General features: G+C 41.7%; 4 protein-coding genes across 6 annotated transcripts; 2 read left to right on the top strand and 2 right to left on the bottom strand.

Moving 5' to 3' along the window:
* The first annotated feature begins 8517 nt into the window (after positions 1-8517).
* Positions 8518-35009, top strand: znf414 (zinc finger protein 414). Its single transcript, XM_052037951.1, has 5 exons — positions 8518-8656; positions 13108-13268; positions 25174-25279; positions 26845-27374; positions 28650-35009. Exons 2-5 carry the CDS (start codon positions 13211-13213, stop codon positions 28871-28873), a joined length of 918 nt encoding a protein of 305 aa, XP_051893911.1. The 5' UTR covers positions 8518-8656; positions 13108-13210; the 3' UTR covers positions 28874-35009.
* Positions 35010-65685: 30676 nt separating this feature from the next.
* On the top strand, positions 65686-116184 carry acsbg2 (acyl-CoA synthetase bubblegum family member 2). Its single transcript, XM_052037540.1, has 14 exons — positions 65686-65818; positions 79822-79946; positions 87496-87761; positions 88938-89026; positions 93285-93405; positions 94534-94614; positions 95092-95241; positions 98832-99008; positions 105008-105189; positions 106485-106718; positions 108221-108438; positions 109852-109991; positions 112493-112739; positions 113295-116184. The coding sequence occupies exons 2-14, from the start codon at positions 79880-79882 to the stop codon at positions 113411-113413; spliced, it is 2091 nt and encodes a 696-aa protein (XP_051893500.1). The 5' UTR covers positions 65686-65818; positions 79822-79879; the 3' UTR covers positions 113414-116184.
* Positions 116185-116312: 128 nt separating this feature from the next.
* Positions 116313-200166, bottom strand: mllt1a (MLLT1 super elongation complex subunit a). The gene is made up of 12 exons (XM_052037541.1): positions 199944-200166; positions 173255-173435; positions 150359-150441; positions 145157-145300; positions 143418-143543; positions 140809-141372; positions 136564-136651; positions 133952-134060; positions 129301-129403; positions 125360-125431; positions 122392-122463; positions 116313-120229 (listed from the first exon to the last, which is right to left on the bottom strand). Exons 1-12 carry the CDS (start codon positions 199953-199955, stop codon positions 120101-120103), a joined length of 1683 nt encoding a protein of 560 aa, XP_051893501.1. The 5' UTR covers positions 199956-200166; the 3' UTR covers positions 116313-120100.
* A 3893-nt stretch (positions 200167-204059) lies between these two features.
* acer1 (alkaline ceramidase 1) lies at positions 204060-226310 on the bottom strand. 3 transcript variants are annotated; one of them, XM_052037836.1, is made up of 7 exons: positions 226168-226310; positions 225544-225648; positions 219439-219553; positions 218240-218375; positions 214819-214956; positions 212060-212197; positions 204060-208239 (listed from the first exon to the last, which is right to left on the bottom strand). In XM_052037836.1, the coding sequence occupies exons 2-7, from the start codon at positions 225634-225636 to the stop codon at positions 208062-208064; spliced, it is 798 nt and encodes a 265-aa protein (XP_051893796.1). In that variant the 5' UTR covers positions 225637-225648; positions 226168-226310; the 3' UTR covers positions 204060-208061. The 3 variants fall into 3 exon arrangements, with proteins under 3 accessions (XP_051893796.1, XP_051893795.1, XP_051893797.1); XM_052037835.1 differs by lacking the exon at positions 226168-226310 and adding an exon at positions 225777-225899; XM_052037837.1 differs by lacking the exons at positions 214819-214956; positions 226168-226310 and having other exon boundaries at positions 225544-225728.
* Between the last annotated feature and the right edge of the window lie 6508 nt (positions 226311-232818).

Raw genomic sequence — 232818 nt, 5'->3', positions numbered from 1 at the left:
TGCCTGTACCTGTGTGTGTTTATTTGTCCATGTACATGCAAGTGCATGTGTATTTGTTTATGTGTGTACAAGTGAGTGATGTGAGTGTGTGGACATATCTGTGCATGTGTATCTGCTTGTACCAGTTTGGATGCACATGTGTAATATATGTGTGTGTGAACTTGAGTGTGTGTGTGTGTGTGTGTGTGTGTGTGTGTGTGTGTGTGTGTGCAGGGACATGTTTGGTTCTGTTCATTAGGCTTCTGATTAAACCAGTAACAAGGAGTGTTTACCATGATATGCCTGCAAGGGAAGAGTTATTCTAGATTAGAAGGACTTTATTGTACCATTGTGATGATTTTTATCCCCAGACAGCCAACCAAGATGAAGGGCAATGGTCAGGTTGCTGGGCACAACCACTTTTGAGAGGAAACAAGGTGAGCATATGCAGCAACTCCTGATGACTAGTTTGAATTTTAAAATCCTGCAGATTGTCCGAGAGGGGGAGGAAAGGGTCTTCACGTCCCTGTGAAGGAAGAAGTTAGAGCCGCAGTCAAACTCTGTGACGCTGGGGGTTTGACAACCCTCCTGGAATTCCCTGGAGTCTCAGAAATTTAGAGATGAATCCCCTGGCACCTCAGGGAACCCAGGGGAAAAAATTTGGGTGGCAATAGAAAAACATGGGGAATGTTTTCCCACTTTATTTATCAGTGAGAACATTTTGCCCATTTATCCTGTTTGTGACCATTAGTTTTCAAGTTATTCTCTCTCTCTCTCTCTCTCTCTCTCTCTCTCTCTCTCTCTCTCTCACACACACACACACACGCACACTCTGACCCAAAATGGCTTCAAACATTCTCACATGTATTCACACTCATACTCACACATTTACACATTCACACACACAAGATCACGATTGCTGAACAACAAATAATCTGCTGAAGGAGCTCAGCGGGTCAAGCAGCATCTGTGGGGGGAGAGGAATTGTCAATGTTTCCAGACGAAACCCTGCATCAGAACTCGACCCGAAACGTCAACAATTCCTTTCCCCCCACAGATGCTGATCGACCCGCTGAATTCCTCCAGCACATTGTTTATTGCTCCAGATTCAAACATCTGCAGTCTCTTGTGTCTTCATCATGATTATTAAGCTTATTTTCATGCATGAAGCCTTGGTGCTGAGACTTAGAGACATACAGCACAGAAACAGACCCTTCAACACACCAAGCATCCAATTACACTAATCCTACTTTAATCCCACATTATACTCCCAACATTTCCATAAACTTTCCACAGATTCTGCCACTAACCTACACACCAGTGGCCAATTAACCTACTAACCAGCACACTTTTAGGATGTGGAAGGAAACTGCAGCACCCAGAAGAAGCCCACACAATCACAGGGAGAACGTGCAAACTCCACACAGACAGGACCCGAGGTCAGGATTGAACCCTGTGATTGTGTGGGTCAGGATCGAAACTCTGGAGGCAGCGGCTCTACCAGCTGCGCCACTTCACAATTGCTTTGGTTCAGGACAGCTAAATCTTGCATGGACTTTTTCCCAGGGATGGAGGTGGAGGTTGAAACCGATAACCCCCTGCACTTGTAAAGTACTTTCAAGGTAACAGGAGCCACATGAGGCAATATTGAGACAAAATCCCAAAACTTTTGGCCGAAGACATAGATAAAGGGATGTCAAGAAGGTGAAAGGAGGAAAGAGTTGGGGAGGTTTAAGGAGAGAGCTCTGCAGTGTGTGTCCAGCAGATGGATTCGCGGCCACCACTGGTGGATTAACGGAAACTTGTGGATGATCAAGACGCCAGAACTGGAGGAGTGCGGGGAACTTGGAGGTTGTAGGTTACAGAGGTAGGGACAAGTGAGAACACCTGGATGAAAATTGTAAACTGAGGTTTGGATGTGCAGGAGCCAGAGTGGATCAGTGGGCACAGAGTGAGGGCTGAACATGGGACACAGCAGAGACCAGATGTGTCAGGTTTGGAGAGTCAAACCTGGAAGATTCCTGCTCTGCTACGAGGTGGGCCAGTGATTGGTGGTAACTTACTCACCTCCGAGACAGAGGAGGCAAAGATTGAGCCCCATGTAAAGGGGTGTTCATTGTACCTTACCCATGCAATCCCTGGCCTGAACTGTTTGAAGGGACCGTGTAGAGGGAGTTTTACGTGTCTAACCAAGGCTATCCATGGCCTGGAGTGTTTGACGGGATAGTCTTGGGAGGGCTTTGCTCCATCTAACCCACAGTGCTTCTGCCTTAGAGTGTTTGATGGGACAGTGCTGAAGGAGCTATACCCTGTGTCTAACCAGATCTTCTTTTCCTTGTCTTGCGAATGTGTGAAGGGACACTGTCATGGGAGCTCTACTCTGCACCGAACCAGGTCTGTCCCTGCCCTAAAGTTAGGATTGACATTTGGTCTTAAATTAGAGGAGACTGAGAGAAAGAGAAGAAGTAAATCTGTCGCAGTGATATCTTTAAGAGCAGTAGAGTTTCCGGACCTATATTTATTCTCAACCAACATCAGTAAAAGGCAGCAGATTTGAATGTTGTCTCATTGCAGTTTGTGGGAGCTTCCTGTGTGTAATTGGCTGTGACATTTCCTACTTTATGACAGTGACTACAATTCACTGTAACAAGTTGGGCCAAACTGAGCTTTGGAAAACTGTAATCTTTCCTTTCCCCACTGCTCCTCCATCAGGAGATTAATCTGTCTCTGTGGAATTTAAAAATAGATGCAGAGGGTCTGTTGGATGGAAGTGTAGCAGCTTCAGTTGCTGAACAACCTGTCTCAGCAGGGAACAGTGAGCAGCAAACTGGAGCCAAGGTGAGACAGAAGGCAGACACTGGCCTCTGGTGTTGAAGAAAGGCATGACATATATAGGTCCTCCTCTGGTTACGAATGCCCGACTTATGTACAGCCTGTACGTAAAAAACGAGCATTTTGGAGACCTGTGGGATGGATTTACCATCTGCCGCAGGGCTGCAAGCATCTTCTGCCGCCTGGGAACCTGGTTTGCGACAATATCGAATGGTTGAGTTAAATGCCCTGGTTTAACTACAAGTTCCCTGCGGTTAGCCTATGTTTTTATTTAAATATATCACCCCCGGCCGCATTTCTGACTTGCGAACTGTTCGCGTTACAAACAGTTCTCACGAACAGAACCCTGTCATAACCCAGGGAGGACCTGTCTGAAGGCAAACAAAAAACAAAACACTGGAAGAACACAGCGGCTCAAGCAGCATCTGTGGAGGGAAGAGGTGTAGGTCAACGTTTTGGGTTGAGACCCTGCAACAGGGCTGAGAAGGAAGAGGAAAGATTGCCAGTACATGGGGGGTGGGGGCAGAAGTTTGGTAGACAGATGAGTGTGTGGGAGGAGGACACTGGGTGTGCGAGTTACCTGAAACTGGAAAATTCGATATTCATACCACTGGGTTGTAAGCTACTCAAGCAGAATATGAAATGTTCATCTTCCACTTTGCATTTGGCCTCGCCATAGCAATGGAGGGGTTCAAGGACAGACAGGTTGATGTGTGAGTGGGAAGGAGAGAGAAGTGAAATGTAACCAGAGGCTCGAAATGGCCGTTGTGGACAAAGTGCAGGTGCTATGCAAAATGGTTGCCTAGTCTACATTTGGCTTCACCAATGTAGAGGAGGCCACATCGTGAGCACTGACTGCAGCAGACCAGGTTGGAAGAGGTGCAGGTGAATCTCTGCCTCACCTGGAAGGGTCGTTTAGGTCCCTGGATGGTGGTGAGGGAGGGGGGTGAAAGGGCAGGTGTTCTACCTCTCTCAGTTGCAGGGGAAAGTGCCAGGAGAAGGGGAGGGGTGGGTGGCAAAGGGGGAGCCTACCAGGGAGTCACAAAGAGAGTGGTCCCTGCAGAAAAGGGTAGCAGAGGAGGGGAAGATGTGACTGGTGGTGGGATCATGTTGGAACTGACGGAGGATTATGTGCTGGATGTGGAGGCTGGTGAGGTGAAAGGTGAGGACCAAGGGAACTCCTTCATCGTTGTCTGGAGAAATGGGAGGTGAAAGCAGACATGCGGGAAATGGAGGAGGTGCGTGTGAGGGCTCTATCAACTGCAGCAGAGGGGAAGCCACATTTGCGGAAGAAGTAGACCAGTTCAGAAGCCCTAGAGCAGAAGGCCTCATCGTGGGAACAGGTGTGAGGGAGATGGAGATATGGAGAAAAATGGACCTTTACAGGAGGCAGAGTGGGAGGTGTAGTCAAGGCTGCCGTGAGAACCAGTGGGCTTTTTGAAGATGTCAGTGACAAGTCTGCCTCATGAGATGGTGCCTGTCAGAGATCGTCTGGGTGAAATTGAGGGCAGGATGGAAGTTGGTGGCAAAGGTGATGAAACTGATAAGTTTTGCTGTTGTTGACATGGAGAAAGAGTTGGGGGGTGGGGTAGTACCAGAAAAGGCGTGGATCAAGGACTGTGCTGTGATGTTTCTGGCACTATGACTGTTCCTACCTTTCACTGTAAAGCACTTGAGGCCAACCTGAGCTTTGGAAATTCAGTTGGACAAGGCAGAAATAATGGGTCTACCAAGATAGTCCTACTTTGGGTCTTGGGGAGGAGGTAGAAGCAGATGTAGTGGACTATTAGACCAGAGGCTATGGAGGGAACATCTTCAGGGGAAATGAAGTCACTAGGGGATAATGGCCTGATGTTCACTGGTGAGGTCATGGTCCACAGGGAGGTGTGAAGAGCTGGAGCTCAGCTTCAGTGGTCAGTTCACCACAAAACTACAGCACTGACTGGTATCCAATAATAGAGGGTTTTGTGGGTACATTGGATTGAACAAGATTCAGTTTAGTGTTTCCAGCCTCTGGGTTTAGACATCTGGTGATGCTCATTGTCCAGCATACCCATGACCTCTTGAATAAAAAGGTACCAGAATCCTACCAGTATGCAGGATGCCATATGCCAGGTAGTCATTGCTTTAACGGAGAAGAGAGTTAAAGGGATATTTAAACTGGGCATTTTTAACACTGTTAAACTCTGCCCACATGGTCACACTGACCATCAGGTACCCATCCGTACTCATCCCATGTATCAGCACTTGGCCCGTAGCTTTCTATGCTTTGATGATTCAAATGTTTGTCTTGAATTTTCTTAAGTGTTGTGAGAGCACCTGCCTCAGCCACAACTCAGGCAGCAAGCTTCAGATCCCAGACACACTCTGGCTGAAAAAATAATTGTTCAGCTCCCTTCTGAAACTTTTAGCCCTTGCCCTAAATCTATGCCCTCTAGTTTTAGGCACTTCTACTAAGGGGAAATGTTCCCTACTGTCTAGCTTGTCTTTGCCCCTCATAATTTTATACACCTCTCTCAGGTCCCCTCAGTCTTCTCCACTCCAAGGAAAACAAACCCAACCTATTCAGTCTCTCCTCATAACTGAAACACCCAATGCTAGGTGACATCCTGGTGACATTCTAGGAGGTTTGGCTTGTCACCAAACTCTCTAACAAACTTCTACAGATGTACTGTTGAACGTGCCCTGACTGGTGCATCGTGGTCTGGGGCGGCAATTCAAATGCGCAGGAACGTAAGAAGCAGCAGAGAGTAGTGGACTTTGCCCAATACATCACAGGCACCATTGGTAGTATCTACAGGAGGTGCTGCCTGAAGAAGGCAACATCCATCATCAAAGATCCTCACCATCTGGGCCATGCCATCTTCTTGCAGCTACCATTGGGCAGGAGGTACAGAAGCCTGAAGTCCCACACCACCAGGTTCAAGAACAGCTACTTCCCTTCAACCCATTCGGTTCTTGAACCAACCTGCACGACCCTAATCACTAAAGTTTAGCAACATCATGACCACTTTAATCACTTTGCACTAAATGGAATTTGGTTTTTTTTTGTTATAATTCTGTTCTTTCTTGTAAAAAATTTTGCTTAATTTATGTTTAATTTATGATTTTCTTGTGAATGTTGCTTATATGATGCTATGTGCCTGTAATGCTGCTGCAAGTAAGTTTTTCATTCACCTGTGCATACATGGACTTGTGCATATGACAATAAACTTGACTTTGACTTTGAATCTCCTTTGCACCGTCTCCAGTGCAATCAGGTCCTTCCTATAGTGTGGTGACCAGAACCTCACACAGAGCCCCAGCTGTGGCCTAATCATTGTCTATAAAGTTGTGCCTTAACCTCTCTACTCATAGTTTTTTTGCCCAGACTAATGAAAGCAAGAATCCTGTCTGCCTTATTCACTACCTTATACTGTGCTGCCACCTTCAGGGATCACTGGACTCGTACACCAATGTTTTTCTGTTTCTCAGTCCTTCCTGTTCTCAATAATGTATATTGTGCACAAAGTGGCCTTCCTCAACTGTGCCATTATCAGTTGTGCTTACACTGGATAGACACTTCCTGCATTACAAAACTCCCTGCATTTCATTAGCTGTGAAATGTGTTGGAACATTCTGAAAGGGATGTGAAACATCTATAAATACATTTTCCTTTTTTTCTTTGGGTAGGTGCAGGGAGCCTTAAATCCTCAGTACAGGGTCCTCAGGATTACAACAAATATTCTTACGGACTAATACAAACAATATTCTTCATTGTTGGATTGAGCTCACTATCTAGTAGGCTAGGAGAAAAAAAAATACTGCAGATGCTGGAAATATGAAACAAAAACAGGGATTGCTGGAAGTGCCCAGCAGGTCAGGCAGCATCAATGAGGAGAGAAACGGAGTTGATATTTTAGGTCAAGGACCCTTCGTCAGGACTGGCAAAGTGAGAGAACAGGCATGTTAAGCAGCAGAGAAAGGGGGTGGGGGTGGGGAGAGGGGGGAGTGTCAATGTCTGGGATGGGGCACAGGCCAAAACTGTCAAGGTAATAATTACTTTAAAAACTAACAACTGAAGACAGAAAAAAAAGAAACAATTATAAACAGAAAGGCACAGCCATACGTGCAGAGAGGAAAAAAGGAGTGGTTATCAGAAAATATTAAATCATCGAGCACTTGAATATGATGAGTATAGGGAAGTACGATGGTCAGCATGGAGAAGTTGGGCTGAAGGACCTGTTTCTATGCGGTATGGCTCTATGTCTCTAATATTAGATCCTGAGGGCTTCAAACACCCATATGGAAGATGAGGTTCTGTTCCTCGTGCTTACATTAAACATCATTGGAGCAAAGTAGGAAATTGGAGATGGAGACATCAGAGTGGGAGCTGGGTGGAGATTAAGGTGACAGGCAGCTGTAAGGTCAGGGTTGCCTTACAGATTGAACAGAGGTGTTTTGCAAAGCAGTCGTCCAATGTAGAGGACACTGCACTGTGGACACTGAATGTAATGCACTAGATTGGAAAAGGTCTCTTATTCTCTGGAGATCCATTCATCACTGCTGACACAATGTTGATCATCTCAATTATTCCACTGCCCCTACTCATTCTTCTCACAAAGTTGTATAGAATGGAAACAGCCCTTTTTGGCCCACTGAGCCCACGCTGACCATCACCCACCCATCTATACCAATCCTACTCTAGTCCCATGTTATTCTCTCCACATTCACATCAACCCAACCCCATCTCGCCCCCTAGATTCTACCACTTGCCTACCTATAGACTCAGGGCAACTTACAGCAGCCAATTAACCTACCAATCTGCACGGGATGTGGAGGAAACTGGGCCATCTGGGGGAAACCCACATAGTGACAGGGAGAATCACAAACTCCACAGACAGCACCTGAGGTCGGGGTTGAACCCGGGTGTCTGGAGCTGTGAAACAGCAGATCTACCAGCTGTGCCACTGTGCCACCCTTGTAAACTGGCAGCACTGCGCTCGCTAAGACCAACCCTGACATCGTCCTCAAACCTGTTGTCAGGGTTGTGCTGTTATGGTTTAGTCAAAGACAAGTATCATCTCTCAGACACCTCCTCATTGGGCCTTCAGTCAATGGCCTTTCATCAGAACAAGAAACAAATGTTTCTCTGTACACTTGGTCTAAGTCACCCAACAACATAGTACAAAATGAACTGGAGGTACCTCAGAGTGGAACCTGTAACAACTTTTGAAAGTGAAGTGAGTGAATAGGAAGGAAAGGTGAGGGACCTGAACAGAGGACGTGGGGACTGGGCTTCAAATGGATTTGGTGCACAGGGTCACTCACTGTCAGAATAGTAACAAGGAGCTAGTTCTCATCCTCATCCCTTGTGCCCAGTAAAGACACACTAAGAACGGTTTATTCATTTAATAGTCACATGCACTTACTTAGGATGCAGATTGTATGCGATAGCGTGAATGAGAAGTGCTGGCACATTGTGTATTATTTCCATGCATTACTTTGTGGACCGACTGTAAATATTTGCATGTGTGCAGATTACACACATGATATTGTGCAGGGTTAATATGTACTTGCACTGCAGGCACGGGCTGGATGTGGCGTGTTGCAAATGGGGTATGAGTGCATTTCCGTGTCAGCAAATTGCATGGGTCGCAACGTCCGTGCATTGATCGCAGACGACGAGAAGACCAGGGAGTCCTTTAAACCGTGCGGTTGCCACACCTCGCCTGCACAGCCTCGCGATACTTGAGTGTATGTTTTAAAATGGCTACAATGTAGTCGGGTGGTGTTGCGAACGTCATCCTGTGACAGTGCCGTCCCTGTGGAAGGGCTGGTGCCGGAATTCCTGCCCGGATCCATGGTGAGTGGTCAGCGCACGCCGGAGCTCCCCTCCCGAGCGCTGCAGCCGTGCCTTCAGGATGCTCCGTGCTCCGGACGTGCGCCCCTTTTTATTGCGGGAGAGCGCAGCCCTGCTTCTGTTTTGTTTACATTTCTGGTGAAGCGGATCAGCGCTTTCCCGCCCACACGGGGGGATTTCACGTTTCCGGATTGACATTTCAAACCCCTAAATGCATTTAAAATCGAAGGAATTCCTTCAACACATATACTGGGATTGGGATAAACCCGGGGCGTCCTTGGCCGGTGATGTTGATGTAATTCCTGGAACTGTGGAGATTTAGTTGGTATTTGCATCACCATTTTTTTTAGATCATTGAACTGCCTTTCAGTTACCATTAATCGTGAACCGTGAACAGTTATGGGCAAATTTAAGCTGTGTGAAATAGGGCGCCTAGTTCCGAACTTGCATTGATTCAACGCATGGGAGGGGGTGGAGAGAGTAAGTTTCGTGATCTTTTGACATTGCTCGTGGTTTGGAAGCTGGGGCAGTGACCCAAGCTGGGTCATAGAGTTACAGAGTTGTACAGAACGGAACTGGGCCCTTTGGCCCAATGCTGGCCAACGTGCCTACCTAAACTAATCCCAGCTGAGCTGAGCTCCACAGCTTCCTCTGGCGGCCCGTTCCGTATATCCACCGCCCTCTGCGTGTTTTTTTTAAAAAAGTTGCCCCTCCGGTTCCTTTTAAATCTTTCCTTTCTCTTCTTAAACCTATGCACTGTAGCTTTAGACTCCCATAACCTGGGGGAAGAGACTTTGACCATCCACCTTATATATGCCCCTCGTGATCTTATAAACCTCTATAAGGTCACTCCTCAGTATCCTGCACTCCAGGGGAAATAAAGTTTCAGCCTCTCCTTGTAAAGCCAATCTTGGTAACACCCTTGCCAATCTTTTCTGCATCCTTTCCAGCTTAATGACATCCTTCCTATAGCCGTGTGACCAGAATGGTGCACAATACTCCGAGTGTGGTCTTACTAATGACTTGTGCAAATTGTAACATGACTCCTGTACTCAATGCCCTGACTGGTAAAGGCAAGCATGCCGAATACCTTCACCACCCATCTGCTTGTGTCTCCACTTTAAGGGAACTATGTACCTGTACCCCCTGGTCTCTCTGTTCTACAACATTCTCTAAGGCCCTGCCATTTACTGTGCAAGTCCTGCCCTGGTTTAACTTGCCAAAATGCAACATCTTGCATTTGTCTGAGTTAAATTCCATCTGCCATTCTTTGGCCCACTTTCCCCAGTTGATGTAGATCCCATTACAGTCTTTGATAACCCTCCTCACTATCCACTATATCACAAATTTTGGTGTCATCTGCAAACTTACTAACCATGGCAACTACATTCTCATCCGAATAGTCAATATAGATGACAAACAACAGCGGCGCCAACACTGATCCCTGCTGGTACCTTTCCCTCCTACAGTGCTATGAAAATGCACAGTTCAAGAGGGATAGGCCTATAGATTACTCACTTTTTAAGCAAATAACACTGCACTAATGCCATGCATTGTTAAAGTGCTGAAGAACCTGGGCGTGAGGTTTGAGTGGTTTCATTGGACAAGTTTGCAGACTGCCAGATATTTGGTAAATTTCATGTTCCAGGTCAATCTGCAAACTTTCTAACTTATAAACGACCTCCACAAACAAATAACTGGGTCTTTTACAGTCTCTATTACTCACTGTGGGGTTGGTGCTTCTTTGTGAGGTAGGTATTAATTATGGTTTGTGTAATTGATTGAGAAATTGATTGAGAGCTTTAGTGGTGGGATTTGATTGGCTTGACCTGAAAACGATAGACCCTGAGTGTGAGAGTGAGACCTGGCTTGGTTGTATAAGGGTTGGAGGGTCCATCCACCAGCAGTCGGACTGTGTCATTTCAAATCAACTGAATTTCTTGTCCCGTTGTATTATATTGCTTGTTAGCTATGTCTTTGTTCTGAGCCATGAAAATTCTCTTGTGTTCGTTTCTGAGTGTCTTGCTGTTTTTATACTAAACCAGTTTTGTTTTTTTCCAATTCCATTCACATTTGGGGCTAAAAAATACAGCATTATCTGCTGAAGACTAACTTGTGAACAGGCAAGCCTGAACTGGAGTTTAACATCACAAACTCAGAAAAGGGCAGATTCTGGAGATGCCATTACTCCCAGTGCTTTAAGATCTGATGGCCCACTCATCATTACCAGATCCCTGCCTCCAGGCTGCCAAACTCCTACTGTGGCCCTGTTTTCCATTGCCTGCTCCCTGTTTTACCAAACCCCATGATTGATTCATCATTGATACCAAGCAACATGCTAGCTCCCAAACCCAGAAGGAAAATACTTCTTCAGTGTTGCCATGTACCACAGTTCTTTTGTGTTTCGGTGGAATCAGTGATCACCAGGAGAGTAAGTGATTTAGAATTGGCTTCAGCAACCTCATGGCAAGAAAGGGGAAATTGCAAGGGCTCCCATTTTATCATAATGTAATAATTTGTGGTGGGTTGTATATCCATGAAATACAGTAGTGTAGCGGTTAGCACGATGCTATTACAGCGCTAGCGATCGGGGTTCGATTCCCGTCGCTGTCTGTAAGGAGTTTGTACGTTCTCCCATATCTGCGTGGGTTTCCTCCGGGTGCTCTGGTTTCCTCCCACATTCCAAAGATGTACAGGTAGGTTAATTTGGGTTTAAAATGGGTGGCGCGTACTCGTTGGGCCAGAAGGGCCTGTTACCATGCTGTAAATAAAATTTTTTTTAAATTAGAAAATCATCACAATGCTGCTTTTGTACATGTGTAAAGCATTCTGTTCGCAAGCATTTTCTGGTAAGTTTCAGTATAAAATAAAACCTATATCATTTGTAGTTTTCTCAACTTCAAAATGGGAGAATGGGGTTGTTTATCCAATTCAGAACAGAAATTGTTATTTTGCAACTTCCCGTTTTGCATTGAAAGAGATAATTGTGATATCAGTGAGCAAATGTATAGCAGCCTTTTTGTTCAAAAACAGAAATAAAAAGTGCTGGGAATATTCAATAGGTCAGGCAGCAGCTGTGGAGAGAGGAACGTAGTTAATATTTCAGGTTGATGACCTTTCTTTAGATTTAAGGCTGTCGCTCCTTTAAGGAGTTTGTACCTTCTTTCACCTTCAACAATTACTGGGCTTGCCTTTTACTTACAACAAATTTTGCAGGTGCTTCCATTTTCCTTGAGTGCTAGTCAGCTGTGAGTACCCATAAATTTCACACATTGGCTCCACCAATGCAGTTCTCAAACACACGGGTACTTTTATTTGCTCTGATTCTTCCACCAAACCATCTTCATCTCCAGTATAAAATATGTTTTTAGTGGCTTCCTAACCTTCAAAGTTTATTGCTGGGTGTACAGTCTGATGTTGTGAGGCATAAGGAAGTTTAATCAAGGGCTCTTCATGCACTGCCACAGGCACATTTTTTCATGCATGTCGTTACAGCCCAGGGATTTTTAAAGGGGTACGTCTTAAACTTGCTGCCAAGCATCTACTATTTTCTGTTTTTATTTCAGATTTGCATCTTTTTTACTTTTAGACACTTTATATTCATTTCTGCTGGATATAATTCCTGATATAAGTTTAATATACGATTTTGATGCAGTAGGAATCAGGGGAGACCCTTAACCCCTCAAGCTTGTTTCCTATTTAATTAGATCAAGGCTAATCTGTATCTTAACATTAATAAATCCCCACTTATCTAGCTTTTTTGCCGCGCGTGTTTGCTTTCAGACGTGAATAGTCTTGTGACATATTATGCGTGCAAAAAGTAAAATCCATCCTAAAAGCAGATGTGAATTGTAGGATGAAAGAATGTATGACTTTTAAATAGATATTGAATTGCGTCTGTGTGCTTGGATCAGCCACTCACCTGCCTCACTACAATTACAATGCCACTAGGAAAATATTTGTATAACCAATGCAAATTCATTTGTTTATTTTAATTAAGTTTACTTAGTTTTAAACTAACAGTTCTAGTTTTCTAGAGTTTTGAAATCTCATGCTGCATATATTTGAAAATGATTAACATTAATCTTCCTCAATCTTCAAATCTGCACCAAATAGAAGTAAAGCAATTGTATATCATGCTTGATTTTATTCATCTTAGGCTCTAGTTCAATGTATCAAGAAAAAATTGCATGGGACCAAAATCTCAGCCTCTCATCTTAACAAATATACTTAAACTGTGGCAGTTGTGAGTTCAGTAATCAGCAACCAAGATTCTGTTAAAGTCTGTCTATTATGCATTAGCTCCTGAAAGAGATTAACTTGGAGTATACCTGTGATGGGAATAGTGTTTGGTGAATTGCTTCTCAGTCTGGTGACTACATTAGTGTTCCAGCCTTTCTTCGAGGCGATTTTTAACAAGTCCAGAATAATTCAAATTTTTGTTTTCTCTCCAGACAGAACCATCAGGACAAGTTCCTTTCTTTGGAGTCTGGTGTCAGATCCTCCTCATTTGAGTCGCCGTCTTACGATGAGCCCAGTCCCAGCCCTGGCAGAATCATGTCTCTCAGTACGGAGCCAGAAAAGGGAGTGGTAGCCACCACCCAGTCACTGGAGGGTATGAAACACTGATCAGGGTTATAAGCCTTTCAGCAGAATACTTGCATGCAAGTGTTTGAATGGTGTCAAGTGAAGGCTTAAATATTATTTCATGATTTAATTGAGAAGTTTAAGGCATTGCAGGAGGCCACGTAACCCACTGTGTATTTGTGATTAGCTCTAATTGGTCAGCAATTTGATTTGAATGTTAGATTGTTCCTGTGCAAACGGAATAAATAGGAGTCTTGGCTTTTATAGGAGATTTGGATCTGCTTACAAAACTGGTCGAGGTACAAGTATAACTGAGTTGGGAATGACAAACGATGTGCTGGGAGAATTAAGCAGGTTGAGCATTATCTGTGGGAGGAAAGGAATTGTCAACATTTCAGGTCGAAACCCTGCATCAGGATTGAGAGGCGAGACGGCCAGTATAAAGAGGAGGAGGGGAGTGGCGAGAAAGGATACTGAGGAAGGGTGTAAGATGACAGGCAGATAGTGCCATGTAGGGGAGGTGAGCAGGAAGACTGTGGCAGGTGAACAATAGACAGAGAGAGAGGAAAAGAGGAGGGGAAAAAAACAGATAGAGCAAGGTGGGGGGAAGGGAGGGTGAAGATAGGGGACAGCTGCTGGAGGGAGATAAGCAGGAACACAAAGCCCTACCAGTGCTAGATTCTGATAAGTAAAGGAGGTGAGAATGGGAACTAGGGGAGAGGTGAACAACAGTTGGAACCGGGGTGGGCGTGGGAACCTGTGTGTGAAGTGGGGGGAGGGGGACTAAGATGGGTGAAGGGGGGCTGGGGCTTGTGTGGGAAAGGGGACAAAAATGGGAGGACAGGAGGATCGGAAGGAGGAGGTGGGAGAAAGGGGGTTACCTAAAATTGGAAAACTCTGAGTTGGGAATGAGGTTGGGACCAGGCCTGGTTGGAATGTCCTTTTTGATCAGCACCTGGACTGATTTGATAAGTGGACATTTGGATAAGTATCTGGTGCTTTCTAGTTTCCTTGAGAACACAGTCAGCAAAAGGAGTTTTTCTTTAAAGATTTGTAAGAAGAGGAAGGGAGGTTTCACCTTGAATGTGCAATGACTGATTAATGTAAACTGTTTGACTAAGTTGGGATGTTTGGTGTTGAGAGTTCTCATTTTATGCTTTAAAAGCATAGAAATGGTTCCAGTAACAAAACTATTCAGGTTAAATAAAGTATTGGTGGCCTGGGAAAGAATTTATTCTCAACAAAGATCCAATGGAAAACTGTTTCCTTCCTGCCACGTATGGATGGAGTGTGGAGGCTGGGGAAAAAGGTCTTGCACTGGAAAAAGTGGGCAAGGTTACTTCATTTAGAAGGTGCAGCAATGCAGGATGATGCTCTAGTACTAAAGATCATCCACCTATTAAAGCAGAGGTGCAAAATTCACCTAAAAAGTAAGGAGCAAGTGAATGGAGTTGTGTGGATTCTATGCAACTCGGAATACAAATACTTAAATTCAATGGTATTGTAATAAATGACAAGTTTATGAATACTTTGTTTGACTGTTGGCTCTTGACAGTATGCCCCTCTAACATTCCCTCCTGTGGTAGATAGAACTCTTTCCTGTAATAGATTAGGGGGCACATCTAGGAGAAGTGCAAAAATCTGGCACAAAGCAGTTTTTTTTAAAAGAGTAAGCACCATTTTAAAACTGTTCAAAACTGTTATTGCATGAGATGACCTCTGCACTGGACAGTTGTTTGGATTGTTTGTTGGCCTCTTGAATTTAATATATTCAGAGAGGGCATAACATCCACAAGCACCAAGCGAACTCCAAGATGATGAGCCGGTCTGGGACTTTCAGCAGTAAATCTATGGAGGGAATTAATGAGGCCAAGTTGGAAGGTATGATGCCGATATTCATTTGTCTTGGTCCAAAAAATCTAAGTAACTAGTGAATATTCCAATGGACTGCTGGATTATTCTTTGCAGGTGTTGCAGGGATTTAAGTGGTTAGTATAAGAGCCAAACATCAGAGTTTAAGTATCTTATTCTTGTAATCATTTTTATTTTGGATCTGGGCATCACTGGCAAGATCACCATTTGTTTCTCAATCATAATTGTTTGTAGTTTAGCAAGGACATGGTTTATCCCCCGTGTTGGTTCACTCACTACTTAGCAGAGGCAGTCTGACACTTATGTCTTTAAGGGTTTGGCTACTGATGGTGCTGCTAAGCCACTCTTGGTGATGGGCATTGAAGTCCCCCACCCAGAGTACATTCTAGATTATTTCTACTTTCATTGCTTCTTCCAAATGTTACTCAGCTGAGGGAGGTGGTAATCAGGAGGTTTCCTTCTCCATGTTTCAGCTAATGTTGAATTGAGGTCTCTCAGTGCTACTCCTTCCTGCCTATATAGCACTAGACATCCCTCTGGTGGGTTGGTCCTGCTGGTGGGCAGGATTGTGATGTCTATAAGATATAATTTTGTGAGTGTGGCTGTCAGACTGTTACCTGATTAATTTGTGATACCACACCTTGCAGGGTCTATTGGGCTGAGGACCACTTTGCTGTGTCTGACTTCAGTGCACTGGTCAATTCCAAATAGTCCAATTATTTTTTTAAATTATTCTTTTCAACAAAGGTCTGGCACAACTGAGTTGTAATGGCTCATCTGGTCTACTTCAGATTGGGTCTGGACTTTCCTATCGGCTAGAGCCCTGAAGGAGTTTTTGTGTTACTAAATTCCAGATCATTAACTGAATTTAAATTCTTAAGTTCCCTTGATGGGATTTGAACTCTGGTCTCTGCATTGTTGGTCCAAGCCTGTGGATTATCATTCTGATAATTTAACCACCATGTCATCAGCAGACCCTCTTGATATGACGAGTCCAGTTAAGCCTCTGGCCAACGTTGACTATCTACCCTGGTATCCTGATGTGAAGCATTCAGAGATTCAAGGAAAAAAGCTTGAAAATAAACTCCCTCCCTGACCAATCCTATCTGGTTGGACAGTTGAGCCTTTTTGTTTTACTTTTTCACATCGGGTTAAGGAGTGAAGTATCACAGAATCAGTTGAAAAATAACATGTTTAGAATAGCTGAGCAACTTGCTTGCATTTAATAGCTCAAATTTTTGGACTGGGAACTGTGGTCAGAGCACACAGCAAAACCTTGACCTGTGTTTTGGTTTGCGATTTATTTTGGGGCATCCAGCCAATGTGACTGCCTTTTTTAACTTTGTGCTTTTAAAATTGGTAGACTTTAGAAAAAGTAGCTTCATTTTGCCATGACTTCTGAAGGAATTTCCGAGGGAAGGGCTTTTTTTTTGCTGTTAGTTTATTGGTATGGATTCTTGTGGTAGTATGAGAACCTCAGTTCACTCATAAATGGACAGGAAGTTGACAACTACATTTTTGAACTGCTTGTGCTCGCCACACAAATATGTGTTCTAAAATTGGTGCAGAGAATTGGAATTGGTTTATTATTGTCACATGTACCAAAGTACAATGAAAAGTTTGCCTTGCATACTATTCATACAGATCAATTCCTTCTACAGTGCATCGAGGTAGTACAAGGTAAAACAATAACAGAATGCAGATTAAAGTGTAACAGCTAGAGAAAGTGCAGTGCAGGTAACATTATTAGTAATTTTTAGAGGCATAGAATTTGGATTTAAAAGAGTAGAACAATTATAGTAAAAGTAATGAGTGGGTCTGCAGGAAGCAGCTTGCAACAAGTTGCTATGCTCTGGTTCAGCAAATTACTTGTTTAAACGCCTCCTACAATCTCATTCGGTTCCCAAGCACCCAATATAATTGACTCAGATTGATAGCAAAGATAAAGAAATGTCTCTCTAGTGCCTGGCACAGACCATGGATTCTGACCCAATCCAGAGTAGATGTTCTTTTGATTCCAAGCTGAATTGGTGATGAATAAACAAGATGGGGCTGTGAGACTCACAGAAATCCATTGGTGAGATGTGTGGCTCAAGCTTCCAAATGCAAGTTGATACCTAGTTACCTCTTCCCATTTCAGACAGTCTGTGTTGCAAGTACTTTCAATGACCATGTTTAGTAATGGTTCAACATGTAGGAAGAGATCTTCCACTTTGAAATTCACCAAGAGAATATTGGAGGGATACGTTGTTCTGGATCTATCAGAGTGATGTGTTGTGCTGGTCGGAATAATAGACTTTATGGGCAAAGTTTACTTCAAATAAACTTTCTAAGATTGAATATAATTCACATTCTTATTCTACTTGGAATAAGTTTTGGGTGGTTTCTCTATTTTCTGAACCTTCTTACAATCGACTGTTGAACGGCAGGAAAGCTCACCCTCTCCTGTTGGTTAATGGCGTAAATTGGAATTGTTGGGAGAAATAAAGAAACTTGCTAACAAAAAAACAAAGCTTTTTTGTTGAACCTTTTGGCTTCTGCCAATGATTTTTTTTCCCTCTTGATACAGATGGATGCAAACTAAGTTGAATAATGGCATTCATTTTCTATTTTGTAGAATTGTTTTCCCTGGAGCAAAGGGGGCTGTTGGGTGATCTTATAGAGGTTTATAAAATCATGAGGGGCATCGATAATATGGGTGGTCACAGTCTTTTTCCCAGGGTAGGAGAGTCTAAAACTAGAGGACATAGATTTAAGGTGAGGGGAAGGATTTAAAGGATATCTGAGGGGCATGTTTTTCACACACAGGATGGTGAGTGTATGGAACAAGCTGACAAAGGAAGTGGTAGTGGTGGGTACTCTTACAACATTTAAAAGACATTTGGATGAGTTCATCAACAGAAAAGGTTTAGAGGGATATGGGCCAAATGCAGGCAAATGGGACTACCTCAGGAAGGCACCTTGGTCAGCATGGCCAAGTTGGGCCAAAGGGCCTGTTTCCATGCTGTGTAACTATGACTCGAAGTGTTGAATGCTCTGCTGCAGTGTATCCATATTTACAGCAGGGGGCCTAGATCAACAAGAAGTAGAAATCCAGCCACACCGAAGCCTTGCCTGTTTCAGTCACGACCTATCTTTACATGAATGTTCTTCCTTTTTCTGGCATTGACGAGCGAAGTGTAATCAGCCCCATGCATGGCCATATCTTAATTTGTTTATTTTTATCCATTTTATGATCTGTTGAAAACCTGACGTATGAATACTCAATATAATTACATTTCACAAATGAATCAAATCAAACAAACAATATCCCATGGGGAAGCTTGCTGTGGGATTAGTCCAAATTCCTGAAGATACATTTGTCTGCACTTATAAAGTTGCTAATTCAGAGAATACACAGAGGTTTTGGCAAATGCTGTCCCTAGTACTAGTAGTCAGTACTGTGTGTTTAATGGCTCAGTGTGGTAAGAAAAAGGGGGGAAAATCAGTCAGGGCTTAGGCTGACATAGAAGACTAATTTGCCTCTCTTTATTTTCACACCATCTGCAGGTCTGTGTTCTGACTAAATCAGGAAGTTTGGTTGTTGAATTTCAACTGGCAGTTTATTAGGTTAATATTTCCTCTTCTGGGACAAAAAATTAAATCAGTCTGAAATTTCCTTGCAATTTAAACTGCCACATTTAGGAACTAAGATAACCCTTTCAATCAATGTTTTGCCTTTCTCCCACTGCAATCTTAAATTCCATTGGTGCCCTTCATAGCTGTCACATAACCAGTTACCCTGTGTTCCCTGTCTGTTTCCGTAAATGCAGTGACTTACAATGAATATAATAGTTGCCACTATATCAATGGTATATTTTGACGTATGCCCTGTAGTTATATCAGAATATGATCAGAAGTTGTATCTGAAAATGATCAGAAGAATAAGGTAGAAGATCACATAAGAAATAGGAGCAGGAGTAGGCCATCTGGCCTGTCGAGCCTGCTCCGCCATTCAATAAGATCATGGCTAATCTGGCTGTGGACTCAGCTCCACCTACCCGCCTTTTAAGATATCTTTGTACATCGAAACACACAGTGAAATGCATCTTCTTGTGTAGAGTGTTCTGGGGTCGGCCCGCAAGTGTCGCCACACTTCTGGTGCTAACGTAGCATGCCCACGACTTCCTAACCCATACATCTTTGGAATGTGGGAGGAAACCGGAGCACCCGCAGGAAACCCACACAGACACGGGGGAAATGTACAAATTCCTTACAGACAGTGGCCGGAATTGAACCTGGGTCGTGAGCGCTGTAATAGCATTACGCTAACCACTATACCACCGGGCCTGCCATTCCCCATAACCCTTAATTCCCCTCCTATGCAAAGATCTATCTAACTGTGTCTTAAATATACTTAAGAAAACATTATCTTGGAAGAGGATTGTGTGGGTTGGGATGTCTTACTGGGAACATGGGAGAAAGGAAATCAATAGTAATTTTTATGAGGTGAATCTCTTTTGAAACCAAATTGATAAAGTCAAGGGCTCCAGTTCTGAGCCAATGCAGATATAGAGAGCAGGATGGCACCCTCCTATACTGAAGATTAGATGACTTGTTTGATGAGAACTCGCTGTTCTGGACAATTGTAGGTGAATGATTTTTGTATTCTTTGTCTTTCATACTCCACTGACAAATTACACATTTGTTTAGGCAACAACCTAAAACTCCTTCCTAGTGTTGAGATGGCTCCAAGGTAACTTGGCTGGCAACTGAGACAGCCTGCCGTGCTCTGTGAGATGTGGCTGATGATGAACAAGGTTAGCTGAAAATGAAAAACTGCAGTGATGGAAATCTAAAACAGAAAATGTTGGAAGCCCTCAGCAGGTCAGGCTGCATCTGTGAGGCCGGTGTAATTGTTTCTCTTCTCACAGATGTCACCTGACCTGCTGAGTATTTCCAGCATTTCCTGTTTTTAAACAAGGTTAACTGAACCCACAGGGGTAAGTATGGAAGGGTGGAAGATCGTTCCAGACAACGTGATGACAAAACAAAGTTGTGGTGCCAACTAGAAGCAGTGGGGTGGTTCAAGTTTATTGTTGCCATAGGCATACATACATAGGGTATAAATGCCATGAGCACAGTACATCACAAGGACAAACACAAGTTAACAAACTTAAATTGACATAAATTATACGTACATAATTATGCATAACATTACTGGTACACCATGTACTGACTGCCAGCAATGTCTGTTTACACTGGTGGTGGGAGGTGGGGTTCCTTCGAGCTTCCTACCAGCTTGTGTTACTTGGCCAGGATGGTCTAGCCTTGTAAAGTATAATGGACTTTATTGCACAGGCATTCTGCAGGCTTGATTTCTGTGTCTTGCTTTTGAGATTCTTTTTAAATTTTGTGATGGAACCACTTATGGAACACCCAGTATCCTATTTAAATGTACTCTCTGCAAGTTGTGCATTTAAGTGTGTTTTATCATCAATCTACCAAATTGCTTTAACAGACTAAAGTGGGCTGAGGTTCAAATCCTGTTTCCATAATAAATCGTGATTAAAGTGGGAATTTGGAAGGGTGTGGCATGAAATGTAGTCTCAATAAAATTTTAAGTAGTTTAATTTGTCACTTGCTGCAAGTCTGATAGTACGGGAAGGAACGTTAATGCGCAGTTCCTGCAGGATGTGGGATGTTCCAGTGGCAGATGTTCGTTCCAACAATTACGTCTTCAGGAAGTGCCTCTAATTGAGATTACTTGAGCTGTAGGTTTCAGTGCGGGGAGGTAGAAGTTGGAGACTTTCTGACACATCAGGGAAGGATAAGTTTGTGAGGCCAGAATTTGAGTGCTATCAATGTGAAAATAGCAGCAGCTATCAGCAATGGAGGAAGGACTGATGACTATCTACAGACTATGGGACATGTGTCTTGTTTACAAGTTTGAAACTCTGGTTTCCTGTAGAGAAGCAGAATGCTCTGGGCAGGAGCATTGACCAAATTATGTTGACGAACCCTGGGCTTAAGGGAAAGGCCTGAAGTGAGACCAGTGAGTCTGTGTAGAGTGTTGTGGTGACAAGAGACCTGAGATGTCCATGCTTTTCTAATTACGTATATCAGTGGTGACATGAGAGACTACGGATGCTGGAACCTGGAGTAACAAACAATCTAGGGGTGGGTGGGTACATGTACACATGGGTTCATTGTTCATCAGAAGGGTCTAGGTAAGATTTAATGTCTCTGAAGAGTGTGAGAGCAGACTCTTTGAAATGGGTTTTAGAACATAGAACAGTACAGCACAGAACAGGCCCTTCGGCCCACAATGTTGTGCTGACATAGCTAATCCCTCCTACCTACAGAATGCCCATATCCCTCCATTTTCCTCTCATTCATGTGCCTCTTAAAAGCCCCCAATGAATTTGCCTCCACTACCCTATCAGACAATGCATTCCAGGCATCCACCATACTGAGTAAAAAAAACTTACCCCTCGCATCTCTTCTGTACCTACCCCCTTTCACCTTAAATGCATGCCCTCAGGTATTGGACTGGTCAATAATGAGAAAAAGATATTGCTTGTCCACCCTATCTATGCCCCTTATCATTTTATACACTTCTAACAGATCACCCCACAGCCTCTGCCGCTCCAGAGAAAAGAGCCCAAGTTTGTACAGTCTCCCCTGATAGCACGTGCCCTCTAATCCAAGTAAACCTCCTCTGCACCCACTCTAAAGCCTTGATATCCTTCTATAGTGAGGTGACCAGAATTGCATGCAATACTCTAAATGTGGCCTAACCAGAGTTCTATAGAGATGCATCCAAGATGTAGAGGTACCTTCTGCCCCGAAGTCCCTGACACACCTGAATGGCCAAACACTGCCTCCAATAATCCTACCAAAGACGTCACCACTGAGGCTGTCATTGACAGCTAAAGGTGGCAAAATCTGCTGCCTGTGAGCTTAAGTGGGCTTTGGAAGGGGCAGCCTGTTGTCGGTTGTGAAGCTGTCCAGTCAGGTCATTTCATGGCAGCAGAGGCATCCTTTTAAGTTGACACATGTACAACAAAGATCATAAATTGCATCTAAACACTCCAATTATGTTGCAAGGGAGGAAATCTGTGATGTGCAGTTAGGTGAGCAACTAACGTCGGAATCGTCAGGTGCACTGTCGTGATTTGCACAAGGAGTTGCCTGTGCCAATTTCTCAGTAGGGGTGAATTCTCCTGGAAATGATCACAAGTCCAGTATAACAATGGTTATATTGCAACACACACAAAGATGCTCCAGCATCTACAGAATCTCTAGTGTCAATAGTTATATTGCACTAGTGGTCAAAAGTGAAGAAAGGTTATGGACCATCTGTGCAAAAACAAGATGACGCTAATAGACCCATTTCTATGGTTTGTAATGCAGTGGTGTCCAGTTTTTGTGGAGCAATTTTGCACAAAAATCAATGAATTATATCTAGCTAATCAGTTTTGTGGTATGTGTTTGATGTTGGCCAGGATCCTGCAAGTCCACCCTTCTCCTTTGAAATATTGCTGTGATCTTTTTTCTTATCCATCTGAAAGGACATGTGGAAGTGATAATTCTGATCTGGAGCTGGCCCTTCACATAGTGCATCATTCCTCAGTATTGAACCCAAGTGGAATGCATAATCTGGGTCAACAGTCTTTTGAATAAATCTTCAATTCACAGCTGTTGGCTCTGGTGAAGCTGCTACCATTTGAACCAAGATGTACAAAAGACCTTTGGTGGGTGGGGGGGCGTGCGGGGGGTGGGGTGGAAGGGAAGAGAAATTTGAGGTTGATCTTGGGAGGCCAACCCTTTTCCCCCTCTGACAGGCTATGGACCCTATCCCTCCTATCTGATGCCTTGAAGGTGGGTCAGCATTTGCCTTATTTTCACAGACAAAATGCAGGATCTCGGGAAACGCCACTCCATTGTGAAGGGATGCAGGAGCACCTGGGAAGGAGAGAACTGAAGGTGGGGTTAGGGGTGAGAGGGGAAGGGAGACATTGGTTGTAGAATGGGAGACTGAAATAAGTGGTAAGGGTTATGAGAGAGTTGGGGAGGGAACGAGTTGTGAGAGCGTGAGCTCTGGCATCTGCTGACTTCTTTCTTGACATGTACACAGATTGACATGTGCCCCTCTTTTGTCCACCTATCACTGCTCTGCTTTTCCCATCTATATGTTGGGCTTCCCCTTTTCCTATCTTCAGTCCTGAAGAAGGGGCCTGACCCGAAACGTTGACCACCTGCTTTTCTTCACAGATGCTGCCTGGCCTGCTGAGTTCCTGCAGCATCATCATGTTTTTCATGTGCACAAATAATTTTTTTTATGATCGCTCATTATTTCATTTATAAAACTATATTTTAAAGGCAGACCCCAGTTTGAGGAAGATAAAAGGAAATTGCTCCATGTTACCGTTAATGATATTAAATCAACATTGTTGATCACCCTAATTCTTAGTGAAAGTCACAGGGACAGCTTCTATCCCACGGTGATAAGACTATTGAACAGTTCCCTTATATGATGAGATGGACTCTTGACCTCTCAATCTACCTTGTTATGACCTTGCACCTTATTGTCTACCTGCACTGCACTTCCCTGTAGCTGTGACACTTTACTCTGTATTCTGTTATTGTTTTTACCCTGTACTACTGCAATGCACTGTGTAATGAATTGATCTGTGTGAACGGTATGCAAGACAAGTTTTTCATTGTACCTCGGTACAAGTGACAATAATAAACCAATACCACTAGCGAGAAGGTCAGTTGTGAGGTTCACCAAAGTATTGTTGGGTTTTCTAGTGTGGCATTTCCTCTTGCAAGTTCTCACAGTTATAAGCCTGAAGTGTTGCAATCAGCTCTTGGAGGAACATGCAACAAGCAACTCTTCCAGCTACAGGGAGTGTTGTTACTGAAAGAATAAATATTCAATGATGGGAGGATAAGTGCTCCCAGGGATCAATGGTGAAGAACTTGGCCAGCAGGAGACATGCTCTTTATGCAAGGCCAACACACAAAGCCTCACCATGGCTACATCTTGGTGCTCTTGGCAAGAGAGAGGCTCTGTAAGGACACATGCAGGTTCTTAGACACTGCCCTTTGGAGAAGCCCACAATGTGGGCAAATGCCCACAGCTGCACTACTTGCTGCTGTGGACTGAAGGATGATGTCCGGTAGAGAATGGAGTCTGGGTGACCTGTCAGATGCAGCAGTGAGCAGCAACACCTGAGAGGTGGTGAGCAGCAGCAGCCTGCGCAACTAGGAAGCTGAGGGTTACCATGACCTGCCTGGCTGCTTTGCCTGTGGGACGTTGTGTTTGAGTTTGCTGGAAGTCACAGGTCTCAGAGATCAAAGTATGCAGTTTGGTTGTGGGTGCTTTTAAGTTTTGGGGAAACTGGGTCAATAATGCCCAGTTGTTCTCTGAGTAGGTAATAAACATCTTGCAGAGCATGAGATTAAAAAATCTCTCTGCAGGCAAACCTTCCATGCTGCATCACTGCTAATGTCACTTGGGAACCGTTTTACATTCCTAGGAGGACTGGGCAATCCTGATGGGAAAATAAAGGAGCCTAACCTCTTGGCAAGTTCCTGGGCTCTCAGAATTCAGAGCACCATTGCCCTGTTCCATATTAAGCCAGTTTTTCGATTGTTTTGAGTTGTGTGAATTAACTTGTAGCCCTTTTCATTGAACATTTTCTGATCTCAGTTCCTAATGAAATGGGATTGCATGTCTCTTACCCTTTGTTTATTGGGGAATTCTCTAACCAATTCTTCTTACTGCATTCTCGTCCATCCGCCAAGTCTACAGACACTTTCACTGGCAGCCACTATGGTCTTGGTTTACTCCATGAATGGTGATGGTGATCAGATGAAGGGTTTTGACCCAAAACGTCGACTGTCCATTTCCCTCCATAGATCCTGCCTAACTCAGAGTTTCTCCAGCACCTTTTGTGTTGCTGAAGGTGATCAGCAGTCAGGGCCAGTGTCCCTGCTGTTGTCCTTTCACAATAATGATTGGCAGGCCGGTGTTTGTTCCACACTCATTACCTTGTTTCTTTTTGTTTTAGGGAAAGTGTATAAATGTTGTGCAAAAGACTGCAATGAATCTTTCTCAACAATGCATCACCTGATGAATCATATGAAAGTACATCATAAACCTAACCGATACTTCAAGTAAGTTGATCTTCAGGCCAGTTTGAATTAATCCCTGTACTTCCAGCTAAAAGATTTATTGCAGAAATTGGTTTTATGTAAGCACTAAAGGTGTGACGTGATTATAATATGGATGTCCATTGAACTGCTTTAGAAATTTGGTTCCCTTGTCATCAATATCCAAGGATGAGCTATGTTGCAAGAGAAGTTCCCAACCTTAAGGTCACAACCCACTTTGGGGTTGCAAAAAATTTTTACAGCATAATTGAAGTTTGAAATTTTCCCATTTGGCAGGGTACATCACTTTGAGATCACACAAAAAGAAATCCAGCGTTACCTGGTTCTGTTCCTGTGCAGAAATCCAGAATTTGGCTGTGTGCCACTTATTCCTAGGGGAAAAAGTTGAATTGCTGTGTCCCAATATCATGTACTGAGCACAGGCAACAAAGGAGAAGTTTCTAGCTGTGGAATCTGCTTGCTGGTGTCCAGTGCTAAATTTGGTTTGGATTGCTGTGAATTCGGGATCTGGCCTCAGAGAGCTGCAAGAACCCTATTGTGCAGCTTGGTCTTGTCAATCAGCTCAAGTCCAGATCTATCCTTGTACGTCTTGAGCCCTTTTTTTTAAACCTGTGTCCAATTAAGTCACTGCACATAATGTATCCATGCTTCCACCAAAAAATGGAATTGTTCACAATTTGACCTCTTGAAAGAGTATCCTTGAACATGTGCACAAAAGCACCATTTGCTTTTCAAGTTGCCTAGTTACAGATCACTTTCCTTCTTTGTATTGAGTAACTTCAAGCTATAAAGTGCTTGGGATATCTTGAGGTCAATGCTGTCCTGAATATCAGCTGGGGGTTACCAAATGGCATTTGCCAATTAGAAAAAGATGCTGCCATTGAACAAGCCAGCTATTTTGCTTAGTGCACGCTTATCAATTTAAATACTCTGCTTATTTCAGGCAAAACTGCCTGAAAAAAATTAATCAGTACATCAGCTTTGTTGATACGTTGAGATGGACATGAATAAAGTCTCTGCCTTCCGATTGCTACTCTAATTGTTAATTAGGTGAACAACTGATGGAAGCTGCCTCAAGTCTTCATCAGATGTGGCATTTGTATGTTTCTTTCATCGAGTGCTACATTTCTACTTGTCAATTTCTCAGCAGCTGGGAGTTGGAGACTTTGGCTGTCTCTGGAAGTTACTTCAGTGCAGTAGCTTTGTTGCCCTGAATGTTCAGTCGGGGAACCATGCTGGCTGCATCTTTGGGTTAATTTTCTTACTGTGCCTGATTTCCCCCAACCAAGGGGAAACTTGTTCCTTAACCTTTCCCACAGCAGTAAACTGCAAGGAAGGGCGTGAGAACAAGTGAGAGTGATTTGTCCTTTAAAGTGAATGATTGTGCGATCATGGGTCACACAGTATAGCATCAGGTATCCCAATTAATAAAATATTTATTAGCAACTAATTTTTTTTTAAGTAACTTCCAAAACTGCAGGCTCAGAAACCCATTGCTTTGTGACGTGATTGGGTATCTTTCTTGAGATGTCGGTGGCGATTAAACTTTGAAATGATTTGCTTTACAGATGTCCGACGTGTAAAGTACGATTTCAAAAACCTCAGTCTTTTTTCAAACATCTGCAAGTGTGCAGCAATGAAATGAATGCTCTGGTGGAGAAGCAGTGTCCTAGCCCTTTGTCTGCAAGTGAATCGGATGTACAAGTTAAACAAGCAGCCCCTGTGGAGCCGGTGAAATTTCAAAGTGTTATCAGGCAGCTGGAAAAGGATGGCAATGTGGACATTGTTAGTACGGCCCCTAGTTCAAAACCAGTCACCCTACTCCCAAGTACCTTACCAAGTCTGCACACTTCAGTAAATACAATGCCATTAGTTTCTGCAACCCCACATCCATTTTCATTGCTGGAACCGTCACTGTTTGCCACACCCAGCCTAAGATTTCCTAGCCAGGGGCACGCTCCAGTGCCTGGCCCCTTCATTCCATACATACACCCTGCACCTTATGGCCTCCCTCAAAGTGCCACGCAGCCACGTCTTAGATCTTACGTTCCCTCCGAGAGTCTACCATTCTCCAATGCAGTCTGGAGGAAGACCACTGGTAAGGTGTATTTTAATGTTGGGTTACACTTTTCTTGCCTTTCCAAAGAGAACTGTTTTTTTAAAAATCTTTGTGAACGAGATTTATTGGAGAACTTTTTTGAAAAAAATCTTGTGCTTGTTTTTCTCCCCAAGTCTTAACTGCATTTATCATAGTTAGCATCCCAGTGTTTGTTGGTGGGATTGTAGGAAGGAACTGTTTAATTATGAAGAATACAAAATAAAAATATTGCAGATGATGGAAATCTTACATGCATTAAAAATAGAAGAGGTTGGAAATGCTCAGCAGGTCAGGCAGCATTTATGGAGAGAGAAATAGAATTAACATTGAGTTGGTGAGGCCACATTTGGAATATTGTGCTCAGTTTTGGTCACCCTGCTATAGGAAAGATGACATTAACCTGGCAAGAGTGCAGAGGAGATTTAATAGGATGTTGCTGGGACTCGAGGGACTGAGTTATGGAGAAAGGTTGAGTAGGTTGGGTCTTTATTCATTGGAGTGTTGAGAATAAGGGGTGATCTTGTAGGTGTATAAATTATGAGGGGGTATAGATAGGGTGAATGTGTACAGCCTTTTTCCCAGGGTTGGGGAATCGCGAACTAGAGGGCATAGGTTTAAGGTGAGAGGGGAGAGATTTATTAGGAACCTGAGGGGCAACATTTTCACCCAGAGAGTGGTCAGTATATGGAATGAGCTGCTAGAGGAAGTGGTACATTTGCAATATTTAAAAGGTACTTAGACAGGTACATGGGTAGGAAAGGTTTAGAGGGATATGGGCCAAACACTGGCAAATAGGACTGGCTTAGATTGGAATCTTGGTTGGCATGGACCAGTTGGGCCAAAGGGCCAGTTTCCATGCTCTGAGTCTATTTCTGCTGAACGTTTGACACTGAGTATTTTCAGCATTTTCTGTTATTATTGTTCAGAAGAAAATTGAGTTCAAACTATTTCATTTCTGGATAAAGGTTTTTATTGGTATAGTTTTCTGGTCACTTTCATGATGAGTCTTTGTCAGTACATTTCACTGACTTTTATAGTTGGATTGTCATGTCAAAGCAAGCCTTCCTTTGCAACTGATGAATGTTCTTGTGTGTTACTCCGGAAAATATTAGGCTGAAGTCTATCCTCTATCTAACTCGCCCTTGTTGTGACTTGCTGGTTGAGGGTGTAGTGAAGTGTATTGTATTGACTTGTCACCACATTTTAATGTTGGTGTTTGGGTATGTAATATGGACAGTAAATTTTGATCAAGTATTGTTCATTATCTTTCTGCAGCTCAATCAGCCAATAGCAGGATTGTGTGGGAACACACCAGGGGTCGATATAACTGTATGCAGTGTCCATACTCCAGTGAGTCACGAGAAGAAATGACCTTGCATGTTCAAGAGCATAACAAAATCCTCAGCAGCAGATTAACGAATGAGATGGGCATGTTCATAAATCCTGGTGACAACTATGGTGCATTGTCAATGCAATTCAGTGAGTCTTTGTTAACTTAAGTTACCCTGGGCCGCAGCCTGTATCTAGAAAGGCAGACACTGATATTTCATGCTTCACAGTTGAGAGTTCAGCAGTGTGTATTGTGATTGTTGGTGAATTTGGGCCCAGTGATTTTCTTTTTTTTCTCCCCTCTTTTTCTGTTAGAAGTTGTCACAAAAGTATAAAGGCAAGCTTGCACAAAAGAAACAACCATTTGTATTTGACGTTAAGATATGTTGCTAAACGATACTCTGATTCCGAAGTCAATAGTATTTTTATTTCAGCGAGTAACATGTTGTGGAGACTTTTCTCCTTTCAAGGATATGGGCTCCATGCTGTATGATTGCATGGTGCCCTCTACAGCAGTTCGCAGACTCCTTGTTATTCATTTGCCTAACTACTTGACCACATCTCATTCTGCTTTCACGCGTGATTAATTCCAGCAGAGGTAACTGGACCATTGGCAGTTTACTTTTCTAATCCAGGATACCACAGCCAGTTGCAGCCCTTCTATAAATCTAAGAATCAAGCCTAGGTTCGATTCAGCTGCTCTCGGTCAACCAGTTATGCTGCTGAGGATATGTCTGGTCAGGATTCTGCACCAAGGATGTCAAATCCAATGGAAATACACTTCGCTGGTACTTTGCTCTCCCTATTCATTTCTGGGCTAAAAGTCATTGGGTTGATTTTTATGGCTTTTGTTTTAATGAGAGCCCCATGTACTATTGCTATGCTTTTTCCTTGTTTAATCAGAATTCCATTTTCTTCAATTGTCTTTTGAAAGCTAAACATTTTATTGACCAAGAATTTTAGTTTTCTGTAGTTATGGATCTCATCCATAAGTTGACTGCCCTTAACTAGATAACACAACACTATAGAGATCCCAATCCAACAATGGCTGTGTCCTTCTTCGCAATATCTTCAGGCTGTCAGACTTGCTATTTGCACACCTGTTTTGATGTAGATGATTCCACTGAAGTATTTCTTGCCAGTTCCTTCAGAGTTGTGCTAATTCTAGTACTGGAAGATACTAGTACTACTGTTAATAAAACATGTTACCAATAAGTACTGTACAGTGTGAAGCCTCTCTTTGGAAAGTTTCATACTTCCAATATGGAATTTCCATTGGTTCTTTTGTGTATGTGTCCTAATGCTATTTTGGCTGTGTCATACACAAGTTTGGCACCAAATATTGTCAAATATCTTTCCTCTTTTGGTGTTTTCTACAAATGCTCAAAACAGATAATATGATGCATGTCCCAGCACTATAAATATTTTCCTTCCATTGCATACTATGTGCCTGGATGCTCTCTATCTTATTGTTTAAACACTGGGATCTTAAGTTTGGTTGTGGGACAGAGTATACAAATTGAAAGACCTTCATTCAGTTCCCCCCCCTCACTAGTCACGGGTGAATGGGATCAGAATTTCCTGAGTCACTGTCAGATGCTACTGTTCATGTGAAGATGGTTCACTTGACGGTAAGTGTCAAAATATTAACCAGAAATAAATCTATCAAATGACCCATTTTTCAGTTTTGCAATCTCTGGTGGGTTGCATCCACTTACTGTTTTTTTTGTGTTGGTGACATAATGGAATGAGGCAGCACACAAGTTCAAAATTGCTAATTCTCCATAGTTGCTCCAGTATATATTGGGTCAGGGCTCTACCAATGTGATTGCTGTAAGTGTGATTATGCACAAAACATCTTGAAGATGGTGAGGTGTTTTTTTTTCATTTTGGCCAATACTGCTACAATTTACTGTTGGATCACCCATCACTAGATCTTCAAAGATGTTCTTTCTTGTTGTGCTAAGCTTGGTTTGGATATTTTGGGTTAGCAGTGGAACCAGTTATTTAACTGGGGTGGTATCCCTTGATCCTTGAATTATGCTGAAATAGCTGTTAGGTGTATCCGTCCAGGCAGACAGATGAAGGGTCTCGACCTGAAATGTCAACTGTCCATTTCCCTCCATAGATGCTGCCTGACCCACTGAGTTCCTCCAGCTTTTTGTGTGTGTATCAATCCAGGCACATCCTTCTGGAATCATGTGCAATGCCTTTGCACACTACCTAAATTTTGACAGTAAGCGGAGTGTGTGTTAATTTGTTAAGATGCAAAAATTTATTTTTCTGAATTAAAGAAATAGAATGAAAGGAAAAACTCCTCCTTTTTTGTCAAGAGCCAAAATTTAGTTGTATTTCTCCTCTCTCCCCCAACGCATTTGTTGGTCCTTCCTGACCAGGATAACGTTGTTAGAAGTTCTTCCTCCAGGACTAGTTACGCAGATAGATGAAACCTTTCATTCTAAGGTGGAAATTACTTTACAGAGGTCAGGATCAGTGACAAGTGTACCGTGCAGTTTTGTCGTATTGCAGATTAAGTAATTTTTTTAAACCAGTTTCTTGATTTTACTCAGCCAGTTATGAAATTCCAATTCCCAGATATATTTGAATTTGAATCTAATTGTTTACTAGGAATACAAGAATTCAAGCCCATCGCCAGCATTTGTCTTTGGATTTTTTTTCCATCTGTGCACATTGAAGAGAGAGATTTGGTGTTGGATTATGTCCCTCCATAGGAGACCAGAATAGATTTAATTATAAAGGTTGTTTTGCTTTTATTGTATCCTATACAGTTTACTGAAGATTTTAAACAAAACTACAAATTGAGAAAATGCCACTGACCAGTACTCTGTGGAGATTAGTCAGTCTATCCCTTTTCAGTCTTTGATGTTTTAATGCTAATCAGAGACCTCCTTTGATAATCAGAATTTTAAACTAACAAATGCAGTGCAAGTTAACAAGTTACCAATCAAGTGTAGACCAACTTCACCTGTTTCCTTTTCACTGAGATGCAATATATTAAATTTCACTTGGATTTTTTTTAAATGCAGTTGTGGTTAATTGAAGAGTCAAATATTAATTTTCACCCTAGACTCAAAGTTGCAAAATCAACCACATTGACTGCAGTTTAAATATGTACAGAGAGATAAGATAAACAGATCTTGAAAGCTGTCTTATCAATGCTATGTTGAGAGTCTGGAGAAGAGAAGCACGCATTTTGAGAGTTTTTTTTATAAAGACAAAACAACCAGAACTTCTAACTCTTAACACAATGTTGATATGATTATACAGTTCTTGTCTGCAATACATGTATGAACTGATCCCCCTCTAATGTACCCATATGGTTAATAAAGTAAATTTCATAAGTATTTGCCAAATTATTTTTTTAATATCTACAGAGATTCATTTAATGTTTTGCACATGCAGAATTTGATAACAGAAGGATGCTTTTGTAGAGCGTTTGTGATTTAGCTTGCCCTTTTTAGCTTGATACTTCTAAAGAGTTGCATACTGTACAAATTTACCAAGATTTGTTGACTAACTTGCAAAATTTGCTTTGACCTCCAATCAGAGAAATCTTCTTAGTATGCTTTGTTATCCTCCTATTTAGGGTGTATTACAATAATTGTTCTTCAAGTAATTTTTGAAAGGTGTAGGGTTGGAAATTGCCTCATCCCCAAAAGGCATTTGGCACAACATTCAGTGCACTTTTCTAATTGTTTCATTGGAACCTAAGTTAGAATTTTGGGTTTTTTTTCTGTTTGCTAGTGTCTTCTGTTTTTGGATCGTGATTCAATTATGGGTAATCTCAACTGACATGTCTTATAATGGCAAAGGAGGGCATTTGGCCCATTAAATTCATGGCAACTCCCAAGGGAGCAATCCCTTTGCGTTCATTAACCCCCTCTTATTCCCCTGTACCCTGCAACTTGTTCTCTGTCTCACATGCCCATCAACTCCCCTTTAATTCTTTTCCCCACTAACCCACACCAGAGGATAATTTGCAATAGCCAATTAACCTACAAATCCCTTCTTGGGATGTAGAAGGAAACCAGAGCACCTGGAGGAAATCCACACTGTTACAGATTGCATAAAATCTGCATACTCAGTGTCCGGGTAGCTCCATCCCAAAGAACCTCCGATTGGAATTCAATCCATTAGCCCCTTTTTTAAGGAGTTAACACACATGATTTGTGACATTGGTTCACTCTATTTCTGTATTGAGTCCCATTTGTATATTTGCTTACCATTCACTCTTCAGCTTCTGATGATTTACATTGAAATGTTAGTTCATATTTTTCCTCATTTACATCTGGTGATAGGTTTGCTGTGCATGTCCAACATTTTCTTCGTGACCTCCTTCTCTTGTGACTCAATTATTACTTCAGAAAATAACTGTAAACCTCAAACTCATTACGTCCATACTGCCACAATGAATTTTGGACTTATCTTTGGGATAATTTGCCCTGTATTTTGTTGCAACCTTCTTACTGGTGCACCCTTTGCTTGTAGGCTCTACTTTTATTTCTTAAAATATTCAAGCACAGTTTCTCTGGATACCTTTTTGGGTAAATTTGTATGTAGTAAGAGATTTTTTTCCTTCCTTGCTGAAAGGTTAGAAATTAACCTAATTTTCACTTGTAGGCTTTGCACCAGCCAGTTTACTCTATACTCCTGTTTCAAATAAGCTCTTCATTCTTGATTTGTTTTCTCCAGTCAGACAACTTGACCCTTCTTTCACACCTTGTCAATAGCAGCACAGAGTGAGTCAGTGAACTACAAGCGGGGACTTCAGGGGTGTATTTTTTAAACCAGTGTTTACTGAGTTACCTGCCAAAGCTGGAAGCGGAACTATTTTTAAAAGTGTGTCAATAACAAAGGTCTGAATTCCTTTTGGCAGAAATCCAGGCAGTCCTTAGGGGAAAATTTTGTCCAAAGCTACTTAGTTTTCGTAAGTCTAGAAGTTGTGGTGGAAAACCATTTGATTTAGTTTGTGACTTCACATATGCAAATTAAAGAATGAGATATTAAGCTATTTTATGCTGTTGCAGGTTTCTGTCTGTGCTGTCCTTAGGCCATTAATCTTGCTGTTATTCTTCAGTCATCAGAAGGGCCCTGTGGGATTATTGTGTTGTTCACAGTACAGCAGCAGTGTTGTTTTGGAGCCATTATTTGTGTGAAATTTCATCAGTTCACATAAAATCTTTACATCTATTGTTTGGTGTAAATCAAGCTTGTGCAGGATAACTCGTTTAATGTTTGGTTTTAAAATAATAATCCTCTTCTGTGTGAGTCCCTCTATTTGCTAGGAGAGTGAGAGAGGAACATAACCAGCTGAGATATCCAGCAGTAGAGTTTTGAATTGTTGCTAAACCCAGGGTTAAAATTGGTGCTGGAACCCAATTTCATCAGATCCCCGATCTGCCTGTTTAAAGGGTGGTCTGTAGCTCCGAGCAGGTGCTTGCTTTTGGAGCTTGTGCAGTGCATGTTACAAGGAAAGACTGATCTAGTCGGGTACTGGTATGACTTTTAACCTACCTGACTTCATCCATGAGTTTAAAATTCCAACAATGGTTCAGAAATCCTTCTCTCATTGTTGTGGTTTATTTTGCATTTTTTTTGAAGGACTTAAATATTTTAGAAAATGAAAACACAATTGCTCAACTGGTTTGGCCCTGTTTAATTTATGAGTAAGTAGGCTATGTCAATGTCCCTCTTTCAAGCTTGCCAAAAATGTGGAAAAACAACTTCAGATTAGAACCGATACTCCCATACCACACTCCTAACTTTAGCTGCTCTAAATAGATACAGTATCAACGTGATTCAATGGCTTTGGTTTGCACAATGCTGTGTCAAAAGCTTAAATTAATTATAGTACATGGGGACAGGGGAAAATCTTAAGGATATGAAACAATACAATGTTTTATCACATTTATGGGTGTTTTCCAAAAGGAACTTAACATTTTTAGATTATGATCTAATTCTTTGCATGTTTTGGTACTATTTTTATGTTCATACTTAAAGATATGGTGAAAGAAATATATTTCTATGCCAGCATGTCAATTATTGAATTGAATTTCTACTTACTGTATATAATTCGCTTTGATATAATATTGTGTAGACTTACATTTTACTTTGAAATTTGAGTTCCATGATGTCACATCTGGCTGACACTTGTAATCCCACTGATTAGTGGATGTGTCGCTTAGTTCCCACATGCACTTGTGCACTTATGTACAGAATTGACATTAGTGGTATAAATGTAATGTTGGACACTTTTTTTTCCTCCAATAAAATATTTCAAATGAATGTTGGACTTGATTTGTTTTTGATGGTCACTGACTATTTCACCTCTTTCTATTCCCATGGTAAACCTTTGATAATTATTCCAGCTAAGAACAATTTCAATATTAGGACCTAAAGAATGTGTGGCCATGTTATTTTATGACTTTTTTAGAAAATCAAACAAATTCCTAGTTCATATCTTTAAACAAACACATTCCTGAACATTCTGATATTTTCTCCAAGGCTGCATCCCAAGACTGTTTCCTCATTTTTTTTTCCCCTTGTATGAATTGGCCTCCAGTATTTGCAGACAAGCTTGTATTGAATTTGACAGCAGCCCATTGTCCTAATAAACTGACTTCAAAATTTCCATCCTCGTTCTTCACATTTTTTTAAATTACTTTTGTCATGGACATCACTGGCAAAGGCACCATTTAAGGTTTGGGGGCAAATAAGATGGACAATGAGAGTCTAGAGCAGTGGAGTCACACTTAGCCCAAGCTAGGTAAAGGTGACTGATTTTCCTTCCCTAAAGGACATTAGCAAGCTAAGTTTCTTTTTTGCAATATCCTGGGAATTTTATGGTCATTGTTATCAATATTAGCTTTTCATACAAGATTTTACTTAGAATTTAAATTCCGTGCCTGGGATTTGAATTCCTAAACAATATCTTGGATCTCTGGATCCTAGTCCAGTAACTTAAGCACAATACTGCTATTGCTTTTCCTGCCTCTTATAGAGTCATAGAGTACTACAGCACAGAAACAGGCCCTTCAGCCCATCTAGTCTATGCTGCCTGATATTCTGCCTAGTCCCATCTACCTGCACCTGGAATATATCCCTCCAAGTCCTTCCCATCCATGTACCTATCCAAACCTCTCTTAAATGTTACAATTGAACCTTAATCTACTACTTCCACTGGCAGCTCGTTCCACACTTGCCCCAAACTCTGAGTGAAGAAGTTTCCCTTCAGATTCCCCTTAAATATTTCACCTTTCACTCTAAACTTATGTCCTCTTGTTCTAGTCTCACCCAACCTGAGGGGAAAAAGCCTGCATGCATTCACCCTATCTATACCCCTCATAATTTTGTATACCTTGATAAGATCTCCCCTCATTCTCCTGTGTTCCAGGGAATAAAGTCCTAACCTATTCAATCTTTCCCTGTTACTCGGGTCCTCAAGTCCCAGCAACATCCTTGTAGATTTTCTCTGCACTCTTTCAAGCTTACTGATCTCTTTCCTGTAGGTAGGTGACAAGAAAGAGATCAATACTCTAAATTTGACCTCACCATTGTCTTGTACAACTGAAACATAACATAACAACTCCTGTACTCAATAACCTGATTTATTAAGGTCAAAGTACCAAAAGCTCTCTTTACAACCCTATCTACCTGTGATGCCACTTTCAAGGAGCTATGGATCTGTATTCCCAGGTCCCTTTTTCTACTGCTTATCTCAGAGCCCTACCATTCACTGTGTAAGTCTTGCCCTGGTTTGTCCTCCCAGAGTGCATCACCTCACACTTTTCTGCATTAAATTCCATCTGCCATTTTTCAGCCCATTTTCCTAGCCGGTCAAGATCACGCTGCAAGCTTTTTTGGCCTTCCTCGCTGTCCATTATGCCCCCAATCTTGGTGTCATCTGCAACTTTGCTGATCCAGTTTACCACATTATCATCTATATCATTAATGTAGATGATAAACAACAATGGACCCAGCACTGATCCCTGCAGCACACCACTAGTCACAAGCCTTCGGTCAGAGAGACAGCCATTTAGCACCACTCTCTGGCTTCTCCTACAAAGCCAATGTTGAATCCAATCGACTACTTCATCCTGAATGCCAAGCTACTTAATCTCTGGACCAGCTTCCCATATGGCACTTTGTCAAAGGCCTTGCTAAAGTCCATGTAGACAACATCCACTGCCTTTCCCTCATCGACCTTCTCGGTAATCTCCTTGAAAAACTCTAAGATTGGTCAGACGTGACCTACCATACATAAAGCCACATTGACTATCCCTAATCAGGCCCTGTCTATCCAAATACTTGTATATCCTGTCCCTTGGAATACCTTCCAATAATTTACCCACAACTGACATCAGGTTTACCAGCCTATAATTTTCTGGCTTATTCTTAGAGCCTTTCTTGAACAACTGAATAACATTAGCTGTCCTCCGGCACCTCACCCGTGGCTAAGGACATTTTAAATATCTCTGCCAGGGCCCCTGGAATTTCTGCACTAGCCTCCCACAAGGTCAGAGGGGACACATTGTCAGCCCTAGGGATTTATCCACCTTCATTCGCCTCAAGACAGCACCTCTTTTTCCATAATCCGGATACAGTCCATGACCTCACTATTCTTTTGCCTCAGTTCTTTAGTCTCTGTGTCTGTCTTCAGAGTAAATACGGATGCAAAAAATTCACTTAAGATCTCCCCCATCTCTTTCGGCTCTGTGCATAGATGACCATTCTTATCTTCAAGAGGACCAATTTTGTCTCTTGCTACCCTTTTGCTCTTAATATAGCTATAGAAACCCTTGGGATTCTCTTTCACCCTGTCTGCCAGAGCAACCTCATGTCCTCTTTTTGCCCTCCTGATTTCTCTCTTAAGTGTTCTCTTGCATTTCTTATACTCCTCAAGCGCCTCATTTGATCCTAACTGCCTATACCTGATATGAGCCACATTTTTCTTTACCAGGGCCTCAACATATCTCAATAACCAAGTTTCCCTAAACCTGCTAGCCTTGCATGTTGTTCTAACAGGAACATGCAGATTCCGTACTCTCAATATTTCACTTTTGAAACCCTCCCACTTACCAAGTATCTCTTTGCCAGAAAACAGCCGATCCCAATCACACCTGCCAGATCCCTTCTGATGCCATCAAAATTGGCCTTACTCCAATGTAGAATCTCAACCTGAGGACCAGTCCTATCCTTCTTCATAACTATCTTAAAACTAATGGAATTATGATCACTAGATCCAAAGTGTTCCCCACACACACTTCTGTCACCTGCCCTGTCTCGTTCCTTCAGAGGATATCCAGTATCGCACTCTCTCTAGTTGAGACCTCTATATATTGATTAAGGAAACTTTCCTGAATACATTTGACAAACTCTGTCCCATCCAATCTCTTTACGGTATGGGAGTCCCAGTAAATATGCAGAAAGTTAAAATCACCTATTATCACAAGCTTATTTTTCTTGCAACTACCTGCTATCTCTCTACAAATTTGTTGCTCTAAATCCCGCTGACTATTGGGAGGTCTATAATATAGTCCCATTAACATGATCATCTCTTTCTTATTCCTCCATTCCACCCATGTTGCCTCAGTAGATGAGCCCTCCAGTATGTTCTGAGCACTGCCGTGACATTTTCCCTGATGAGTAATGCCACCCCTCCCCCTTTAATACCTCCCTCTCTAACACGTCTAAAACATCGGGACCCCGGAACATTGAGCTGCCAGTCCTGTGCCTCCTGCAACCAAGTCTCACTAATGGCTACAACATCATAATTCCACATGCTGATCCATGATCTAAGTTCATCTGCCTTACCTACAATACTTGCATTGAAATAGACGCATCGCATAACGTTAGTCCCACCATGCTCATCAACCTGTCGATTTCCGTCTTTATTTGTAGGCTTAACATCTACTTTCCCCCAGTCACTCCACCTGCTGCCCTGCCACTCTGGTTCCCACCCTCCCACACCCGAGCAGCACCAGCAAACCTCCTCGCAAAGATATTGGTCCCCCTCCAGTTCAGGTGTGAACCGTCCCGTTTGTACAGGCCCCACCTGCCCTGGAAGAGGCAGAAATCCAAAAATCTGAAGCCCTCCCTGCTGCACCTTCTCCTTAGCCACTTGTTAAGCTGCACTATCTTCCTATTTCTTGCTTCACTAGCACGTGGCATGGGTGGCAATCCTGAGATCACCACCCTAGAGATCATGTCTCTTAACTTAGCACCTAACTCCCTGAACTCACTTTGCAGGACCTCGTCACCCTTCCTGCCTATGTCATTGGTGCTAATGTGGACCACGACGTCTGGCTGCTCACCCTCCCCCTTAAGAATGCTGTGAACTCGATCCAAGACGTCTCTGACCCTGGCACCTGGGAGGTAACGTACCATTCGGGAGTCTCGTTCTCATCCACAGAATCTCCTGTCTGCTCCCCTAACCAATGAATCCCCTATCACTACCGCTAGCCTCTTCTCCCCCCTTCCCTTCTGAGCCACAGATCCAGACTATTTGGCAGAGACCTGGCTGCTGTGGGTTTCCACTGGTAGGTCGCTCCCCTCTCCCCCAACAATATCCAAACTATATACTTGTTTTTGAGGGGAATGGCCACGGGGTACCCGGCACTGACAGCCTATCCCCCTTCCCTTCCTTTTTGATGTATGTATATGTTTTTTGTCCTAGTCTGTATTCATGGTGCAAGTAGTCTCCTGAGCTATTCATTCATTTAATACTCTGCTATTGGTACATGTCTATGTTTCAATGAAAAGACCAGATTAATTGAGATAGTCTTTTAACATATCTGCTTTAGAACAGTTAGTTTGTGTGCTGGGTACTGATGCATTTAGTTCTCTGTGATCCATGTCTTCAATTAGATTCATTTTTACTTCAGAGGAAACCTGCATCACAAATAGTAATGGACATCTCAAGAAGTTAACTATTTTGTAGTTTACTTGTGTTTGTAGTATTCATGTCAGACTCTGATAAAGTGTAGCTTGCATTAAATATGATGCAAGGTGTTAGAGGAAGATCATCTTTCTTTCAATCTCCTGATCATTTAAAGACCTATTTCGAAAACCAAGTCCTGTGGTAGGTTGCCATCTTATTTTAAAACAGAAGTTGGGCTTCATGTAAAGGGAGAGGCAGCTCAGAGATGTTTATAAAGTAACGGCTCCTTGGGAATGTGGAGTATTGTCATATATTTAACCTGCAATTTACTTGACCTGTTCTTGTGCTTTCTTTTCTGCACACCAGATCATCTGATTTTTGTATATGGTGGGTGGGGGATAGAAGGTAAAAGGATCAATTATAATGTTGATAATAGAACACCTTTGCACAGTCGGTAAGGATCTTGCTCCACAAAGAATAAAATTAATGTAATGGATAAGAGAACCATAGAGATTTGTTTTACACAATGTATCTTCATAGGTGTCTTGGAAATGGATTTGACAGGAACTTTTGAATGTACTTGAAGGAAATTTTGTGGTCCAGCATTGATTGGATGATTCTTTCAAACAACTGATATGAGCTCAGTGACCCCATTCTATAATTAATACATCTGCAGAGAGAGGGGTGGAAGCTGGTCACTTTCAGCCAACAACATGTCAGAAGTAAAAGTTAAAGGTGAACAGTTTAAAAGCAAGCACAGAATTGGTTTGAAGGGCAGTGAGGGGGAAAGAAGCATAACGGGAAGATGTGGGGTAGAACGAGGGCAGGTGTGGTTCAATGGCAAAAGGACCAATGTAGTAACCCAGAGGTGCAAGGCGGCAGAACAAGAAAGGAAATCATTTAAAGCAATTGTAAATGATGATGGCAAAATCAATATTGGGCCCTCCAGAGGATACTTGGGAATGTTTTATGTTTGGACGAGGAATTTCTTTGAAAAGCAACACATTTAAAAATCATGGCCAAATGTGAACATTTCTTTTGGTTTGTAATTTGCAATGGTTGTGTGATTTAAGTTAATGAATTCCATGTTGAATCCTGAAGATACAAATAGTTTGCTTGAAAGATGAAGAACACTACTGTGCATTTTGTGTCCCAAGATGTAAATTGTTACCCTGATTAACAGTAGTCAGTTTCATATAGCAATGTTTTCATCATACGCCATATGAGCAGGAAGGAGCCAGAGAATGCAGGAATGAAGGGGTGTGGATGTGAGGAAGAAGAGGGTACTGAGGGAAGCAGTTGGGAGAAGGGGACAGAAATAGGGATACTGAGTAAGGGGTGCTGAAAGAGGGAGGCAGGTGGCAAAGAAAAGAGGTGTAAGCAAGAAGTATGTGTGCAATGTCAGGGACATGTTTGGCTAAGTCTGTGCTCCAGAGCCTGACCTCCAGATGCCTTGGACCTCCTCACCATTGGAAGAAGATCATGTCATATCTGGTGTGCAGCCACACACATAAAAATGCAAAGTAGTTTCTGTAGATCAGGCAAATTTCAAAAAAGATCAATCACAAATGCTGGCACAGGCATCTTCCACTCCTTTCAAAATGGATTGGCCAAGTAGAAGAAACAGCACACTATAAAATATGGTTAAAATGCATTACAAACAGTTGTGCCATTTATACAAGGACTGGAGAAACTTCAGATTTTACCATTATAAGCTAAGCATTTAAAACAAGTCTCCATTTTAAAGATAAAGGATTGAGCTTTTATACCTAACATTTCCCCCCATTGGCTTCTTAATGAATTATTCAGATTGAACTATGCATACCCAAAACAGTTTTGGTCACAAGGCTTCTAAAGAGACTTGCATATTGTTGGGGTGCAAGAGCAAGTATGAAGATGGGTTCTTTCCCTACATTGTACATGATCCTGTACGATGTTTACTAGGGAGCTGCCAGCTACACTCAGGCATTCTCGTGGAGTCCGGTATTTCCCCAGAACTGACAAGGAACCTGCATGAATAAGCTGTGCTTGGTGAGTCCTGCCACAGGAATGGAAAGGGGAATGACTAAGGTATGTTTTAGTCAATTTGCAGTTTTGCTTTTCTGAATATTTCTCAACTATATTCACAAACAGAGATATTTGGTGTGTTTTAATAGCCAGCTAAGCCAATGACCATGTCTTGGCCAACCATCAATAAAACATCTTGTACATGTGATGGTTACTTTGCAATATGCTCTTCACTGCAAAGGATCTCGTAACAACGGATGGAGCCACCTTTGACCAGCAAATTGCCCTTTGGTGATCTACAGTAGATAAGGCAAGCTCAATGTACAGAGCACAGGTGAGAACGTGAGTGAGCCACAGTGTCTTGTACTTCTAAAGACATTTATAGTCTGCAGCTGTAATCTGCAGACTATCCAACTTCTCCTCCTAACCCATTGGTGAGCTCATGTATAAGAACATGCATTTATATACCTCCTTTAATATATTTCAGATGACTAGAGGAATGTTGTCAAATAAAATTTGGTTTTCAACCACATTTTGGGACAAATGACCAAAAGCTTAGTCAAAGAGGTCGAGTGCCCTGAAGGATAAAATCAGTGTAGAGAGGCTGAAAGGTGTAGTTTGGGAATTCGCAACCTTAGGGCTTCGACTGCTGATAGTGTTGCTGCCAGTGATGAAGCAATGCAACTCGGATGAGCCGGAATTGTAGGAACACAAATATCTCAGAGGGTGAGAAGGCTGGAGGAGATTATAGGGAGAGGGAGGAGTAAAAAGTCTTGGAGAGATTTGAAAACAAGGGTGAAAATTATAATCTGGTGGCATTGGTTAACTGGAAGCCAATGAAGATCAGCAAGCACAGAGGTGATGAGTGGAGAGATTAATGTGTAAAACAGTTTGCAGAAGATAGAGCAAATGAGGTTGACTTTTGCAAAGGTCAAGTCCAGTGGTAAATTAATTCTTCAAAGGGTTTTGTCCCCCTCCTACAGTATCTGTTATCATTACCCCTCACTTTCTGAAAATGCATCTCTTTAAACCTTTCACCTTTCTATATCACCTATCTTTCTTTGCTTTCCGAGGTCCTCATGCACATTGTTGTCTCACAATCATTTCTCACCTTTCCTGTAACATAATGCTTTACTTTCCTGGACATTGAAAATCACAAGCGATGTCCTCCATGGCCATGACAATGGTCACTCCAATCCTCTCGAGCTGCCTTCAGCCATGGGCAAAGCTGAGCACGTCGACCTCCTTCAATGTTTCTCCTTTATTGTTAAACTGAGTTCAAGTGCCTTCAACTGTTCCTGTCCTAATCTATCCACTCACAGCCAGAGAACAACTGCAGTGCCATCCTTCCCCTCTGATGCCTCAGCTCCCTTCCTTATGCTGACTCTTGATGACCATACATCAGGTTTCCCATGTACACTAAAGGCATGCAGCTCTTCTCAACAACACCTCTTTTGACCTCTCCACTGCTAAATTTTTACATTGTTTGACCAACATCCTGTATGGGATGAGTTGAAATCACCTCCAGTTACGTACTGGGATGACCAAAGTCATTGTCTTTGGATCCTGCCTCAAGTTCCATTGACTTGACATGAATTCCATTACCCTGCCCCTGACTCCTGCCTGAAGTTGAACCAGACCACTGGCATTGAAATAAGCTTCTGATTCCATAATCCACTCTGTCACCAAGACTACTTACCTCCACTGCTTTAATATCACCCAAATTTACTTCTTCTATAGGCATTCAACCGCTGAAGCTTTTCCCTGGAAGACAACTGCAGTTACCTTGCACAGGCTACATTGACAACACACCCAAATTTAAAACCTCTACCACCGAGAAGGACACATAGCAACACCACCACCTGTAGGTTCCTATCCAAGTTATATACCATTCTGGCTTGGAAATATGGCCATTTCTTCATTGCTATTGAGTCTTAATCCTAGAACTTCCCACCAACTTCATTGTGGGAGTATCTTCACCATCTTTCACCCTCCATAAACCTGAACCAGTCTAAATTTCTATTGCCCATCTTGTACCTACACATTGATCCCTGAGTTTGCTAACCTGTGCTGGCTCCAGACCAACAACATTGTGAATTAAAGTTCTCTTCCTAGTTTTCGATTACCATTATGGCGTCTCCTCTTCCTGTCTCCACATCCTCTGTCTGCCACACAACTCTCTGAGAACATTGTGGGGTTCTCCACATTTACATCCCTAAGTGAAACAAAGGACTGCAGATGCTGGAATCTAGAAGAAAAACATTATGGTGCTTTTCATAGTGCATCAGTCATGCTTTTCATGACTGACATATCTGTGATGGAGTGGGAGGGGGAGTTGAAGTGACTGGCAACGGGGAGATGCAGATCACGGTTATAGGCAGAGCGCAGGTGTTCTGCGAAAAGATCACCTAATCTACGTTTGGTCTCGCCAATGTTTTCCGTCTTGGAAGCTTGCAGCCTAACAGCACGAATATTGAATTCTCCCACTTTAAGTAATCCCCACACCCCACCCCTCCACCCCACACACCCACCCCAACCATGCGTCTTCTTTTCTTCCCTCTCCTAGCCTATCTCTCTTTTTTCTAACCCCCCCCCCCCCCAATCCCCTTTTTTCCTCCTTACCTTTGACCCATCTCCTGGTGTATCTGCTCTCCTCCCTCACACCTGCCTATCACTAGCTCTTACCTGCATCTACCTATCACCACCTTGTGCCCAACCCGCCTCCCCTCTTTTGTCCACCTATCACTGCTCTGCTTTTCCCTCCTATATATTGGAGGGTCCTGAAGAAGGGTCCTGACCCGAAACGTTGACCGTCTGCTTTTCTCCACAGATGCTGCCTGGTCTGCTGAGTTCCTCCAGCATCATCGTGTTTTTCATCTATGTCCCTAAGTGTATCTGTGCCTTCAGTTGTCTGGGCTGTAAGCCCTGCAATTCCCTCTCAATCTCTCTGCCTTAAAATCTTTTTGCCAGGCTTTTGATCACCAATCCTGGAATCTTTCTCTCTGGTTCAGTGCTCTTTGAAGGAGAAGGGAATGGAACAGCTTTCGGCCATTCAGCCCCTCTCCTGGATATTCTGGTTCTGAGTTCCACCGTTTCCCCTTGTCTTAGACCAAGAAAACTGGATTTTTTTCTCACCAATTCCTTTTAACATCTTAAAAGCTATTTATGAAGCACTTCTGTGATGACATTCCTACAAAATATGTTGGGATGTTAAAAGTAATATATAAATATAGCGTAAGTGAGTTGACACAGATACTGCCAAGATCAGCTGGGGTTAGGTCAGGCATTTGAAAGAAATTGATATCTGTAAGGGAATGAGGAGGAGAGGAAAATCTGAATGCAGTGATGTTTACTCATCTTTGTTCAAACAACAGTTGGAGTTTTGTTTTAACTTAAAGTCATCTGTTTGCAAAATCACGGTTTTTAGTCCACATTGACATTTTAACTGCCTTTCCTAATTCAAGTAGGATTCATATATTTCACTACCCCATTTTAAATAATTGTCTGGACTTATTCTTTATGCTTACTCAACCATTCAGTTATACAATTTTCCATTTATCTGAAAACAAAGAGTCTCTGTAAACTGTTAGCTAAAACCACAGTGGCCTAGAAAAAATTGTTATGAAATGTTGCATGCAATGTGTGACGAAGTGTCTTAAAAAGAACAAAATTGCTATTCACGATTATGTACTTTGCACCAGTTAGCAGACTTTGATATGGAGTCACCATACCCACACCCCACCCCCACCGGCACTACCAAATCCAACTCCACCACCTCCACTGTCTGCAATGGCAGCAGCTCATGGAGATAGGACCTTGTGCAAGAATTATACAGCAAGGCACATCCTACATGATGGAATATCAAAGTCTGGGAGCCTCATGCAGTGCTGTTTTGATGCATGCTTTTACGCACATAAGGCTTCTAATTCTTTAGAAATTACAGCAATCTTGATGCTCTCCATGCATATTTTGGAAGCCATATTACCTTTTGGAAAGTATAGGAAAGACTTGCATTTACATGGTGCCATTGAATTCCTTTTTAGAATGCTTCAATGTGCTTTACAGCCAATGAATTACTTCTTATATGTGGTCGCTATCATAATGTAGGAAACGCAACAGCCAATGTGCACACAGCAAACTCCCGCAATAAAAAAGTTATAGAAATTTTGATTGAGGGATTGGCCTGGATACTGAGATTCTTTCAAATAGGACACCTATTCTTTACTCTTTTTGATATAATGGCATGAATTTTACTGCACCCATCTTAAAGAGCTGATGGGGCATTGGCTTAACTGTTCATCTGAAATGTGTGTCCACTAGTAGTGCAACATTCCTTCAGTGCTGCATTCAAATGTCAGATGATGGGTTTAGATTTTTTTTATAATAAAATTATTCCAATTTATTAGTATTAATTAGTTAAAATTTCTGTTTATCAGTATGAGGTATTGTGATTTCAAGTGTGATTCAATACAATGTATTTTGTAACAGTTTGCCTTTTCTTTTGTTTCATGTGCTTTGTATTTTCTATTTGGAATTAACAAAATATTGAAAGAGATGTGATTTTTGTGCTCAAGTCCCCAAAGTAGGACTTAAATCTGAAACGTCTCTGTTCTAATCTGATAAAAGGTTAAATCAAGGCAAAACTAAGTTCTTCTTTCAAATTCCATTTCTCAGTTGAAACTTGATTAACAACATATTCTGCAAAGCAGTTCACCTTCAGATACTTCTGCTGTTACAAATACATATTCTCATTCTATACTTCTTTCTTCAAACTACAAATGAATTTGAATTTAAATCATTCTTAGCTCTAAAATACGCTTAAAGAATTATTAATCACTTCTAATTCAACCCACTATGGTAATTCATAGAATAGGCGGTCCCCAGGTTACAACAGGGTTCTGTTCCTGAGGACAGTTTGCAACCCAAACTGTTCGTAAGTTGGAATGAGTGTGTGGGAGAGGATCACAGAAACAGCTGTAAGAGAGCGAGTAGGCATGGGAAGAGCAGCCGCCAGCCGACCTCACTGACTCCGTGACTGAGCCGATGAGTCTGGTCAGCACTCCCAGCTCTGCTCGACTTGACCCAGTCCCCAATTGTTGTGGCTTGGGGATGGGGTGTGGAGTTGAGGAGAGAAAGCAAGCAGAAATGCCCCGTTCTCACCAGGCAGAAGATGCCTCCAGACCCGCAGCAGCTGGCAAATCCACCCCATTCCATCCAGCCAGTTTCCCAGATGCTTGTTCGTATGTATAAGCTGCCCATAAGTTGGGCGTTCGTAACCTGAAGAGGACCTGTACAACATCTAATCTTAATTTACAATTGGAACCCTATTGGCATTGATCTTCACACCACAAATTTTTGTATATATACATTCTTATTCTTCTTTGAAGTGCAAATGAATTTGCATTTTACTTTAAACTCTTCATTAGTTCAACAGTTTGCTTGAGTTTTTTTTGGCAAATGGTTCTGGAAATGTAATCATATAGAGATTGAAGTTCTTCTTAAGGCTGTGTTATTTTCATTTCTAATGAAAATTGGACAGGGTCTATAATGAGCTCACTCTACAACTCCAGTTTTACAGTCTTGTGTCATTTTGAATCTACCCTGGACAAAGTAGTGGGGATGGGGTGCTAGAGACCAGAAATAAACAGAAAGAAAATGAAAAATGATACTCAAAAGGAAATGGAAATCAGATGGAGCAGAGGTTACAGTTGCTCCCTGATAGTTCAAAAGTAAAAACACTGTTACTGTAGGTAGAGGACAGGTATATGATCATGTGTGAAGTAATGACAAAATAAATAAGCACATTGATATCAGGATTAATGCTTGTATGGTCCACATATAAACGCTTGGATTTTTCATTAAAAGACCCCTGAGTCCTTGCTAGAGTGAAGGTGCCATGAGTATCAGAGATAACTGGTGCTGGTTGGGTAGAGGTACAGGGATACAGAGTACTTCATTATGATAGACAAGATCCTTTGGGATGATCTGATAGTACAATCCAGAGAAAGGGAACTTTACTGGAGTAACAAAGGATCTCTTTGATCTGGACATTAGCAAGGTCTGGTGGAGAGTTTCAATTAGAAACATTGTCAAATAGGGAAACTACAGTTGTCATAAGTATTGGATAAGTTTGCATTGAGTAAAACAGGAAAGCATAACAGAACTAGTGGCATGATAGGAAATTAGTCTATCTAAACTAAAAATTGTTGGGAAACACAAGGATTTTACAAGAAAAATGATTAAATTTGGCTAGACAGCTGCTTCCACATGAAGTATGTATATTTAACTTTAAGAAGGCTAAATTCAATGGTGTAATGGAACTGCTGAAAAAAAATAGATTGGGGAAGGTTTCTCAATAGCATCCTGGTAAAAGAGCAACTTGTAAAAAAAAATCTATTAATGGCACACAGCGCTGAGTGCACAAGGTTCATGTACTGGGTTCAGGCCAAGTAAATGTGACGCATGCATACTGATCGGATAAGGAAAGTCCTTCAGGGGAAGGGGAAGAAAGGGGACAGTCATTGGGATATACAGAAGAACATACAGGAAGTAACCCTTTGAGGAACAATCTGAGCTGTAGAAATTTAAAAGATTTAAAAATTCTTTTATCACAATAACAGGATGGAGCATTTAAGTTATGAGGAGAGACTGGAGAGGCAAGGTCTGTTTTCCCTGGAGTGGAAGAGGTTAAAAGAGGACATGACTGAGGTATATAAAATTATGAGGGGTATAGATAGGGTAGATGGCAGGAAACTTTTTCCATATCAAAGGATTTAGGGTGGTGGGTAAGAGATTTAGATGGGACCTGAGGGGAACCTTTTTCACCCAGGGAGTGGTGAGTACCTGGAATATACTGCCTGAGAGAATGGTAGAAGAAAAGTCAATGATAGCATTTCAGAAGTGTCTACACAAGCACTTGAATCACCTAGCACAGAAGGCTACAGGCCAAGTGCTGGAGGAGGGATTAAGACAAATGGGTGCCCACTGGTCAGTGTGGGTATGATTGGCCAAATAGCCTGTTTCCATACTGTATGACTCCATAAAAATGGTGAAACTCCATTACCAAACTCAAAATTAAAGATAAGTAAAAGATTGTAAATATTCTGAATGTCTACCTTCACCAAAGAATTCGCTCCCAGGAGGAACTTGAAGGAATTGATAAACAAGATAGATATCAAGGATAGAGTCAAATAGTTCAAGATAAACACATTACCTATGTCTGATGGTTATTATCAAGCATGGTGAAAGAAACTAAGAAGGAGATACATTGGGGACCAGGTGCTGGGAATCACTAGTCACTGAAGAATGGCCAATGTGGTGCACACATTGGAAAAAAGAGAAAACTGATGTAGGCAGCTCCTCACACATTAATTATATTACAATGTTCTGTAAAATAATGAAGCTAATTATCCATAAATGTTAGAATTCACTGTATAATGATAACTAGGATGGAGTAGCCAAAATGTACTCAGAAAAAGAAAAACCTCTTTAACTAATTACTTCAACATCTTTCAGGAAATAACACCTCAAGTGGTCAGTGGAAAAGCATGCGTAGCCAGGAACCCAACAGTTATTGAAGAATGGGAATTTGAACTAGTTCTGAACAGTCTCTGCTTGAGTAGGTCAGTGTGAAGAGCTTTGTTCGGCTACATTGAAAGACGGAATACAAAGCAAAATATACCCAAGTCCTATAAGCAGAAACAAGATATTTGAAAATGACTACAGAAACAGAAAAAACTGGCAGTGCTCTGCAGGTCAGGCAGCATCCATGGTGGGAGAAACCGTGTGATTGTTTCTGGTCGAGGACCCTTCATCAGAACTGGAAAAGTGAGAAACCAAATGTGCTTGAAGTTGTAGAGAGCAGGATAGGTGGAGAGAATAAAGGAAATGTCTGTGATAGGGTGGAGGCCAAAGTTGTTAAGCTAACAATTACTTTAAAAACCATAAAGATAGAAGACACAGAAAGAAATAAGAAAAGGGTTGTTAAATTCAGTATTAACCAAGGGCAGAAGTGAGTCCAGACAGAAGATAAAGATGTTCCTCAGACTTACGTTGGACATTGTGGGAGACCAAAGACAGAGGCATTAGTGTGGGAGTGTGAAAGGCGACTGGAAACTCAGGGCCGCCCTATGGCCCTTGTGGACTGAAGAGCAGATTAGGGACCCACAGTGGGAATGGTCCCTTTGAAATATATACTGGAGAGGGAAGAGGAAGAAATGCCTGGTGGAGGAATCCCATTAAAGGTGTTGGAAATTATGGAAGATGATCCATTGAACGTGAAGGCTGGAAATGGGGGCTGGATGGAAGGTGAGGGCAAAGGACATTCTATCCTTGTTCTGCTTGGGGGGAGAGGTGTTAGCTTCCCCAGGCTCTGAATCACATCTCCTCTCACCCTCGTTTTACTCTCCTTCCAGCTCATTACACCACATTCAAAGGACCTTCTAACTTCTTCCTTTCTCAGTGCACTTCCCTATTCAATCATAAGTGATGCAACACCTGCCCTTTTACCTCTTCCCTTTCTACCATCTAGGGACCCAAACATCTTTCCAGGTGACTCAGCAATTCATTACACCTCTCTCAATTTAGTGCATTTGGTGCTCACGATGTGCTTTCCTCTACATTGGAGATACAAAACACAGACTGGGCGACTGCTTTGTACGTTCACAGCAGGAACCCTGTGTTTCCAGTCACCTGCCACTTTACTTCTCTGTCCAACTCCCACTCTGACGTCTCTGTCTTTGGCCTCCTACATCGCTCCAACAATGACAACACAAACTTGAGGAACTGTGTCAAGTCTTCTGTCTGGATGCATTGCAGCTGATGGGATTTAATATCGAATTTAACAATTTTAGGTGACTACCCCTTTCTGTCTCCACAGATGTGGCTGTACTTTCTGCTTAAGTTTGTTTTTTTAAATTTTCTCTTATGTCCTTTTTTAAAGTAATGGTTACCTTAACAATTTTGGTCTGCACCATGTCTCAGACTTTCCGACTGTGATCCCAATTCCTTCCCCCTCTCTGCACTTTTAAAAATTCATTCGAGAGATGTGGACTTCACAGTTTGAGTCAGAACTTAATTGCCCATCCCTAATTGCCCTTGAGAAGTTGGTGGTGAGCTGCCTCCTTGAATCGCTGCAGTCCTTGAGACATGGGTCTACCCACAATGCTGTTAGGGAGGTAGTTCCAGGATTTTGACCCAACAACAGTGAAGGAATGGCAATATATTTCCAAGTCAGGATGGTGTGTGGTTTGGAGGGTAACTTCCAGGTGGTGGTGTTTCCCTTCTTTTGCTGCCTATGTACCTCTAGCTGGTAGAGGTCATGGGTTTGGAAGGTATTGTCTAAGGAGTCTTGGTGAACTGCTGCAGTGCATTCTGTAGATGGTACAAACTGCTGCTACTGTGTGTTGGTAGTGGAGTGAGTGAATGGTTGTGGATAAGGTGCCTGTCAAGCAGACTGCTATGTCCTCTATGATGTCGAACGTCTTGAGTGTTGTTGAAACTCAAGCGGAGAGTATTGCATCACACTGCTAATTTGAGCCTTGTAGATGGTGGACAGGCTTTGGGGAGTTAGGAGGTGAGTTATTCACTGCAGAATTCCTAGCCTCTGACCTTCTCTTGTAGCCACATTGTGTATTTAGCTACTCCAGTTCAGTTTCTGGTTAAGGGTAATCTCCAGGACGTTGATAATGCCATTAAATGTGATAGCTGATAGCTGGGGTTTCTCTTGTTGGAGATCATCATAGGCCTCATATGTGGCATGAACATTACTTGCCACTTATCAGCCCGGTCCCCTGGATATCGTCCAGCTCTTGCTGCATTTGGATGTGGACTGCTTCATTATCTGAAGAGCCACAGATAGTACTGAACGTTGTGCAATCATCAGTGAACATCCCCAATGCTAACCTTATAATTGAAGAAAGGTCATTGATGAAACAGTTGAAGATGGTTGGGCCTAGGACACTACCCTAAGGAACTCCTGTAGAGTTGTCCTGTTGCTGAGATGGTTGACCTCCAAGCACTGTAGCCATCTTCCTTTGTGCTGGGTATGATTCCAACTAGGAGAGGATTTTCTCTTTGGATCCCATTGACTCCAGTTTAGCCAGGACCCCTTGATGCCATACTCATTCAAATCCTGCCTTGATGTTAAGGGCAGTTACTCTCACTTCACCTCTGGAGTTCAGCTCTTTTATCCATGTTTGGACCAAAGTGGAGGTTGATAGGTTGATAGTAAGGGCATCAAAGGTTTGGGGATAAGGCAGGAGAATGAGGTTGAGAGGGAAAAATAAATCAGCCATGATCAGATGGCAGAGCAGACTTGATGGACCGAATGGCCTAATTTCCTCCTATGTCTTTGCTCTTGAGGTAATTAGGTCAGATGCCTAATCGCTTTGACGGAACCCAAACTGAGCTTCTGTTTTCTCACTTATCCATTTCTGATGAATGATTCTTGACTTGAAACGTCGCCTCTGTTTCTCTCCCCACTGATGCTGCTTGACCTGCTGAGTGCTTACAGCATTTTCTGGTTTTAGTGCAGATTTCCAGGGTCTGCAGCTTTTTGTTCTACCTGAAAACATATAATGGGAAGTCAGTGTTTGTCACAAACTGATTGTACCCTGACAGTTTGGAGAGCAGAAACATCACCTTCACAGGACAATATCTTTGGAGATTAGAATTTGGACAGTAGTTCAGATCTACCACTTAATGACCTATATGAAATCCCAGAGAAATTAAAAATTCCTATTATTCAATACTAAGACATATTTCCTTCCTTCCTGTTACTATTTTCTGGAAACTAAATTATCTTTGTTCACTTCTATTATCGGAAAAGGGTGACAATTTGTATCTGCCTGCCAACAAGTGAGTGGATCTGTTAGATACGTAGCTGTCATAATTGAGGAGCTTATGACATGCAGGGGATACCTGTTAGTTAATGGCTTCCATTATTGCTAGGATTGTCAGGAATTGTTCAGAGTCAAGATATATTGTATTATAGAGTTTTGTCTAAACCAAGCAGAAACAATTTGGAAAATATTTTAATGTGTGTTTCCAAGCCTGTGGGTCTGTTTATGTTACATTAAAGAACAGTGGCAACATTTCTTCACTTCTGCTGCATGGTTAGGCAAGTGCTCTAGTTGCATTGTAAATGGTCCTTCTAATATGGCTAAACTTACATGACCACTGGGATCTCCAATAGCTCAGGTTCCTCCATAGCAAGTGGTGGAGGTCCTGTTTTGGAAGATTAGCAGAGGTAGATGGGCGTGCGGAAGTGATCTTGCAATCAGGTCAGCAAGGATCTTATTAACTGGCAGAGCAGGGGCTGGATGGTCTGCTTATGCCCTTAACTTGTGCATTCATAAATATAGATCTGCCCCACAGCTACCCCCCAGAATTTCAAAACCACCTTCTTACCAACTCTTTTTCTGAAACTAATCCCATCTTCTCCTGGCCATTACTAACTTACCTCTCTCGATTCCCAGCTTTGAAATCTATCAAGAGTGAATTAAGGATGTTAGCTCTGAAATCCTTGCCTTTCTGAAGGTCCAGTCCTGGTCATGGAAGCAGAATCTGGGCTGAAGAATTAGGTATCATTCTAAAGAAACAATCAATAGTGGAATGCGAAGCAATTAGTAATTTCATTGACATGTCAGCACAGATAGATCTAAAATTATTTGCAGCTGGATTGCATATATTGGGAAATACTTGGTCACTTTTCCCTTATTTTTCCAGTCAGTGAGTCATTGTGTAATTTCTGGAGAAAAGTGTTGGAAACGTGGTCAAGCAGATGATACCACAAATACCATGGCCAAGTTTCTTTGCCAGTTTACCCAACTTAACTCTGTCTCTTGACAATTTTGGTCTTTGATCCACCTTGGAGTTTACTAGGCAGCAGCAATAGTAGGTTTAAGTAAATGCTTAAAAAACTCCCTGGGTGATTCCCCAGTATTCCCTCATAAGCACCATTAATCTTCAATGGTTCACAGTGACTACTCTTCTTGCAAAAATCTAGGTCAGTGGTTTCAAAGCAGGGATGCAGGGGTGTGGGGGAACTTTGCCAAAGATTACCATGAATCCCTGAGGCTTTTATAATATTGAGGTAATTTAAGTTAAAAGGTTCTCAAAAAATTAAATATAAAGCAGTTATCAGATTGCTTGAAACCCCAGGAATCTCCAGGACAGCTCCAACTCCTTAATAGGAATGACGCCTGGGATTTTTGGGTTATCAGGTGTTTAAGGTGTGGCTGGGCTCAGTAGGGGTTGTAGTTACAGTGATACTGTTTCAGATATTTGCAATCATTTTAGCAGAATATATTATGAATACACTAACATAATACAGCTCACATATATACATGTGTATTATTGCATATAAACATCAATCACCATTCAGGAGGTGCAATGATCAAAATGGACTCTTGCTCTGTATCTTGTCCTAACATTGAATCTAATGCCGCCTGAAAGGGTTAAATTGCAAATGTGGGTACACAAGTGGCCTTTGATTGCAAGCCTGAACATAGAGTTACTATTATTGATCTATTACTCATATTTTGGTTACAAATTAGAAATGCAAGTAGATGGATTTAAATTCTCGATTAGCTCCATGTTTTAGCATGTGGTTAATTTATTTTAGACATCGTCCCAATTCAAACTTTCACACAAACGTTTCCAGTAAGTATCACTGCATACTGATGAGATGATGGTATGCTGCCATCTTAATTTGCTGTCAATCAAATTTGAGGCCAGATACCACAGGAGTGATTCTCCGAATTTCTCGCTAAGCTAATGAAGTTTTACAATCACTGAATTCACCAATGGGAATAACAAAATCAGTGCAAAGAATGAACTTGCATTTCAATTGCACCCTTTACTTTGGTGCAGCCATTGCATTAACATCAAGGTGTATGGTAACCAGTACACACACTGCAAGATTTTACAATCAGCATGAAATAAGTGACCAGATTTAGGTAAGAGCTTTTTACACAGTGTTGTGGAAGACACAATGAGGAATCCTGTTATCTTTTTCAGCGATATTGTTGGATCTTTACATTCTCTTGAAAAGGCAGATACTGCTTTTATTAAATGTGTCTTTTAATATGTGGCAGTTGTGACAGTGCAGAGGTCGCCCAGTACTGCACTGAAGGGAGAACCTGGCTTACCTCCTCAATTTGATAAATAAGCAGAAACATGTGGATATGGTCTCCACCCCAAATGGCAGCCCCAATTCTTAAGGCCACACTTAAGCAATTTAAGGCTATTATTTTGCATGATATTCATTCAACCACTTCAGTATGTTAGTAGCAGTTGGCAGCAGTTTCATTTTCCGTGCAAAGTGAAATGGTTGCAGTTTCTGGGAAATCCGAATAGGTACTTGGCCGGTTCCCTTTGTACTTATTGCTTTTGGCTGCACGTCATGTACTTGATTGTAGTGAATTTAAGATGCAGCAAAAATAGTTTGGGAGTATAACAACTTCCAAGCAAGATACAACACCTTTGTCAAGTGTTAAGCTATTGTAGTTGGTGAGTTTTCAGTGTATTTGAACACATATTTTCCAGAACACTTGTGAGATTGTAAGGTAGTTATTTAAGACATGTATTTTGTTTTCATTGATTGGTATACGCAAAAAGAAGCAGCATTGTTACCAAGGAAATATCTTTACAATTAGCAATGTCATCATGATTTGCAGAATCTATAGAAAATATGATTTCTGGGATTACATTGGGGTGCACTGGTGTCCCACTGTAATTCTGGTGGGAAGCCATCTGAACCCCTTAGAACATGGAGGAAACACAGTTGAATCAGGCCGTAGATATCCTTAGGCTTTCTCACTGTCTTGTGAAGGGCAGGACTTCCATTTACTTCAAAAGAGCCAAGTGACAGTGAACTGCTGCAGATCAGTCCCCACTGTTGATGTTCCGTCGGGGCCTGGCATTGTACAGTAAATCACTGATACACTGTCATCCTGTTGTCTGGAAATCCTGACAATCCACCAAAGGGGTTGCTTGTTAATCCAGAATGTGAGCTGGAGGTCCAGAGTGTCAGGGTACCTGGCTGGAGCCAGGATCTGGATTGCTTGGATATTTCTCATTCCTTTTAAACTCACTGGTTCACTGGAAATTTTATTATACTATTGTATAAAGTGGAAATAAAAGTATGTTTGGGTTTCAATAAAAGTAACATCCAATAGTCAGGAGAATCTGAACATCCGGCACCACCAAAGTCCCAGGAGTGCTGGATTATCAGAGTTTTACAGTTGCAGCTGAGGGTAGTTTGAGTGCGAATTAACTTCCACAGGGTTTAGACATGTAGATTTTCTACTTGGATTCTTTTAATGGGACAAGGTGTAAAATACGTCACCATAAGTGGCTTAGCTGCACAGGAGGACAGAAAGAATGAGAGAGCATAGGGGATTCATTAGTTGGAGGGACAGACAGCGGTACCTGTGGCCACAGATGTGACTCCAGAATGTATGTACTCCCAGTACCATGCACTAACAGATCAGAAGGAAAGAGCAAATGTATGGGTGGATGGAGAGGTGGTGTGGGTGGGAGGGCTTTAGATTTCTGAGATATCGAGAATGTTTCTGGGGAGGGTGGAGCCTGCAGAAATCAGAAAGGGTTTGTTGAGGCTGTAGGGGAGGTTTTAAACTAACGATGGGGGTTGGGAACCTTAGAGGGAATTCAGGAAGGAGATAAAGTAGGAAGTGCAAGTTAAAAAGGTAGTCAGCAAATAAGTGGGCAGAAGTAACAAAGACAAGCAAGTATCAAAGCATGGAGAATTGTTAAAAGAGCAAAATTTAAGGTACCATATTTAAATACATGTGGCACTCGCAATAAGGTATTTGAATTAATGGCACAAATGGAAGTAAATGGTTATGACCTAACACCATTACGGAAACATGGCTGCAAGGTAACCAATGCCAGGAGCTGAATACTCAAGGGTACTCAATGCTTAGGAAGGGCAGGAAAAAAGAAAATGGAGGTGGATAACACTAAGGGGTGAGATCAGTACAGTCATGAGGAATGACCTTGGCTCAGCAGATCATGATGAACATATAAACTCAGTTTGGGTGGAGCTAAGAAAGAGCAAAGGGCTGAAAGCATAGGTGCGAGTTATTTATGGGCTACCAAAACATTGTCGTAATATTGGGCAAGGCATTAATCAGAAATTAGAAGTGCACGGGGGACTTTGCATATAGACTACACAAGTCAAATTTAGCAGTAATAGGTCGAGGACGACTTCATGGAATGAATACGAGATGCTTTCTAGGTCATTAAATTGAGGAAGAAACCAAGAAAAAGGTTACTGGAGATCTGGTATTGTGCAATGAGAAAGGGTTAACTACTAACATTGTTGTAAAGTGTCTTCAGTGAACAGTGGCAATAATATGATAGAATTTTATATTGTGCTTGAAAGTGATGTAGTTAATTCCAAAATTAATGTCTTAAGTCTAAATAAACTGTAAAAATAAGAGGGACAAGTTGGCTGTTGATTGAGAAACTAATTAAAAGGTGTGACAATGGACAGGCAATAGCTCATGTTTAAAGGAATAATATAAGATTTGCAAATAGATATATTAAAGCACAGAAGCTCAACTGGAAAAGGGGTCAGTCCATGGCTGATGGGAGAAATTGTATAGTATTAAATCAAAGGAAGAGACTTGTAAAGAATAGGTGAAAGAACAGTTCAGAAAGAACAGTTGGCCTATGGATTAGGAGCATTTTAGAACTCAGCAAAGGGGGACTAAGAAGCTGATAAGGAAAGGTATGAGAATATGAGAGTACACTGATGAGAAACATGAAAGGAGACTGTAAGAACTTCTGTAGGCAGTTAAAAAGGAAATGACCACAGAGGGCAAATATGGGGAAAATAAAAGCCAATAAAATTAGAGAATCAAGGGTCTAGTTAGAATGAGGAACTGAAGGTAATTAGTACTGGTAACAAGATTGTACCACAGAAATTGTCGAAACTGGAAGCTGATTGATCCCAGCGACCCAACGACCTACATTTGAAGGAGGTGGTTGTGGAGTTAATGGATGCAATGTTTATCAACTCTGAAAATTCTACAGATTCTGGACTGATGTCCTGCAGATTGGAGGATAGCAAATGTTACCCTACTATTTAAGTAAAGAGGAGAGAGAAAACAGGGAGTTGTTGACCTGTTAGCCTGATATCAGTAGCAGGGAAAATGCTGGAAACTTTAGTGAAGGATGTAATTACAGAACACATTGAAAATAATAACAGGATTTAGCAGTAGTGTTGATGTATGAAAGGGAAATCACATCTAACTAATCTACTGGGAGTTCCTTGAGGATGTGACAAGCAGAATAGAGAGGATGTGGTGTGTTTAGAATTTCAGAAGGATTTTGACAGTTGCACATAGGAGGTAGGTCAACAAGGTTAGAGCATGTGGAATTGGGGATAATATACTGGCATGAATAGGGAACTGGTTAATGGTGAAAACTAATAAATGGTTGGCAGTTACAGGCATTGGTGCTTGGGTCCCAACTATACACAATTTATATCAATTATTTGGCTGTGGGGTCTAAGTGTTATATTTCCAAGTGTGCTGATGATACAAAACTAAGTGGGATTTTGAAGAGGGTGGAGGATAAAAAGACATAGACAAATTAAGCAAATGGGTGAGACAGATAAAATATAATGTGGAAAAATGTGAGGTCATCCATTTTGATTACAAAACAGAGAGGGAGACTATTTTTAAAATGGTGACAGATAGGGATATGTTGGTTTTGAAAGGGACCTTGGTGTCCTTCTGCACAAATCACTGAAAGCTAACGAGCAGGTGCAACAAGCTATCAGGAAGGTGGGTGATATTATGAAAGTGTGGGTGAAGATCTCTTATTGCAATTATATAGGAGCTTAATATATAACTGTACATGGATTATTGTGTACAGTTTGGTCTCCCCACCTAAAAAAAAATTCTTACCATTGAGAGAGTGTAATGAAGATTCAGCCAAGTGGTTCCTGCAGTTGTAGGTTTTTTGAAGAATAAGAGATTTAATGGGAGGCCTGTATTCTCTAGATCTCATTGAAATGTACAAAATTCTTACAGGGCTTGATGTGCTGGATGCAGGGAGGACCATAATGTTTCAGTAATTTGCTTTTTTTTATGTTTGGAAGGAATCTATAATAACCTTCCAATACCTATGAAGGTAAATATTGTTTAAAAATAGACTGTAGCTTCAGAAGGAATGATCTTGCATTTATAGAATAACCATCACTGTATCCCAAAGTCCTTTAAAGATCTTAAGTACTTTTTGAAGTGGTATCTTAGTTGAAATTAAAGAAAAGGCAGCAATAGCACTAGCAGATCCTCACTATAATCACCAGAAAATGCTTGTTGAGTGTTAAATATTGGCTTGGGTACTAGAAGAGCCCTGTGCAATGGAACCTTTAATCTTTTCTCAATTAGTTTATGAGCTGTAAATATTATTGAAAAGGACAGCATTTATTGTAGTTGAGGAAGTGGTGGTGAGTTACCTTCCAGAACTGCTATAGATCCTGTGGTGAATGTACTGTCATTGTGCTGTTGGTAAGGTTAAGGAATTCTGATCCAGTGAGGATGAAAAAAATGGAGATGCATCTAACTTCATCTGCAACTCCTCAGGTAATGAAGCTCTCTGTGCTCGCATGTAGTGAGACCGGGGCCACATTCAGACCTGGGCTGGTAAATGGTAAGTAATATTTTTGTCACACAAGTGCTGGGCAATGTCCACATTCAACAAGGGGAAATCTAACCATCTTCACTTGACATTCAAGGGAACTACCATCACTGAATATCCCAGCCTGGTGATCACCATAGAGTCAGGAACTTAATTGGATCCGCCATTTATAAAGTATCTTTCAGGCTGTCCCAAAGCATTTTATAGCCAACGTAGTAAGTTTGAAATGCAGTTGTTGTTAGAACATATGAATTATAATAGCCAATTCACACACAGCTAGTTCTCTTAGCAGTAATATGGCAAATGACCAAATTATCTATTTTATAGTAACACAGAGTCATATCAATGTTGAGTGAGGGATAAATAATGGCAGCAGATCTGGAATAACTCTTCTGTTCTTCAAATTATCTGTAGTTCCATAACATATTTTAAGTCTACATGTGAGCACAGACAGGGTCTTGGTTTAAAATCTCATTCAAAGACTTCACCTATGCAATTCCCTTAGAATTGCAAAGAAGTGTCAACCTACATTTTTTGCTCATGTTGCTGGTCTTGGACCTTCGGCCTACTGGTTCAGATGTAAGAGTACTACCAGTTGAACCATAAGATAAAATAAGATATCTTTATCAGTCACATGTACATTGAAACACACAGTGAAATGTATCTTTGCGTAGAATGTTCTGGGGGCAGCCCGCAAGTGTCGCCACACTTCCAGCGCCAACACAGCGTGCCCACAACTTCCTAACCCATACGTCTTTGAAATGTGGGAGGAAACCGGAGCACCCAGAGGAAACCCATGCAGTCACGGGGAGAACGTACAAACTCCTTACAGACAGCAGCCGGAATTGAACCTGGGTCGCTGGTGCTATAATTGCGATACACTAACCACTACACCACCGTGCCTGCCCCCCACACTACCGTGCCTGCCCAAACAGTGCACATTCCAGGCTGCAGGAGTACGTGCTGAAGCTGGGTGCAGCCAACACAAGGGCTCGGTGGGGAAGGACTACAGTTTAGGGTTCTTCTGCCACTGGAGAGGGAGGGGTGCAGTCAGGCGAGAAAGCCCCTTAAATATTGGAAATACGGGACTGGGTAGCCCCCAGGGAGCCACACGAGTGGCATCAGTGCTGTTTTTTTATATAAAAAGGTAACACTAATGATTGATCTGTACAAGAATGTAAAGGCTTGCATTATTTTATTATTGTATGTAGTTTGTCTTTTATTATGAATAACGTTTATTTTGGATAAAAAAATTAAGTACGTAAACAATGCTGGGGCTCCTGTGGTAAGAGACTCACAACACCCTTTCCCCACTCTACAAGGCAACAGGGTGATGGAATACTCTCCACTTGCCTGGGTAAGTTCAGCTCTGACAACATTCAAGAGGCTTGATGCCATCAAAGCAAGACACTTGATTGGCACTTCCTCCGTGTAAATATTCACCCTCTCCACCACCAGATGACGTGACTGCAATGTTCACCATCTGTACAATGCACTGCAGCAACTTGCAGATCTTCTTTGGTAGCACCTTCCAAACCTGCAACCTCTGCCGCCTCGAAGAATGAGGCAAGCATAGCAATACCATCACATGCAAGTTCCCCACCAAGATTTTTATCATCCTTCTTTGGAAATATTATTATTAATATTAAATATTAATATTATTATTTGGAAATATATTATTACTTAATCACCACTGGATCAAAACCCTGGAAGAGAGTTAATGAGGTTACCTTCATTACGGGGGCTGCCACCGTCCACAGATCACCACCACCTTCTCAAGCATGATTGGGTCAAATACAAGTCTTGCCAGTGACATTCTACATTTACAAAATAAAAAGCTAAGAGGACAAACGCCACTTTCTGTAACGTTGTACATAAGCGACAATATCCCCAACTATGCAGCGAGGCACTGGATTGTCAGCCTAGCCCACATGCTCAGCTTCTCGGGGTTTGAAACCACTGCATTCCGATCCCGGAGCGAAACTATTCCAAGACTGCTGCCTTTAACTCCGGCAAGTCTCGTTTACTCTATTACAAAATATAACTGCTGATATTTTGTCAGCCCCCTCGTTTTGGCATATATAGTTTGTAGAGATATAGCTCAGAGATCCTGTAATATATCTTATTCATATGTAGCACTTGGACTGTGCCTTTTTGGAATAAAGTGGATTAACCTGGGGGGCGGGGGGAGTTACAGTAGCATTCATGGGAACAATTGGAGATCTTTAGGCAGCGTTTTAAGAAGCGTGTGCTTGCGCCGGGCGTGCGTTTGACGCGCACATCACAGGGCATCGAACAAGAAACAATATGTTCCAGAGAGATTGGAGAAAGTCAGCCGCGACTGTCATTCACCAATGAACTACTATGTAATCTGAGGATCTCGCCATATATGGATTGTGGTTACATGGGGTGATGGGGTACCTGCAGACTCTTGTATCCAATGAGAGAGCAGGAGGTGTTACATCACCGAATGCTGACGACTGGAGGGAGCTGATTGAACAATGCAGCCAGAGATCCTGCTTCTATAAGCCAGTTCCATGGACTAGACTGCAGATATAGTACGGAAACTGCAAGTTTGGTGTCAGATTTTAAACGCTGTCAAACTGTGTCAAGGATAGAATGTAAGGATTTTTTCTTATTTTATGTTTAAAAGACGCACATTCTGCATTAAGCGCCTCTATTAAAGTAATGTAAGGCAGAAATGGGATTTTACGGGGGGAAGCATTGAAATGCGTTGCCGGGGGACTGTGGAACTGTATAAATGTTAATCGTTTCACGTCTGTTGAGGCATGCTGCTGTTCTTGAGAGGACGGGTTTCGTAAAACTTTATGGGAAATGTAGAAAAGAGATCGTGGTCTGAGTAATGCAGTCAAAAAAATTGAATGAAATAGCCATTTTGTGGGGTTTTTCTTGTAAGCTGGGCCTAATGTCTGCAGCACCTCTGATAGCCTTGTGGGTGAAGACTGCAGTTCTTTGAGAAATCTTTTAGTGCCTCTTGGTATCACTAAAATTACTTGGATGATGTGTAATTACAACAAAATCCCGTGATTACTGTAATCCCATAGTTAGGTTTTTATTGTATTTTAAATGTAATATCTTTTCACTGTACATTCAATAAATCAAACGTCTTCAAAGTATTAAGTTGGTGTTGATGAAACAAATTAGCTGCAAGTGCTGGTAAAATTTTAGTGGTTCTTCAAATTAAAATCTTACTATTAGTTGGATGAGAACTGCTGCATGATTTTAAAAAATATATCTCATCATTTTCTACTTTGGTCTTTAGCTTTATTAACATTAGTATCAATATTATGTGTTTTATTTACAAATTGCTGTGTGATATCATTGATTTATATATATTGAAGTTGAAGAAATATTGTTAAAGTGTTCCTCTGTAAACATGCTGAGTTGACTACAGATTTTATAGGGGATATATATAATACCTCACAACTTCCTTTGTCAGGTAGAATCAAATTTTTTAAATGTTTGTCCTGGGATAAATCAGGATCCTGCATATTCTCTGTTGACTGAGAAAGATAGTCAGCTGGGTTCCTCTGGGATTGTGAGAAATCCTGAACTGTTAGTTCTGCACCTTAATGGGTTTATTTGTGGATGGTTGTGGTTCAGGCTAGGATTGAGAAGCCTGTTGAGAAACTGACCAAGGGGGGAGAGAGGCAGTCAGTAACAAGGAAGATTTTGTCATATAGTGGCAGAGAATTACTTGCTATTTGGATTTAGAGATCACAATCATTTATATAGCTCAAGCTGATGTTTGAAATAGTACAAATTTTTAAAAACAGTTGAAATTATGCCAATTTAAAAGATGGGAATGGCTTAAGAATACACAGCCACATGATACAAAGAATACTTTGTTTTTTGTAGCTCTTTATATTCTGTTTCTCTGTCCCTATGATCTTCAGTTTCCTGAATCTATTACCAGTAAAGATGACCACAAAAATATAATAGGATAGGAAAGCTGCTTTTCTTTTGCACCCTTGCCTGTGTATGGCTCCAGCCAGAACTGTCTTGACTGTCCTCTTAAAATAGCCTAGCAAGGACTTGGTTTAAGGTTTGGGTGGGAGAGCAGAAGAGGTCTCTAATTTATCACCATCACAGCCTTGCAAAGGGTTTTGCTTTTCTCATAGGCCACTGTAGCACTGTGAAGTGTCCATCATGATGCTTTGAACCCCATCTAATAGGAGTGCAGCAAGATAGCCTGGAATTAATCGAAGTGGAAGTCTTTCAATTATGGTTTTAATCAGGAATATATTATAAAATGTATATATCTGTTACTTGATTCTTTTTCTGCTGAAGCTATTTTTAACTTGCTTGTTCTCTAATATTATTATTCCAGCTCCTTCATTACTGGCAGTTTTGTAGAATCCAGAAATTATTCCATGAGTGGTGGCCATCGGCCAATTTTGCACATAATATTGCCACCTCTACAACTGGAGGCCACATCTCCAACCCCATTTTACAGTCTCAGCCTCATAAGGTGCTTGAGATAAAAGGTTTACATTCTTACAACCCCAGTTATGCCTCTTTATTGCTAATTTGTCTTTTATCATGATTGTAGTCAGTCAATTACAAAATCACTTTTGCAATTTTGACTTGTCTCTGTTTAGATCTTCCCTTAACCTTTCAGGGAAAAGAGGTTTAATTTACAGATTCTGAAAAACTAGCTGGCTTATTTGAATCATTCACTTTTTTTTCTATTCTTCTCTGCAAACGGAACAAACCGGTGATTATTTCATTGGAAGCGTTGGTGATGGAGTAACTAATTTGGCTACTGTGCGGGGAAAATAAGGGAATTCCACCTAGTCTTGGCAAGGATTCCTGCAAAGATAGGGGAGTGGCAGGATCATGCTGCTCAATCTTCTTTGGTATTGTGGCATTTTATAAGCAGTGGGTTGATAATATTGGGTGAGAATTGATTCCTGGCTCCTTTTTTTTAATGAAAAATGGAGGAAGCCTCTCCTGGAGCTGGGTGGTTGTTCTGAAGTAATTCAGGCATGATGTAAAGGGCAAATTTTCCATCATTGCTTCTTCATTAACATTGGTTATTAAGAATGCTGGTTGTACTGCCAAACACTAATTAACATCAGCAGATAAAGGCAGTGGGTATAGACTTTTTCTGGTCTTCAGCTGAGGCTGCATTTGGCTGTTCTCCTGTAGCAACCATTTTGTTGGCAGACTTCCTGGTGGAAATCTTCCTAATGGGTTGAGAAGGAGCAACAATTATTCTGGTAAACTCAACCTTGCAAAATTCACAGAACTCTGCAACTTTTGATGACAAGCAAAGCAGTCGGGAAGCCCACCCTGCCACATATTATGTGGGGAGTTGTGGCAGGGAAAGCTTCCTTTGAATTTTAAGAAAAATAGACAGCATTATTACACATACTTGCTGGGTTGTCAGTGTTTTGGAGCGGTATTCCCTAAAATAATAATGTGTTGATTTGCTCAGATTTAATTGCATCAAGAAGTAGCTTTTGGATTAATTTCAAAAAAAGTTATTTGAAATGGCTGGGAGTCCTTGTGATTTCAATTATGTTTTTAACATGGAATTTGTGTTGGTCATGTTGTTGCCATCTGGGAAGTAAAAGGGATACAGTTTATTTATTGAAATTATCCTGATCTTAGTTTGTCCTCAATTATTCCAGCTCATTTACTGCAGTCAATTCTTGTGGAATAGTAGAATTACAGCCTTTAAGCCTATTGTATGTGTATCAGTGTTAGTTCTACAAAGGGAGTAATTACTCACAGCCCCATTCTCTGATCATTTCCCAGATTCATAGTTAAAATCACTTAAACTGGAATTGAGTCTTGGTCTGAGGTGCTTGAGACAAAGCAAACTCTATCTTAAATAATAGTTTATGCCTCATTATCAGTGATGATGTGTTGTGTGGGCTGTCGTCAGGAGGAGTCTGGACCAGTGATGCTGCTGGAATGCGGACTGGATTGCCCTCAACAGCAGGAAAAAAAAACTGCAAGTGCAGAAGGTGCAATGAAGGTGGGGGGCAGAGCCAGTCATTTTTTGATGTGTTTTTTGACGCTGTGAGCAAGATGGGAGGGGACGGTGTGGTGCAGTTGCGGGCCAGTGCAGTGTAAATTTCCAGCAGAATGGAATGAGACTGCACCGTGGCTTCATTGCTGAAGGGTTTGGAGTTGAATGTAGTGGAATACGGCGAGGGACATGAGTGTTAGACAGGGTGAGGTTCGAAGGGTGAGAATTTGAACTGCAGTGCCCCTGAAGTAATAATTCTGCTTTATTGTGCACTGGTAGGAGATTTCAAAGCATTTCCTGCCGCCTTTTCACCACCAAGCCTGGCTTCCTGCCACTGATTAATTTGGCAGCCGTGAGTCATCTTGCTTCTACAATACGTGTGAGTTCAACATTGGACATTTTATTTCCCCAGCAGCACAGGCTTGTGCGATTCAGAAATGTCTCTCACGTTACCGAGGCACCCATTGGAGTCACAGACCATCAGCAGCCACTGCCAGTCGACGTGAGCCCACTCAATGGATTCTCAGCAAGGTATGAATCAGCAATTTTCCAGTTCCCAAATGTTCAAATACGCATTGCACACAAATGACCCGCAAGGAAGTTTGGATTATACCTTCAAGTGATTTATAATAATATTGTCACAAATCAGCTGGACATCATTCCATTGAATGTTTTCCTGCACTGCTTCAGCATTCCTTTTGCCTCAAGGGTTTGCACAGGGAAAAAAGACTGGTATAAAGAATGGTGTACTAGGATTTACTCTGAACTGTATATTCTAAATCCTAGCACAAGTGGCGTCATAATAACTCTTCTCCAACATCAGTGGTCACCCAGCTCAGACCTAAGTTGCAGAATGACTTCAAAAATAATTGTGGACAACTAGTCTCAACTTTTAATTAACAATGATAATTTGCAAAGGTTAGTGGACATGTTCGTTTCTTGAGGGGGAAAGATAGCATGAACTGAATACATGTTTATTAAAAAAAACATTTTGTACGTATTTTGTTGTTTGTGGCTCCTGTTGAGAACCATTTGCTGTCCACCATCGCCATAAGCTTTGCCCCAGCCCACATCCAGTCTGGGAGAGGTGCAGTGCCAACATTTGGCCCTATCTAGCTTTAACAAGTGAAGGTCTTTCACTGGTGAGGGGTGCTGACTCCCTAGAACCTCAGCAGGCAGCCTGAGAATTCTTTCAGAGGAGGAAATTCACCATGCTTGCCCTCCCAGGCCTGCTAGCATGAAATGCCAAGCAACCCACTCATTTGTACAACTGCCACCACATTGAGACAGAAGGAACAAAACTGGACCAGTACAGACCCTGGCATCGACCTAAGGCACGACTTTGGAAATGGCCAAATCCCTCCCAGCCAAGTCAAGCTTGCAAGGTCCTCTTCACAAGCCTCTGGGGATCAGCGACTGTACTGAGGGAGCTGTCACATAGATTCACCAAACAATGGCCTGCCATTGTCACACTCACAGAATTCTTCCTGTGTCACAATCTCTGGATACATTCTGCTCCAAGGGCAGGACAGGTCCACCAGATGTGGTAGCATGCTGCTATCTGGGCAGGAGGGAGTAGCCCTTGGAGTCCTCAACATTGACTTCCAGACCTCTCAAAGTGTTGTGACATCAGGTTAAAAGTGGACAAGGAGACCTCCTTATTATCTCCTACTGTCCTCCCTTTACAAATGAGTGAGTGCGTTACCATGTTGAACAACACTGGGTGAAGTAGTGAAAGGTGCAAGGGCACAGAATGTACTTGTGGGAAATCTAAATGTCTATCATTGCTGCCCAAGTCTTGAAGGAGGTAGCTGCCAGATTTGGTCCACAGCAGGTAATGATGAACCAACACAAGGGATAACTTTAATTCAGTAAATTGGTTTATTATTGACATGTACTGAGGTACAGTGAAAAACTGTTTTGCATGCCATCCATACAGATCATTTCATTATAACAGTGCATTGAGGTAGTACAAGGGAAAACATAACAGAATGCAAGAATAAAGTGTTACAGTTACAGAGGAAGTGCAGGCAGACAATAAGGTGCAAGGCCATAACAAGGTAGATTGTGAGGTCAAGAGTTCATCTTATATTAGGGGATGTTCAGTATTTTTACAACAGCAGGATAGAAGCTGTCCTTGAGCCTGGTGGTAGGTGCTTTCAGGCTTTTGTATCTTTTCTGCCTGATGGGAGGGGGGAGAAAAGAGAATGTCCAGAGTGGGTGGGTCTTTGATTATGTTGGCTGCTTTACTGAGACAGCAAGAAGTGTAGACAGAGACCTTGGAGGGGATGCTGGTTTCTGTGATGTGCTGGGCTGTGTCCATGACTCTCTGCAGTTTCTTGCAGTCCTGGGCAGAGCAGTTGCCATACCAAGCTGTGATGCATCCGGATAGGATGCTTTCTATAGTGCATAGATAAAAATTGGTGAGGGTCAAAGGGGACATGCCAAATTTCTTTAGCCTCCTGAGCTAAATCTACTTGACCTTGTTGCCACATCTATTTGTGGCAGATGCTTCTGTCCATGATAGCATTGGTAGAAGTGACCACACACAGTCCTTGTGGGGCAAGTCCTGTCTGCACACTGGGGACACCTTCCATCTTATTATGCAGCATTATCATTGTGTAAAATGGGACAGACTCCGAGCATTTCAAAGCTGGACATCCATGAGGCACTGCAGACCAACATCAACAGCAGGAAGATTCATCACAATTTGTAACCTCTTACCCCAGTATATTCCTCGCTCTACCATTACCATCAAGCATGTGGATCAACTCGGGTCAGTGAATAGCTCAGAAGAGTGTGTAGGGAGCAGCACTAGGACAATTAGTGGCGATGGGTGATAAATGTACATGCTGCTGACCAAGCTGTAAAGATGAGTAAATTAAGAATAAAATGGTCCACTGAGCTCACAAATTTCCTGCTGAGCAATGGTGACTGACCCTTAACCGTGCCACGTCCCCTCCCGCGCCACTGTCTCTGCACTCTCTCTGTCCTCTCCAGGCAAGAGTGCAGGAAATGGAGAGAGCCAGTGTGTGAGGCAGTGAGCAGCCAAGCACTGGTACTGATGGATTTGGTCAAAGCATGATGGCAGAGCCTAATAATGCAGAATCTGCAATTTCCTTAGAGTCATAAGTGTGGTTAGGCTATAATGATCCCAGACTTTGTTCCAGGCTCCACAATCATCGGCAAGTGCCAGGGAACTGCCCAAAATATCCTCCAGTTGAATCATCCTTCTCCTAATGTAGGAAAATTCCTGCCCATTCCATAGGGGAAAACATAAGTGTTTAGACTAAAATGCGTGAGCGTCTCCCAAAATGAGTAAACTCAGTACGCCTGCAGCTTCAGGCAGGATTGTCATGTAAGGAGAGATGAACTGGGCCAGGCCTGTACTCTGGAACACAAACGGAACACTGGAAAAACTGAGTGGGTCAAGCAGCATATGTGGAGACAAAAGGTGTGAGTCGACGTTTCATGACTCTGCATCAGGACTGAGAGGGAAGAGGAAAGATTGCTAGTATATAGCAGTAGGAAGGAGGATGGGATAGAGGCTGGTAGGTGATAGGTGGAACCAGATGGGGAGGGGATGATAGGCAGATGGAACCAGGCAGGTGAAGGGAATGGGGAAGATGAACAAATGGAGAAGAAAACAAGGTGGACAGGTGAGTGTGTGCGGGAGGAGAGCACCGGGGATGTGGGTTACTTGATACTGGAAAATTCAACGTTCGTACCACACTGCCCTTTGTGCTGCTATATACTGGCAATCTTTCCTCGTTCCACTCAATCCTGATGCAGGGGCTCGACCCAAAACGTCAACTTACACTTTTTACCCCTTTGATACTGCTTAACCCACTGAGTTGCTCCAGCATTCTGTTTGTTCCAGGTTCCAGCGTCTCCAGTCTCTTTTGCCTTCAGGCCTGTACTGTCTTCAGTTCAGAGGAATGAGAGGTGATTTCATTGAAACATACAAAATTCTCAACAGGATAGACATGGAGTTGGAAGCTTTCCCCGTGGCTGGGGTGTCTAGAACTTTTGGGGGGGGGGGTGGCGGGGTGGGGTGGGGGCGGTGGTCAGAGTCTCAAAATACGGAGGTGGCCATTTCAGGACTGAGGTGAGAAGTCACTTCTTCACCAGTGGATGGCGAATCTTGGGAACTCTGTGCTCATGAGAATTGTGGAGGATCAGTCCCTGAGTTTATTCAGAACTGAAGATGATAGATTTGTTGATATTAAGGTTAATGGGGTTGGTTCAGAAGTTGGCTGAGATAAAGGATCAGCCATGATATTATTGAAAGGTGGAGCAGACACAAGGGACAGAATGGTTTCTGTTCTTATGTTGCATTCCTCCTGGGATTCTGGCAGTCAAAGTGGATCCAGTTGGCAGGCAGATGGCTGCCTGCTGCTCGTCTGGAAACACTGACTGACCTAGGTCTTTGGTGCCTTGCATTTTAACCCCTTGTCACTGTGACATGAGAGTGAGAACAGGAGTCTGATGGGTCATCGAGCCTGCTCCAAAATTTGGTAAGATCTGATCATTGGGGTCAACTGCACTTACCTGTTTGATCTCCCCCATAACCCTTGAATTGCCTACAATCCAAAATTTTTGTATCAGCTTTGAATATACTTTATTATTCCATATTACCAGCTCTTTGGAATAAAGAGCTTGAAAAATTCAACCATCTCCTCCCCACTGAGAGAAGGACTTCCTTCTCATCGCAGTTTTAAACTGCCATTTTACATCGAGTCAGTGTTTTACAGAGCAGGAATGGGCCTTCGACCCCTGCTGCCCCCCCCCCCCCCCCCCCCCCAATGCCCATGCTGACCTTTTTGCCCACCTACACAAATCGCATTTACTTGCATGGGACCATATCCTTCTGTGCCTTGCCTGTTTATGTGTCTGTCTAAATGCCTCTTACAAGTAGTAATTGATCTGATTCCACCACTTTGTCTGGCAGCACATTCCAGACATCAACCTCCAACCTTTATCCTAGGATTGTAGCAGGGAAGTAGACCTTTCGACCCACTGAGCCTGCCGACCATCAGGCATCTATTTACACTAATCCCGTGATACTTCCAATATGTAAGTTCCCCCACAAGTGGAAGCACCCTCTCAGTAATGACCCAAAAGGTGCATTTTTTGTGAGGAAAGTCAAAATGATAATCGGAAACACTTTCATGAGCCACACTTAAGGATCATTTTATTTTAACCAGACGTTGGTATTTGTATTGGTTTATTATTGTCGCTTGTACCAAGGTACAGTGAAAAACTTGTCTTGCATACTGATTGTACCAGTCAATTCATTACATGGTGCAGTTACATTGAGTTAGTACAGAGTGCATTGAGGTAGTACAGGTAAAAACAATAACAGTACAGAGTAAAGTTTCACAGCTACAGAGAGAGTGCAGTGCAGGTAGACAATAAGGTGCAAGGTCATAACAAAGTAGATTGTGAGGTCAGAGTCCATCCATCTCATCGTATAAGGGAACCGCTCAATAGTCTTAGCACAGTGGGATAGAAGCTGTCCTTGAGCCTGGTGGTACGTGCCCTCAGGCTCCTGTATCTTCTACCCGATGGGAGAGGAGAGAAGAGAGAATGACCTGGGTGGGTTGGGTCTTTGATTATGCTGGCTGCTTCACCAAGGCAGCGAGAGATAAAGAGGGGAGGCTGGTTTTCGTGACGTGCTGGGCTGTGTCCACAACTGTCTGCAGTAGTTATTGATATTTTTAATTGAATTTGTAAAGACTCGTGCTATCATTTGTTAAATGTTAGGGTTTATTAATGGTTTGTTAAATTTCAAGAATTTACAGTTTAACAAATTAAATTGAATAGCAATTCTGGAAACAATAGAATACCAGCTCTTCTGCTGTCTGTCTGCTGCCTATCCCACTGACCTCCTCACTGCTGTGCCTTCTCACCTTGTGAACAACCTGCTCCCATGCTCTTTCTTAAAGCACTGGACTTCCCTGGTCTAAGTGTTCATATTTAAGTGGTCCAGTTGAAAATTATACAGGCGGTGGTCCTCTGTGGAACTCCCTGAGCCAAGCCATGTGCTGGCCACCTTAGTTTCATAATGCAAGGGCCTTATCCTGATTGGTCAGGAAAATGGTTCAGTCAATGACATGGAGTAACTCAATAAACATTAGGAGCCTATGGAACACTGAGCACTGGCAGGCTAAAGAAGCCAAACCTTGCAAAGCATAGATAGGACTGTCCTATAGTCTAGAAGTGGTCCATGGGCCAAATGTTCTGCACCGTGGAATCTGCCCCTTAAACACCTCACAAAACTTTACATGTCTCAATAAGGTCATCTCTCATTCTTGGAGAGCATAGGCAGATCTGCTTACTCTTTCCTCTTGAGACAACCCTTTCACTCTGAAGATCAATTAGTGAACCTTCATTGCATTATTTCCAAACAAGGATAACATTCCTTAAATAAAGTGATCCCTGCACTGGGTTGAATAACAGCCTACCTGAAATGAATAGATTCAGTAACCCTGCAACATTGAAACCACTACTGAGCTAAACAATGCTTCATTTTTGTTTCATCACTTTTAACCCCACACCATTAAATTTAAATTTTGGAGTGTTGCTGACTAAATCAAACCCACATTTATTCGCAACGTACAAGGTGTTAGCATTCTGCAGAATGATATGGGATAATGCTCTTTGTATTCTTGCAAGGGCGTTGGTCTACCCCAGCAGAAGCATATCTTCACGCTAGGTTTACTGTTGCCACATTATGGTTGGCGAATACAATAAACACAATCTTCTACAAGTGTGACTGTAACTTTTGTTTAATGCTCCTCTTCAGTAACTGAGTGAACAACTCTCACAGCAGTGGCTTAACACAAATATGTGACTGAGTGCTCCTCTGAAGGATTGTTTATTTGACCTGGTACTGTCTGATGTGCTGCTGTGGACTGTGACAGTTAGAGGATAATTGGGACAAGCTTGTCAAAGTGTATTTTAATCTTTCCATTATGTTTCTTTTTTTTTACATAAAGTGATCAGTTAGTTGGACTTTATCATCTTTCAGGCTAAGTTATTTTGTGCTCTGGCTGTAAACAGATTTGGGAATGGAGCTGCACAGACAGCTGACCAACCCATAAGATGCACACCCATTTTCCTTACTCAAGCATAGGACATGCATTCAATGGAATCCACTCCTGCCTGATCACAGTTCTGTTCCTTCCACTCATGTTTGGCAGTCAAGGTTGTTTTCAATTGGGTTAATGTATTGGTGGTATATGTAACGTGCTTCTTCTATGACTCATTCAAAATGTTGATATCATGAATGCATTCCTCCCTGAGGGTAATTGCTGTTGCTCCTCAGACTGAATGGCAGAACCATGATGCATTCTGCATACAGGGAGATTTACTAGATATTTGTAAAGGAGTGATTATCTTAAATCCCAATGTCCCTACAATTACCTGCCAATAAACTTCTGTTAAATCCAGAGTTGCTAAGTGCTTGGTATTACCTAGCATTTTTTCCAATGATCTTGCCCCTGCAAAAATAACATCCTCTCTCAGATCATTTAATTTCTGGTAATGTTACAAGGCCAAGTGATATTGACCTTGGGAGCAGCAGCATGGATAGAGCTCAGACTATGGCACAGCTGAATTACTTCCAGTTCCTGATCTTCCTAAAGCAATGGGTCTCTCCCATTTTGTGACATGAAGTATTGGTTTATTATTGTCACTTGTACAGAGTGTATGCTGGTGTTGAATTTTCCATGGTCACTGTAGTTTCAAATTGCTTTGTACTCCCAAAAGATGTGATCAAAAACCTAGCATCAGTTTGCTGGCAGCTGCTTCAGCATGAGATACAACTTACCAGACCTGGTGATATTGGTTATCAAAGGAGTTGCTGTACTCCCTGACAAGAGACATATAATGTTATTGTGCTGTCCTGTTCTGGACAGTAGCATTTAACAGGACCTTTTTACAGATGAAGGTTTTTTTTCTACATTCTCCTGGTAGAGCTGCTAATTAACTGGTCAGTTAATGTCATGAGTGCACAATTATTGTTACTACATCTTGTGGGCATCCAGTGATTTTTGTACCAAGATGCCATCAGAACTGGCACAATCTGTTGTACTTAAGCCTGTTGGAATTTACTAATTTCTTCTATTCAGTAATCCCATTCAAATGCAGCCACTCCTGTTAGGTTATAGTACTGTCAGAGTATACTGTATATTCTATAAAGATGTTATATTCTCATCAGTGGTCTTTTCATAACCCTACCTTTTCTGATTCATGAACTCTATACTGAGCAAAACTAAAGCAATTTAAAATAAGCTTAGATTGTTGGGGAAGCTCCGTTCATGCACTCAACAAATAATGGTCATGTTTTTGTCCCTGGGGGTTTTGACAAGGTGCCAAAAAAGTGTAGCAGTTAATGTGCCATTACCATTCACCCTTGGATTGTTTGCATAAATACAGGGTGGATTAAAGTTTAATTTACCACACAAAATAACTGAATGATTGTCCATCAAACCTGTGTCCAAAATGTCAACTGTTAGGACATTAGTCCAGTGGAAGGGTCCCAGGATTTGAGACTTAAACATAGTTGACTAGTTTTATGTCACATACATATTCTGCCCTATATTTGACTGGAGGTGGAAGGGTGTGTACATGCACTTGTGCTAATTGAAGTGTAACTTGGCAAATAGATGGTTAAGTGATATTTGTGCTGCTAAATTTATGGCCCATGATTTGCATAAAAATGTTACTGATGTCATTGTAAAATTGGATTAATCTCTAAACCTCCAAGAGAGGTTGATATTGGATCCTAAAGCTGAATTGCTGTGTTTCTTCATGCTATTACAAAGAGGCCCTGAACTTTTATTTAGTCTTTAGTTATAATTTTTTTTGGAGTTTATTTTGAAACTTTCCTTTTGGGGAATTTCCCTAAAGTTTAGGGGAAGGTTGTAAAATGCCTTTGCTCATTCAATTTCCCCTTAAACATTAGCAGGGGAGGAACAGTAATCACTAGATAGTACTGAATAATTAGATCCTCCTACACATAATCTCCAATTAAAACTTACCACCCCAGTGATCAACCCTCAGGAGGTCTGTATTAGCAGACCTTGCTCTGTGAGATAGGTGCAGAAGTTTGAAATACTGCCTTGTACTGTTGACTAGTCTGGATGGTAGAGAAGCCGCCTTTGATGATGACATAAGTAACATTGGACTCTCCTGCCATTCTTCTGTCTGCTGGTAGCTTCTTCCTTGAGTCTTCCATTTGGTTTGTATGCTTAGCAAGATTTTCTCCAAGACTAATCACCAGCATCAGTCACCTTGCACGTTCCCACTTTAGGCAAATCATTCTCCGTTCTGATAACTTATCCTCTTCCTAGTGAGCTAAAACTTGCCCTGTATCAATTTTATAAGATATACTACCACATGTTAGTCCATGTGGGTGGGGAGTGAAGGCAGTAAGACTTCTGTAAGCCTCCTTATACCGGTGTTTTAATGATTTTGGTTTTCAGTTTCTGCAGAGATAAGAGAGAGAAATTTAACAAACTTCCTGCTGTTGACTTTTTCTCATGGGTAACAACTGAATTTCCAGCACTTCATTCCTGTTGCTATTGTCCCATTTCCTGCAACATCCTGGGGAATTGTGTGCATAGGAATGCTTGGCCTGTCATTCATGGAATTTCCATTGATTCATTTGTGAAATCTCCCCAGCCTGAGTGAGACTTTACTGGTCTCTCATTTGAATGTACTGCCAAGTCATTCACTGTGCATTTGTGATAATACTTTATTGTCAATGAAGGAAATGTTGATTATGTTTATGCCAAAGTCCTAACTCTGGCAGAAAAACTGGCAAAAGAATGTAAATATCCAATGTGTATAGTCTTTGGTCAAAGGTGTGGGGGTAGAACAAGCAACCCTCCCCTCCCCCCCTCAGGTATTCTGTGCTCACTGCCTGAAATGTACATTTAAGTAGATCTTACAGACCTAACCTGTTACTGTTAATCTTGTGTCGGGAAGCCTTCATCCTGTATTGGAAAAGCATTCTGAGGGTTACAAAGTTCCCACTTGCTTCCTTCCACATATTCTTGGCTGCTGTATCTACCCCCAACTATTCCATCCTTCCTGTGCTTATATAAAATAATATTAAATCCATACTGAGGGAACATTCAGGCTTCTGGTCCTGGTTCCTATTGATTCTACATCATTATATCTGTTGCTAAGTATTCAGCAGGTAGTGAAGCCAAGTCAAGGGCAGAGAGTAGTCTGGCCTAGGAGCAGATGAATCATTTATCCCATACATATATTTAATTACATATAACAGACTTGTTTTGAATTCTGTTGGGGTTTAGTAAAGCTTAATGTCATTAAGGCAAAGATAATTAATTTCTGCTCGTGGCACCTTTTTAAGGGCTTGGAGAAATTTTCCAGGAAGACTCCTGCAGATTCTTCTTGTGGAGCATTGTGTCTCCTGACTTTTCTGATGGCAGATTGGAGTGGGTTTTGCAGGGAGCTGGAGTAGGCTGTGTGGCCCTGCATATCTTCTTTGCAGTTCAATAAAGTGAGGATTGAACCTCTGTGCCAGCTGTTGCACCTATAGAAATGGAGGGTGGGAGGGGAGCAATGTTAATGCTCCTGCTCTGTTTAATTGGAATGGGCAGTGCACCTTTGCCCGTGGGCACATGAGATGTGCTCCATTTCCACTGGTGGAAACAAGATTCTGGAGGTTTGTTTCTCTCATTATTTATGAGATTTTTTAGAGCATCAGTTTTTCCTTTGTTTAAAAAAAAAAGTTGCACTAATTCTTGAAAGAGTGTGATCATCAATGTCATCATTTGATTTTACCACAGTTTCATTCTGGGGTCTTTTCTTCCTTTTCTGTGCTTTTCATTTTTGTTAATTAGATTTGAATTAGTTCTTTGAGGGTTTTGAGACTATGTTCACTGCATGTGATATCCGGGTAAGCTTTAAAAGAAGGTCACTATAAGCTATCTGTCGCTAATGACGTTAGAATTCTTCATGGCTTCTGAGAGTTGGCAGGTTTTCACCACACCTGACTTCATTTTAAGAGTTGACTGCTGAACATTGAATCAAGGGAATAAATATGATCAGTATAAAAGTGTATAATTTTACTATAGGTGATAGACTAAGCAAACTTGGAGAATGGAAAATCGTAATTTCTTGCAATCTAATGAAATAATTTTCTAACTTTTTTTTTACTATTTGTATTATACCCGACCCAAATTGTGAAGTTATGGGCCTTGCATTATCAGGTCTCTACTGCCAATTCAGGATTATAAGCCCCCCTCGACGGTTTTTCTGGCTTCCTCCTGCGGCAGTCTGGGGGTCTTTGGTCTCCCTCTGCTGTGCTCGCAAGGGCTTGCCGTCTGTGTAGCCAATTCCAGACCCCAGTGGGGGAGGAAAATTATTAGTTTCTGAGGTAAAACTCTCCAGACACAACTTTAAATGTCCTAAACAAGTACAAAAAAAGGATTTACGTAATTTAAGTTACTACTTTCTCCAGAAACAAATATTCCCACAGATTTGCAAATTAGTGCAATTAACAAAGGACAATATTACTTCAACACAATTTTATCTGTTTTGGCTACAAAACAGCCATAATTTAAGCAGATGTTTATACATTTTTCAAAATGGAAAAGACTGCCAATTAAACTTCTCCAAGTTGAATTAATGTTTTAAGCTAATTAAGTATCTTTAAACCTTTCATCCTTGTTTTTAAATCCTTCTATGCCCTTACCACCTGTACCCACCTCCATCCTTTCCCATCCATTGCCTTGCAATCTCTCAAAGTATTTCACCTCCAATCTAGACCCTTGTGATCCTCCCTGATTTTAATTGCTATGCTGTTGGTGGCTCTGCCTTTCAGCTGCCAAGGCTTTAAGCTTCGGTTGTGATCCTTAACTGTCTCTCTATCTTCCTTTTTATTTGTGGTGATTCTTGGACTAAGCTTTTACTCGCATGTTAAATTCTCTGTTATTATGTTAATGATGCTACTGTTGTTGTGTCTATTGTCAGGACTTAATGTCTCTTTGAGACAGTTATTTAAGTCTGTGATCTATACAAATAATGGAACAAGTCACACTATTGCTTCTGTTTGGTTCCCCCAAGGCTGCAGTCTTTGGGTACTGGGTGATGCTGGTCCATGATTCTTTCTGCTACCCTGTCTCACTTCTTCCCCCAGTGCCCATTTATGTGTAGTCTAATCAACTCATCAGAATGAAATCCTACCCTCAAATGACTGATAACTTATTTATGGGTCTTAGAATTTAGTGTGTGTGTGTATTATTACACCATGGAAGGAAGCTATTGAGCCCTATTGGACTATAAGAGCAATTCCTCTGGTCCCACTCCCTTAGCCTCTCCCCACAGCCTTGCTTATTCTTGCCTTTCAGATACTTATCCAGATCCCTTCTGAACCCTACAATTGAATCTTCCTCTACTACTACCCCTGTACCCCTGACAGTTCATTCCAGATCCTAATACTCACTAAAATAAATAAATATATTTTCTCATATCAGTTTTGTTTCTTTAGCCAATCACATTGTCTCCCTAATTCTTGATCTATGCATTGAAAGGAGAGGTTTCTCTCCATTTATTGTCTGTACCTTTTCATCTTTTTTAAATACCTCTGCCAGATCTCCTCACAACCTCCTGTGTTTTGAATACAAAATCCCCAGTTTCTCCAGTCCGTCCTTCCCTCCAATCCACAACCTTTCATACGACTCTGCTTCCAGTTCCTTTAGCTAATTTTCTACTATAGCTTCTTTTTATTCCACAGCCTTAAACCTTCATAACAAGCCTACTACATTGCACCTTATCAAATGCCTTTTGGAAGTCCATACATACACATCAAGTGCACTTCCCCCGAACCCTCTCTTGAAAGATCTCCATCAATGGTCTAAAGTAATTTGCCTTTAACAAATCCATGCTGGCTTTCTATAATCACTTGTCCAAATGACTAAAGATCAGATGCTGGAAAGACTCAGCAGGTCAGGCAGCATCTATGGGAAAGAGAAACACAACTAACATTTCAGGTTGGAGACGCTGTGTCAGAACTGGGCCAGCTCTCTGCCGGAAACATTAACTCTGTTTCTCTTTCAACAGGTGCTTCCTGACCTGCTGAGTATTTCCAGCGTTTTTGATTTTTTCTTTCACTTGCCTCAGTGACTGTGATTCTGTCTTTGATCTTTATTTATAGAACATTTCCCACCACTGTGGTTAAACTGTCTGTAATTACAAGGTTTATTTTTTGCAGCAATTTTCTTCTGAGCAAGGATGCAAGATTTTTAAATTTTTTTTTTCTCTGGCATCACCCCTAAACATATTGATGTTTGGAAGATTGCAGGTGGGGCTCTGCAGTTTTCTCCCTTACTTCCCTCAGCAATCTTGCATACATCCCATCTGGACCACTCCTTGATATCATTGAAAGAACTGATCAGGCTGATTGACCTGAACTTCCCTCTTTTCTATTTCCCTTTTTCAAAAAAAAAGAAATACTATGTTTATAAGTTTTGGTTTTACTGGCTCTGCCCCAAAACCCATAGTTTTAGCAGTTCACAACTAAGGTACCCACTTCTTTTAGAACCGTAGTTTGTAGACCGTCAGAACCTACAGATTAGTCTGTCATGTTTTTTTTTGCTGTTTATTACTCTTACTGGTTTCCCCACTTTTCCTGAACTGCTTTCAGTGTTTTTTGCTGTGAAAAGGTGTTTAAGAGTCATAGCATGGAAACAGGCCCTTCGGCCCACCTCACCCATGCTGACCACAGTGCCTATTTATGTTAATCCCATTTGCCTGCATTCGGCCCATGTGCCTCTATTCCTTTCCAATCTAAGTACCTATCCCAATGCCTTTTATACATTGTAATTGTACCTGCCTCTACCTCTGGCAACTCGTTCCATATACTCACTGCCCTCTGTGGAAAAACTTGCTCCTTAGATCCCCTATAAACTTCTTTAAGATAATTAAGGGCTTTTAAGAAAGTGTTTTGTGCCTCCTTTCAAGTCTTCAGAATGGCCGAAAACAGTGTGCGTTCACTGGTGTGTAGGACTAATGTGGCAGCCAGTTTGCACATTGGAAGCTCCCACAATGTGATGGTGACCAGATTACTTGTTTTTATAATGTTGATTGAGGGATGCCTATTAGATAGGAGATCGCCGATGGTTCCCCTGCTGTTCTAGGAAACATTAACCGAAAACCTTCTACGTCAATTTGGAGTCATGTTTTAGTAGCTGATTGTGAAGAAGGCACCCAACTGTACAGTACTTCCTCAGTGCAGCTCTGGATTGGCAGTCCAGCCTTTTCTCCAGAGTGTTGATGTAACCTAGGGCCATCTGACTCGGAAGTGAGAGTGGTACTGACTGGCCAATGCTTCTCCCTGGATGGAAGAACGATGACTCATAAAGCAAGCTGGTGTTGCTCAGTGTTTTCAGGGAAATTGAAAGATTAACCCCTATTTCACAATAATTTAAAGGATTTGAAATAGTGTGACTTGTGTTTCACTGAAATGTTCTCAATTTTCCTCTGGTCTGTTACAGCACACAGATCTCTGAGTTGATTCTGAATAACACAGAGCAGACAACACCCACTGATGTCATGGAATCTGCTGCAGGAGGTCCTGGTGAAGTGACATCATCAACAAAAGAAACCCCTGAGAATAATGGTAAGACTTCTCCTTCTCTGTGGGGCATTTTATAACCTGCATTTTGTGTCAGAATTTAGCAGGGAAATGTGTTTCCAGGAGGTATTGATTTCTCACCTTTGAGCTGGATGACTTGGAACTTTGATTTCTTGTTTCTGCCCAGCTTGAAGTAGTTTTTCCTAAATCACTAGATCCTAAGGGGAAACTTATCCTTGGGGCACCCATCAACTTGTATGAGACCTTTGTGTTGTTTTGGGAAGGGACTTAAAAGACGGGTGAGGTGGTGGTAGTGACTTGTTTGTGACTTGTGTTTTGCTAATACAGTTGAGCTTTGTAGAATTTGATGCTCATTTTTCGATGATATTTTACTCGACTTGAAACAATGGAAGTATAAGCCATAACAATGTATCATTAATAGAATAAATAGGGTTTCAAAACTTGAAGTGATTTTTTTTTTGTTAATTATGTAAAGCTTGTAGGGGAAAAATGTATTTTGAATAAAGAAGTGTTTTCCCAAAAGAAACCCAAGTCCCCAAAATAGGGGAACCACATTTACACCAAATGTTACAGTACTTATTTCAGTATGTTGAATCACACCATCATGTGATTTCCCTTTCTGCTCTGCAAGCTTGTCTCTTTCTGTATCCCCTTCAGCATGCAACCTCATTCAGAGAAACTCAAAACTGTGGTGGCAACTGGAAAATGTAATATTGGCTCTGTGGTAACACTTTTGCCTCTGAGTCATAGATAGTGGGTGGAAGCTGCACTGCAGCACTTCAAGTGGATTGGCCTTGTTTGTTAATGATGCTGAGGAGGGTTGCTATATCGACAGTGCCGAGGGAGGAGCAGCATTAGTAACATCACGAGAGATGAGTGAACTGTGGCAAGATTTAGTGATGATTCATAGATGGGTGAGAACACAAGTTGTGAGGAGGACTGAGTTTGTGAAGGTTAAGCGAGTAGGAAAATGGATCACAGTGCCATTAACTTTTATTGAATGGCAGAATTATATTCAAAGGGAGGGGCTGCATTGGTGGCAGGACAGAGCAAAGGGCTGCATGACTGGCAGCATGTAGGGAAAAGCTGCATTGGTGGCAGCGCAGAGGGAGAGCTGCAGCATGAATGAATGTTAAAGCTAAATTTTATGGGCAAAAAAGGAGTCTGTGCTGTTTAGGATAAGATTAAGATTCAAGAATTCTTTATTTGTCATTGTACTGTTGCAACAACAACACAATGACATTACGATGGCAGGAAGGTCTCCTTTCCTGCATTGTGCCAACCAACATTACAGAAACAGTGGAATTTTTGGTAAAGGATGTGGAATTTTGAGCACAAATTATACCCATAATCCTTTAATCTGTCCTCATTTCTGGCATTGCTCCCATTTTGACTGAGACCCTCCTCATTTCAAAGAGAAAAACCCTGACTCTCAAAATGGGCACAGGACACCCTGTTACCTTCCATGATTTTCCCAACTCTGCCATCTGACTGGTCAAGTCTTGGGCCAGGAAAGACCCAATGGCCAAGATTTTGCAGTCAGTGTAGAGTGTTGTCTACTCCCCACTGACTGCAAAAATAACTGGCAATTAACCTCAAGTCGGAGCGATGAGGCTGGTGAAGTGCTGGGAAGAATTCTGTTAGTGAGTCACTGAGCCAGCTGTCAAAGACTGGGATCAGCTGTGCTGCTAGTGGGGAGGAGGGAGGGAGGGATGTCGGGAGAGGGTGGAGGTGTGAGAGGGAAAGGAAGAGGTTGAGAGACAGAATAAGGTTGCCAGCAGTCCTACATTGTGTGGGTGTTTTTGTATTTCTGTAGGAAATTATCTGTCTGGTACAATATCAATATACTTGCTCTCTGTGATCTATACTTCTCTCAACCTGGGCACTGGCCAGAGATTTTCAAGCTGAGTCTGAACTGAACCAGGGACACATTTTTTCCACAGTCACCACTGGATACAGTAGCCAGGATTCTGCAATCTGCTGATCTCAAAAATAATATGAAACTTGACTTGCAATGATTTATCCCAGTGGAAGCTTCTAGGACCATCAAAATCCTTCCCAATCAGGCAAAATATGCACTGCTCTGGGCCTTTCTTATTTTTAAAACTCATTATTGGCAAGCTTATTTTACACAAGATTTTATAAACAAATTGGAAGTACACCCTGCCCATAACCTGGCTATCTCCCCCCATTCGAATAGTAAGTCACCACCATTTTCTACCCTTTGAGAGTTGTTCATTACATTTTGGCTTAAGTTCCTGGAGCACAGACACATGTTTCATTGTTAATCACCTGCTTGTGGTGGTCAATGACCTGTTGAAACCTAACACGGGTCTGTTTCTCATGCAGCTGCTGCTATTAATTTAAATTACTTTGAATTGGGATCAAGTTGGTCTGAGCTGAGTGGGTTCAGTTGACTACTGGTCACTAGTCCTGTGTACCAAAGACAGATTAAGTCCATTCAATTAAAAAAATAAAACCAAAGGTTTGACAATTGGTGGATTTCCTGACCATGCCACTCTATGAAGAGGAGTATATTGTGTTAGTCATAGAATCATATAGCATGGAAACAGGCACTTTGGTCGACAGAATCTGTGCTGACTGTCAGACACCCATTTACACTAACCCTACGCCAACCCTATTTCCCTCAACTCCCTCCAGATCATACCAGTCACCTAAACAAGAGGCAATGTACAATAACTAATTAACCTACATACCTGTACGTCCTTGGTATGTGGGAGGAAACCCATGCAGTCAAACTCTGCACAGACAGTACTGGAGGTCAGCATTGGACCCAGGTTGCTGGAGCTGTGAGGTAGTGGCTCTGCCACCACGCATTCCAATTGTCTGATATGTGACCACTACAGGTCATATGTCAGATAGTCTTCAATTGACTGATTTAACACTTTTGGTTTTAATTGATAGACCTACAGACAATTCATCCCAGTCAGATGTCTTGCTTTGCTGGGTGCAGATTTAAACTGAATTTGAAGTCATGCAGAAGTGTCCTCGTCGAGTCAAGTTATACTTCATTGTCATTCACCCATATGCTATAAGAACACATGGAACAATTGTCGTTTCCCCCAGACTCTCACAACAGAGGACATACAATAAACGCAGACAAAAAAATTTTTGCAAGTACAAATAGTGCAAAAACAATGTATATACAAAATTAGTGCAGGGTTAGTGCAAAACTGAAAAACCGAGTTGAACGAAGAAAATACAGAACCCCATGACACCTGAGTAAGTCAATGGCATAGTGACTCTCTGCAAGGAGGCATACGAGGTGTGACTCGGAGACCGTGGAGCTGAAGTCAATGTAGTCCAACTAAAACTCTTCCTGTGAGGGCGGAAGAGGGATGATGGGCCACCTTGGAAACCTTAAAATGCTTCTGTACATAAATGGGCAGGTCAAAAACCAGCATGGAGGAATGGGGCACTCCTACAAGTGAGGGGAGAGGCAGATTATGCAATGATTTCTGGATGTCCACTGTTCATAGACACCTCACGTCCACTGCTCAATCTGCAATGGTTAATGGAAAGGAATTTGACTTTGGTATGTAAACTCAAGAGTGTAAGCCACAAATTGACACACTCCCTGATTGCATTGATTTGAGAGAAATTTTGCATTCAGGCTTAAGCTGTAGGATGGATTCGAATATAAATTCAATTTTGTTGAACTGTGAGCCCCCATGGCATTCTGGGTGCATTTTGCTGATATGCTTGTTGATTGGATTTCTGTGCCAAAATCTGCTAATTCGCTTTTCCACTGTTTATGGGGCCGTGATTAGCTACCACACCTCAAACTTTACTCGTATCCATGAAATATATATTGGGTCATGACAATGCAATGGTGCTTTATTAAACAGCAGAAGAGGCATTGGCCTGAATTTTAACCTTGATGTGAGTTTAGTATTGATAGGGTGGGATGGTAATAGGGGTGTTCTGGTGAATCCAGGAATCCCTCAAGATTGGGGATTATTATCTTAAATGGGGTTCTCATTGGCAAGTGATTTGATTGACAGACTGTGGGTCTTTTTGACTGAAAAGCTGCTTGAGACAGCCGAAGCCCTCAAGGGTAGGTAGGTAGTTGGGAAGTACTGGTGAAACTGAGGGCAGAATGGTGTTCTGAAGGCTTGGGAGAAGGGCAGTGCAGTAGCAGGGGAGCGGATGGGTTTACTTGACCTGGTGGAATCACCTCTGATTGTCGATGATCACTCACCTTCTCAGCTAAGAAACTCGGCAATTAGTCCTTGAACACAAGTGTTAAATTAATGGCAGGCTTCCAGTGTAATATTAAAATGAGCAACCTTTTTTCTATAAGCAGACTTGCTGTCTGCCATTTGTCTCACCTCTGTTAAAACTGAGCAACTTCCAGATTTCTTTGCAAATTTAACTTTGAACATATCCCACTCCATCCATTTTTTTGGATTTAAGATTCCACCTATTGTTTCTATAACGATAGCAATTTTTTTCAGTGAGACAAGGACTAAAAATTCAGTTGTGTGGTGCAGTTCAGTACAATTGAATTGAAAATTGACTTATCCCGAAGAGAAAAGCAAAAACAATCATTTCTGGGCCACTTTGTGTCCTGGAAATTTGACTAGGCTCTATCCAGCATGAGGTGTGTTTCAGTGGCATTGTTCCCCATGGAAAGCTCCTCTGGAGCACTGCTGGGAAAACTGACTTGTGTTGTTGTTTGTCCATCATTGTTCTCTTCCGGAATAACCTCATTTTTATCGTATTAGGTTGGCCTTAGCCAAACTCGAGTAAGTGATTGCCCTTACCTTCCATTGCCCCAACAAGGCTCTGATATCCAACCAACAGAACCCATGCACCACCTTCTGTCTTTTTCCCTTAATTTTGCCCCAGTTTGACCTCCATTGTAGCACCCTACCATCCCCCAGGCCTCAATTGAGCTTGCAATTGCCAACACCCTTTCTCCATCCCACCTACCCCACCCCTCTGACTCTCGTCAGTCCAACCTCAGTCCTGGACATTGCAGGGTGCACAAAGCCTTCAGCAGAAGCCTTGGGTGCTACTGAAATAGCTGTACACAATACCGCATGCAGAACTTTAATGGAAACTACAGTTTATAGGCTCTGATATCGATACTGGGAAATAAAGTGGTTAGGAACTGGCAGGGGTGGAAGTTTCCTCGGCCTCATTTGCAAAATAAACAATACAGCATATGCAAACTCAGTTTTGCTTCTGAAATTCAGTTCTATTTACTCCAATATACATCTTCTTTCCTACTGCATCTTTGATTCATGTAACCAAAGAATTTCTGGATCCTGGAGTCTCAATCTGCAACTAAATTAACAGAAGTGTTTTTCTCTCACTTAATGTATTTGGAAGGGGGCAAGTGCAATAAAATGACATTTTCCTTTCCATTTTACATCACTGTTTCCTGGAGCACAGAGGAGGCTTGCTGAAAACAGAAGAAATAGGGGTTTTATTTAGATCATAACAACACAGCCACTTTGGAATTACCCCACAAACCAACATTAAGCAATTTGGGAAGGCATGCAGTTAAGAACACTGAATTGATTTTTCTCTTTGCTGTACCTGGGGAATCAAGGATCGGCTAACTGTTTTGTCAGGGCTCCATCACTATCAATAGGGATTTCCTGCAGCTTTGCAAGTTTCTAATTTTAATTCCTCTCGGCCTCTGTGACAGCAGCTGGGATTACAGCTGTAGCCTCATTACTGCACAGTGCTGGGCCGCAAGGTGAAGCCAGGCTTGTTACTGAGATTCCCTGTCACGCACCTCCGGGCAGAAAAACTGCAGGGACTTGCTTCTCCTCAGCTGCCCAGATTGCAAAATTGACTCCTTCAGCTCTGGCTCGTCAGAGTTAAATGTTGAGTCAGTGTTCGGTGATTGGTTTAGAGAATTGGGTATAATGTGGCCCCAATGAATTTACAGAAATGTAAAGTCAAACACAGACAAGAGTTCACTTTACACTCAATTTGTATTAGAGGAAGAATAGAAAAATTGAAGAGTTTTTGTTAAATGGCTTAATGCAAATGTTTTGCTTGAAGGGATCTGCCTGTGTGCTCTAACCTTTTGGAAAATTTGAGTACAGGGAACGATGAGTGCAGTGACCGTCGATCTGCCTTATGGTGCCTAAGTGGGTGGGCTTTGCAGTGGAGGAGGCTAAATCTACAGAAAGTCTGCAGGTTGCTAACTTCCTGCTTTAATCGGGGAAACTCCAGGCATGGCTAGGTTGTTCATTTAAATATGCTAATTCCTTACTAAGAGCAAGTTTAACAAGTTTTGAAATTCAACTGCTGGCACACAGACTACCTGAGTTCTTTGACGGTTGCTGGTGAAACCGTGGTGAGAGCTGTGTGGTATGGAAAGGGTCCTGAGGAGCTGACTACCCAATCTGGTAACTGCAGCTGCAACTTGAGTGGGCTACCTGAAAGCCTGTCTTCACTCTGCGTTGGTTCTTTATTTCGCAAGGTTTGGAGTTTTGCCGAGAGGCTTTGTGCTAACTGACAAATTCCCCCAGTTTCAACACTTTGGGACCACTTGCCTCCTGCAGTTGACAGGTCTGCACGACTACTAGCTATGCCACTGTGTTTCTCCCAGGGCAAAGCTGTGCTGGATGTGGGATGGCTGCGTCTTAGTGCCCCACAGTGCCAACACAGACAATCTACAGGCCGTTGACCCCTTACATCAACACAAAGCAGTCCTGAGCGGTTCCATGGACATCTTATCCAATATCCATTTCCTTCTATCAATCCTGTTTTCCCCATTCTGTGCAATTTAAAAGGCAGCTTGAGGGTTAACACACTTAATCAGCAGACCAAAGAATGATCCTTGTAAATACACATTCTTTTGAGTTTACGAACAACTGAAACTTAACACTTGACATGTGTGGCTGCATTTCGACCCCCTAGAGTCCACTGAGCTCACACCAATCACCAAGCACAGGTTTACACTAATCCCACTTTCTTCTCCGTACATCTCCATTAACTCCCCCCAGATTCTACCATTCACCTGCATTCGAGGGGAGATTTTACCATAATGAATTAACCTACCAGCCCCATGTCATTGGCATGTGGGAAGAAACTGTAGGAAACCTTCCAGGCGGCAGGAGAATATGCAAACTCCACACAGACAAAACCAGATGCCAGGATTGAACCCTGGTTGGTGGCACTGTTCTACTAGCTATGCCACTGCGCTGTTATATATTTGGGCTTTCTTCAGAAGTCTCGCATGGTTTAATCGCTGTGGTTTAAACAGGGGTGAGGACAGGCTGTTGGATATCTGCCCTGAGAGCAGAGATGCAGTTGGTTGGAGTTCTCTGAATACACTGAGGTGGGGAGGAACAAGTGAGAAGAGAAATTCATCAGAGCTCCTACCTCCATGTCCTCTGTCACCATTTCTCTTGTGACTGCCTCCAAGACATGTTACCTTTTATTTGGTCATTGCATTTGATTGAAACTTGGTGTAAAGTAGTTTAGAAATCCCTTCAATCCCTCCAGTGTTGGTTAGAGAACAAGTTATGGAGGTACCATATGCTTGATAGGAATAAAATACTACTAAAATGTCTTTGTTTTTTAGATGTACTTCAGCTGGTCTCTCAGAGTTTAGGATCTCCTGGCATAAGGCTGTGCACCACAAATAAAGATGGTGAGGTCAAACTGAGAATGGATGATTCCGGGAATCCAGAACAGCCACCAATCACAGTACACCAAATGTTCATGGAGACGCTTGAGAAATTTGCTGATTATGTGGCACTTGCTTCAAAGCAAGGTGAACAGTGGAAGAAGATAACATTTAAGCAGTATTATAACGAATGCAGAGATGCTGCCAAAAGCTTTCTAAAGGTAGATGACACTATTTCTTTCCAAATGCCAACAACTGTAGCAGTTCGAGTTATTGTAATTTATAAAGACTACTGTTAATTTTTTTTAAAAATGGTAAAAGCTAACCTGACTCATGATTACAGCTATTAAATAATTCAACCTAGTAAGGAAAGGCTGTGACATGTAACTTTGCCCTCTAGCCACATTGTCATACTTTGGCCACCTGTTTTGGTGCCACTAACAGCTCAACTGTTGGTGCTTTTCTTTCCTCTCACTGGCATTGAGCCCCATAGGGGCTATAGAGTAATACAGCATGAAATCAGGCCCTTCAGCCCAACTCTCCATGCAGACTTGGAGGAAGGCAATAGTGAGGGCAGTGAGTACAGGCCAGCAGAAGTGCACACCTGGTCTTCCTGACTCCTCCAAACATTTCCAACATAGTGCAGCCCCATTTGTTTGTGTTGGTCACTGACTGGACAGTCAAAATCAAGAAATACTGGTTGTAGAAAGACATGAACATCATGAGTCTAACAATATTTGGGAGTAAAAGTCTGAAATGGGGTCATAAATCTAAAGTGAAATAAGTTTTATGCTTGGGCAGATGCAAAGGCTACCTTTACAAAAGTCCCCAGTTTGGCATTGAGCAGAACATGTTGGAAGTCAGTTGCAGATCTCCATTTTTCTGATTTGGTTCATTGTACTCCCATTTAATGCCTTTCATTTAGACCCCAGTGTGTCTTCAGTGATTTGCAGCAATGATGTTTGTCTTGCTGTTCTCAGCCTTGTAATGGAACTCCCATCAAAATTACCTGTTTCTGGTTGTGGGGGGGTTTTGGATGTAGGTTGTGATTTGGTGCTCCATGTACCAATGCAGGAAGTAGTACGTCAAACCTTCTGCGCTCCCAGTGTAAGTACAAATGAAACTCCCACCTTTAAACAGTGATTTGCACCCAAGAGCTGAGTCAGAGCTCATTCTTGCTGATTCATAAATCAAATGCTACCTGGTTCTACCTGTCTCTTTGGATGTTTCTGGAGACACCAACTACTCCAATTATTTAATGATGCATTAAGTAGCAAAACTATTTTTAAAATTAAAATAATTTAGTATTGTACAAATTGGCATGATATGTTGAAGCACTGCTCCAAAGGTGATGAAGTGTCACTGTAAAGACCAGCATGAACATTTCTTCTCTGTAGCTTGGACTCGAGCGATTCAATGGTGTTGGTATCCTTGGCTTCAACTCTCCTGAATGGTTCATCGCAGACATTGGAGCAATTCTGGCTGGGTACGACTCTTATTTATTGATAAGATTGTGATAGCAGAAATTGCAATATTTACTGATGATGACTGGTATTTTCTGTAAAAACAAAATAGAGCCTTTCCCCTCAATGTTATGTCCTTTTCACTAAGGACATCCAGCCATATTGGAGTGAGTTTCTGGCAACCCTCTGATACTCAACATAAGTGTCCTGATTTCATGCATGGCCTTGATGGTAAATGTTGCCAAACCTTTTGAGCCTTAAAGTTAAATAGTACATAGTTTCCAGCATATCACTGTGTGTTGGGACAGTCAACAATCAAAAATATTAATCATGCAAACAAGAATTTTAATCTTGGTTTTTAAATCCATATTTCATAAAATTAATGCATCCATCTCACTAGTTTGTTTTATTTCTGGTATGATCATCTAAAAAAATCAATGCAGCATTAAAACACCGCTTTCCTACTTTTAGCTTTGTGTCCCTGGATTCACAAATAGAGGCACAGAATGCAATAACAGGGAAGTTGTACTGGGTCTGTATATAACACTGGTTAGACCACGACTGGAGAATTAGGACCATTTCTGGTCACCATCCTTTAGGAAAGATGTGACAGTCCCAGACCGGGCACAGAAACAATTTATTAGAATGATTCCATGGAGGAGGGATTTTAGGTTTAAGGTTAGACTGGAGAAACAGTGATTATTCTCCTTGGAACAAAGTAGGTGGAGAGGAGATTTGATAGATGTGTATGGGATTGGTTCTGGTTTAAACAGAGTAAATAAAGGAAAGCTATTCCTATTAGTGGATAGTTCAAGGACCAGAGGGCTTGGATTGGGACAAAAGATTCAAGGGGAATGAGAGGCAAAACCTTTTTACTTATTATTATCTGGAATTCACTGCATTAGCATTAGTTTGGTGGAACTAAAATTAATCAGAATTCTCAAAATGGAATTGTCTAGGTAAAAGAAAATTGAGAGAATAACTTGCAGGAGAATGGGGGATCAAGCAGGGAAAAGAGACTGATAGGATTACTGTACCAGAGGTTGACAAGACTTGATGGACTCAGTGGGCTCCTTCTGTGCCATACAATTCCACAATTCAGTATTGTTGCTACCCTTTTATGGTAAGTGCATTTTAACATGTAATTGTGTACGAAAATGGAAGAGACCTTGGTTGCCATGGATGTGAATGTATATGTATCCTAACACACAACTTAACAGTTAATGGTGCTATGAGAGTTTATTTCTGTGAATCCTCACTGATGTGTATTACACACATACCAGTACTGGGCCAATAAAACTAATTGCTTTTCCAAGACTGCCACTGCTATCAGTCACGCAGCTTTTCTGGGGGATCAGAAAGCACAATCAATCTTTTATGACTGACACTTTTGTATAAAAATGCGTGCTTAAAATCATTTCCTCCCATTCTGCCATTATCTCATTCCAGAAACCTTGCTCCTTTTGCCAAATGTCTGGTTGGCAAATATCCCCTCTCTGCGTGTCTCTCTTTGCATTTGCGACAGTATAATAGAGAGCCAAGACTGCCCCTGAATGCTGCAACACCCAGCAAAGGAAGTGCAGAACCAGCCAGTGGCGGCTGTTACACTCGCCTGTTGATTACTCACTACCGAAACAACAGTGGAAATTACAGAATTGTGGAATTGTTACTGCACAGGATGAGACCATTCAGCTCTTCGAGTTAGTTTTGCTTCCTGGCAGAGCAATCCTTCCCTGCTGTTGCCCTGATGGCCCTGTATATTACTCTATTTAAAGTACCCATCCAACTCTCTTTCGCTACCCTTGTGTTTGTGAATTGCAATCATAATTACAGTAAAACTTCAATGATCCACTGTCCATTTGGAAATCCTGATGGCTCGGCATCTGGCTCACCAGGTGATCTTTGCCAAGCTCTCTTCCCACTCCTCAAGGCCCTGGTTCCCAAGCTCCATTGAAACTCACTGGGGCCCTGGTTCCCATGTTTCCTTTGAACTTGCCTAGTTCACTGGAGAATTTGTTATATTATCTAACATGTAAGAAAAGTGATTTAAAATTGTGTGATATCTAATAGTGCAGAAAATCAGCCAGAACACCACCATCAAAGTTCTGAGCTTGCCAGGTTCATAGAATCATTGAAATGTACAGCACAGAAACAGCCACGTGAAACATGATGCCTATTTACGTTAGTCCCATTTGCCTGCATTAGGCCCGTATCCCTCTGCTCCTCTCCTATCCAAATGCCTTTTAAATGTTGTAATAGTATCTGCCTCCAACTTCTCCTCTGGCAGCTGTTAACCAAATATTCACCAACCTCTGTGTGAAAATCTTACTCCTCAGACATCCTGTTTACTCCTCGGATTATTGGAGTTTTCCTACACTCTGAATAAAATTCTCACATCCCCCTAAGTTCCTTTTACCCCAAATTTTGAATCTGTTCCCCTCAGTCCTTGAACCATCTGCAACTTCTTAATCTATCAGTTATGATTTTGTATATCTTTATCAAATCTCCTCTCAAGATTCATTGCTCCATGTAGAACATGCCCAGCTCCTCCTGTGTAGCACTCAACTGCAATCCTTTCAGCCCCCGAAAATTCAATTCACTGTGTATTTAAAAGTCAAATTCTGTTGATGTGTAATAATAGATGTTCACTGCAGCCTGCACACTGACTTTGTTACTTAGAAATAAATTTAAATCTGACATAAGATCCAAGAATAGCTGTACATCAGGTAATAAACTGGAGGGGGGGGGGGGAAGCAAGAACTAAACTAGATAAAATTTCAGCAAATCATTGAAAACAACTAGGAGATTAGTGTCACATATTTTTAAAAATATTACACCTTAGAATGGAGAAAAGTTAAACCATGTGGAGAGAGAAAATTAACTGAATAGATAGAAAATGAGCTAAAAGTTCCATGGGTAGCAGAGAGTAGAAATAAGAGTTATTCAAATGGAAAGAAATAGAAAGTAATATTCCATACGATTGGTGCTGAGGCCACTGATATTTTTCATGTATATCAATGATCTGAATTTATGAACAAGCAATTCAACATTAAAATTAATCAGGTGATACCAGATTGGGAAGTACGGCTAATTCAAGGGACATTGCAACATAATACATGGGGAAAACTTCAGAATGGGTGGTTAAGAGGCAGCTTCAACTGAGGTAAATGTGATAGACTTCAGCAAGAAAATCAAATATTACTGACATCCTTCAGAGTATGAGGAATTAAATGATGCAGGGTGCAAAAATGGGAAACAGATGAACAAATCATTAGAAGCAGTAAAATAATTAAAATGCTGACTGAGCATTTGTTTACGTTGCTAGGTACAGAACTAAGAGCAGTGAACACTTGCTAATTATTCTAACGAAGGATCTCCAGCCTCAAACATTGACACTGCTTCTCTTCCCACAGATGCAGCCTGACCTGCTGAGCATTTCCAGCATTTTCTGTTTTTGTTTTAGATTTCCAGCATCTGCAGTTTTTTTTTGAATTTCACAAACACTTGTTAAGCATTGGTCACGAATCAGGCTACATTTGGCCTTTGCCAGCACCAATCATATAATGGATACAAAGCACTGGGAACGTTTCAGAATAGGCTTCCTAAGAATGGTACAAGAACCGTGAGATTACAGCTATTAGAAAAGGATAAGGTGGTTGGGATTTCTTTTTACAAAGGAAATTATTTGCAAGTTTTGAAGATTCAGAATATGGGCATGGTAGATCTTCACATGGGAGAAACCAAAGTTAACATTCATAAATAAAAGATAGTTATTAATAAATACAGTGGGGAAATGAAGAGAGAGAATAGAATTTGCTACTTAAGGAAGTTACTAAGACTTGTTTTTCAAAAGGAAATTAGATGAGAATAGCAGAGAAATAAACAAAGGCTGCTAAAGTAAGGGGAGTGGGATAGGAGCAGGCTATTGGGGAGAATGAATACTGCTGGTTGGTGTAAATGGCCTGTCTCTGCTGTACCTTCTCTGTAACATGACCAGAATTTGGAGCAGACATTTTACAGCAGAGATCCTGAAAAGCAAGAACAGATGCTTCACTTGCGTACCAGATCCCAGCTGAGGACCTAGTGCAGGATCTCCCTTGTTAATTTATCTGCTTAGTCCTCTCACTTAAGCCAATAGTCTTTCAGTGGCAGGTGGAATCTCTGCCGTCACCATACCATTCGGTAAGTGTTGTCATTGCTTCTAGTGAGCTCATCAGGAATTTGCTGGAAAATATTCAGGGATTTACATTTTTTACAAATATTGTTTCTTTTGTTGTGTAGTGGAGTGGCTGTTGGAATCTATACTACAAACTCGCCTGAAGCCTGTCACTATGTAGCAAATGACAGCGAAGCAAATGTCTTGGTCGTAGAGAACAACAAGCAACTGCAGAAGATCTTGCAGGTCTGTTGGCTCACCTTCAAATCATTTAGAGGATCCAGAGTCAAGTCTTTTAAATATTTAACAACTCAATTACTCAATTTTGTAAGCATTGGTTTAATACATTGGCAAGGCTAAAGGAGATGGCTCTGTGCAATTTGCTCAGAGCTGTTTGTATTGACATTTTATTATATATCGGTTGTGATAGTTTGCTGTCAGGCATCATTTATTGAGGTATAGCATGTCCCACAGTCAGATTGCAGGCATCAAAACGTGCACCACCTGGGTGGGACTGGTGTGGGGGCATGCAGCAGGATTAAAAACATGATCTATTAAGCATGAGCATCATTCAGGCTAAAAGCCATCCATCCCTGGAGATGGGGACCTGGAGAATCATCAATGGTGCAATTTCCACTCACTTCCCACTGGATTATTTAAGGCTGACATCAACAGTGCTCATCAAACTCTGGGTGGAATAGAAGGGATTTGCTGCAGTGTCTAACGTGCCCCAGTGATCATAGCAACCTTCACAATGACTGATTTATTCATTCTGGTCAACTCTGTGTATTCTGTGAACATGTAAGAGCTACTTTGACTTCTGGACCTTTAGTTATGTTTTTGGATCCATCTTTCCTTGTGTCCCTCTTGAGCTCCTTCATTGTGTTTGGTTGGTGTCTTTGCATCTTGTTATTGCCACTCTGGGCTGTTGGACCTCGTCTGCGTTTATTGAATGTTGCAATTCGGCAACAGCCCGTTTAGACTATCAAGTTCATACCAGCACTTCTCTAATTTTCCACTTGCTCCTTGCATCCTTTAATACTCTTTTTTTTTTGTCCCCCATAAATTATATTCCCTTTCATGGGACTGCTTCCTTGGCAGTTGGTAAAGATTCTTTTGTAATCCTCTGCAATTCCTTCTATAACCTGCCTTTGTATCCTCCCATTTTGTCAACCGAATGAATGATTATCTTCCATTGTTTTAATTATTTACTGGGATGAATTCAATGCATCCTTTAAGTGCTTTTATTCTAAAATTTTACATAGAAAATTTGAGGCTTTAATCTCTCAATGGAACAGCATCACTTGCGCAATTTATTTGTGCATTTCTTTCTATTTTTTTGCTTCTGTGTAATATTTAACTCTTTATTTACAGATTCAGGATCAGCTGCCACACCTAAAAGCAATTGTGCAATACAAGGAAGAACTGAAAGAGAAAAGACCAAATCTTTACACGGTAGGTATTACCAAGAGCCAGACTAACAATCGTAAAGAAAATGGTGGTACACAAAATTTTGGATAAGAAGGTTACTGATGTACTGAGAAAGCTGAAGGATGCCTTGATCTCACCAGCTGGGTGATTTTTAAGGAGGGATGCTTAAAGTATCCTTATGAATTGGTCGTATTCTTGCCAAAACCTTTAAGAATGCGTCAGAAAAAGGATGGTGACTGAGGATTGGAAAGTAGTTAACATGAAGTCGGTCTTTACAGAGAGCACAAGAATACCCCAGAAATGTCACTGGGCTCACGAACTGCTGTGGACAAGTTATAGGGAGGGATACTGAACTGTCTGGATGGATACAGCATTGTAAGAGGAAGTAGGTTTAGATCTGCAAAGATTGTTCAATCACAAAGAATCATTCTCAAGAAATGTAATTGTATTTGAATTTCAGAAGTATCTCTGATATGCTTTTATTCTTTGCACCTCACAAAGTGGTCAGAGTTCATGCAGCTTGGGAAGGATGTGCCCGATTCACAACTGGATGAGATCATTGCCTCCCAAAAACCCAATCAATGCTGTACACTCATCTATACTTCAGGGACCACTGGAAAGCCAAAGGGGGTCATGTTGAGCCACGATAATGTAAGTGTTGTTCTGTTAAAGCAATGTGTCCTTATTTAACATCGAGTTTATTTTACAGCTTTATAACCTGTTAAAGTATATGTACTGATTTTCCATTATATGAATAAAATTAAGATTGTGATTCAGGCCAAAATGATCAGGAGGATAAGTTTGCCTTTGATGTCCAACACTAAGTGTGTGTGGAAGTATCAGCTGCTGATTTCACTTGCCACTAAGTCGATTGACTTGACTTTTCCAGCAAAGTCAGTGGAACTACACATGCAGTTATATTGACTTTGCTGGGACCAGATGCATGGAGGTGAGTACAACAGGCAGCGGATACCCCCCACATGCCTAGCACAAGCAGCTAAAACATAATTGGACTCCCAATATACAGTACCTGTCACTCGCTGTCATCAGCTTCTGTTTGACCGAGTGAGCTATCTCTTCCTACATTTCAGAGTGTCAGTTGTAGAACTGCCTGAGCAAGAAAGAAAAACCACCTTGCTGACTCAACAAAGTTAAATTTATTGAATCAATCAGCTAGAATTGTAAATTGAAACCATGTGAACTATAAGGTTTTGCTACTTGTTTTAACTACTAATAATCAGTTTATCTATACCTCTATTTTTATGTCTCTCAGTTTTGTTGCATTTGTTAAACACTAAGCAGGGCTGTAACATTTGTATTCTTTTTAATGGTGTTGAGTCAGGGCTCCTAAGTTGTTGCTGTAGGGCCTGTACAATATTACTCACACTGAAGCAAGGGAACATCACCACCAACTCACACCCTTTCAGATGTAGATGTTTAATCACTATTCATTCATCATTCCTGAGTCAAAAATTCATGCTTTCTCTGACCCCACAAAATTATGAGGGAGAGAAGCAGGAGTAAGCCATTTGGCCCCCACTTCCTGTTGTACCGTTCAATAAGATCGTGGCTCTCTCCCTTCTTTCTGGGGGAACTGTTGTAGAATCAATGGAGTTTTGAACGGTTAAGCTACAATTGACCATATCAGAGACTGTGTGCTGCAGTGCTGAGAACCTGGTGGGAAACCCTGCCTTCTGCTGGCTCTCTCACAGTCGTGAGTCACCCATGGCTCGGTGTGAGAGGCTGCCTGTGAGACCTAATGTTGGATGAAACGGGACCCAACATCGCTGAGGTGTGGCGCTCGGAGCTAATCCGGGTCGGCAGGGTGAGGGTGCTGGGGAGTGGTAGCTCCTGTTCCATGTGGTCTCAATCTGCCCAGATCCTACACTCTCCTGTCACCTCCTGTTGGATGTGATGGCAGCTGTTGTCACCCCCTTGTTCACCTACACAAGCTCAAAAACCCAGCTGTCACCACTGTAGAGAAATCTCTGGGCTGGGATGACTGAAGGACAGCTTTTAATTTTCTTTACTTGTTCATTTTTTTGCAATTGGGATGCCACTTGTAAGGCCAGCATTTATTCTCCAACTCTGCTTGACCCTGAGAAGGTAGTGGTGAGCCACCTTCTGAATCCAGCACGTTCCTTTTAGTGCAGGTACTCCCATTGGGTAGAGCGTTTCAGTACTTAGTCCCGGCAGTGACGAAGGATTGGCAGTACATTTCCAGTCCAGGATGATGTGCAGCTTAGAAGGGAACCTGTAGGTGATGGTGTTCCCATGCATCTGTTGATGTGCTGGAGGTTCTGATTCTGGGAGGTGCTACCAGTGGACAGTGCATAGAACAGTACAGCACAGTATGAGTCCTTCAGCTCACAATGTTGTGCCAACCTATATAAACCTTATCCCCATTCTATCTATCCCCCTCTCCACTTCACCACCCATAACCCTCTCTTTTTTTTTCATCCATGTGCCTATCTAATAGTCTCTTAAATGACCCTGTCGTATCGGCCCCTACCACCAACCCCGGCAGTGCATTCCAGGCACCTGCCACTCTCTGTGTAAATAAAAACATACCTATCTCCCCTGAACTTTCCTCCACGCACCATAAACTGGTGACCTCTAGTATTGGTCATTGCCACCCTGGGAAAAAGATGCTGTCTGTCCACTCTGTTTATACCTCTCATAATCTTATATACCTCTATCAAGTCTCCTCTCATCCTCTGTCACTCCAAAGAGAAAAACCCTAACTCGCTCAATCTTTCCTCATAAGACGTGCTCTACAACCCAGGCAGCATCTTTGTAAATCTCCTCTGCACCCTCTCCAAAGCTTCCACATCCTTCCTTCCTATAATGTAGTGACCAGAACTGAACACAATATTCCAAATGTGGTCTAACCAGAGTCTGAAAGAGCTGCAACATTACCTCTTGGCTCTTGAACTCAATCCCCGAGCTAATGAAGGCCAACACACCATACACCTTCTTAACTGCACTATCAACTTTGTGGCAACTTTGAGGGATCTATGTACTTGGACCCTAAGATCTCTCTGTTCCTCCACACTGCTAAGAATCCTGCCATTAACCATGTACTCTGCCTTCAAGTTCATTCTTCCAAAGTATATCACTTCATGCTTCTCCGGGTTGAACTCCATCTGCCACTTCTCTGCCCAGCTCTGCATCCTGTCTAAATCCCGTTACAACCTACAACAACCTTCTTCACTATCTGCTACACCACCAACCTTCGTGTCATCTGCAGACTTACCAACTTACCCAAATCATTTATAAAAATCACAAAGAGCAGGGGTCCCAGAACAGATCCCTGCAGAACACCACTAGTCACCAAGGCCTTCTCATGTCCCCTTCTAGCTCTCCTAAGTCCCTTCTTGATCTCCTTCCTGGCTACCTTGTAACTCTCAAGAGCCCTATCTGATGTTTGCTTCCTAAACCTTAAATATGCTTCCTCCTTCCTCTCTACTAAATCTTCCACTGCTCTTGTCAACCATGGTTCCTTCAGCCTACCATCCTTTCCCTGTCTCAGTGGGACAAACCTATCTAGAACCCCATGTAAGTAGTCCCTAAACAACCTGCTGGGGAGGGGTGGCATTGCTTATCAGGGATAATATCACAGCTGTAGGAAGGGAGGACATCATAGAAGGATTGTCTATTGAGTCAGTGTGGGTGGAAATCAGAAACAGGAAGGGAGCAATCACTCTATTGGGAGTATTCTATAGGCCCCCAAAATGACATTGGGACACTGAGGAGCAGATAAATAGGCATATTTTTGGAAAGGTGCAAAAATAACAGGGTTGTTGCCGACTAGAGGAGAGGTCATGCTGGATCTGGTATTAGGCAATGAATCTGGTCAGGTGAAAGACCTCTCAGTGGGGGAGCACTTCGGGATAGTGACCACAACTTCCTGACCTTTACCATAGCCATGGACAAAGATAAGAACAGACATTGTGGGAAAATCATGCAGGTTTGTTTGTACCGGATACTCAAACTTCCTGAGCACTGGAGCTCCACTCAGTCAGGCAAGTAGAGGGAATTCCATCACATTCCTAACCTGAGTCTATCTTTGGGGTGTCTGGAGGTGAGTTACTGCAGCAGTTCAAGAAGGTGTCTCATAACCACCTTCTCAACAGCAGTTCAGATGTGCATTATGTGCTGGCCTTGCCAGTGGTGGCCCAATCCTATAAATTAACTGTTTAAAAAAAAATAACTCTACCTCATTTTTTTAATATCTACAGTTAACGTGGACAGCTAATGCAGCAGGAAACGTGGTGAATCTTCGACCAGCCAATGAGAGTCAGGAATCTATTATCAGCTATCTTCCACTTAGTCATATTGCTGCACAGATGATCGATATCTGGCTGTCCATAAAGTTTGGAGGAACCACTTATTTTGCACAACCTGATGCATTGAAGGTAACAAAAAAATGAACAGTGTGAAATATGTTTATATCAATTCAGTGTTTCACATTTACTGTATGTTGCTTTGTCGGCTGCTGACCACCAGGGGAATGGGTTGGTATCCATTGTTCTGCACAATCTGAAGCAATGGAGTTCTCTAATCTTTTCACAGGAGGAAGAAAGCAGAAAGTTTTCCAGTTGTGGGGTGTTTTTTTGTATCAATCTCTGGTGGTCAGGTTGTGAACAGTTGCGAGCAGTGACAACTCGGCTTCTATTGTAGCAAAAAATCCTAATGTGTTTATCTGGCATGCAATCAGGAAAAACAATGACTAAGCTAAATGGGGAATATTAGGAAAGGTACTAAAAACATAATCAAAGCAATGGATTTAGAGAAAGCTGTTATAAGAAAGGAGAATGATTTTTGGGAAGGATATTGCGGAATCTGGAGCTCTACATAATTGCGTGCAGTTTCTAGTGTGTGATTTTAAGTCCAGAATTGAAATTGTTGCTAGAATTGGATGAGATTACAGAGATAGAAAGGTCTTTTATTACTCAGAGTTCATAGTTGTAGAAACAGTAATGGTTTAGGAGTTGGTTGGAAGGATGGTGCAAATAATGGATAATAATTGGATATGGGAACAGAGTGAATTTAGCAGATTGCGGAGAAGACTGGCAGCGTGGACTGATTAAACCAAATTGTCTCTTCTGGATTTATTTGACATTCAAAACATTACCTCAGAATGCAAAATGTCACCTTTTTTAAAATTCAAAAATTTTCTCAAATAATGTGACATGCAAATGTGAGGATAAAAATATTGACCGGCAGAATGGATTTGAAGTGGGTGTTGTTATAAATTGCTGTGGGGAAATGAAGTTGCTGGGTCTCTGTTTAAACAGCACATTAGTGAAAATTGAGACCCCTCCTCCCTGTCACCATTTCTTCACGTAAAATGATGGAGTCCTGGGATAAGCCTTGTCGCAACCATGCAAATGAAAATCAAATGCATCTAATGTGCAAAGCAGTGAAGTAATTTGAAAATAAACTTCTTTACATGCAACTTGACCATGGATACTGGTCTGGTTTGGATAAAACTGGTCCATACTGGTTTGGATAAAAGAATAATACTGCACACATCTAAAGAGGAGGCCATTTGGCCAATTGTGCACGTGAGACTCCCAATTTCCTAGTTCTATGTTATGACTTTTCAAGTGCTCATCTGTGTGCTTTTTAAAACTGATGAGGATTTCTATCTCCACCTTCCCCTCTGTCAGTGAATTCCTGGCATCACACTTACTGGGATTGGATCCATTGCTTCCCTATTGCACACTTGGAGAGATTGGGAGATCAATCTATTCCAGAAGTAATTACTTGTATCTTGGTGGATCTTCTCACACACTTTCCCATGCATCACCTGCTCTGTTACCTCATCCCTTTCCACAATCCAAGGACTTCATTTGCACTCTTCCAATCTGGTGTATTGCACCAGTACTCGGGGTGTCGTCTCCTCCAGACTGGGAAAACCAAATGCAGATTGGGTGACTGCAGAGTACCTTCATTCAGTCAGCAGCAGTGACACTGAGTTTCCTGTCTCATTAATTTTCCATCCCACTCCTGTTCTGACTTATCTGTCTGTGCCTCCTGCACTGTTCCAACAAGGCCTAGTGTAAGCTCGGAAAGCAACAGCTCTTCTGTATGGGTGCATGGCAGCCTTCCAGCTTCGATGTTGAACTAAACCATTTCAGATCATCTTTTTCTATTTCTATCAGAGCTGATAAGATAGGGTATCTTTATTAGTCACATGTACATCGAAACACAGTGAAATGTATCTTTTGCGTAGAGTGTTCTGGGGGCAGCCTGCAAGTGTCATCACGCTTCCGGCGCCAACGTAGCATGCCCACGACTTACTAACCTGCACCCGGAGGAAACCCACATAGACACGGGGAGAATGTACAAACTCCTTACAGACAGTGGCTGGAATTGAACCTGGGTTGCTGGCACTGTAAAGCATTATTGCTGACTACTACACTACCGTGCCTGCTGTACGCTACCATGACCAGTTCTGCTGTGAGGTTATCCATCTGCAACATTAACTCGTTTTTTTTCTCTCTCTGCAGATGCTGACTGATCTGCTGGGCATTTTCCTTTTAGAGTCCCATTTCATCTGGAGGTCTGATTTTTATAGCTTTCAGTTGGCTTGGTGCAATTATGCTCTGCTAGTGGAACAGGAGATGGAATGAGTTCTAGCAGTAACAATTCTTTCTGTAGCAGGGTTCAGAATGTCTGAGGTTTAATCCACTTGGACAGATCACAAGACAAAGGAGCAGAAGTAGGCCATTTGGCCCATCGAGTCTGCTCCGCCACTTCACCATGAGCTAAACTATTCTCCCATCTAGCCCCAGTTCCCGGCTTTTTCCCCATATCCCTTGATACCCTGACTAATTAGATACCTATCAATCTCCGCCTTAAACACCCCCAATGATCGGGCCTCCACAGCTGTACATGGCAACAAATTCCATAAATCCACGACCCTCTGGCTAAAGAAATTTCTCCACATCTCTGTTCTAAATGGATACCCTCTAATTCTAAGACTGCTCTCTTGTCGTGGACTCACCCACTATGGGAAACAAGTTAGCCACATCTACTCTGTCCAATCCTTTCAACATTTGAAATGTTTCTAATGAGGTTCCCTCTCATTCTTCTGTACTCCAATGAATACAGTCCAAGAACCGACAAATGCTCCTCATGTGTCAGCCCTTTCAGATTGTTTTGTCAGACTAACTTGGCCTTAAGGAAACATGAAGCTTGTTATGTGTTAGAAAGCACGGAGCTTCAACTTGGAGTCAACAGGAAAGAATGAGTGAAGTACATAAACCCAAGGATTCCTCTAGGGGTGACTGAAAACAGCTTTGACCAAAGCTAAGTAAACCCTTAAGGATGTGCAAGTGTTGGAACTGTGGGAGGAAATATGACTTCCACAGGGGAGAATTGTATCCTGCTTTTGGTAAAACGTGTGTGCGGAAGGAGCAGTCATTTTGCAATTGCATTGAAGAAGGATCATCCATACGTTAGCAGCCAGAACAATTGATGAGGAATCAGAAATAACAGCATTTGTTCTCACTGAGGTCGGTGTTTATGGTTTGAGTGATTAATCTGTTGCAGTTAGAACATAGAACAGAATAGGAACAGGCCCTTTGACCCATGGTGTCTGTACCGAACACTATGCTAAATTAAACTAAATCTCATCTGCCTGCACCTGATCCATATCCCTCCATTTCTTGCATATTCATGTGTGTAAAAGCCTCTTAAATGCCACTATTGTATCTGCTTCCACCACCATCCCTGGCAGCCAATTCCAGACACCACTCTCGGTGTAAAAATACTTGCCCCACATGTCTCCTTTAAACTTATCCCTCTCAATTAAACGCCTGTCCTCTGGTATTTGACATTTCTACTCTGGGGGGCGAAAAGGATTCTATCTCTATCAATGCCAATCGTAATTTTATAAACTTCTGTCATGCATTTAGTGGAATAACATCCACCAGAGTTATGATACATACATAATCCAGTTACCCAGAGGTATTTAAATATCACAAGTATCAGGTGTTTTGTGATGGAATTGTACATCTTAAAGCAGGTTAACACATTAGGCTTGATGGAAAAAGTTTATCCAGTGCAACATGCAAATAAGAGATTTAGTTTAATTAGGCATCGTGTTTGCCCAGACATCCTGGTCTGAGGGACTTGCTCTTGTGCTGTACTGTTCAATGTTCTCTGTATGTCATAGGGTGCCAGTGGCTTCAAGAGAAAAAAATTAATCGATACTGGATAGTTTGGTCAGATAAGATACAGTAAAACTCTGCTAATCGGGCATTTTGTTGTTTGGAAATCCGATGGCTTGACATCTGGTTCACTCATTAGTACACTAAGCCCTCATTATCCACATACTTGCAAGGTGGGCTGTGTATTACTGGGAGTAACTGCTGAAGCATACAATCTGAAACTTGCCAGGCCCTGATTCCCGCAGTCTTTAAATTCACTGGGTTCACTGGAAACATTTATTATACTATGTGTAACATGTAAAAGAAGTGAAATAAGACTGTGTTGGGGTATTAATAGGAGCAGCATCCAATAATCTGGAAAATCTGCTAGTCAGACACACCCTAATCCTGGATGTGGCAGATTTATCAGAGTTTTACTGCATTCTGGTTCTGGTGATACCTGCTTGAATCGGTTCAGTAGTAGCAGTAACAAAGACGAATAGATCACTGAGTATGTATTTGGATTCTAAATATTTGAATAAAACTGTTAAAAGAGCCCATGCAAATGAGGAACAATGTAGCTGCCTGCTTCCAGGCTGTATTTTGATGTTTTTTATGATTCCAAATGTTCGACGTGCATTCTGGCACACTGGTTTAGATAAGCAGCCTTCATCATTATTTGACTACTTTTACATACTCTTTGGGCAGTACCGCTGAAATGTATTCTGTTGAGGGACCACTCTGTGCCAGACAGTTTCCAAAGGGTAATGTGTTTATGATGGAAGGACTTCAGGGAATGGAAGCTGTTCCTGCTGGAAGAAGCTGGTCCAGTCAATGATATGCATTTAGCTGCATTGTTGGCTGGAATCTTGGGCAAAGAAATAGATGGGTAGTGTTTGCCAAATTCACTTTCCCATGCAACCCCATCCCAGACTGCAGTGGAGACCCTGGGAAAAGCCATGGTCTCACTCAGCCAAAGGCATCCAACCACTCAGCAGTTTAGTTACAACAACAAAAAAATCTGGGCAGAGCCAGACTGCTAAATTGCAGGGCGTTCCTAGTGATACAAAGACCCAGAGATTCTCCCAACAGCATGGCAGAGGACGACCCTCGCTGATGAGGAGGTGGTCAGAAGGAGGCTGGCTCGGGGTTCAGTCAGACGCTCTACCAATCTGGCTAACTTCCCATTAGGTTTGAAAGTACCAGTAGATACTCCTGTATCTGCTGGAAATATTTGTTCCAGGTCTTGTTGTTCCAGAAAGTTCTCGGCCCTACATCTGTGAAGCATGTTAAATAAAGCAATCTGTAAAATGCTTGTTCCCCTTACTTTAATTGGTGTTTTATTTATTTTGCTTTGACTAATGCTAAATTTCTCTTTATAACAAATCCCAATTCACTCATAATTAGAGAGAAGTAATGTGTAAGATGTTGATCCATTTCAGCTGCAGTTTCTTTGTTTTCTGAAATGTTGCAGTTGTCTTTTATCAATCTGCTCAAATGCATTTAGAAAATTGGCTCTAGGGGCCATTCCACCATCCCTGGCAATCCAGTTACGTCTAACAGTTTAACTTTTAATTATTGAAGTGAAAATAGCTCCTGTCCCTCCCTCTGACCTCGCCTTCCAGTTCCACCCATGCCACGTTTACTGTTGGAAACAGTTCCTATTGTTTCGTGCAGATGTAATTTGCATCAGGATGAAAGACGTGGCACCCTGGGAGTTCTGGCAGGTAATGTCAATCAGTTCGGTCTGCTACTTGTACTAAAGATTCGGGAGGTTGAAGAAGTACATTTCCCTCTGTAGGATTGACAGTAAGTGGACAAGTGTTTTTAAAAAAAACTAAGTGAATGCCAGGGAAAAGGAAGGGATTAGGACAGAACAGCAACCTCTTGCAGAGACCACTGACTGGGCAAGATGGTCCTCCAACGGCATAAAATGTTATGACTTTAAAAATCTAATTACAAAGTGCAGAATACTAACAGGAGTGCAGTTGGCTCACTGTGCACCCACCTGTGTCATGCATTTACTAATTACTAAAATTATGTATGTGGAATTATGTGAGTCAAAGAACCTCAGTAGCTCTAACTACTTGATAAATGTTGTGTTGTTTTGGTATGAATGTTTCAAAGTACACATTCCAGAAAGGGGGAACCTATATATGGAGAAAGAATTTAATTTTTGGCTCTAATCATCATTTATGTCAGGGCTTGTGAACAGAAAGAATGTAATTTTTGGCTCGAATTCTAACTTGCTTCAGGGCTCTTTGGTGAATACAATGAGAGAGGTGCGTCCAACAGCATTTATGGGTGTTCCTCGTGTCTGGGAGAAGATGCAAGAGAAACTGAAGACAGTAAGTGCAAAATCTTCAACCGTAAGGAGGAAAGTGGCTTCCTGGGCAAAGGACGTCGGTTTGAAAACCAACCTTAATCGCATGAATGGGTATGTATGGGATTAGAGCTTTCTAAATATACTGTAGTCGAGTCTTGTAATTTCTAATCACAGTATAACCCAATTTGATTTAACTAATTTGTTTCATTTAATCATAACTTTGCAGATAAGAGTGCTGGCATATGTTGAATGCTTTGAATTTAGCTATTTTTGTTTCCTGTGATTTTTAAAATAATTACCTTCATTATCTTCACTTCAATAATTAAACTTCATGATACATTGGAATTTAAGCTTTAACTGTTTACATTTTTCAATTTAATTTAACTTGCTAGCATTGATAGCTGCAAAGGTCTGTTAGCCAAAAGAGTAGGCATTGCAGGTTTCTGGTCAAGGGGAATAAATTTACTGAGTGTGTTGTGCCAAGCTGCCTCCATGCATCTTGTGATGCCTGGTAATGGAACAGCAAATCACTTGCAGGTATCTTCCAGCCCAGAAATGTTTTCCTTAAGTTCTTCAGCCATTTTAGATAAGATACGATACGATATCTTTATTAGTCACATGTACATCGAAACACACAGCGAAATACATCTTTGGCGTTGAGCATTCTGGGGGCAGCCTGCAAGTGTCGCCTTGCTTCCAGCGCCAACATAGCATGCCCATAACTTCCTAACCTGTACGTCTTTGGAATGTGGGAGGAAACCGGAGCGCCCGGAGGAAACCCACGCAGACACGGGGAGAACGTACAAACTCCTTACAGACAGTGGCTGGAATTGAACCCAGGTCACTGGTGCTGTAAAGCGTTATGCTAACCACTACACTACCATGTTTTACTAGGGCTTACTGTGTAATAATCTCGGGTGAAGCCCTGAGTGAGCTTCAGGATCCTGCTGTAGTAAGCTGGGTGGGTCTAATAAGTGGTTGCTGTCATCAACGTAATAATTTTTGCAAGCTTCCCTGATCCTTCTTTACCATGCCCAGTTATGAGAGTTGAACACAAGGTGCAACTGACCAGATGTTCCAGTTCTATAATGGGGCTTCGGCTTCTTTCAAATAAATTCTGGGGTCATGCTGAGCCTTGCTTCTAGTCTGCACACAGGCTTCCTGCCTGCTTTACATTGGCTAATCACTGGGGCACGTGACATGCAGAATGGGGCTCTGCATTGAGGAACATGGTTGCCGGTGTCCAGTGAGCCCTGAACGCCATGTTATTGGTTCTTGGGGGTTATGGCAATTCATTAAAAGTTGGTCCTCTGACACATTTTTTTAAAAAAAAACAGCAGGTAAAAGGATAAATTGTCCCTTTTTGTGTGATAACAGAGCCTTTAATTCAGGGAAATATCTTTCAGGTATACAGCAGTATCATGGAACTTCCGGCTGGCCAACAAATTGGTGTTCAAAATGGTTCGGAATGCACTAGGATTGAATCGTTGCACAAAATGTTACACTGGTGCGGCTCCAATTACCAAAGACACGCTTGAGTTTTTCCTTAGTCTCAACATCCCCATATACGAGTTGTACGGAATGAGCGAGAGCTCAGGACCACACACCATTTCTGTACCTAATTCCTTCAGACTTTCAAGGTAATATCATGTCTTTCCATTGTGCCTTTGAGATATTAGATCAAGTAATCGCCGTGTTTAGTGGTCATTTTCTTCTGCTCCGTGTCATATATTTCAGCAGAAGGTTCTCCGGTACACTTTACTCTGCTCTCCCCGATGATATGCTCTGCACCTCAGTACCAAGTCAGAGATGCCAGGCCAAGTTAATTGATTTTAGCCAGGGTAGAATCTGCAGTTTGTTAATGAAGCTAAGTTCTTGCTTCGGAGTGTTTTTGCGCGAATTATTTTGTCCAGATAATTTTGATGCACGTCGGACTCCAACCCAGTGTCTGCACAGGAGATGACATTAAAGTTTTTCCCTGAGGAAAAAGGTCACCAAAAAAAACACCCAATTGCAGCACCTTTCTGCACTAACCCCATTTCTCTCAAATCCCTTAATATTCCTGTTGAATATACTCAGCGGCCGAGTCTCCACAACCACCTTGGGCAGAGAATTCCAAGGATTCAGCACCTTCTGGGTGAAGAAACTTCTTTTGAAACTGTGACCCCAGATTCTAGACACTGTACCAAGGAAAACATCAACTCTGCGTCTACCCATTCAATTCCCTTAAGAACCTGCCATCCCGGCAGTCAATCTGGATAACCTTTGCTGTGTTCCTTGTATTACAAGTCTAGCCCTCCTTGGGTAAGGAGACCAGACCTGTGCACACGTTCCTGATGAGGGATCACCCAGGCTCAATGTAATTAGAGCAAGACGTCTCAATTTTTGTACTCGTATCCTCTTGCAACAAAGTCAATATATTGCTTTGTCTTCCAGCTGCTTGCTGAACCTGTATATTAACTTCCAGTGATTTGTGCTCTGGACACCCAGGTCCCATTGAACACCAACACCTTTCAGTCTCTCATATTTGACAAATACTCTATCTTTCTGCCAAAGTAGATGATTTCATGTCGTTCCATATTTTGTTCCATCTGCCATGTCCTTGTAATTTATTTACCTGGTCTCTGTCTTGTGAAGCCTCTCTAGATCTTGCAGTGCATACTGCCACCTAAGTGAGCTTGGATGCATTATGCCTGATTCCCCTCATCCAAAGCATTGGTGTAGATTGTGAACTGGGGCCACAGCACCAATCCCTGCTTCATCCCACTTGTCATAGCCTCCCAACCTGAAAATAATTTGTTTGAAATAATTCCTACCAGTTTTCTGTCTGTTAGCCAATCCTCAGTTCTTGTCATTATATTACTCTCAATACCATACACTCTAATTTTGTTTAATAATCTCTTGTGTGGCAATTTATTGAAGGCTTTCTCGAAGTCCAAATACACCACGTCAACGACTGCAAAATACACAAGGTATATTTAAGCAACACTGGGGGGTGAAAGCTCCATAATCTCCCCTCTTCACCACAAGAAATGAAGCAAAGAAAATGTACTAGTAACACCAATTTACCCAGATGGAGTTTGAGCCCCTCAATTTGCCGTGTGCTTTCTCTTCTCATTGTTAACAATTTAATTTCTTCCAGCTGTGGAAAGGTGATGCCAGGCTGTAAAACAAAAATCTTCAACCCTGACGCAGACGGATGTGGCGAGATCTGTTTTTGGGGCAGGCATCTATTTATGGGGTATCTGAACATGGAGGATAAGACGCAGGAAGCAATTGATGAGGATGGTTGGCTGCACTCAGGAGATCTGGGAAAACATGACGAGAAGGGTTTCCTTTATATCACAGGAAGAATTAAAGGTAGCTCCTTTTGATTCTATGTACATCATATAACAATTTCTTGCAACTGTAGGCATTCTTTGTATAAAACCTCACAACAATTTTGCTTATGTCTTATTTTCTATCATTATTTTCTTAAAACCAGCAGTAATTGCCTCTGCATTCACTACTGTGTAACTTTGTGATCTGGTTACAGTCTGCCACTTTTTTTCAGCAAGTTCCTAGATTTAATTCATGGGATCCAGGGTTGTCTTGTAAGGAAATATTGGGCAGTGTGGTATTATACTCCCCTGGAGTTTGGAAGAACGAGAGATGGTTTTATTGAAGCAAAGCATTCTAAGCACTCCAAGAGGGTTTAACAGGATAGATGGTTCCCTTAGTAAAGGAGCCTAGGATTAGGAAACTCATAGCAATGGACAGAACTGAGATGAGGAAGAATCCTTCTTAGGTTGTACTCCTGAATCAGTGGATGCTGTGTCTAAGCTTACTCAAGGATGAGAGTGACTTACTTTGGCAAGATATTAGCACAGTGGCAAAGAAATCCACCCCTGCCCTCCCCCCACCAAATAAGTTTCTAGCTGTCTCCTAAGAAAGTAGGAGTTTGTCATCCCATACCTGTAAGCTCTGACTTAGAGGTTCAGGATGGTCAGCTGGTGTGCCCGAGGGACTGCATACAGCATGATTCACAAGTTGTATTTGAACTGCTGCCCGACCAAGATCTGGTCTACTTGTAATTCTTTTCCTGCAGCTTTTAGTCTAACACTTGACCCTCTGTCCATTGGTGGAAGTCTGGCAGCACGGTGATTGTAGGTGGGAGGGTTACAACTCAATGAAGAGGCCACTGTGAAACTGCTGTAAGTCCTGGGACTTGCGGGTAGTCAGTCTTCTGATGGTACTTTCAGATGCAGCTGACCTCGTGTAATGCTAGAAAGAGAATCAACTACCAGCTTTGTGCAGCTGGGCACACTACTTCCTGATCCAGCTGAAATTTCTTTCGCAAACTCTGTTCATCCAGGTGCAGAGCCATGTTCTCCCTGTGACAGTGCAGCTTTCCTCCAGGTGCTCTGATTTTGTCCCACATTAAAAGACGTGGGTTGATGGGTTAATTGGCCATTGTAAATTGTCCCTAATGTAGATGAGTGGTTGAAACTGAGGGTAATTAATGTGAGTGTCAGGAGAATAAAATTGGCTTAACGTAAATGAGTGTTTGATGGTCCAAGTGCACTCAGTGGGCCAAGAGGCCTGTTTCTGTGCTATGACTGTATAACTGACTAAAGCAATGCTATATTACAACAATTCAGCAAAGTACTTAGTTGGCTGCAGAGTGCTTTGAGACATGGTAGGGTTTTCAAAGTTGCTGTGCATAAACAAGCCCCATCTTCATTCTTTGTGGAATTCCTGTTCCCTTGTTAATTATGGTGTTCTCTGTGACAGAGTTGATTATAACTGCTGGGGGAGAGAACATACCGCCAGTTCCCATTGAAGACGCTGTAAAGGAACGTGTACCAATCATCAGCAACGCTATGCTGATAGGAGACAAACGCAAGTTCCTGTCCATGTTATTGACATTGAAGGTATTTAATATTTTCTTGAGTAATAATCCCTGTATAGTTATTTAGCACAGAAATTATCCCGATGTGAGAGAATGGGCAAAATGCAGGAGTTAAAAATTGGCAAGAGGGAGGGGAGCACATTGAACTTGTTTCTTGATTTCAATTCCCAGTTACCGTTTCACTTTGAACGCTCCTAATTCTACCTAATTCAGTTAACTATTAAAAGTCTAGTTACTTAAAGGGAGATACCCAAATCTTATTTGAATGATATCTTCCTGATCTATTGCAATGCCCATCTTTCATTACATCACATTAAAACTGTGGGATGCCACCTGTTGCAACAAATTTCATGACATACATCGGTGATAATAAACACTATTCTTCTGATCCTGGGGTTACCTTGCACATCTCACCTGACCTCCCCTCTCTTGACTCCAGTGAAGGTGTACCTTGCCTGTGGATCGTCCTTGTCTACCCAAAGAAGTTCTAATCTAGAAAAGACTAGTCTTAGTTTTTGGCAGCAGGCCAACGAACTGTAGAGACTTTTCTAGATGTATTTTCTACTAACCACTAAAGATCAGGTGTGTCCTGGATCCTAGAATATCTGCAAAAGGACTTTTCTCTGTTTTCTTAACTAGTTGATCCATGACCCATGAAGTACAATGAAAACAAAATCGTGTCTACTTTTTTTTGTTAAAGAGTATCTTCATTGTCTGAGGAATCCTGGCCATACTGCAATACTTACACTAACTTTTTTAAAAAAAGAACTAAATATTCCCTGTAAGTTTTCTTTTAATGACCACATTTAGATAAGAGATGTGGTACAAGCAGCCCCACAAACAAAACCTACTAAGATCCAGAGGGTTAGTGTTTAAAGGAGCATTTGTTGATTTAGAATGTAAAAGTACAAACTCAATTTCCCAGAGTATTTTTTTAACAATTAGAAGAACAAATGCTAAAGGGAATTACAAACTTTTGGGTAGAGATTTACCAGAAAAATCAATGGTGCTGTAACTCTTTCAGAGCAAGTGTAGGTCTTGAAGTCGTCTTGATAATGCTCAAAGATCCTTCATTTAAAGAGTGCTGGTTTGATCAAATGAACTGACCTAATAACTTGAATGTTTTTTTGTTTGATTAGTTAGTTAATTGGTGTTACAGACTGGGTTACTATTGGTGAATGTCCCTTAAGATAGAGCACTCTGTGTGTGTGTGTGTGTGTGTGTGTGTGTGTGTGTGTGTGTGTGTGGCGTGATGACGACAACAGGAGATTAGGACGTAGTGACATTTTTGGAGAAGACTGTCAGAGTCAGTCAGAGGAGAAGAGAGAGAAACACCAGCCTGCTGGTCTCTGTATCGATGGATGAAAAACAGTAACTGTGTCGGTCACTACAATCCACGTATGGATTTTTGGAATAATCCGGTGGAGTCCACTTTGTCATTAACCTGTAGAAGGAAACAAGTATTTGTGTGGACGGCCACGTCTATGATGCCTTTCGGGGTGGCAGATGCTTCGGAACAAAGCGGTGGAGTAGTCACTGCTGAGTCTCTATTTTCTCTCTACATTTCCTCTTCAGTCAACGGTGGTTTCGGAAAAGCCTTTGCTCATGTTTCACCTTACGGCTTGCTGAACTGAACTTTGAGAACTATTCCTGGACTTGGAGTTTGGGAATTTGCCACACACACACTTAGTTTAGTTTTTGGGGTTAATGTTTAAGATCTAACATTTTTACTTTTATTTTTCTTATTATCATAAGTAGTTATTAATAAAATAGTTTTTTAACACATACATGACTTGGTGTGTTTCTTTTGTTGCTGGTTTGTAACAATTGACGTGATATCAAAACATTTTAAAAGAAGCTCACTCTTGACTAATTTCTTTGCTTGGGGAACTAGTGTGTGATGGTGGCATAGAATTTGCAATTGTAATGATAGTAAAACAGTTACTGTTCCCCGTCCATGCGGCATGAAGCTGATGGCTGTATCTGGAGTACGCACGTACATTGGTTCAAGTGGAAACCCAGTAGATGCTGTCGGCACTTCCCTTCTGTTCCATAGTGAAAGACGTTTTGTAGACTTTCCTTCAACATAATCATTAGAATCAACTGAACTGATGAGAGCATTGCATATTTATGAACAACTCTGGCTCTAAAATAAATACTTAAGATGTTACCCTGTTGCTTGAAGTGTAATAATTATTGAGCTATAATTACAGCTTTAATAACCTTGTTAGGTCTGAGAGAAAATTGTGTGTAGATCATTCCGTGGGATGTAAAATCTAGTGAAGAAGGAATGGCGCTGAATGACACGGCTTACTTAAAGATTTTTTAAATGATTTTTTTTAATTCTTTGGAATAATCATCATGATGTGATTTCACACCCTGTGTTAAGATAATAGCTTGTAATAGTGGAAAATTTAATGGTGGGATTAAGTTTCAATTTTAATACCACCAATGAATCAAATGAGGTTAGTTTGTAGAATTGCACCTGAACGCTGGAATAACTGCTTTTTTTTTTCATTCCAGTGCAATGTTAACGGTGAAACAGGAGAGCCACAGGATGACCTAACAGAAGAGGCGATTCAGTATTGCCAAACTATAGGTTGCAAAGCCACAAAGGTATCAGAAATCTATGCCAGCAAAGATGCGACTGTATTTGCTGCCATTCAGGAAGGTATCAACCATGTGAATGAAAAAGCTTCATCTAATGCTCAACGAATTCAGAAATGGTGTCTCTTAGAAAAGGACTTCTCCATTCCAGGCGGAGAATTGGGTAAGGGATGAATCTATCAATGCAAGTCGTAATGTCATGTTATCATCTCAAAACTAGTCTACTCAAATGATACAAGGTGATGTAGTGGCCAACCTGGTAGTTTTGACTTAGAACAAAATGTGCATCTTTCTTGTGGCATCACATGCCCAAAGTTTCCTGTCCACCAGACAGACAGTGGAAGCAAGTTTCTCCTCTTAAAATCCAAATGCAAAACCCTGCAGTTGCTGGAAATCTCAAATAAGAACAGAATGCAGGGAATACTCAGCAGATCAGGCAGCATATATGGAGGGAGAAACATACCTGAGCAATGGGCTGTTAATGACGGAACATTGACCTGAATTATTAGGTAATTTTCTGTCAACATATGCTGCCTGCTTGAGCACTTCCAGCATTAAATGTTTATACTTCTCCTTCTGAAGGTTGGGATGAAGGACATTTACTTAGTAGGAGGAAAGTTGGAGAAGATGATTAAAACTGAGGCCCTAATAACCTGCATTTGTAGCTGCCACTTTCTGGTAATTTTGCTTTTGGCTTCTTGTCCCCTTTCACTCGTAGGTCCAACAATGAAACTGAAGCGACCTGTGGTCTTGAAGATGTACAATGAACAAATCGATGATTTCTATAAGGATGCAATAACCCCAGTCACTCCAGATAATCCACTTACAGGAAAATAGAATCAACAGTTACTTCAGAGTGAAACACCAGCTGGATTTGTGCACTGTTTTATATTTTTAATTATTGCAATTTTAAGTTCATGTTTTACATTTATTTGTAAATTTCATTTTATTTGAAGGAAATGCCAAAATCATTCTCATTTTTCATCAATGTTACAACAATGAGCAAACTAATTGTATTGCATTTGTACTTGCCAGGGATTGGGGTGGTTAAACAAATAATATGGAGAACATGAGTTTGTGCAGTTATAGCTTGGCACAGCCATTGTCTCAGTACTGCAAACATGCTAGCTTGAAAAGTTATGTTATCATATTTAAATGTACAAGTGCATGTGAGAAAACATTTGACATTTGGCTTCACAGTGGAAACAGTCGAACTGTTGTCTTAAAATGTAGTAAGTTCAAAGGGTAGGCAGCAAACGTTCTGTTGATAGCGATGTGTTTTGGGATACAGAGGAAAATGTTGTTTCCAAAATCCATAATGAAAGGTAGATATTCTATTATACACGATTACAGTCTCCAAAGAAACGTTATACCATTTTACTTATGATAACCATATGTCTGTAAAGAATATTATTCCAGTTGTTTTTGTACAGCCCAAAAAGTTATTTAAGCTTGTCATGAACTATTTCTTTGTTTTGGCTATTTATTGTTCATAAAGTAAAGTTGCCATGAAATATATTTTTGTGTTTTAAATGTGCATTTTGTAGAAAAGCTGTACAGCCCCATTGGAGAAACCAAATAGAAAAACAAATGATTCATTTTTGTACATGAGAAGCCATATAAAATGGCAGTGCTTTAAGGACTGTAGAATCATCAAGCCATATACTTTTACAGCACATCAGCATAATTGAATGATTATATAAATGCTAGCTTTTTCAAAGAGCAGTCTGTTTAGATTCATTACCCTGCCTTTGTTCCATTATCTCCACTTTCTTTTTCAAGTATTCTCATTTATTAAAAAAACATCATGGGTTTCTCTGAGCACCACAGGATCCAACAACCAGCAACTCTTTGCATAATAATATCATCCTAATCTTTCCATTTGATTTCTTTTTAAGTGACCAGTTAAAGTCGAAACTTCTTGGCAGCTGATGGAGTTGATTTTTCCCAAATCCTGTCGGAGGACTTGTGGTTCTAACTTGACTTTTAACTGTGATTTGGTTGTCTTGTGCTCAGTTTTTTTTTGCCTTCATGCCAACCACCTGGGAAGCAGCAAATGATTTCAAGCTCTGGATTATAGTTTTTTTTAAAGTGCCTGTTCATTCCCCTGACTGTGGAATTAAATTCCCTGTCACTGTTGTGTATCTCTTGCACTCTGCTCTGACCCTTCATTTTAGAAATTAATTCCTATCAAGGTGTTGCAGCTTGACATGTGATCACTGGTCTCTTCAGTTGACCCAGAAATATCGTAACTTCAGAGGTGCCCTGAACTGCCTACATTTACCTCTACACCAATGGCCTGTTTTCCTTGTATTTCCTGGATTGACTGCTTATTAGATTATACACTGTGAAACCCTTCCATAAGTAATGGGCTGAATTCAGTTGTTGCTTAAGCTTTGAAGTTTAGACCTTGCATGTGTGGTTATGCTACAGATGAAGCAATCAGACCTTGAGTGGGTGCCAGACACGGGGCCGTAATATTTTCTATCACAAGGCTGTTTTCTCTCAAGGTTCCAAATGTAAAAACAACTTTGGCCCAAGGCTGAACGCCTTATGAGACAGCTCTCTACTATGCTGGCTCCTTGCATTCTTTTGATCTGTTTCTAACTGCTTATTTGATTTTTGACAACACGGTATGTAATGGCTTACCATTGGTGCCTATTGAGGCAAACCCTATAAATCCATTTAAAATGGGACTGGATCGGGAATCAGAAAGAATGAGGGGATAGTAGGAAATGAGATGAGAGTAGGTTGTAGTGGAACAGCTAATGCTGACTGTAGTGGAGACTGCAAAGACCTTTGTAATTTCTGTCAAAACATCAGTGAGAAGTGCCTAAATGTTTCGCTGGGAATCAAATTTTCTACGTTTATTATCACATGTTTTCATTTGCAACACTGAAATTTTTGCAAATGATAACAGCCAGTTTTTAATTTTTAAGAGTGAAGGTGTAGAGGTATTAACCAGGAAAAAAGACCCATTGAGCTGTTTACATTTGACTGACTTAATACTTCGGCAGCAACTTGATTATGCTACAAAAATGTACTGTTTAAAAAAAAATTACAGGCACTGATCCCAGAATGAATAGTTTACACAATTATTTTAATAATTGCTTTTCTTGTTGAGTTGTGCAATGTGCACTTTACATCCAGTTTCCCTATGACAGAAAAATAATACAAAGGCCATTTGTTTTCATTGTCTGTGTCTGTATAAATGTACCACCTGATGTATGCATTGTGCCAGTTTTGAAACAGAGCACGACTGCATTGAGGTATCAGGAAATCCACCCCTAAGCTTTGTACAGTGAGCACTGGCCATTCGTTACCACTTTAAGGATATCCCCAGATATATTTTGGCTAGCAGGTTAATTTTTTTTTCAATCTATCACTTTGTGAATGTTTTTTGAAGTATAATTGTTGCTATTTTTCATGAATGTTAACTCCATCTAGACTGTATTCAGTGTAAATATGGGTATTGTATTTGATAAATTATGAGAGTATATTGCTGCAGCGGACTGTAAATTTTGCATGAACTTGTACAATACAATTCGAACATTTGTGTATTTCATGGCATCGTGATGGAATGTGTTGCAAATAAAGTTGTGAAGTCAGTGGCTTTCCAGGAGATAATGTCGGTAGCAGGTGAAGTGTTTTCAATGTAGGATTTATCTTGCCTGGTGGAGAAATTAAAACACCATTTATTTGCTACCATAAAGCTTTTTAAGGCAGAACAAAACTGCCTTTACCAATTACATTCAAAGTAGCATTGAACTATGGGTATAAGATAGTAATAAGAAACCTTTCAAAGTTTCTTCATTCCCAAAATGATATGGTCTTTGTGACATTGTATTAAAATGTCACAAACCTCCCCATCCCCTATTTTGTAGTTGCTAAGTTTTTGTATTACTAAATATAAATAGCTTCAGATTGAAACAGAAACTATAAGGAAAAGCAATATAAATATGCTTAAATATCCACCTTAACACAACTGTATAATAAATGTTTCAGTGCATGTCTGTTTATGCCGTATGATGAGGGGAGTGTTGCTTTGATCCACTTTTGAATTGGACTGGTGATTGCAACTCCTCCATCACTGCTTACACCAAGAGGGCAAGGCCCCCTGCTAATCTGCAGGAGGAAATCTGATCACCCCAGTGAAACACACTGACATGCGGCTGTAGAGGTTTGCTGTTTGAAAATTAAGCCTCATGGGACTGTTTAATCACCCCAGCACCATGGGGTGCACAATGGTGCAGCTAGTAGAGCCACTGACTCACAGCACCAGAGATCCAGGTTCAATCCTGACCTCGGGTGCTGTGCAGAGTTTGCACGCTCTCCTGATGACCACCGGTTTCTTTCCACATCCCAAAGATGTTTGGAATGGTAGGTTAATTGACTGCTGTAAATTGCCCCTAAGATGAGTGGTAGAATCTAGGAGAGGAGTTGATGAGAATATGGGGGGAATAAAATAAGATTAGTTTAAATGGTTAGTGTGGACTCAGTGGGCTGAAGGGCCTGTTTCTGTGCTGTACCCCTCTGACTCATGAAAATTGATTTAGCTTGGACTAAGTGTTTACAACTTTTGGATCAAATTACACCAGATGTAAAATTTGACCAGCGCTTCCTGTTATGAGTTACCCAGAGTCTCCAAAGTGAGTTTCACATCACACCAGCTACAGTTCTGTTGTTAGAGGACTCCAGGTGAACTTGGACCACATTCTCCCGTGAGTGCTGTCCTTCATCAGTCTGAAAACAACATCCTGCAATACTGAACTGGGAGGCCTACAGCACACATACAGTAAGTGGAAAAACTTACCTCTCTCATTGAGCCAACTTTGCAGCTCCCCAACACAGTGATTTTTTTTTTCCCTTTCACCTGTCCTCTTAACCAACGTTGTGATGGGTGTTGGTGCTGACCAGAGCTTCTCCCTCCCAACATGGTCCAATGCACCAGAATCCTGTCAGAATGAGAATCTATCCTGCCTCCTCTTCCTGCACCTGTCTGCAGTCCTACATCCTCCTCCTCTCACATCCCTCCACTGCTGTCAGCTCTCCCCTGGTTCAACTCTTATCCATCCAGTGGTAGCCAGAGAATCGTGCAACCCCACTCAAAGAGTTTACCTCTATGATCTAGCCTTGGCCTCCTATTTCCTATCTTTATCTTCCAGCTCTGGAAATAGCACCAGTTTCCACGTGCTTGTTGCACATCCAACAAAACATTGGAAAGACCAAAGCCTTTGGCCCCTGCTACAAACTCTATACCTTGGGCTTACCTACTTCCCCTCTCTCTCCATTGGCATTGTACTCAGCTGAGCAGAACTTCCCAGTATATTTCTGCATCACCACACAACTGATCTTGATCTCCGTAACATTGACTCTGGCTTTGCTACCTTGTCTACTGACCAAACTCTCAGCCATGCTCTTGTTACATTCAGACTTGACGATTCCACCATACTCCAAGCCAGCTTCCCATTTTCCATCCTCTGAAAACTGAAGCTCATCCAAAACCCTGCTCTTGCCTTTTTACCCTTCCTCTGCTGGCCTACATCAGTTCCCAGTTAAGCAACGCATCACTTTTGTTCAGGTCCACCTCCCCCCCCCCCCCCCCCAGGTCTTTCCTCAGCCTATCTCTGACCTCCAGCCCTGCAACCTGCCAAGACAGCTGGGCTTCTCCAACTCCAGCCTCTTGCACATTCTTGTATTTAATTACTCCACCGTCAGCGACTAAAGTCCGAAACTCCAAAACTCCTTCCCACAACCTTTCTCTAATTTACGAGACTGATTTAAACTACCACATTCACAGCTTTGGGACACCTGCTCTAATCTCTCTACGTTTCACTGTCTTTGTAAACAAACATGCAACGTGATTTAGGAGGTTTTCTCACACTTTCTTACAACATGGAAAGAGACCATTCAGTCCATGATAGCTCTCGGAGCGTTCTCATCTGTCCTGTTCCCTCACTTATTTCCTGTCACCTATTCTCTCTCAAATGGCTGTCAACTCCACCCTGATTCTCCATCTACCACTTGGGGTAATTTACATAGCCAATTAACATCTTTGGGATGTGGGAGGAAACCTGAGCTACTGGGGAAACCCATACAGTGACGGGGAGAACACCAGAGATCAGGATTGAACCTGGGTTACTGGAGTTGCAAGACAGCAGTGCTACCTGCTGCTCCACTGTACCACCCAGGTACGTTAAGGCACTATACAAATACAGTAGGATTACAAAGGACATTAATCTACCCTGATGCCTCTATTTCAAAAAGACAATTTAACAACAGGACCTAGAGGTGAATTCAGCTTGCTGTTTTATAATCACATATTCTGGCCTGACAAGATCTAGTCACATTTCTCACAACCATCCTTGCATGTGAAAGTTACTTTAATGGACTGGGCAGTTGCCAATGCAATGCCTTTATAAGAATGACGAAATAAAATTGGATTACTACAGCCCATGATTAATGACTGATAAAGCTCAAGGTGCAGTGGGATAAAAGACCCAACTAGATATATTTGGCTTTGGATAGCTAGCAGAAATCAGAAGTCATATTTAATTGTTCTTCAAGGGAAAATTGAGCAGCATTGAAAAGGAATTGCAGGTGGTGTATATCTGGATTGCAAAAGGCTGTTGTTGACCAAACTAAATCAAACAATAGGGAAGGGAGTGTGACAGGGAACTACACAAAAAAGAATGGTTTAGCCGAAGCCAAGGGGTGAACTTTTCCAGACAGCAGTTTGGATGAATGGCCTTATGTGAAATCCATTGCTTTTTGTCTCCTCTTATAATATTGGTTACAAGATACATCAGTTGATTGATTTGTACAAAACGAATGTAGATTTTAAAAATTGCACATTTTGAAAGTGGGAAAGGATAGTCAGTACTCAAAGGGTTCAAAAATATATATTCTTTAGACAATATACAATGCAGTAAGAGCAGTATGGGGTTCTGAGACCACATTAGTGATATTAAGTTCAGTAATCTGCTGGGCAATTCATGGAGTTTTATTTCCACAGTAAAATTGTGTTGTTTGGCGTTTTATTAGAAACCACAGAATTCTTCATTTCACATCAGAGATGTAGCTCATTTGTTCTTTTCCGAATATATACATTACTTCTATAGTCTTCAGGTAAAATTTCACACAAGTTTACTAGACTAAAACAAGAGTCCCATCGGATGATTCTTAAAAACATTTCTGTGTTCTGATAGCTTGAAAAGGTGATTATCTCTTGGAAGAGAAAGTCACTCACTAGTCTTCCATTCATTCTGCCTCTGACCTAGTAGAATGGTTATGTTTTTGGGAACTGATAAATGGCAATAAAACTTAAGCTTTGACAATGACTTTCCTAATCCCATGCAGTGAAGGTTTTAAATTGATCTTCACAGGTTTGAGATGGTAAGTATTCGATATCCAGTACTAATGCCATTTCTCATCTCACAGGCTGTGCTTTCCATCATAGAGGGATTGCAGTCCAATGTCTTAATTCTTATTTCAATGTACTACAGTCTGCTTTGAAAGCCCATGTCATGTTGCTGTAGCCTCTAAGTAACTCTGTAGCTTACGGACGGTGGTTTCATCCAATGAGAAAAGGTCAAAGTCAAAAGTTGTGTTTGTAACATTGAAATGTCCTGTTTCTTCAATAAGGTTTACAATCTGTGAAGAAAATAAAGATGGTGTAAAACTTGGGAGAGAAATTGAAGTTAAAATTTCTATACTAATCAACACTGCAAACATCATAGGAGAAGCTAAGCACTCGATAAAATAGCAAAATCAGTCTTTGATGCTTTCAGTAACACACTTCGGGAGAACAGTAATATTGGTTTATTGTGGAAAATGAAAGTAACATTCCAGAGAGATTAACACTTCTCAACCATAGATTGTATAAGCTTTGTCTTCTTCAGCTCCATAATTTATCTTCCAGAGTAGCTGGAGTAACAACGTCCAAAAAGTTAATAAACCTTCTGTGCAAATAAGTTAAATTGTTAAATACAATTGATTAAAAAAGGTCACCAAGTACTCTGACTAACTTCTACAGAAGCACGGTAAAAGTATCCTGGCCTGGTACACCAATTCCAATGCAATAGGAATGCAAGGGACTGCAGAGAGTGGTGGGCACAGTCCAGTCCATCACAGGCACAGCGCCCCCCCCCCCCCCAACCCCTGACAGCATCTACATGAGGCGCTGCCTCAAGAAGGCAGCATCTATCATCAAAGATCCCCACCATCTGGGTCATGCCCTCCTCTCACTGTTACCGTCAGACTGGAGGTAGAGGAGTCTGAAATCCCACACCACCAGGTTCTTGAATCGACCTGCACAACCCTAATCCTACCTCAGCACCTCTTGCACTACCATGGACTTGTCTGTGTGTTTTTACACTAATGTCTTGGTTTGTACAGTCTTTTTGCTGTTTTGTATAATTTATGTTCTGTGTGTTGTCTGAATCTATGTGCCTGTGATGCTGCTGCAAGTGGGTTTTTCATTGCACCAGTACCTCACTGTACTTGTGCACATGACAATAAACTCAACTTGACTTGAGGAGGAATCCCTTTTCTCCAGGAATCATGGTTACTTAGAATTATCTACCACAGAGAGCCAAGGAGACTGAATCATTGAATAATTCAAGGCTGAGACAGAATGAGTTAGGGGAGTCAAGGTTTAAGGGCAGTTGAGCCCAAGATCAGACCAGCTACAATCCTGCTGAATGACAGAACAGTCTTTAGGGGCTGAATGGCCTCCTCCTGCTCCTGTTTCTCAGGTGTCACCTCACCCACATATTGTGCTCTGTAAAACCTCCTCCTAATCTCAACTCTCTCCAATGGTGTCTCCCTTATGCAAGATACAGACTCATAAATTAATCCCTGCTCTATATGTCTTTCAAAATGACATTAGCAAAATTATAATAAACCCTTTTGCTGGATTCCAGCCGTGGGATGGGATGGGTCAGTGGTTCCTGGAGCTGGGGGTTAGAGACTGCCAAAACCAGTCAGTGAATAAGAGGAGGACAATGGGTGTGTGCAGAGCACCAGACTGAGGCCAACAGATATTAAGTGGCACCTTGGCTGATCCTGATAGGTGGGAACCTTGTGGTATTCACTTAGAGGATCAACATTGTACGCAATCAGTTCACTTACTTAAAGATCACGAACTCACAGCAAGTGCGTCACTCAAATTAGGCGGAGGTACATTTTCTTTAAACTGACCTTTCATGGAGTTGTTTTCAGATAATTAAAATCAGAGTGTGGATAAAGAAAAGAATATGTGAGTATTGCTTTTACAATCCCGTTAAAGGTAGGGAAGTGGGAAGATAGATAGGCCCAGAGGACGGGGACATGTTGACTGAAAAGGTGATGGCCACGGGTGAGTGAACGGCTGAGGAATCACCCAGAGTTGAAGAAGCAGTGATAATAAAAACAGAAAATGCTGGAAACAGACGAAAGGTCTCCGATCAGAAACGTTGACTCTTGTTTCTCTTTCCACAATGAAATAAAAACATATAATGTTGGAGATGCTTAAGACAGGCAGCACATCTGTGAAGAGAGAAACAGCTAACTGTGGCCCCCATGGAAGGAGGGTATGGCTACTGCAAGACCAGCACACTACTCCCGAAATGTTAGTGTGTGGATCTGGGGAGAAACACTAATGATTTGGTCTCATGCTTTTTCCCCAAATGTCATTATTTCTTGCTGGTTATTGTTGCTACAGGCAGTGCCATTTAACACATTACATAAAGGTGAAATCCAATTTCTACACATGATACTCAAGAGGGGCAGTACCATCAACAAAAACAAAATGTCTACACGCATTTATAATTTACCTGCTGCAACACATTGCGTTCTCGTAGTGCCATCAACCTGCGGTGAAGTTCCACCAGTTCCTCTGTATATGACTGCGGAAAGGAAAATTAATATTAGAGTTTTAATGTTTTGCACTGAACTGCAGGAACTCAATTTTCCCCTTCTGCTTTGATGCAGTTAGGTTTATACCCTAAAGATGACAAAAACTGGGTTCAGCAGCACTGTGGGTTTCCTCCGGGTGCTCCGGTTTCCTCCCACATTCCAAAGACGTATGGGTTAGGAAGTTGTGGGCATGCTATGTTGGTGCAGGAAGTGTGGGCTGCCCCCAGAACACTCTACACAAAAGATGCATTTCACTGTGTGTTTCGATGTACATGTGACTAATAAAGAAATCTTATCTTAACGCACTACTGGGATTAGTGTCTGACCAGGTACTTTGCCCAAGATACACTTAGCAGGGTGATGTAAAATCTGACAAGAGTGTCTGAGGGTCTGCAACTGACTTGAATGAGAAAGCTGTGGTGGTGACAGCAAAGAAAAGCTCACAACAGCACAATCAACGGGCTCAATTGTTCCCACTGACACTAATGGGTTGCAGATCCTACAGCAGAGGTTAGAATAGACATTCTTGGACTAAAGGCATCCAGCAAAACTTCACATACACAGCCCAATCCTTTAAATGAAGACTTTTCCAATATCAGGCAGACAAAATAAACGTTGGTGCTACTTTGTTGTGGGACCCAGCTAGTAAGGCCAAGATCTAATTTCAGAATTCCTTGCAGCATCCGGACAGCTTTAGTCCTGCACACAGACATTTTCATTCTGCACACATTCTTTCACTGTACAATTTTCTTGCAGGTGGAGGCAGTGCCCCAGGGCAAAAATAAACATTCAAATCAGTTCCTGGGCAGTGGTGTTCATGAGGGCCTTTTAGCTCAAGCTGCTGAGGTTAACTGTCATCTTCCAAGGGAATACTCATTTATTTTTCTTCAAATGATGCATTTACCATGACCTGCTCTATAATGAAGACATCATGATTGCACCTGTATGAGGTGCATACTCTCTCTATGAATGCAAATACCTTGGGAGAGAGATTTGTTTTTGGTCTCCAGCACTAAGAATGTTGATGGTTGGCTGTCGTCACCTCTCACACATCCAAATTCTTCAGTCAACCGAGCCAAGGGTGCAAAAGTGAGAAAAACGGGCAGTTGATAACCTCACACAATCTTAGTACTGGTAACCGAAGATATATTTCTTCCTCCTTCTACTTCTGTAAACTGTGCTTTTTTTTCCAAATGAGGACATCGATTATATTTTTGTGCCTTACATTTGAGGAAAATTTCCCACTATACAAAAACCTAGAAAATGCCATGTTCTGTCAAGCTGATGACTTCTTTCTTGAGTGAAAGCACTGCCCTGTCCACTCTAAGACCGCCAGTGTACAGAATGTGTCCCTGGGAAATGCTGTGTCAGGATAGGACTCTCCTACAGCAGCTTAGAAGGACATGGTAGGAAAGATACTTCATGCCACTGTAAACCCTTGGTCTTCTCTACCTTCCACTCCTCCATAAGATCCGATGATGATTTTTAAACTTCCACTTCTATAAAGCATGGGATGTTTTACCATGCTAATGCAATGGAAAGAGCTGCCCTTAGTCCAGATGCCATTATTAATAAGTGTAGCAGATAATGCAACTCCAAGGCAGTCTTCCTTGTGAAGCTGTTATGTCTAGTCTTGTGCAAAGTGCTTTACAACTATACTGTGGGGTATCGCTGTGCAAAAAAGAGCCTTGCACATCACTGCACTCAGATTTGTTGCTCCTTCATGAACTCAGCTTAGCTTCCTCATTCATAATACTTCAGGCACCTGGTAATCCTGAGGAAATTTATATCTTCACCATATATTGTAATGGCAACAGCCAAAACCAAAATAAGAATGTTATTGGAGAAAGAACCAAAAAATAACACTTTGTCAGGACACCATGTGATTTGCACAGTTTACACAGATGGTGTATATTGTTGGGTCTCACAAATAAGGAGAGCTGTTTTAATAAGGTAGCATCTGTCCACAATGTTCCTGCCCTGGGCCATATCTATAGTACAAGAGAGCTCTCATAGGTATAAGTGTGGTGGAAGATAATACTCTCTCCAGCAACAGTGTGAAATGGATTTCCAAGGATTTTCATCCTGCTACTCAGAAGTTGGTTTCATTCTTGTAAATCACTACATAAGGGTTTGTTATTTTTTTCATACATGGAAGATATTTCTTTAAGTAAAATATTACTAAAAATCATAGAGATTATTGTGTTCAGTTCTGGTCGCCTCATTATAGGAAGGATGTGGAAGCTTTAGAGAGGGTGCAGAGGAGATTTACCAGGATGTTGCCTGGATTGGAGAGCATGTCTTATGAGGATAGGTTGAGTGAGCTCGGGCTTTTCTCTTTGGAGAGAAGGAGGATAAGAGGTGACTTGATAGAGGTGTACAAGATGATAAGAGGCATAGATCGAGTGGACAGTCAGAGACTTTTTCCCAGGTGACAATGTGTAACACGAGGGGGCATAATTTTAAGGTGATTGGAGGAAGATATAAGGGGGATGTCAGGGGTAAGTTTCTTTTTACACAGAGAGTGGTGGGTGCATGGAATGCACTGCCGGCAGAGGTTGTGGGGGCAGATGCATAAGGGACATTTAAGAGACTCTTAGACACATGAATTATAGAGAAATGGAGGACTATGTGGGAGGGAAGGGTTAAATAGATCCTAGAGCAGAATAAAATGTCGGTACAACACTGTGGGCTGAAGGGCCTGTACTGTGCTGTAATGTTCTATGTTCTATGAAAGTAGGTACTTTGTCATTGCATTCAAAAAACAAATAAAAGTAGTGGAATAAAAATAAGTAAAAATATTAATATATTTTATACAAAGCAACAACTATGATTTTGTCTCTATTTGTCTGTATTGTGGTTCTTTAATAATTTGAAGCTATTTACCTTGTCTTGCAATCCTTTTTTAAATAATTTGTCCGGTTTTTCACAGTTTTCAGGACTTTTTCTGCCAGATGTCTGTAACAGAGATGAATACAATTATTCAGAAATCAACTAGTAGCTTTAACGGGTCTCCCTTCCTGCAGTGCCCATATAGAGGCACAACATTCTCTTATTTCAGAAATACTTAGTGCTTAAGATACACAGTTTGCTTCTCACTTCCTCAAAGCTTTACAAATATTTCCAATTTCCTTTTTGAGCACCATGTAATCCAGCATTTCAGAGCAGAGAGGGCAATTGATTCACAAACACTGATACTCCTCAACAGCCTATTGGGATGAGACTGGCCTTTGCTGGCTCTCCTCAGCTAGTAATACACTCAGGACCATTGGTTCATTCCAGTGTGGAACTCGAAGTTCAAGGAATCAAGGGGAGAATTTTCCGCCAAATTATTGTTCTGATAAACAAAAGTGAGGCAGAGAAGGCTTGAGCCAAAATCAAGCCTCTTACGTTATCCACTTCCCCTCAGTCTACATATTGACAACCGCTTGCTTATAATCAGTCCCACCTCATGTGGACAATGGTGAAGCTGCAGAGCTTCAGACTCTGGACAATTCTCTCTATTACACACCTTCACACTTCTCATGGCAGAAGACCCATTGGAAGCAGGCAGCTGAGGTACTGCTTTGACAGGATGTCCGCTCAATGCAGACGGACTAACCTCACCCTTTGCCCTCTCTACACCTTTCGGACTGCCTGGTCCATGGCTGCAGGGCTCATTCATGGACACTTCAAAATCTTCTTCAGGCAATTAATATTTTTCGATATTCTACCCTCCAGCCCATCTTTTATTGCCGTAACAAGCATCCCCCATGTCATTTCCTTCTCCTGCAGTGGCAGACACTTACTGACAATCAGGCATTCTGTGGGGATACGGTCAACAGGAATCCTCAGATGGAGTCAATTCTGTCCAGAGGGAAAACTCCCCCCGAATTAAACTGTCAATGAGTTAAAACAATGGGGTTGGACCTTCAATCCTAGAACTCATCTTTGCTAGGATCAAGGATGCTTGTGTAGGGAGCAACCTGCTGCAATGGAACCAAAACAGACTGGTGGAGATGTTAAGTTCAAATTCTCCTTGAAGTTTAGAAAATGGCTTGCATATATTCAGCAGTTTTCATGCTCCCAGGACGAAAGTGCTTCACAAATGTTATCACTGTTATAATGTTTGATGACAGGGTGGTTACTGAAAGTCCCATCAGGAGTGGTTCCAACAGAGTGTGCCTGATAAACAGTATTCAGTACTGTGACATTGCTCAAGGGGAGTTAAAACCAAGTCTAAACTTCCTGCAAAATAAGGTGAGAGGATGGAGATAATATGCAAGATACAAACATATAGTTCTGTCCACCATTATAAATTCATTTTTTAATTTATTTTTTGATAACACAGAATCACAGAATGTCACTGCATAGGGTACTCTGCCGTAATCTCTACATCAGTTCTTTTGAGGAACTTATCCTATTATTCCCTCTTCTATTCTTTCCCTGCACCTCTGTAAATAATTCCCCCTTTAAGTAGTTGGGCAATTTTCTTATGAAAGTTATTATCAAATTTGTTTTCATCACCCTTCCAGACAGCACATTCCAGACCCAAAACACTCGCTTGTTAAAAAATCTTCTCCTTACACCCTCTGTTTAACCATCATGCCTCTGAAAAGCTTTTCATTTATTCTATCAAGGCAACCCATGAGCTTTGAAAACTTGTATCAAATCCCTTCACATACCTCGGACTTTTTTTTCTCTCTCTCTCTCAATCTTGTATTGCTGTTATTATGATTATTTTGTTGTTCATTTTGTAAATGCGTAAGTTATGAATAATTTATGTTAATTTAAATTTATGTTAACTTATGTTTGTCCTCGTCTTGTAATGCACTGTGCTGCTGCTGCAAAAGAAGCTAATTTTCATGGCATTTATACCCTGTGTATGTACAACAATGACAATGACAACAATAAACTTGAACTTCTCTGAGAAAATCAACCCCATCTTCACTTAACTGCAGTTCCTCATCCCTTGAAACTATTTGAGAAAATGTCTTTTGTACCCTCCTCCCTCAAGTGTGGTGTCCAACAATGGGGTGTAGATAAGATCCTTGCTTTTGTACCTTATTGTCCTCCAAGTCTCGATTTATAAAGCCAAGGTTCTCTAGGGCTTCATACAACAAGCTATGGACAAACAGAAAAACCCAGCAGATTGTGAAGTAAAGAATTAGAGCTGATTGGAATACAGGGGTTTCTCCACGATATAGACAATGTGCAGGGAAAGAAATAAGACATTGTTAATATCATCATTGATATTAACAATATCTTTTCATTGAAATTATAATTGAAATTTCTATAGGTGTACATCATTTCTACAATTGTACGGTGGAAAGCATTCTGACTGGTTGCGTCACCGCCTGGTATGGTGGCTCCAATGTGTAGGATCGAAAGAGGCTGCAGAGGGTTGTAGACTCAGCCAGCTCCATCACGGGCACAACCCTCCCCACCATCGAGGACATCTTCAAAGGCGGTGCGTCAAGGCAGCATCCATCACTAAGGACCCTCACCACCCGGGACATGCCCTCTTTACATTATTACCACCGGGGAAGAGGTACAGGAGCCTGAAGACCCACACTCAACATTTCAGGAATAGCTTCTTCCCCTCTGCCATCAGATTTCTGAATGGTCCATGAACACTACCTCATTACTCCTCTTTTGCACTATTTATTTATTTTTTTAACTTACAGTAACTTCTATGTCTTTATGTCCTGCACTGTACTGCTGCCGCAAAACAACAAATTTCACGACATATGTCAGTGATAATAAACCTGATCTGATCATTGGACAGCCAACAATACAGAGACCAACGCCAATTCTCACACCCATCCACTGCTATCAGACCATAAGCAGCCCAAATATACACAGAGCTTTCAAGTCTCCAATGTTAAATAATTACTAGGGAAAGGCCTGTGGCCTCATTATGTAAAGTCTGGCCAAGCACATTCACAATACTATCCCTCACATTTGGAATCTGCAGCTTCTAGGGCATGAACCGCCACCTAGTGGTAGAATTATGAATCTACAGATGTGAGTGTACAGCACAATGTCACTGAGCAAACTGACTATAGAGATATCATTCTATTAAATCCCATTTACACATGACCCACTCAGCTAGAACGAGCATCTGGCTGCTTAGAGGCATGTGCGAGTCCTTCAGGAAAGTTTGTCTCTCTTTCTGTTGTGTCTGATCTCTGCTAATCCTTAAACCTACAGACAGACAGCCTTTGGAGGAGCTCCAAACACAAAGCACTGGAGGAACTCAGCAGGTCAGGCAGCATCTATGGACGGAAGTAAACAGCCGACGTTTCGTGCTGAGACCCTTCATCAGGACTAGAAAGAGGGCAGAATAAGAAGGTCGGGGTATGGGGAGGAGCACAGGCTGGCAGGTGATAGGTGAGTCCAGGTGAGAGGGGGAAGGTAGGTGGATGGGGGAGGGGGGAGATGCAAGAAGCTGATAGGTAGAAGAGGCAAAGGGCTGAAGAAGAAGGAATCCAGTAGCAGAGGGCAGTGGACCATGGAATAAAGGGAGGGAGGTGGGGAACAGATGGGCTGGCTTCTGCCCTCTTCCTTTCCAGTCCTGATGAAGGGCCTCAACCGAATTCGTTGACTGTTTACTTCCTTCCATAGATGCTGCCTGACCTGCTGAGTTCCTCCAGCATTTTGTGTGTGTTGGTCCAGATTCCAGCATCTGAAGAATCTCTTGTGTCTTTGGAGGAGCTCAAAAGCACAAGGAGTAACAGTTTATATTAAAGGTTTCAGCATCCCACTTCAAAATTAGGTATTTTGGCCAGAGTTTGGATGCTGACATTTATAACCGCAGCACGGATACCAGCCATCTCAATACATACCTTGTTGCTGGTAGCTATGTGTTTTTGAATTGAAGGCTGGTCTAGGGTGTTGACATTGGAATTCTCGCTGCTTTCACTTCCACTGTCATCACTTAAACTCAACCTGAAAACAAGAAACACAGTACTCTTACACATGTAAAACAATGCCCTGACATCTTAGAATATCATCCAGAGCTCTTCAGACCAACTCCATTTATACTCTTGGAAGAAGAAATGCAGCAGCAATACTTAGAACAAGAGGAAAGACACAAAATTTCATATTCGCGAAAGATTAAAGCACCATCTTAATGAGTGAACAGCTAAATTGTGCACTTCTGATATTTACTCTTGAACACTTTGGCAAATCATTTGTCTGTAAAACTTCCAAGCAATAACGGTACGACCAAGGCAATGACTGTGATTATTTACTTTTCCATTATGATGTGCTTGCCTCTGTAGGCGCTGCTCGTGGATCGTCACACAGCAAATTTTAACATCTTACTATCTTTCTTCACACCACTGATCTTTTCTTCTGTGGTTCAATAAACTGGCCCTGGCTCAGAAGACTGTGGATTCAAGCAGTGTGTCAGAACAGCGAGTTCTGGCAATCTAATGAAGGTCCAAAGGACTGTTTCACTGCCAAAAACTGACTCACTTAAATGAAATGCTATGAAGGATTATAGAAAATTAAAATCAAAACCACCCTGTTTATCTGGAAGATTCATAAAGTAACTGAACTATTGCCCAGAAATTCAATTGTAAAGTAGTTTTATTCAGTTTTGTGCAATTGAAAATCAATTTTATCTGAAGTAAGATGCAACAAAGACATGTTGCGGTATCCAGAAATGATACCAGGTTGCTTTGGGGCAATTTACCTTTGGACTCTGATGTGATTTCCGCAGCAAAGACACACATGATGCCATTCACTGCTCTTGCAAAACTTCACTTAGAACTTTGAAGGGTAGCCTGGACCATGTTGACTCAGATCCACCTGAGTATCACAGCTTAGACTGGGACCCCCCACCTGTTAAGCCAGCTTACTTTCATCCTTGGTGATTCAGCCACTGACATTACCACCACCTCCTTGGCACCGCTCAAGCCTCAATAACTAAATCAGTCTTTGGTGTCCTTCTCCTACCCTCATCTAGCACACCCTAGAATGTACTAGAATTTCAAGGCACTTGACTATATGCTCCAAAACTGTCCATTCTTCTTGCTAGACACTATTTACTGAAAAAGGAACTGTTAATGGTACATCTTCACTGTGCCTCCACCTTTCTGCTACCATCACAACCTTTTCATTCAAGGTCCTTAAATTGTTGCAGTTCCATCAAATTTGTATTCCATAGCTGCAGATATACTGCAGGTCAAGCTCTCAGTTCCAGGAATCAGAACATATTCACAATAGCAGAACTTATATCACAAACTTCGATGTTGCACACCCTCTGCCTGAACTACTGCAACCCTAATTTTGTCAGGATAGCAAAACAGAATTTCTAGCCTTTATCATCACCATCAACGATTTATTTTGAATTTTACACTAGAATTATATTTATAATCAATGCTGGATTTCAAAAGAACACAGCATTTATTTGGTTCGGTAAATAACCCATATAAACTGCTCCTCCCTAGAAAGAGCTGAAACAAGACTGCAGGGGGGGAGAAAGAGTCAATAAGCACAGTGATGTTGAGTTTTGTGATGTTTTTTAGTTCAAAAATGTTTAAGGAATTTAAAAAAAAACATTCATTAATGTGGAATGTAATGAAAGCAGTTCCTCTGCTAGGGAGGAGGGTACATTAGGTCATAATTCTAACAACAGAGCTGGGCTATTCAGGAGGGAAATGAGGAAACATGTGTCACACAAGGATAGCAGAACCCATGTTCCTTTCCACAAGCTACAGAGGAGCAGTGGCGATGTTGCTGGACCAGTAATCCAGAGTTCGATCTTATCAAGGCAGCTGGGCAATTTAAATTAATAAATCTGGAAACAAACGATAGTTTCAGTCAAGTTGATTATAAAACTACCGGATTGTTGCATAGACCCATTTGGTTCACTGAGGGCCTTTTGTCAATCTGAACAATCTGTGACGTGAGCTGTAGTACATAGCTACATTGGAACATAATAAAACCAGATGGAGACACAAGAGACCGCAGATGCTGGAATCTGGAGCAACACAAAAAGCGCTGGAGGAACTTAGCGGGTCAGGGTCCAGATGAAGGGTCTCGACTCGAAACGTCGACTGCCCATTTCCCTCCATAGATGTTGCCTGACCTGCTGAGTTTCTCCAGTGCTTTTTGTGGTCTTTCATAAAACCAGATGGACCACCCAATGGCACTCTGATCATTAGATCAACCGAGACAAAGGCACATTCAGCCCAGAGGACTGCAAAGTCCATCTGGCTAATTGTTGGACAGGTGCCAAAATTGGGAGAGCAGCCCCAACAAACATCACCCTAACATAGTTGCCCTCTCAGGAACACACCTTACCTCCGATATCTCAGACTCCTCCATCATCACCCCCTTGGTACGTACCATTCAATCTGTAGGATCCACCAGAGGTAGAGGCATAGCAGTAGACAGCTGAGATAAGACTAGCTCTGTAAGCCTTCTACAATTAATCCAGACCCAAAGAAATCTCATGGGGCAGCTCAAATACGTATATGGAAACCTCCTTCTGACAACTGCCCTCCGTTCTCCCACAGCTGAACAATATTCTCCTGCATGTTCAAGCGTTCTTGAAAGAACAGCCACTAAAAAAGCTGTGAATGCAGAAGGCTACAACATCTGTAACAGCCTTGGATCAGACTGGCGGCACAGTAGCGTAGCGGTTAGCGCGACGCTATTACAGTGCCAGTGATCGGGGTTCAATTCCCGTCGCTGTCTGTAAGGAGTTTGTGCGTTCTCCCGTGTCTGTGTGGGTTTCCTCCGGGTGCTCCGGTTTCTTCCCACTTTCCAAAGATGTACGGGTAGGTTAATTTGGGTTTAAAATGGGCGGCGTGGACTCGTTGGGCCGGAAGGGCCTGTTACCACACTGTAAGTAAGTAAGTCAGTAAGTAAGTAAGTAAGTAAGTCAGTAAGTAAGTAAGTAAGTAAGTAAGTCAGTAAGTAAGTAAGTAAGTAAGTAAGTAAGTAAGTAAGTAAGTCAGTAAGTAAGTAAGTCAGTAAGTAAGTCAGTAAGTCAGTAAGTCAGTAAGTAAGTCAGTAAGTCAGTAAGTCAGTAAGTCAGTAAGTAAGTAAGTAAGTAAGTAAGTCAGTCAGTAAGTCAGTAAGTAAGTAAGTAAGTAAGTAAGTAAGTAAGTAAATAGCCTTGCTGTTTATCCACCTTGGCCTCTTGCTGATGTCCCCACCATCACAGGAGCCTGTCTTCAGCCAATCCAATTTGCTCCACATGACACCAAGAAAGGGCCAAGAGCACTGCCTACAGCAAAGGCTGTGGGACCAGATGATATCCCAGCTGTGGTTCTTAAAATCTACACTCCAGAATTAGCCCTGGATGTCGCCAAACTGTTACACAGCAGGCGTCCATCCAGGACTGCCTTGTCCACAAAGCGTAGGGCAAACTCTACCACCTCGAAAAACAAGGACTGCAGCCCCAGGGTTTCCCCTCCAAGTTGGACATCATCCTGACTCATCCAAACACTGCTGTTCCGTCATTATCACTTGGTCAACATCCTGGAACTCCCTAACCAACAGCAGAGTGGGACCACCCTCACCAAGACTACAGCAGTCCAAGGAGGCAGCTCACCATGATCTTGCCAAGGACAATTCAGGATGGTAATAAAGGCTGGCCTTGCCATCAGTGCCCATGTCCCGTGTATGAATGCAAAATAGGTACTCCAGAAGCAGATGGTAAAGGAAGGAGAGGGAAGTCTCTCCTGTGATAAAATAAACAATATGGAAAGCTGCTATATCTTTGGATACATATTTTACATTCAGGGGCATTGTAGCTAAATTTGTAGATGCTCTTAACTAGTTAAGCAAATATAAAGTGAATTAGAAGTGGCAAGTCTGTGTTTGCCAGATCAGTAAAACAGCGACAAGACTGACCATTAATCTATTGGCTTAATGAAACTTTGGAAAATAGATAAGATTTTCTATTGATTTCTACGTGCCATAAGCATTAACCTGAGTGCTAAATGTGTCATCATTTTGAAGGCTGCACTGCAGGCCGCAGGAACCTGTTGCAAGTGTGTAGTGTATGAGCAGCCCGTCACTCTGGGACTGTGTTACTCATTCCTGGTAAGGCAAGGACAGAACTTGGCTTTGACAACCCTGTCTCTGCTATTGTATGTTTTGAGTTCAAATATGAAGTTTGGCCAAATTACCTGCAGGGAAGGGAGCAAATAATCCACAACTATTATAGATTAAAGCAACAAGATATTGATACAGTCTTAACAAGAACACTGCACAAGTAGTGTTCTTGTTAAGCCTGCACCAAGTTATTTGTCTGTCATATTTACTACCAAGGCAGTGACTAAGACAGTAATAAATCTATTCCTGGATCTGTCCTTGCAGTACATATGGAAGCCTTCTTTAAAAGGGTCATTAGTGCTTAAACTTGGTCTAGGTGTACAAAGGTGATCAAAATTTCTACATTAGGTCCATAATGCACAGCTTCCAAACAATGGCTGAAGCACAACTGAACCCTGTCACATTCATAAGCTCACTGACCTGTGATCTCTGCTAACTGCCATGTTTTTTACAGGCCTTTCCTCCTCGGAGCTGCTGTCGTCATCTGAGCCTTCAGATTGGATTTCCTCCACCATGGAGCGCAGAGGTCCTGGGCAAAACAAGAGAAGTGGAACTGGGATCATTGGTCAACAGACACCAGTCTCTCTGTCGAATCCATCTGATATCTTTCCTCTAAAATACTTAATCTCACGAGAGTTGCTATACAGATGAAAGTTTCTCTTCATACAGAAATTTCTAACTTCACATGGAAGGAGGACATTCAGCCCATCAAGTCTGCATTAGTTCTGTAGAAGATCAATTTAGCTAGTCCCACTCCCCTGCCTTCTCACCATAGCCCTGCAAATGTCTTCTTTTGAACGCCACGATTGAATCTGCTCCACTACCACCCCTAACCCTAACCACTCGCTGTGGAAATTTTCCCTCACACTGTTTTTGCCAACCACCTTCATTTTATTTCCTCTGCTTCCCACTCCTTCTGCCAATGGAACAATTGCTCTCCATTTACTCTGCCCATGTTCTTCATGATTTTAATATACCTTATCAGATGTCCTCTCAACCTCGTATTAAGTAGAACAACTCCAGCTCCACAGGTATATCAATGCAACCAAAGTCATTTGTCTCTGGAATCATTCTAATAGACCTCTTCTGCAACCCCCCCCCCCCCCCCCCCCCCCCCCCCCCCCCACTAAAGCCTTTACATCTTTCCTAAGTTGGATGCTCAGAACTGGACACAATACTCCAGCTATGGCCAAACTAATAAAAGGTTCATAGAACACAGAACAGTACAACACAGGAACAGGCCCTTTAGCCCACAATGTCAGCACCAAACACAATGCCGAATTAAACTAAATCTCTTTTGCCTGTAGATGAACCATATCCCTCCATACTCCTGTGTCTATCTCACAGTCTTTTCAATATGACTTTCTTGTATTCTATGCCTTTATAAAGCTAGGATCCTCTATGCCTATTTTTTTTTTAAACAACTTTCTTAACCTGACTTGCCAGTTTGAACAAACTATCTACATATACCTTCTGATCTCTCTCTTCCCCTATCCCTTTCAGAATTGTGCCCTTCAGTTCACTATGATGACCACCACAGTGTAGCACAAATCTGTCTTCTGGGCAGTAACAGTCACAAGATGATTGCACTATTTCCCATTTTAAGTATCTCTCTCATCACTTTTAAGATTGAAAACCATGAACATTTATAGCACAGAATACCATTCACAAATAAAAACAGAAAATGCTGGAAAACTCAGCCAGACAGGCAGAATCTGTATTAGAAAAATAAAGTTAGCATGCAAGGTCAGTGACCTTTCATCTTTACAAATACCATTACCACAGCTTTAAAATTTTAACTAGTGATTTTATCAGTGCCATTTTCTTCTTAAAAAGATAAGGGGAGAGGTAGAGTTAAAATTTTCCTTGCGAAATAGCAACAGAAGTTATAGGTAAATCATTTATAAGGCCAGCACACTATGAATAAGCACTTTTACCTTATGAAATGCTAATCGAAAAGTAACATTTCCAATCATGCTCTGTCAGGTGCAAACAAGCGTTCAACTTCCTCTGCTCCCTGCACTAAATTAATCTAAAGGTATGTTCATAGGCGATCTTAAAAAAATCTCTCAAGGCAAGGCTGATGAAAAAGCAATATTTATTTATTGCTCTATTTATATCCAGAGCTTTTAATATCTTCAAATGGAAGTATGCAAGCAGGGGAAAGCGGCCCATATTCTTTAAGACGGTGCCGTGATATTCTTATTACTGCCATTTAAAATTAAAAGCAAAAGCTGGAAAAATAAAATCAAGCTATTCAACTATTAGTGGAAGAGGGAGACAACCAGAATGTGCAGCAACACAAAGTTCGGCTGAGCAACGCATGGTGGCATGTCAATAGTTGCAGAGCTACCTTGGCACCTTCCTCATTTTGTGTATTCCTTTCCTCAACCACCCCTGAAATCCAGCATCAGGTTCCCCAACAGATCAAATTTGGGACTGAAAAATTGGATCTGGGTCTGACTTTCCTAGCTCAGGATTGGTGTTGCAGGATATGCATTTATCCCCATGTAGGAGATGAGCAGATCATGGGATACGGTTAAGGGGTAGCTGAAGATGTGGTCAGTCAGGAGAGTGAAGATGAGGATAGGAATTTATTAGAGGCAATGAACAACATCATTTGTATTGAAATGCGTGACCACTCTGGCCCCAGACCCCAGAGGGTGGGCAGAGGTTAGCACCAAGCCTCAGCCCAAGTTGAATGAAGTTACTTGCAGATCAGCTTCACTGTGATAAACCTCAATCATCTTCCCAGAAAGTTCTAGAAAAACAATGTCAGCATACCAGAAGTGGAAGTGATTATCATAATATCAAGCTTGATGTGGTGTGCCACACAGTTATTGGTTGTTAAAAGGTTCAATTTCGAGGCAGAGAAGGAAATAATCAATAAATGGTATTCAAAATACATATTGAGTAGGCTTCATTTATCCTATATGCTGAGTTATGTTCATTCTCAGCTGAGGGCAGGTCCCGAACTCTGGACTAATACATCAGTAAACTCCACAAGTAGCAATGCAGAAGACACCCCATACCTTGTCTGTGGTTTTGGGTAGGTGCATAATCGGATTCGGAGCTCGAGTCCGAACTTGATGTCGTGTTCGACTGGCTAGTTCGCACCGACTACACATGGAGAAAGAGGAACACATATCAGTCAGAACATATCGACAGTTAATCAACTGAACTCATCTTCAATTCAGTAGGATTGGTTTTAATTCCAGAGAGTTTTACTTGGATGAGGGTGGAGGTGAACACAACACATATAAACGATTTACAGGCCTTGTGTAGGCCAGAGTCAGTCAGTCGCCAGAGAGCGAGAGAGGGAGAGAGTGTGGGGGAGGAGGGAAGAGAGGGAGTAAGGGGGGCGGGGGGAGAGTGGGAAAGAGGAAAGCTGGACATTGGGGAAAGAGTTGGTGTAGAGGACAGGAGAAGGAGACAGGACAGGGAGGAGATGAAGGGGATACATGAATCTGTTGATTCACTGTGGGGAAAGTCCACAGCTTCCCTTGTGGGATTCAGAAGATTACACGCCTGAAGACAGTCAGACAGTTGAGCCCATGCAGGCTGATAATCTTCTTTGAACCACTGTTTTTCATTATTGCTTTCATGTGAACCAGCAAGTGAAAAAAATGCACTTCCAACAACATCAAGTTAAATAAGATGTTCATCAAATGACAATTTAAAATCAGGTACAGGAAGATCTTACTTTTACATCCATTATGCTCCACCTCAATCAACAAATAATTGTTACTGAATCACTAGCTCAGACTTGTATCCAAAAGAATGTCGGCATTTGTCAGGAAGAGTGCAAGCTGCTTGCCTAGAGGTAAACATTTCAATGAAGATCCACTGAACATTACCAATTTTTTCCATTTGTTAATTAAGATAAATGTCATCCTAAATGAAAATCAGATCTCTGCAGTCAATCCCTTGCTAATAGGAATTGCAGGACATACTGTGCTGAAGCTTCCAAAGTATTGTCATTCATTGCTGCATTGTCAGAAAATCCAAATTGTGGTGTAGATGCACATTTAAAGGAACTACTAATTAATTAATTGTCAATTTCTAAAGAATTTTTAATTATATACTTTTAAATAAATAAATAGATAGATAGATAGATAAATAGAATGAAGATAACTAACTGATAAAAACTAATTAAATTTAAAAAAACTAACATGGAAGTTTGGTTCTGTTGGTCTTAGGGAATTTTCACATTTTAAAAATTAACAGAAACATAAATGCATGACAAATTATTTACTGAATCCAGACGGTTCCTGTGATCAACAGCCGGGGCTTGGTTTGACTTGCAACATGTTCTCTGGAACTGCCCACACTACTTGCTCCCTTCCAGTTCACCATCTCTGATCTCTCTGCCCCCATTCATCCTCCCTCTGTATGTCCATTCCATGCCCTCTGCCTCTCTCTTCATCCCTCAAGTCACCTTTACCTCCCCTCACTCTCCTGCTCCTTTTAACCTTCCTGAGACCGCAAGAAACTGCAGAAAGTTGTGGACACCACTCAGCACATCATGGAAACCAGCCTCCCCTCCATGGACTCTGTCTACACTTCTCACTGCCTTGGTAAAGCAGCCAGCATAATCAAAGACCCCAGCCACCCAGACATTCTTTCTTCTCCCCCTCCCATTGGGCAGAAAATACAAAAACCTGAAAGCACGTACCACCAGGCTCGGGAACAGCTTCTATCCTGTTATAAGACTATTGAACAGACCTCTTGTACGATAAGATGGACTCTTGACCTCACAATACACTTAGTCATGGCCTTGCACCTTATTGTCTGCCTGCACTGCACTTTCTCTGCAACTGTAACACCTCATTCTGCATTCTGTTATTGCTTTTCCCTTGTGCTACCTCAATGTACATGACTGTGTGGCTAAGCACAGTTCCAATGCCATCTTCAAATTTGCCGATGACACTACTGTTGTTGGATGAGTCACAGGTGGCGATGAGACAGCTTACCGGAGCGAGGTAGGACACCTGGTTAAGTGATGCCACAACAACAACCTCTCGTTCAACGTCAGCCAAACTAAAGGGCTGATTGTTGACTTCAGGAAGGGGAAGGAGGGTGAACATGTGCCAGTCTACATTGGAGGATCGGCAGTGGAGAGGGTCAGCAGCTTTAAATTCCTGGGTGATAACATATTGGATGACCTGTACTGGGCCCAGCACATAGATGCAATCATAAGGAAAGCGTGCCAGTTTCTTTACTTTCTTAGGAGGTCAACTCTCTCTCTACTATGTCTCCCTGTACTTTCTTACCCCTCCATTCTCAGTAGCTCAGCCCTAAATCTCACCCCTTCCCTCACTCCCAACATCCAATGTAGTAGAGTAGGAGAGTGTTGAGTATCCAAGGTCCAACTGCAATGGATCAAGGTGTGAATACCAAAGACAGAGGCAGGTGATTCATGGCCTGATTTGAAGGGTGAGTGGTCTGACGTCCAATGGTCAATCAGAAAGAATGAGGTGTGATGTTAAACATCAATGGGTAGCCATTGGGCTAATAATCTGGGCTAACTGTCCTAATTTCAAAGATCCCAGTCTAACAGAGAGACACAAGAGACTGCAGATGTCGGAATCTGGAGCAACAAATAATCTGCTGGAGGAACTCAGGAGCTCAAGCAGCATCTGTGGGGGTAAAGGAATGGTCGACGTTGAGTGGAAACCCTGCATCAGGACTGAGCTCCAGTTTAACACACTGATTTAAAAGTGCTCTACTAAAACTTTAATACACTGAATAAGAGCACATAAATTAAGCAGCTATTTAATAAAAGCAGAGATCCGCCAATTGAACAAATATCTGGGGAGAAAAATAAAAGGCCTGGTTATTTCAGAGTGGGTCTTGCCGCCAACACTCAGCAACCCCATTCCTCATTCCCCATTTCCTCAGAGCCTCTGGATCTGGAAGTCCAGCCTTGCTTCCCAAGGCAGTCTTGGAACTGAGCAACAAGGCCCTGAGCAAAGCAGTTGGGTGGAACCACCTCTGGCAATCTCTGACAGATAGCAGAGTAGAAGCCCAGCTTTGTCATCCATCACAACTGATAACTATTTTTAAATATTTCTGAATGTCACTGAGACTCAGAAATAATGAAAATATTGAAAATGAAATAAACAATTAAAAAAATTAAAATCTGAATATAAAATCTACAAAAACAGCTTTAAAGATATTAACCCAACACAGCCAAGAAAGCACAACTTAGCTTGTCCCTTCCTTGCAGTCAAGCAATGCCCATCGAAATGAATGGGCTTGCAGATTCTGTGCCAGTTCCAATCTGGCATAGCATCCAAGAGAAGATTTCCCCAGTGTAAATGCCAAGGAATCTCAGCAAGGGTCCTTGGACTCCATGCAGAGACCACAGATGGGGCAAGGCACAGCCAGGTAACCCCTGCTGGAGCGTGGTTAACATGTTCTGGACTTCCGCATTCGGCTGTCAGTTATGCTGAGAAATGCCAGCGGTTTCATGCCGAACTGCTGTTGAGACCCAGCCCAAAACTTCTGTAGTCGAGGTTTTACACGTTGTACTCTGCTTCCAAAATTTGCTTTCACTGATTTCAACAGAATCGAACACACAGCTACTCCCATACATGTGTTTAGCATAATTTCTGAGCAAATGTCTTTTAACTGAACTGCACAACTCATTTGTTCCAATTCATGCATGATAACATTGATCACATGACTTATTGGTGTACAAAAATTTACAATTACATTTTCATAATATCATTCCCTGGCTGAGGAAGTGATTAAGTGATTTGCTTCCAAGTAAATCCCAAAGTTACTCTCTGTTGCAGAAAACAACAGGAGTTTGAATTGAATCCTATGAAGTCAAATAAATAAATCTGGAATTAAAAGTAAAGCTAGTCTCAGTAACAGTGACCACAGAATAACCAGACTGTCATAAAAACCCATCTGGTTCGCAATGCTCCTTTGGGGAAGTAAATCTGTTGTCCTCACCACTTCAGCTTATATCTGAACCCAGACTCCACCAAGTGGTTAATGCTTGGTTGCCCCCTCTAATTGCCCTTGAACAAAGGGCAATTAGAGACAGGCAATAAATATCACCATTCCAGCAATGTCCACGTCCTGACAACAAGTAATTAAAACGAAGATAATGACCAAACTGTATTCCCTTCCACATAGGGAACTACAATTGCTTTCCTACTAGTGTGGGTAAGATAAGCAAAGCTGAGATTTTCTCCTACTATTCCATGGCAGCAGAGTGTTATCTACTTTGGAACTATATTTAAATTTCAGAATAAGTTCTTTACCTCAGATTTGGAGATCACTTCATCTTCTGAATTACACTCATCTGAATCCACGGGCTTTTTCACCTCTTTCACACTACTTTCAGATTTAACCTTCTCTACTTTAACGTTCACTTTTTCTTTTTCTTTTTCCTTCAACTGCTTTTTTTCAGAGTATGAAGAAGAAGAAATTCTTGGCGAGACACTTGGGAAAGTTTTTGATGTCTCTGAAGTACTTTTCTTTTGCTTTTTAACATTGAGTTTCATTGAATCTACATTGGAGGGCCTCTTAATACTGGGCTTTGACTCTTGATGTAGGTTCCCACTACCTTTGGGTGACATACTATCTAGTTTAGACTCCTTGAAGGCTGGTTTTGGTTCTTTAGAAGTTGCCTTTGGAGTAGCTTTCTCTTCCTTTGAAATCTTGCTTTCCGCTGATTTCCGTGATAGCTCCTTGGATGATTTACTATGATCCTTTTCAGGTTCTTTCGCGGTCGTTTTGCTTTCAGAGTCTTTTGTAGACCGTTCCTTGTGCTCTTTTGTGACCTTGTGAGGTTTTGAGGATTTGCTGCTCTCTCTATTTGTATCCTGATTTGAAAAGACAAAAGTAATTCATAAAACAAAGTCTGTCTAAAAATACATGTCCGGCATAGTTTATCTCCTGGATAAACTATGTTCTAGTTCCACATTCAATTCATCTCACACTAAACTACAAACTGGACTACTATGTGGAGTTTACATGTTCTCCCTGTGACTGTGTGGGTTTTCCCCCTGGATGTTCCAGTGCCCCCCCCCCCCCCACAGCCCAAAGACATGCTGCTTGGTAGATTAACTGGCAAGGTATATTACTTCTGATCTAGGTGGATGGTATGAGAATCAGGGTGGAGTTTACGAGCAGGCTGGAAAGAACAACTTACAGGGAAATAAATGGGTGACTGGGATTGATGGGATCACTACGAGAGTCAGTATAGACTTGATGCTTTGAATGGCCTCCTGTTCTATTGCAAAAAATGTGAAAATTAAACTGGACTTGAGCAGAGCTCATAGTCAATTCTTGAAATACTACCTAAAAAGTACACAAAATTTGCAGATTTGCCACAATGTACTCTGTGAATTACATTAAGATCATTTTCATTCATTGTAAGCCCATTTTGAACTCTTTGCAATCAACCTTTACAGAAATATTAAAACTGTTTGACAGAATGTGATACTCTGCAAAGTGTTTGTATGTGGATAAAATAAAGAAAGAGCAGCACACAGATCATCATGAGATCTAGGCAGATTACTGGAAATCTCCTAAGCCGCTATAAACTAGTCCACTAATACCATAATTGATATTACATTGTATGTATCCTATGTATATGCCAATCAAGCAGACTGCTTTGCCTTGGATAATACCAAGTTTCTTGAGAGTCGTTGGAGCAGCACTCATCCAGGCGAGTGGAAAGTATTCCATGACACTCCTGATTTGTGCCTCATAGAAAGTGGAAGGGCCTTGCGTTGTCAGGAGCTAAGTCATGTGCCATAAGATACCCAGCCTCTGACCCATCCCTGCAACCACAGTATTTATGTGGCTGGTCTAGTTAAATTTCTGGTTGAAGCTAGCACTCTGATGTAGATGGTGGGGCACTGTTAAATGTCAAGGATATGTGGCTAGTTTCTCTTGTTTATTGTTACTTGCTAGTAATTATCCCATGTCCGTATGCTGGATAGGTCGTGCTATATACAGGCATGGCTTGCTTCATTTTCTGGGGTGTTCAGAATGGAATACAATACTGTGTAATCATCAGTGTAAATGCCCATTTCTGACTTTGTGTTGGAAGCAGTTGGACTGAGGCAATTGACTGATCTTAATAAGTATCTCAACACAGCAGCAGTTATAAATCAATTCAACTAAGTTGTTAAATCAATCAGTTTTAACGAGTTCTGGGTGGTTGACAGAGTGAGGTTCTACTGGAGCATCCATACCTGTGAGGCAATGGCTTGATCTCAAGTTCTAGGTTCAAAGTCCTCAGCTGACCCCAATGGAATGGGTAATGAAAATGGATGTAATTTTCACCTTCAAAGTTTGAGCAATAAACTGGTAGGAGCACTATTTCACTGATAATAACAAGTTCTCTAATAGCAGGTGATAAGAACATAAGAAATAGGAGCAGGAGGAGGCCATCTGGCCCATTGAGCCTGCTCCACTATTCAATAAGATCATGGCTGATTTGGCCATGGACTCAGATCCACCTACCTGCTTTTTCCCCAAAACCCTTAATTCCCCTACTATGCAAAATCTATCTAACTGTTTTCTTAAATATATTTAAATGAGGTAGCCTCTACGGCTTCCCTGGGAAAAGAATTCCACAGATTCACAACTCTCTGGGAAAAGCAGTTTCTCCTCATCTCCATCCTAAATCTATTCCCCCAAATCCTGAGGCTAAGTCTCCTAGTTCTAGTCTCACCGACCAGTGGAAAGAACCTTCCTACCTCTATCTTATCTATCCCTTTCATAATTTTATGTGATCTGCTCTGTTGGTTTATCACTCAAGCTGTGAAAGTGAAAACTCCCTCTATTATTTGCCTTTAAAGAAATATTAATTGAAAATTTCTGAATCTGTACCATATGAACAAGTCCCATTACTGACCTTTGAGCCATGAGATGGTTTGCTTTTCTTTGGATCTGAGAATGCAGACAGTGGAATTGTGGGTAGCATGGGGTAGTCTGGGCTTGGTCTAGAGGTTGTGTCAGTTCCTTCAGGCATCACCATAACCTAAAACAAAATAAACAAACATAATGTCTGCAAACTTTTCTTAGAATGATGTTATTGGGTGGACGTAACTGCAAATCATACAAGGATTGAAAGCCTAGTTGGCTTGGCTTTCAACATTAGTCAAAGTCGACTTTGATCAACGTTGAAGGCCATGCCAACTAGGCTTTCAGTCTGTGTGTGATCCCTTCTCCAATCTTTCTATAATATATACTCCTTCTCCAGTTTTCCCGCCTACTTCAAGGTTAAAAGTACAATGACCTTGTTTTTAACTCTGGGTTAGTTCTGAGCAGTAATCTGACCATAGTATACTCTTGAGGATACAAATATGCTGTGCTTCACGAAACAGTTACTTGAACCCCTTCCCTGAACACTAGAAAAAGCAGCTAAATTACATCAAATTCTGATGCATGTGTTCTGTAAACAGGCAATTCCTCAAGGCCATCCCAACTCATGCCACTTTGCTCTTTCCTCTTGGTTCTCCTCCACATCCAGGGCACCCACCCTGACTCTCCCAACTATCCTGAGGGCAGGGTACTGTCTCAAGAAAGGAAAGTCCTTCCGAAGCGCTGTTACATACTCTGCCACACTAATACCAAAGTTAATTCCAACACTCAGGATGTAAATACAGAATTCTGACACAAGAAATTCTGCATATGCTGGATATATCTGGAGCACTACACAAAAAGTGCTGGAGGAACTCAGCAGGTCAGGCAGCATCCATGAAGGGAAATAAACAGTCGACGTTTCGGGCCGAGACCCTTCATCAGGACTGGAGAGGAAGAGGGCGGAAGCCAGAATAAGAAGGTGGGGGGATGGGGAGGAGCACACACAGGCAGGGGATAGGTGAGTCCAGGTGAGAGGGGGAAGGTAGTGGGTGGGGGAGGGGGAGAAAATGTAATAAGCTGAGAGGTGATGGGTAGAAGAGGCAGAAGGCTGAAGGAGGAGGAATCCAGTAGGAGAGGGCAGTGGACCATGGAATAAAGGATGGGGGAGGGAAGGAGAGGAGATGGGCAGGTCATCAAGGCAGGGGAAGGGAGCCATGGGAATAAGGGAAGACAAAGGAGTGGGGGGCAGGGGGAAGGAAAAGAAGGGCTGGGGAAATCGACGTTATGGCCTTCAGGTTGGAGACTCCCAAGGCGGAATATGAGGTGTTGTTCCTCCAACCTGCGCCTGGCCGCAACGTGGCAGTAGAGGAGGCCATGGATAGGCATGTCAGTATGGGAGTGGGATGTGGATTTGAAGTGGGTGGCACAACAGAATTTTGTTGTGTCCATTGTTGTTAATTCCTCATGTAGTCATGTTTTTGAGCTATGCATATTTACTGCATTAGCAACGATACTTGAATTGGTATCTACCTGCTACAGCTCTGTGTGATTATATAGTTTCTGGGGGATAAGGAGGGACCAAGGAGCCTGGAGTATTCCATTGGGCTTTACAAAAGAGGACTTTGCACATATCTGAAAGGTCACTTCTGTCAGTGGACAACGACTAGCTTTTGCCCAGTTGGAAGCCACCAGATAAGCAGAAATGGTTTGAGAAGGTATTACCAGGAATGTGAAAAGAGTCAGAAAGGGGAGGAACAATAGCTGCATCGCCAAGTAGCAGAAACTTACCCCTCCTGCCTTTACCAGCTTACGGCGAAATTCCTTGGTTGGGTTGTTAAAGGTGAGTTTCTCACAACGTAGATGGTTCACAGGTGGGTTCCCTTCCAGGTTTAGGAATAAATCATATGTGAAACAGACTTTCTTAGGTTCTTCCTGACCAAGAAAAAGATAAACTTATTGAGAACCTATTCAAATATGAACTGAAATTGAAATTTCATAAAATGTGGTTTTAATGATTGCACTTAAAGCAAAATTTCCAAAATAGCAGATTAAAACACCAAATTAAATGTCAAATTAGTGGTCATGGCTTTGCCAGAAGGTAAATTTACACCTACCTGGAATGCAATGAGCGTTTAAGTCCCATTACTTAACCTCTATCCCTCTGCCTCTCATCCTGCTAACCCCACTCACCAATCACACCCCCCAACGCCCAAAGCTCTGGCCCCACCTCCCTGATTGCCCAACCTGAGGGAGTCACAAGTTCATGACTCCTCCCTCCCCCTACATCAAACAAACTTCCTGTCACCAACCTCCCTTTAAAAAAGGTCCTGATCCCCAACACCAACCCAATCTCAGTAATGCTGACTTCCAGTCATAGAATTGCAGTCATAGAGTCATACAGCACGGAAACAGGCCCTTCGGCCCAACCGATCCATGCCGACCACAGCATCCTCCCTGCTGGTCCCAGATGCCCACGCTCAGCCCATAATCCTCCAAGATCCTCCTCTCCATGTACCCATCCAAATGCCTCTTAAACGTTGCAATTTTACCCGCCTCAACCACTTCCTCTGGCAGCTTGTTCCAGGTTCTCACCACCCTCCGCTATCTCTCAGGTCTCTTTTAAATCTCTCCCTCTTATCTTGTATCTGTGCCCTCTAGTTATGGACTCCCGAAACCTGGGGAAAAAACTATGATCGTCCACCTTATCCATACTCCTCATGATTTTATAAACTTCGACCTCATGCTCCTACGCCAAAAGGAATAAAGATCCAGCGTGGCCAACCTCAGGCCCTCTAGTCCAGGCAGCATCCTCGTAAATCTCTTCTGCACCTTCTCCAGCTTGACAATGTCTTTCCTATAACAGGGTGACCAAAACTGTAAAAGATACTCCAAGTGCGGCCTCACCTTACTATATAACTGCAACATAGTGTCCCTAATCCTAAACTCAATGCCCTGATTGATGAAGGCCAGCATACTAAACGCCTTCTTCACCCCCCTGTCTACTTGCGTAGCCGCTTTCAGCGAACTGTGCACTTGTACTCCCAGGTCCCTCTGTTCCACAACACTCATCAGTGCCCTGTCATTTACTGTATAAGTCCTACCCTGGTTTGACTGTCCAAACTGCTTCACTTCACACTTATCCAAGTTGCAATCCATTTGCCATTCCTCAGCCCATCTCCCCAACTGATCAAGATCTCTTTGCCATTCATTGTAACCTGCTTCACTATCAACAAGACCCCCTAATTTAGTATCATCAGCAAACTTGCTAATCATGCCATGTACATTCATATCCAAATCATTTACATAAATAACGAGTAACAGAGGTCCCAGCGCTGACCCCTGGGGTACCCCACTAGTCACAGGCCTCCAGTCGGAGAATTGACCTTCAGCCATCACCCTCTTCTTCCTATCATCGAGCCAATTCTGAATCCACCTCGCTAGCTCCCTCTGAACCCCATGCAACCTAACCTTCCAGATCAGCCTGCCATGCGGGACCTTGTCAAAGGCCTTCCTAAAGTCCATACAGATAACATCCACTGCCCTACCTTCATCTATCCCCTTAGTTACCTCTTCATTACCTCAGTCAAGCAAATCTGACAGTACATCTCCCTGCCTTGCAACTCATTAAGAACTTCATCCACTTCCTCTGGTCCAGGCATAAATTCCCTCCTTTGTCCTCAAGTTGACCTACCCTTTCCTGGCTATCATCTTGTTCTTAATATATGTATAAAATGCATTGGGATTCTCCTTAATCCTACTTGCCAAGGACATTTCATGGCTCCTCTTAGCCCTCCTGATTCCGTATTTAAGTTCTCTCCTGCTTCTTTTATATTCCTCAAGGTCCTTGTCTAATTTCAGATTCCTAAACTTAACATAATCTTCCTTTTTCTTTTTGACTAAACTTTCAATACCTCTCATTATCCAAGATTCCTGAACCTTGCCATCCTTATCTTACATCCTTGCAGGTACATGTTGGTTCTGAACTCTAATCAATTGGCCTTTAAAAGACTCCCATATATCAGATGTTGATTTACCCTCAAACAGCCACCCCCAATCTACTTTCTCCAATTCCTGCCTAATACTGTTGCGATTTGGTCTCCCCCCCAACCCCCAAATTTAGCACTTTCACCCAAAGGACCAGTCTTATCCATAACTATCTTAAAACTTACAGAATTATGGTCATTGTTCCTAACATACTCCCCCATTAAACTTTGATCACCTAGCCAGGTTCATTCCCAAATACAAGGTCTAGTACAGCCCCAACTCTAGTTGGACTATCTACATATTCTTTCAACAAATGCTCCTCGATGCACCGAAGAAATTCTGCCCATCTAAGCCCTAGCACGAAGGGAGCCCCAACCAATATTGGGGAGTTAAAATCACCCACCACAACAACCCTGTTGTTTTCTCATCTTTCCACAATCTGCCTACATATATGTTCCTCTAGCTCTCCTTAGTTATTTGGAGGCCTATATACGACCCCATCATAGGTGTCTTATTCCTGATTCCTTCCAGATTCTATATCAAATTCTATAACTTCAGCTAAGTCTTGTCTGTATCACACCTGGCTATTCTGTGATGATGGCTCAGTTCCTCCCTTTCTATTAGCACAGCCTAACCTGCTGGGCGACTTGCATTTAGCCCTGTATTTAGCACCTCTTTATGTTCCTTTGTATTCTCACACTCTCACTCCTTCATCTCATAGTTTTTGTTCAGTTTCTCTCATTCTAATGCCTTTTTAGCCCATCAGTACAAATTATACCCACAGCAGAGAAACAAAGGACTGCAGATGCTGGAATCTAGATGAAAAACACTATGATGCTAGAGGAACTCAGCAGGCCAGGCAGCATCCGTGGAGAAAAACAGGCAGTCAACGTTTCGGGTCAGGAGCGTTCTTCAGGAATTAAGAAGGGTCCTGACCTGAAATGTTGACTGCCTGTTTTTCTCCACGGATGCTGCCTGGCCTGCTGAGTTCCTCCAGCATCATCATGTTTATACCCACAGCAACCTTGTGCTCAGAGATAGTTCCTTTGTCTGATCCATCCTTCCTCACCTTCCCTGCCACCTAAAGCCAACTTGTTTTCTTTACTTCTCAGTTCTGATGCAGGACCTTTGACTTGAAACATTAACCGTTTCTCTTTCCACAGATAGTTCCTGACTTGCTGAGTGTTTCCAGCTAGTTTTTATTCAAAACATCTAGCTCTGACCACTAGGTGGTGCTGTGTCCCCCCTCCCCCCCACCAGCTCCCAAACACTGTCTAAGGTTAGAAATCAGAATTTAAATATCTTACAAGATTCAAATATAAAATATAGAAAATGTTGTAAATACTCAATAGGTCAGACAGAATCTGTAGTGGGGGAACAGAAAGTTGATGTTTCAAGTCACCCTTATTTTCAGCATCTGCGATTTTTTTTCTAGAATTCAAAGGTAATTTTACTTTTTACAATAACCCTGTCAATAGAAAGGTCTGTTTCTTTTAATGTAATTATGTAGTTTCTGTAGATTACTTGCATGTACATAAGAATTAGGAGCAACAGTAGGCCAAGTGTCAATTGAAAATGTCTTTGGATCCTCTTAAATGCCTTCACTAATCCAGTCACTCTCCCCTCCACTCAGTCTCTCCTGAAAGGCCGTCCTGGGACGCTTGCCCAGAGGTTTATCTGTCACCTGACTTCAGAATGTGCAGTTTGAGTGTGTGCATAGCAATACAAGAGTGGGGCTACATGTAGTTTCCTTCATCTGTGGGGATAGTGCGGGAAATTGGATCCAAGTAGAATATCAATCATGATTGTGATGATTACCAGAACAGGGTTGAAGGGCCAAATGGCCTCCTTCTGCCTTAATTCTTATGTACTTTTGCACTCATTTTTTTTCCTGCAGAACTGCAGTCCATAATTACTCCAAAGGCAATTTACAAAAATATTTCTCCTACTGAGAGCCATTCCCCCTCCCTACCCTGCTCTGAGGCCCACACTCACTCTCCTTGTCATGCTGCCTGACAGGAAGTGTCTGCTAACACACCTAATTTGTGCAGAGGCCTCAAAGTCAGCAAAGCATACTTGAGCACCTGCTACAGTACTGTGGGCAATGGCAAACTGAAACGACCGAAGAAAACAAGCAACATTTGTAAGAATAATAGGAACGGAAGAAATCAACCAATCTGTAAATAACTGACGATTGGGGTGTTATTTCTGCTGCTTAGCCAACATTTCAGCCATGTGAAGGTAAGAGAGGGGCATTAACCAGAGCATACAGTGCCAAAATGGCAGCAACACTGACAAATAAACGCTGATCTGTCTTCTCCACAATTTTCCAGCAAACCTTTACAGTGCAAATTCTATTATCCCCAACAATATGATGTTCAGTGCAATGCAGCTCATAAACACTTGGATGTTAAATATGCCTTTTAGGAGCATTTTAACATGTAAAAAGTAGGTGCTATTGATCTAAATGTCTCAGCCAAGGTATTTTGGTGATATTACTGAAGGATAAATATTATCCAGCACCTCACTTCTCTCAAAAACTGTGCCAAAAGCCAACATCTTAGTAGTGCTTGGGTGCCCATGCTGGGGATCAATGCACGTCTGTAGTATGGTCCTAGGCTCTTTACAGGGCGATCTGGATCTTCCTCTATATCATGAGGGTTTCCAGATCTTTCAGAGGGCATTAGGCTGCATTGGAGCGAGTTTGGCTCTAATACTTCCTTACTGGAAGCATCACAGGGAATAATGACATTCCACCCATCACCTTTCCCTCAACCCTTACCATATTCCCTTAGTGCCCTAAGGAAACTGAAGATAATCACTTAACATACAGCAGGTCAGTCAGCAGCTGAAAAAGAAATACACAAAAATGTTCTTGATGTGACCTCTCGTGAGTTGACGAAAACAGGGAGAGCTGGGGAAATAAAGTGTCACTCTGCCGTTTTTTTTTCCCACCATTTTGTTTAGTCAATTAAAATTAAAGTTCAATGTAAACATTAGAGGTACCTTGTTCTTGAAGTAGACATCAATTGGCAAAATAAATCCAGCGTATCCAGACTCCTCTACTTTATAAGGTGGTTCCTTACAAACTACATTAGAAGAAAGAAATATGAAGTTATTGTTAAACATACAATAGAAAGCTCATCAGTTGCACATACTGAAGGCCTCTTTAAAAAATGAGCAAGAAAACAGTCACATTAATTCAGTTGCTTAAGAAGTATCAATGACAATACCCCTGTTGACAACATCCTCTCTTCAGTATTATATCATTTTTATGACTGCATCAAACTAACAATCTGGACATTTCAACTCTGAAAAACACTTTAGCTCCAGTTAATGTTTTTGTTCCTTCACCTTGAAGGAACTGATCACCAAGACATCACTTTTCCTTTCTTGCAACCACAATCACACCAAGCCATATGAAAACAGGGAGCAGGAGGGTGGGTGTGATGCTGCAGAATCCATGATCACATGAAATACGATAATAGGAATTTCTAGTCTACTATAGAAAATTCATCTGAGACCCATTCTCCACCAACCTAATTAGGTAAACTCTAGAAGATTATGATTAATAATCTTAAATTGATTCATTTTCTTAAACCTCTCCTTTTAAGTTATCTTGGGTTATGCACTGAACTTTGCCAAATTAAGTTCTGAGGGCAGCCACCCAGAATGAGCACTGAAGTCTATCGTTCACATTGGATATCAGTTCTCTTCCTTCTTGAGACTGCCAACTCTGAATGTGTGATTTGCTGCCAGCAACACAGATGGGACAAGAATAACTTTACTGGGGATCTCGAACAAGGGTCTACAATCTGTAACGAAATACCACACAATATCCCAACCTTGTATCATGGCCACAATTTTAAAACAAAATCCTTCAATTGATGCTGCCCTCCACATTGTACTCCAGATTATACCCTGCTGCATGCAAAACACTGAAAATGAAATTTATCAAATAATTGTAGCTTTAGCATTTTTGAAGAGAGCTATGCATTATGTGACTCAGGGCATGCAATTGAAACATCATGGAGCTAAAGCCTTTGTTTTCTATCTTCAGTGTTCTAGAAAATGCATCTAATCTTGACTATTCTATCTTAAAACAGTACCAAAGATTGTAATCAACTTGCTAAAAGTACCACAAGCTAAATTAAACCCTTTGCACTTATCCAGATATGATGGTGCTTCCTTAGTTGTAGAAGATCTTCACAATATAGTTGTGACAGAGCTGTTTAGTCAGGCATCTACATAACCAACGCAGAATGATTATAATCAATGTCACCACAGCACAACACTGAACTGGTAGTATCACAGCTGTAGGTATGTTTTTGTTCATGGAACCTCCAACTACTTTTGCCAATGTTACATAGGTTTAGCTACAGCGAGATACATGGGGTGGGTAGAAGGAGCAAAGAAACGTAAAAAGTCAAATGAGTTAGGACTAAGCTGCAATTCAGTCAGACACAGACTATTTGCAATATGTTGCAGTTTCTGCAATTAAGAGAAAAACCACTGCAAAATTGCAGATAGTATGAGGGACCCAATTTTTATACACACTTATTATTATTTAAGAGGCAAGTATGGTAGCACTATCATCCGGTACTTTGCAAGTCTTCACAACTGGATGGTGCTCAGATCCCAAAAATAATAACTATGGCAATATGCTCCAGAATACATGCAGAAGTTAGGATTCTCAGTTTGGTCTTTAATATGTAAAGGATTGCCTGCAATGCCTCTGGTCCAAATGGATCAGATTCTAGACTTCCGAAGAAAGCATGAGAGAACTGGATGTTTGCAGTTACTCAAGAACTGCTTGTAACAAACACAATTTCAACATTCTACAAACAGTATCACACAAATCCAAAGGCTACTGCACGTTGAACATGACACCTGAAGAGATAAAAATGCATGCATGAAAGACATTATAATTGAAGTTGGCAGTGATCATCTATAATGCATGTTTATAACAAGAAGCATTCTATGATTAAAAAAGTTTTTTGACTCTTTTCAGGAAGTTCCAAAAATGTTATGGCTAATGAAATAATTTTCAAATGCAGGCAATGGTAAAATCAAGATAACACAGAAGCCAATTTGTGCACATCAAGTTCCCACAAATCAGAATCAGATTTATTATCACTGACTTAAATGACATGAAATTTGTTGTTTTGTAGCAGCAGTACAGTGAGTGCAAAGACATAAAATTACTATAAATTACAAAAATAAATAAATAGTGCACAAAGAAGGAATAACGAGGTAGTGTTCATGGGTTCATGGACTGTTCAGAAATCCGACAGCAGAGGGAAAGAAGCTGTTTCTGAATCATTGAGTGTGGGTCTTCAGGTTTCTGTGCCTCCTCCCCGATGGTAGTAATGAGAAGAGGGCCTGTCCTCATGAGAGTAAATTGATAATAACCCAATATCCTTTTTGTTAGTAACGTTGATTAAAAGAACAACATTGGCCAGGATGCCAGTAATTGACCAGGACACCTATCACCCGCCAGCTCTTGCTCCACTCCTTCCCCCACCACTTTATACTGGCTATCTCCCCTCTTTCTTTCCAGTACTGATGAGGGGTCTTGACCCGAAATGTCCACTGTACATTTCCCTCCATAGATGCTGCCTGACCCGCCGAGTTCCTCCAGCTCCTTTGTGTGTTGTGCTAGCAACAAATGCCCTGTTCCTCTTCAAGAAAGTTCCCAGAGATCCTGTATATCTACCTGGAAGAGCAGTCTGGCCCTTAATATTCAAAGGTCAACACCACCAATAATGCAGCCTTCCATCAGTGCTGCACTGGAGTTGTCCCCCACTCCCCTGAGTGGAACTTGAACCCACAGCATTTAGCAAGAGTGCTCATAGGTCACAAATAAGTGCCTACATTTCTCTGAGAAGATAATTAGATATAGATAAAAGTCCAACACATACAGTTTACTTGGATTTTTGGCAGGCATTTGGCTAATTTCCTCACAGGAAAAATGATTATGATTTGTGGAGAGTAAGACAAGCTATCTTAATGGATGCACGTAAGGGAGGTTGCTTATCTGAAGATGGAACTGAGTGGTAGTGAGTCCAAAGGACCCCAGCATTTTTCTGGGAAAATGAGCTGTTAACTGTAGATAAGAGAATTGAAAGGAAACAACATAACCACAAGCATTGCTTCAGTCTGAGACCATGTGATGGAGAACAATTTGAACTACATGTTCTAAGATGTTAACGAGATGCCCCCAGTGACAAATGAGCTCACGAGCACAATTTCAGAGCCTGTTACACAATGTTCACAGTGAGCATCATTTGAAGGTTAATGAGCTCCTACAACCTGAGCAAATACTGGATGTAATGGTGATACAATAATAGCTATAAATATATTACGTCCCTTGTAAAATCTTCTCAATTGTTCAAATGATCTACTTGGTTGACTAGGTCTGGGGAAATTAATGTAGATAAATGAGTCCTACATAAATATTAATAATGTTTCCAGGCTGCTGCATGTTCTATCTTAAGTAAACAAGGCAACAGTTCTTTTAACATCTAAAACTAACTACATGATTCTTAATCCTGAAACCCAAAGCCCATGTGTCTGGGAAAAAATAATGATCGACTGTAGTGGCTGCTGATAATTAAGTGATGAGGACAATCCTAAATGATGCTTAAAATCACTTTTTCACTTAGCAACCTTACAGCCCACTGAAGTTCTACAAATTCAGATGGACGAATCATTAAGATTAGCAACACCACTGAATGCGGCAGTCAAAGCCAAAATGGCAGTGATTATTATGTGCTTGATGAACACTCCACAAGTCTGCTTTACAGATCTGATCAAGATACTCCAGAACATGGAATGACTTCAAACATCTTTTCTTCTGCCCCTTAGGGTTGGTTCCACCTTAGAAGATGGTATACATTCAGCAATATACTCAAGTGTGTGATGCTTGGTAAGAGAACTGCTTACTTTCTTTGCATCACAAGAAACATAAAAGACTCTGCACTTCTTTGTGCAAAAAGAAACGAAGTCGGTGTCAGTGAGCAACTATACATTGAAAATGAGGACAGAGGCATGAGAGACCGCAGATGCTGGAATCTGGAGCAACACACAAAGCGCTGGAGGAACTCAGTGGGTCAGGCAGCATCTGTGGAGGGAAATGGCCTATCGATGTTTTAAGTCGAGACCTTTCACCTGAAAATGAGGATCCTCTTCCAACCGGCGTGGTGGCAAGCAAAGCAATAGAGCAACAATTCCATGACACAAATGAACATGGGACCCAATTCTGAATGAGTTGTTAGGACCACTTGAGTCAAATTGCCAAATTAAATACATAGATTCTACAATAAGGGCCTGAGTTCATTAATTCCAAAATCTAAAGTAGTTTCCTTCTAAACCAAAACATGATAGCACATAGTACGAGAGACTAAAATGGTGGAAATGACAAACATTTGAAAAATAAATTTAGGTTCCAAATGTAATAGTCCACTGAGCACAATTTCCAAAAATAATGCCCAGAGCAGCTCTGAAGCAATACTCTCCTCATAAAGCAAACGTAAAAGCAGATTGAAAAACTCTCAATGTGTACTCAGTTTGAAGCGACTTGGAACAAATGACAGCCATTCCAAAACATGAAGATCATCACGAGAAAGAACTTTGTTCCCTTCTGTGCTAAGCCCAATTTGGTGAAGGTGCCAAGAAAAGTGATCAACAGAATGTTATCGTTTATTACCAGGTGAATTGAATACAAAAGTTAGGAGATTGTACTTCAGTAATACAGAGCACTGCTGAGACCACATCTGGAACACTATGTACAGTACTGGTCTCCTTGTTTAAAGATATTGATGCACTGGAAACAGTCCAGAGGTTTATTAGACTAACACTTGGAATGGGCGAGGGAAATAAAAGAGATACACAAAATGGAAAAAATTTGCATGGTTACAGGGGAAGGATTGGGATCACTTTATCAAAGTGATCATGTGTGTCCATTGCTTTATGCAACTGAAGAAAGGCTTTGATGAATCTTCGTATCAAGACATTGCTCAGCCCATAGAGATTGTTCTGTCTTCAAGCAGAAATACAGGAATGGCTTATCATCAAGTTAAATTAAAGTATCCAGGCACTACTTAGCCTAAAATTCTTCTGAATAATCCTTGGACAAAAGGTGAAATATGAACAGGGCAGTATATTTGAACTGGGCTAAATATCTTTGATTAGGTTCTCTACCCTTGCAATATTACACTTTCCATGAAAATCTTGAAGAATTCCTTTTAGAGGAATTCATTGGAATACTTACTATGATGCTCATCCACACTAGGTCATTCAATATTAGCTAAGGAATACTGTCCTTTGAGATTGATCATAAGGGATTAGTTGGAGCATATGATTCCACTTCTTGAGAAGGTCTATAAATCTTCCCTGTTTCTTGATGTACCAGATTGCCATGGCTTTGTTCATCCAGATCTATGCTGCTGGCCCCATGCTCTGGTTTGGAAATGATCCTGAGCCAATTGTTCCTAGTTCTAGGTTATTGTCATTCATTTACCCCGTGAATGGAGCTTTATAGACAAGCATCGACCCTCGGAAGGGATTTACTGTTTTGTACAGGCTGCTGTCACACCAGATACACCATTCACCTGCTCTGTCTGTGGAAAAGAATTCCCTCAATCATCACATCTGCAGAGATACCAGCATATGTACATCCAAGAGAGACTGTTATTGCTGCTGATAAGCTGCCTGATATAGGAAGAGAGATTCATATGTTAATTCATCTCATTACATACCACTTTGGTCCCATCACCAAGAAACCTTGCAACTGTTTTGACTGAAAGAAGAGTTTTAAAATCATCAATAACCTGCATAAACTCCAAGAGGACATTGACAAGCTAGTGATACGGGTAGGTACGGCAGATGAAATTCAACACAGAAATGAGTGAGATGAGGATTTCAGGGTTCTGGAATTCACTCTCTGGACAGGTGCTGACAAGCAAAATTCTTATCACATTTCAAAAGCACCTGGTACGTCTTAGCTAAGACCACCAACTGAGACCTGGGAGGTCTGATTAGATTAAATAATTTTTTGTGCTCGTCATAAACACTTCGGGTTGCACAGCCTCTTCTTCACTGTACGTCTACAATATTTCTGTTAGTAGTGTCAGCTGTGGCAAGAGTTAAAATAAGCCTTGACTAAAGGTTCATTTGGGACTACCAAATGTGACCCAATGATAATAAGTTAATGTTTGCTGGTTGAAATTAGGGTGCACTCATAAACAAACTGGGAGAATGAACTGGGAGCCACAGAAGGGCCTCTTTCAGATCTTCCTTCAACCATTCCCACTTCTCTTGTGGATGGCACTATTTGAAGAATGTAGGAGCTACTCAGGGTTTCCTGGCCAATATTAATCCTTTAATCAACATCACGAAAGGCAAGATTACTTCTTCACTGCCAAACCTGTGCTGTGCGCATATCAGCTGCTGTGTTACACCCCACATTACAACAATGACTCTTTAAAGGTACTTTGCTGATTTCAAAGCACTATGGGATAGCCCAAGGTGCCTTAAGACAGAGGTTTTCAACCTGTGGTCTGCGGACCCCCTGCCAGGGGGTCTGTGAGCAAGCCAAGAAAAAAATGGAAAAGCGACCTGTTACAAAGACGTAGCTTACTTGCTTGCTCCAGTTTTCCACTATTCAGAAAATCGGCCATATCTATTCTATCTGTTATAGGCAACAATCTTAGAGACTTAGACGGTGTTCCCTTCTGGTAAGCTGCTGCTTAATATTCGATTTGTGTAGTCAGAGTAGTCAGTAGTGTTCACTACTCACGACTATTCTGTTGTGCACTGTAGTGTTAGCGAGACTGAGTGATGTTGTTGGTGTGCCTTAATAATATTGCTTACTTACCATGCATTTACACCACAGTGACGTCACTGTTAAACGAAAAGTGCGCAAGCGTGTAAATTTTAGATTAGTTTTGATAATTTTGTTTATCAGTAATAGTAATTAAACTGTCCAGTGTGTATTGCTGAGTATGGAGAAATTTCTGAAGAGAAAAGCTGACCAGAAACCAGAAGATTCTGATGATGAAGGGGATAAGGGTGACCAAAAGAGAAAACAACGCAAGTACGATCCAGAATACATTTCATATGGCTTCATCGCAGTGGGGACAAATGCGGACCAACCTCTCTGTGTTGTGTGTTTGCAAACACTGTCCAACGATGCAATGAAACCAGCGAAATTGAAGCGCCATTTAACAACAGTGCATCCAGATATTGCCAGTAAGCCAAAGGAATATTCTGAGCGGCAAAAGGAGCTGTACCTCAAGCAGAAAGGCAAAATGACAGCCTGTGCCACTGTAAATGAGAAGGCTCTTCACACATCATATTTGGTAACATTACGAATAGCACGTTCCAGAAAGCCTCACACAATTGGAGAAGAGCTTATACTGCCGGCAACAGTAGATATGTGCGAAGTTGTACTGGGGAAAGAATCCAGTCAAAAACTGAAAGCCATTCTACTGTCTGATAACACAGTAAGCAGAAGAATTGGCGATATGGCAGAAGATATACAGAGCCAGCTGATAGCACGTCTTCAGCAAGTCAGATTTGCGATTCAGCTCGATGAAAGTACTGATGTTGCCAGTGCCGCGCAGTTGTTGGTTTATGTTCGATATTGCTGGGAAGGAAAGGCTTTGGAAGACTTTCTGTTTTGCAAGGCGCGCCCAGAGCGTACAACCAGTGAAGAACTTTTCCGTGTGCTTGACACTTGTTTTGTACAATTGGCATTGGCGTGGACACAGTGTATTGGAGTATGCACGGATGGTGCTGCCCCAATGACAGAACGGAAGTCGGGTCTAGTCGCACGAGTGAAAGAAGTAGCCCCATATGTAGCAGCAACCCACTGCATGATTCACCATGAGGCTTTGGCTGCAAAGGATATGGATGAAAATCTTGCGGACGTGTTTTCCACGTGCATTAAAATCGTAAACTTTATCAAAGCCAGGCCGCTCAATCACCGTTTGTCTGAAAATATATGCCGTGAAATGGAAGCCGAGCATAAGCATTTGTTGCTACGTACAGAAGTCAGATGGCGGTCACGAGGCTGCGTTGTGCAACGTGTATATGAATTGCGAGATGAATTGCTCATTTTTCTAAATGAGCAAAACGGATCATTGGCACAGTTCTTGACAGATGAGATGTGGTTGCCAGATTAGCTTATCTTGCAGATATTTTCAAAATTTTGAACAGCTTAAATCTATCATTGCAAGGACCTGGCTCAAATGTTCTGAAAACGCATGACAAAATCAATGCCTTCCAGAAAAAACTCCGTATCTGGAAGGGAGGATGTGAGCAAGGCATCTATGATATGTTTCCGTTGCTGGCTGACTTTCTGACAGTGAACGAGACTAAGACAGAGGCCATTGCGAGCACTGTTTTGAACCATATTCAACAGCTGTCACATTATTTCCATGAGTATTTCAGCAACGATGACATGAGCATGTTTGATTGGATTCGAAATCCGTTTGAATGCATGCTTACTGATTTAACTGGACGTGAACAAGAAGAATTGGCTGAACTGTCATCCGACAGGACTTTGCGCTTGCAGTTCAACCGAACGTCACTGTTGTCGTTCTGGATAGCATGTTCCCAGGAGTATCCACTGCTGTCCGGCAAAGCCGTCAATGTTCTGTTATCACTTGCAACCACTTGCTTGTGCAAAATACCATTTTCTGCAGTCACTGCCATGAAAACCAAATACAGATCAAGACTGAATATTAAGGATGACATACGCGTATGCTTGTCGCACATACCACCACGTTTGGACAAACTCTGCAGTGCAAAACAGGCACAACCTTCACATTGAACTGAACACTAAAAGACACCGCTGGTAATTATCGGTGATTGAAATAGTCACTATTTCAATAGGGCCTATGTGCAGTAATTTAAGTGTTGTATGCATGAATTATCGATTGTTTGATTTTGTGGGCTTTGGGCGTCCGCCATCTAACAAGGACATATTCTGGGGGGCCACAGCATGAAAAAGGTTGAAAACCTCTGCCTTAAGACATGACACAATTACAATTCTTTCTTTCTTTCCTTTTGTCAACTGGAGATCTTTGGGCATCATGAATGAGTTTAGTAGGAGGAACAGTTGGACTTCTAGAGGCATCAAACTCTTAACGCTAATGTGAATCTGATGTGAAATAACTCCTAGATGTGCAAACATTTGAGTTGTGAAATTTTCGCTATGACAACTCTTACTTTTTGGGATATGTGTCATCAAGTTACGAAGCTACTTTCTGCTCTGACACCCATAGCAATAACCAATACCAAGAAATTTATGAAATTTCACTTATTAAAATGTTGTCCAGGAACACAAGCCTTTCATAAATCAAGGAAAGGCTGTACAACTGTAAAATGGGTCTTTTGGAAAAAATCATCCAGATAAATACAATATAATTCCAGCACTCAGTATTAACCGCAAGTACTTTGCAAAAACTCCTAGACATTTGATAGAAGCTTGTCCCTGAGAGATTCAGCTTTCAAGGACAAAGCAGCATGGTCTTTGAAAACATTCCAGTTTATTGATATATTAAACTATATATGAAAGTTGACATCCTTTAGTCCTGTGACTGAGGCCCGACTTTCTGGGCATAATGCCTGAATAACTTATTGTTGTGACCATCTTGAGCCTATTCTGCATGAGGAACTGGTTTCATATTCAACTTAACTATTGCTCTTCCCTCCACCCCCTCCCCCTTCCCCCCTCCCCCATGAGCAATACTTAGGGTAGAAAAATTGTGTCTTGTTTGGAGAAAATGTTAGATTGTGACAGAGAAAGAAATTTATTAATCTTAATCGATAATTCCTGCACTAAGGGACAGTCCATTGATAGCTCATTTTATCTTAGGAAACATGTCTGAATAGCAAAGTAGGGACTAAAATGCATGTAACTGCGTGATATTCTAATTTTGCCATGAACCTGAGGGCAACCTTGCACTGCACCCCGGATGATAACAGGGGCACAACAAATAATCCATCTTTGTAAGGTAATGATCACCCAGAAGACCCCAATGTATGAATCATACACAAAGCTTGTAAGTCATTCTTGGACATGGGCTTTGATAACTCTGGGAGACAACAAAACTTGTTGCTGTACTTTGCTCTGTTGTAACTTGTCTAGGAGGTGCTGCTCATTACTGCCCCACTGCTCAGTTGAAGAAACTTTGATTTATGTGGAATCTGAGACATTCCAAAGCAGTTCTGTTACGGGTAAGGTTGCTATTTGGTGAATGTCCCTTTAAGGCACCTGGAAAGCAGAGTAGGGGTGCGTGTGCGTGTGCGTGTGGTGTCATCCAGACAGCAAGATAATAACGTGCCGACGGTTTTGTTCAGTGAGTCAGAGGGGAGAGAGATAGAGAGCGAGACACTGCTGGTCTCCGTAACAATGGATGAAGAACAATAGCTGTGTCTGTCACTACAATCCATGTATGGATTTTTGGAGCAAACAAGTGGAGTCCACTTTGTCGTTAACCTGTAGTGGGAAACAGGTATTTGTGTGGGCAGCCACGTCTTGAAGCCCTTTGGGGTGGCAGACACTTCGGAACAAAGCAGTGGAGATCATCGGAGATTGAGGTGTTGTATGGGTTCCATCTTGGAACATGTGGATTTCGTAATTTCTCTCTATATTCTCTCTACATTTTCTCTTCAGTCAATGGTGGTTTTGCAAAAGCCTTTGTTCACGTTTCACCTGATGACTTGCTGAACTGAACTTTGAGAACTATTCCTAGACTTGGGGTTTGGGAATTTGCCACACACACACTTTTGAGTTTAGTTTTGGGGATTATGTTTGAAATCTAATGTTTTTACTTTCCTTCTTATTACAAGTAGTTATTAATAAAATAGTTTTTAACACTTGTACATGTCTCGGTGTGTTTCTATTGTTGCTGGTACATAACGGTTCCAATATAGTAGATGACCTCTGCTGTAACACATGTCAATGTATTACCCACATATGGCACAGAAATATTCCACAACCTTCAATACGTTGAACAACTTAATCATTTAATACGTCTTTTCTATTGTTTGAGGGATGAATATTAGGTAGGGTATCAGCATATCTCCATGTATTTATTTGCATATTGTCAAGCAGTCTTCCATCTGATCCGGTCTTGTTTTTAAAGTTTACTGGGAAGATCAAATGACCAAGTTTTCAAAAGTTGTTATGTAAAGGTAGCTTAAGAAATAGCACAAATCTGTAACCAGCATGGGTGCAGACACATCCCTTTTTTTAAAAACAGAATGCCCAAAATGATAAATGCCATTCTCTGGGACTCCAATGTAGCAAGACATAGAAAAACTGCAATCGGTTTTAACAAGTGGCTATAGCCATGAGGTCCTCGGCCAGACTACCTCTTCCCAATTAGTCAAATCTTGTTCTAGGATTACCTGATTAATTCTATGTGAGAAGTTCATATTTAAGTCCATTCTTACATTTGGAGATTATAGATAGAAGGCTCAGAATTAACACCATGATTTCCACTGTGGGGAGGAGCTCAAGGACATCTACTGAGGTGAGAGACAGTGTATTATCTGAATGAGATAATTATATGACGAATTATATACACATGGTGTAGGGACACATTCTAATCATTTATCTACAATCAGCCAATGTGCCTATGAGAGAGATGAGCACGAGGTACAAAGGTCTAGGTATACCTTTTGAGGAAATGGTGCATTTATCTAGAGATATAGAAAAAAGTTTGGCAATTCACCTCTTCCTCTTCAACACAGATCTTGTTCTGAATTCCCACTGGCTGATGGATGGGGTGGGAGTTGGATAACTTCAAATGATTGCTTGCAAATCCACTCTCTACAGCCAACCCTTTATAGAACTAATTTCAAACTTTTATTGATTGGAATGTGAAAGTAGATTTAATCAAATCGTGGAATGCTGTGCTACAGGAGACATTTTCCAGCTCCATCGTCAACCCACACCCCTGGTCTTTTCATCGAGTGCTCCATTTTCCAATTATCTTTTGAAAGCTATTTCTGAACTTGCTTCCACCATACTTTTAGAAAGTGCATTTCAGACCATAATATTGGTAAATGGTTTATTATTGTCACCCGCACCGGGGTACAGTGAAAAACTTTGTTTTGCATGCCATCCATACATATCATTTCACAACAGCAGTATATTGAGGTAGTACAGGGCAAAAGCAATAAGAGAATACAAAATATCTCAGTGTTTTTTAAAAAATCCTCATTGTCACCTCCATACTTTAACCAATTTTCTCAAATTTAGTACTCTAATTAGTGACTCTTTGATCACTGAAAAGTGTCTCCTTATTTATTCTACCAAAAATAATTCTATTGTCTTTAAACTTTATTCCAAGGAAAACATCCCAGCTTTCTGTAGTTGCTCCACAAAATGGATTTCTTTCAAAATGGTACCATTCTACAATACCTCCCCTACACCCCTCCTAGCTAAAGGCTTCTTAAAACTGAATCCTTTATGCTCTGTTCACCACTGGCCAGACATACCCTTGACTAATAGCAGCCTTTACTGGAGGAAGCCACTTGTGTCAAATTCCATGTAGTACATTATTCCTTCAATGCAATGGTATAAAGTTGTAATCACATTATATCATTCCAGCTAACATCATCTTCCTCAAAACCATCACCAAAAGAGGCAGCTGCAGATTCTATGGAGGGATTAATGCCAAAGAAATGCCAACAGTGGTGTCTATTTCTGTGCAGTTTGTGCTAGGTTAGAGTTTCAAGACAGACTTTGGATATAATATCACTGTCAACTTTGACAGGTGGTTCTATCAGCCTCCTCCTAAGCCAAATGATCATTAAGAAATTTCTATGAACATACAGGTTGCAAGTGCGTTTCTCTAAGCTGAACTGGCAAAGCCTTAAAGGCTCCTTTAAGTGTGCCGAAATCTCCTGCTTGCAGAATTTGTCAACTGCCAGAAGTTCTTCTTGCTTAAAATGATTAGATATATTTGACAGTAAGTAATATCAGAAAAACTGCAAAATCAGCTGCTGTGCAATATGCAGCAGAGAAGAACAAGATAACCAACCACAGACTCTTGTCTTTTCTCTGCTCTTCCATTCCACCCTCAGAAACAAGGGCACTCAAGTCAGATACTCTATACAGGAGCATTTAGAGAATCCAATAGGGCATTTAGGTCTCACTTGCAAACATGAATGAGTTATCCATTCAGTACAATGTTTAAAGAGCCTCTTGAAATGGTGGATTCAATATGCCATCCCAAATAAGAAAGCACTTGCTAATATGATCTACTCCTGATTGGTGGGAATATCATGAGAAACTACAGCCCAGTAAACTTTACCACACTGAAGATGCTATCCAAAAGTGCTTGGAAGATGTCAGTGATTTGAGGCTGACAATAAGATATTACAAGTGCTGAAGACAGACCTCTTATCTCAATGCTGCCTCTCAGGGTGAAGGGTTGGGGAGAGAGGGTAAAACACCTTATTAATAGTTTCTCCCTTTTGAATTCCCCTCCCCTCAATTCCACCTCCAAATACCACAGAAGGCACTGTGAACTAGAAAGCACAAGCAGGCACTCTTACAAAAAGAGGATTTATTAGAATGGGCTTTAATTCACTGGAGGAAAGCAGAACAACGCAATTTTGTCAAAACATATAAAATCCCAAGAGGTTTGCATAGGATAGATGCTGGGAGGCTGCTTCCTGTGGTTGTAATTGCAACATAAGGATATCAGACATTTAGGAATAAGAGAAAAAGAAATTTCTTGGCTCAGGAGTTTGCAAATCTTAAGAACTCTCCAACCCAGAGTGCTGTGGATGCTCTGCTGTTGAATACAGTGAAGTCTGCAAATTATAGGTTTCAAGGCACCAAGTGAATTAATGGATCAGGCAGGAAAGTGGAACTATGATTTTACTAAATACTGGAGTGGCTGGGGGCAGCCTAGTCTCCTATATCTTATGCCCATGTTCTCTGCATTGTCCAGCTAGTGCCTTACAATTCCCTTTGAAGTAAGTACCTTGGGAAGAGAAGGTTACCTGTTAATTTTAACTGACCACTATTAGACATACACGCTGTAAAACAGGCAAATGTATCCAGGCTCATATTTTTGTGTGTACACAAAAGAAGGTATCACTGCTTGTTGATGCTTATTATGAAGGCGTCATTGGCCTGTGCCAACAATGCAGTTTCCAGGGATGTCCTGAGAACGAGGAACATTAGCCTAGTGGATACACCAGAACAAGGGGACCCACCTGGTCTAGCCTGCTCCAGTGCAGAAAACAGAGGCTTGTCCAAATTCGTCAATGATGTAAGATTGCAAGGAACAGGAAACACTGCCTGGGGCTCCCCATTACGATTGCAAGCAATATCAAATGCCTTGAGATTTGTACCACAGGCAAGATTTTTCGATCTACAAGACTATGGCAACTCTTGCATGTACTAAACACAACATTACCTCAGAATCAGACAAATTTGTTTAAATTCTTTCTACATTTGGAAGATCTTTAATCTTGCCGTTTGGTGCTTCTTTCCCAAGAGCAAGGGATGGATGAGGAATAACATTAGGAGCAAAGAACCAAAGCACACATCTCCATTCAACAGGAGGGATATGCTGAGAACCAGGGGATCCATCTTCTGGACAAGGAAGAGAGGATCTTTACCAAGATTATTAAGATTCAAACTGGAGAAAGAGAGAGGCAGGCGCCAGTTGCATCTCCAGGAGCTATAGTTGGTTGATGATGAAAATAAACAGGAAGAGAATTTAGTGGCTTGGGTTAGAAGTAGCAGCGGGAAAGCAGCAAAACAGCTGTTGCTTTTTTCTTTGTGGCCTTCAACAGAAGAAGGGAAAATGCATGCAACTAAGAACTGCCGAGTGCAGCAAGCTCCAGGCCAGCGGTTATAGTTGAAGATATAGAAACAGATTAAATGATGTGCCAAGAGCGTTGTCAAAGTGCCTTTTACTTGCCATGCCTACTTTAAAAAAATCTGGTGCATGCAGTTGAGCAAAACACCCATTTAGAACAGATAAGAACTGCTAGTAATTTTAAATTACCACCCTGTTTAATGATTAATGTCAAACAAAATGAGAGCTGCTGCAGTGTGTGAATTGTTGCAAGATGTTCTGTAAGAGTTTGATGAAGTTGCCAGTCAGAAAAATCCCAGAGGTAAGCCAGCCAATACTGTACTAGAAATGTTCACATGCATGGAAAACATGCACCAAGATGGTGCTACATATGGAACCCACATCAGTTTCATGCAATGCCTCAGGTACAGAATTCGAGTTATCATGCAGCTAAGTACCAGGCATCCTCTGGTTTTACCTGCAGTATCCAAGTATTTTTCTAAATTATTGCAAGAAGCACATACTTAAAAATCAGAATTACCCATGTATTGTATGATGTACATATAACTGTGAGATGAGAGTGCATTGATACGATTGTATGGAGACTCATATTCATGCAAGTGTGTAAGAGCAATTAGAGGCCAGAGTCAGGAAGTATTGGGTGGGGGTTGGTGTGGTTCTTAATGACTACTGGGAATGCCCATGATGTAGGGTTCCCAGGTGCCTTGGGGATGTCCAACCACAGATGCCACCACTACAAGGTGGTCCAGGCTCCTTTGCAATGTTCCAAAATAAGCAGTGCACATGGAACTGCATCATTGCTAAATTGTCTCAGGGTTACAAGGGTTGCAACGTGGCATACAGGAGTGAGGTAGATCAGATGCTTGAATGATGTCGGAATAACAACCTCGCTCTCAAAGTCAGCAAGACCAAGGAGCTGGCTGTGGAGTTCAGGAAGGGGAAGTCAGGCGAACCCACACCAGACCTCATTGAGGGGTTTGCAGTGGAAAAGATGAGCAGCTTCAAGTTCCTGGGTGTCAACATCTCGGAGGACCTATCCTGGGACCAGCACATAGATGCAACCACGAAGAAGGCACGCCAGCATCTGTACCTTCTTAGAAGCTTAAGGAGATTCAACATGTCATTGAAGACTCTGACAAACTTCTATAGATGTACTGTGGAAAGCATTCTGACTGGTTGCATCACTGCCTGGTAATGGAAACTCCAACGCACAAGAACACAGGAGGCTACACAGAATAATGGACTCAGCCAGTTCCTTCATGGGTACAGCTCTCCCCACCATCGAGGACATCTACAAGAGATGATGTCTCAGGAAGGCAGCAGCCATCATCAGGGACCCCCACCATCCAGGCCATGCCCTCTTCTCATTGCTGCTATCAGGTAGAAGGTACAGGAGCCTGAAGACCCACACCTCAAGGTTCAACTATAGCTTCTTCCCCACTGCCATCAGGTTCTGGAACCGCCCTGAAAAAACCTTAACACTACCACTGACTATATTTTTTATTCCTGTCCCTCGACCTTGCACTAGTGTCATTATGTTCATTTTGTTGTTTACTTTTGGACACTTGTAAGTTATGTTAATTTAAGTTTATATTAACTGATGTTTGTCCTCGTCATGTAGCATACTGTGCTGCTGCTGCAAAAGCTAATTTTCATGGCATTTATACCCTGTATGCTTATGACAACAATGAACTTGAACTTGACTCACAGCAGGAGTGAGACTCTGACCATGCAGGGAGGACCTGATGGGGAGGGCCCTTCTCACTGCCAGCCAAGCAAGGTCTTGGTGCTTGCTGGTGACGTGACATTCTGCCAAATGGTTTTGGCAGTCTGTTCAGGAACCATCGCACAGGATCCATTGTGCCCTCCTGCAGTACGTTCCGTGCTGACCACTGGCTCATGGACTTGTGGTCAAAGGTGTTTTACTGAGAGAACTTTTCCACGAAGGACAGTTAGTGTGGCAATGTCCAGCTGGACACAATACAGTGTGGCAGCGAGGCCAGGCCCATCCTTCGCAACACCAGGGACAGGTAGAACCTCGGCACAGTGACACTTAGTTCCTGCGTACTTTGGTTCTTTGTGGCCATCAGGACAGGTGATGTTGGGTGCACCTTCCCCTCCCCTCCTGTTGTCTGGGGACTTGCTTATTGTGATCTGTAGGACACATTTCATCTTGGATCCTCAGCTGAAACTGAAACTGGCTCGGGTGACTGCCACAGCGGAGGAACCTGGTAAGGGCCACACCTGCGCCAAGTACAGCAACAGCAAGAGCTCCTCGTAAGTGAGGACCAGGTTCTTGCCATTCCAGAGGGAGCGCTGCTACCACAATTCCAGTTTTCCTTTAGCCTCGCCTATCTGCTCCAGGCAATTTTTGTTACATGTCTCAGCTCCTCCGAACCAGATCCCCAGCACTACCACAGTCAGACCCAACGGCGAAGGGGACAGAGAAACAGTCAGGACAGTTGTCCAAGTGCATGGCCTCGCTCTTCCTGTGGTTGATTCTGGCCTCTGATGCCAACTCAAACTGGTTACAGATGCTGATCAATCCGAGGACTGACCTTGGATCTGAGCAGAAGACGGTGATGTCATCCGTGTACAGGAAGGCTTTGATCTGGTGTGCTCCCCGACATAGTCACTCCTCTCATGCCTGTGTCCTTCCTGATGGATTCAGCAAAGGTTCTATGCAGCACATATCGGGAGAGTGGGCAACCCTGCCTTATTCCAGACATGATGGGGAAACTATCTGTTTCCCACCCATTGATTGGAACTGCACTACTAATGTCTTTGTAGAACAATTGCATCCAATTCCCTCCCTAGAGCCCATTTTCTGTCAAAGGCCTTCTTGTGGCCCAAGCTGACCAGGCAAGTGTGCACCCCCTGTCCTACACATAGGCGATTGTATCCCCAAGTCATGCAAGGGTATCAGAGATTTTCCTGCTGGGTATGGCACAGGTTTGGTCTGGGTGGATCCCAGAACAGACTTGATCCGATTGGCAATGACCTCACACAGGATCTTGTAATCCACAGCCATCAGTGGAATGGGTCTCAAATTCCTGATGTCTGTCTTCTCCCACTTCTACTTGTAGATGAGGGTGATGATGCCCTTCCTCATGGATTCTGACATAGACAGCCAGAAGCATAGCACTGTACTTTTCCAGCAGGTCTGGGCCTTTCCAGTCCCACAGAGTAGAGTACAACTCAGCTGTAAACCATCACTTCCATTCCACTCAAGGGCATAGGTGGAGCCTGTCAGCTCCTCCAGAGTTAATGGCTGGTCCAGACCCATCTGCTCACTGCCATCTAACACTACGTATAGCGACAGGAAGTTCCAGTAGGTTGTGCTGTCTGTGGCTTTTCTGTTATACAGACTGGCATAGAAGGGTTTGCAGATCCCTCATATGTCCATCTGCAAGGACATTATCAAGTCATCGTCATCCTCAAGGCTGGGAGCACAAAGCTCCCCATGAAACTTTTGGAAGAAGCATGTACACGTTTTATCCTGCTCCAAGGAGTGGACTCTGGATCAGAAGATAAGCTTAGAGGATTTGCCTTGGAGTTCTTCCCTCACAACCATCCCCCCCTTGAATGCAGAAGGAGAAGATTCTGCAAGTTCTTTTGGAGTTGACAATTCCCTCTCTCGGTCTTGCTTTCAGACCCCTTTGAGGATGAAGACCCTTTTGATGTTCTCCTTGGTTGCTTCCTACCAGTACATCGGGTAGTCAAAGAAGGGCTTCACGGTTCTCCAATGTGTGTAGTCCCTTTTCAGTTCCTCGATGTTCTCTGGCATCAGCAGCCTTACATTCAACTTCCACAGCCCCCTGCCTGCCATCCAGTCTTCCTGTAGGTGTCAGTCAGCCCAAAGGAGGCACGCTTCATTGAGGATAAGATGATCACCTATCACTTTGTGGATTATGCATTTGCAAAGGAAGTCTGGAAAAGGATGCAAGATTCCTTGTTGCAGTTCATCTTGAGCAGCTGTGCAATGGAGTGCACATCTCTGATCAATGGGCTATTCCCAAGGATGCACACAAAGGTAAACATCATGCTACTGGAAGATCTCAGCTCAGTGAAAAACACTTGGTCTGCTCGAAACTTGCTGGCCTTCCTGTGTAACAGGATGTCCATATGGGAATGCTGCTGAGTGGCACAGCCCAGGTTGCAGAAGTATGTGCTAAGGATGTATTTAAGCTTGGTGCAGCCAACACAAAGGTTTTGTGGGGGAAGAACTGCAGTCTGAGGTTTTTCCTGCCACTACAAAGAGGGGCCAAGCTCTATACAGAAGTGTCTCAAACTCTTGAGGTTTGTATTGGCCCAAGAGATCACATAAATTGGGAATGGGGCTCTGTATACAGAATGTGTTAACACCACAAATGTACAGAACCAATAATTTATTGAATGTAATGAAAGCCACACCATTTTTTTTGTATTTCTTATATGTACTTCTATGAATAAAGATTTTTGAAATAAGTGACTCACAACAAAAGATAGTTGGTCAAATTTTCCAAGTGACCTGGAAATGGGTATTATCATTTTTCACGATGGAAAACAAAATTCAATTTTTCAGTGCATTGTTGAAAAAAGAACAAGTGTTATACAATTGAATTCCCATGCTCATGTCCTTTACACTTGCTTGGTTGATGGTTAAACATTCTTTTTTGGTACTTGTTCCAATGCTACCTATCATTAACTTCCATTATGTCCACCCTTGCTATTCTTTTGTGTATTTTTGAAGTAATAACTATGATAGTCATAAAAATAAATGTACAGAAGGGGGCTGTTCATCTGATCCTTTTCTGATCAGCTGTAAAGAGCCATGTAAGCTCATCCCCCTTCCCAATCTCAGTATAACTCTGTAGCTTTCAGCACTTCCATTGCTCATCCAGGCATTTCTTTGCACCACAATAGTCTCTGCCATCACCACCTCGCCATCTGGCCTCATGGTATGCTGATGCAATCGAGCCAAAAAAAAAACACGAGGTAAAAAAAAACTGAAGCAAGAGTAAGGAACAGAAAAAGTTGATTGCAGGAAAGAGACGCAAATATTGATATTTGCTCATTTTTCAAGATGTGGGTATTTATAGCAAGGCCAGCATTTATTGCCCTTGGGTGGAGGGGAGTTGCCTTCTTGAACCACTGTAGGGCTGTTGGGTAGCGAGTTCCAGGATTTCCAAGTTAGGATTGTGTGGAACTTGGAGGGGAGCCTGCAGGTGGTGGTATCCCATTCAGTTGCTGTCCTTGTGCTTCTTAGCAGAGGTGGTGACAGGTGTCTGCAGTTATGTACTTAACTAAGCTGTCCACAAAGCCTAGTTGAGTACATAACTACAGAGTACTTTGTAAATGGTACACACTGCAGCCACTACATGTTGGTGACAAGAGCACAAGAAAGAAAGGCAATTGTCAAGTATCAGAGATAGACCGTCAAAAGGTACCACCAATGATGTGAAGAGCAATAACAGGAACAATTCTGGATTATAGAGTTTTGGTCATTCTAGTTCAAAATATATTAATGCATTAGAAAATTCATCTATGTTAGGATAATTTTAGAAAACTAATACATGGAGAAATAATTCAGAAAATAAATTATACTGCAGAAAAGACAATGAGGAAACAATATACAGAACTTGAAATAACAAAAAAAAGGTAAAATTGAGATTAGAATATACAGATTATTCATCTTGAACAGATCCAAGATTTCAGGGTTTAATCACTAAATTCATAATCCTTGATCTGGCTAAGAGGTCAGAAAATTAATTTCTCTACAAATAGTGGTCATGTGACTAGAGGGCAGCAATTTGTTAATTGATAGATGATGAGAGAAAGGTCGAGAAGAATAAAATTCATCCAATGAAGAGTAGAAATCTGGAACTCATTGTCTAAAGACAGTGAAGACAGAAACCCTCACCACTGTTAAACACTATCCTACAAGGCTATGGATCAAGAGCAGCAAAGTTGAATTAGCCCAAGCAATCCATTTTTGGTTTTGCATTGATGCAAAGGGATGAATGGTCTCATTCTGGGGTGTAAACTCCTTTGGTCTTCTTTAGAAGATGGGTTGGTTCAGACTTAACTGGTATTTTTAAAAGAGATGAATCAAGATCTGCTGTGAACTTGGACACAAGATTTTGAAACATATAAAAGCCTTGCATTCTCCCAAAGGAAGTTTAAGAAAGAGGCATCAGGTGGTGTGGGAGGAACGTCAATTTATGCAGGGCCTTTTAATAAGATGGCTTGATGATCAGTTAATTATCTTGCTCTGGAACTGTTTTTGAAAGAGACAGGTACTCAACAGCATAGAAAAGTAAATGGAAACCAACATGATCTGAAGAAAATTTTATATTTTTATAGTTTCTTTCTTGTCCCTTTTAGACATCCTAAAGTGTTTTGCAGTCAATGAAGTACCTTTAAAGTATAGACACAGTAGCAATATAGGAATAACAGCAGCCATTGAGAGAGCTTGTTGTTCACACAGAGAGCAAAATGATAATAATTGAGTAATATGTTTCTTCACATGTAATGTTGAGCAGGAGATAAATAATTATTAGGGCACCAGGAGATCTCCCCAGGTTTTCCATGAAGTAGTGTCCTCAGACCTTTTATATTCAAACAAGAGAACAGTCAGAGCCACAGTTTAATATCTCTGAAAGACATGTCCTTTGTCAGTGCAGTGCTCCCTCAGTACTGGACCAGAATATCAGTCTAAATTTGTCCTCAAGTTTCTGTGTGTGATTAGGACTTGGCAATGATGATGCTACCAATTGAGTCACAGGTAACAGTAGATACCAGCATGTAGTGGGTGAGTGGAAACTTAAAGAGGGAGGGGTAGAGGATAGTGAGTGCTGGAAAGAGAAAGAAATCATAACCTCTGAAGACAAAACATCAGATGGAGATCGTGGTACAAGAGGGAACTAGAGCAGTTTGTGGGCATTGAGAAAACAATTAAGATGAGGAGTGAGACATTACGGAACAAACATGATAATCAATAGAAAAGATAAAAGATACAAATTAGATGCAGGCACAGAAATAAAAGAGCGAAAAGCTGAGGGAGCAGTACAATGGAAGAGGAAAGAAATAGCCTCATGAAATGCGGACAAGAAACAGAAAGAAAAACAAATAACCAGATAATAGAAGGGAACAAACAGGAAACAAACACACATCAACAAACTGCATTGATATAGTGAGATTATTAAAATGCCCCAAGGCACTTTATAAGAGTCAAGCCAGACACAAAATTGGCACCAAGATATTAGGACTGTTAATCAAAATCTTGGGCAAAGAAGCAGATTTTGAAGAACACCTTGAATGAAGAATGAAAAGCAGTGTGGCTGAAAGGGGAGAGTACAGGGTTAAGACAGCTCAAGGCATGCGTTACCAATGATGTTGTAAAAGTGGGGGCGGGGGGGTGGAAGCAGCAATTGGAGGCAGCAGAAGAGTTCCAGACCTAAAGGTGGTGGTTGCAGAGAGGTTACAAAAGGCCATGGAGGAGACTTAAGCACAAAGATTTCAGAAATTCTTTTCAAGGCAATGGGTGGACTGTAAATGAGTCCAGGTCACAGAGCAGAAGGGTGATGAGTGAATGGGACTTGACGCATGTTACAACAGTAAGGGGAAGAGACAGAGATCCAGACAGGGAGACAAACACCTGGAGAAAGATTTATTTTGGTTAAATTGATCAAATAAAAAACTTCAAATCTTTTAAGATTATTGACTCTGATCACAGGAACATTAGAATAAAAAATCTATTCTAAAGAGAGGCAAATGTTGTGCATACGAGCTTGAATACTTCCTGTCAGCACCATAGAGGACAAAAGTATCATAATTATTTGAGAAATCAGAGCAACATTAGAGATTTGTGGGTTGTAGCTTATAGTTTTGTCCCACATAACTAGCCTCAACTGTTTTTACTGAATACTACCGTTGTTTCCTTAAACCATTCTTCAGTGCCAGTTTATCGCGATCCCAGAAATAAGAGTCACTGGGAAAGTTAGCAATGCAATTTTAGACACAAGGGGGATGTCGCAAACATTTCTTAAAAAGCACCACTCACCCCGTTTGGGCTTTGGAAAACTCTCATGCAACCGGAATACCACTTTTTCCACAAAGTGCTGAATATCGCTCTGTTCTGGTCCTCTAACAAACACCATCCAGTCATGGGTGAATCCTTCATTAGTCGGCTTTTTCCGAAGCTGGGCTCGATGGCCTAGTTCCAGTTTTACCTGTACAGTGCACTGTAAACAACCACAAAAAGAAATACAATAAAGATGCAGACAGACACGATGCATTCCATTACAACCATTAGTGGCATCGGTTCTTGCCCTTTCCAAAGGAGCAGCACTTTTTTCTTCAGGGATACATGAAATTGCTTCAGAAATTAGTCTGAATACTATTCAACACCTGTCAAAGGCAACAATTAAATGTGCAGCTCCCCCTTCAGCTATTGCAGTCAGAGCTCCAGTTTTGATTGGAAGACCTGCTGGGTCTTGCTTACCGACATCAGAGACTAGATCCCCACATTTACTTTAGACGGCTGTCAGTCGATAGCCAATTCAATATCCGACCCACTATGCTTTTAGTTCCTAATGGAGTATGTTCTCCTGTTTTGTTGCATGCAGCTAAATGAATTATCTGCTGTTAAATGCACCTCCTCAGTAAGGGTTTACTGTATCATGTTTATTGGGATACCACTTCTGGGACTGGGTGTTTGAACAGATGGATTAAGAAACAAATGATAGACAAACTTTTGAATGAGGGTCAGACTATCAGGTTCTAACATTTTATTTATTCATATTTTGTAATGCAAGGTTCAGTAACAGACAGAATTTATTGCCCCTTCCTAACTGCCCTTGGAGGTGTTGAGCTACTTTCTTGAACATGTGGCAAAGCTCCTTCTACAACGTGGTTGGAGAGGGAGCTCCAGGACTCAATAACTATGAAAGAATGGTGTTGCTTCCAAGTCAGGATGGTGAGCGACTTGGAGAGGAATGTGCAGGTGGTGGTGCTCCCATGTTATCCTCAATCCTTCTTGGTTATGGGCTCATGGGTTTGGGAGGTGCCGTGCATATTGTGGGTGATACACACTGCAGTCAACGGTTGACGGTCTGCTTTCTTCTGGACAGTGTCAAGCTTCAAGTGTTTTTGGAACTACACACATCCAAACAAGTGGAGAGTATTCCCTCCCATTCCCGACCTTTGTCTTGTACCTAGTAGAAAGTCACTGGATACCCAACTTCCAGCCTGCCCAGGGAGCCACAGTCATAGAGTCATACAGCAGAGAGAAAGGTCCCTCACCCCACCCAGTCCATGTCGACCATCAACCATCTATTAACACTAATCCCATTTTATTCTCATCAACTCTCCCCAGATTCCACTACTGCACTCACCAACACATTAGGGGAAATTAACAATGGCCAATTAACATACCAACCTGCATGACTTTGGGATGTGGGAGGAAACAGGAGCACTCGGAGGAAACCCACATGGTCACAGTGAGAACGTATGAACTCCACACAGACAGCACCGGAGGTCAGGATTGAACCCAGGTCTCTGGCACTGTGATGCAGCAGCTCTATTATCTGTACCACAGGACAGCTTCTACCCCACTGTGATAAGACTATTGAATGGTTCCTTTATACAATGAGATGGACTATGACCTCACGATCTACCTTGTTGTGACCTTGCACCTTATTGCACTGCATTTTCTCTGCAGCGGTGACACTTCACTCTGCACGGTTACCTTTTTTACCTGTACTACATCAATGCACTTTGTACTAACTCAATGTAACTGCACTGTGTAATGAATTGACCTGTACGATCAGTTTGTAAGACAAGCTTTTCACTGTACCTCAGTACAAGTGACCATAATAAACCAATACCTACTGGCTGGTCCAGTTGAGCTTCTGGTCAAAGCCGACCTCATGGTAATGGTGGGGATCTGGGGATGGTAATGCCATTGAAATGTCAAGGGAAGAGGTTAAATGCTCTCTTATTGAAAATTGTTATTGTAGAGCACTTCTGTGGCACGAATGTTACTCGCCATCTGTTAGTCCGTGCCCAAATGTTGTCAAGGTCTTGTTTCACTTTCAAAGATGTTGCAAATGGATTTCAGCTGTGTTTACCAATAACCACATAATCCTTACTTTTTATCTAATGATGCATTAAAGAACCAAGTGATAAATGGGGTTGGGTCTAGGACAATGCTCTGACAAACAGTGCTGTAATGTCAAAATTACCAACTGAGGCATCACAAATGGGAAGATCTATACAAGTTTCAGTACAGAGGTATACTGGAGAATTACTAAATAGAGAAAATGCTTTTGGGGCCCCAATTTCCACAAAATGATCCCAACACCAGGAATGATTAGTGTTCTTGCCTCTGTATCCTAATTGCCCAAACACTCTCTACAAATGCTGAAGTAGTAATTGTCTCTCAAATCATTTGTGGAGTCCAAATACATGTACAAAGATTGAAGAATGTTATTACTCCTCTTATTGAATTTGTGAACAAAGGGGCAGTTGTCATTTCCCCTCCCTCCCCACATTCACAGTTTCATTGGCAAATAATGTCAAAATGCAGATATAGAAAGGTACAATGAAAATCTATCCCATACCAATGTACTGTTTAAGAGCCTTGACAATAGTTGAAAGGCCAACCTCAATTCTAAACCTCCAACACTTCGCAACTGGTGGCAAGCTCAGGTGAGGTTAGAAATCTGCACAATCAAAATCTAGTCTCCAACAAACTGCATCAATGAGGCTAAAAGCAGGAAAGGGCCACTTAGCTCAATGTCAGCAAGCCAGGGGAATCCTGCATTATCTGCCAGCTGGCAGGAGAAATGGAAGGAGGAGCCACTCTTGTTATAGTTACCCAGGCAAGCTCCACAAGCATTTTCCAGCCCTCACCCTACTCCCAACAGGAATCCTTGGGGGGTCCCCCAGCCAGAGTTTCCGATCACCACAAAGGAATCCCAAGCCCCTCTTCCAACCTCTACCCACACAATAAAAGGCCAATCTTTGGTGCAGTGGGTTATTTATTAGTAAATTTGCACAGCAACCAGAAACAGAAGTCCCAAGAACACCCCCTCCCTGATTATTGTTGTACTAGAGCAGTTATTACACATCAGCTGAGATTTTGGAAGTAGAAAACACACCAAGGTACTGCGATAGTGATGGGGAGGGGCAGTGGTGATGGGGGACATAAAAGGAAAAAATGTTTAAGGCAGGATACAGGACCCTAAACCTGGGAAATGAGCAAAGGCCAAAATGTTGCTTGAAGGGATGAGCTTTGAAGTGCAGGGTGGGGTGGGGAGGAACTGTTTTGAGTTCAGGGGATGAGGAGGGAGCGGTCTTGTTGGCCAAGGGCCAATACAGCACAAGGGATTGGAATAAATCAAAAGGCCAAAGGTCAGAGAGCCAGAGGCACAAAAGGCTGGAGAAGAGTGCAAAGCGAGGTTAGAAGAGATCTGAAGACTATGATAAGGATTTTAAATTTAAAGCAATAGGATCACAAGACAATGTACATCAAACTGCACTGGTGATGGGAAAGCAATTATTGCAATCCAGAACAGGATGAACTTTAAATCAGTTGGGCTTCACAATGCATGTCACTTCATAGGCTAAAAAGAAAAATAATAAGGGAATTTAACTGCAAATGCTAAAGACATGAATAACCATCCTTCCCTTTGATAAAGCAGCAAAAATAAAAAAACAGCAACTGATTCTAATTGACCTGGCCATCAAATTAGTTATGAATTCACCCCACAATATTAATGCCAATCTTAAACATCACTCAAATGGTTCTATTTCTCTTGTAGAATTTCTTTCATGTCACGCCATTAGCTTTGAAGCAGTCAAGCCCAAAAAGTTAATGGTTTTAATACTTTAATACACAAAGCCGTGGTGTTTTGAACTGCAGACTTCCTGCTGATGTAAGAGTTTGCTTCTTTTTAACACCCTATGGTAACTGAAAAATTCATTTTTCCTGCCACATCACGAGAAGCAGTGCTCTGTGTAGCATTAGGCCAAAAAAAAAGTTTTCCAGCTGTGATCCTTATAAAATGTCACAGCATTAGAGACCAATTTTCAAACATATTCCACAAGGCAAATATTACCTTTCATTGCTAATAAAGCCCAGTGAATGATGCAATTCAATTGCACAGCAAAGTAGGTACTAAAATGACACTGCAGAGGGGACCTGCAACAGCTTATGGTGGTGATCCTTATGCAGGATTTTAATGCACACAATTCATGCAAAGACTCAAGTGTTAATTGCAATCTCAGAGTCAACAGAAACAGGCCCTTTGGCCCACTGAGTCCAGGCCAACCATCAACTGTGAACAGTAGTACACACAAACTATGTTCCTTCACATCAGCTGAAACTATCCTGCACTAATTCACATCTCATCTGTACCTCTGTAAGGGAGGCAATTGCTGGAAGTCCTCGTGCAGCATGGGAAGTGCCACCTACAGATACAGCAAAGGTCAGAGTGGCAGGTTCCAGGAAAGACGTCCTGCCTGCTCAAGAGCCCAAAGAAGCCACAAATATCAAATGCAGCCCAAGAGAGGCAGTGGCCAAAGTTGATGATCCCAGGATATGGCTCCAGTGGAAAAAGATTTATTCATCTCTTAGGTGTGGTCAAGGTCAATGAGCACATCAACAAACATCCAACTGGACACTGTTCCATCACTCACCCAACAATCATCTCTGGTAAAGTGCACGCCAGCCCAACATTCATATATTTTACAACACTATTACAACACTCAAACCTCTAGCGATTTTGCCATAGCAGGTTATCACAAAGACATACTTCATGATCCTCACCACCACTCTTCCAAACACCCTCTGCCTACGACAACAGACCACAGGGGGATCCTACCACACTGCAATGGGATGCATGTCTGATCATGAGTGCTAGAATCCGTGGGTGGTAGAGGATCAGTAATAGCTGATGGCTACAGCCTCTTGTTTAATCATCCTCCTCATTTCCCATCATCTTGGTGCCTTTATTCAGATCACTTAGCTGTACATCTCTAACCTGCACCCTCACCTCACCATAGCTCTTCATTCAAGCAAATACCTCCTGGTCAGGCCTGGCTGCTGAGATCCAAGGCTCAGAAGGAAGACAACACAACACTGCACTGTACAAGTCGTAACCATCTGCTGCAATCCTGGCACTTTGTGGAGAGCAGAAGATAGTTTAGAGGTCAGGTTACACGTGGCGAGGTTACCAGACACAATTAAACTACAGCCAGGCCAGTCCTGTGGGAGAAAACATCTCTCGTATGGCAGCTCCTGTAGGTGATACCATGAACTGTACTGTAAAGGACTCAGAGTGGGGAATAAAATAATGTTAATGTAAGGGTACAAGGTTAGAAACTATAATTCACTAAACAAGGAATGCATGTTCTCCAATAGTGTGCTGTAGTCATCATTGCCTGCATTACCTTTGGCAGTCTGAGTGTTTAAAGACTGTGACCTTAAACCTACACAAAACCCATGATCCACCGGGCAGCAGTGATCCCTGTCTTCGTGTACACTTGTCAGTTATGACCTACAGCAGGCACAACAAGCACTGGAGAGACCACCAACGTAGTCCCCACAAAATCCTCCAAATCCACCAGCAGGGTAAATGAACCAATGTCAGTGACTTCTCCCAGGTCAAGATCCCCACCATCAAGACTCTTGTTACACTTAATTGGCTCAAATGGCCAGGCTGCATTGTCTCTAAGCCCAACACCACACACCCAATAAAAAGACAATTCCTAGTTCAGGGGTCAGATATTCTGTTATTTCCCCTCACTTCCTCCACCATTCTAGGGTCTGGTTCCCTTGCAGTTCTAATTCCCTGCCTGTCTTTATCATATCTGGGGGCTTTGTCGTCTCTTGCACCCTAGCATTATGAATGCGGGAAAGCAAATGTCTGGGATCTTTGAATTTCTTTTTGTATGTGTACACATATATATATATATATATATACACACACACACACAAATATAAATGTTAGAGAATTGGGAATGAGTTCAGCTCATTGGTACTTTAAAACAAGCCAAAAACCATAGGCTGTGAAATACATTTCCAGTGTTAACTGTAGAAATTTCCAACAATGACTGGGGACATGAAGCATTTTGTTATTTCATCTCAGAAAAACTAAAATAACACATACTCCCATTGTGGAAGGGTTGACTCTATTCATCCTGGTCCAGCACGAAACGTGTGCCAAGATTACACTCAGAGAAGCTGTCATCAAGTTTGGTCAACAGGCCTTTGGTGAATTCCTAATGAGGAAAGTGCAGGCACCAATGTTCCACAAAGAAGCAGTCAGCTTGGATTTAAAACAGGAGAATGCAGTCAGCAGGCCCAGACCTGCAAGTCACAGGAAGTCAGAAGTAGTCTACAAAGAACGATGATGTTAAAAACTGGTCAGTAAAAAAGAGCAAGGCCTCTCATTCTCTGATTTCTCAGGAAGAGGTGACATTTAGCGAATGGAGGATGTTCACAATTGGTATACTATCTTAACATCTATGGAAATGAAAGGATTTGCATCATGCCTCCCGTCATTATTGTGTTTCGCAGTCTGCCCATTGGAACGGAGCACACGATGGCAAATGCATACGACAACATTCAGTTCAAATTAGAAAGAGAGCATTGTTGTTCTCTTCCTTCCTCTCTTCATTCATTCATTTCCCCCCCCTTTCCACACTCCAGCCAGTTAAATAACTTGTTATCTTTCATTAATCATTTATGTTGTGGAAATCCCTGGCAAGGGCGTCACCATCTTGAACTGCCACAGCCCTTTCAGTGAAGGTACTCTCTCAGTGCTGTTGGCGAGGGGGTTCCAGGATTAAGAGTTAGTGCTGATGAAGAACTGGCATTGGCGGTCAGGATGGTGTGTGACCCACGCGCTTGCTAACCCTAGTCCTTCTTGGTGGTTGAAGTTGTAGCTTTCGCAGAATCTGCTGGAGTTGCCTTGGCAGGTTGCTACAGTGCTTTTCGTGGACAGTACAGTGTTACAGTCATGGAGGAAGAGAATATTAGGCCACTGGGGAGGATGATAATCAATTGGGCTGCTTTGTCCTGAATGGTGTTGGAATTCTCTGGACAGGGCTTCCTGTTGGAGGGCATTTTGTTAAAACAAAGTGGACATTAGCAGCGTGGTCAGTATGATCTGTCCCTCCTTAAAATGCCCATTCTGTAATAGAAACAGGAAATGCTGGAAAGATAAGGGCAGGGGTTGTTTCTCTCTCCACCGATGCACAGTCATTGTTTCAGGTTGCTGACCCTTTATCAGAGCTTGTAAAAAGTTTGACATAACACAAGCTTCATGGATTGTTTGCCCCTCCCTAGACAACCCTTGATAAGGCAACAATGAGCCACCTTGTTGAACTGCTGCAGCCTGTGTAACAAAGCAGCCGTTGGGTAGGGGGTGCCAAATTTTGACCAAGCAGTGATGAAGGAACAGCAAAATATTTTCAAGTCAGGATGGTGTACAGGACTGAAGGGAGACTGCAAATGGCAGCCTTGGCCTTTGTCCTTTCAGTGACCGAGGTTGAGAGTCTGGAAGGTTTTGCCAAAGAAGCCATGGCAAGATGCTGCAGTGCATACTGCAGATGGTACATGTTACAGTCACATGGTGCCAGAAGTGAAGGGAGTGAACCTTTAGTCATAGTGAGAGAAACAGCACAGAAACAAGCCCTTTGACCCACTGAGACTGCACCAGCCATCAAACACTAGTCTTTGCACTAATCCTACCCCTGCCTATCACATTCTCCTCGTATCCCCATCATTTCCCTGCTGGAGCTGACCACTCACTTACACACTGGGGCAATTTACAGTGGCCTATTAAGCTACCTAACCACATTTTTTGACACGTGGGAGGAAACTGGAGCATCTGAAGGAAACCCACCTGGTCACAGGGAGAACGTGCAAACTCCACACAGACAGCACTGGAAATTGAACCCAGTCACTGGAGCCGCAGGGCAGTGGGTCTACCAGCTGGACTACTGTGCCACCCAAGTTGGGTTAGGCTGCTGGATGGGCTGCCAATCAAGCAACTGCTTTGTTCTGGATAGTGTGTCAGGTTCCGAGCTTTGCTGGAGTGCACTCACGCAGACAAATGGTGGATAAAAAACAACGTAACGACGGACAGGCATGGAGCAGCAGTAAGGATGTAGGGATAAACCCGGCACCTACAGACCGGGAGTGGGCAAGTTCTGGGAACCACAATAAGGGACAAAGTTAACAGTCGCTTGGTCAGTGTGGATTGATCAGAGAAAGCCAGCATGGATTTGTTAAAGCCAAATCTAACTTGATGGAGTTTGTTGAAATAACAGGAAGGGTGATGAAGGAAATGCAGTAAATGGGTACATAATCGACTTATCAGCAAGACTGAAGGCCGTGGATAAAAAGGGGCTGTCACAGCATGGAGAGAAAATTGCCTAACTAACAGGAAGAGCGAGTAGCAGTAAAAAGTTGTTTTGGAACGGAGGCAAATGTACTGTGGGATTCCCCGAGGTCAGTACTAGGGCAATTGCTTTTCTTCCTTTATTGTGATATTTTGATTTGGATGCATAGGGCACAATTTCCAAATTGCAGGTGGTATCAAACCTGATGTAATTAATTGTGAGGAAGGCAGTAATATCCTTCAAGGGGATATAGACTGGCTGGTGGAATGAACAAGTAGCAGGTGAAACTTAATGCTGAGAAATACAAAGTGTTACAGTTTGATGGGAAAAATGGGAAAAGGCAATATAAACTAAAAAGAGCCCCATTCTAAAAGGAGTACAAGACCTGAGAGATCAGGAGGACACGTGCATTGGTCACTGCAAGTCACTGTGTATGTTGAGAAATTGATTAAAGCAGCACACAGGATCTTGTGTTTCATAAATAGAGATCTAGAATACAGGAGCAAAGAAGTTGTGATGAACCTTTATAAAACACTGGGGTTTGGTTACAACTGGAGAACTGTGTTCAGTTCTTGGACATCACACTTTAGGGAAAGATGTTGATACTTTGGAGAAGGTGCAGAAGAGATTTATTGCAGTCATTCCAGGAAAGGAGGACTTCACTTATGTGGATAAACTGAAGGAGCTAGAGTTGTTCTTCTCAGAACGGGGAAGATTGCAAAAGGGACCTGATGGACATAATTAATATCATTGTGTAGAAACAGAGTAGATACAGAAACACTATTCCACTGGCAGAAGAGGAAAGAACTAGTAGATACAGAGTAAAGGCAATTGGCAAAAGAATAAAAAGTGACATGAAGATTTTGTTTTTAATTTTAAAACAGTGATTAGGGCTAAGAATGCAGCACAAGGGTAGTAATGGAGTCAGATACAATTGGACAAATATCTGAAAGTAAAGAACTAGAAGGACTATAAGGGGAGGTTGAGGTGTGGGATTAGCTGATTTAGTCTTGCATAGACCCAGTACAGACTCCAAGGACCAAATGGAGTCTTTCCACGCTGTAAGCACTGCTATTCTGTGAAAAGGGTTGGTGGGGATGATGTGTCTGGTGGGGCCATCACTTTGGAAATGTCGGAAATTACAAAGGATGTGTCAAATATGGAGGATGGACAGTGGAAGACAAGGACAAGGGGAAATCTACCCGTTCTAGGGGAGGACAGGGGTGAGGACAGAAATGTGGGAAATGGAACAGACAGGGTTGAAGGCCCATCAGCTCTGGTGAAAGGAAAAAAAAAAATCAGTTGGTGAGAAAGGAAGACATCAGAAGCACTGTTGTGGGAGGTGGCATCACCAGAACAGGCAGAAGTACCAGGAGAATGGAATATGGAATTCACCCCCATTTTGACCTCTGTCACGGGCCTCCTACACTGTCCCAGTGAAGCTGTGGAGGCCAAGTTAATGGGTGTATTTAAGGCAGAGATTGATAGATTCTTGATTGGTAACAAGGTTAAGGGGAGAAGGCAGGAGAATGAGGTTGAGAGAGGAAAAAAAAGCTATGATTGAATGGCAGAGCAGACTTGATGGGCTGAATGGCCTAATTCTGCTCTTATATCTTATGGAATGCAAGCTGAGGCGCAGCATCTCACTACAGCTTTCAGTAGTCAAAGAAAATCAGCTATTCACATTTCTGGCATTTCCTCCCCGCCCCCCCCCCCCCCCTTCTGCCGCTTTACATCTCTTTCTTCTCCTGCAGTTCAGTACCTTGAGGCACAGCCTTAACATAGAACAGTACAGCACAGAACAGGCCCTTCGGCCCACAACGTTGTGTCAACACAGCTAATCCCTCCCACCTACAGAATGCCCACATCCCTCTATTTTGCTCTCATTCATCTGCCAATCCAAGCCCCTCTTAAAAGCCCCCAGTGAATTTGCCACCACCACCCTATCAGGCAACATATTTGTTATTCACTAAACCACCCTCTTTCAGCCAGCAACACCACTTGCATCACTCACTCTATCACAGACCCTTCTGTTCTCTCCACTTCAGATGCTGCCTGACCCACTGAACATATCCAGCATTTTCTGGTCTAATTTCAAATTTCCAGTGTCTGCAGCATTTCACTTTTCTCCCCCCTCCATTCCCTGCAATTTTTAGATATAAATGACACAACTCGCCCACCGTTGCATCCATGGGATGTCGAGAACATTTCAAAGATTTACTTCATTAACATTATTATATTGATTTGCTGAGATAAAGACAGATGAGAGCAGGTACCCCTATTAAACATTATATACAGGTTCAAAAATCTTTAATATGCATCTCTCACAAGCTCAAACAAAAAAAAACTCTTTGCAAGTTCCAAATCAGTAACTAGCTGGCATCATAACACTGTTTTGTGGCACAGCTAGTAGATCCGCTGCCCCACAGCACTAGAGACCCAGGTTCAATCCCGACTTTGGGTGTTGTCAGTGTGGATTTTTGCATGTACTCCCAGGGTTTCCTCCCACAGCGCAAAGACATGCAGATAGGTAGGTCAATTGGACACTGTAAATTGCCCCTAGTGTGTGGGTGAGGTGGTATAATTTGGTGGGGGGGGGGGGTGGAGGAGAAAGAATTAAATGGGAATGTGGAGAGTATACAATGAGAATAGTGCAAATGGATACTTAATGCTCAGCACAGACTTGGTGGGCCGAAGAGCCTGTGTCTGTGCAGAATGACTAACTCTAAAGCAATTCAATTTGTTCCAAATTCTTCTGGTCACTTTTTCCCTCAATGGTATGTTTTCCCTATTAAAAAATACCAAACACTCAGTTTGGTATTTTTAAATAGAGAAAACATACCATTGAAGAAACAAAATTATTAAACTCATTTATAAAATTGATAATCTACTGCCAAAAAAAAACACCTGTATGCTCACTGCCCGAAGACTTCTTTTCCCCTTTACAATATCAGTCACGCCCAAAAGCAGCACCTGTTTCTGTCACTGTTCAATCCTGCAGCAAATCACACACCTCCAGGCACTTTGGTTCGCAACTAATTCCTGTTCGAGCTTGCTCACCAGCCCAGTCTTGCTGTTGTCACCTCAGGAATGTCTTTAAAACCTGCTGCCCTTCTGAAAAAAATTTCAGGGCTGGCTTCATAAAGTTTTGGTAGTCAGCTCATAATGCCTCCCTCCACAGTTTTCCCCACAGGTCCCCGCTCCTTCTTCCCCACCAACTATAAAGCATTGCAAGAGCCACAAATTTACAAGAAATGTAAACGTTGACTCAAATCTAGAATGGAAAACATTGACACTAATACGACTGCTAAGAGAAAGTAAGTAACGCCAGCAGGAAGTGCAAAAGACACCGGTATTTTTTAAGTGTTGGATATATTCCAGTCAGCCATCTGTGGTGGTGCTCACAGCGAGGTGGAGATAGACTATTCCAATCACAGGGTCACTGCATGTATAATGCATAATCAAAGTCAAGTCATTGGGTTTTTGATAATACTGCAGCTTTTTATTAAAAACTTAAATCACTCTTGGAGTTATACAGCACGGAAACAGGCCCTGTAACCCAACTGGGCTATGCTGACCAACACTCCCATCTAAACTAGCCCTATTTGCCCGGGTTTGGCCCATATCCCTCTAAACTTTTCCTATCCATGTACCTCTCCAAGTATATTTTCAATGCTCTTAATGTACCTGCTTCAACCACTTCCTCTGGCAGCTCACTTCATATACTGACCACCCTCTGGGTGAAAAAGTTGCCCGTGGTTCCTACTAAATCTCCCCTCTCTCACCTTAAACCTATGCCCTCTAGTTCCTGATTCCCAATGCCAGGAAAAAGACTGTGCACATTGACCCTATCTATGCCCCTCATAATTTTATACATTTCTATAAGATCACCCCTCATTCTCCTACATTCCAATTTTCTGTATGCAAACAGAATCAGTGCTTTTACTATTTGGAAATCTTATTACCCAAAATTGTTTTTAAAGAAAAAAACCAAGTCTAATCTTTTGAAGCTGAATGCCTGATGGCTGTCAAGACAGGTTGGTGGGATGAACTGCATTGTACAACACTGCTATCATCAGATGAAATCTGCTCTGTTAGCAGTGGCAACAGAGTGGAAGGAAAACCGATCTCCACATTGAACCACTGGGTCTCACCATATCAGATTTATTCCCCTTGTCTATCACTCCCCCGTTTTCTCTACAACTTAAAACTAACCATTTTCTTCCCCCAGTTCTGATGGACTGTTTCGGACATGTTAACTCTATTCCTCTTTCCATAGATGCTGCCTGACCTGCTGAGTTTCCAGAATTTTCTGACAGTAGTCTCTGTTGTAAAGTGCTAGGCCTAGAGGACTCTGCTCCTTTAATGAAATTCCATTAACTGGGGAAAAACCTCTTGTGGTTAGAAACAGACAACTAATTGTCTTCTTTGGCAATATTAATCTTAAGGTATTTTTCAGCACTTCCTGCCTTGAACCAGGAGCTTATTGTGGGTAATTATGTGCATGACAATTACAGGCAAGATGGACACAGAATGCACCAGGCTGGATCCAAGTATTCAACAGTAGAGAGGGAAGATTGGCCCGGTTATGACATTTATCAATACTGAAGAATCCTTGGCACTGGCAGTTTTAGAGAGGTATCATCCTAGCCTTGGACAGAACTTGAATGGAGGTCCTGGGAGTTTTACAGCATCACAGCAAAGATCAAACATTACACATTCTCATTCTAATGTAGTGAACAAAAATGTTTCCACTGAATAAAGCAAGCAGAGTTCCTGCAAAACAAAATTCAATTCTGAAAACCTTGAAGTGAGTGCCTTTGTTCGAAAGGAATGGCTCAACTTATTTCTCAGCTAAAGGAAAATGAAATATTCCATCAACTATTCTTTTCCAGTTCTGAGCACCAGTCCATACAGTGAGTGGTGTTGAACTAGAATGAAATACATTGAAAGTAATTGGCAAAAGGATTAGAGGGGTCATGATATGTTTTTTTTTAAAAAAGAACCTGGTGTGAGAAACAGGTGTGGAGCTTTCAGCCTGAAAGGGAGAGAGACAGAAAGCCTCATCACATATAAAAAGTACCTGCGCATGTACTGAAAAGCCGTGATCTACAGACTACTGACAAGGCACAAGGTTAGATTGATCTCTTCTTTCTGCTGTTACAGACATAAGTCGTGTCACTCCGTATTGTCATTTTCTATTGTCCTATGAAAATAAAGTTGAGATGGTGTTGGAGCCCCTTTTGTACAGCGCAGATCTCAGGAATGCAATTGTCTCGTCTCGGCACAGTAGTGCAGCTAAGAGCTGCTGCCTCAGGGCTCCTGTGACCTGGGTTCCATCCTGAACCCTGGTGCTGCCTGTGTGAAGTTTGCGTGTGACTACGCAGGATTCCTCCAGGAGCTCAGGTTTTCTCCCACACCCCAAAGACATACAGTTTGGTAGGTTAACCAGCCACTGTAAATTGCCCCTTGCATGTAAGCAAGTTGTGGAATCTTGGGGAGTTGATGGGGAATATGGAGGGAATAAAATGGGATGACTGTATGCAGGTGTGTGATGGTCAGTGCTGACTTGGACAGTTGCTGAAGAGCTGCTGTATGACCTTATTACGCTCACATTTCTGGGACCTTATGCTGATCCTCCATCTCCAAGAAACAGTCCTCATGCCCACAATGAAGCAGCAGCAGCCTTCAGCCACCCAATAGCTTGGTGAATGCTGGTTGATCCCCTGGGTCAATCTTGAACCATGAGCATAATAACCAACTCCTAGACTGCCTCCTAGCCTCTGTAGGTGAACACACACCAGCAAAACATCACATCACAGAACAATGAACAGTTTATTCATTACCATTAAGGTCAAAAATAAACACCCCTCGGTTCAAAGAGGTTGAAATTTTTATTAATTTATTTATTAGCACTTTCTTGCACTTATTCTCAATGTTAAAGTGGCCCCTGAAACAAGGTTTTTCCACTGATGTACATTTCTACAAGGTCTCTGAAATGACCCTCGTCTTTCCTTTGAAGGCATGCCAAAGCAAAAGGGTAAATAAAAGATATCTAGTCCACATGGTTAGCTGTTTCCAGCATTCCAAAGGTTTGTGCCCACATAACTTCAGCTGTGAATTAGATCTATAATGTAAACAGCCTTATAGTTTTCTTGAATTGTTTAATCCTTTGGTTGAACACCTGTCTAGCAGAGCAATTGCACAGTCACAGACCGCACACGTTAAATCAATCCGAGACATCTGTCCTCCAAAGCAAGCAGTAGCCGACTACGAGTCTGTGGACCATCAAAGAAGAAATGCCAAGTTACCAAGGCAGGCCATAAGCACAGAACCCTCGGCAGGTTCGGCACTTATAAGCAACTGTCTCCTCCAATGACACCGTTTCCTGGACCAGTCTGAGCGACCACCCACACAGCTGAAGACAAAAGCTTTCATCTGAGCTCATGTAAACCAAATTCCACAAGAGATGGTGCGAGGCTGAAGGATTCAAGTTAAAAAGTGATTCAAGTAAAATGGAGGTAAAAAAAAATCATATCTAACATGAATAAGCAGGGAGCACTTGATGCTGACAAGCAAAAATTTACAAGCAAGGCTTGAAAATCAGTTTTGTCACAGGACATAAACAAGTGGAACAATCTTTGAAATAAAAATCATTGATTTGGAGTCAGAAATGATTGCCAATTAAAAATTAGTAAGACCAGATCCATTGTTACGTGCTGGCCACAGAGTCTTTTGCCCTCCAAGAAACAGTTGGAGGCTGCAATCTCGTCACCATGTGACCCTGAGCAGAAATTCCAACCCGATATCGCCTCCATCACAAAGAAAGCACTTCCATCCCAACCTACTCCCCCAGCAATGGGGATCAACACTCCTGTCCCAACTCATCTGCTACTACAGTCCTCAACCATGCCACTCTATCTTTGGACTTGCCTATCCAATGTTCCCACAGCTGTCCCCTCCCTCCTCTGTGCCCTTGCACAAAACTCCTGCTTTATCCAAATTCAAACAAATCCAAACTCGGTGACCCTCCCTCTATCTCCACAGATGCTCCCTGACCCACTGCGTTCCTCCAGCAGTTTGTTTTTGCTCCAGAGTACAGCATCTACTGTCTCTTGTGTCTCAAACAATATCTTATTCAGAGACCTAGATTGATTCCTGATTGAGAGTTCCTCACTTAAAACCCTGATACTCTTGTTCAAACATGTACATGGTCTCACTATCCCTGAACTACCTCCAGTATCAGAATCCGGTTATATCTGCACTCCTCCAATTCTGGCCTTCTATGGATGGATGGCTGATTGACATTGTTCCACCATTAGTGGCCAGGTCTTCAGTCATTTGGACCCAAAGCTCTGAATTTCACTCCTTAAACCCTACCCTTCCCCCCCCCCCCCCCCCCCACCACCGAGAGACACAAGAGACTGCAGATGCTGGAAGCTGGAGCAACACAAAAAGCACTGGAAGAACTCAGCAGGTCAGGCAGCATCCGTGGAGAAAAATGGACAGTCGACAGTTCAGGCCAAGACCCTTCATCTGTCATCTGAACTGGAAAGAAAGAGGGGAGAAAGCCAGTATAAAAAGGTGGAGGGAAAGGGGGGGAAGATTCTGTCTATAACCCCCCTCACCTGGATCCACCTATCACCTGCCAGCTCTTGCTCCATCCTTTCCCACTGGCTATCTCCTCTCCTTCTTTCCGATCCCGATGAAGGGTCTTAACATATGCTGCCTGGAGTTCCCCCAGCACTGTTTGTGTTGTTTCTTTTCAAACACTCTTTAAAAGATTACCTATTTGTCCAAGCTATTGATCACCTATCCTAATCTTTCATGTGGTTTGTAACATTTTTTTCATATATTAGTATTTCTTGACTGCAAGGGACAATTACACAAAACCAACCTTGTAGTCCCTGGAATTTAGAAAATTAAGGAAACAAATTTCAGATAGTAACTGAAAGGAGGGTATTGATAAAGGAGAGAAAGGTTGGTCAGGTCTTTGGTTGACGATATTAAGAAATAAGACAACCAGCTGAGGGTGGAAGAACTTCGCACTCTCCTCTGCCGTCAGCTACTGATGCTCAGTCAATTATTAATTTTCACATTGGGAGATTGACAGACATCTATTAACAAAAAGGTTTTTTTTTAAGGGGTCCAAGTCAAAGACAGATATATAGAGTTAGTCAGTGATGATCCTTCTAAATGGCAAAGCAGCCTTGAGGAGCCTGTTCCTGTGTGATAGGTCTGCTGGTAGCAACATTTCCAAGAATTGTGCAAGAGGATGAAAAAGAGATGGCAGATGTTGTACACGTTGAAGACTGTTAATGTGCAAGATATGTTCTCAAGAATAGGGAGAGGAAATGCATGTTAAAATGGACAGAATGTGATGTGCAGATATATACATTAAAGATGGCAGCACTGATGCCTAAGACTACACACAAATCAACTGGGCTTTAAGAGCCTCAAAACACAAAAATAAAGACATTACCTTATCTTCACGCAAGACTTTAGTTAGACATGTTGGAGTATTCTGTTGGGCACCCCGTTACAGTAAAGATATAAAAGCAATAGAAAAAGAGTAGCTTCAATTTACTAAGCTATTATCAGATGTTTGTGGGGTAGGAATTGGGTGGGGGGAGGTGATGGGTGGCTTCAATTGTGTAAAGAGATTTTAAAAGTGATAAAAGTCTCAACTAGTATTTCAAAAATTGAAGGGATGTATTGCATGATATTCAAAGGAGTTAAAATAGGGCAAGTTGCAGTCTTAGTGGGACATCACTGAAACAGAACAAATTTAAGATGAATACAACAAAATTAAAGAACTTAGAATAGATGAGGCCATTCTAACAGTGGTTAAATTGCCACTTCCCCAACAACAAACTTGAGCATAAGTTCTTTTAAAGAAGAAATTAGACTTTTGTTTAAGATTGAAGAATCAGGGGCTGAATTATTCCAGCCAGCTGATTGATAAATCTACCAGGGCAGAACTGATGAAGCTAAATATGTGATAAAACAGGCAATGATTCATATCTGTATTACTGGACAGTACAATTAATATTTTGCAAACTCCAGGGGACAGAAGGTTACAAATACTTTCCTTCACAGAAACCCGACTCAGCAGACATGATGGCACTTTGCTTAGGATGGCACCTTGCTTAGGATGGCACCGTGGAGATTTATAACAGACAGATGCCTTTTGGCTCATCACTATCCCAGTTCTGTGAGAGCAGTCCAAAACCAATCCCACTGCCCTCCTGTCACTGCCTCTGCTTTAAATATTTATCCAGTCTTTCCTTAATAGATGAAACAGGTTCATCTCACTAACCACCACTTATACTCCTAGAACGTGATGAGCTGTGAAGATCTACTGAACCACCTGGTGACACAATCCTGTGCCCTGGATTTCTCAAGTTAAGCAGTGTCCTAGTGATGATGTCCAAGCCTCTGCAATTCTCAACCAGATGGGATAATAGAATTTTTAAAATCTGGAACAAGAAAACCATTCTGCTTTCAGTTCAGGGTAATGGAAATACAACATGCAAGAGAAGGGATACTAGTTATAGCACGACTCTATCCCTCCCCTCGCCTCCCAGCCCCCACAGTCAAATACTTTGCAATCACACACTGCTTAAAATCATCCGCCACAGGGAACCGCAACAGATATTTGCTGTGCATTAAATGGAAGAAAACAGGAACATGTTGTTCTCTGATGGTTTTTAACCCTCATGCAGTATAAACAAAATACCCATGCCTTTTATTAGGAAGAAGTTCTAATAACACACAACAAATGAATGACGGCAAGGCAGGCAGAGCAAAGGAGAGAAAGGTAATCTCCACTCCATCAGTGCCTTTCATTTTCTCAGGAAAATGCTGTTTCACAGCAGCTTATGAGACATGGTCATTTAGTATATTGGCAACTGTGGTAACCAATTGCCTCATAAACAGCAATGAGATCATGGCTGGCTGACCTGCTTTTAGTAACGTTGGCTAAAGGACACATTTCCGGCCTAAAAATTCTCACGCACCGATGACTATTTTGGTCACAGGCTCTCCCTCTGCAAACTTTGCTTGTGCCCAAAGCCTTGTCACTGAGTGGGCATTGTAGATTTTCACTAAGAGGAAGCAGTGACAGGGAGAGGTCAGGATTGCCAGGTGGACGGCCAAAGATCCATCAGGGTCAGAGTGGGTGGGTCAGGATCAAGGCAAGTGGTGGACGGGGTACAGTTTGAGCCAGGTAGAAAATTGGAGGGGGTTGGCAAGTCAGTGCAGTACAAGGGTGGGACAATGAAAGGGTTAAGTGAGGGACTTGCCTAATAAAAAGGCCCCTATCCAGCATTGTGCTCAGGAGATCTCATTACCTGGGTTGTCTCAGAAGTGTCCAACGGTTGTCACTCCTGGAGAAATGTGGCTTAGAGGTCCCTGGAAAAGCTCCTAAAATGGAGCATGGAATGGGGAATGACATCACCCTATCACTGGAATCACATCAGGCTAAAGAGAGACTCATAGCTGAATTTGCCTGGTTTAAATTAATAGATTGATGTGAAACGATTACTATTACATTCTATTCAAGAGAAAAAAAAATTAAAAGCTATTTTCAACTGCATAGCACCAAGGAAAGAAATTGTTTTGCCAATACATTTAGCAGCCTTTATTCTTGGAAACAGTATCACAGGATCTTTTGCTTCCATTCGAAGCAGCAGGGAGGCCCAAGTTTAATATATCAATTGAATCAATGATTCAATGTTACATTGAAATTCTGGGCCATGTTTTGGTCCATAATCCTCATTGTAGGAACTGAATTTGTACTAATAATACAAGCTGCTAGTGTAACAGCAGAACCTTTAGCATCCAGAACGTCAAGAAGCAAGGTTCAATCAGGAACCAGCTCTATTCAGAATATTCTAGAATACCCACCAGGAAATTAATGTAGACACTTGATTAAAGAAGGACTATTGTCCTATTTGGAAAGTGGAGAAACTCTCAAAATGGAAGCACCCACCAGTGAGTCCTGTATACTCATACAGGTTAGTATATATAAAAAGGGAAAAGCTTGGATTTCATATTTGCAAACTGTAAATCCACAGTATCCCATGTTCTCACATAAGGAATCTCAGCAAGGTAAAGCTCAAAATTAAACTACTCTCCAAAGCTTGTGGCTTAAGATGTGTCAGGGACGCTGAAGTTGCCTGTTGGTCCACATTACATACCACTGCTAATAACAGAGAAATCAGACAGAACAATCACAAGAGTCAGAGGAGAACTGCTAGACATTAAAAAGGAAAAACTGAAAATTTAAGCACAGATAGTGGCAAAGGTAAACCGAATAATAATCAATAACAAAAAAAAAGCAACTACTAATTAGATTGCTAATGGTCTTTACATTGCAGCACCCCACACCTCCACTTATGGTCAACCTGTCAGCTGCTCCTGCATTACTTGCGTAACATTTCACAGGAGAAAGACCAGAGTATTCAATGACCTCACAAGGAACCAGCACGCTTTTCATGCATGCAACTTTCTGATCCATTATTCAAGCCATACTCTTGTAAACAGGCCAAAATTAACATTCAACAAATCATTTACTATGCACGCAATAAAACAGAAGCAACTTCTAGAGACATTTTTAAACAGCTTGTAAATAAGGTTTTGAGCATTCTTAATAAAAGAAACATTAAAATTCACCCAAAGGTGAATTCTGCATCCAATTCAAAGATTCAATTCTGCAGGTATTAAATTAGTGACTTTCCTCGCAGATCTTTTCTGCAAAGATGGGGGAAATGAGAAAAGTTCATCCCTGGAAGATACAAAATTCAAGGCTTCTGGAAATCAGACATCCATGTCAAAGAACGTGCTGTTTAATCACATCATTCTTAAACAGGAGATGGAGATCCTGTTGGTACTTGTATCTGAGGATAGACACAAACCTGAATAATTAACAAAGTCTGGATCAGATCATCACTGAATGGTTCTGTTAAATTCAGTGAAGACAATGACACGCAGAATCATTACTAAAACTCTCTTCTATTATAAAGTGCTTTGAAAATGGTCAAATGGTAAAGACAACAGTGACAGGTCCAGAAAGATACAGTAACCAGTGATATCCAAGGTCGACATCTCCCACATTGCAGCTGTAAGGCTTATCAGTACTTAAATTCCCCCGAAGCAGATGCTGGAAAATACACTTCAGACTGTATCCAAGTTGCAATGATTAAAAGGATACTTTAATGTTTGACTATACACTCTTCCAATAATAACTTCTTGCTTAACTGAGATTGTACTGTTCAGCAACGCACAGAATCTAAAATAAGTGATTTCCTTATGCTGCCAGGACTTAATAACTATAGACTTCAATTTTCTAAGGCAATATAATCCAAAAAGTACTACAATTAGGAGTAATACAACATACCAGAATTGGGTGTGGGAAAATAATGGGGATATGATGGACTATCACCAAAGGTTAGAAGTTCAAATCCCAGCGTGGCAAATTAGAAAACTGAATTCAATGTCCAGTAATTTGTGGGTTAAGAGGGGAAGAAAAATGGTCATGAAAACTGCCAGATTGCTACATTAAAAAAACACGTCTGTTCAGTAATGTCCTTCAGGAAGGGGAATGAATCACCCCACCCATATCAACTGCACCATCCCCACATAAAGCAGCCCCTCTGCATAACCCACCATCACAATGTTTAGTTTCAGCACAGGGAGTCCCATCCCACCCTTCTCCCTGCATACACCCTTAGCCAGCTTCCCCGTGAGCTTTCTGAGAAAGTCAAGACAACTGTTACTGATTTAGCTTCATTTTTGAGGCAGCTATAATACACTAGTGGTGGATTCCTGTCCCAAGCCTTGATTACAAGGGGCTTAAATGCAAAGCTGAAGTAAATAGGGATCAGTGTCGAGTCAGAATCTGTTCCATCAATAGCATTTAAGTGATGTCATGCAATCTTGTCCATTGGCTCAGTGAACACATGCTCTGGAAACCAGTAGCATGCCTGGGTTCAATCAGAGCATGTGCCAGTTTTGGACTTGAGCAGTAACCTAACTGATGATAATTTATTGTTAAAATGGCACTGTGTGGTACAACAAAAGCCTTCAATGCTGTATTGAGGCATTGTCTTAGCCACTCACTTGCTTTCTGCTCCCCTTCCCCCCTTCCCTCCCCCCCCCCACCCCCCATGACTTTATTTCACACAAATGTCCATCCTTGGTCCAGGGGTTTGGGAAGCAAGTGCTGGTGGGCTATTGATCCAAGGGCTCCCACCCAGCTGAAATCAGTCCTAAAGAACTGAGATCTTCCCAGACGTCTCCATTTGTAGATTGGGGGCAACAGGTGTAATTAAAATAATAAAAGCTAACATTTCTGAGAATGCCCAGATTTGCCAAAGGCAGAAAATAATCACAGAGACCAACTGATCAATACGGTCTTGTGTCTCGGCCCAAGGGGTTTAACTACCACACTGTAAACTACATGCTCGTCCCAGAGTAAAACCGCAAAAGAACTGTTCATAACCACTTGTTTATTGGTCTAGGGTCACAGGTTTCATCGTGACTAAAATCAGCAGAAATTGAGGTAGCATCTGATTAGTGGAAGTGCACACTGATCTAACCACACAACAGCTGACAGGAACGAAATTTTCTGCTGGCTTCAAGTAGTAAAGAGGCAGCTTCCCACAAAATAACTGAAAACACGGAAAATCCCTTTCCTTGGAACAGAAAACAACCCACATGCAAAACATGAAGCAATTGTTTCTTAAAAACCCAGGAGTAAGGAACCAGATTACCGTAGCCCTGACTGACACCTGTATCCACACTATAATAAAACAGAAAAATGCCAGAAAAACCTCAGCAGGTCAGTCAGATTCCGTGGAAAGAAAAACAGTTAACATTTCAAGTCTGGGACTCCACATGAGATCTAAGAAAGAGAAACAATTTATTCTTGGTAGCAAAGAAGGTGGGTGAAACATAAGGAATTTCAGATGAAGGACCTCAAGCCAAAATGTCAACTGTCCATTTCCCTCTACAGATGCTGCCTGATCTACTGATTTCCTCCAGCAGTTTGTTTTTTGCTCCAGATTCCAGCATCTGCAGTCTCATGTCTCCATAGGGAATTTCTCTGATGGGGTGAAATAATGTTATAGTTAACGTTCTTTGTCGGTCTAATGCACTGCTGATGTTTATTCTGCGACCGAGGCCAACTTGTTTCTCTCTTTCCCAGTTCTGACAAAGGGTCCCAGACCCAAAACATTCCCTTTTACAAAGTTGTTGCCTGACCTGCTGCATTTTCCAGCAGTTTTTTGTAATTTCAGATTTCCAGCATCTGCAGTATTTGTTTTATATTTTCATTCACCAGTGTCGTCACATCTTGCTGACCCCACTCTGTCAAAGCCTTACTTGGAAAATACCCATCTTCTCATTCACGTGCCTCTGTGCTCTCATCCTTCCCAACCCCCAGAACCTTCTTAATAAATCTCTCTGCTCCCCCATTTCTGGGATGAAGTAATGGAGGGAGTTGATGAAGGCAGAGCAACTGATGTCATGCTCAAACAGCATTTGATAAAACACCATAAACCTGACAACAGAATTGAAGTTATTACATTAAAGAAGCTGTGGCTACACATATAGAAAATTGCCTAAGGGACCGAAAGCAGAGAACGATTGCTTTTCAGACTGGAGGCTGTCCCCCAGCGGTGACCATTACAGCCATTACTCTTTTTGATGCGTTTTAAATGGAAGGACCTGGTCATACAGGATACAATTTCAAAGCACAAAATTCAACTGTAGCAAACAGCAAAGAGGGCAGAAACAGACTTAGGAGGACACAGGTAAGTTGTGAAAAAGAGCAAAATGCAAGCAAGTGAAAGTTAACAAAGGCGATGTATTCTGGAGGGGATAATGTGGAGGGGCAGTACAAACTAAATGACAGAATTCCAAAGCGAGTTCGTGAAGGGACAGACCAGGAGGTGTTCGTATACAGATCTTCCAAGATCATGGAATCCAACCAAGGCTCAATGGCGGGCCTTGAAGCAAATGACAGCAGCTCCGCGGCCTCCCCCGGTAAACTTGATCACTCTATTCTTAAATGTGCTTCATCCTTCCGAAACCAAGAATTGGAGGGTTTCTTGGTTGTAAGTGCTCAGAAGTTAAAATAAAAAGAGTGAAGCATATATTCCACATCACCTGCTTCACTCCTGCACAAGGACTGGCCCACTGGGGTTCCATTTATCCAGAGCAGCCACATTGCGTGCACATGCACCCGGTGCCTCTCAGCATGTCTTGTGTAAAATCCATTGAAACTACCTGAAACAAGTCTACAACTCCATTTCCCCAGTCCCTTCACCACAATGTCAGAGATCACTAATAACGTCTGCCTTAACCACACAACTGTATCTTCCTCCTCCTAACAATCCCCAATATTTAATCCAGAGCACTCTGTTCAGATTAAACAGTGTTTCAACATGAAGTCTCACCCAAATCCTCCATGGATGAAAATCCCAAAACTGGTTAAACATTTGTTACATTACAATGTTGGCAATACTGAAAACATCCTGTTGTAAATCCATGCATGATGGCACAACTCACTTCTAATTAAAGTCTTGCTCTAGGTGCACTCCTTCTTTCAAAAAAGGGGGAAAATGGAAAAAAAAGAGGAGGGAGGGAGGGAGAAGTGAATCTTAAACATTCGTCAAAGGGTTATTACAGGTTTCCTGGCCCCATACAAGTCTCAAGAAACTAATTGCTCCCAGGCATGACTTTTGGAAGACCCAACTGAATATAATCAAACCTACAGCTCTAAAGCACACATGCTTAATAACACAAACATTCAAAGGGATTCTACAATTCAGTACTGTAGCAAGGTTACATTTGAAATCAGGAAGCCCCAAAAACCACCATTTCTTTTGCAGATAGTCTAATTTTTCCAGAATATTTTATTGAATCTGTATATTATTCCATAAATCAAATGCAAAATCTGTTCCTGGCTGTAATCCAGTTTGAGAATCCAATACTAGATCTATTATCTTTACAGACCAATACCATAAACACTCACTTCTAACAAATATGCATGATATATTTGGAAATTTTGGACATAATTGCTTGGGCTCTCTGTAAATTTTCAGAATCTAAATCAAAATCAAAATAAAAATACTTGCACCATAAGATGGCAGACTTGCATTATTATAGTGTTATTCAGAACCTTAGTATATTCAAGAGGTTCATGATATGCTTTTAAGGTACATTTATTGTTGTAACATACAGAAATACAGGAACAAATATGCACATAGCAAGATCCCTCTGGCTGCATTGAAATAAGTAACAACATAAATTTATTTTGAATACGAGTTGAAGAATAAATATTGGACCTCTTCAAGTGTTTGCTTCTGCAATATTTTAAATAAAGCTATGGGATCTTTTCCACCTCGCCTGGGGGAGGGAGAAGCAGATGGAGCCTTAGTTTAACACCTCATCTAAAATGAGGCATCTCCAGTGCAGCACTCAATATTGCTCTGGACTGTCAGCTTGGTAAATGTGCTCGAGTACTCAGAGAAAGGCTTGAATCCACAACTTCATAATGCAAGAAACAAAAATGTTATCCCTGAATCACTACTGACATTAGTTGAAAAGGAGAAAAAAAAAGGTTGGCTTAAAATGCAGTTAAACAACCTCTGCTTGCCACAGCAGCTAGAAGCAGACACTGAGTGGCCACACAGGTTCAGGCTTAACAATCCCCAGACTGTCGACAGATATCACCCACGTTCAAAAATAATGAACGGCCACTTGAAGAGGCAACTAAAACAATAAACTTCTTTATACATTAGGAAGGAGTTCTAGTTGAAAGCAGAGCAAAATGAATTAGTTTTATTTCAAGACATTATCCAAGACATTGAAACAACATAATAATTTGATGCAAAGACTACGTCATGGCCAGTGGGTCCCTATGAGGAAAAATGACGAGACAACACAAGGCGATTACAGTCAACTTCACTGAGGAAGAAATCCTTCAGATCAAATCACTGCCCAGAAAATATTCTATTTGTCATAGCTGGCATTGATTTTGAGCTCTGGAAAAGATGTGTATTTAATAAATGCAGGAGAAGTGGAGGAGTTTTCTGTTATAAATATTTTCATAGACAGTTCTACAAGAGGAGCTGGAAAATATATGCCTTTGATCCAAATTCAAATATGCTTTGCCATGTAAAATTAGTATCAGCAACTGGAGATTTGTTTGCACAGTACTGGAAAGAATTTAAAATGTCACAGCAATCAACTTACCAGCAGCCACTGTTGTTAGTCATTGTACTAAACTATACAAGTATGTACACTATCTTAGAAAGGTTAAATGCTGGTTAACAATTCAAAAAAATCAAAAAGGTACCCAACAAACATTAGCTATGTATTTACATATTTACCAAAGTTTGCTTTGTAAAACGGCTCAGATTTTTGTTTTAGAAATCTAAATGGATTGCAAGAGTGTCAACTTGTTGAATACCAATAAGTGGGGGGGGGGGGGGGGGGGGGGGCTTATGAAGCTTTCACTGAAAGCCATTTGTTTTTAAATGTGGAAAATATTAAGGAATCTTGCAATCCAATATGGACAATGCTTTAATACCTAATATATACTTCAAGCTTTCCCTGAAGATGCTTCATGAAATGGCTTAAAGTGAATTACTAATTTATAATTTTAATGTCATAAAGGGTGCTGGACTGCTGCAAGACAGCATCCTGGAAGCCTTTCAATACGAGGATTTTTTTTCTATAAATGTAACTGCCATTTTAAGTATATTGTCGCGATTCTCCTTAAACAAAATCCTTGTCTCAATTTTGTTTTAAACCCAACTCCTACATCTCCAACCCTTAAGAATATTGAAAAATGAACCTTAAAAGCGAATGCTTCTCTTAAATGCTTAACCTACAACCCCCTAAAACACGTAGTCAAATTCAGGATCTCATCCTGGTTCCAGAGATTGTAAATGGCCTTCCTTAAAGATGTACAGTAGTTAGCCTTTTCCAACCATGTACCTGTCAACTAAACCCAAATAGATTAGATCTATAGCACAGAGCTCTCTGTAGTTTAGCTAAGAGGCCGACAGCATTTGATACACTGCATTCATCTATGACTTAAATAAAACAAAACTTTCCTAACGAAACCGGTGGTGATTTTTTTAAAAAATTCCACCAGTAAGCACCGGGCACTTTCACGCTGCTGTACGCGTCGCTGAGGTTGTGCAGGAGGCCCGAGGGATCGGGACCTGAAATGCATGTGAGACAGCAGGGCAGGGGAAAAGGGGGGGGGGGGGGGGGGGGTGCTGCGTTAAGCGGGGCTGCAAGCCGGCGTGCGGCGCCTCTACCTGATTGTCCATGGCGTTGCCGTGCACCGCTGCCTCTCCCTCAGCCTCCTCCTAACTCACACTCGCATTGTATCGAGCCGACTTCTCCCACAACGGAAACACCGCCGATTTGTTACACTGACACTCGGCAACGTTCCAAAACAGAACGTCGCGGCAGCCAATCCAGAGGGGGCGAGGCGGGGCCCGGCTCCGGGACCGCGCCAATCATCCCCGGGGGGAAGGCGGGATTTCCCGTCGCCTGGCCCGCTGAGTGTGGGCTCGTTGATTGACGGCTGGAAGGACCATAGCAAAGCGGGAGGGGGTTCGGGAGCGTGTTGGCCTTCCGTCCAATCAACAGCGGGTAGGAGGGCGGGACGTATCTCCTCCCGCTGTGTCACCGCCCGGCATTGAGTGCTTCCTTTATGCGGAAGTGTGGAATGGGAGCGCAGATTAATTGGGAAGGAGCGGTGTTCGCTCCTCCTTCCGTCTGCCATCGGGATTATTTCATTTCATATGTTCAAATACCATAAAAGGAGGCTATTCGGGCCACTGAGTCTATGCCAGCCACCAGAGCAGTCCTATTAGTCCCATTCCCCTACTTATTTCCATGTAACCTCCTCTCTCCAATACACACCCGTTAGCTCCCCTTTGATTCTTTTCTAATCATCAACCTACTCGAAGGGAGATTTACAGTCACCGGTTAGTCTGCCAGCACATCCCCGAGATGTGGGAGGAAACGGAGCAGCCGGAGGACGCCCATGTGGCTGGAGGGGAGAAGGTGCAAGCTTCAGACAGATAGCACCCAATGTCAGGATCAAATCCTGGGTCGCTGGAGCTGTGCGGCAGTGTGCCGCAGGATTGAGGGGGCTACGGGGCAGACACTGGAGAGGGGTGAAACGGGGAGGGGGGCGAGGAGAAAAAACAGGCGAGGAAGGAGGAAAATGGGGGTAAGCAAGAAGGACGTGTGAAATAGGAATAGGCCATCTAGCCATTCGAGCTTGGTCTTAATTCATTGAGATCATGGCTGATCTTCTAGCCCAGCTGCATTTTTCAGCATTTTCTGCTATTCTTTTATCTGCTCTGTTTTACTCCTTTTGGTCATCTATGGAGCCTTGGCTTTAATTTCCCTGCCCTTCTTCCTCATGGGAATGTACCTGCACTTCAACTGAAACATCTTCACTGAAAGGCCTGCTGTTTTTCCATTACAGTTTTGCCTGCCAAGCTTTGATTCCATTTACCCAGACCAGATCTGTTCCCATCCCATTGAAATCGGTCCTTCTTCATTGAGTATTTTTTACATTGAAGTGCTCTAAATCCTTTTCTATTGCTGTTCTAAACCTTATGACGCCACTTCATAGATGTTCCCTGACTAATGGTTGCTCTGCTCAACCTGGTTCATTTCTCAGACCCAAGTACAGCAATGTCACCTTCCATGTTGGGCCAGAAACATACTGATTAAGAAATCTCTCCCAAATGCATTTTGGAAACTCCTTCCCCACATTGTCCCTTATGTTGTTACTGTCCAAATCCATATATGAATAGCTGAAATCTTCCATTATCATTACTCTGTGGCTTTTGTACATCTCTGCAATATCCATGAGAAATAGTTCCTCAATATCCATCCCACAAATTGGCAGCCTATAAAATAGTCTCAGTCGTGTAATCGCACTTCTTTTGTTTCTTAATTCTAAGATATATTCTGTCCTTGATCGTTTCAGGACATCCTTTCTCCAGCCTGCAATATCCTCCTTAATCAATACTGCAACTCCCCCTCCTTTCTTCCCTTTCCTAGCTTTCCCGAACACCAGGAATTTTTATAACCTATTTTTGCCCTTTTCTCAGCCAGGTCTCTGTTATTACCACAACATTGTAATCCCGTGTGGTTAACTAAACCTGCTGCTACCAAACCTTGTTTATATTCTTGTGTTTATATATACATGCACTGTAAATCCATCTTAGACCACTTTGTGCTCACTCTTAATCTGGTTCTGTCTGAAAACGTTCTACTACTTGTTCTGGTGCTATTTATTTCTCCTAATCCATTTTGCTCTTTTTCCCATCCTTTCAGTGCTACCTTCTTGTATTTGACCTCTTGCCAAATGCACCCCCAATCTCACATTTACCCATATAGAGCACGGTTTTGCCCACACACATAACCCATTAGTGACAAAGCAATTTTATCCTCCCATTTGTACAATTTACTGTGCAAAACACAAAGTAGAAGTTATATTTTAGCTGTATATACCACAGGTTAGAATTCTATTGATAATATACTTTATTGAGTTCTTGGAACTGTAGCTCAGGACAAATGAATGAGTTTTGGAATGGGTGTAATGTAGATTTACTAGAACGATAATGAGGAGAAAAGGCTTGATTAAAAAGGAAGAAAGTGAGAACTTTGGCCATTCAGTCATTTATTGGTTCTGGGCAAATTATTGACAAAGTTCTGAGGAAAAATAGAAATCAACAGAGAGTCCGGGTTAATTGAAGACAGAGTGCATAGGTTTGTTAAATAAAGTTCATATCTAACTAACTTGATTGGATTGTTTAAGAAATTGACAAGAGTAGCAGTTCAAATAAATTTTAGCAAAGTGTTTGACAAAGTCTCAAATGGAAAATTGATCAAGAAGGTAAAGGAGGAAGACCCAAATTAGATTAATAATTGGCTCAATGGGTGAAGACAAAGGATAATGGGTAATATGAATTTTGGTGACAGGAAGACTGAGAGCAGTGGGTTTCTGCAGAGCTGTTGGTGATCCTTTGATTTTCAAAACATATCTTTGGGCTGAAGTGTTGGAGGCCACATTTGAGAAGTTTTCTGATGATATTGGCAATATGGTTGATAGCGATAAGAAAGACATCAATGTCGGAGGAAGACATTATTGTTAAATGCATAAAAGTGGTAAATTAAATTCAGTCTGAGGAAGTGTGAGTTAATGCATTTGGAAAGGATAAGCAAGGCAAGGAAGTACACGGGAAATTATAGGGTACCAAAAAGTAAAAAGTGTAGAGGAACCAAGGGAGTTTGAAGTGGATGTCCACTTCAAGGTCCCTGAAGGTGGCAGGAAAGGTAGATAAGGAAGACATTTCCATATTTCTTTACAATATAAGAGGCCGTTCAGCCATCAGATCTTTGCTGGCTCACATATGACATATGGGATTCTTGCCATTATTGGCAACGACATTGAGTACAAGAGGAGGGTGATTGCACTAGCTTGTGGAGCATTCATTGGGGTTGAATTTAGCTGATGCTGGGACAGAGTTGGACAATGTCACAAAAGTAGAAACTGGTGGTTTCTGAGGTCTAATATAATGTGTGACAATAATTTGGTTTGGCTTCAGAGATCTGCCAAGGATTGGAGTCAGTCTTCAATAAGAGACAACACCCTATTGCGGTAAGGATAAAAACTGACTGAAGGTTTTGAAATTTGGAGCTCCAGGCAACCACCAACATCCATGGAGGGAAAATGGAGGAGATATAAACAGGATTATTTCAGTGGTCCTCAAATATAGGAATTACTTTATAGACAAATTAGAAAAATACTTTGAAAAAATATTTTAATTATTGAAACATAATCATTTTTTTCCATCAACCTGCTTCTACCCCAACAAAGGCAGAAAACTATTCAAGATAATCAATGGAGCAAGTAGGTGACTGAAAAGTAATGGATCATTTGGCAAGTGATCAGTGTAATTGCATTGTTAAAGGAGAAAGGAATGTTGATGCTAAAGTTTTCTAAATGTAAACAGACAAATTATAATCTGACAAATGCTCAGATTAAGTGAAGGGTAGAGATGTGACACAAAGTGTAGGACATCATTAATGGGAAGTGCTTAAACAAAGAGAGGTACAAATCAAGTTACAGTTTCAGAGGCCTTACATTAGATATCCTCTGGCGCTCAATATCAGTGAACGCACATCTTCCTTAACTGGAAGTACACTTTTACTGCCCAATATCAAATCAAACTATAACATAATATGGGGACCAAATGGAAACCCTTTCACATGCATACATACCAGCTACCATAATCTTGCACATGCCTTCCCTGTTTTTATGTAAGACAGAATGAAAAATACTCTGGCAAGATGAAGTACGATTTTAAATAAAACTGTTTTATTTATAAAGCCATCAATTTCCTACTATATGTACCGTAGACATAATAATGCACCCATGCCACCATAGATCAAGGTTCATTCTTCAAGATAGTTCTTCTTGAGTATCTGGTGTTTCCAGGACTCTGTGAGGCTCCAGCCATGATCCTGCACCTCTGTTAATTTTTCAGACTATCACCATTAAATCTAATCCCAAACCATTGGATTTAATGTTCAGTTGAAATCCAACATTTGATGTACAAGAAATATTATGAATTGGCAAAATTCTGCTCAGATAATGCCAGAAAACTCTACAATCTTTTCTGGGCAAAACAGTAGAAAGAGTAAAATCAGTCAGGGAAGGGCTAAGAGATAAGGCACCAAATGTGATAGGGACTGAGGGAATGGCAGAGGTGCCAAAGTAAGTACTATGTCACAGTTTCTACAAAGGGAAATAAATTGAAATTGTGGAACTGCCAGTAATGAATTCCAGGAAACCCTAAAGAGTTAATAGCAATAGTCTGAGGGGGCTGAGATCTAAAGAACACAAGATACAGGAAATCACACTTGAGAGAACCAACAAGTGGCCAACACAGGAACTGTACATGTCATAAAACTGACAGCAGGCCAAGAGACAGATTGATGGGGCACAATTGTTTGTGAAGTTAGCCATGAGATAAACAATAGAGTTGGTTTATGGCCCTCTGTAGCTGATTGATCAGAGACACTAAGAGACATGAACTAGCCAGGGAAGTATGGCTTTCATCAAAATATTTCATGTATGCTTGAGATTACCACTTTTTAAAGGGCATTTAATCCCAGAAAGCGATTTCCTTTCATGGATTTTATGACATAGGAAAGATTGTCTTTTCATTCTCTCCAGGAAGGCAAATCTGTGCAAGTCAATTGGATTGGGGAGTTTAAAAGCCGAGAAAACAGAAGGAAGAGATCCGGGGAGAAAAAGAATAGATAGACCAGAATCAGAAGCTTTTGTGTTCCTTTAGAAGGCTCTTAAAAGTTGTAAAGCAATTAAGAAGCAACATGAACACAGATGGCCACTCACCAGTAGCTTCCAAGAGGAAATGAAAGAGATGGGAGTGCAAAGCCAAATCATTCACTGCTAATCGTCCTGTACAAAATGGACATGTATAGATTACATTCCCAACACTAGATGCTGTACCTTCTCATACACTTGGTTTAGTTAAAACATAGTTAAAGGGAATGTTGTGTTTTGGGATTTCAATTTTCTGGTTTGAAGTATAGAATCGTACAGTCCCCAAACTGAGTAGTGAAGATCAACATTTTCTGGAAGATTATACTCCCAGTTTTACCCAGAAAACAATCTGCTAGATTCTATAACTGCAGGGCCTTCAGAAAGTGTCTTGCTGCAAATGAAGGAAACAGTTTTGCTTTTCTTTCCTACAGTGGAAGTGATAGAATATTGGGTAGAGCTCAACTTTAGAACATGCCTCTGCATTTATATTGACAGGTATTCATTCACAGAATGTGGACCTCGCCAGCAAGGCCTGAATTTATTGTCCATCCCTAATTACCCCTGACTGAATGGTTTACTGGGCAGTTAAGAGTCAAACATATTGTTGTGGGCCTGGAGGTACAAAGCTTGCCAGACCAAATCAGGGCCATGGGTTTCTTTCCTTGAAGGACATTAGGGAATCAGATGGGGTGTTACAACAGTCTGATAGCTTCATGTTTACTATACCTTCTTATTCCAGATTTATTTAGTCACTTGAATTTAAATTCACCAGCTGTCATTGTGGAATTTGAACTCATGTATCTGGGTGCTCATTCAGTAACTTAAGCATTATTCTGCTGTACTCTTGGTCTCATATATCTATCAAATTCTTGGGAAAATATGAATTTAACCTATTTAATTGTCAAAAATAGTGGCTCTGCTTATAAGCTTGGCCTTTGTATGGATTTTAATATATTATATAGCATATTTAAACAGCTGTTCAACTATTTCTGATTTTCTAGGTTGGTTTTGTCTAGTATTCTGCCGGTGGACAATAAATTCTCCATATCCTACATTATGTCCTTGTGACAATGCTCCAGTTTCTGTTTCAAATGATTCATTCTAAGTTTGTCTTCTGGATACAGTTTGGTAAAATACACAGAAGTCATCAACTGGCTCAGAGGTTAATTAAGGTAAGATTGCGCTTTGACAAATGTTGAGAATTTTTCTACTCTAGTGAATTAGTAATAATGGGATGTGGAGTCAAATTTAACATAGAACCATAGAGTCTTTACAGCAATGCCATTTCATTATCAAGCCCTTGCCAGCATATCAACAGATAAGGTTTTTTTTCACAAAAACAATTATTAGATAGTCAGAGGCTTTTCCCCAGGGCTGAATTGGTGGCCACGAGAGGACATAGGTTTAAGGTGCTGGGGAGCAGATATAGAGGAGATGTCAGGGGTAAGTTTTTTACTCAGAGAGTGGTGAGTGCATGGAATGGACTGCTGGAAATGATGGTGGAGGCTGATACGATAGGGTCTTTCAAGAGACTGTTAGATCGGTATATGGAGCTGAGTAAAATAGAGGGCTATGGGTAAGCCTAGTAATTTCTAGGGTAGGGACATGTTCAGCACAGCTTTGTGGGCTGAAGGGCCTGAATTGTGCTGTAATTGTTCTATGTTCTAAAATTAAAAGTTTGCCAATAGCTCAAGTAAGTGAGCGGCTATTGAGAACATTACTTAGTGCAAATGAGCAAAAATTTGAATAGAAATATAAAAGAATAAAAGGGAACATTAAGACATGTTACAGTGGAAAGATAATAGGACAGTTGACCTCATTCTGTGTTATAAATTGTGCCTTTATGAGCTGCACAGCTGAATGTGGACTTGCAATACTCCGAGTTACTAATTGACTCATTAGTTCTACATTGGATTACGTGATAGGTGTTGATAATAACAACCATTTCTAGAGTGGTTAAAAAGATGTCCATTCCCATAATTTCTAGAGGAGGTATTTAATAATAATTAAATTTTTTTTTCCTGAGTTGGGTTTTGTCCTCTCAGTTCAGTGTGGGCAGAAAATTACAGTACATTCATTAGAGTTCACTCTTCCTGCAGGTTCCCAAAGGATGGCTGCCTACAAAACTGGAATATTCTTTCAGAAGTAGCTTTTTCCTGAATAACCCATGCTATACATCGATTGGAGTTAAACTGAAAAAGAAAATACTGTGGATGCTGGAAACACTCAGCAGGCACTGGGCATCATCTGTGGAGAGGGAAATAGAACTGATATTTTGGGCCAATAATCTTACACCAGAATTAGAGAAAGGTAGAGATTTGAATATGGAGAATATGGACAAAGTTTTAAGATCACGGGGAAGGGGGGAACTGGAAAGTGACGGGGGGAAGGCAGGAGAGATTAAATGGCAAAATGAATGATGATGCAAGACAAAAATGAACATTGGAACATTTCTGTGGTCAGCCACGGTTTATGGAAGCACAGAGAGAGGCCAACCAATCAGGATTCATCTGCAGTCTCCTCACAACATCATTCCCTTTTGCCATTTCAACCCTCCTGTCTTGCACCCAATCACAGACTTCCCCTTTAAATTCTTTCCTCCCCTCACCACTTTTTCTGCTTGGTACCACTCTAACTTTTCCTGATTCTGACGAAGAGCCGCCAATCTAAAACATTAACCGTTTATTTTTCCACAGACGTTGCCTGACCTCCTGAGTGTTTCCCACATCTTCTGCTTTTATACTGATATTGGGTTAAAAAAAGGTTTTAATAACATTGTCTCCAGACTTCACCAATGAAGCCAGAATTCACAAAATCATAATCAATTGGATATAATTAAAACAGAAATAAGTGCTCTAAATTTTAAAGTTTGACAACATTTCCATCCACTTAATAATAATTTAACCAGTGTATGTAAAAGACAAATACATCAGTTCAGATTAGACTCTTTCCAACAACCATAATTAAAATTCCCACAAGAGCACCTTACAGGTAATATATGTAGGCATTGATTAATAATGTGTTTAACATGATTTAACATTGCACAATCCCATCAACAGCTCTTTTGGAGAGGATCTTTCATTTTTATAGCAAGATATGGCACACTCAGGTATCGCCAGTTCTCGGGCCAATATTTCACTTCTGGGTTGGTCTCTGGAATTTCATAAAATGCATCAAAATATGCAAACAGCGTAGCACCATGGACAACTGCCATATTAATTAGCACGTGCCTGTAAAAAACATACAGAATAAAATAAGCTGCGTAGAAATTTGGGAGTGCATTTGTTCATTGCTGTACTTTAGTCTCCTTCACACTTAAAGCCAAAGAGCAAACTCAGTACCAACATTTCCTAGCCATGTAAGCAGACCAGTAAATGACAGTGTTTGTGACCATGTCATTTGTAATTTGTCTTGACATATAGATTGGTTAATGAAACTAACTTGATCCAGAGGTATTTATGCAAAGCACAGTATCCCTGCAGAGGGCAGCAGTGTACTAATGTTGTCTAGTACCAGGGCAGGTGACAAACATTCAATGTCATATTTGGAACAATGATTCAGTGTCATAAGTTGTAATAAAGATCACTAAAATGGAAAATTATTATGAGCTACAATTGATAGACTGGGTTTATGCTTAGACTTTTACTTAAGTTTAATGTGACTGACTGTCCCTATAAGAATTGAAAAGTAATAATTGAGCCAGGTTTTCACTCAAAGGAGCTGGGTTTTCATTTGTTGTGGCCTTTCATCCATAGCCTTACCTCCCGCATGAACCAATGCAAGGACTTGTCTAAAGCTCTTAAAGGTAAGCTCCCAAAGGTCAATGGAAATTACGTACTCCTTACTACAACTTGTCTCCATATTTTCTACTGGACCTTGGACAGAGAGTAGTAGACACTCTATTACACTGTGACTTAGACAAGAAAGATCTGACAAATTCATCAAATGACAAACAGGTAAAATAACAATAAAAGATGTACATTATTAACAAGCCTTGTTTTTCCCCTTGAAATGTCAAAGATGCTGTTCCTTCACTAACCCGCATCATAAATTCAACCCTTGAAACATGGCAAATTATTTTTTTAAATTCTATTTGCCATCACTGAATCTCTGTCTGTCATACTTTTGATAAAACCCATGATTCATGAGGGAAGTTTGGTTGTTAAATATAAAGTGGCTACCAATAATTCCTGAGTATAAATGAGGTTAAACTAAACTACAATAAAGGAGATTAAAATAAACCACAACAAACTGAGGCCTCACTCCACTGAGTGAAAATCTGATTCAACTCTTCAATACACAATGTCAAAGGTCATCTGCAGATAGGGTTGTCATTCTCAGCCTAAATTGTTAATAGTACTGCAAGATTTTGTTGACCTGTCTGCAAGATTACAGTTCTGAAAGTGAACATGAGCCACACAATTCACAGAAAAGTTACAGCAGGGAAGTGGTGCCATTTGGCCCATCATGTCCATGCCAGATCTAATCAAAAGCAATCCAGCTTGTCTCTGCATCGCCTCAGTATGTCAAACTGATAAGTCTGTACTTGCTGGATCAAACTTGCAAGGTACAGGTTTTCTAGCCCCCAGACACTACCCACACCTGTACAGATATTTAGGATATTATTCCATTCCAGTTTGCCCTAAACTATTACTATTTCAGTTCATATTACATAGATGATGCTGTGTGGTTTATTCAGGCATGTATATTACCAATATGGTAATAAATTGCATTTTCAGTTATTTCAATCCAGGAAACTGTGGTTTTTTCGAACCCAAGGAGAAAACGAACTAAACAGTCAGATCAGTTTTACCAACACAGTGGTGAGAAGATGCAGACCAAGAATTAATTCAAAAGAATGGAAACACAGTATAAAGTTAACCAATATAACCCTTTATATGTATAATTGTCATTATTTATCTATCCATAAAATTTCACATACTTAATGCAAACTTTCATTATAAATTCTGATGTCCACACTGACAATGAGTGGCTATATAACCAAATGCCAGTAACCAGTCTCCCCTACTATGGGGACTGAATTACTCTGGGCATCCAAGCCCCCTCTTTTGATGATTTCAGATTTCCTTAATCTCCTCCCACTGACCCCTCCCCACACATACCCATGCTATTCCTTAGCCTTTACCCTCCCCTTTCAGATAACGTGACCACCACTCAAACTCCTCTGGTCTTCACCACCCCCCGGCCCCCCCCCCCCCCCGACAGATCGACCCTTTCATTCTCTCCACTCCTTCTCTCTTTCTCTGCAATTTAAAACTTGTTTTATTACCAACTTTTTTTTTGGTTCTTATGTAAACTCATTGATGCAATATTAACTCTTGTTTCTCCCTCCACAGATGTTGGCTGACCTGAGATATCTGCATTTTCTGTTTTTATTTCAGATTTTGCTTTTGGATTAGTCCAGTTGCACTCTGGCATCTAACCCTATTTCAAACATAAGAAATAGCAGGGGCTGGTCATTTATACCTTCAAACCTCCTCTGCCAATCATCAAGGCTGATTTACCTCAGTGCCATTTTACCTCACTGTCCAGAAATCTTTATTTTAAAATGAACTCAATAACTGAGCCTCAACAGCCTTCCAGGTTAGCGAATTCCAAAGATTCATTACCTTTCTGCATGGAGAAGTTTCCCCTCATCTCAGTCCTGAATGGTCTATCCTTAATCTGAGCCTGTGACCTGTAGTTCTTGACTCCTCCGCCAGGGGAAATATCCACCCTGCACCCAGCCTGTTGAGCCCTGTTGGAATTTTCATTGAAATTTCCTTGATATCCTAGGGAGTATAGGCACACTCAGCTCAACCCCTGCTCACATGGCAAATCTGCCATCTCTGGAACCAGTCTAGTGAATCTTTGCTGCACTCCCCCAAGTGGAAAGGATATTCTTGTTTAGCTAAGGAGGTCAACACTACACACAATACCCCATTTACAGTCTCACCAAGGCCTTATATAATTGTAGTAAGAAGTACTTATTCCCATGCTCAAATCTCTCATAATAAAGATCAACATACCATTTGGTTTCTTAATTGCTTGCTGCTCCTACATGTTGCTGTTCAGTGATTCGTGTACAAAAACAAGCTGCTTTTCTATTCCGTGTATCAATGTGGATAATTTTAAATGTATCCACATTTTATTACAGCTGCCGTGTCCTACCCATTTACTCAGCTTGTCCATATCCCCTTGAAGCCTCCCCATCCGCCTCCTCATTCACAATCTCACCTAGTTTTGTATCATTAGCAAACTTGGAAGTATAACATTTAGGCCCCTCAAGCAAATTGTTGATATAGACTGTGAATAATTGGGGTGTAAACACTGTTCTCTCTGGTGTCCCACCCAACGCAGGCTGCCAACCTGAGAAAGATTGTTTATTCTTGCTTTTTTTCTGTCCCATCACCAATCCTCAATCCATGTCAGTGTATTATCTCCAGTTCCATGTGATCTGACTTTGTTGACCAACTTCCTGTGTGAGACCTTGTTGCAAATCTTCTGAAAATCCCAATATGCCACATCCACTGGTTTTCCTCCTCATCAAAGAATTCCAGTGGATTAGTCAAACATCTCCCACTAAGGCCTCCCACTAAGGATAGCTTTATATATTGCAAGGCAATTTCTGTTATGGTGTTTAACAATCCTATTTCTATCAATATACCATCAGCAACATCACAGAAAACCCATTAGCACAATAGTCAAAGTATAAAGTTTGATGTTGCAACGTCCTGCTGGATCATGTAGAGACATCCACGAATTCCAGAGTTAATTAGTAGAAAGATTTTTCAGTTTATCATCTTGGGAACATGACAAAAGCTGACCAAGACATTAATGGTATTTGAAGGTACTCACTGCAGTATAGAAGGTCCAGAATCACCTAGGAGAGTAACCTAATGTACCTTAAGAATCTAGAGAGAGAATTGAAAACACCCAAGAATATCATAATTAACATTATCTGTAAGAGGTACCTTGAGAAAAATCTGAAATCACAAATAATAAAAACCATGCTAAAATGTTTTTGTAATTTTTTTAACTTATTTTTACCAGAAGCTATGAAGGTAGTAAAAGTTAATCTGTCTCCAGAAAGCACAGAGCAAACGATCACTTAGCCAGCAAGAAATTGCTATAAACCACCAAGCCACCGTGGCAAAGGCAAGATGAATTATTCTTTGATCTGTACACCTGAAAAATAAACACAAAGCTTCATGATTCCTCAAAGTTACAATTGGTCCCATTCCTTTTGATCACTAATTCCATACTTATATTAACGTTCTCAGCTATTTCCTCATCTGCTTCTCTGAAATACTTTGCTTTCTCTCCAATTCCACAACTTTATTTTCTTGAACCCTGCTCTAATATTCCTTTGCTCTGGAGATGTTCTGTCTCTGCTGAGGGCATTCAGTTTGAGCATAGTAAATATATTTTCCAGTTACGATGAGTATATCCACAGTAGACTGGCATTCTGGCAGCTCTGGACATAGCCGATGTCAATACTGCATCCAGAGTTGCTGAAATGCCAGTCTACTGCAAATCCCCAAACCAGGTGCATTAGAACATCTTGAGCTCCCCCAGAGACAGGCAGCCTGTTTCATTTTGTGCAGGTAATTGAGGGTGGGAAAAGCTCCTTTCATCCTCTTCCAAGGTGGGATTACTGATCACCAGGACACCAATAATTATTCAGCTCAGTCTGGGCCCAGGAAGGTGGCCCACTTTGTCAGCTCCTGAGCAAGTAGACAAGATTATGAGGGGCACAGGTAGGGTAGATAGTCAGAATCTTTTCCCCATTGTATGGGTAACAAAAACAAGAGGGCAGAGTTTTAAGGTGAGAGGTAGGAGTTTTAAAGGGGATCTGAGGGGTAAGTATTTTTACCCAGAGAGTGATTGATATCTAGAACACACTGCCAGAGGAGGTGGTGGAGTCAGATACAATTACTATGATTAAGTGGCATGTAGACTTAAGCAGGCAGGGCATGGATGGACATGGTCCTAATGCAGGCAAATGGGATTAGTGTAGACAGGCAGGAAGGTCAGCATGGATGTGATGGACCAAAGGGCCCTTTTCTGTGCTGAACAACTCTATGACTCTGAGTCCAACTACTGTCTCTGTTTGATAACCATGAATGGCAGTTCAATCATCTGTTGCTCATGCCTTCACTTTCCAGGTAAGACCCTTCTCCAGGTGAATTGGATGGATGATAGAATTCAGTGGCTATTAATTGATGCCTTAACTCCTGTGTCTTCTGTTTGGATTGGTTCTTTGTCACCAGATCTCAGACTGACTGTAATAAGGGACCGGTTTGTGCTTTCTCTGCTGTTCCTCAGTCAGGGCATATTGTGCTATTTCCGCAGCTAATAAGCTTATTCGTACTTACCAAGAGTCACTGCATCATTAATAATGGTGCAACCCATTGGCTACTCAAACTGCTTTAGCAATAATCTGTCCGTAATGCACAGTGAAGTGTACTCTCATAGCTAAAGTTATTTCACCTACATTAACCCTGGCCTAGTGATAGCACTTCCAATTTGTGGGTGCTATTGCCTATCCAGAGACCTGAGTACATTAATTGGTACAGAGAGAATACAACAAATTGGAGATGACATCCTCTGGATTGATATTGCCGAGGTGTAGTCTGCCACTAATCCTGCAGCAGTGTGCAAAGAAGGGTGAGTTGGCTGGAAATTCTTCAACGGGAGAAGATCAGAGTGGGCTAGGGAGAATGACAGGGTTTGGAGTGATGACTGGGGCTCTGACAGTTGATTGATGGGGGTACTAGGGAGATGGAGAGGTGTATGGAGATTGGGATGGAAAGAAGATTGCAGATTATTGGATAGCTTGGAGGAGATTAGAGGGGGCCATGAGGAAGTTTGAAAGGCTTCAGATTGTAGGGGAGGGGTTGAGAGATGAGCTCTGAGGAACTGACCAACAGGGAATGGAGATGGAATGTGAAAATGGCAGGAGTATGATTATTCTGGATTAGAAGGTAACGCTGGAGGAAGATTGATGCCTTGGATTAACCGTGAGCAGAAGCCTCATCCCTGTGATCTGCTCCTACCTTTGAGGCTGTATCTTTCATAAATTGTCCACACAAGTAGCAAGAAGCATGTGACATGTATTGCAGAATTGAAGGTTGAACAGTTCCCCACCTATCTTGTAGATTAGCTCCACTCCAACAGGAAGCTTGTTGGAGCTGAAGTGCAGTGAGGAAGATTGGGAACAGAGTTGGTGCACAATGTAACCTTGTTTGACCCCAATCTGCACATGGATTGGATCAGGGGTGGACCTGTTGGGTAAGATGCTTGTCATTGTCTAGCAAAAGTAGAATGATAAGGAATTTCTGAAGACATGCTAATCTGGGATGCATTCTACTTAAACCCTCTTGATTAGGTCAAAAATAGCCATTCCTTCCTCATTACTGAACCCAAGTCCTGGAACACCCTACCCAACAGGGTAGGATGTCTTCCCTACCCAACACCCTTCACCAGAACAGTCTGATGGTTCAAGAAAGCAGCTCCCTATCACCTTCTCAAGGGCAGTTAGGGGTGGACAATAAATGCTGGTCTTGCCAGTGATGCCCCTATGCTGAAAAATGAATTAATTATAAATAAAACTGGCACAGCCAAAATTAATGTTCAAGATATTCACATGTAAGTAACAAACAATGGACCATGTTCCAGACTTAAATAAAACACCACTCTTTAATTACCATGTAGGTTAGTACACTACCATTAGAATGAATATTTTTAATTGTTTCACTGCAAATTATGTCTCCATGTTCAATACTGTGTTTTTGTAAAGTTCTTACCTTTTCAGTTCAAGTGTAATCACATAAATGACGTGCAAGGCAATGCTATTCAGTGCATAAGCATTCAGTGTTGGTTTAAAAAATGACAGGATTGTGCTCAGCAGTGCAATGAGAAAGACAATCAATGAAAAAGTCTTCCTAGAGAAAGGAAAACACACTTCAGTAAATTTTGGACCTAGAGATTGTTTCTCACCAACAATGCTTTTGATGTGGAAAAGCCCATCAAGAAGCTTCACAGGAGTATTATTAAACTAAGGGGAAAGGATGGACAGAGGATTAATCAGCAAATAAATGTGAACAATTAGAATTAGGAACGATCAAGTGTCCAGAATTACAAGAGCAGAAATCTTGAAGGGCTGAGGGAGATTACAGAGCTAAAGATGAATGAGGTCACGGGAGGATTTGGAAAGAGTTTTAACATTTAAGCATTGTTTAACTAGGAGACAATGTAGCTTGGCAAGTACAGTGGTAATGAATGAACAGGATACAGTTTTGGATCACCTCAGAGTGTAGAATGAGGGAAGAAAACCAGAATTGTATTTCAAAAGCCAACCCTAGAATAACAAAGGCATAATGAGGGTTTCAGCAGAAGAAGCATCAAGACAGGTAATGAAGTAGGATTATGTCACAGAGATGGAAGTAGAAGGGCCTGAGAGTTCACTTCAGGGTTAGATGCGGCATCAAGGCTACAGTCAAACTACTTCATTTCAAATGGATGTCAGGGGGAGATGGATTAGCTACTCAGAGGACATAGTTGGTCATGAGGTTGAAGGCTATGGCTTCAGTCTTTCCATAACTTTAGTTGGAGGAATTTAACGTTCATCTAGTGCAATATACCGCTCAACAAATGTGACAAATAAAACAGAAAATGCTGGAAATCCTCAGTCAGTCAGACAGCATCTTTGATGTGAAATGTTAACTCTGTTTCTCTTTCCACAGACGCTGCCTGACCTCCTGTATATTTCAAGCATTTTGTGTTTATGTCAGACTTCTAGCATCTGCAGTATTTTGATTTTCATCAGTAAATGTGGCAATGTAGTGCAGTGGAAGAAACTGATGCCATGTTTTTAAAAGGTGTTGCTGAGGGGCTGGATAGAGATAAGAAATCAGAAGGTCACCACAGGTGTAATGGTGCAGGTTTCATTTCAGTAAACTGTCACATTCTGCTCTGCTGATTGGTGTCTTTCAATAAGAAAATTGATAGAAGTAAAACTGCAATTTCATTTTATTGTGGATTTTTATCATACACAATATTGCCTTTTCATGTAACGTCATCATAAGCTTCATTCTACATCTGTAAGAGCGTAGATCTGAGAAGAAGTGAAGCTTGAATTTTTTCTTGGATTTGCTCATCTGTTGTCTTGACACAAACAAATTACATGGGCTTTGAAGGTCATAGAACCTTAAACACCAGTGGTATGAGAGACTAATCACTATATACCCAAATTGTTTCTTTTCTTAGAGAGCTGCAGTACGGAAACAGGCCCTTCAGCCCACCAAGTCTGTACTGACCATCCTACATTAATCCCATTTTTGTTCTTCCCATACTGTCATAATCTCCTTCCAGATTCTGCCACTAACCTACACACCAGGGGCAGCTTATAATGGCCAATTAACCTACCAACCTACACTTCTTTGGGATATGGGAGGAAACCAGAGCACCCAAAGAAAACCCACATGGTCACAAGGAGAACATGCACACTCTCCCTGTGACCATGATACCTGAAAATTTGGAAAATGGAAGTAGAAGCCAGATGTGGCCAAAGGGAAAAGAGCCAAGGATCTGTAAAACTTCTGCCCCTGGACTGGGTCAAAGACAAACCTGCAGGGTAGTGGGGAGACAAATTCTTTAGAAGTAGGCCTGCCAGGGTCAGAGGTCATGAATCTGCAGGAGGAAAGGCCAAGAATTCTGACAGAGGTAAGTGGGAAGACCAACAGGGCTAAAACTTGGATCCAAAAGGGGAGGGAGGTATGGAGTCTGGATGCAGGAAGAAAACGTACAGGTGTAGAATATAGACAGGCAGCTGCAAAAGGCTGAATAGCTCAGTGACAGGAGGGGGAGGCTGTAAAATGTAGCTAGTGGCTGAAGGTACTGTACACATAAAGAACAACAACATGATGGGTAAATGGTTATATCAGAAAATTGCCACTATAAGTGGTTAGATGGACAATTTCTGTTATAAAGGATGGCAAAAATGTTATTCAAAATCATAATACAGAAAGCTGTACAATAAATAAATATGTGCATGGAATATTTAATGTGTATGTAAAACAGTGACTCCTGCAATGAAGATTATGGAAAATGTTGATGGTGAGTAATTAATAGTATTAGATGTAACAATACAAATACAGGGGCCCAAAATCTGCTTCTGTAACTGTGTGAAGCAGCACAACGTGGATACAACAGACTCCTGCAGCTTCATCCACCCATTGGAATTTCTGCTGCATGTTGGCACAAAAAAGATACACTAGGGCAACATGGTCAAGAGGCACATTTCCTATCACTAGTAGTGCTGGCTTCAATGGATATTTATCCCTCTTTACCATCAGTGTTGCTAATGGCCTCAGAAGGCTGATTTTGGCATTGCAGTGAGCCCATATTGTTACTGAAAATGATCTAATGATGATCCAGCAATTTGTAAAATGTCTCTCCATGTTTGCCTGGGTTATTCAGGCTGACTTGCACACTGGCAGTGTGCCCGAGCCACTTCTTTACCCCAGAGCACAACCACAAGAGTTTCTCCCACAGGACTGGGAATTCAATGTTCAGCGTGCCTTCCTGAGGTTTACAGTGCTTTGCATACTCCAGGTTAAAGGGGCTCCTCAAGTTAAACATTAGTGAGTCAATTTTTATGTCTGTTTTGACTGTAGTTCCATTATCATTTCTTTGGTTTAAGAGCACATTTGTTTTGCATCACAAGACTTTTACATTACATCACCTTTAACACAAAAATGTTGCTCATTGTCACGATTTAAGGTGGGGCAATCAAATTACCTGGGTGGGAATTCTTCAAGTGTTGCATTTGAGACAAGGAAAACTATATAATCAGTCTTCAGTGGTTATACACAATACCTTACTGGAATCACAGACTGATACATTAGTAACTGAGCATCTCAGAGGAGGTATATATCACTAACAAAATTTGACACTGAGCTAAGTCGCTTTTTCTAGGCTAACTTGCAGACAACAACTACAAGGGCAGTTGCTATTATAAATGTAAAGCCTGAAGGCATGGTTGAATTAACCTTGGATAGTTGCTGCAGTGCTTCCTATAGATTGTACCAGTGTAGCATAGGGGGGCATTGAATTAGTATAAAGGGCCAACAACGAGCCAACCATTTGAACATTGTGGGTTGTGTGTACCTGAACTTCTAATTTGCACTTACAGTCCCAACTATTATTTAATTTAAAAAAAATTACCTGCTTTTAATGAACTTTAAGTGTCTCTTGGGAAACCACAGCATGTAAGCAATAGCCAACACCCACAGGATGGATAATTCATCCAATAACTGACCAAAGTAGCTCAGAGTCATGTGGTAATATGCAGAGAAGCATCCTATTGTTATTGAAAAAGAAGTATGTTCAAATTAAGTGGAAACTGTAGCTATCGATTGTCTCATTTTCCTAAATATAGTTTTCAAAGTAACAATTTTAGGCATTTATGATTCATGTAAAATCATATCTTCAAATGATACAAAATCTTACAAACTACAAGCGACCAGACACAGGGTCTTTGCTCTGGGCTGTATGAGGTGATCTCACTTTGGATTCTGGTTGGACGTATTCATTGGCCTCACTATTCCCTTGCTAGAGATTGCATGTATGTCAACATAATCCTGAATTTTGGAAAGCACTCTGACATCTAGAAAACAGCAACAGACTGGAACGATTTTCCAGTTTGAAAGGTGCATCATGTTTTGGTGCAACCGTTTCTCTCACGGATGGTGCTTAATGACTGAGAAATTTCGGAAATGGGTGAAGTAATTGAATGTTATCAAATTTAAATAAGCAGAGAGTAACAATAAATGGGAACTCTTCAACATGGAAAAAAAAGATATGAATAGAGCACCCCCAAGGATCAGTGTTACAGAGCTTGTTATATTTGTTATGAGGTAGTTCTGCAATAATGCTAAATCAAGAATTTGAATCTCTTAGTGTGTTTGTATAACGAAGGAAATACTGACTTGACTGCCACTAGGTGGCAGGTGTGGCAAGTGTGGACAAGTGTAAGTAAAGGAACAAGTCTCCAAAACAGGCCATGTGAAATGGAACTGCACTGCACTACTCAAGAACTAGAGTGAAGTTTACTGTGGATAAATCTTCAAAACATGGCACTGCTGGATCTTCCAATATTCAAACATTTGTGAGTGCAAGATGTACAAGCAGTGGGAATTTCAAAAGCATTCAAAATTTTGCTGAGAAAACTTAATGCCTATCGGAGTAACAAAATCAATTGTACCACATTTTGTTCAGATGCTGATGATCAACTCATCTGGCAGTAATGCAAATGAAATAAGGTACGCTAACTAGACATTTTGTTGATTAGTACAGTCCATTTAAATATGTCATGTCATTCAGTGATAGATCACACTTTGACAACTGTTATGTTGTGCACTTACCTACTAACATCACCATGATCCAGATGAGATACACAGCTTTGTTCCTCTTTTGAGCATAGGGATGTAATAGATACATCATTATAGGGGCAGATATAAAGAAACTCACATTGCTGATCTGTAAATTAAAGCAATAATAACTTATAACAATGCATGACTCCAACTTTGTTTGGGACATTTTTTTTGTAGGGATTGCCAAAATTGCATTAGACCAGAGCCTTTAAATGCATCTAGTGTGGAGTTAATGAAGTTGAATATGATTGCCATTTTCTCCAAATTCATCCACCAAGAATTAACAAAGGTTTGGCCTGACCATGTTTTCTCACCACCTCCAATGATCTGGTGGATGTAAGGATTACATTCTTCTGAAAAAAAAATCACTCGAGCACCATGGGCCATTAGTGATGATCTATTCATTCTGTGAAATTTGTTGAACTAACTGAAATCCATAACTTTCAGAAAGCTCAAGTGTTCCGCTGTGGAACTCCTGACAAAATGGTCTCAGCAGCTACAGAGAACAAGTCTATTCAGCAACAAGGCACCAGATGAATGCAATTTTCTGCTTTAGGATTCCTGAGAACAATCAGTTTCATTCAATTAACATATTAATTCACATTGAAATAAAATGTCAGCAGACCCTCAGAGAGCCATACTCGATCATAGTTTTTGAAAAGGGAGACTTATATTTAGGGGGAAAGACTTCTGCATGAACATAACACACTTTTCTGGCTCTCTCCTCCTTCAAGATCACCTTTAATAATCAGATCATTGACCAAACCTTGAGCCGCTTTGCCAATGTTTTGGCTGACATCAATTATTTTGTCCAGATAAACTCCAGTGAAGTTTGAGAGTCCTTCCACTGCAATAAAACCACCACATAACTAAAAGTCATTTATCTGTGGTTTGTGTTTAGTTATACAATCTCAGCCAGGGTTGTAGCAGAATTACTGACATCACAGACAGGGACGTCCTGTCTCTGATGTCAGTAAAGTCCAAAGACATTAAAACAAATGGGATGAATAAAAAGTTGGCCTACACCAGGGAGAATCCATTTCTATAATGATCATCGGTCACTATGGTTGGATGCTGTCTGATCTGCTGTGTATTTCCATTTTTATTTCACATTTCCAGCATCTTGTATAAAAATAGATTTAAGTACTTTTTAAATGGTGGAAAGCTGAAAATGAGGATGAACCGAAGTGATCCTGGTATTCCTTGATGTATATTCATTAAAATGTCATGGACAAGTACAGAAAATAATGGAAAATAGATTTCAGGTCTTTATATCCAGAAGATTTGAGTATAAGTGAAAAGAGTTTACGTTGCAGCTATACAAAGCCCCGGTAGCTATACAAAGTTATGCACACCTGGAGTAGTGGGAGCAGGTCCATGCACCCTACATTGGAATGGTTATCTTAGCTTGTCAGGAATTCAGTGTAGATTTACCAAAATGGTGCCTGAACTTCAACAGTTAAATGATAAAAGATTACAGAAATCAGAGTTGCATGCCGAGAATTTAAAAAGTTAAGGGGTGATTTGATTGAAGTTTTCAAGATATTGAGGGTAAGTGATAGTGTAGACAGAGGGAATTTATAGGTTGGGGAGTCTAAAAATCAGAGCCAGAGCTTCCAGGAGTGAAGTTAGGAAACACTTCTACACACAAAGGGTGGGAGAAACAAGGAACACTTTTTTTAACATGTGGCAATTAATGCTACGCCAATTGTTAATTTTACTTTTAAGATGGATAGTTGGCCAAAACTGAAGGGCTAAATTCCCCACTCCCAGTCCATACCATGAGTCTCAACCTGAAATGTCGACTGTTTATTTCCCTCCACAGATGCTGCCTGACCTGCTGAGTCCCTCCAGCAGTTTGTGTTTTGGCCTACTCCTACATGTTTTAATATAAGCTTCATTATTCAGGATCATCTGTAATATTCTCTGCACCCTCAACCTTCCCACTTCTGCAAGCCTCACACTACATCTTTCACATGCAGACACATATTGCACAGTCACAGCCAGAGATCAAACTAAACCAGTACAATGTACCCATAAAAAAGCATCCATGCACAAATGGGCTAAACTGGCAATGTTAGCAATACAACCATACAGGTAAGAAAGTTAAGTTACTTTCCCCCCTGGTAACATCATCCAAATACAGTTGGAGACCCTCAACAAAACAGATCCCTCTCTTGATGGCTAATGTGGCACCGGCTGCTGACAGGGAGGTGGGCAGGACAGATTCGGTTGAATTACCTTTTCTTCATGGAAGGCATTTCCACATATAGGAGGAAGGGTTTGGCAAGGAGCAGCTACAGACAGCACTGGAACTGAAACTGCAGCAACTGACAACACCTCCATACCCTATGTGTATTGTTACAGCATACTTCCACCTCGTCCTCTACTAAGCTGTGACATATAAGCTTGCACCTCTCATACCCCTGCTTCGAAGTCGGGCTGCATAGCTAAGTGCTCCCCTTCCTGATGAACTTAACGCATTCTATGCGCGTTTTGAACAAAAGGGAAGTGGATTGTCACCATCTACCTTGACAGCCACCAACGCAGCTGAACCTGTGATCACAGTGGAGGATGTAAGATCAGTCTTCCGGAGAGTGAACACGAGGAAAACACCTGGCCCAGATGGTGTCCCTGGCCGCGTGCTCAGATCTTGTGCTGATCAGCTGGCAGAAGTATTTGCTGACATATTCAACCTCTCCCTGCTTCAATCTCAGGTTCCCTCCTGTTTTAAGAAGACCACTATCATCCCGGTACCAAACAAAAGCAAGGTAACATGCCTTAATGACTACTGACCAGTGGCTCTGACATCCACCATCATGAAGTGCTTTGAGAGGTTGGTCATGGCACGCATCAATTCCAGCCTCCCAGACAATCTTGACCCACTGCAATTCGCCTATCGCTGAAACAGGTCTACAGCGGATGCCATCTCCCTGGCCCTACATTCAGCTCTGGAGCATCTGGACAGTGAAGACACATACGTTAGACTATTGTTTATTGACTACAGCTCTGCCTTCAATACAATAATTCCAAGCAAGCTTGTCACCAAACTCTGAGATCTAGGACTCAACACCTCCCTCTGTAACTGGATCCTTGACTTTCTACCAAACAGACCGCAATCAGTGAGGATAGGCAGCAATACCTCCGGCACAATTATTCTCAACACTGGTGCCCCACAAGGCTGCGTCCTCAGCCCTCTACTCTACTCCCTATACACTCACGACTGTGTGGCCAGATTCTGCTCTAACTCCATCTACAAGTTTGCAGATGATACCACCGTTGTAGGCCGTATCTCAAACAGTGATGAGATGGAGTACAGGAAGGAGATAGAGAGCTTAGTGGAATGGTGTCATGACAACAACCTTCCCTCAATATCAACAAAACTAAAGAGCTTGTCATTGACTTCAGGAAAGGGGGCAGTGTACATGCACCTGTCTACATCAATGCTGCTGAGGTCGAGAGGGTTGACAGCTTCAAGTTCCTGGGAGTGAACATCACCAACAGCCTGTCCTGGTCAAATCACGTAGAAGCCACGGCCAAGAAAGCTCACCAGCGCCTTTACTTCCTCAGGAGGCTAAAGAAATTTGGCTTGTCCCCTTTGACCCTCACCAGCTTTTACTGATGCACCATAAAAAACATCCTATCTGGATGTATCATGGCTTGGTACGACAACTGCTCTGCCCAAGACCGCAAGAAGCTGCAGAGAGTTGTGGACATAGCCCAGCGCATCACGGACACCAACCTCCCCTCCTTGGACTCTGTCTTTACCTCTCATTGTCTTGGTGTAGCAGTCAACATAATCAAAGACCCCACCCACCCGGGACATTCTCTCTTCTCTCCTCTTCCGTCGGGTAGAAGATACAGGAGCCTGAGGGTACGTACCACCAGACTTAAGGACAGCTTCTACCCCACTGTGATAAGACTATTGAACAGTTCCCTTATACAATGAGATGGACTATGACCTCATGATCTACCTTGTTGTGACCTTGCACCTTATTGCACTGCACTTTCTCTGTAGTTGTGACACTTTACTCTGTACTGTTATTGTTTTTACCTGTACTACCTCAATGCACTCTGTACTGACTCAATGTAACTGCACTGTGTAATGACTTGACCTGTACGATCGGTTTGTAAGACAAGCTTTTCACTGTACCTCGGTACAAGTGACAATAAACCGATACCAATACCAAGCAAAACCTGTCTTTCCTCTCTCCTTTCAGATAGCCAAGATCCATCTTGGTCAGGGAGTGGAGAAACACAGGAAGACGGTGAAGATGAGGCCACAACGTCACTTCCTGGAGCGACAATAAATATAAGTGGGCTGTCGGAAATGTCAGCATTGCCAACATGTCTGAAACTCACAAGCACCAGCTCAGAAACTGGCACTTCTGCGATTTACCTTCCCAGTGGAATCATCATGCTGTGAGCCCGCAGGGAAAAAAGGTGAAGCAAAGCACAGGTGCCAGCTCTCTGGAGAGGAGGATGCATGAAAGATCTGGTTTGGGTGGGGTGGGGGGGGGGGCAGTCATTTTTCCTGCTGCTGAACACTTCACCCTCCTAACCTGCTTCAGAATGTTGACTGGAACACCGAAGACTGAAAGGTGAGTCGTGGCACTTTTTTTTAGAACCATAGAACCATACAGCACAAAACAGGCCCTTCGGCCCACCATGTTGTGCCGTCCATCAAACCACCCTCACACTACCTTTTTTGCTGATTAATATTAGAGTCTGCCCACGCTGCATTGTTCCACATGCAGCAATGCCCTCAAGATGGCATCGATATGGAAAATTCTCAGATGTTGTAAATATCTCCAGTGACACCCCCATGAATACAGGCAAATGGACCTGATGCCATTTTTGGCCTTAAATGGCAGCGTGATTCTGAGATGGTAGATGTTCTGCAGTTGAATTTTGTTTCTGTTGCCTGAGATACAGACAATTGGATTCTCATTTTATATAATCTATGATCTATGCCTACCGATTATACCCCACTTCCCTCCCCACTGCACCACTGAAGTTCTCCCTTTATACGTAATGAATTAGTTCATCTACTCACCAATGGGGCAATTTTAGAAAGTAATGAAAAAACACTAGAAAATTATTTATAGAGTGGGTATCTCATTCAAAGAGCTGGTGCAGACATAATAAGCTTAATGGCCTCTTTCTGTGCTGTATGGTTCTAAACTGGCAACTTCTCCATGCATTTTAATACTGGAAATGTTTTAAGTCTCGTTTCTTTTTGCTCCAATAACTTCCCCAGTGCGTGGGATCATCTCCAGAAAATGAATGACAGTGAACAACCTTTATTACCTGCACAGAGCAACGACATTTGTTTCTTTCCATATTCTTAAACAAAGCCACGTCATAATTCTCTGAAAACCAACACTCAGGCATGAGTTCTTAAACCCAGATACATATTACCACTACTACTTTCAGCAACTACAATAGTGACAGATCAGCACCATAAAATATAAAAATATATGAAAGGAAAAAAAAAGAGCAAAATGAAGGCATCCAACCCAATGTTAGCCTTGAACTTGCCATGAGGAGTTAGAATAACTCTTTTTATTAGTTACCTTGGTAGTCAGTTTAAGATTTGGAAATTCATATGGAGCATATTATGAGCATAAACTTACATTTATGAATAGTCAAATAGCTGACATTCTCTGCTGAAAGGTCATCCCTTGAGACTTTAACTCTGTTTCTCACTCTGCAGATGCCTGATCTGCTTAGTATCTCCTGCATTTTCTGTTTTATGACAGGTTCATAATTTAGTTTGGAGATTACCTGAGACAGACTGTTTCAATTCATATGTATGGTACAATTTAAAAATGCTGTTCTTTGTTCTAATGTTAGACCATGATATCTAAAAGGCTGGTGCCTGTTCTAATTTGAGTCTGTGATACAGTTTAAGATAATGCCATCTTGTTCAAATTTTAGTCTGTCATACAGTTTAAAATGCTCTAGTTCTCATTGTTTAAAATGCTATTGTATGCTCTAAATTCTAGACTGTGAAATAGCTTGAAGTGCCACAGCTTGTCTTATACTTCAAATTGTTTGACACAATTGTGAAATTCCATAGTTGACAGTACTCACCATATTATAAAACTCTGCAACTTTCTCTGAAAACTGAAAATTGTCTTCACACCAGTCAACCTGCGAACTCTGATATGCGAACACATTGGCCATCCTGAGTCTTTACTGAAAAGATTTAAATGAGAAACAGTGCTCATAAATAAATTATGAAATGAATCTACAACAAATTAAAAGCTTTTGTGTTTGAAACAAGGAGCGAAAGAAGCAAATGGTATGAATGATTTAAACTCAACCTGGCAGGTATCCCAAGTTATCAGAACTATTGTCAGGTGACGTCGGTGTCAATCTGTCCTGGGAGTTTCAGCTCATGCTCATAAACAGAAGATTGCAAGTAAACAGATGCAGATGTAGTGAAACAGAGATCAGGTTGGACGAACTGGGAGGTGTATTGCTACATTCCAAAATAATAACTAATTCACTGACCCACCTCTTAGCTCTTATCATTCTAAAATAATTATTGATGGAAACTCCCATATTAATTGAACATGTGAGTATTTAATTTTCTTTTAAGTATACAAGGAAGGCGTGTGTTAGACTTCAGGTCACCAACATTCTGTAATATTTGAAGAACATATTTTGCTGAATGATTTTATTTGGAATTAAAGGGAAACCATTCTACCATACCTTGTCGGTGTGAAAAGGCCATCTTTGGAATTTTGGTCTGGTCAAACCTGTTTTTTCTCCTTCCTCCTCTGTCCTACTGATAGTTGGCTGAGAAACTGTATTCACAGAAAATAAAAATGTGATATAAATGTGCCAAGACCAAGTCTGTACATAAAATGAATTCCATTAACCGTACATTCACACAGACAAAAGGTGCTTCTTTGAGATTTGACATTTGCTCAAGAATTTGGATCTCTGTAACCAGATCCTCAGTCAGTTACTGCTATGCAGCAGCAACGCCGTGCATTTAGGGAATGCCTTTAATGCAGTAGAATGCCCTTAGGTGATTCAGAGAGCATTAACAAATACAATTTGACACTGTGCTATGTAAAGAGATTAGGAGTGATGATCAAAAACAGGATCAGGGTAGATTTTACAGGTCTCGAAGGAGGAAAGAGGTGGAGACTTTTAAGAAAAGGATTTGAGTTTAGGGCATTGGGAACTGATGATACAGTCAACAGTTAAAATTGGAGGCCAGAGTGGGAATGAGAGAGAGACTAAACTGATAAGTGACTCACTCACAAGCTTGTGGACTTCTGATCAGTGCTCCACAAACTGATCACCCAATCGATAGACTAAGCAACTGCTTCATGTGAAAGAAGTGCTTGGGGATCCAGTGGGGAGGGAAGAGTTAAAAGGGACAGTAATGGATCTCCTGAGATTGGATTGAAAAGTGACTTGGGAAGGAAAAGGGATATTGGTGGAGATGGAAAATGTTCCTGTGCCTCCTTGAAAGAATAGTCCTTTTAACAGGCTGAAAGGGGAGGCGAGGGGAAGATGTATCCAGTGGGATCATGCTGGAGGTGTCAGAAATTGATGAGGCTTCTGGGGTGGAGAGCAAGCTAGGTATTGTTAAGGATTGGATGCAGTTGTGTGGTCAGAAGCCCACCTTGGAATGAAGCATGACACCAAGTTACTGAATACTTTGCTTTGGCTTCGCACCATTGGCAGGAAGAGACTGTGGCCCAGAGACATTGGTGCTGATTTCAGTGTTTGCAATATTAGATTGGGCAACAAACTTGTAATGTGGCAATTTAGGGAGTGAAGAGATAGTGGTGATGAAAAGTTGGGTGTTAACATCCCTGTGTACCCTGTCATGTTGAAAGCAACACTCCAGACTAGCTTAAAATAAGTACAACCAATTCAACTACTGTTACCTCTTCCTTTGGTGCTTTCCTTGAGTGATGGTCCATTGTGGGTAATAATTAAATCCTGATTCCAATCCACAATATTTAAACAATTCCTCAATGGAAGGAATGAAACCAGATGGACCATGGCAAAGTCGACCTTTAAAAGTCCTCCTTGCTAACACCGGGAGAACTGTTTGACATTGTGAGACTCACAGAATCATACCTTATAAACAATGTGCCAGACAACTCCCTCTCAATCCGTGGGCACACCTAGCCCAACCAGCTGGACACTCCTGCCAAAGGTGGCAGTGCAGCAATGTACAGGCAGGAGGGAGTGGTCCTTGGAGTCCTCAACATTGACTCCAGACTCCATGAAGTCTCGTCACATTAGGTCAAACATGGGTAAAGGAAGCCTCCTCCTGATTACTATGTACGGTACTCTCATCAGTGCCCACCACTTGGAAGAAGCACTGAGAGTATTAAGGGCACAGAATGTAATCTGGGTGAGGGATTCAATGCCCATTACCAAGAGTACCACCACCTATTGACCTGGCAGAGTCCCTGAAGGACATAACTGCCAAATTTGAACTGTGGTAGGTAGTGAGTGAGCAACATGAGACACAAATCTACTTAATCTCACCAGTCTATCAGTGACAGATGTATCTATCTATTTACATCTTTACATTAAAGGAACCCTCTATCATGTGACACTACAAATGTACTACATGGAATAGTCTCAGAACACATCTGGCAGCTCAAAACATGGCATCCATGAGGCTCTGTGGACCATCAACAGCAGCAGAAGTGTACACCACTACAATCTGCCACCTCAGCCTAACACACCCCTTAACCGACCATTACTGTCAACCTACGGTTTAACCGATTAATGAGTGCAAAAGAGTTTGTCAGGACCATCACCAGACATCACTGAAAATGATGAAGTCCCAGCCTAGTGAAGCTGCAATATAAGATTACCTGTGTGCTGAACAAAAGAACATGCAATAGACAGAGCTAAGTGATCTTACAACCAACAAATCAAAGTTCTTCAGTCTTACTAGTTGTGAATAGTAGTGGACAATTAAGCAGCAAATGGGAGGATCCAAGAACATCCCCATCTTCCAGGCACATCAGTGCTAAAGAGAAGGCTGAAACATTCACAAACATGGTCAGCTGGAAGAGGCGAGTGGATGATCCATCTTGGCTTTCTCCTGAGATCCCCACCATCACAGAAGCCAGTCTCCAGCCAATTTGATTCACTCCACATGATACCAAAAAATAGCTCTGAAGGCTTGTGGATTGGGATAGTTGCATTTCTAGCCAAGCTTTTCCAGTATTACCACCATGCTGGTATCTACCTGATCTGAAAAATTGCCTGCGCAAGTCCCACTCACAAAAAGCAGGACAAATCTATTCCAGCTAATAACCTCCCAATCAGTCCCCTCCCAATCATCAGCAGTGCTATCAAGTAGCACTTACTCACCAATAATCTACTGACCAATGCCCACTTTACCTTATGCCAGCACCTCTTGGTTCCAGGCCTCATTGCAGATTTGGTCCAAACATGGACCAATGAGCCGAATTCTAGAATGAAGAGCTCTTCTCATTGCCTATACTTGACATTAAATGGCATTACCATTGCCAAGTCCTCCAACATTCAATATCCTGAGGGGGAGTGGGAGAGGGGGAGGGAGAGGCAGGGAGTGGTCACCATTGACCAGAAACTCAATTAGACTAGTCACATAAATACCATGGCTGCAAGAGCAGATTAAAGGCTGAGCACGCTGTGGTAACTCAACTTGACACCCCAAAGCCTTTCCATCAAAAGACACAAGTCAGGAGAGAGTAATGCACTTTCCAGGATGACCGCGAGTTAACAACATGCAAGTTGCTTGACACCATCTGATACAAAGCAGTCTACTTGTTCACCCCATCAACCTCCCTAAAGATACATTCCCCCACTACAAGTGCACAGCAGCTGCAGCATTCACCATCTACCAAATCCATTCACCAGGCTATTCCAGTAGCACTTCCCAAACCTGAAACCTCTACCATCAAGGACAAGGGCAGCGGGTGCAGGGAACACCACCACCTGCAGGTTTCCGACCATGTCACACACCATCCTGACTTCGAAATATGTTGCTGGTTCTAAATCCTGGAACTGCTGTGGGAGTACCTTCACTAGAAGGATGGCAGTGGCTCACCACCACCATTTTGAGGGCTATTAAGGACGGGCAATAAACACTGGCCTTGCTGGTGATGGCTACATCCCGAAAATGAAAGGCCTAACAAGTGAATCAGAATCAGCCCGAAACTCCAGAGTGGAATATGGCTCCAAAAGGAAAGAGGAATTGGAAACTAGATCCACCCTATTTCTAGCCCCAGTGCCATCCACTCAGAGGAGAGCCCAGGAAGTAGAAATTTTGTCTGTAGACACACCAAAAATACAACTGCTCTCTTCACAGACCCAAAAGTTCTTTCTAACACTTACTCTTGCTTCATATTTCCATCCTTAATTTAAGATAGTTTGTCTGAAAAAACATGTTAACTTTGAATAGGAATTTGGTCAGGCCCACAGTGCCTTGCAGAATTCTGGTCTCCAGATTAGAAAATGCACATGGATGCAGTGAAGGAGGGTAATAAAAATTCACAGGATGGAAACCAGAACTGAGAGGATCTATTAATCAGGAATGGTGGAACAAGCCTATCTCCCTTCTCTAGAAAGGTTGAAGGAATGACCCAATGGAAGTCTTTCAAGATTATGAAAGTCTTTGATACAGTAGATTTGGAGATGTTTCCACTTCTGGAGCAGCCCAAAACTAGAGTCATAGAAACAAATGAGAACAATTAAATCCAAAAAGGAAATTCAATGGAAACTTCTTTAACCAAAAAGATTGCAGAACATCCTACCCTTGAATTGTATGGATGCATTTCAGGGAAATTGGAATTGGATTTTAATGCAGCTAAACCAGGGGCAATCAACTAAAAGCAATGACTCAATGGACTACACGGTATCCTTCTGTGTTGTAGTATTCTAATCGTGTTCATTGAAATACAGAGATTACCTGGGGCATAAATATAGAAGCCAACTTTAGTTTTTGAGCTGTAGATTGCATTGACAGTGTGACTAACACACACACTTCTAGCTGCACCACAATATCTGCTCTAGAGGTGTGCCTGCAACATGCTGACTAACTCTTTGTCAGCATGGCTGATAAATAATTATCCAGAGGCATTGTTCTTCAGTCACCTCCCCACTACTGGCTGAATAAGATAGTGCCTTTTTCATATCATCTCATTTTCAAAGCAGTCGACAGTGTACCAGTATAATAGGATCCAGTAAACAAAACGAACTGCACAAATTATAATTGTGGGAGGCTCTGAAACCAACCCTTCAAACCCTCTGGTCCATTATAACCTAAATGCTCAAAAGGTACAAGTGCCACTTTTCAATGAGAACTGCTACAAAAGGTTTCAGCTATATGCCCTTTAATGAACTTTTGTACCTTGGGCACAGTCCAAGTGAAGTCAACTTGTGAAAGTCTTCTCATTTGGAGGAAATATCATTTGCATGTTACTTTAAAAAATCATTAAAACTCATGGCCTTTAGATCAGAAATCCACATCATGCACAGATGAGACAAAGTAGTGCAACTCTTCACATTTCTTCTCACATCAAAACACTCTGAAACAGTGTTAGTGGGGTTAAATGGGGTATCCCACCACCTGTCACACTGCCAGTATATCTTAAACACTTTAAAAGGAATCAAGGCAGTTAGGCCAAAACTTGAAAATACTTAATAAAAATCAATGAGAACAGCAATGATAATGTTAACTCTATAACAAAGTACACAGTGTTATAAGCAATGCAGAATGTTGTGATTTGTAAAATCATTGAACAATGGACCATTAATGCATGGAATAAAGTGGTGTGCAGAATGGCCCACTTTACTGATCACACTACAGGCAGCTTCCAGGTTATGACAGGGTTCTGTTACTGAGAACTGTCCATAAGTCAGAAATGAACAGAAACAATGTGGGAGAGGATCACCGAAACAGCTTTGACAGGAGAGTAAGAGGATGCGGGAAGAGCGGCTGCCAGCCAGCCTCACCGACCAGTGAGTGTGTGATTCTGCCCAATGCTCCCAGCTCTGCTCTTTTCTACCCAGTCCCAAACACCGCAGTAACTGGCAAAGCCATCCTCATTCATCCCGCTGGTCTTTCAAATGCTTGTTTACATGCAGGGAGTATCCATAAATCAGGTGCTTGTAACCCTGCGAGGACCCATACAGTGGACATTGTACAGATCAGGGCTACCCCACATTAAACAGCAGATCCAGCAAAACATTACAGGCAATTACACAGATGAACACTATTTCAAACCTGCCAATTTTGGAAGGAATTACAGAACTCTATATTTGAATTACCAGGGTATGCAATAATAATCACTGACAATGCCGCATTGTGACATACATGTATGACTGTGGCAGCTACAAGGAATGTAGCAGGCAGCAATGGCCATTAGATCAATTGAGAGAAAATTCATGTTCCACTCCATTGAATCCTATCAGCAACATTGTTCCTAAAATAACAAAAAAGTCTACAGAACTTCAACAGTCAACATTATTGATCTCAGTACCACCTGCCCATTTGATCCTCGATTTTCCTCTGGTCCAAATATTTCTCAGCCTTGACTCAGCTTCTATAGCACTGTGGGAGAATTCTAAAGATTCCCAATCCGCAGAGTAGCGGCCCTTTGTCATGAGACTATGTTCTTCAAGACCCCTGAACGTTTTACCTTATTATCTTTCACTTTACTCTGAACAGCATAGGTCCTATCTACTTAAATCTTTCCTTACAAGTCAATCCCTCCATCTCAGGAATGAGTTGAGTCAATCTTTGCTGCATTACCTCCATGGCAAGCACATCCTTCCATAAATAAAGAGAACAAAGTTGTGCAGAGTTTTCCATGTGTGGACTCATGGACTCACCATGCAATAAGATTTCACTACATCTGCACTTTATCCTTCTTGATTAAGGGCCAAAATTCAATTTGCTTTCCTAAATGTTAACTGTGTTACTTACATTGACCTTGTGAAACTTGATCTTTGGACCATAACCACTTCCCCAGTTTTCTCTCAAGTGGTGCTAGTAATGGAGGATAGCTGCACTAGAATCACTAGACTTGTGCTATGGATTTTGCTATCACAACCTGTGGAATGATTCATGCCTTTTACTGCCACAAGAATCTTTTCTACTCCACATATTTTCTGTTTCTTCCTTTTACTATTCTAACACTAACAGCTCGTGAACCCATCTTCCACTTCTCAACACAGAGCTCAAATTTGTGACTTAATTCACTAATAGTCTAATTGTAACAGCCAGAAAACAAAAACCAAGTAAATATTTGGATATTCTTGAGACAATCACTCCACTCAAAATAGAAGTCTGCTGATATCCTGGAATGTTTAAAGCCCAATGCACCC

This window comes from Pristis pectinata, chromosome 24 (genome assembly GCF_009764475.1).
Source record: "Pristis pectinata isolate sPriPec2 chromosome 24, sPriPec2.1.pri, whole genome shotgun sequence".
Classification (NCBI taxonomy): Eukaryota; Metazoa; Chordata; class Chondrichthyes; order Rhinopristiformes; family Pristidae; genus Pristis; species Pristis pectinata.
This window is presented reverse-complemented; position numbering and strand designations above follow the sequence as displayed.

What these genes read in the sequence shown, in the direction of transcription:
- acer1 (XM_052037836.1), bottom strand. Translation starts at nt 225,636, where the DNA reads ATGGCCAATGTGTTCGCATATCAGAGTTCGCAGGTTGACTGGTGTGAA. An exon ending in TTAAAGTTCATTAAAAGCAG is followed by an intron (nt 214,957 to 218,239) that starts GTAATTTTTTTT and finishes TCCTTTCTCTAG; the next exon opens with GAAGACTTTTTCATTGATTG. An exon ending in TACTACCTTCATAGCTTCTG is followed by an intron (nt 208,240 to 212,059) that starts GTAAAAATAAGT and finishes TGTTTTTTACAG; the next exon opens with GCACGTGCTAATTAATATGG.
- mllt1a (XM_052037541.1), bottom strand. An exon ending in AACCATCTCATGGCTCAAAG is followed by an intron (nt 141,373 to 143,417) that starts GTCAGTAATGGG and finishes TTTTCAAATCAG; the next exon opens with GATACAAATAGAGAGAGCAG. An exon ending in GCAGTTAGCAGAGATCACAG is followed by an intron (nt 129,404 to 133,951) that starts GTCAGTGAGCTT and finishes TCTTGTTTTCAG; the next exon opens with GTTGAGTTTAAGTGATGACA.
- acsbg2 (XM_052037540.1), top strand. Translation starts at nt 79,880, where the DNA reads ATGGAATCTGCTGCAGGAGGTCCTGGTGAAGTGACATCATCAACAAAA. An exon ending in AAAGACCAAATCTTTACACG is followed by an intron (nt 94,615 to 95,091) that starts GTAGGTATTACC and finishes CACCTCACAAAG; the next exon opens with TGGTCAGAGTTCATGCAGCT. An exon ending in CATTCCAGGCGGAGAATTGG is followed by an intron (nt 112,740 to 113,294) that starts GTAAGGGATGAA and finishes TTTCACTCGTAG; the next exon opens with GTCCAACAATGAAACTGAAG.
- znf414 (XM_052037951.1), top strand. Translation starts at nt 13,211, where the DNA reads ATGTCTCTCAGTACGGAGCCAGAAAAGGGAGTGGTAGCCACCACCCAG. An exon ending in CACCACCCAGTCACTGGAGG is followed by an intron (nt 13,269 to 25,173) that starts GTATGAAACACT and finishes TTTTTGTTTTAG; the next exon opens with GGAAAGTGTATAAATGTTGT. An exon ending in AGTCTGGAGGAAGACCACTG is followed by an intron (nt 27,375 to 28,649) that starts GTAAGGTGTATT and finishes ATCTTTCTGCAG; the next exon opens with CTCAATCAGCCAATAGCAGG.